We start from the raw sequence: 232,648 nt of genomic DNA on the forward strand, positions 1-232,648 counted from the left end.
GGTAAATGCTCAAGCACAGCGGGTTTTGGGTCTTTTTGCCCTCTTCTCTCTCTCCCAGTACTTGTTAGTTTATAGACTGCTGGGAATGTATGGATGTTTCCTAAGGTATCTCAGGGATTCAACTAATTAATGATATCCTTTCCCAGAATAAAGGTTGTGTGTCTGTAGATAGCTTTGAACGTGCTAGATGCACCTTGTTCATAATAGACTGAATAGTAACTGAAATATAAGTTGGATGGCTCTGATTTTATTACTGTTGTCTCAGTCCTCTTCCTGTTTTTCTATGAACAAACTTTAAATTCCATGCAGCCTGCTATGTGAAGCTTGAAATAGTAGTGTACTTCCTTTCTATCTGTTATCCATAGCAATGGCTTGGGTGTATGTGCTGTAGAACTGATGAGACAGAAACCACGTTTAAAATCACTTGTGAACTAGAAAAATCTCTTTAAGTTGTAGAGGAAACTTTCCCCTATCCCGAAAGGAAAACGGCAGCTTTCAAATGGAAAAATACACTGCTGCTTTGTCTTCCTTCCAACCACTTGGCACTTCTCAAAGGCAACTTTTACCCAAATCATGTGTAAAAGTTGTGCTTCAACCATGATACCATACTTCTGCTCCCAACTGTGTGTCTCATCTCAATGTTCTATGTCACTGTTATGAGTTCTAGAAAATGGCAGTTCCGACTTGATTCATGTAGGCCTGTCCCACTGTGCATGAAACTGAGGGAACTGCAGGGTAAACCTACATGCCCTTGGATGTGCTCATAACCTGACACATTTTGGGCTTTGCCAGCAAATTACGAGAGCTCTTCCACCTCCTCAAGAGGACTGTATGCTGGGGGGAGGGAAAATGATGATGGTTATCTAAAAAATATTAGCATGAGGAACATGATGTTGCCCTGTACAGCGTTTGTGCAGAACCCCCTGGAGACACAAAGCATGCGACAGAAACAGCTATTTTCACACTTGTTCTCAGCAGAGTTTTAAATGTGGTTCTCATTTTCCATGTGCCCCAGCTCCTGTGTGTTTCACTATTTCACTAATTCACAACTATTTCATTGCTACATTTAGCTGCTGTCCAGTACTATTCTTCTGCCCTCACCCAAGGAACAGCTGCTGCTTTATACATATTTGAATGTGTGCTTTGCTCTAGTGAGTTATGCAACCTGCAATTTACCAAAACTGAGTAGCTTGTAAGTAGCAAGATGACTTCCGGTAGTTTCCATGTAACTTCTAGTGTAGTTAACAGGAGCAGGCATCTAATGAAGTGTGACCAGGTGCCTTTTTGCCCTTGAATGACTGCATAGCTCAGTCCTTCCTTGTAGAAGAGTCAATTCTGCTTTGTGTGAGCTGAGCACATCTGCAGTAAATTGGGAGTAAAACTCATTTGCAAGCAGCCTCACAAAAAAAAAAGGGATTTTCAGCCAGACTTGCACCCAGTTTCCATTTTAGTTGAGGCAATTATGAATATGCAGGTTTGTAACTCCATTATTCACTGAACTACAAGTAGAGAGATCAGAACCAAGACTTCCAAGCTACTTTAAGCGTAAAGTGTTCTTAAGTAGTTTGTTCTTTTGGTCATCTATTCACACAGGCACAGGCAAAGCACAGGTTTAGATCTGGGCAGGTGCATTTACAAGTAGACCCTTTGAAAGTCTGAGTTGTTACTCTTTCTGTGAAAGAAAGTGAGTAATTTGTCAGATATAGGGGATGGGAGTTTTGTTATGATTTCTTGAATCCCTTCCCTTCTTCCTCTCCTTTTCCCTTTTTTGTGTGATACATTTTTTTTTTTCAATAACTTGTGTATCCCAAAACTCTTGAGTCAGTAGAAGTGAGTGCCAGTGTGTGACTTGCCAACGATTTATTTCCTGTGTTTATTAATAAAAAAGCTTATGTTTCAGGGTTGCTGACTAAATTGACGTGTTAACAAATACAGTTCTGCTGTTTGTGCATCTGTCCTGTTGGGTGGCTGTTTACCAAGCCTGCCATGACTTCTGTGGATGTTGTCATCTTCTGTGGCTGTCTGGCTCCTGTATAGCACTGGATGCTTTGGAAAAGTAACACTGATCCATGACAGTGCTGAACCTGACATTTGAAAAATAAAAAAGGGATATTTAACTTTCGTTTCTATGCTAAAAAAGTAGTGTTTGTTGGGGGGTCAGCATCCTATGCAGGTTACTGATTGCAAACAGTGTTTCGCTTCCTTCTCTCTATTCCTCACTTTTCAAGGCAAAGTGGGACTTTGATGAAAGACTGTAAGTAGGGGAAAACTCTGCCCTGTGTTTAGAGAAAGTGTGTTGAAGATGTCAGAATTACAGCTGTGTCTATGCATGCTCACTGCACATTTTCCCAAGGATTGCATTTTGGAAGGCTTTGCAAGTAAGTCTGCAGCATGTAACTTTCCCAGAGAAGCTACCTATGGAATCCCTGAAGGCCTCAACCAGAGAAGAAAAGAAGAGAAAACCATCACAAATCATCCCCCCACCAACTCCGAGTGCTATCTATGCAAGCTTTGGTCAAATCCTCACATATTAGACATGAGTCTCCTGTTCTTAGGTAACTTACTTGATGATGTGTGGTTTGCAGCGGGGTTCTTATCAGACCTGATAGGATCTCCATTCCCCTGGAAGGTAGGGTATGCCATGTAATGGCTTGTGTCCTCTGAGGAGAGCCCCATTTTTGCAGATGTCTGCAGCCTGGGCCCGTTAGCAAGATGCAGAAGGTGCCTCCTGCACAGGAGTGAACAGGTTGCGCCTTTACTGCCTGGTGCTACCATTTACTCCAGGAAAAAAAACATATGTCTACTGAGAGTACTGAAAGCCATCGCATTTCTGGAAAACTTGGAGTCTATATCATTTCTCAGCTGGGTAAGGCTTTATAACTCTAAAAGTCAATAACAGAACAAAACCCACCAGGATATATTATAGTGATGAACTGATTTACTGCCAGTGCTGGGCTTTACTGTCACTGGAAGGATCTGAAATACTCCTGCTTTTCCTTGCCCATATTTTTGTTTCAAGGGACTGAGATGGGCCTTCTGACATGCTCAGAGTTGACCTTCGTTTCCCCAGGGTGGTCACCTTGCATCAAGTTGCACTGGAGGAAATGTTGGTCTTGTGAGATGTTGCATATTTCCAGCTGGTCTTTTCTCCCTTCAAATTATATATCCCTGATATGCACATAAATTTCCAAAATGGTGTAGAAAGGGTTACAAGAACACCTGTGATGCAGTAAGACAGGCTAGGAAGTTCAGTAGTCTTTGATGCAAAAGTCTTGTGGCTTTGATTTATCAAGAAGGCCATTTAGTCAGCCACCTTTGCCCGATCCATAAAATTCTGGACTGAGAAGTGTTTGGAATTCTGTTCCCAAATCTGCAACTTGCTGTGTGACTAGGCAAATTGCTTCAGTTCTGGTTTGCTTCATTTTCCCAATAAACTGGGAAAGAAGTGTTAAAGAGTTTCCTAGCTGCAGTTCTGCAAAGTCTCCGATGAAAAGCACTGTGTCAGTGTTGGTTGCGTATTGTTCAATGAAGTATCTGCCCTCCATATGAGGGGTGCCAAAATACCTTTGTAACAGGGAGATGTGATGGTTTCTTGCTTATTCTCAGCACCTGAGTCCCACCTGCATAGGAAGTGCTGCACAGGATGGTGGTTGGGTATTGATGGGAAGAGCGAAAAATCAAGGTCTGATTCCTCAGGTACTGGTTGCTGTGTTTCAACACGAATTAATGTGAAATGCAGATGTTGTCATTTTTATACAGAGAAAGATGGAGTGAAATGGAGGAGGTCCTGAGCAATTCTCGTTGTGACTGCCTTAGACAAATTCATCCCACAGGTGCATCTGTATAACATAAAATCTTGGGTAAAAATTAAATAGTGGGAATATGTAACATGCCTGTGACATCAAGAATGCTGGGGGAGACAAGTGGAGGAGGAATAGCATATGGAAAAAATTAAAGCATGGAATATCTAAAGGCAACACTGAAAGAGCTGGCAATACATGTGCTATGTTCCATGCACTCCAGGAAAAAGTCTTCAGGCAAAAAAAGAGAAAGGGAATCTCTGCTGTTTCCTTTACTTTGGATATATGGTTACAATAGAAAAAGTGATGTCCTGATTTCCTCCTAGGGTTGTGCTGGAAAGCAAGTACACATACATGGGGAATACATCTAATAAAAGCTGCTCTGTCAGATGAGAACTGGAGGAGGAACAAAATTAGTGCCTCCTTGCCCAAGCTGCTGCTGCTACTTTTGGACTGTTTCATGGAAGACATGAATTTGATTCATTTCCAAGACAGCTTGGAAACTCCAGGCAGCAGAGGAAGGGACTCCCAGTGGACTTTGCTGGTTTTTTCTGAATGCATTGCACTTGGGTGAAATGCAGTGTCACTTCTTGGGTCATCGCTGGGGGGAAGGTCGGTGTGTGAGGACTGACCCTCCAATTCAAGAGCACCTTGTAACACATTGAACTTCAAGCAGGGTTGGGGAACTTGCAGTGCCTGCTGTGGGCACCTCAGTTAAAAGGAAAACTCCCTTTAATTTCCAGCCAGAGTAGATGCAAACTGTATCTGAGAAGCCTCTGTCTTCCCACTAACAGCCAAGGTCTCCTTGACCTCTCCATGGCTGCCTCCAGCACTAAGCTGGGTAGTTAGCATTGTTTTAGTCCCTCCAGGCTTCCCTCTCTCCCTTCAAGACTGAAGGCAGTTGCTGAAGTCTGTGCTGCTCATTTGTTCAACAAAATTAAACACTTTTATTCACTTTCAATTTGAAGCATGTCTATTAAGGTGGTTAGAAACTAAATCTTTTACCTAGGTGTAAATAACTAATGTGAGGGCTGGGCTGCAGAAATAGCGGCAGTAAAAGTAGGGAGAGCATGGTTCAGTGAGTGCTCTGAGAGTAATTTGACAGCTCTGATGGGAAACAATAATGCGGAGGAAGAGACAGTAATCAGTGGATCAATCCACTTGTTTAAAAATACCTCCTTTTTTGTGGCTTTGGTTACAAGAATGCTTTGTGGGAAACAGAAGAAAGACATTAGTAGTTGTTTTAAACAGGCCATGTTCTAATTTTGCATTTCGCAAAGTCCTGTGAACCTCTGAGCAAGAGAATTTCCACCCATGTATGTGTTGGGAGAAGAAGGAGGGCTGATGAGCAGTGGATATGTTAAGCAAGCAATTGCAGTTAAAGAAGCAGGAGCTTCTGTGCATGGTGCTCGATTGTGGTTAAGGAGTACATTTGTTTGAGAAGGGACAGGATGAGACACTAGAAACCCCATTTTAATAGAACCTACCAAGATGGCGCCTGAAGGAAATACTTGACTGAAATTGTGAGTAAAGGCATTTTCTCCTGGGAAGTGGTAACCAATACAGCTGTGCTTCCACCACCTAGAGCAAAGCCTGCACAGCGAAGAGGATTGCCTGCCTGTGCATGATCCCATAGGCTCTGTGCTTCACCACACCGCATGTCCTGGCTTCCCAGGGGGCTCGTCAGCCAGGGTGCCTCCAGGTCTGAGTGCACAGAGCCAGGCCAGAGCTAAGCTAATGACCCTATCCAGCTCAGGCTGAGCTGAGCACAGAGCTATGGCAGGGTTTACTGGTGTACCCCAGGGAACTGGGAGCCTATTGTAACATTGAACTGATTAGCTGATTGCTACTATTGAACATGTTCTGCTTGGGAGAGGATTAACTTGAAAACCTGGAGGGGAAGCTTTAAACATCGAGTGCAATCCTAAGATAAGCCTTTAATGCATATTTTGACATTCAGAAGTCAATGATACTTCGGGGAGTTTTGCTTTTTAGCCACCCTTCAAAGGCAGGTGATCGATATTCTTGATTTGTTGCATGTTGTTGCAGTTCAGGAAGCAGGAGCTTCACATTTCAGGGATGATTTTTATCAGGCCCTGCAGATGCAAAGTCGTAGCAACCAGAAAAAGGAAGATCTCTGTTATGGTATACGCTCCCTTCCCCCTGTCAGTAATAATTAGATGTGGGAAGATGTTCATGACTATCACATTCTAGAGAGGGGTAACTTACGTATTTGAACACGACTACTGATAGAGTATAGCCTAATCTTAAGGTTTCAGAAGAACTTGCAGCAAGGTGGTGTGTTTAAAATCCTCCTGGCATCTGATTGCTTGAACAATAAATGTGACAGCTCTTTGACTTCTAGAGGCATCCGTTGTGATGGTCTTTGAAAGTATCACAGAAACCGTATGAAGAAGAAAAGCTCGCAGTCATTGTGTGACTTCGGGTTGTCATCAAACTTCTCTTTTTCCTGCAGTCTCCTAGAGCTTTGCACCAATGATTCTCAGTTTCTGCCACTGTTGGTGTGTTGGACAGTCATGATGCATGCTTATTAAGAGCCTGAAGGTGAACAGTCGTAACAGATAACCTGATCTCAATGGGGTTTGTAGTGGCCTGGCTCAGTGAACAGAAAAGCATCATGTTTTTAGAGGAAAGCTAAGCAAGGTTTTGATCTTGTTCTGTCGGTTTCCTATAATAAAGGGCAGGAGGGAACAGCTTTACAAGCAAATAGCAGTGCCTGTGGGAGATGGAAGGAAGATTAGGTGGGACTTTCAGGAACTGTGTAAGTTTCCTGAGAAAGATATGGTGTGGTAGAGCTAAGCTTTTATTCTGGGTTTTCTGAGAGGGCAGAAAAGATGGCTGATACTGTGTGTAAACAGAGAGGTGAAAGAAGGACTCTTCTTTGAGAATTACATTGACTACTGTAACTTAATGCATCAAAAAGAAAAGAATAATATGAAAAATGAAAACACAATGACTAACCAAGCTGACTGTTTCAGACCAGAGCGTATAGACAAACTGGCTCCTAGTGAACTGTACTTGGCACTACCATGGTTACAGCTGTTGTAATACTTGTAGTGAGGACCAGGAATATGAGGAAAGCATGAATGCATCAGTAGAGAAGTTTGGGCCCAACACTGTTTAATATCTTCATAAGTGATCTGGAAGATGGGATCAAGTATAGCCTGACCAAGTTTGCCAATGGTACCAAACTGAGCAGGAAGTGGACACTTTGGAAGGGAGAGTCATCCTGAATGATGACCTGGATAGGCTGTAAGAGTGAAATAACAAGAACTTTATGAAGTTCAACAAGGACAAGTGTAAGGTCTTACACCTGGGAAAACACAATCCAAGAATGCAGCACAGGCTGAGATCGATCTGCTGGGGAGCAGCTCTGTGGATCTGGGTGTCCTGGTGGACAACAAACTAAATGTTTTAGAACAGTGGGCAGCTGTGGTGAAGAAAGCCAAGAGGATGCTGGGTTGCATCAACAAGGGCATCACCAGCAGAGATAAAGAAGTCATCATCCCACTCGGCTCTTCTCAGGTCACACCTGGAATACCGTCTTCAGATTTGGTTCCTGCTATGCAAAAAGATATGGACAGGCTTGAGAAGGTCCAGAGAAGGGTCACAAAGATGATCAAAGGACCGGGAAGCCATATGAGGAGAGGCTGAGAGAGCTGGGTTTGTAAGGCCTTGAGAAAAGAAAGGCTTAGGGGAGACCTTCCCACCACATTTCAGTAGTTAAGGAGAGGCTACGAAGAAGATGAAGACTCCATTTTTACAAGGAATTCTATGGGGAAAACAGGGGTAATGGGCACAAGTTTCTCCCAGGGAGATTCTGACTGAAACACAAGAGGAAAGTTTTCCTCAATGAGAACAATCAGCCACTGCAACGATCTCCCCATGGAAGTGGTGGATTCCCTAACACTGGACACTTTTAAGGTTCAGCTGTGCAGGGTGCTGGGATTTCTCTAGACTTTGCTTTTGCCAAGAAAGGTTGGACCAGATGATCCTTGGGGTCTCTTCCACCTGGAATTCTATGATGAGATTCAGGACTTGCAGACTTAGACTACATGAGACCATGCTGACATGTGATGTTCTCCTGACCAGTGGGAAGTTAGGCCCAGATTTCCATTCTTTGTACTGATGTTTTGTACTTTAAAGTCCTATCTATCTACACAGAGTGGTGAAAGGAAGCCATAAAATGTAGCTGGAAGATGACGTTGCAGGTGGACAACCTCTGCTCCCTTAAGCTCTGAGGAGGTTCATTAAAGTGTGTGCTGAGCTGAATAGGTTTTTCTTAGTACTGCAGGTATAATAGCTTTGCTTGTGGTGTTAGTGACACCTCATCCCATGGCACTGGAGGCACCTATACTTGTCATTCCTGTGCACTGTAGCTGCTTTATGCCTTCACAAACTGAAGACAGAGGTGACACTCTGCTGCCACTCTGCTGGTACCACTCTATCAGTTTTCCATGCTGCAACACCCTGTTCTGCCCTACGGACCTTCCTTGAAAGGCCTCTGTGCTCTGGAAATGTGAGCTAGCATTTTAAAGTAGAAATTTATAGATTTTGAGCTCCCAAGAGGATCCTTTAAACTTCTGGCAAGCATCAAAATTATGGGAACTTGGTTCAAGGGGACCTTTGAGGGAAGAGGAAAGAACTGATCCCAAGCAGAGCTAGAGCAGCCCTTGTAACATGGGTTCCCAAATGAGCCTTGGGCAGCAGTAATGATGTTCTTGAGTTCCTTGTCCCTGTTGTTTATTTTATTCCCCTAATGAGGACAGCTTGTACTGCTGCTTCTCCAGCAACAGCATATGATCATCATTTGCCTTACAAAAAATTAAGCACCAGCCCTTGAAGCTCTCCCAGTCCTTAGTAGAGAGGACTTTATCTGACTGTCTGATGTGGAAATGCACACCTATACCAAACTGGAGTATCTAGACACTACTTTTTCTAATATATTGAGATACATTATACATTAAATGGATCTTGGTCTAGGTTTCAGGTTGGAGCTTAGGTGGATAGGGAACAACATCACTGAAGCTGTGTCCTGAGACTGCTGTTAGTAATATGCTGCCACCGGTGCTGTGGAGACTTGGAAGTAACCAGGCCAGTAAACTCCTGACCCAAGAGATGCTTCAGAAGCCTCGGTACGTGTGCCATTTTATGTGGGGCATTTACCATTTCTCAAGCAGCACTGTGCCAGCAGGGAATTTTGTCCGCATCCCTTTAAATGCTGCTGTCTGTCCTTTTCAAAAAGTCTTTTAAAAAGTCATTGCCTTGCAGCTGGGGAGGGAAACCTCATAATTCATGGCTGCTCAGGCAGTATAGCAGCAGGCAGCCCCTTGCATTGGCAGGGCCAGGATTGTCTGTCCCTGTGCAACAGGCAGCTCCTGGCCCGGACACTTTACCCCAGTGAAGCCAGTAGGAAACTCCTCCTGAGCTCCGTGACAGCAGGATCTGGCTTTCGGTGCTTTGAGTAGCAGTTTGTTAAGGCCACCAAGTGGCTTTTGCTCCTTCCCTCCTCCACCCGTCCTCTTCTCAAGGCAGCCATCTGCAGCACTGGCATGGAGCAAAGGCTAACGTAGTAGGAAAGAGATGGAACAGGATTTTGCCTTACATAAGATGAAGCCACATTGCTTCTCTGCTTCTCATACTGTTGCACCATCACAAATAAACTCTCCCAGCTGCAAGGATTAAACACCCGTGAAAGAAAAAGGGTTAAAGAAGCTTTAAAAAAGAATCTAGCAGCTTTGACAATATGCTCTTTATAGAAACCACTGGATACTTCTCAAGCATAAGAGCTGGCAAGCTCTGCAAGGGGATTTTGGAGGCCTTTTGAGTTTGGTAGGTCTGAATGTCCAGAGGTGGTAATAAGGAAGGATGAATTGCCCCATGATGGGCCTGAGGTGCTGCAAGAAAACCAGTGGCATGTCATCCATGCCATCTTGCTTGGACCAGTAACACACGGTGCCTTCCCACTCAGTCACAGCCAGAACTGCATTTGCTGTAAGCAATCACAACAGACAGTTTTGGGGGGGGGTGTTTTTGTTTTTAAAAGGTACTGTTTTTTTTGATGCTATCCCCTCGCCAAAAGGAAAACGACCCATGAATTATGTAACAAAACGAGCAGTGCAAAGTGGGTGATGGAACTTCTTGGTGTTTCCTAGCATGCAGTGCCTTCAGCAGAAGTGCGTGGCTAGGCTTGCATCACTGGCATTGTGAGAAACTTGATTTTGCTTCAGGAGAGAAGCATTCGCCCATGCTGTTAAGTCACCCTTCAGAGTACCCTTCCTGTTCATGCTAACCAAGGTAGCCATGCATGCAGAGATCTCTCTCTTTTTTCACCATTAGAAAAGAGCCGCCTGGTACAAAAGTTCATGAGATCGGGCATCCAGGCTGCGTTAGCTGTCAACAGTCACTGCAGCTGTTAACTCCTCAGGAGGCACCGAGGGACAGCATCAACTGCCAGGCGCAGTTCAGAGTGCTCAGGTGGAACAAAGCGAGATGGACAACATGTTTGAAGGGGGAGATTTTCCTACGTCACTAAAAGGAAAGTGGCACCCCAGCACCGCTGAGGATTTCCCACCCTACCTTTGCAAATCTCTTGTTGTGGCCAGCACACTTTGCTTATGCCCCGGCAAAGCCAGCAGTATAAAACCAAGCGCTGCCCATAGGAAGCCCTCTGCAGGCAGCACCTACACAGACTAACGCCTAACAGACTAACTTTTCTCCTACCACAGCTTCACTGGGTCCAAAATGCTATTCTCCTGACAGGACCGCTGACGGTTGCTACAATTACCATGGTCCTCCTTTATGCATTGATACCAAAAGCTGCTGTGATCTAGGGTGGAGAAAGGTAGGAGGAGATGTAATAACCAATTGTCACTATAATTTCTCATATTCGTTGTTCAGGGAGACATTTCCAAAGTGGACAGAATGTTGTGAAGTTTCCTCCTGACTTCTGGTAACATTTTAGCTCTTGTGTATTTCCCCTCACATTTAGTAGTTTTATCCTTTGTCACCCAGATTTTGTTTGCTCTTTCCAGACTCTCTATGCTTTCAGCATCTATGGAAATATGGCTGTATAAGCACTGTGCCATTGGGCTCTCCAAGGAAGGCGAAGCATCCCTAAACCTCCCTCCATCAGGCTTTATCAGCCGCGGGTGAGAAGCATGCCTCACAGCCAGCTGAGGAGCAATGCAGCCATCGCTCTCCCCCAGCAATAGCTTGCTCTTTGGAGAACACCTGCGCCTCTGGCTTCCACCTCTTCCCTGGCAGGTTGCATGCGGCTGGCTCCTGTGCGGAACACGGTGCAAAGTGAGCACTGAAGAGCCCTGCTACAGTCTTCTTGTTCCACTGGGCCCTGTGCCTGGGGAGATCAAGCATCAGTGAGGAGGAGAAGCCAGGTTACACTGCCCCTTCTGCCCTGCACCATGGTACCAAAAGATGCTCTAGTCCAAAAGACACTGACATCCCAGGAGCAATAGGTTACTCTAAGCAATTTATTTACCCTTTGTAATGTCAAGCACTCTCCATGCTGCCACTATCTCTCATTTACAAGGCCTTGCCCTCCTGGCAAGGAGGACTGTAACACAGACATCCCAGTTGTCACAGGACTGAAGAAGGATGACTTCCCCCCTGCAGGAGCTTGCACCAAAGACTAGCCTAGGGCAGCTGAGGATCCAGTGGTTCATCTGGCACTGTGTTGTAAAGTGATGTTTGATTGCAGCTGATGAAGGCCTTTCATGTTATTAAAACTTCCAGAAAGCATGTGCTGGTTTATGTATGTGCTAGACTGATCAGTGATAGCAGGTGAAATTCTGACTGTATGTACTTGCTATTCCCTGCTATCACCCTCCGCTGAAATCCTTGTTTACAAAGACTTGTTCCCTTTTAAATCGTTCTTCTGCACATCTAATAGGACTGACCCACTTCTTTTCAAAGTGAAATACTACTGTACATTCATTTAGGGCTCACATTCACTCTCTCTAGATTACAGCCAAACTTGCATTGTGTTGCTGTGAACGACGAGTCAGGTCTCTCCTCAACAGAAAAACAGAGTCAGGTTATTTGTGTTGCTGCCTGAGGAAAAGCAATTAATAAGTGGATTTTTTTTCTTTAACTAGTTTAGATTATAGCTTCTCTTGCTCACTAAATATTTTTCCTCTGGGGCTGTGAGTTCCTTTTTTGTCTGTCAAAAAGAAGAAGGTAACACAAACTGCTAGACCATCGCCACCACCTCCTTCTCACAACCATCTGCATCTCATCACCATCTGCTCAGTAAGTCCAGGCTGAGGATTTACCCCTCACTAATCAAAATAGGATGAAACCAAATCATGTTTGAAATCATACGGGGTATGCTATACCTATGGTCTCTGAAACATCTCCTTCCACAAGGGTGTATGTGGCACAAGTGATTTCCACTCTGCAATGGCCACAGACAAGAGGAGACCGTCCCAGTTTCTTTAAAGCAGTGAAATTTCAGCAAAAGCCACATCTATGGTTTTTGTGAAACTTCCCAAAGCTCCCTCCCTTCTGAGTTCTTTTCTCTATCATTTAAATTCCAGCTTTGCGTTGCTTTTCACAAAGATGCTCAAAAGGACAGAAAACCCAGACAGTTTTATACTTGAGAATTGCAGTAGGAAGTGGGAGCAGAATGGGCAATGCATGTACAGCATAGGTCTTGTGGGTTTTTTAATGTTCAGTGTTTAGTTTTCAGTGATTTTTCTTGTTGTGTCACCCTAGTCCTTTCCCTCTCCAAGTCATTTTCTGATTTAACTGGGCTCCCTGCAGATCAGTTTCTTTGAAGTGGAACCTCAACCCCAAAACCAAGTTGATCATTTGAACCCAGGAAATGATGTGGGTTTGAACTTGGATATAAATGTGCCCAATAACAGTATTCACATTATGCTGGTATGAAAGCCAGCAAAGATTGGTTAAAGCAAAAATACTTAAGAGTGATCACATCAGCAGCTTCCTTTTCCCCTGGGCATGGATATCTCACAGCATTCCCCCAAAATGTCCAACACTTGGGGTGTCATCCAGCCACAGGTTCTTGACAAGATCAAAATGTGCCAGGAAGCAACCAACCTTTCAGCCAGTGCTTTGTGCTCCCCAACTACCTGGAAATTCACTTCTTCCTTGTTGGAGGAAAGGATTCAAGAGAGTGATCCCAGGGGTCTCACCCCCTTCCATGCACCCAGGTGTCAACTGTCCCATCACTGGATGCATCCTTTTCCTACTCCTGCAACAGCCAATCTGGCCCTCCCCCTCTGTGTCCCACACTCCAAAAAGGGAGTTTTTCCGAGGGAGTGCATCAATTCATCCTTCACCTTGCTCTTCACTGTAACAAATCACATTTAGATTGGGTACCACCACTGGAGCAGTCCCACTTGTCCACACTGGTGAGATACCTTTCCTAGATTGACTTAACTACTGATCAAAATGCAGTAAATGAGTTTTGATAGTCATGTTTGGGATGTTGTCCTGGGTTCAGCAGTAGCAGTCATTTTTTCTCCTTCTTAGTAGCTGGTGCAGTGCTGTGTTTTTGACTTTCAGACTGGGAACAGTGCTGATAACACCGATGTTTTTAGTTGTCGCTCAGTAATGTTTAATCTGACCAAGGACTTTGTGAGTCTCATGCTCTGCCAGGGAGGAGGGGAAGCCAGGAGGAAGCAGAGACAGGACACCTGACCCAAACTGACCAAAGGGGTATTCCATACCACAGCACGTCATGCCCAGGATGTAAACTGAGAGTTACTTGGAAGGGCTAGTTCACTGCTTGGTCGGGCAGGGTATCGTTCGGTGAGTGGTGAGCGGTTGTATTCTCTTCCCTTGTTATTTTCCTTATCATAATTATTATTGGTGGTAGCAGCAGTGGTTTGTGTTATACCTTAGTTACTGGACTGTTCTTATCTCAGCCTGTGGGAGTTACATTCTTTCAATTCTTCTCCCCGTCCCTCCAGGAGTGGGAGTGGGAGGAAGGGGGTCGGGGGGAGTGAGCGAGCGGGCTGCGTGGGTCTGAGTTACTGACTGCACTTAAACCACGGCGGATGTCTTTGGGTGCAGTGTCTGAATTACATTTATGGGAAATGCTCTGAGGATAACATAACTGAACAATGGTTTGGTTTGGAAGGGACCTTAAAGATCACCTAGTTCCAATGCCCCTGCCCTGGGCAGGAAGAGCTCCCACTAGACCAAGTTGCTCAAAGCTCCATCCAACCTGGCCTTGAATCAACCTTGTCATACTTGGACTGATAACAAGCAGGCCAAGATCCAGAGCTGCCCTGTGGCCTTTCAAGGAGTGTAGAATGAGCTTTAAAAAGTACTTTTGGGCAAAATTGGCATTGTCACCAGCACCCTGCGAAACGCAGGCATGTGAGCATGTGTACAGGCACACAAAATCAAAGGTTCTGCTCCCTTACAAAATGAATAAAGCTTAGAGCACCCCAAGAGTAAAGCCAGCTCTTGCCATTACTTTTAGACTAGAAATGTCCATGCTTTGTGGTTCCCGATGGCTACATCAGGTGGTCTGGATGCAGGAGCACTACCAAGCTCCTATCCTTCATATTCCTCTTTGGTTGGTCCTCTGGCTTCCCAAAGGAAAATCCCTTCTTTACTACTCGATTTCCCTTTCTACCTCTCAGAGCACTTGGCCTTTCCCTCAGATGGCAGTGGTATTAATTAATTACCTGTTGTACCTGTAATAGAAAAAATACACTTTAGAAATCCTCCAGCAGCATTTGACCTTAAGGATATGCGATCTTAAAATGGATGTATCCAGGTCATACAGCTTTTCACACATTTCTGCATATTGAAGAATATGGTCCATAATTCCAAACATGAGTTATTCCTAATTTCAGAAATCTGCTTGTAAGACACACTCTGCTTGCATTTCCTTTCCCAGTCAGCATGAGGAGTGTTGGAAAGCGACCATGTCGCTGCCAGTGGAGCATTCACTGCCAGCAGTATGACGTTGTGGGAATAAGGTCATTTGAACATTTGGCATTTGAACTTCTCCAAATGGCAGAGAGTGAGAATATGACCTTGCAGAAAAGTCATATTCTTGATATAATATGGGAGCATGCCCATATTCAGATGGGCATGCTCCTCTCCTCCCCAGAGGAGGGACACTTCTTTAGTAAGAATATGCACCTCTACATTGGATGATACCTGGGTGGAACTAAGCTTAATGAAAACCCAATTGGTTATTTTTCCATATGAGCTCGATTAATCGCTGGCTATCTTTGGATTTTAGCACTAATGCAGTATGTGAGTTTATCAGTGGCAATTCCAAATCTGCATTTCCATTGCTTCAATAAACCACACTGCTCATGAATCTGTAATTGTGAAAGTTCCTATTGAATGTAACCAGTTGTAGAGTGTGGAACTGGTTATAATCACAAATTAAGCTTGGCTGCATCCAGCCCTTCCGATCTCTGAGGACTGGCTGGAATGCAAGGGTGTTTGTTTTCTGTTGAATTTCTATGCTCTTAATGCAACAGATATTGATGGTATGACCTTTCCCTTCAGGTGACTGATGGGATTTGAGTGCCTTGGGCCGCAGCTGGCAGGGCAGCAATGCTTACACTGCTGAAGCCTTTCATCCCCCAGTTCCAGCAACGCAGCCCTTCAGTGCCTGTTTTATAAAACAAACTCCATGAGCCCAGCACTAGTTGTCCAAGGGCCTGCTGCTTGCCCAGAAGAGCCTCTTTCCCCAAGGAGTGGGCAGTCCATAAGAATTTTGCTGTTGGTTTGAAGAGCTGAAGGTGTCAACCCAGGGTTTCTAAGCTGGCCTGGCAACCCAGCACTGGGGAAGAGCACTTTGCTGCTTCGCACTGTGTTGGTTGGATGCACACGCCAACCTTTTCTCTTCAAAGCAGAGAAAGGCTATTTAAGTCCCAGGCAGAGGCTGATGTACAGAGGCATGATGGCAGCCTCATGAAAGGCAGTTTGAAATATTCTTGGTTACTAAGCAGAGGGGAACTACGTGAAAAGAAAAAAACATTGAACACCAAATCCACGCAAAATAATCACAGTTGGACTGTGTGATGTTTCTGCTTAAAAGGATGTGGCCATACTCTCTGGTTAGCTTTATTTCTAACAGTTTAAAATGACTGTGTAATTGGTAATATGGAAGTTATATGATTGATAGGCTAATAACTGTTTCGGGAGTCACTATTTTAAATGGAGAAAATTGCAAATACCCTCCCCAAAATGAGAAGAGAGTGCTTATGACACCAGAAGTTACCACAACAGAGGATGCTTAAAATTGCCTGTTGCAACTCATGTGAGACTGCTTATAGAGTGAGTGCTTTGCTGGAATAAATCAAGGTAATTGGGAATCTCGCCCAAATTTCCATGGCGTATCTGAATTCCATCAATGCCATCTATAGCATGAAAATCTTTCTGTTGTGTGACTTATGAACTCAAGTAGAGCTGTTGACTGAAATATGGGGTTGTGAGGCTTTAATAGTGCCACTTCTTGGGGTCTGAATTGGGCTTCTGTTTTGGGCAGTGGCGGGCATCATCTCACAGGGACTTGCAACCAGGAATTTCAAGGACTCCTAAGGGAAGAAGGCACTCAGTGGAAAACAGTGCCAATAGCAAGGTGCTGAGTCCTCAAACATCTCTCAAGGAAGTTTTGGGGCAGCTAAAGATGTAGACAGGCAGCTGTGGGCTTTTCAAAACCAGTTCTAGGGGCTTGACCCACTTCTGAAAATGCATGTACCAATGTCACTTGTCAAGAGCTTCAGCACAAGCTGTGCTGAGTTTCTGAAGAGCCCTGGTCAGGGGTCTTCACCCAAGGCTAGAACTGGACAGCTGGGGAAGGAGCCCACTCACTGCTGCACTTCTGCTCACTGGTGGGTCTGCCCTGGGATGCAGTGAGTGTGCAGGGACCAGACCTTTACTGCCCACTGGGACCTGCCACTGCAAGCACATTCCTACCGGAGCTGCAAGCAGCTGGATGTTCAGTGCAACCATCACAACCCTCCCAGTGCAAGAGTGTTTAATATGTTTGCCCTTTGGTTCAGCACTGCACCTTTCAGTAGGGACCCATTTCAGAGAGCCCCTGACAGCTGGTCTGAGCTGACCTCTCTCTTTGCTTTTCTGCCTTGGGTGCAATTCCCAGGTGAGTCAGCTGGGACTACAGAAGAGCTTGGTGAAAGCAGAAGCCAGCTTTCTATGTGCCGAGGGTTTGTGAGCCACTGTTGAGAAGAAACAGTCACTTTTCCTGGCATGCCTTTAGTCAGTGTGACCTTAAGAGTGTGAAAAACAGGGGCCCAGTGGTGACTGCCGTGGTTAAATAGCAGCAAGCGCGCTTTCACAAGAAGCCTTCAGTCATCTAAGTCACACTGAAAACTTCCATGAAGGCAGTGGGGCTTTTGGGTAAGGTTTGAAGAGTCAGGCACTTGCAATGGCATGGAAATCACTAGAAACAGATGGCTATGTGGTGCTGTAAGTGTTCTGACCACCAGCAAAGCCAGCTAGGGTGGAATTGTCTCTTAGCGTATGCAAAAAACACCCAACGAAAGTTTACCGGCACACTGCTGCAGCATTTAATGCAGACACCGCAGTTGTGTTATTGATCAGAGTTTTCTATTTTACAGACCAAAATGGTGGGCCCTCATTTTTTTAATTAATAATTCTCATTTCCTGCTTAAATGGAAATGGCTGATGTCCAGAAACCCCAGGTAATGAAGTCAACAAGGCTAATTAGATTAGCATGCCTTACTCATGAGAAGACTAACTTGCAAAGGCCGAGTGGTGCATGCAGGGTTCTGGCTTTAAGCATCCTCTCTGACATTTAGGCAACTGGAGATAGTTTTCTAATAGAGTTCTTGCTGCACAAGGACAGTAACCAACCACCCAGCCAGGTAGTTTTCCACATATGTATGTTCTGGGTTTTTTATGACTGACTTTCTCCTCTCTTAAAGATTCCTGAATGCGTAACCCATTTACCCCTCCATCTATACACGGATTTCTTTGGACAAGAACAACTATTCTGGGTTTTGTTTTTGTGGTTTTTTTTTTTTTTTCCTTTGAAGGATTTTGACCTAATGCAGATCAAATCTGCATGTTTCACACTGTCCCAGAATCTGTTGTCTTAGAAGCTGCAAAAGAGAGAAGGCATCAAAGGTGCTCATTTTTATAGTGATATATTTCAAGATGGTTTTATACCTAATGAAGTTACAGTTGGTACCCTGAGTACCACACAGTCTTGCCCATAGGGATCGAAATTGGTTTTTTAGAAAGCCTTTCAGATGTGTTTTGGTAAAGCTGTGGTTGCTCGTCTTGATTTACGGTGGCAGTCACCTCCAATCTCAAAGATGTATTTTAATGTTTCAAAGGTGCCTTTACTCGTGACTGAGAAGATTTCGGATAGGCACTGCCAATTCTTTCTTTAGCGGATGGATGGTGTTACACACCTCATACCTAAAAACGCCTGCACTTCTCACTTCTCCCTCAAAACGTGGTGATAATTACATTTAAATTTCAGAAGATGGCGTTGAAGATTTGCAATTAATATCCTAAACTCCGCGTGCACCCTCCTCTTCAGCGGCCTGCCAGCATGGTGCGCAATGACTGGTTTCTTGATCTGATACGTTACAGCAGAAAGGATGTGGATGTGTGTTGGAGACGTTCAAACAGACCAACAACAAGAAAGTGCCGTGGCACCAAACGTGTTTGAAACCCGAAAGACTTTCATGCAAGCCGGGACCTCGCTCCTTCAACCCTCCTTCCCTGGCTCCCACCACTCTGGGTCAAGGGACTGAGAAGGCGGGCTAGCCAGGGTTACCCACCAGCCAGCCTGGCTCTGGGGCCGGTACCTAACACGGGCTTTCCCGGGGGAGCATCCCCTGCGCTCAGCGGGGGGTGCTACCGGCTGCCCTCGCCTCCGGCTTTGGCCGCCTCCTCGGGGCTCGCTGCCTCCCACCTTACCCCCCGTTTCACGGCCTGCAAAGCATGGGGTCGGGTCGCCAGAGGAGCTCCCGAGCCCGCCTGGTTTCCTTCGCCCCAGGGGTGTGTTCTCACACCCCTCCGCGATCCCGGCTCGATAGCCTGGGAGAAGCTAGGCTGGGTGGCAGGGGTTCCCTGGATGTGGGTGCTCGGCCGGATGCTCCCACCGTCCCCCCGAGCCGCCCCGGGGCCCGGCCGGCGCCGTCTACCAAGTTTCTGGTGGGTGTAGCTCGCTGGGTCTTTTACAGTAAAAGCCGCCTGGCTCTCACAGGTAGGAGTTTCCCCAGGTTATTTATGTACGTGTGTCTGTCTCTGTATAGATTTATAAAAAAAAACCCACCCAACGCGGACGCAGAGAGGGCGCCGGGCTGCGCCGCCCCCCCGCCCCGCGGCGCCTGTTTACCAGCAACGGGTATGTGTCACTGCCTCAAATGTTTTCCAGCTCACAAACTCCCCGCTCCCTTCCGCCGGCTCCACCTCCGGACCGGGGCCCGCCTTCCCCCCCCCGCCCAGTCCCCCCGGGCACGACGCCCTCCATCATATAAAGAAACTTCCCGGGGCCGCTGGCCCAGTCGCGGTGCGCCCCGTCTCATCAGCCGCCTCGGCAGCCAGCGGCCCCTGTCCGCTCTCATCTCCGCCACAGAGGTAAGCGCCGGCGGCGGAACACACCGGGTCCCCTCGGGTCCCTCCCCGGCCCCCCGGGCCGCCGCAGCGCTCCGCCCGCCCTGCCGCTCCGGTAGAGCGGGACCCGACGAGTCGGGGAAGAAAACCAGGGATGGGTGATGCAGGCACCTCGGCTTCCCCCGGGGTGCGCTTCCCCCGCTGCTGTCGGCACCTGAGCGAGCCGTTTGGCTCTTCTAAAATTGTTGTTGTAGGATTTGCCCCCTAATTTAAAGCAGAACAGTAATTAATACCTGCCCTGTTTTCTGCTCCCAAGGGGAAGGCACGCACCAGCCACCGGCCCTGCCGGTTCCTCCTGTCTTGGGGAGGGTCGCGGTAGCGGGTGTGGGGGAATCCGCTTCATGCTCTGCCTGGCGGGGAAAGAACTTTTTGGGGGTCTCTGCAGGGGTTCCCTGCATGGGGGAGCCGCGGCCCTGGCCACCCGCAAGCACCCTGGGGAGAAGTTCGGGGACCGGGTTTGGTGTCTGGGGGGATGCTGCCGGCTGAGGAGGGGTGTCAGGGGTGCAGAGCTGCCTAACTGCTCCAATAGTGTGCGCTTGTCGGACAAGGCTCTCTCAAAGTGTCTGTGTGTATAGAGGCAAAGGCTGTGGGTGAGGAATCACTTTATTAGATCGTGCGTGGGGTGGGGGGAAGAACCCACCAAACTAAGCTTTTGGGCACCTTTTAAGCTCGGGGAGACAAACCTGACGCCAAGTCCCCATCACTGGTGTTGAGGTCCTCATGTTAGAACCTTTCCAGTGGGTGCCCATCACTGCAGAGCTGCGCAGCTCCCAGGGCTCTGCACGTGGGTAGGGCTCTGGGTGGCTGCCTGCAAGCTCCCGTGTGCCTGGGGAGAGTCAGTGCCCTTATGCCGGGCTCTGTGGGTTGCTGTCTTTCCACTTTTAGGTATTTGCTATGTATAGATTTGAATGTTGCTACATATGCGTGCTGGGAGCAGTTGGAGGGGTAGATATGTATAGGACATCATGTGTTCAAATGTGTCTTGCGTAAGTGAGCTTGTGAAAACTACTTTGATGTTATAGTTAGATGCCGTATAAATCATAACTGTGTGTGAAGCTCTCCAAATTGTGTGTGCGTGTCTAATGTTACAGATGTGCACTGTCATGTCCTTATTTTTATGCAATTTTTTACCTTTTTCATTAAAAAGTAAAAAGCCCAGTTGAACTCTGAGCAGGACAAGGGGTTTGTGCCTTATGTCACCTGTGATGCGAATCTTGGCAGCCCCTGTATGTTCATGCAGAACAGTGTCAGGACAGGGGGGGAAGTTTGTCAAAGTCTGCAGCACCAGTGGTGCATGGGGAAGGCCGGGGGGGCTGTTCTCAATTTCCTGAGGCTCCGTACTCTGTTCCCTGGGGCTCTCCTGGAGTCCCCCTGCCTTCTGTAGCTGCTGCTTGGAGTGATACATGTGGTGCCAGGGACTGGGGACTGCTGGCCAGCTGCTGCATGGGGACTTGGTCCATCACCTGACCTGTGGGTTTTCCTCTCCCTCCTTCCTGCCCCTCTCCCCCTCCTCTGCAGCCCGCCAGAGAGCTGGTGCTTGGGTGTGTGTGGAGCGGTGGGCTTGGTGAGGCACCACAAAACCTCCCACCCGACCCCTGACACGAGTGGCATGAACTTGGAGCCAGGTGAGTGCGGGATGAACTCGGTGAGCTGTGGCAACGGGAAACTCCGCCAGTGGCTGATCGACCAGATAGACAGCGGCAAGTACCCGGGGCTAATGTGGGAGAACGATGAGAAGAGCATCTTCCGCATCCCCTGGAAACATGCTGGCAAGCAGGACTACAACCGTGAGGAGGATGCTGCCCTCTTCAAGGTAGGGCTTAGCCTGGGGTCAAGGCTGTGGGGCACAGCTGGGGCAGGAGGGATGCCCGGGGGCTCTGCGGTGGCTCCTTGCCATCCCATCCTTGCCACCTGGTTCTGCTGGGTGCCTGTGGCTGCCACTGCCTGACCTGTGCCCTTAGATGTGCCCTGATGTCCCCATGTTTACAGAATGAGAAAGTCTGCCCTTTCAGTCTATGTGGAGCTAAATGCCTGTGGGACTATGGCACATCCATTTCTATATTTGCCTTGGATTGTTTTCTCCCCTTTCTTGTGCCTGGTAAACTGTTTTTCCTGCTTTACCATGCTTCTTTTTTTCTTAGCCTAAACATGTAGGGAGTAAATTCATGCACATATATGCACAGATATAGATGCTGTTTCAAGCATTGTGGACTTGTACCTTGTAGATGATTATATTTCTTTTTTTCTTTTGTTCTTCTTTTCTTCTTTTTCTTGCTCTTTTGATTATCTGAAATGTTTCCAGGCTTGGGCTCTTTTTAAAGGAAAGTTCAGAGAGGGCATTGATAAACCAGATCCCCCTACTTGGAAGACAAGATTAAGGTGTGCTTTGAACAAGAGCAATGACTTTGAAGAACTGGTAGAGAGAAGCCAGCTGGACATCTCAGATCCCTATAAAGTGTACAGAATAGTGCCAGAAGGAGCTAAAAAAGGTAAAGCATCTCAAATTCCCTGTGTAACAGAGTGTGAATACATCTCATTGTAAGCACATGAGGACTGAAGTGTGCTTGTGTGGAATGGCCCTGTGGTCTTTTAAAGTCTTTTAAGGAGCCAGAATGCAGGGCTCAAGTGCAGCTTGTTCTGACTTCAGAGGCCATGTCTGCAGGAGGACTGCTGGCATTTTGTTGGGAGTGTTGAAAGGGAGCCCTTGCAGAAGATGCAGACAGGCGCCCTTCACATCGCTGGGGGAACTGCTCCTTCAGCTGGAGCCTCCCTGCCAGTTCTGTGTAGCGGGAGCCAAGTGAGCGGCTCAAGGGACAGGCTAAAAGGAAAATAAATGGCTTGCTGGATCTAGGTTTTGAATACAGGGAAGGGCAGAAGTGATTTGAGCAGTAGGTAACTGCTGGGAGCAACGGATGCTCAGCCTGAAGCCTCCTGGGCAGAGGCTGGGGGCAGTGATAGACTGGGCTTGCAGGAGGCAAAGACTTGGGAGAGCCTGGGGAAGACATCATGGAACACTGAGTATGGCCTGGCAGCACCTTCCTGTGGGGCACTGGAGAGCCCAGCAGGACTGAAGGCGTCCTGGAGCTGCCTGCAAGCTGAGGGCTGGGAATCCTGTCCCAAGTGGGTGCCGGAGGGCACTTTAGTCCTCTTCTTGATCAAAGGCAGGCTGTATGGATTTGTCTTCAGTGTGCCAGTTTCGGGTTTCCTCAAGATGCGTTTGACATTATTTTTTTTCATCCCTCTGGTGAACATAGGTGCAAAACAGATCAGCATGGAGGAACAACCGTTAATGATGAACCACCCATTTCCAATACCATCTCCTTACACTTCACTCCCATCTCAGGTATGGCATCAGTTACACATTTCACTTGGTGCTTGTACATTGAGCAGCATCATTTCTGTGCTATGTGCTGTGTCTGTCTTTGCTGGCGTGGCTCTCTAGTTCTCTTTGGGAAGAAACTTTATTACAAAAACTGAGAAATTGAGAAGCAACTTTTCTAATGTCATATGAGGCCACAGGGCAAAATGATTTCTCTTGGTGGTGTTTATCCCTGAGTAATAGCTGTTTTCTGCTGCATGATAGATATTAGTGCACTGCCATTCTTTTGGTGCCAGAATGTGAGCACCCAATGAAGCCTTGCTCTTCCAAGCAGACATTTACCAGCAATGCTTTGACTGCCTTTTGTTATTCCACCCTGCTTGTTATTTACACCAGTGGTGAGAAGTTCATTTGAAAGCCTCATTGGTGGTGGTGGCAAGGTGCCAGGCGTGTAGCCTGGGCAATGCTTAGACCTCCATGGGCTTTGGCAGAGAAAATCAAGGAGCTGAGATGTGAAAGCTGATGTAATGCCTAGCATTAGTTTTGACAGCTGCTGAGTAAAAGAATATCTCATTAAATTGAATAGGTACCAAACTACATGGTGCCCCATGAACGGAACTGGAGGGAGTTTGCCCCAGAGCAGCCACATCCTGACATCCCCTACCAGTGTGCCAGCGTCCCCTTCGCAGCTCGCAGTCACCACTGGCAAGGGCCCGGCTGTGAAAATGGTAAGAGGCTCCCGTTTAGGGTTGTTTGCTGAGGTTGTTCACCTAGAAGGACCACAGATTTCAGTTTTCTTAGTCGTGGCTTTGACTGGAATTAACAGAAGTAGCTGGGTTCCTTTCAAAAGGAGGGTTACGCTGTCCATGGCAAGAGCATTTGTCCTGGCTCTTGCTCTCATTGCCACCATATGTGTGGTGGCAATGTTCTGGCATACGCAGTGCTCTGAGTTGATACAAGTCAGCCCCCCCAAAGTCCTCAGTTGTCTCAAAAGCCCTGAGCAATAAGAATTCAACCAACCCGCTGCTAAACCTCAAATGGGAACATGTGTTCTTTAGCTTTGCTTTCTGATTTTGGATCTTTTGAGGCACACATCAGTGAGGTTTTCCCTCCAGCCTTGTGGATTAGAATGGTATTATTCTCCCAAGAGGAAAGATGAAATTATTATTTTAGTGCTGCAGCAAATGGGACAAATTGTCATGGACTGAGTCTTTTTTGGGGCTGGTACAGCAGAAACAGAATAAAGGGACGTTCCATTCCCCAGAGATCTCACAGTACTAAACCTAACATAATCATGGCTTTCCAAGCTCTGCATCCTTAGGAAAAAGCCTGAATCGTGAAAATTTGCAGTGCTAAAGCCTGCAGGGGATAAAACATAAGAGAAAGGGAACTGTATGCTGTAGACCCTTGCAGATAACTCAGCTGACAATGCAGGCATTTGCATTATGAGGAGAAGCAGCTGGTTCAGAAGGACAGGGAAGGATGGGAAATGAAAAAGTACTTCTTAGAGCAGATACTGCATTTTCAGAGGACAGCTCTCTAGAGGTTCTGGTGCAGAGGAATCTTTGGGTCTGCTAAAAAGTAAATGCTTAGTGCGCTGCAACACTTGCTGGCAGCATACTGGAATTATTAGGCACAATTGTTTGCTATTTGCTAATAAAAATGGGAGGTAGCAAGCTGGATGAGCTCTGCCTTGAAGTACATCCTCTGCAGCAATTAAACACAGGTTGCTGAATTTGGAGGCAGTTGTTGTTGGCTGGTATTGGCTTTCTCACTGGGCTCTAAAACGTGCTTAGAGGTGTGGGTGTTTTGTATCTGCATTGCTGCAGCTCCTGATCGTGGTGGGTCCTGCCACTGGGAAAGGTAGTGTGCACTTGTCTGCAAGTCACTTGCATCATCCTCCAAAGACTTCTACTGACATTAAGAAACGGAGGAAAACATCAATTGTCCATGTTATAATCCAGTTAATGAAAGGCATCTCTTGAAGCAGTCTGCTAGTAGTCCTAGTAATAAAACCCTAACAATCTCTTGTAGCACGGTTTTCCTTCCCTACTTTTAAAAAGAGTGTTAATTCCAGATATATTGTTATGCCAGTCTTTAGTAAAATTCCTTATATGAAATTAGTTGTTTCATCAGGCTACTTTTAAGAGCACTGAAGTCTAATTAAAAATGTAAACAATTTCTGTGCTATTATAATGCTATTATTCTGTGCTATTATTCTATAATGTATTACAAAATATATTACAATGTATTATTCTATAATATGTTATAGAATAATACATATTTTAGTATATTCTATATAAAATACAGTCTATATATATTTATATATATTTTTATATATTCACATTCTATAATGTATTATAGAATAATACGTTAGAATAATAATTAGAATAATGTATTATTCTATAGTAACATGTTAGATAAGGAGAAAAGGGCTAGGAGGAATACTGAAATGTTAAGGGATTATTTCAGGCAGACCCAAATAAAAATGCTCAAATCACATCTGGAGAGATTGGTAAAGTTGACATATTTGGAATAATTGGGAAATAGGTCCTTTTTAAGAAGGGGTTAAGAGAACGTTCCTGGTGGACCCAGAAAATCTCGCTTTTGCATCGCTATGACCTCTACCCAGACTTTTCTTTTAGCTTTTAGGCAGCTGTCACTGACTTTTGTTTGTGAAAACAGGTTGTCAGGTGACAGGAACCTTTTATGCTTGTGCCCCTCCTGAGTCTCAGGCTCCTGGCATCCCGATTGAGCCAAGCATAAGGTCTGGTGAAGCCCTCGCCCTGTCAGGTAAGGTCCGTCACCCCCCGGGCTTTCTGAGGAGCTTGGCAAGAGACTCCCATTTCTGACTTGTCCTGGCACCATCTCTTCTTTCTGATGTAAAGGAAAATAAAAAAGGAACCTCTTTAATGAATGGATTTGGTGTATGGTCTTAAGCCTCTGTTTTCCATGATACTTCAGCATATGTAGCCCCAGCTCCAAGGGATGTAGGTGGTTAAAGTTATGGAAGTGCTTCTCTGGCTCATGGTGTTAGTTGCTGGGTTGCTTTGGTGAGCCACCAAATCAGGCCTTCCCAGGGGAGTCTGGAAATTTTGGGGGGGTCAGTGACTTTTCTTATCTGGGAGGAGCTCCCACAAAACCTGGTGGTAGCTGGATACTTTTCTATGCTCCTGCTGGTGCCATCTGGCCTTGCTCTGCTTCGTTATTCCTGGTGAAAGTAAGGCGTTTGGGAAAGAAAATGGAAGTTACTTCAGACAGGTTTGCAGACATCCAGGTGCTGGGGGACTTTGTGAATAACTCTGGGAATGTGTTTTTTACAGAAATAATGAATAAACCTATAACATGCTGCTTGGCAGGTTTCTTGTTCTCCTGAATCAGGGTCTGTATGTATGTGTGTGTGTTTGTGTATAGGTATATATATAAACATAAATTGTACACACACACATATTTTTATATATTTTACATACATACGTATATTAAACACACACAGAGAAGCATGTGTATATATACAGTTCTGTGTGACTTCTGAGAGGTAAGCCAAGTCGACCAAATGGCCATTTGAAAGTAAGGCTGGGAATTCTGGGTATAGCCCTGTTGGAGCTGGAGCCAGCAGTAGCTTCTCTTAAGGCAGCAGAGTGCAGGTTTGCAGGTCCCCTGTGCAGAAACCTCCTTTATGCAAAATCTGAGGAGAAACACATCTACTTCCTCATAAAACGTGAGGAAAAAATTGAAATATGAAGTTTGTGGGATGTTAGTTCCTACCAAATTCCCACATCAGTAGCCCTTACAATAAAATGAGGCACCATTAATGCTGCCATACCCCAGAAGTATTTATTTCTTTATATGATTTTTGCTAATGTGAGCTTCTGGGTGGTTGTGACCACCAGGCTCAGCTATCTCATGCGGACTTGTCTGTTGGCCTTAGTACAGATCTGAAACATAAAACATTCATACTAATGTATCACAGTGATTCTTCTTTCTCCTTGTAGATTGCCGACTCCACATCTGCTTATATTACCGTGAAATACTGGTAAAGGAGGTGACAACTTCTAGTCCTGAAGGCTGTAGGATATCCCATGGCCAAAGTTATGAGGTCAGCAGCCTGGACCAAGTTATCTTTCCTTATCCAGAGGATAATGGCCAGAGGAAGAACATAGAAAAACTACTGAACCACCTGGAACGAGGAGTAATACTGTGGATGGCACCTGATGGCCTCTATGCTAAGAGACTTTGCCAGAGCAGGATCTACTGGGATGGGCCTCTGGCTCTTTGCAGTGACCGACCCAACAAGCTGGAGAGGGACCAAACATGCAAGCTCTTTGATACTCAGCAGTTTTTAGCAGGTAATTCCCGCTGCAGCCTTGATATGGTTTCTGGAAGTGTCACCTGGTTGCTCTATGGGTGACATCTTTACGGTGAGAGCTTTACGGAAGTGCTCTTTTAATGTGACCTTATGAATTACAGTGAGAATTACCCCTCACTTCTTCTGGGCAAGCATAGTCAAGGGGTGTTTGACTTCTGAATATTCCTGTCAAATTCTGCTCTCTGTGCTTGCTCAGTACTCCTGCACAGACAAGCAGGAGCGGACTCATGCTCAGCTGGTGGCACCCAAAACCTCACATTATCCTTAAGAAGCATAAGGAGGAACCTAATGAAATAGTCTTTCCACAAACTGAGTGACAGGAAAGTGAATCCTGATCTTGGATCTGCTAGTGTAAGTAAGTCCTGGGTAGGTCTGTTGTCAGCACTCGCAATGCCTCAACTTGACCCAGAGAGAGCCTGAGATCTTGCTCAGAGTGCACAAATATCCTCAAGAATTTCAGTAGAAAATGTTCTTTTCAGGCTCTGCAGTATTTGAAAGATATCCTGGGGGTAAAAAGGAGCAGAGCTCCTGGAGCTTCAGGATTCCCTAGTACTCTTACGAAGGATGTGCATTACCTCTCCAGAGCTCTGTGGGAAGGTCTTGTTTTGCACAGGGTAGTACAGAGCAGCAAGGGCACACTTCAGGACTGTGCCTTCTGCTTCCAGCCTATGGAGGGAATGGGCAGACCCTCAACCCCACTTTGCAGCACTTCTGATCAGTTAGATTAGAGGGAGGAAAGCTTTCCACCCAGGGAAGCTGGTGGGAGACAGTAAGTGTTCCAGAGGACAGTGTGGACATCAGGAATAGATATTTGCCCCTTTTTTGAGGTGTGTGGCATTGCTATATGTGAACTGTGTGCCTGTGGTTAGCTATGTTTTCCCATTAGAAGAGAGCACCAGCACTGGCATGACTGTCTCAAGACAATAATGCCCTGCAGAATTAAAAAACCCAAAGCATCAAACCCAAACCAAGAGTTTTAGCATACTTTATATTCCAGGGTTGATGCACCATACTAGCAAAATGGTCAGGCAAGAAATGCATTTAAAGAGAGAAATCTCACGTGAATGTGAGAATTGACAGTTAGAAAGGGGAATTTGAGGTCAGGGTATTGGCTTGCGCTTCAATCACATGCTAATTTGAAGACATGTAATTCTGTCTCTGATGATGGTTTTGGAAATCCCTTTCCCTTTTCTCAGGTGGTTTTTCAGATGTACTCTGGGTTCTTCCAAACGGTTGACAGGACATCTCTTTTTAGACACTTAACCCCAAGGATAAGCGCAGTAGTTACTTTTTCCCCCTCCTAAATTACTTACGCACCAATGCCTGTGCAAACCCAAGCATGTGGTTGGAGTCATAGTCTGTGGTGTGTGCAAGGTGAGGTTTTGCATGTGTTGTTGCTTAGCTAGGTTTGTGACTTGCCATGGGTGAATCACATCTGTGTGTTAATTGAATATACTGAGGTCCCAGAGTTCAGACAAGCTTAGGGATCCCCCAGTCAGCAAGCTGGGCCTTCCCTGAGAAGAGAGGCAGGAGACCTTTACCAGGAGAGGAAATCTTGGACAGCAGAGAAAAGGGCAGATGCAGAATTGCTATGGACTGCAGCTAGGTGGACCCCTTTGAGGAGCTCTATCCTGCAGTGCAAACTGCACCAGAGCATCAAGGCCTGTGTTGAGCAGCCTGTACTGTTGAGAAGACTAAAATGGCAGTAAGTCAGAAACCAGGTGGATGGTCTCTGGGGAGTACTGTGTAATGAACAGTAAATTGGGCTGGGTGGAGAGTAGGAGGCACTGGTACAAGTGTTTGAGATTTGGAGAATTGCTGAGACCAAGTGAAACAGGAGGGAAGAGGAAGGTGGAAGAAGTTCCCTGTTACCGGTATGGTTGGACTGGCCTTTGATGGATCATCCTGCCTGGTCCTGTGGCAGCACAGAGGGAAGCAGGGCTCCATGGAAAATCTCTCTTCTATTCTGACATACATCTGGAAAGTCCACAGCATTTTTATTAGGGGGTTCTGGTGGAGACTGTAGGGAGAGCTATGTTCTGTGTTCTAAGTGAGCTGTCCCTTGTTTTACAACTGCAACCAGCCCTCCCAGTAAGACCAGTAGTCCCAAATCAGGGTTGGGACACTCTGCGGTAGTCACTGCATTGATACCTTGTTCTGAAAAGCTTGCAGTTAGAGTAGAAATGGCAGGAGTGTATTTTGGGAAAGATGCATTTGTTATGCAAAGTTCAAAGACTTTCCCTGTATAGCAGGGAAAAGCTTCATTATAAGGTTGCTTCATTATAAGACATTGGGTTTAACATTAATTTCAACTTTTTCCAGAAAACATGAGCAGAAGTATAAATTAAAATGAAATCTTTACCAATCAACTATGTAGAAATACTGCATGTAACACAGACTTTAATGAGGATATTATGTAGGTGGAATTTTCTCTTTTCTGGAAGGATATACAGTGTCTAAAACACAACACTGATTTTGGTCCCAGTGAAAGTCTCTTACGAAGGCCTCCCCTGCTATCCTTCATAGGGGACACTTTGACTGTTGGAATAATTATATCACTTGACATTTTCCCTTTGTGCAAGGGTGTGGGTTAATGAAGAGAGTGCAGAAGCACAGAAGATACAGGCTCTTTTGCCGGCCCTCTGCGTGGCTTAAATAAGGTCCTTCACCTTCCCTTGCCTCCCCATCCCCCTCTAGGCTCAGTGATGACAGTGGCTTCGTGTCTGTGTCTAGCTGAGGCTGAAGTACTTTGAGTCTCTGGGTCTACTAAGCCATTGGCTTCAGTCCTGCTGTTGGGTGTCTGCTTGAGTGGGTCCCAGCTACTGCCAGCATCTGCTCCAGAAGGTTCTGCTGTTGAGGCCAAATAGAAACATCAATTGGAAGACATCCCAGTCTGTGCATATGAAATGACTTGTGAGGCAAGGCAAATAGAGAATTTGCAGTTTTATGCCTAGCTCCCCCTGATCTGTGGGAAAGTCTCCAAACTCAGTGTATTCTCCTTACCTGACCTCCTTTATCCTCCCCTGGAGTTGCTTCTCCTCCCGCTGTCCTCCAGGGTCATCCATTTAGAGCTCAGCCATCCAAAGTCTTTCTTACCAGCGTGTACCTGTTTTGGCTGGGACAGAGTTAATTTTCTTCATAGCAGCCCATGTGGTGCTATGGTTTGGGTTTGTGCTGAAAACAGCGTTGATAACACGGGGATGTTTTAGTTGATGCTGAACAGTGCTTGCACAATGTGAAGGCTTTCTCCGTTTCTCACCCTACCCCCACAGCTAGTAAGCTGGAGTGGACAAGAGGCTGGGAGGGGACACAGCTGGGACAACTGACCCAAGGTTACCAAAAGGATAATCCCTACTGTATGACCTTGTGGGCATCAGTAACACTGTGGGCAGGGTTTGCCAGGGGTTGCAGAGGTTGCTGTTGCTTGGGGACTGGCTGGACATCAGTTGGCTGGTGGTGAGCGATGGGGGCGATGGCTTTTTCCATCACTTGTTTTTCTTTGTCTTGTTTTATCTCTTCTTTTTTTTTTTTTTTTTGTTTGTTGGGTTTTGTTTGTTTGTTTGTTTTTACCTATTAAACTGTCTATCTCAACCCACAATTTTTTTTCACTTTTGCCATTCCAACTTTCTGTCCTATCCTGGTGGTGGGAGTGAGTGGGCAGCTGCATGGTGCTTGCCTGCCTACTGGGGTTAAACCATAACCTGCCTCTTTCTCTCTTCCCAGAACTGCAAGCCTTTGCTCACCATGGACGTCCGCTGCCGAGATACCAGGTGGCTCTGTGCTTTGGGGAGGAATTTCCAGATCCGCAAAGGCAGAGGAAGCTAATTACAGCCCATGTAAGTAGGACTTCTGCCTTACCTAAAGGAAGCATATTCCGTGGAGGATATGAGTCTGCCAGTCAGGCTTTTCTACCTTGTGTAGGTGCTGAGTGAGGTAATAAATTCTTGGAAATGTGGCACCTTCCAGACCAGGGTTGAATCCCCAGATCTGCCTAGGACTGACTGGTAGTCCACAGTAGGGCTGAGGACCTGATTTCCCTCTCTGTAGAGCATAAGTATCATCCGTAATTTCTTGCACATCCCTTCAAAATCTAAAGCTGAAAGGTACCCTGGAAAAGCTGGGCCATATTGTCATCACCATTCAAGTTGCACAGCACCTTGGGCTGCCAAGTGCTCCAGAGCTTGCATCTCAGGGACTTCAGCCCTTACAGGATGCAGAAGTTGCCTGTGCAGCTTCAGGGTTAAGGGAGCTGGAAAGCTCATAGGCTGACTGACCACAGTTTGCACACACTCAAAGTTGGTCTTTCAGGATGCGGTCTGAGAAAGGGTGATGACACCAGGTACTTTCTAAATTGTCTGTATTGGCCCATAAAACCACAAGAGAGGTGATAATGCTGCCATTGGTGGCAGGGCTCAACTTACTGAATCACTGGGAAGAAAACTGGTGTCTTTAATTTTTTGAAAGCTCCTGTCCCCTTTTTGGCTTTCCAGATTTCCATCCTTCCGTTGTAGCATCCCCTCTCCAACCCCCTTCTTCAGCTCCTGACCTGGCAGCTTCTCTGTGTACCTTTTGCTCTCTCCAGAGCTTTGCTTCCCCCTTACCAGTTGCTCCTCAGTCTCTCGGGCTGTCCCAGCCTGTGGGGTGGTGGGGCTCCATGGTCCCACCAAACAGCTATGCCCCAGGAGCTGTATGGCTCACCTGCCTCGCTGCCTTCCCATCTCCCTCATGGCAGGACAGAAGGTGCTCAGCTGCTTCCAAATACAGACAAAAGGAAGTGAAAGGGAATTGGTGGGCCTACTCCAAGGCAGGGATCCCTTCTCAGAGATGGGAACAAGAGATAGCATATTTTTCCTCCAAACTGGTGCCCATATCTTAACATGGAGGGGCTGGCTGACCAGCAGGAGAGGGTTGTGGGGACGAGTTGTCCAACCTGTTTATCCCCAAGGATAAGGTGAGCTTCAGGTGCTTTTTCTCAGTGTGCAACTTAAATATTTGCTGTTAAGAGCCCAAAGCCCTGAGGTGGAACAGTGGTTTCTGAAGAGACAGAAGCGAAGGCAGCGTTAAATCATGCAAACCTCTCTGGGTGGTTGAACAGATTCCTCATCAGCTTGAATGGACAGAAACAAGAGTAATCTTGGTGTTAGACTGAAGTCTGATTTCGCAGAGTCATTTGGCAATGTGTCTCAGTCTACCTGGGGGCACCAGCATTTAGAGTTCAGCCCTCAAAGTACTTTACAAGGAAAGGAGACTTTCAGCACTTTGCACATGCATTTGGACGACTGGCCACAGACATTGTGTGCCTATATGCATCACTCAGGGGCTGGCTAAAGGGCTGCCATTGCTAATACATTGTTTGTATCACTGGTCATGCCCTTCTAAATGAAAGTCATGGCAGCAAGGAGTGTGTGCAGTTTAGAAAGGCACCTGGCAGCAGAACAGGCAAGGCTTAGCTTAAAGCAGAGATAGTGAGGCTACTGAGATAGTTTTCCTGTCTTGGTAAGCAGAACTGGTTTGTCCTGCCTTGGTTTTAGGTTAGAACCTCTGTGATTAACCAAGATGAGGAGCATGAAATTTTGTCACATGTCTGATTAACATTTTGTCTGTTCTTAAGGTTGAACCAATGTTTGCCAGGCAGCTGTATTACTTTGCTCAACAAAACAGTGGACATCTTCTGAGAGGCTATGATTTACCAGAACCTGTGGCTAGTCCAGAGGATTATCACAGATCTATTCGCCATTCCTCTATTCAAGAATAAGATCCTCAGAAAAGAGTATTTTTAAAGGCACTGTAAGGATTATGCAGAGTGGAGGAGCAGATCTGGATCACAATTTGGAGATCCACATTGCAGCTGGAAGCGTTCAGGGGTTCAATATAGGAAAGTGAACTAGGACAAGCATATTGTATGATACAAATGATGAGTCTCCAATGTTTGGATGCTACATCTCACATAGGTTCCACTGTTTGCTGAGAATTACTCAAAACTGACGAAATGATTGCTATGTTTACGTTTGCTTAATGTTCTCCTTGGGTTTTGAGGACTGATTCTTACCGAAGACTTAAATCCAGCGTTTACACTGTTACCTTTGCAGGGCTATTTATTTTGGATTACCGATCTCAGGGAAGGTACATAAATTTGTGGTGTTCCCAATTTGAAACTGTAGCTACTATAGGTGCATAGCAAACGTAGACGGTTTGTTGAGACCAGCTGATACATGTAAGTGGTTATAAATTTAGATTCGTGTGATGCCTATATTCTTGTATAGAATATTTCAGTGTATTTTTTTAAAAACAATGCAATTCTTCAGAGGTGTATTTTTTTTTTTAGTGCCTGACTGACATTTGTCCTGACAATGAATTTTGTTGCTGCCGCTGTTCTTACTGGATTAGCCCCCATAATAGCAGTTTCTAAGGTGATGCTTTTATGGTACTGTGTTAATAAAAGTGACCGTTCAACTCAAAATACTTGTGAATTTAGTGGATAAACCACTAAAATTCTAGAGTCCCAAAGAGCAGGTTTAGAAATAAATTACATTTTTATTATAATTGAAAGCTACTATGCATTATATATGTATGCATTAGAATTAAGTTGATAGACCTTGAGAATAGCACAGAAATGGTCCTGCTAGCCCTTTTTTTATGTCACATGCCTGAGCCAGTTTAAAATAAGCACTATCTCTGACTTATACAGAGCCAGCTCTGCTCTTTGTGTGCACTTGGAGCTTTCTTCCAGTGGTACTGAAATGAATGTGAAGGGAGAGTTCAAGGAGAGCAGCATTTGGCCTCCTGTATTAAGACAGTCAAGGAAATACTTGTTTTAACATTTGCTTTCAAAAATTTTACAGAATTTGATGCGATTTACAGCTTTTGATGATAAGGTGCTGTTACAAAGACAAAGAGAAGAGATCTGTTGGGCATGCATGTCGGCGAAATTTCCTCGCTGGCGAGCAGGCTGTGTGCTCTTAGTAGCTAGCTCCAGAACATGATCTCCCCATGCTTAACAGACGTACTTCACTCGACTTTCTAAATGAGGAAGAAAAACCGGTACTTGGTCTGGCAGCAGACTTGTGTTCTAGGGACTTTAAATTTATACATCTTACAGATGCATACTCTCTTGGGATATATTATCCCCCTCCTTCTCCATAGTGCCAAGCAGAATTAACAGATCGTTTTTACTTTGTTACTTGAAGTGTTTTTCCTGGCTTAAAGATTTTCTTAGGGGAGACCTCTTTCTTAGACATGAAAAACCACTGCTCTAGGTGACCTTCAGAGCTTCTGCATACGCTTTTGGCCTGTGCGTACATTTTACTGAAAGGGACTGTTGTGTTCAAACTGAACTGGTACGATACAAGTATTTGATGTGTTTTTCACTTTTTTTCTAGTGGTTGTTGCTTCATATGCTCATACGCTTCAGCTCACATCTTAGAATAAAGTCCTTATTCCCTACCAACTCGATTTGTATGTGTTGTTTTCAGTCGTGGGACAAATCTAACAGCAAATCTAACGCATATGATTCTGCGCTGTGAACCTGGGCAGCACTGCTGGCTAAGTCTATGGGGAACTGTGTTCTAAGCCAAAAGTGCAGAGAAAGGTCAAATGGTAAGTATTTTTCCTTACAAAAATGTAGCCTATGACATTAGCTACAGTTAGTAGAAAAAGGGAAAATGAGGAGGTTGCCCTTTGGCTGTTGGCTTCCTGGACTACGGATGATGCAGCAGAGCCCTGCAGCTGGGGATCTGGTGCTGATCCTGAGGGCCTCTGGGGCTGGGGACCAGGCTGGTGCTTCCCATCCCAGCCAGGTACCTGGGGACCCTCTGACACACTGCTTGCTGGGTTGGTAGCTACTGGTCGCTATAGTTTCCAGAGTGCTTTCAAGTGGGAAAAGCTAGGAAAGGGTGAAAAGGAGGATGACAAGTGAACTAAATAGTTAAGAATAGGAGTGAATTTAAAGGGGCAGCCCCTGCTTACTGTAAATCAAGGTCCTGGGAAGGCTCCTTGGGTACAGTAGCATACAGCCAGAGCAAGGTGTGAAAACTAGTTGCAAGGTTTGTGAAGTGTGAAGATGGGGGGAGGACATTTTACTTGGAGGCTCCTCTTGACTATCAAGGTGCGTTATTGGTTTTGACTTTGGAAGGAGTTTTTAATTATTTTCCTTGAAGTAGCATCATTTAAAGTCAGTGGCTATGAAGAGGGAAGGAGAAGAGTACCATGTTCTGGCAAAACACGGTTTGCTTAGTTTGAATGCAGAGAGATGCAGGTGAAAGACTTATTTTAACCAAAGAGGTTGAGATATTTCTCTTGGAGGGATGGGTCAAGGGGAAGAGTGGAAGGACAATCAAGCTGTTGATTTGTACCATAAATTACTTTGCACGTGAGGACTTTAAAGCCGCATCTGACTTTTGTAACCATGTCTTACTCTTCCAAATAACTAATGGATACGTAAAGTGGAAAAAAAAAAAAAAAGGCAATCAAGAAAAAACCCTGAAAACATTTTCTCCTCTTAGTAGTTTTTTTTACAGTCACTACGTGAAAGCTTTTGAAGTACTTCCTACCTCTGTTAACTTCAGTTTATAGTTTCTGAGGTCTGCTTCCTTCCTGGTTTAGTTTTGTGGCGTTATAAATGACATGTTTTACTCCCGTCAACACCAAAGGCATAGCTGGTGTGTTTTCAGGCGATTTCAGCATGCAGTTTGTGTCAGTATTGGTTTGTCTGATTTTAATACCGCCACTCTTAAAACCATTTCTTGAAAGGGTTTTGTGCCAGAGCTCTGCAGCTGAAGTGCATACATTCAGAATTTGGTTCTGCTAAGTGGTTTTGCCTACTGCTGTAAACTGTCTCAGCCTCACAGGGACTGTAGGTTAACCAGAAATGAGGGGATACATTTTAAGCTGAAATACAGTGTAACAGGGTTTGTGGAAAAAACACAGGATTCACGTGAAAACCCCTGTGGCCTTTTAGGCGGGCATAAGCATGCTGTTTACATCAGCGTTTGTCAGCAGCGTGGAGGTGGGGAAACACCACTCTTGGCAGAGAGCTTTCAGGAAAAAGCAAAGCATTTTCTCTTGCAAGCTCTCGATCATTGTCTGTGTGTACTTGTAAAGAGGCTGAGGTGGGGAGAGAGGAAGAGGACTTACCAAAAAAAAAGAAGATGAAAGCAGCTGAGTAGTTTGAAACAATCATATCACCCGCGTTAGTTAGTTGTGACCAACTGCTTGTAAGTTTGGTCAGCTCCAAAGAGAAGTCAACAGGTCCCTGTGACTTGGAGGAGTTAGGAGGTAGATGGTGTGCAGCTCATTGGAGCACTAAGTTTTCAAGCGTGTAGCCAGGTAAGTGCATCCTTTTTGCATGACAGTGGGGTGGTTACATCCACTGTGTCCCACAGCTGGCTGCAGTGCTGGGCTACAGGTACTAACTGCCCAAACGCCTGCAAAATGCTCACTGGCTTGGCTTTTCTGAAATGACAGTCAAGAAGGAGATAACTTAGGTGTATCAAAATAACATTCCTCCAACTATGGACACTGAATAACTGATAAAGACGCTGACTGGATGAGTTGCTGTTGCCCTGGCAAGAGGTAAGGCAATCACCCGTGCTCAAGTGCAAACAGAAAAACAGGGCAGATATCTTTGTTCTGGGCTTGGGTTTGTTTTACCCACTTTGCACTGGCAGCCTGTCCCAAAAGCTGATGTCGGAGCAGCTCTGCACAGGGTGCTGTTTTGCAAAAAGGCGACGGTCCCTGTTTTCACCTCTTAGATAGGAGTAGCTTCATGCCCCGGAAGACAATGGTGATGAAGCACAGGACTTCATTCTGTGAACGTACTTACTGTTTCAGCAGCACTGGCGCAGCATGGCTGCCTCGCACATCTCTGCAGGCCAGCTGGCAGTCTCCTGCTGCTCCAGTTATGCTGCTGCCCACTGCCCCCAGACATGGGAATGTCCACTGGGGACTTCCTGAAAACAGTCTCCCAAGCCTTGTCTACCATTTCATGCTCCTTTCAAAAGACAGGTCATGAGTAACACACAGATTTTGCCTCTCAAGCTAAGAAAACAGGCAGGTTTGGGTGACTTCACAGACCACACGTAATATGTGTCCTCTGTGTTCCTGGGAAGTGACTTCATCTTTGACCCTTGGGCTTGCTCTGTTCTGACATCAAAACCAGCTTATGCATTCTTGCTCTAGAAATGTCTGAAATCCAAAAACTTGTGGATTCTGGCTGCCCATCTCTGCTTTTAATCCCTTTCCTGGCCAGGCAGAAATGATGTCCATGTAGTATCAATGAAACCACCTATCACAGGAGATTCTGTGAATGTCCATGCGAACCCTGTGATGTTAGAGCAGATACTTGCATCTATGTAGCCGAAATACACTTGCCAAGGTCTCTCAGCTGTATGATTGCTACGTGTGTGTCACCATGTGCGTCTAACACATTTCACCGTTGCATCTTCACCATGTTGTCCACCTTGCTCCTTCTCACTTTCTTTGTGAAGAGCAAATGTTTAAATCTAGATCAGGCAACTAAAGCAATGTCCTGATTTCTTCAGGTCTGCAAGACACGGAATTTCTCTCCGAGCTGGTGATGGCCAGGGCAGCACAGGCAGAAGTCAGACACTTCTGCTGTTTGCCTCCAAAATGCGTTAGCCTGTCTCTGTCCATGGTTAGGCACTGTTCATGTATCAAGGGACTGTTTGTGTCATATAGTCTTGCGCCTTCTCCTCCTGGTCTAATGCAGGTACCAGCCTTGGTACACAGTCATGAAGAAATTTTCTTTTAGTGGTGATTGCAGCCATCTAATGCGCATTGCTAAATACCTTGTTGTGGGTCTAGGTAACACTTTTTGGCCCACTCTTAGGTCCTCTTTAAATCTTTCACTACACTGACAGCAAGATCTAAAGGCAGGCAGTGCTTCTTACTATTTGCACAGTGCCTGGCATGATGGGGCACCACCTTTGAAGTTCAGCCTCTAGAGAACAACACAATTCCTATAGTTGTGAATAGGATGGAATGTGGGTCTTTCCAGTTGTGATTCTCACCCTAGAAACCATAAAACGTTCAGCAGAATATACTCGTGGCAATCACTTATGCTAGGCTTTCCCGGAGGAAGCGGGTGTACGCTTTATTTCAGCCCAAGCCACCACATTCAGATTACTTTTTCTCAAGGAGGTGATTGAATCAGTTGTTTCTCACGCGCCTGTTACAGCCATTCATAGTTCTCTTGTAAATGCGAAGGCTGAGCATTTCCAGTTTCTAGCATAGAGCATCTAGCTTCAGATAAAATCACTTTTAGAGCTAGACACCCTGCCTTTTCCCTTTCAGACTTCTCCTGGGTTTCACGATCTGCATGTCCTCAGAAACCAAAGCTATGGGTCAGGTCTCGTTACATCTCCAATAACTCATTTTCATTTCCTTTTTTCACACATGATCAAGAGGTTTAGCCCTCTTCATGACTGTTCCCTCCCACAGAAAAACCCATGTGAGGAGTAGCGAGAGAGGAAGACTTCAAAAACAGGGTGAGTGACCTCATCATGTATCTACTGTAGAGACGTCAGTCTCCAAGAAATAGGAAAGGTCAGAGCTGTTTAAGAGCAAGGGGTTTTTCACAACACAGCTGAAAACCCCAGGCCGGGTCCGATGAATTCATGTTATCCTCATCCTTTGTCTTATCTTTACCCCAAATATTTGGAGATCCTCCTTCCAGAGGAGTTGCTGACAAGTGATTTTTAGCATCGCTTGTCATCCTGAAGCACCAGTCACAGTAGCTTTCACTAGGCTTGGACTTTCCAGAGAAATTAGTGAAACAAATGACAGACATTTGCATGGGGGTAGTACAAAATCTTTTCTTCCTTTTAAACAAACCTGTTTTTTCTTCCAGAACTTCTCTCACTCCCGATATAACCAAGTTCTCATTGCACTGCATTAATGATGTTATTATTTGGACCAATTAGCCCAGATGGTCACTGTGCTATGTACAGTGGATTGGAGAGAGGCGGACAAGCCTCCTCTATGGTGGTGTGGCGGGAAAGTGGAGGAGCCAGGAGCTACGTTCCAGGTGCTATGGGCTGGGGAGGGTGTTTGCCTGGTGTCCCTGGGCAGAGATACATGTCACCCATATCTGTGAACGAGACAGTGCCTGCCTGAAGGGTGACTCTTGAGTCTTACTTTCCTTTAAAACCATCGCTCTACAAATAAAACGGCTTACCTACAATCCCCACACAGATACAGGCACCGTTTAAATATAGCAAGCACTGATGTCTATCTGTAAATTACAAGGAAATGAATAAATCGAGGCGACATAAACCACAAAAAGGAAGTTTGAAATCAACACGGAGCTGTGATAGGTCACCTCCTGCCGAGGGACTCTGCCGAACCCCCACCATCCACTACAGTGGTGACACAGCCACTGAACCCAATGCACCTGCCCGGGCTCCCCAGCATGCATGCCCATGTGCTGCTGCTTGACAGGGATCTGGCCCACGTCTGGCAGTCTAGACCTGTGCCGGGGGGCACCGGTGCCCATGTAAAAGCTGAAGGTGCCCCGGGCACCCAGGATCTCTGTTGCAGAGAGGGATGGCATGGTGCTTTCTGGAAACCAATGAGCTCATTTCTAGAGGCGGTGTGGGGTGTGCTTCAGGACGGGGGGACCAAGAGGATTAATGCAGAAAGTTGAGGGGAAAGGTCTTATTTCTTTTCTTCTTTCTTCTTTTTTTTTCTACTCTGAAGCACAGTTCCTATGCTGCTTACCATCCTGCGGCCTGCTAGGTGAGGGTATTTGGCAAGGTACTTTGGCTCGTCTTCGTTTGTATGATGAAGGCTGTTTATTGTTGTTTTCTTTGCAAAGTTGATATTAAAGCCAGAATCATTAAGTAAAACATGAAGGTTTTACATACAGCAAGCATGCGTGTGTGTGCAGATAGCAAGCCACTACCACCCCTCTAAAATGATGTTTTACGCATATGGCCAGGTTCCCCCATGCGAGGGAGGGAAAAAGTGCTCATGATACCTACAAGTTTTATGAGTGTATTGGGCTGGGGAGAGGAGAGAATGAAAGGTCAAGCAAGCTTGTGCACATTGGTGTCTGCAGCAGGCTCTCGACATGCATTAGACACGTAATTTTTTAACTGCACCTGGGGAGGAGTGCCCATCAATGCCTTGTGCCCTATTAAACCCTAGAGACTGCCCTGTAGGACACAGGCAGCTGATTGTGCTGATTCAAAATGCCATCTTTTCTGCAAGGTGTGATTGAAAACAAACCTCACACTCCAAGGGCCCCGATAAACCTGTTTCACCTCCTTCCACGTGCTTGGTGTGATCAGGACAAAAACTGTAGCACTGGTATCAACAGCTCCTTCCCCTGGCCATCAGCTTGGGGAGGTGGGCTCGACTCCTGGCAGGGAAAGGTGAGTGCTCGTGTGCAGCCTCTCCTTCCAGGCTCTCTGGTAAGCCTGTGCGGATGGGCTGGTGCTGGAATTAGTCTGGCAGGATGCAAGGATTATCAGCACTGCTCTTCACCATTCCAGCCAAGCTGCGTCTTCTCCAAGAACTCCCCATCTTTAGATGGATGAAGCAGAGCAGGGTGGCTGCAGGCATGGCCCTGGTGGATGCAAGCAGCAGGTGTGGAGGAGGAGAGCTCAGTTGCCAGGTTTATCTGGGAATCGTTAGGGCCATTTAGCACATGCTGCTAAGGTGAATTAGCTTTGCCTTTCACAAAGCAAGGGGCAAGCAGGTCTGGAGGGTAAAATTGCGTTTTGGCCAGGAGTCGTCATCTATTTCTCAGAAATAAGGTGATACAGGCAGACGTGGGGAGCAGGCAGGCATGAAAAAAATAAAAATCAATGGATAAAGAAGCTCTCCCCAACCTCTACCTCCCCCCCACCAAAAAAAGGAAGAGAGAAGCTGGAAAAAGGGGAGGGCAGGTATGAGCTGCACAGGGTAAGTTGGTTATGGGACGGGGAGAAACGGGAGCTGTGATGGGGTCAGGAAGAAGTCTGAGAGGGGTGAAGGAGGGACACCATAAGGGAGTGGGCCAGGAGCAAGCCTGGAGACCACCCCAGGAGAGGATGGAGGAGAGGACAGGGAGCAAGATGGCTCCCCAAAGGGCATCGATCATGGGGGAGGTAGCAGTGGAGCTGCTATGTGGACGTGTAAGTGGAGGGCAAGGGAGGGTTTGAGGGATACAGTGCTGTGGGTCACGCTTGGAACAAGGAAGGAAGCTTGAAGAAGAGGTTGAAGGGAGGGAAGGAGCAGAAGGTGGCACAGCGAAAGGGATGTTGCAGCCTCTGTTGCTCTGGCAACCAGGAAGAAGGGAGGCCCTGGAAGAGGATGGAGGATGATAATGGTCAGAAATAAGGAGCTGTTTGTGTTCAGAGGGATTGGTGCTCTGTGGCTAGGCCTAGAGGAGCTGGAGGAAAGGGTTACGGGAAGGTCTTGCCAGGAGGCTCTCACTGACTCTGTGAGAATGAGAAATAGTGGAGCTTGAACTGGGATAGAGGTAACCAGAACGGACCCAGTGCTGGAGAGAGAGAAAAGCAGGAGACTCAAAGCTGTTGGAGAGGTCCTGAAAGAACTTAGCTATGCAGAAGGGCAAGGGGAGGCTGGAAACAGCAGCAAGGCCATGACCGTACAGGCGAGGTCATGGCAAGGCCAGGCAGAGAGGCAAGGAGATGATGCTGAGGCAGAGAAGAAGGTGGCCATAGAGAAGGAACTGAGACCCCAGAGATCAGATAAGGAGCAGTGTGCAGCCTGAAGAACGTTTGTGAGAGGAGTGAAAGTTAACAAGTGGTCCTGATGTGGTGATGCCTGAGTGAAACTGGGATGTTGAATAATTCCTCAGTTCCTCAACAAGTCAAGCAAAGCTTCCTCGGCTTCAGGTAAGCAACTCCCCACAGCCACCAATGTGCTCCTCCTCCTGTCGAGCTCTCTCCAGCTTCATGTTCAGAAAGAGAAGGCAAAGGGTATTACTTTTGGAACTAAGACAGCAATTCTTGCTCAGTCTGCCAGGAAGTCTCATCAAGACTGCGAAGTGTTCAATGGGCCAGGAAGGCTGATTTGAAATAGTGAATTGTTCAACTGATCATTGATTTTGTTGCCAAGGATGCAGAGGTAACAGCTGCTGTTGTTCACACTTCTTTTCTAGGAAGCGCCAGCCCCTTGGACTGGCGATGCCATGACTACGCTCCCAGCAGAAGGCATTGCTGTGAGCCGCACGGGTGCAAACAGGTGCCTGTGCCCAGCACGCACAGGATTGCTCTGAACCAGCCAGTCCAGCAGAGACTGGGCTTTTCCTTTCCATGAGCAGGCGGCCAACCCCACACATTAAGTGTGTCCATCTCCCCCCGTGCCCCTCGCAGACACTCTGTGGGCTGGGCTGGGCTGGGCTGGGGGAGCCACTGCTACTCTACACTGTTCCATAGGCAGAGGGGAGAGGCTGAATGCTCTGGGCAAACAGCATATACGTGGTGCTTGAAAAGGATTCACACTAACAGCAGTGCCTATAAAACTTCTCCAAGCTCACAGCCCCTGTATTTTGGGTCTTACACAAGCATGGGGCAAGAGGGAAGGTTATCCTGCCCTCAATGTCTGTGGAAATGCTTGGTCAGGTTTGCCAAGGGGCAGAAAAAAGTCTATTGTAAGTCCAGAATAAACCCATGATTAAAGACCATTCAAAGCCATCCTTCCACCCCAGAATAGTCCTGTGTTTATTTGTGAGAACTTACTTACGTCTGATTTTAAACACATTGGAAGCAGGTGAATTTAAAGATGAATACACAAAGAAAACTTGCTGCGTATCACTTCTCCTGCTAGTGATTAAAGCAAAGGCTTTCTTTTCCCTCAGAGGAATATTGTGAGCTGTGTTCAGTTGTGTTAATGACAGCAGTAACAACAACAGCAATAAGTATTATTTTAGTGGAAACAGGTGTTGGGGAAATGCCTATAGTCTGAAAGGCTGGAATGGGGCAGGGCTGGGTGGGGAGCCTCAAAATCCTGATTCCACTGACTTTGTGGGCTGAGATTTCATCTCAGTATATATTAAAGTCTGGGTTTTTAAAAAACAGAGACGACTTCAGTTATTTGGGAATGGGACTGTGATGTTACCTAACTGCCAAGGACATCCCATATGAACCTCGCAGCTGCCTGCCTGTGTTTTGATGGCCAATTTGGAACCAAAGCAAACGATGCGGTGGAAATAATTATCTCACTGTCTGATTTAGTCACTCCATCAAGGTATTTGCAGAACGTAGCCGCTTTGTATAGGATAACAAAAAAGCAATGGGCTGGGTAATTCAATTAAAAGCAAAGAGCTGCAGCCTAGGCACTGACAGCATGTGGGAGGAAGTGGTGTTGTTTCCATTGTGACTGGCAGTGAGCGACTAGCAAAAACAAGGCGGTTTGAGGAACGCTTGCGTGTTAATGGCATTTCCCTGTTCTGTTTGTCAAGCAAAGATGGGAATACAGAGTCAGAATTTACTTGAATCTGTTCTTTTACAAGAAAAGATGAGGGGGCTCCACGGGAACGATGCTGAGGTGCTGCAGCGTGCAGGCAGCACCCTGAGCTTGCCTGCAAAGAGCGTGTGCGTGCAGCAGGTACTCAAGCAAGGTCTCTGTGGGTGAAACAGAAATAAAGCATTGCTGTGCGCAGGGTTGGATGGAGATGGTAGTTTGTCTGCTGGGGTGCTGAGTTACTCTGACTGTGCCACAGTAGGGCTCGTACTCCCTGCTGCCAGCTGGTGTCTAGTACCTAGAATAAGGCTGCCTGTGGCATGGCTGATTCACTTCAGCCTTGCGGGAGTTGTAGGCCCATGGTGCAGCCATGGGTTCAGCAGTCTGGCTGCGGCATTAGGCAGGAGTGTTTCCAGAAGTGAATCAGCCTCTCTGCCTGATGGCCGTGTCAGGCGTGATAACCCAACAGCATGTAACAGCACCTTCCTCCGCCTGTGCTCTGTGCTCATCTTTCCCTTGTTACTGAGACAAAAAGGACACCCGAAATGGTGCTGGGTATTCCACTGGGTTGCCTATAGGATATCAATTCCCTTTTGACCACCTCAGATGACTTTGCATAAGGAGAAAATATTTCTTCATCAAAACTCACATTAAAAGGAAATTGTCCATAAATAATTAATTCCAGCCTTTCAGTGGCTTAACCTTTCAGTCAGTATCGAGAGAGACATAACTGAAGTGCAGCCCAGAGAGGGACAGTTCCTGGGCTCCCCACCACTTGTGGGAGGGATGGCATCCCTTGCCTGTCACTGGGGTGTTTCATATTCCTGGCATGTCCCTCCTTCAGGGGCTGGCTCCCTCTTCCACGAGGTGGGAGGGAGCCCGGCAGGTACCTTTGGTTTGGCAGGAGTATGGATTCATGGTGCATGAGGTTCTGTGACAGCGTGCAGCAATGGAGCGGAGTGTGGTATGCGTGGGAGGAGCACCAGACAGAAGCCTGAGCCTACCCCACCACTTACCTGCAGCAGCGAGGGGCCCTGCATACGGCATGCATATGAGCCCCTGGGGAAGCATCACACAGGAGTCAGGGTGGTATTCGTGTCCGCTACATGTCTGCAGCGAACTGAGTGCATGTGCAGAGGAGGCAGCAGGAGCTTCTCAGCACAGAAATTTGACCTGTATTTGATGATGAACCAGCTGACAAGTACATGATGCCTTTCCCACTGGAACAGGGATTGCTCTGCAGCTCTGTGCTCCTACTTACAGCTGAAAACTGGTCTGAAAGCTGCTTTCCCTGACTACCAAACTCCTCCCTGTGGATCAGGGTCAGCCTTCTTATAGGTCTTGTTTCTCCTCAAATGCATTACAGCAAAAATCAGATAAATGTGTGGGTTCTTTTCCTCCTGCCCCAGCTAACATATTTTGGGAATTTGAACAGAAGGGAGATGCTCAGGACTTACCCCTGTCATTTCAAAGATGAATGCTGTGGCATAAATCTGGAAAAGCTCAGGCTTGAGCTGGCATTACCTCTGGCCTCCCCTCTGCCCATCCTGATCTTCCCATGTTGGTGATTTTTTTTGTCTGCATCTTGGTTCCAATTAGACTACAAACTCCTTGTCTTATTCATGTGCATTTCTCTACCACTAAGCACCATGAGCCAACAGGCCCAGCTGGCAGCTGTGTATGGTGCTACACTACAAGTACTGGAAAGCTTCAGGGTGCATGTAACATTGCAGACAAGAACTAGCACTGCTATAGCATGATCTGTTAGAAATTACCAGTCACACACTTGCTGGCATATTGTAGAGCACAACCCTCCTGGGCTTGCTGGGTGTCTTGACAGGCAGAGCCTGCAAGCGTGTCCTGCAACATCCTCTGCCACCAGCTGCAGTCATTGCTTCCCAGGAAAACGGTGAGAGGAGAGGCAGGGAGTCTCCTGTGCAATCAGAGATGCCTTCATACCCCTGGAATGAGCATCCGGATCGCTTGAGGTGGTTTCACATGTAAAAAATACCAGAACCCAAGGATGTACCCAAAGCAAAGTTAGCAGGAGCGTGGCCATGCAATGGACATGGCTGTATTGCACAGCTCTAGTTGCTGAAGGGCTTTTCTGTCTTGTGGTCTCCAACCAATGGTATCAGACATTTTGCTTGTCTGAAATGGTTTTCATTCCCACCCTTGGGGAGTGCATCTCCTGCTGCTCTCTAATGGGGTTTGCATGAGCTGGGCACCGCTGGGTAGGTACCAGGATGCTTCACCTCCAGGTAAAACCTTTGTGGTTGTTCTGAGGCAGCTGTACAGAGACACACTACTTGACCACATTCACTTACACAAAAAGGCAGTTCCTTTTGTTCTGTGGTTGGCATCAGGAACTTTGCACCAGCGATCTTTTTTAAAGCTGCTGTTTTCTCTTACCCTGTTATAAGCATTATTACTTCTCGCTCTCCCCAGTCTCCACCCCTACCATGTTTTTATTCTCACTGCTTCTGCCTCCTTGCCTCAGCCAATACTGGCTGAGGAATGATGAGACTCAGGCAGGGAGGAGGCAAGGAGGCTTGCTGGTATTCATTTTGTTGCAGCAGTGGCATTGTCACTGCCTGTGCTGGTTTGACTTTGGGTTGTGTCTCACACAGATGGGAAAACAAACCCACTGATATTTGAATAGCCCTCTCTGGCTCCTGGGATGTTGGAAAGCCCTTGTCTGAGGTGATGGGAGCATCCCTGGCCCCATGGTCCCCAGCACCTCACCACTCTGTGGCCTAAACCATGCTTGTAGCAGCAGCATCATTTCTGGGGGTTGAGCTACATCCCAAATGGGAGAGTGATTGTGTTTTCTCTCTCTTGTTTTCTTTTGTTTTTTTCCACTGTCATCACAGGTCTGTCTGCTTTGCCTCTGCCTGTCAATGAATTGGGGCTGCTGGACAATGAGAATCCTATTTTGCAGACAAAGCAGTGAGTTTTGCAACATTTGGGCGTTGGGCTTTTTACTTTTTTTTTTTAAATTCAGGGAGGGATGGAGCTGAAGCAAAATTTAATTTAGGTTTTTCCTGGGGAAAAAAACCGTCCAACAAAGACGGGAAAAATAAAATAAATAAATAAATATGTATATATAAAAATAAATAACAACAAGCTTGGACAACTCTCCACACCACACTGGCCCAGCCCAGCCTCCCCAGTTACCTATGCACTGTGGTGTGGACACCCATGCCATGCATGGGTGCAGCAAAGGCATTGGGATGCTCAGACACCTCTGTGTCCCTTGAGGAAGGCTGCCCATGGCTAAGGCTGAACAAGGGAGGCTTGAACGCGATGCAGGAGAGGATCGGCGGTGGGCAGCCCTTTACCCCCACCAAGGGTGGTGATGTTGAGGCTCAGTCACACTGGTGGCTATAGGGAAAACTGTGCCTGGCTCCTGGCAGCTGTGCAGCAGTCATGCATGGCAGCGCAGCGGGGCTGAGCCAGATCAGAGCATTGCCTGGCTTTGTCTAAAGACAGAAGGCTTACTCAGAAGCAGAACCGAGGTGTCACTCGGCTTTACTCCAGCTCTTTTAGATGTAGTCCCTGTTTCTCCTGGTTTTACTTCAGCAGTCACTATATGAATCGTAGCTCAGAAGTGGGGAGGGGAGCACTGCTGGCCAGGCTGGAGCTCCTGGTTTGCCGCTGGATGTGGGGAGTTCCCTCTGCAGGGGCTGTGTCATGGAGCACCCTTCATGCACTGTGTGGTTGTTGGGGTGTGTGTGTGGGGGCTAATGTCACTTAAATTAAATCCATATCTCTTCTTTTTACCCATTAGCATTTTAATTAGTGTTTTCCCCAACTAGACTCGTCCCTTCCCTTCCCCCTTCCCTTTCCTTTCTCCTTCCCTTTCTCTTCCCTTTCCTTCCTTCGTCTTGAGGAACCACTGTGTTCCCATTACTCTTTCCCCAGGATGCCTCATGATGATGTAAGTTGGTGACACATTTAGCTCATGGATTCCCAAACTCATGAATCAAGGCCTCTGCTTATGACAGCAATTCATATAAATAGGAGGCCAGTTTCTTTCTCTCTTGGCAGTTTTACAAAGCTATGGCAATGTAAACAGGGATTCGTAACAGTCAGAAGAGAGATCACTGGAGCAGCCTGAAGTGTTTTCCTCGAAAAGATTCACACATAATGAGTCTTTGGCCCACACTGTTATAAGCAAAGATAAACAGAAATGCCTCTTTTCAAACACTGAGGCTGCTCTGCTCAGAGTTGGGGAATTCAGAAGCGAGGGACACCTTTCCACACTGGCCACTCCAAGGGATCCACCTGATTCTTCTATTTCCAGCAGAAAGTGTAACTTCTGAAAACGCAGCATGTTGCTGCCCGAAGTTTCCTATCTCAATTAGAAAGAGCAGCAGACGATGAGCACACACGCCCATGCAAACACACCCAAATCAGGTCATCATGTTGGAGTCAAAATCAAAACAGACTCAAAAAAAACCCAAATCAAACCCTCAAAAAACTCTGAGGTTTGACCTCACCTTCAGTGAAGGTGAGCTTGAGACTTCAAACAAGGTCTTGCATTCGGGTGCTCAGTTTTCATTAGTGCTCTCCTCTGCTTCACTGCCTAGACACCAAACCAAAATGAGGTTACCCAGTGCAGCAGCGTCTAATGAGGGATGTTTCTTGTCCTCAGAAGCTTCCTGTCTAAATCAATGGGGCAAGTGGTCTGAGAATGGAAGCGTTATTAACTAGAACCACCACCACCTTTGACAAAAATGGTACAAAGAGAAGGTTGATAACAAAAAGATCAGGGGGTCCATAATAAGAAGTAAAGAAAAGAAAAAAAGAAAATAAAGGATTTACTTATTTAACTCATGGCCAGCATCTTTTCAATGGAGTTATAGCCTAGAAGTGCTGGAAATCACACCAAGGACACCTCTGTAGTCTCAGGCACCAGAACGGCATCTTCCCTGGGCACTCACTCAGGGGCACTGTAACCAGCCCTCTGGGTGCCCAGCGCTGAGCAGAAATGCCCCAGAACTTCACCTTGTGAGCTCACAGCCCCAGGCATCGCCCTTGCCTGGATAGTGCAGGCATGAGCATGCTTGTTCCTGCTTGTCCGTGCTCATGGGCAGCTGAGAAGGAAGGACCAGACAAACAGGTATCTGCAGGCAGGGGCGGTGGGATGCTTTTCCAGCCTTGCACTGGCAGTCGGGTCTCAACAGAGCACAGAGTGATGTGGTGCTGTTGGGGAGCTTGTGGGGCCACTTTACAGACTGGGACCTGAGGGCTCTGAGGTGCTGGTGAGACCGACAGTGGGATGGTGCTCAGCATTTGCCTGGTGGCGGTGAGAGGTGGGTGTAGGCTCAGGGTTACCTTAAAAGTTGCTTTTGAATGAACCGAACAACACAACTTGCAAATGATCACAGGGGGAAACCAGAAGCTAAGCAGGGAATTAAAGCAAGCTCCCTTGCATCCTTCCAGCACCATAAGGTTTCTCCACATGCTTTGGATAGATGGGTGCTCACAGGGAAAGACCAGGATGGTGGTGGTGATGGAAACAGACCTATCTATCTGAAGTAAAACTTAAAACCCCAATGACCTATTTCTATGAGCAACTGCAGCCATTATCCTAATCAAGAAGGAAATTCCAGAATTCTGGACAAGCATTGGGGTGGGCTAGAGGAATTACCCACCACCTCCTCCTGGTGGCAGGTACCCCAGTGGGTGCAAAAGGAGGCTGGGACTGTTGAAGGATACAGCTGCAGCACATGAGCCATCTCTCTGGCAAGCTTGGGAAGAAGAGCACAGGTAAGGGATAGTTTGGCACAGGTCTCAGTATAGAAGGTCTTGTGGACCATGATTCAGAAGTGTGGGTCACTGCTGCGGTTCTGTCTGAAGAGGTGGGTGCTCAGCTTGTCAGAAAGCCAACCCTTGATTTACAAACACACTTATCATTTACAAGCCCACTTACTTATTTACAAAGCGTGTTGATGACTGTGCCTTGCCCTGAACTCTCATAGGAAGTTTCTTTAATCTCAAAAGTTTCAGGTTACTTATTTGCTTTGGGTTGTTTTTTCTTTTTTCCTTTTGAATTTTGCCCTTCACGCACAATATTCTGAAGACAGAGGAGAAAATTCTGAAGGCTGCATGGGCAAAGTTGAGAAATGCCAGCATTGGATTTGTCTGTGTAGTGTTTGTGTGGCTGGGTATGTGCTTCTCTTAGCTTAAGGAGACAGAAAAGGAAAGGCGAGAGCGAACTCAAGCAACAAGATGTGATTACATTACATTGGATCTTTTGGCTGTAGCCTGCTGCTTCAGCTCATAGAGGTACTCCTAAGTTGCCATCCTCATGATTAGTCCTCATCCAATGCTCTCCCTGTATGCTCCAGGCACTTGCTCCTATTTTGCTTCCCTGCTCCATCACCACCAGATCCAAGGCTCAATTTCTCCTGTCTTTCATCCCTACTCCCACCCTAAGCCACATCTGCCCTCTCCACCTCCAGCTCCTTCTGCTCTGCCACGGGCCATGCCAGGGCTCAGGCTGCTGCTGCCTGGCACTGTCAGGGCTTGTGGCAGTGGGACCTTTGTCCTGGTGAGACCCCAACAAGACACAGCCCCTCCTCGGTTGCAACACTTGGTTTCATGCAGTGAGGCTCAAGTGTGGACCTTGGGGGGCTCACGGGGAGCAGTGAGGCTGGAATAAAGTGAGAGGCGAGAGGTTTTTAGCTGTCCAGATTTAGGGAGTGCTTGTGAGCAAGATGATTTATCTCTGCAGGGACTTTCATCTTGGGAAAGCTCAGATGGAGGTTTTTCACAGGCAAGCAGCACATTCCTGACACACAAGCCAAAATCCTGACACATTTCGAGTAATTTTTCCAAAGCCTGGGGACATGAAGAAAAGGTCACCATGGGGAGGGGGAAAGGAGCATATTTTCTTCCAGCCAAATGATCAGCAACCACTTAAAATTTCCAGGCAAAGAAAATGTGCTGGGGCAGACTCCAACCTGGGATATTTTAGCCCAAAGAGTTGTCATTTGCCGAAATCACAAGTAACTGTAATTAGGAAGCAACAGGCAACCTCTGGGTTTGCTGGTGCCCTACTAAAATATGCTTTTTACTTTTCCAGAGAATGAGAGCTGCTGCGCAGGTGTGTTTGCTCTGGTTGGGATGAAGCAACGCTCTGCTTTTCCTCTATCCCCACCTCCTTTTTTTCTGAATGAAAGTGTTTTACAAACGAAAAGTGAGGTTTCCTGAAATGAAGAGCTGCCTTCTATTCTGAGCTGGCTTCCATGAATTGTATTTGAGAGCCTCTCATCCTTATCTCTGAACTTGCTGTGGGGTGACAAGCAACCATCCTGTCTGGGTTGGCTTCAGTGAGTGAGTGGCTGGGCTGGGCAGAGTCTCACGGACCTGGTGGGACCTTTGAGGAGGTTCTGGTTAGCCCCAGGAAAAAGCTTGCCATTCTCTTTGTTGCCTGTCCCAACATTTGTGGTCCAATATCACATATCTCTATTTCTCCTCCTCAAGGCCCATGGGGTGTCCAGTGGGACAGGGGCTGCAGGAGGGCTGCCTCCCCGTCACAGCACATCCCAGCCAGTGCACCCTCCTGCTGACATCCTGCGGAAAGGCTTGGCTGCCTGGGCAGCATCACCCACCCCACTTGGGCACTGAAGGGTTCAGGTTGCCCAAGCTGGAGCAGGGAAGGTTTCCCTGGACTTCACCGGGGATGGCCTGCAGTTGCCCTCTGGAATGCTGGCTAACCCGCTTTCCCTCGTGCTTTCTTACTTGCCTCCATCACTTTCCTCCAGTTCTTCTTTTCCTTTCTCTTCCCTTTGTGTCCTAGTTATATAATCATAGAATCATCTAGATTGGAAGACCTTTAAGATCATTGAGTCCAAACGTTACCCCAGGACTACCAAGTAGTCCCCTCTTTTCCTCTTCATTACTACTGTCTGGAGCACCACCAGAAAGGGTGGGAAGCAGCAAGGATGTGCATTAAGTCTGGTCCCCATGGAATGAGAAAGTACAAGCACTTCCACAAATGCAGCCTGTCCAGCACAGTGTCCATGGGCACATGGCAGAGAGAGGAAGCATCAGCTGTACTGGAAACTGTGGGCCAAGGTCACTACAAGGTGACTTTAACTAGAAACAGCATAAACACATGGGGGGTGGCTCATACTGAGCAGCACCCAGTATGCTTTAGTGGTACTCAGTGAGCAACAAAACTCTCCCTGACCAGAAAAAAGCAATGCAGCTGCATATGATAAAGTATTACATGCAGCTTTGCATAGGTTAAGATAATAGTCTAAGCAGCACGTGAGCAAAGGAGTAAAAACTTGTAGCCATTCATTCTCTCTAATGTTAACCTGGGGACTCACTGCCACAAAGTACTGCTGAGGCAATAGCTCCACAGGAAAACTTAAAGCCTGGTAAGACAACCCCTTTTCCCTTGTCCATAGCGCTGATGTGACAAGCACAGCAGTGCAGCAGAGGTAGAACTATCTTGGTGCATTCTTGCGCAGACACTGGGAACTGCAGGGATGCTATAGTGAAACTTCCACCAGGTAGGCAGGAAGAGCAGGCTGTCTCCTGTAAAGCTGGAGCAGTTACTCCTCATGCTCAGGAAGGCATCATGCTTTTTAGAGCAGCCCTAGCCTGAGTTTTCATCCTGTGGGGCAAACATAAAAGGAAAAGAATGCATGCTCGTGTCTGTGAGCAGGGGTAGATGTGCCAGGGGACAGGTCTGAGGAGACAGAGCATTTGTTCACCCTCATTTATCTCCTGCCAGCGCCTCTGTCACTGCACATCCTCTTCTATCCCAGGGTCGAAATGGCGTTATTTCTTACGTCACATAACTGATCTTGTAAAACAGACTTGCTTTAGCCAGAGAGAAAATCTTTGTAATGCTGAGGGCGAGACTGAAATAATATATTGATGAGAAGTGCAAACTTTTAAATAAGGCATTGCCAACTGCAAAACCCCACTGGAGTAGCACCCATCTCCAGAAAATTGCACACATAACCAATCTCTTCCTAAGAAAAGCCCAACCACACTGAACCAAAAAAATGAAGCACAACCTCCCAAGGGACCGATCAGCTCCAAAACTCTGCCAAAAGGACAGCAATTGGGTTTCAGCGGAACATGGAGAATCGAGTAGATGAAAACCCAAACAAAATGCAAATATGGGAAGTGGGAAAGACAACCAACCTTCCCCACCCCCCAAGACGAAGAACAGAAAGAAATAAATGCCTGGGGCATTATTCCAAAAAGCCTAACGTTTTGTGGTGTGGCAAGTCACTTCAGACCATGCCCCACCAGCCTTGTGTGGCTTTGTTCTACTCCCAGCTCTCTGCAGCATGATAAAAGCACAGGAAGGATGTTTGATGGCAGATTGCCCTTCAGCCACTTTCAAAAGGGACTCGTTCAGTGAGATTCACTCATACTTGTATAAGCTGAAACCAAAAAAAGTGAACATTGGTAAAGCAACCAGGCTGATGGGAAAAACACCCTGTTATAGAGAATGTAACATTGTGAATACAGATAACACCTCCTAGCAAGCCTCAAACACCTATTTCCAGATGACTGTTTACCACTATGTGGTCAGTCGGGGCTGACTATATAGTGTACAAGTCTGACTACTACAACCCTGGTGTTGTATTGGTTTTACTTTAAATATAGACATGTATGGGGTGTGTATGCGCTTGTTGGCTTGTCCCTTGTTTCTGTAGCACACCAAAACTATCATGCTTAGACCAGAATCTGTGAGCTGGTCAACCTGATAAAGACGACTCAGAAAGGCTGAGCCATTTTTAACAGTAAACGTTTATCGCTTGCTATCCATGGTAAAAGCTAGTCAGACTTCAGGTTGTAAGACAGGTAACCTATGGAATTTCCTCAGTTATTTGAGCGATATGCTGCTCCCAGGAAACTTGAGAGAGCTTTTGAAGCCTGGATAATTTTTCATTCATGAGAACTGGAGGATTTTATGCTTGTTTTGGGGCTTTTTTTCCTTTCTTTTTTTTTCCTTTTAAACCCATCTCACAGATAAAACTTGGCACAATTCACTGCTGGCAGGAAACCCGCTGAGTACAGCAGAGGCCCAGGGTATCCTTGCATATCTCACTTCCACCCCTGCCACTAGCACTGACTCATGGGCTGGATGGGGTGGGTCCTGTCTCTGTTCTGCACTGCCTGGGGTGATCAGGTCATACCTGGCTGGACAGCTCTGCTGGGTTATTTAGTTAGTGCGAGACGTGATTTTGGGACTACTGAAGTGGATGGGTGATGTTTGCTGGCTTTAAGAGGTTCTGATGTTCATCCCTGCAAAACATATCAGGAGTCACAGATCAGAGGCCCAGGGTACTACTAGAAGCTACACTGCATTTGTAAACTGAGTTTTCAGTATGCTCATGGATTGCACATGAGGGCATCAGTTGAGTTAGAGCAACGTCTACTTCATTGAAGCACCAAAGGCTTGCCATGTGTTAGCCAACCAGAAATACCATGACTTACAGATTCCCTTCCCTTCTACACAGGCTGTACCAAAGAGGGTTACAACAGGTGCCTACCAAGCTTTTTTTGCCCCAGTGGTTCAGAGCTCCCTGGTTTCTATTAATTTATTTTCAAATCTATGTCTGTCTATATTAATGTCAGGTTCCAAAAGTAAGTAGCACTGTTAACATTTTGAATTTGAATTATCTACTGAATATCTAAAAAGATAAGCTGGAGCGGGAAGCCCCTCTGCGAGCAGAAGTACAATCTAGTTACGTGAGTGAAGTTTATCAGAAAAAATGAGTAATCAAGACTGTCTCATTTTGCTAATTTTACTTTATAAAAGATCTGATTTGACATTCTGTGCTAAAAATCTGCTCATGAACCAAGAAAAGCAAGGGATGTACTTCACTTGGTTGAAGCAGAATCTGTGGCCACAAAAAATTTTGCTGCAGTAGTACTGCAGCATGAAAGCCCCTGCCATCAAAAACGAAGACTCTAGTAGTTGTTTCTAGATCACCATGTATCTAGAAATAGCTGGGTACGCTGAGCTTCAGGTTTGAGTCTATGCAGAGCCTCCTGGCTAGCTGCAGTCACAACAGAACTGCAGTAATGTCACTTCACAGGTGTCACCAACGCAAAGAAGTGAGAAGTTGTCCTCCCTCCTACCTGCACCCCCAAGCCCATTTCAAGAATGAAGGAAAAGGCAATTCTCCATCCTTAACTTGTACTTAATGCATGATATTCTAGCATGAGCTATATTGAGCCATCAGCCCATTTTATTTAGGCGCTTTTGCCTGGGACTGGCAATGAACTTTTAATACTAGCTATTTCAGAAGAGAGAGGCAAAAGGGTGCCAAAGCATGTGTCAATAGCATCTGTTACAAATAAGGCTGGATTCCACTTTCCATTGTTTTATTCCTTTTTCCTCGAGTTGTTAAATTTTCCAATTCAAAAGGAATTTGGCTGAAGATTTCCCTTACTTGGTCTTGACTTCAAGGAGGGCTGCTTACAGAGGAGTTGTACAAAATCTATTACAAGCCTTTAAACACTGAGGGCACGAGAGAAAAGGAACGCAGACTTCATCTTGGATGTTCAGAGTAGAAGAAACCAGGTGCGCTAAAGGAGCCTCTGAATTCCCTTGCCTGATCCCCAAAATAAACCACAGCAGATCTGCTAGTGCTGCTACTCCAAAAGCAGCAAGTTCCATGCAACGATAAATGTGGCAAACTGTCATTTAAGTTAATCACCAACACACATTAAAGGACTTCAAGGGTGCATTGATGACTCTCTCCAAATGAAAGTCCCTTGGGCTGTCAAGTAATACTGAAAGAAGTATGCACCTTACAAGATAAACACCTTGTCTGAAATAAATACACCATTTTAGACATGCTCTTTTAATATTTTCATTAAAGACAAGCTCCGAAGCTCAAACAGTACAAAAAGAAAGGGAGCTGAATCACACAAATCTCGTTAACCTATGGTAGCACTACATAAAAACAGAACTTAAAACCAGGTGAAGTCAGAAATGGCTATCATGTTCCCTAATGAAACTGTGTTCCTTGTTATTCCCAGTTTTCCTGTTTATTCCACGCCAGAAAAGCTCTACAATCACTATGTATCAATATTCTCAGGAAAACTATAGGACTTCAAGGCTATTTTAGAAGTACAGGTCCAAAGAAGTAAGCTAGAGTTGACTCAAATATGTTCTGGCAGCAAGTTTGGAAGTATAAATCCCCTGTGTAGCATTGTCGCTGATGACTGTGTGTAACCATGGCAGAAGATTCTTGACATTTCCTTCTTTACAAGGCCAAAAGCGTATCTAGGAAATTGCAGTCTCCTACCTTCTGTTGGATAGAAACCAAAAACGACTATCACTACTTTTGAACTTAAAAAGGAGTTAAATTTGTGAATATTTTATTTCCCAGGGCTTTGCTTAGTCCAGTGTCAGACCTTTGCAAGTGAGGGACTTTCTGCACATCATTTAGGGGGCTCAGCTCCATGAAATTCTCCAATCATAATATTGTTTTTTTTAAATATTAATCTCCATTACACCTTCCTTTATATCTTTTTTTTTTCTGAACACATATAAGAGTATTTTTAACTAAAGCAGAATCAGAACAGGCAATACCTAAGTTTATCTTTTTCTCAGCTCCATACTCGGTGTTATGCTGATTTTTATGGCTCTTATCCTATCTGCAACTCTCTACTTTCTAATACAGCTACAGACACACTCTGTTAATTCAGAAATGTTTCCTTAGTTCTGGATGGCAAAAGGCTGCCTGGGTAGAAAGCAAAAACAGTCTCACCTTCAACATAAAGTACCCTCTCCTCAACAGAGCTGCAAGAACTTTGGGAAAGACTGGGAGACTGGACATACTTTTACAAGCCAACAGTTACACGTTATCGCTGCAGCCAAAAGTACGCCTGCAAAGCTCAACTCCGCAGCACTGACAGCAGAGATTTCTTCTTTCTTCTCTGCTGCCATACAGTGAAATTCAACTGGTTGGAGTTCTGTGTCTTTTTATACAACTAAGAGAAGATGCAAGGGGTTTAGCCCACAGACTACAAATTCCCTGGTCATCAACACACAGGCATGTCCGCATAACATTTTAAAATCTTCTGAGCAAGTAGTCTTACATCTAATCATACACTTGAAATTCAGCACATGCGTGAAACTTTGCAAGACTATGGTTCTTCTGATATTTTTAAACTCTTCAAGTGGCTTTTTGAAAGCTATAGGAAGGTGCTTAACTTCCACAATGATGTACTATAAGCACATTCCATAAATAAAAGAGTATCAATCTAAAAAGTATTTTGTGGGTAAGAAGGGCTAGGATTTCTTCATTGTTTCATGCTACTTATCATTTGATCTATTTCATTAACACCCACACACGCAATGAATTTTTTCCTATTTTTTTTCCTATCGTTTTACTGGGGGATTTAAGTATTTTTCCCCATTACACTGCTACAGCATTTACTTTTTATTACTACTTTGCCTACCTCCTGAACTACTCATTACTGTATTTTGAACATTTACCTTGAATAGTCACAGGAGAATGCCTCAACATCTTCAGAGGCTTAATAACTCACCACAGCATATTACGGCTGAATTCTCCTACAAGTCTTTACTTACTTTAAGGAACATACATTTTACAGCCTTATTACTTCCTAAATTTTTCTCTGAAATGAAAAATAAAGCTCTCTAGGTTTTTATTTTTTTCATTCAGTGTAATTTTTTTTTCCAGACTGCATTGATTTTATGTGTTTCTAGAGGTTCAAAGTTCATGTCAAAATTCATTTTATCTTGTGCTGTTTTCAACATTTACCTTTGGTTTAAATGTCAGAGCCTTTCACTTCTGTTACTTTGATTTCTCTGCTGCCTCTCTTTTCTCTGCAAGCCCTAACTGATTGCGTATCTTGGTGTGGTCTCCCCATTTTTTTTCCACTTCCAACAATATTTGTTAAACCTTGTTGTATCTTTGAACAGGTTTTCTTTGCTTACTTTTTTTTTTCTTCTTCTTCTTCAAAAACCACACTGACCATTTCCTTCTGTAATCTTCTTCTCAGAGGAACTGGAGTCTGCTGTACATTGAACTATGAAGTCTCAGCAGTTCCAACTCACCTTCCACACAAAGGATTCCAATACACACTCTTGTGACATGATGTTCCCTGACTTCCTTAATTCCACCAAGTGGATTTATTGAAAGACAGTGCTCTGACCTGACTGTGAGCAGTTATTTCATATCAGGTTGAAATAAAGTAATATTTTGATCCCTTACACATTGTCTTATTTGCTGTTAATGACACATTCTGTAGTCTTACTTCAGAAAGGCAACTAAACACAAACACCTGACTTCAGGTTGACCTCAGGTTTTAAAGACAAGCAACAAGCTGTTGTAACTGTTGCAACAAAAGAGGAGCAAGTGACTGATGTTACGATAAACAGATGTCTGAATACATTCAGCACAGATGATAAAATATGTTTTCAATATTTAGGAACACGTTTGATGGCAAGTGTAGAAAATGTAGACTGGTAGAATTCATAAAGAGATCACATTTCTTGGAAAGTTAGGAATTCAAGAAAGGGTTGTGACAGTATTTCTTAATATTTTATTATTTTGAAGTGAAATCCTTTACAGACTGAGCTAACTGGGTGACTATTTCAGTTAATACCAGCAACTGAGACTATGACCAGCTTAGAATGGACAACGTTTAACAAAATAACATTGCTCCAGGTGTTTAACAGTTCTTCCTGAAAGCCAATACTGACGTATATTTGAAGTTTCAAACTTCTACCCAACATCCTATTACTACTACTAACATTTATATTTTTTTTAGAAGTAAATACATGGGCATCAAACTGTTTCTTCAGTACTTCATCATACAGGAACTACACGTTGCATTTTTAAAGCATGTAACTAAACTGGCAAAAGAAAACAGCTGATGTTAAATTGTTTGAAAACTCTGCACTGTTTCTGAAGAGTCCCACTCAAGATGGCTATAAATACAGAAATAATATGTTATTACTTCATGATTCACTTGCAAGTCATGATTTCAGTTATAAAATTTAACCCAGTCCTCTTCCCCCCCCCCCCCCCCAAAAAAAAAACAACAACAAAACACTTTCTATTGGTTGCTATCTAAATAATAACATACAGGAAGTTATAACAAGTCCCAAAATGAGAGTGAGTGTCAAATCCTCCCTGTTGGGAAAACAGTTCTTGATCTTTGTGTAAGTATATTTTAAAGGCAGCAAAATCGTTCTTTCCTGAAGCCCTGCTCTTCTCCACACAAATTCAATAACTGGTGGTAAAAAGAGGACTAGCAAGAGGGAAGTGGAAGACAGTGGAAGTAAGCCTGTAAGAAAAAAGAAAAGACAAGAAGAACAAAAAGGAAGCAGCAAAACCAGTGAAATATCGTGCTCCTCCTTGCTTCTGACTATGTGAGAGGCTATTAAAACTATTCTGCTCCTTAACACCACTAATATCTTATGAACTTGGAGCGCTTTTCTATTAATTACCAGTTTATTTCAAATGTGAAGGTTATCATCAGTATTCCAATAGAAGGGAGAAACGGGAAAGGCAGGAACATGTTTGTTTTAAAAAGAAGCAAGAAAATAAAAGCCTCCCAAGAAATCAGACTTATGACCACTAAAACTGTAGACGGTAATAGAAAAAAATGATAATTTTAAATGCAAAAGAAGCAGTGACCTTCTCCATATTGTATCTGAACACTTACTAGTCAGCTGCATGTAATAATTTCTATTACATACTTCTCAATAGCTTATAAAGGTTGAGTCTTCCAGTCATATCAGTATCACTCTACATCTAGGAAGTAACAGATTGATACACTGAACAACATGAGTAATACTAAAATTTACGGTGACACTTAAGTATGTCTCAGTGTATTTTTAACAACTGAAACTGAGATTGCAGCACACCAATGAACATTTCTTCACGAACATACAGCTTGGCTTATTACCCTTCACAGAATGAAATTCAGTAGACAGAAAACCACTTTATCAAGGTATTCATGGCCAGAAGTCTCACTGAGGAGGATACCCAATGCTATTACTCAGGGTTGTATCTTCAATTTCTTTTCCAGTGAAATTCCTTTTGTTTTCTTCAGTCTTCGAAGGGATTGAAGAAGTACAGAAAAAAGGGTGACATTTAAACACAATCATCTTTTGAGTTGCCTGCATTGTTGTCTATGTTTTCATCATTGCTGAAGAAGAAGCTTGAAAACAGGTCAGCTGCAAGTGCATGCTGCTTTTAAATTTGTTTAGCAACTCTTCTAAGAACCTGTAAAAGGAAAATAGTTACAACTTCAGCAGATACTGAAAACAATTACCCCAAATTCTGCCTATTCTGTCTGTGACTTCAAGTACACCATTGGCTTAAATAAAGGACCTAGTGTTGAATCTATTCAAATCTCTGAATATTACAGACATTTAGAAGTATACCAAGTGTGTCAGGATGATCTGTGGTCACATGGGACTTAGTCACAGAGATTTTATCAAGGCAATAAAATAACCCTTTATATGGCTTTACTTCCAGATAAAGATTGTCTTCTTGAGAGAAACATACCTGCAAAAGACAGTGGCAAAAGGACTGGCAGAGAGTGTCTAAGATAATTCTGTAGGGCAAATCCAGAAACTGTCAGACTTGGGGGTTGGACTAGATGACCTCTGAAGGTCTCTTCCAACCCAAACTATTCTATGATTCTATATACCATAAAACCAAGTACCTCTTATCAAGGTTATGGCTTTTTGTGTATAGCTGAACTGCAAATTTCAGTTCTCAAACTTATTTTGCAAATTTCTCTTCAGTATCATGGCTGAAAGATCAGAGATAGTATGTCTGTTCCAGGAGAAGCATTAATTCACTGGCAACCATGGGTTTTTGCTCTTTATAGATTACAAACTATGTATGACTTCTTTCTGGAGCATAACAATGGCTCGTTTACATCTACATAGCTGCCAAGAAAGTACTTGGTGCAGCGGATAAGATCCATAAACTCCAGGTGTAAGACTAAAGATGTTGATGGCTCTGTTGTGTTGTATTTTAACAGTGGAGCTGCATTGTGAAGTTTTACAGTCTTGCCTGTGTGTTTTATATTCCCTATATTCTAGTGAAGAACGAGTTCTGTGAACTTTTGCTCTGTTTCAAAACCAAGCTAATCAGGGCAGACCTGTATCACCTGAACTTTTTGGCAAGCTGTGAATAGTTAACAGCCAGTAACAGAATAAATTGTACTGTGTGTTAACACCCACTCCCCCCAAACCAAAACCAAAACCCAACAAACCAAAAACCCTCCCACCAAACAAACCCAAGAACAACTTGAACCACAAAATCAGTATCTGCTTCCTCAGTAGGTCCTCTGGAAGATGACTATGGCCACATTCATCACTTAGTATCATACTAGTGACTGTGAATGAACTGCTCTAAATCAGTGAACAAATCTGTTATTTTACACAAATACATGTAGATTACAATGAGCTGCCTGGAACAATGACAATTGTGGTGTAACAACCTGGGAAACAGAACATGTTTTAGACTGTCTAGGGCTCAGAACTCTGAGGCAGATATTAAAATGATGCAGTTCTTGGTTCTCATCTGTCCCATAAAGTGCAAATACTTGTGACTAAGTGAAAAAACAAACAAGCGAAGAATTCTGCAGGTGGTGTGGAAAGCCTGTGCTTAAAGAACCCTCCTTACTCAAAACTGATTCCTATCTTAAAACAAGTGTAAGAGCCAAGTAAGGCAAGAAATTATCTTGAGACTTGCTGTGGCTAGTGAGGAGTAGTTCTGAATTAACAGACAGGGGACATCTGGAAGAAGGCACAGACCACAGGCTGCACAGTCTCTTCATGTGTCTACAGAAGAAATTCTGACTGTTAAGTGCAAATTGATTTGATGCTGTTGAGTTTCTGAAAGTACCATAATACCAACTAAAACTACACTAATATACATTACAATACAATCCATCCTAGTTTTACCATACTACTCTTTATTAAGCTGTACTTGTAAAACAGACTACCAAATACTAAACTGGATGCAGCAAAGCAGCTTGGTTGTCAAAGTTTGCTACAGTGAGGAAGGAAGAACCCAAAACTTCTCCTCCTGATGTTAAAAAAACCACAGAACCTTCTTATTTGTTTTTAAAATGAAACACACCAGTTTTGAGAGCTCCCCATATACCAACTGGCAAAAGCTCAGACTTTCTTTGTTGGCCATTTTTTTATTGCTTCCGAAATTCAGTAAGATGAGACAACGGACCTCACAGAAACTTTAAGATTAACAAGGAAGGCTAAAATAGATGGGAATTACAAAATAAATACAAAGCTACATTGAACTGATAAGACTAGGATGGGCAAAAGGGATATGCCACAAAGCCATTGGCTCCTCCATGTAATTTAATTTGGCCATGATAAACAAGAACTTGGCTTATTCGTAACTCTTTCCAAACAGGCTTCTGCTCTGTAATTCAGAAGGTTCAAATACAGTGAATGTTAACCCTCTTATAACAAAGTTCTGATACAAGACTAAAAAGCAGTATCTCCAGAGACCAGAAAGAAGACAAGAAGGTATATTACACTCACTTTTTGTCAGTTCCACTTGAGAGCTGAGGCAAGGCTTCCAAAGCTTGCTTAAAGCTTGAGCTGCAAGGAGAACAAAAATACTCATATGGCACTGCTACAAGGCTCAGCATTCACAATTTCTCTCTATAAATTTGTGGAGATATGCTGTATTTTATCAATTCTTATTTCAATGAATTAACACAATATTAACTTGAAATCTGACATTCATGTGCAAATTGAACATAAAGTGGTCATGGGTTCAAGCAGGTCTCTTGGCACTCCTAATGCGATTTATAGCATACACCAACGGGAAATGTTAAATCAACATCTGATTTGAAACTGTGCTTGACATCATGTATTCTTCAAGAATTACAAAGTAGGGCTAACTTCAAGGTTAAAGGAGGTTTCTTGAGGCATTATCCGGTCAAGTTTTGAGTAACTCCAAAGATGGGGTTTCCATCCCTCTCTGGGCAACAGAGGTGGAAGCGAAGTGCAGGGAACAACACAGGACCTCCACATATAGGTATAATCTTGTCAGCAAAAGATTAATGTGGTGAACTGTGACAACTACTACTAGTGACAATTCCAGGGATAGAAAGGCATCTATGAAGCTCCAGCTTCCAGGGTGCACTGTGAATTATGCCATGCCAATTAGAGACAATGCCACTTCCATTTTGTCCAATCTGAGCCAGTGCCAAATAGTTATCATTTAGAGGTCTTCATTACTCTCAGACACTTAAGGAAGCAAGTCTTTTGAAATGTAATGCAGTAACACCACAGGATGCTACTGGTAACACTATCAAAACAAATTAGGCCTTCAAGCCTTGCAGTATTTCCTACAAAATGGCAATTTGGTCATCTTACCTAATCAACATCTGTAGCAACATTTAATGCAAATCCTAAGAGATGTGTAAGTAATTCAAATATGTTAATGAACCTGCCCATATAATCCCCAAGATAATCACAGAGAAATTTCAATCAACTGTACTCAAAACTGCTGAGAGCTGTCATAGTCTGGTTTTACATGCCTTGACTGCATCAACTACTGCTGCTGCTAATGCTTGCCCTAGTTCTCCATAGTTCTCCTAGTTCTCCTGCCAGTGTCTGGCAGCTTCTTGCTGTGAACTTTACGAGATTGCTGTGAAAAACTTGACAAAACCCAGCGACATTTGCTTTTGTCTTGTTTTAGCATCACTTTCCTCAGCAGCTGTACTGCCGTTAAGATGTTTTACTTTCCTGAGTGGCGAACTCTAGCTTGCGTCTAAAAATTCAAGTAAAAAACAAATATAAAAGTAATTTTCTTTCAACTGATAAAATCTTTCTAGTAATCTGGTTTTCATATATTTACCTAGTATATTACATATTCTATTTGAAGCACATTCCTAACCTTTAATTTACATTATGAGCTTTTCCATGTTTACCAAGAATTCAATTACTTTGAAAAGCAGACATTACAGCACATCTTACTTGCTTTCAGGCGTTAGGTATATGGCCACGGTATCTCTCAAAGCACAGATTTCAAGTCTTGCCTAAAGAGAAATACAAATATTGAAACAAAGACAGTGTCCTTGCACCAAGTGTATACCAGTCTCCCAAAGCTTCATCATTTGTAGAGGCAAATATTATTGCAGGCTGCAGTTGTAAGCAGCCTTGTCTTTTAACAGTTTGTTTCCTGTATTCTTATTTGCCATGCTGCTGTATCAGCAGACTGCTAAAGGGAACTATTGCATACTTTTGATTCCAGTCAAACTGTTTGTACGGTCACGGTCACTATGTAGTAGTTTGTAAACATTGGTTTGTCTGTTAGTAACAGTAATAAATCTTCAGTTCTGTTCCATCTTTTCTGTCCTGGATAAAAAGACAGAAGGAGGCAACCTTAAATTGTCTGCCTGGTGGGTTTTTTTTTTTTTTTTTTTTTTTTTTTACATTGAAACAGTGAGCTTAAGTTCTCACAGCACAGCTTGGCTGGGGAGGAAGGAAACCCAAAAGTATAAAAATCTGTCAATATACATTTTATTCTTGGTTTTCCTGTTGAATTTATTTTGTTTCCTCATCAAATGAGGAAGTAGAATGGCTGTGCTTTGTTTCTTGTCTGTCGCCTGGTAGGCACACAAGCTTGAGGATTTTAGTCCCACACTGCACTGCATGTCTAGGTATTAATTTTCACCTAGGCAAACTACAGTGGAGAATGAACTCAACTATTAAGTTTCACAGATGGTCCTTTAGTCTTTAAAAAGCTATCATCACAGATTTTATACGAAATAAAAACATTCTACATGTGATCAATACTTTCAGAAATTTTATTTAAAAATACAAAATGAACTTCATCCAAGTTCATATTCTGCTCTTGTTCATCATATAGATAAAATATAATTCAGCTAGCTATTACAGAAACATCTAGACCCAACTAATATAACATTAAGCTTCCAAAACATTTTATAATGCAACACAGACATCTAATTCCACTTCTAATGAAAGGCTTTTGATTTTAGGTCCTCTCCTCTCCCCTAGGTAGGAAACCAGATGAGATTTATACTTTTTTAGTTCTAGAACTTTCTGGCACAAAATATAACATAGCCACACACCAATTTTATACTTATAAGCAATGCTTTTCTCACCACAAGATGTTTCAGCTCTTTTTGTATGGTGCTCCAAACTGAACAGCCTTGGACTTTTTGAAGTCCTACACATAAGATTCTGGAGTCTTTCCTACATTTTAGGAGGTAGCAGTACTATGGGGAAGTGTCACTTTCTCAAGTACCACAGCCTAAATAAACATGGTGGTAGGACAAAATCTACAAAACTGTGGGTCGTGGGAATACAGAGTCACGCTCTTTTGGGGAATTGCTTTTTTTTGATCAGTCTGACCAGGCTTGGAGCACTCTCTCACTGCTGCTTCTGCCAGGATTTTATATGTTTGGAGGAACAGAAAATGACCATGAGTGACTAATTTACAGTAGGGTGAGAAAATCCTTTCAGCGATCAGTTTAGGCAGCAAGTTCATATAGCGGGCTCTCTAGTCAAACAGAAGTCATATATGAGTGGCTTTGTTGCTATTCATTGATTTGTTTATAAATAGACAGTCAACCTTATTTGGCTGTGATCTTACATTAATTCTGTCCAATCCAATTACTACCAGAAGATGGAAAATAAGGCTTGCAACTGGGAAATTATTTTCCCACCATAATGCAAGAATGCTGTCATGTACAATGAAAATTGGGAGTTTGCTCTTCTTGCCTGTTAAGCCATTGCACTCATTAACTCAAAGGGATTTCTTTCAAAAAGATTTTTTCTTAGAGTCCTTTTAAACTTATCCAATAGCACTTACAGCTACCAATCTAACTGTAAACTAAGAATGCAATGTAAGAGCATCTGTTCTACCCATGCAGCAAATAAGTGTTCATGTACAAATAGTATAACACACAAGTTACCATTTTGCTATGACTTGCAAGATCCTACTTCATCATATTTTCAAGATTTTAAAGTCTCAAAATACCACAATATTGTTTTTTCTCTAAAGTAATTTTCTGATGACAGGCCAAAGACAGTATTTAATGACATTTCAAACAGATACCTTTACGACGCTTATCTCATTGGATATAGGCAAACTTTAATGCATTCAGACACAAAATCAACACTAAAATACAGTCAAACCCAAGAACCATTATAATCTGAATGGATATTTATCCATAAATCTGAAATAGGTTGTATACTAATCCTTTTTATCTCCTTGCTTTCACTGCTGCAGTAAATTTAACAAATACAGAGATTGTATATCTCTCTGTTATTCTATTTGCTAGATTCAGATGTTTGCCAGTACAAAATATTCAGGTACCTGTAAAGCTCCATTTTTGCTGAAGGATGAAACACACTGCATCAGTCGACTCAGTTCTTCAGAGACTGCTTCTACAACCCTTGACATTACCCGAGGAACTAAGTCTTTGGAAATTGTAAACACCTGATTTTTATAAAAGAAGAATCATGAGCACAATAGCTATATTAACAGAAATATTTTCTACAGTAACATTTCAGTAAAAAGTATTGAAAACTTTGACTGAAAGGACCACTTCATTTTTATCAATGGACAAAAAAAAATTCAGAAGCAACTGGAATACGAAGGATTTCTTTTGATACTTGCCTGCACTTTGACAATTCACCTCTGTCAATAGCTATATGTTATGTGACAATGACAACTTTCTTTCAATGTCTAAAAGCAGCTAAACCTTAAAATATGTGCTCTTGTCTGGTGGATGCAGGTAGTTGGGTGGCTGTACATAGACTGCTGTTTTGTAGATAGCATCTTTAATTCAGGGTTGTGTGACTGACTGCAATTAGACACTCAGCCACATTTTTCCCCCACATATTTTGCTCTTTCTTCTGGAATCCTTTATATTTGACCATTGTCAAATAACTAGTGTTTTTTTGTTCAGTGGCAGAGATAAGCCTTTGAAAGGGCTTGAGAGTATAGTGCTGTAATGGATTCTTCCATTGATGCCATTTATTATCTCCCTGGCAAAAAATTTACACCTCTGTTTTTTTCCATGCATCAAGACCATATTTTTAACTGCTTATTTGTATACCTCTTTAAAGTGATACCTGTACCCTCCATTTGAGGTTCAGAGTTTCAACTGCAACACAACAGCAACACAAAATTAAGCATTAGATCTCTGCCTGATGCAAAGCATGAAAACACTGATCTTCCTTAAAGGGAGCCTTAAGGAAGCGAAAAATTTATGGTGAATAAGAAAAAAAAAAAGGCATGATTTTTCTACACAAAATTGGGGAAAATGCAGGCTGAGAGGTTGGAATATAGGAGGAAGTGAGATTATAGGTTAGACAGACCACCCTTCTCTCAAGGCTTAGAGGTGACAATAAAGTTGCACAAGGCTGGGGGAGCTTGATGACACAAGGAACTGAAGTTGATGTGACTGGAATGGTAGAAGAAGGAAAACGAACCACACAGAATTTCTAACACACCCCAGCCCCCATTTCTGCTTTAAAATTATTTAAAAAATTAAGTAGTGGAATGTTTTTTTTTTTGCTAGAATACCTTTGCTTTTCATGAAGTTTAGAGCTCCTGTGTGACAAGAAAATGCAGTAATTGACAGAAGATATATTAATGCATGTGTGTAAAAGTAAACTGGGGGGGGGGGGGGGGGGGGGAGAGGGTATTTTAAAACCCCAAGATTCCTACACAGGTTTCAGCAATTTAAGTAAAGAATTATGTATCAGGGATCCCATAAAGCTGACCATTCCACAAGGCAGGTCTGCACTATAGGCTAAATACACTGACCATATATATATGTATGTGAGCTATCAGCTGCTAGCAACACTAATTCAAACATAAAGCTTGTTGTAACTGTTTTGACTCACAAAAGCTAAGTGACATACTTTGCTGCACAGTGAGAAAAAAAGATCACAAATCCAACCAGAAACAAGGGGTCATCTTATTCAGCAGCAAATATTGCTGTGCAATTCAACACAAACATACCAGGAACACACCCAAAAATCTTCTACTGAGAACACTGGTGCCCACAATGAGCACTCTTGAAATTTTACTATACAGAATCCAGGAAAAAAAATTCTCAGCAACGATGAATCATCACAACTTTGCAATAAGAAGTCCTTATTTTGAGTTCAGTTAAATTTGAATTCAAAGGTACAGAAACAATTTTTTTCCACTACAGTCCATGCTTTTTGTTCAGCTGCTGGTTAGTTTTTGCTGTTTCAAACTACAGAAACTTGCAGTCTTGCTAATTAAATTTAAATCTGACTCAGCTTACAGAATTTCACCAGAAAACAGCGGAAATAGGAGCTTCATCTTGACACACATTTTCATATTTTTGCAGTATTTCACATCTAGAAACTTGAGGCAATGCTATTTGGGCCAGAATCAGCATTAGTCTCAGGGAAGTCAGAGAGGCAGTGCACCCTTCTGCTGTAGTATTTTAACAAGTATGCATGTTTACAGCATCAGCTCAGTAAGTCACAAATGTCTTTGAATTTTTTAAGAAAAAAACCCTCATTTTCATTTTAATTAATTTTCACTACACTGAAAGCCAACACTAAAAACAAATGCCACACTGGTATATGTTTTTGGTGTTGCTTATGCCCTCATTTGGAAACATTCAATAAAATCAGCAGTGCTTCTGTGAAAACTGCTGTAAGTAAATATCGAAACTGAATAAAAAATATTGCAAACAATATTTAATTTTTCTGAAAATATTTTAATTTATATAAATCCTTATTGTTTAAGGAGGAATAAAATAAACTAAAACATCAAGTGAATCTCATCAGATTTTAATTAGATGGAAAAAGGAGAGCAGCTATACTTGTGATATTTTGAAAGGTGAGAGTGTTGTCACTACCAGTGTTTATACCAGGAGCAGTAGTAACCTGGTAACATGCTTGATGATTTGAAGGAAGGAGTATGTACCACAGAGGCTGTAATTTAAAGAACTATAGAAAATTCCTGCATATTATCACAAAGGGCCAAGTAACTCCAGCTCTGCTAGCATATTATTTTAATAATAATATTTTAATTTTAATATTCACTCCCTATCGTAAGTCATTACCTACCTAAACATTTCAAACAGCATTTGTGCTGTACAGAGACTGTAAGTCTTTGTGGTTTTAGGTTTCCACTTTTTATTCTATGCACAAAAGCGACATACTGCCTTTTCACTCTGAGTGGCATATGTTGAACATCTCTTCCAAAGCAAAGCACAAGCTCACTTTCCTATGTTGTGGAAAGTAAAGTTATTCAGAGAAAGTGCGCATCATTACTATCTATATATCTTTCTCTTTATAAATTTATCTGTATAAAAAGGGAAGAACTGAGCTTTATACTTTAGCTTTCCTCTTCATCAGATGGTGGAAACAAAAAAGTGCAATGGAGTGTTAATGAGGATAAACAGGAACTGTTCATCTCCTTCTGCACTTAAAAATAGCAGTGGCATACTTGGTTGGCTAAACTTGACCCAAAAGCTCTTTTATCTACAATGAAGACACTGAAACAGAGGTACAATTTTCAGGGGTGATGAAAGCCATATTTACCGTACAAAGTACCTTGAAATGATACATATAAAGGTAAGCATGAAATAACGTGAAGTTGTTCTCACCTCTGCATGCACAGCAATGATATTCACTAACGCTTCTTTCAAGTAGTTTCTGACACCTGAAACAAAGCAAACAAGATAATTACTTTCATTCTGTTGTCTCAAAGCCATAATATTCTATGGTTCAATACTGTACTTTTTCTTTTCATTCTTTTATTAGCATTTTTGCAATCACAGACAGAAAGAGAAAGTTCTACAGTCACATCACCAGTCTATTTCCTTTTTCAAATCAAATGGAGAAAGGCACATTTCCTTACAGCAAAAGGTTAAAAAAAGCCAGTAGGTTCCCGTTTCAGTATTCTTCTCTTGAAACCTAATTTCATCAACTTCACAATTTCATGAAACCCTGGAATTATTAAAAATAAATTATGGATGTCTTGCTAGAATACACATACTATTGCACAGGACACATACTACAGCTCCATAAGTTCTAAAGAAACAGAAGGCAAAGGCAAGGCGTTTTGTTTGTACAACATTTTTCAAGAAGATCTTACTGTTTTATCAGCTTCTCTGACTGTTACCTACTGTAACAGACAGAAATAGCAAGGACGTGTTTCTGTGAAAGTGGTTCAGAAGATATTACTCATGGCAGTGTATGGAAGATGTCATGCCTTTGCAGGTATTTCCTCTTGGGGAGGATGGAGAAATCAAATGAGCATTTTATTTACCAAGCATATGAACTGCTTGTCAATTTATACTAAAACGTAAATTCTAAACAGAAGCACATCCAGCAGGGTATGCTTTAGTGAGGATTGTCTCTTAATCCACTATGCTCCTGTAATTCTTGACTAACTTCCCAGACCAGGACCCCAGTTGTGTAAGATTTAAAACAGGCAAAAAATCTAAAATTGCCCCATTTGATTTTCTGGGCACTTCACTTCGTAAGCAAAGGCAAATCAGAAATCATTTAACACATTAGAGCATGCGTAAGTGTTGGAAGTGCAACACAGCATAACAAGAGAGTGCTACTGATCCACATGACTTCAACTTCTGATTCCAGTTACTCTAGCATGAATCGGAGAAAGCGCAATCAGTAAAAGATCACAGTTCACAGAACTGTAGAATAGTTTGGGTTGGAAGGGACTTTGAAAGGTCATCTAGTCCAATCCCCTCGCAATAAGCAGGGACACCTTCAGCTAGATCAGGCTGCCCAGAACTACATCCAGCCTGGCCTTGAATGTCTCCAGGGATGGCACATCTACTGCTTCTCTGGGCACCCTGTCCCAGTGTCTTATCACCCTCATTTAAGAAAACCTGCTTTGTCTTGTCCAGCCTGAATCTCCCCTCTTTTAGTTTAAAACCATTATCCTTCATCCTATCGCAACAGGCCCTGCTAAAATGCCTCTCCCCAGTTTGGGGAATTGTGGACAAACCTGGTGAGACCACACAGCTCAGAGATCACAGTGTGATTAAGGCTGCTGTTATAAAAATTACAAAATGAACCTTCAGTTCATCTTACTTGCTCCACCTTTGCTCATATAACACCAATGCAGCAACTTAATCCTGTTATGAACAACAGCTTCAAAAGGAGCTACCAAAGAACATCAAAATGAGTTATTCTACGAGAGAATAGTGTTTCACAACTGCCATTTCAGTTGTACTTTTTTTTTTTTTTTAATCACTAGTCCCACAACTCACTTCAAAATCTAAAAAGAAATATTCTAACTTAGGCAATTATGGACAAACATTATATAAAAAGAGCAGGACAGAAGGATCTCTCTGCATGAGGTTGAACACTTTCATCACCTGTCTCTACACTGTGCTATGTGATGCAGTCTGGAGCTTAGACTGGAGGGTGCTTCCTAAAGAGCATTACCGGAAGAGTGCTTTGTGGAAAGTGGAAGGAGAGATGTTGACCGGTGACTCTTGCTTCAACATGCAGCAAGGATGTAGCTGATCTCTTTTGCAGCCAGGCCTCTGTATCAAGACAGCCTCCGTTTTAAAAGTTCATACTGAAGCGGTGAACATGAAGATTTTACTGTTTTCACTAAAAGCAGTTTGGTTTCTGAACATACAAAAGAACTAAGACCTTTATTGAAGGAATGTTCTATTTTTACCCTGGAAGAGATGCAAATAACTGAAGGGGGTAAAGAAAAATACAAGCCTTTCCCCACACATTCCAAAACATCTCTAACGCCTCTTCTTACTCTTTATTATCTTCCTTGAAAAATCTCAGTCACTCTTTCCATTTCAACCAAAACAACAAGTCAAACAGCACAGCACACCAGACTGCAAGCTTTTAAGTTCTTGTTATCTTAGCGTTTTTTTTTTTTGCAACAAGGAAGGGAGGGAGGGAGAAATAGAGCAATACCAGAAATTTTATGAAATTGACTTTTTTTTCCTCTCCTGTACCCTGCAAAACACATAATGCTACACACAAGTACTTGAACCACACCAAAAGATCGCAGGTGTGTGTGCAAATGCAACACCTATGAAAATTCCTTTTTCCTCTTCTAGCATTTTCCTTCTTCTGCTTCACTTGGTCCCTGTTTAAATCCTTAGCAGTCCTCCTATTGCAGAGAACAAAATTTGTATCACATCTCAGAAGTAAATAAACTTGACCAGGTGCTGAAGAGTGGTATGCAAATCACATTAAGAAGTACAGGGCGAATTTGGGAGCTGGTTTGCAGTTAATCTCAGGGTGCAAAGCGTTGATTTTGGTCTGCAAACCTATGTCGTATTCAGCTTTTAGCACCTACCAGCCTCGTCTTGTGACAGCAGGATCTTTCATGTGGAAACTGTGTTTTTACTTTTGCACAAATGCCACACAAGATTAAGACTTTGATGGTCTCCCTTATCTACGGATACCTGAGCACTGCCAGAACATGTTTATTAATCAGTCGAATTTTCACTCATTAACTAAGCAGCATTTCTTTGCCCCAACTGATTGTTCTTCAATGAATCATCTCACTAAAACCCTGGTACAGCTGGGGAGCTGTAATGAAGGTGCAGAGAGGGCAGTTGTGCGTGTGCTGCAGAGAGGAGGCCAGCAGGCTGAGCTGGAATGAAGCATTAATAAGGAGACAAGTGAAAAGATGGAATGCATAAAGACTGAAGCTCGCGGGTTGTGTAAAAGGGTTTGTGGTTCCAAGGACTAATCCTTGTTTTCCACCTAAGATCCTAAGCTTAGGTGCTCATCTTATTACCTACCTAAGCATGCCTCTTCTCATGCATTCATGCAACTTGGCTCAGAATAGGAGCTGCTAATTCTGCACTCAAACAACTTTTGGCTATGCTAGCAACAGGTGCCTATCAATTATGTCTGTGGAAACCTTCCATAACCTATTTCTTAAAGAGTCATTCACCAAGTTACTGTAACTATTACTGTTAATTTCTACAAGCATGGAATACTAATGTCAGCAACATCAGCACCAGGTGTTAAATACCACTATCTGGTGTGCACAGCTAGGATATAAAATGATAGTTTATGTCTTCTAACTGAAGAACTAAGAATGAAATGATTAAATTGAATTAAGATGGAACATATGGTAAAAATGAAGTGACAGTAGCTTTGTGCGGCATTTTGCTAACACATCCCTGCTGTACAATAAGATTGTTAACTTAAACCTCAATTAAAAGTATAAGCAGACATATTTTATCTTGCATCCTTGTACCACATACAAGGACAAATGGGTGAACTGAGATCTTAAAGGAGATTATTTTCTGCAATCCCAGTAGCACTAATTAGGTGCCCCTGACCTTCCGTAGCTATGACTGTAAGATCAGGAGGCTCAGCAGAGGCTGAAGTATTTCCTCAGTTTCTTAAGACAGGTTTTGCAATTTACGAGCTGACAATTCAGCACAAACTGTGCAAAGCTATCCAGTTCAGAGATGGTCTGTGCATATGAAACTGTAGTTGCCTTAACTGCAGCATCTACTAGCGTAAAAGATCTTGCTTGGTAAGCTAAACAAACTGAAGATGGAAAGGAGATGCAACTGCACTTCAAAACTGCAAGTGGAACCAGACAGGGAGAGAAGGGAGAACTACCTACACTGAAGAACAATACTGACACGAGAATGAAAGAGAGGTGTAAATGAACTGACCACCAGTAAATTTAGGCTGGAATAAAAGGTAACCCGGAAACAGGTTTGTTTGGATTATGCTGTGTGGTGTTCTGACAACCATTGCTACTAGGGAGTTAAGTCTCCTATCATGAACCGAGCATAAGTACAATAGGTATTTTCCCCCAGCCCTTCTTTCTGTCTTATTTGTAAAGGATTTTCATTTTGGCATGTGGAGACAAAGCCAAACATATCTGAATGTCAAGACCTGCAGGCATAGTTAAGAGATGTACTGTATTTTGAAAAACTACAATTAAAAAATATCCAATTTCTGATTTATATCACTGCACTGTTTGTGGCAAGCTTTGTTGAACCAAAGCATTACTTTTTTGGAGTATGATTCACTGGAAATACAAGCAGTGGCATCCAACTGTGAATTTGTTGTGAAATTCATTTCAAAATGAAAAAATTCTGTCTAGAATAGAATTTTTGTGCAGCTTTCTCTGTGACTATTCAGCAGCCCACACAATTACAGTTTTTGGGACACCATGCTGCCAGTCCTATTATACAGCACTGAAAGCTAATGCACCATATAACTGTAGGTTGCAACTATTAGGCTAATCAAGTGAAACATAACATTCTTAAGTCTAAAATACCTCTTATTTAGCATATTGAAGCACAAACACAATGTCTTTCCATATCTTCTGACAGAAATGTGTTAAGGAAAGTCTCAACAAGCCCTTGCAATTTCTCTCAGGAAAACATTATTATTCTGTTACAGCATAAATGCATTCCACTCGCACTCTATTCTTAACACCAAAGACTGATTTGCTGGAATTCTATCTGCCACTAACAAAGCCCCAGTACTGCGCTAAATGAAAATGGATGGGAAGACTTACGACATAAAAATGACAGAAATGAAGGACAGTTTCAGCTACCGACTATCACAATGGCTGTGATACAGCTTTTTGAAAAAACTTTCAAATAGCATATTCCAATTTTGGGCCCTCCACTTTATGTTATCCTTGTTAGATGTAAAAGTAAATTTACATCTAACAGATGTAAATTTATCTGCAAATGAGTAAAATTTACTAATTTGCAGACTGTTAATCTGCAAATAAATACCATAATACCATAAAGCTGTGGCAAGGATGACTGTGAACTATGGGAAAAGCAGAAGGGAAAAAGATTTGTGGTTCTGAGGAGTAACAGAAACCAAATTTGTAGCTTGCCAATGCAGGAGTCATTCAGGAGATCTTCAGATGGTGTACTGCTACCAGTTGTCCCACATGTAGTTCTCAGAGCTATGTTTCCCCCAAGTACTTAGATGACAGCAATCTACTATGAAATCTCCAAAGTGACTGAATAAGCACGCAAAAGCTGGAACTGCAATACCATATACGTAATTATAAGATGCAGAGAGGCTACAAAAACTTGCATGCACAAATAGAGCAAAGGTTGCACACACAATAAAAATGAAATGTGTCAGAAGCCAACACAGGTCTTCAAATTTACGCAGTCCTTCTAGAGTAACTTGCTAGAGAGGATATGAGCATAAAACATTTTTATGTCTTCTGCAGACTCAAGAGTTCAAAGAATGAACTGAAGTTCAGCCTGGAGAACTGAAACACACAGGAAACTTTAACCCAGGCATGTCAGGTTTGACATACTTTAACTCTTACAAGATTGGCACCTCATTTGAAATGAGCAACTGGGAAGTCAACCTTTCCACTGCCTCTCACTGAACAAGCCTTTCAGGTTGTCTGCTGTGCTAAAAGGAGGAGGGGAGGATAAAAGCACGTAACTGTTTAGAAAAAGCATGTGGTGTCAGCAGGTACCTCTGCTTATCATCAGTAAGACACACCAGACACGAGGATAAGAGGCTAAGAAGGGTCAAAAGAACAAAGTTCTGAGGCAAGTTCACATTCCAATAAAAATTAGGCAGCAGTAGTGAAAGCTGCTGTTTTTCTGTGGAGGAGTTAGAAAGCCATCACAGGAAGTTCTACAGTTCAACAGCTGTCCCTCAATTCTGGCTTTTTTTGCTAACAAAAAGAGAGAGAGGCTTCACCAGGAGAGTTAACGGTTCTCTATACAGTGACCAAGCTACCAGTACTGATTCAAGACTGAGTTGACTGGCATATTAGAAACCCAAGCTCTAAGGGAGTGAAACAGAAATGAGTCTTGGGTAGGCACAGAGCCACAAATTTAGGAAACAGCAGAGAGCATTCTGGCCTCTGTAGGAGGTCAATACTTGCATGGGCAAGCAACTGCTGCTGGTGGTAGCAGTGTCTCGCAGTGCCTCTGAAAAGAGAGCACTAAATTTGTTGTCCTTGAGGCTTGAACATGACTTGGTAGAGCTAAGAAAACTGATGCCTGGGAGTCTGAAATTTCAAATTTTAAACACATCCAATTGTATGTGATATTTTTACAATTTATTGTTCTGTTTGGTGAGTTATGCCAGGAAGTCAGTCAGTCTGAGAACTCTTTGTTGCCTGATTACTTTTTAATAAAAGCTTTCCTCAAAAAAATTATAACAAAGAATTTGGTGATCCAAAAGGATTAATAATTTTTCATACCTAGCTGCACAGCACCAACACTTGACTGTTCCTGGATGCTTCATCTGCTATGCTGGTAGTAAACTTAGAGGAGGACAAATAGAAAAAAACCAAAACAATGCTCAAAAAAAAAAGTCTGCTCTAAGTCAACTGCTTTTAAATTATCTGATGTATGTTCTTTCCAGTTACATTATTACATTACACCCTACTGCCAGGTTTAACTGAACAGATATTGGAAAAGTTAATCTCCTAGTTTCATGTATATAGTACCAAACTCTACTGCAACAGACAAAGTGTTTTGTACTGTATGTCAGTTAAGCTCCTGCAGCCCTTCTCTAAAACTGCTCTATGAAACTACCAGAAAAAAAACCCTGCACATATGTACTGCAAGTCCTTAATCAGTGCTATGTAGTGCACATTAAAAAAGAAACTAATGAATGGTATCCACAAAGCCATATAACTTCTTTACACAGTCTGATTTTAACTGTTGAATTTCCTCTAGGTTCTGGCTGCACTGCAGCTGAAGCAATAGCAGTATTTAACACCTGCTTTAACTACAGTTATTCTAGCATGATTTCCAGTGTGGTCAGGACATTTTTTTCCTCCAGGAAACATGTTACAAAAGCAGTACTATGGACTAGCAGGATACCCTATGGGATGGCAGCCTATTATTTCTATTTCTGCAGCTCCTGGAAAGGCACGACTGTGCTATGCTATACACCAAGCAAGCATCGTCCTGCTCTGTGAAGCCTGCTTGGGAATTTCAAGGTTAGATGGATGCCTCCTGACAAGCCAAGGTGCTGAACTGCCCAGCACGCATCACAGAATTTCACTTTTCAATCTAACCAATAGCTACCAACTAAAATCAAGTAATCTTTTTCAAAACAAAAAATACAAACAGGTAGAAGAGAATAGGTAGGAGGGGGAAGAGGCACTAAGAAGCGGAACATTGTCTGGGGTCGCAGCAGGTCAGTGGAGTAGTCAGCACCATCTGCATGCAGAAGTTGCTGGAAGAAATAAAATAATCAAAAATAAGCTGTGCAGACATGCCTTGGTACACAAGTTGTAATTTAAGAGACCTACAGAATGCAATGCTTCCCATACCTAGGGATCACTGCCTCACACCTTCCAGAGCATGATGAAGCTCTATCAACAACCTTATCCCAAGAAATGAACAACAGGCAGCATAGACCAAAAGTGAAAATTAAAATGACCACCAAAATATTTTTAGTCTGCAGCATTCCAAATAAACATGTCTTAAGTAAAATATTGCAGAGACTCAGGCTGTAAAACTATGGAGAATGTATAGAAAAAACTTTTTATGTTATGTTGCTATTGTGAAGCTATTTGGAATAAATTTATTACTGACTCTTCTGGAACATTCGGATTTGAAAAATATATGTAAGCAATTTAGGTTTAAAATTAAGCACCCTGGATGATACGAAAGCAGACAGTGGCTACCCATGAGGTCCAAGACCATGCCTGAGGCTACATGAAAATCCATCTGAATAAAGGTGTTGTCCTGCCAAATTATTTAGAAATCTAACATTTATAATCAGCACAAATTTAATGTGACCTACAGTCTGTTTAATTCAAATGCAGGAATTAACTGAAATAATTAGATTTCCATTATGAATAAGAATTTTGTATGTTTCCAGAACAATAAACTGTAGGGTATTTTTTAATGAAGCAAATAATTTATTTAATGTTTCTGGAAAATATTATTAAAAGTTTGCTACTATTTGCAGTTACTATAGTGAATGCAATACATTTTCATTTAGAAAAGTGGTGTTTTCACTTCCAAGACTTCTTCCAAAACCTTTCAAGATAGTCTCCTGACTGCAGAATAGACAGAAACCTATCTTTTTTGCAGGCACGAGTCTTTCATGAACTACAACAATGGCACATGAGTATGTCATTCTACTTTACTGAAGTGCCCCCACCCACACACTGATATCATCTAACCTGACACCCCACAGATGTTTTTTTAAAATGTAAGAAAAAAAAAAAAAAAGAGACACGAGTTGGAATTTCCCCATGGACATAACAAAGCAGCTCACCTCTACTCTTTACAACAGCACACAGGCTTCTTCCTACAAAGACGGTTGATAGGAAATCAGCTTCAAATACGGGTAGTACCAGTGGCCTGTTTTCTAAATTAAGGTAGCTAGACAAACCTGTTTGTTTCTTTCTAATTAATAAAAGTGTATTTACCATCACACTTTGTTGTGTGCCCTGAATAAAAACATTTTTAGAAAATTGTCTCTAGGATGTAGTTGTACACTTGTATCTGGCAGTAGCTCTGAAATAGAACTCCGGCAGGTCATAACCTTTACCACCACTTAAGCTGCTTTATTTACTTATTCTCATTTTGACCCACAAATAATTTTCAAGTTGAATTTTAAAAAGCTAGTGATTAGTAGCAGTCATAAAACAAATAATGAGCAGTGAAAAGAATGGCTTTCACTCAGTTATTGCTTCTGCTTTGCCCAAAGAAATACACACATTACCTCTCAGAGAATTAAATGGACATCATTATGTTCAGTAAATTCCTTACTTCACAATCAGATTTATGCAATCTGATTAAAAATACTATTTTTACCACTCCAAACAGGATTACATATATTTAAAAAAAATGTGTATATTAAAAAATATAGCCCCATGTAAAAGAAAGGGCAAAGTTGGAGGAAAGTAATTATTTAAAAGCAGTCTTGAATTGAAGATACAACTACAGCATTTACAGGCTTTTATGGATTCATATGATAAACCTGAAGCAACTGAAATGCCATACAACTGCTCCAATGTTATTACAGCAGGTTAAAAAATCCCACTTACAGACAGGGGTCTCAAACCTCATTTGAGTTTAACCAAGAATGTAAAGTTTTCGACTCTGCCACTTCCTGCTATTGCTGGAAATATTCCCTCCTTTAAACGGAGATGGATTTCAAGGTACTGTACTTAGTGTTGTTTTGAGAGTACATTCGGAAGAAAATGTGAACGTGTAGGCAAACTGGAAACTCTCTGGAGAGATTACCCACTTATTTAACCACATTTCCTGTTTTTTAACCCGTTTGTCCCAAGTCAGTCCTTAGACTACTGACAAAAATAGATACACGCCTGCTATAAATAGCTTATTAGCAGGTCTTTCTTGGTAAAACTGAAAATGTTTTGATAAATTCATTGCTCTTACTAGCTCCATACTTATTAAACTGTGAATTACATTAATGTTTCCTTGAAATTCTTCTCTGCATAGCTCATGGTAATTATAAAGTGCTTTAGGAATCAGAGTAGTCATTGCAAGAATTAAAAGAGACCTAAAAAATAGCCATTGATAATTGAAACTTAATGATGAAATTACTGGTAATTTATGTGGGAAAATGCTTTTACAAAACACAGTTCTGAAGCAAGGGAGAACAGAACCTGATCACTAGGTTCTCAGTCAGAAACTAGCTAAGTATTTTGAGATATGAAGGCCAGAGCACTATGCCTCAGAATAAGTCGCTCTGATTTTCAGCCATGGCACTGATGTTGATGAATGCCACTTGAAGGACTTGACACATGTAGCCACAAAACTACTCTCTAAAACCATTCAACACAAAGGATTTCAAGACTTACAGTACTTGCAGTTTTTGAACTATTTTAATTCAAGCAATACAAATTATGTAATGATGTTCAAAGAACCCAAAAGTTTGTGTTTCAGACAGCTTGGAGTAGCAAGAACTCTAAAGACTGCCAATACCATGATTAATGCTTTTGTCTATTGTAAGGAGTCTACTGTAGACTGAAATTCAGTTTACAGAGGAGAACACTAAGAGAATACTACTACTTCTGTGTCCTTGTGTAGAGCCCAAATTAAGATGTCTTTAAAGAAGCTACTGAAGGTGTTCCAAACTATCTGGTATTCCATCCAAACCGCCAGAAGGATCTGAGGGACCGCTGAAGAAGTCTGAAATCCAAATACTTGCTGCTTTCTGATCCTTACTACACTGCTTCTTGGGATAGAATATCATCTGCTTTATCACGAAGAAGATATGGAGAAAAACCTATAAAGGCCAAAGACTATAAGAGGAAATGTGACACTTGATAGTGCTTTACTTGGTAAGAAGAGATATTTGCTAGCATCTTATTTTAAAACGTGCACATAGCTGAAGGCCAGTTCGATCTGTATTTGATCAGAATTTTCTTTTTAGATAATTTACTTTCATTTGTTGCATCAAACACAGTAACAAAGCATAAAGGGCCTTTTACCAACCCAGACCTGAAAACTATGAGAAAAGGATGCTGCACACCATGCTGAGAATTGAAACAATAAAACTCTCAAATTACTTCTATTATTGCGGAATAAGGCAAATTTCAACCTGGCAATCTGGTAACAAGAAATGTAAATAGCAGAAGAAAACAATCAAAACCGTCTAAAACAAACAAAAAGCCTATGTGCTAGAGTAAAAAAAGACCTACTTCATAGCTTATAGCCATCCATACCTCTTCATGTAAGCATACACAGGTATCGGCTCACCCAAATCACCGCATGTAAAGAAACGCATTTGTGACCCTCACCTGACCCCATACTTAAGATATATGACCCATATAGTCTTGTCTTTATGTTGCTCTCATTTAAGTATTAAAAACATTGTCAGGCACAGATACAGCCATTAAATGGTGCTCTACATGCAGTTTGCCTCATCAACATGTGGTTGTAACCCATAAATGCAGCCTCAAGACAGCATAAGAATACAAACACTTCACAGCCAAGTTGTGCTCTACAGATTTAGCAGCACTTAAGAAAATCTTAAAGTTTCTACTTCAGCATTCAGAGTGTTGGGGCAGCTAGATGTTTGGTTTTTTTTTGCTAACTTTAAGTGACTACATGTGATTGACTTAAGAAACCCAACAGTATCAAATAATCACAATTATCAGATATTTAAAGTAGCTGGTTTGAGGTAGACGAAAAAAAGAACTGCGTTATGAGAAATGACATTTCACCAAACTACAACATAATGTTTGGGGTTTTTTTGGATAGTGTATATTGTTCTTCCTGAGTGGGAAAAAAAGGTTCTGAAGAATGAAATTTAAGTGTGAGATTCTTAGATATAACAAACACTCCTTGACGTGAAAATTAATATATCTAAGGATGTATTATTACCTTAATTTTTTCTACCAGCAACCCATTAGCTGTAGGATGGCTCCCTAAAAAATACTGCTAATTTTCCCAAAGAAAAATTTTTAACAATTTCCCCCCTTCTGTCCCTCATAATTTACAGCATACACTTGTCACAGCATCACCTATATAAATTCTATTATCACTAGATCGCTATTATAAGAACAATTTTAACGCTGAAGGCTTTTCTTTTGATAAAGCACCAATAACCAACATGAAAGGTGCTGAAAAATCAATAGGGCACACATCCCTGGTATGAGTAGGTTTCCACCAATTTTAGCAGTTTGTAAGGCAGGATTGAGATCCTTCTATGTATATCCAGAAGTTTGGCAGAGTGTGAACTTCATAGCTATTTTCTGGTCACAGAACATTCTGAAGTTGCCAGTATCTGTGAGCAAGAAAAACACTGAAGCAAAACATAATATTGCATGTAAGAGGGGACAGACTGATTAGTGTGTGTATATATATGTATTTGATATATTGGATATATTTAAAAAAAAAATCTTCTGCATCAACAGTTTTCTCACGAAATAAAGTTAGAGCATGCTAATCAAGAAACTGCTCTGCTCCTTAAAAGCTCTCTCTGTGCTTTGTTTTGGTCCCTCCTTCCCCACCCCAGATTCAAGAAAAATAGAGAAACTGCAGAACAGACGAGTGGTGGGTGGTGGATACTAAGAGTTTCATCATCTTGTAAACCTATACCAATGTTCTTCTGAAGCCTGGCACTCACATTGTTTCCAGAACTGTAGCCTGTTTGTTATTTACCTAAAGCATTTTCTAAATTCTTCACAAGTGAGCCACTTAGGAAAAAAGAAAACAATTATACAGCTTCACTTCACAATTTTGACACAGTCTTCCAAAAGCCTGAGTGTGATAATGTATCATATTTGGTGGTTCTTGCCAATCCAAGACACATCTCACTATACAGATGTGCCCAGTCACACATCTAGTGGTGTCAGCGGGGATTGAAGTCAGCAACAGACTTACCCCTTCTCACTGCCCCCAGATATTCCAATACAGGAGGCAAGAAGCAAGAATACGAAAAGATGTGCTTCACAGATAAAAGAGGGTAGCTATATGCACCATAAAGATACAGAATGACCAATTCCATGGCAAAAGCAAGCCACTTCTTTAATTGTAAGGTATACTAAAAATCAACATCTCTATCAAAACTGAGAACAGTTGAATAAAAAGTCAAGCAATATTTCTTTCCATTAACACAAACCAAGCATAGTCTACAAGAATATTCATTTATTTCTTTCAAACACCCTGAAGGTGTCCTTTCATGATTTTGTAAAACCTAAAATTATTAAAACCTTTCAAAACACAGACTCACTCAGGAAACTGTGTGTTCTTCTCATAATTCCTGAAGTCACTGGTACCGTAATAACAGCCTGTCATATGCAAAATGACAGCAATTTCATAAACGAAGAATGGGCTTAGAAGTATACTATGTTTATGAATTTACTTCAGTTGTCATTCAAATATTATTATTATAAGAAATGAGAAAACTGAAGCCAACGAATCCAAAAAGACCAATTTCATCAAAAAATAATTTGCAACAATACAGACACTAATAATTTTAGTTTTCAGTTATGTCCAGCATCTGTCTAACCTTCAAGCTACATAAAAAAAACCCTTAGTCACCAGTGAAACACGACCTGCATTTATTATAGTGACTTAAGACAGACACACTTTGGTAAATAAAAGAAAAGGCAAACCTGGCAAAAGGAAGTAGAGTATGAACTTTTTAAAATATGTTTTTTTCCAAGTAAGAAACTTTAGAAGTAGTGTTTTGAGCAAAAAGATTACTAGCAGAAATATGGTACATAATTTTCCTGTCTTTTAGAGTGTAACTTCGTTAGTACAATTAATGATTTTTTTTAATCTTGCTATTCTATTGAATTATAACAGAAGTACAATGGTCACAAGCAAGCAGCACAGATAGAATATAAAACAACTAATACTTTTGGAACACGATACTGCAAAGGTCTGTGAATGTTCTTAACCCAAAAAATCCAAGGAGTCAGCCACACACTGAAAGAAACCACAGGACTGGCTGTTATTATTTTTACATACTTTCTTCTAAATGGTTTTGTGTACCATTTGTGGATACACAGAATTTTTATTTGTCTGTAGTAATTAAATTCAGCAAACTGGCAACCAACTCAAAGCCATGGTATTAGCTTACAAGCAGCCACTAATAGGTAGCAGTATTTGTAGGCACGGTGGAAGTACTGAGTCATGGGAAAGATCTGCTCAAAGAAAGGGACCTTGGTTACAGATGCAGTGGATTCTTTGAAAGATGTAGCAGAGGTCATGCTCTGCTTCATTTCTCCAAATACTCGAATTTGAATTTTATGGCAAAATCTAAGGGTTTGTTTTGTTGTTCCCTGACTTGGTAACTTGCAGTGACCTTGAAGAGGTAGTCATCATTTTGATTTTCAGCCAGTCCTTATTTCTACCAATGTACATTATTTAAATATGAATCATGTACTGCAGTCAACTGCATGTAGATCAGCAAACCAGTAATAATTACTCACAAAACTACACCTTAAATTCCTGGCAAAAAATGACATAAATAAAATTCTACATTAAATTCAGTTTATCTGTCTGTTTAAATAATGAGTGAGCTAGAACCAGACCACAGCAGCTTTTAAAGATGTTACTGCAGTAAACGCCAAAACAAAAAAAAAGCCAAAACCCAACAACAACATTAGTGCCTTATACTCTGCTAGGAAAAGCAAAAAATAGGTAAAAACTGTTGTGAGGCACATACAGTATTCAGTGAGAATGCATATTTATCCTATTTATTAGAGTGAAGGTGAGACACTGTAACTGGCTTCCAGTGTTACCATTTCACAGTTTTTCATTTTCAAGTTTCTCTGAATCCCCACAGCATTTTGAAACAGGCATGGGTTTAAAATGGAGAATGTCTTTCATGACCTGAAAAAAAGATCCTTAAAATCTGTTCAAGTCCAAAATTAACATTTGGAAGCTATCTGGACTCTGGAGTGACCCACAATAACTGGAAAGTTTAAGATTTTTCACAGTTCAAAGTAAAGGCTTTTAATAATTTTGAATCACTTCAACCACTGAACAAGTCCAACACTATAATTTCATCCACACATCAATAAAGTTTAAGTGTTTCATTAAATTTAAATTGCTATTTGTCGCGTAAAGAAATTTTAAGCTAATGAAATGCTTTTTATTACAATGGATCTGCTGTACTGTTAGGAGCCTATCATATTTTCCCACTTAAAAAGTTAAGAGTTCAAGGGCTTGATAACTTGGCTACAGAGAGAATATGCTCCAGGCTAAATTTTGTATAGCAATTTTGTATAAAAAGCTGAGACTTTTTGTTACACTGAAATTTTCAACTTAAAACCAAGCACACAACCCTTTGCAGAAATGGTTACTGAAGCATCAAGCTGTCTTCCCCACTTCGCTGTTTTTTCTGTTCAGTGCCAAGCTACATCTTGGAGATTGTATTTTCATCAGTGTTTTTAAAATGTTAATAACTGCAGCATTCTTAACTACTGCGCATATTAGAAAATTAGGATTAGAAAATAATTTTAATAATTCCTCTTTCACCTTGAATTCAGTATCGTTTATGCGATGTTTCAAGCCATAACCAGAACATGAACTGACCAGTGAGATTATTGAGGGTCTCAAGGCTTTTGGACTTCCTCTGCTGAGCTTGTCTGCAGCAAACCCCAGGTATTTTAAGATGATTCTCTACATCTGCACAAGTGATGCAGGAGGGACCATAACAGTGTATTTTCTATGGCCCTTGAAGAATCCCCACCACAAGCACCTCTATCAGTGATGAATACACAGTTATGGATTGTTTCTAACTAGCACAACTATGCTAAAGGATAACAAGAGAAAAGCATTCTCTAAGCACACAGTGTGAATAACAGGAATCATACAGGCAGCTCTTCTGGCTGTTCTGATGCAGTTGAGTTTACTTAGACCAATAGCAAAGTTCTAACTTGGGACTTTCTATTTAAATATTACACACAAAACTTCAATCCTTTATAATTTGAGCTAGAGGACTGCAACTTAGCTTCAAACAGCATCTGACAAGCCTCTTTACAGATCAGCCACTATCAGTCATGATCTATAAAAATCTTTGAATGCCATACTGGAGGCAAGTATGGTACAACTTCCTACAACCTGCTGACAAACAAAAGAGACTTTCGAGTTGTCAGACACTGCTGTAAGTAAATCCTCTAGAGTTGCAGTAACTATCATCTCATTTAGGTATTAGAGTGACCTCTAATACTGTCAGTTAGAAAGGGTACATGAACAGACACAATTCTCAAGCTACAAGATGACTATGATACAGTCTGACCAAGAAATTGCAGCAACATTTTATAGATAGAAGGCTTTTGTGCTCATGCTCTTCCCATCCCTCAAGCAATATAGGTCTAGGTCCTCCAAGTTTTCAGGTGAGAAAGATTTTTACAAACAGAAACGCCACAAATTATCGCAGGAAGAAGTCTGAAAGGTAAAGCCAAAGAGAAGATGGGTGGGATAGGGATGACAGTCTAGTAGACAGCTACTGGTATACTTAATAGCCAAAAACAATATAAAATGGGACTGAGTGAAGGCAGACACGTACAAAGCAAGAGGAAGCATGAGAAATAAAATAGTTAAGTTGCAGATGAACATACTTTACGCTTGCACATGTGAACTCTAGAGTCTGCTGAGACCAGCCAAGAAACTCAATGCAAAATTGCAGGAGAAAATCCTGCATGCAAGAAGTATGCAGAAGCACAAGAAGATATCTAATAACGTCTACATGCAAGTGCAACTCAGTATGTGGCAGGTAGGGACCAGAAAATGCAGTGCCTCTTCAGGACAGTTTCTGCTGTGATTTCTGTAACAGTCAGAAATTAAAGATAACCAGTCAAGCAGAAACTATAGGAAGCTGAAGAAAAAGTTCCTTCTTCTGTTCTCACCTTTTGCAAAATTTTTTTTTTCCTGTTACCAAGTACAGAAGGGGTAAAATGTCCATTAAATTTCACGAGCTAGAATGATCCTTAATACTTATAATTCAGACACTAACATAATGTGTTAAAGAAATCATATTGTTGCAGAAGTGAAAAATACAATGAAACCTGAATGTCTGAAAGTGAAATTGATGAAAATCTGAGGTTAAAATGAAGTTACACAAATGAAGGTATTTTGAAACATGCAGTGAAACTTGTACTTATATTTCAAGCAGGAAATCAATTTATTTTTACAAAATTAATTGAAAGGCTACAGTATGTCAACCCCTGACTTTGAAATTTTAGTACGATTCAACTCTGTGAAGAACTGTATGTAGTAAACCAAATGCAAGAACTGCATTCGTGCAACACATGGATTCTTACATTTGACAGTTAAACAGGTCATTTAAGGATGTTGAATTCAACTCATCCTAATAAAAATTTGATTGTTGACAAAGAACATAGTTATCATTTCCTTACTATAATGACAAAATATAAATTTAGTAATGTATGATGGAAACTGGTTTGAACAAAATGCAGAAAATGAAAAAAGAAAGCATATTTTAACTGGAATACTTGAAGAGGACTGCGTATAAGAACACTGGTTTTCTAAATGAAGTTATAACACACCAGCACAGATACAAAGCTGTTTCTTCAAATGCTGATCCTCTTTTGTGCAGTCCTGGGAGGAGTGGGGTAGGGGGAAAGGAACAAAACAAACACCCTTTCCTCTTCCCCCCCAACTTTGCGGCTACAAAAAGTTCCCTTTTCAGTATCTGAAGTTACTCTCACCAATGCTGACACCCCCATGCACTCTAAACTGCAACCCGAGAAACACGGCAAGAAAGTGAAATACAATGGCACATGATGCAAGAATATGCAGGTTGCAAGATAATTCTGAAGCCATCCAGTTGAAGTGTTAGAAGAAATCTAAAGAGTTAGAGATTTCAAACCAAACTATTTTGCAAATTTATTTCAATCAAAAAGTAACTGCCTATTTCTCAAAAAAAAAAAATCCAAACAAAATAAAAACCCCCAAGAAAAAAAATTTCTACTATACCCAAATGTTTTTAAGATGTAAATGCACTTGTCATCTTCCATGTAAGCAGGGTACTGGTGCCCCAAATTAAACAAAAGAAGAAAAGTTAGGGTTGACAAGTATGTCATTGTGTAACTACAAATTAAATATGCCTTTTGATATTTCAATTTTAACTGTTGAGTACCTTTTCATCAGGCTATTGCCATTAGAAGTGTTTTATTAGAGTTTTAGATTAGACAAATAACAGATAAGAAATGTGACAAGTATATCAAATCTGATTTAGCAGATCTGACGCACTTAAGCTTTTACTGTAAGAGTGGCATTTGATATATTTGAAATGTTCCAAACAATGCTCCCTTAACATGCCAAAACAGCAAAAAATTCAGATTTAAGTCTACTATATTCAACTTATGCCAAGTACAGAATGATTATCTAAAAAAACCACAATTAACTTTCAGCAGAAAGTGTGAAATCACCTGAAACTTTCAATGCAATGTGAAATTTTAAATACTACAAAGTCGCCCCAAACCACCCAATATCTGGCACCTTCAGTGAAACACAGAATATACATATTTTAGAAAGATTATTAGACTAGCACCTGTACCTCTCTATGCTGTGAACTTTGAGTGAATGCTGGGTAGACTTTACAGCAGCCAGCATTTCAAAAATAAGTAATGAAAAGTGATGACCATATCTGAAATCCTCAGGAAAATAAATGAACACCCACTTTTTGTGTGGAATTCTTTTGTATGGTAAAGAAATCCACACTTACAATATCAATTTTATGTAGTTTTTGTATATGTTAACAAATAAAATACATTGAAACTTGCCAGATTATTAAAAATAACTTGACATTTGCATGCAAAATCTTAAAATAATCTAAAAGACAGAATGCCCACATACAACTACTTCTGCTTGTACTGTACAAACTTCAATTCACAGAAGTCTTTTAATCCAAATTTAGAGTAACACAACCAAGTCGTCCATTCTCCAAAAGCCTATTGGTGTGGAATCTAGAAGAGCTCACAGACTAATTTTGTCAGATGATCAAGACAAACATATATGCATTTAAAATAGAACTTTAATAAATCCAGTAAAAAAGTAACCTACTACGAAAGAAAGAACAAGCTTGTATGCTGAACTGATTGATCAGTTTACACAAAAAAATGCTGTAAACTCATACTCAGCAACTGTTTAACATTGTTTCCCATTATCCCTTTCATCTCTTAATTCTGTTAATACCACAGATTAAATTAGAATGTTTCAAACAAGCAAAAAGAACCAAACTAGATTTCATTGTTTCTACATGTTAGAAAGAAGTCTTTGTTATAAAGACTCAGAAGCCAACACTGAAATTAAAACGAAAATTGAAATGAAAGTTATTTATTAACAATAAAACTAATTAAGTTAATAATACTTACTTCTAACACCAGCATTCACACCTTAGATCAAAATAAATGGGCATATGTATAATTACACTGTGTGCAAGTTCTGACATTCAGAGCTTTCATACTGAAAAAAGCACGTATGTTGAAAAACTAAACAGTAAAAGTTTTAGCACATAAACTAAATTAAAATTTGCCCCATGCAAACAATTTGCCCTTCCTTATATTTAACACTATAACAAAAAACATATGCATAAATAAATAAATATCTGATAATTACAGGACATTTTCTTAAGAGAGCATGCCATATGCTTTTTCCACACGGACAGAAACACGATGCAAAACTTTAATATTACTTATTTTCCAAAGCTTGCTCAAAAAGCAGGCTTCTTAATTTCATTCTAATTCCTTCAAAAATGTTTATTTATTACAGTTCTTATCCTTCTGTTTTCCCTTCTATTTCCTCATGAATTATATGATGCAAGGAAATATTGTCCTTGGTACTTACAGGCAGATGACTGTAAAGTCATCTTTGACTTTGTCAAGGTTTTGGATAATACTTGTCTGAATATTCTATACATCACAAGACTTTAGGTAGTCAAATTAAACATGAATGTTCGAACTGACAGGAGTCAAATAATGCATTTTAAAGATAAGACTAAAAATGCTCAAGTTATTAACATGACATAGAAAAGACTGTGCACAGAATCCTGCCTCCACTTTTCTCCCCGCCCAGATTATGCTTCACTCGCTTCTCAAAACCTGTAACAGCCGAGTACAGATTTTTGCCTGTAAGAGCTCCACATAATACAAACCCCAGTTTTATCTCCCAAACAGCCTGCATTTCATGAAGCAAGTCAAGTGTACCCATGTGGGAAAAGAAAATATTATTCAAAGACTGGATTATACTTGCCTTTGTGTATCTTTTTTCTGCACATAACTTTTACTGACATAGAAAAGAAAGCAAACAAAAAAGCAGAAAATTCTCCTACTGCACTGGTCTATATGGCTCAACAGAATTAGCAATACATACATGTAAATTCGGTACAGTGGATTTATATGTGAGTCATGTGGCAGATGTTGTAGACCTTGACTTTTGTAGCCTCAGTTCTAAAAATGAACCGACACTGATAGCACTGGCAAGGTAAAACACTCAGGCCATTGTGTTCCTCAGTGGTACTGAGAAAAAACATACATATACACACACACACACACACACGATATATATAGCATGCAGCACTGCCTGCAGCATTATGGTAAGTTTATAGTAATACATTCATAAATTCTGCCAGCTGTGCAAAAAAAAAAGTAATTAATAACATTAACAGGATGTCATTGCTAGAGGATGAAAGTGTGAGACTGAGGGTATTTCTTTGATTACACTGCAGCTTCTGGTAAGCTCACTGATCTACTGAATACCAGACCACTCTGCCCTTTAATTTGCACATCAAGTCTGTCCCGTTTGTATAAATCCCTTGCGATCCATTTCTGTGTTAACTCTATTCCTAAATGCTACCCTAATGTATGTATCTACCTTGCTCATCCAGTCCTGGTTTCCCCTCTTTGGCCACCTTTGTTCCTTGCTTGATACCAGTCTTCATCACAAGCTTTTCATCCCACTCTGGTCTCTCCCTTGCAGTTACCTTAATTTCTACCAGCACTGATATGCTCTCCATGAACAACTCCATCTATCCAAAAGCATTATCTTCCTGATAGTCCAGATAAGGTGTTCTCTGCATTTTATTCAGACTTCCAGCTTCTTCATTCTGATCGGTAACATTCCTTTCTTTCTCTAGAAAGGAATACTTGCTAGTGCTTTACTGGTACAATTATTCAGAAACAGTTGCATTCTTGAAGCTCTGGGCTGCACTAGCAACACGGGAAATTCATGACCATAAAATTCTTAATGTTATTTCTAGCCAATTCCCCAATATTTTCACACCCACATTTTTCAAAAATGTTGTTTGCAAAAGATATATCCATGGTATCAACATGCCCAGCTATGGATAAATTTTAAATTGCCAGATAAAATGTTTCAAAGTCTCAGACTGCATCAGAGAAATTATTTGCCTTTCACCTTATCTTTTAAATATTAGCAAATTGATGCCTTTGTCCTCTTCTTTCAGAGCACACCCTCTTCTTATCAAAATTTGGCTTTTTACTATTGCTAGTACTATTGAAAGCTAATGCAGAAGCACCATAGAAAAAAACCTGCAGGCCAGACTTTTACATCTTAACAACTGGGCATAGTTGTGCCTACTATGGAACACAGAGTAACTTTAATTATGCAACACGACACATCACTGATAGTAACAGTCAGGAACACAGCTGATGCCTAAATGTTTTGCCTTGCCAATATCATCAACATTTTCACATTTTAAAAATTAAGGCTACAAAAGTCAAGATCTAAACCAAGGAAATTGCTCAAGAAGAACTCTATTCTTCAGTAATCTTTATAATTTCTACTATACAACTGATATGTTTTCCCCCACAACACATCAATGTGTCGATCTTTAACGAATCTTTGAGTTAACTGTGTCTTTGAGTCAGTGTGTCCTGCTCCCAGTCATCTGTTTAATAAGGCAGACACTTTACATGCTGTACTTGGAGATGAGCTGTAAAGTAAAGCTCTGCTTGTTTCAGGTTTTTCTAAGAGCAAAATCAAAAGGCAGTATGCATACTGCAGTACTAACTGCATCTTTTAAATTACAAAAAGGTCTATTTTCTCAACTACAATCTTGCTGAACAATTCAATGATGTTTGTGAATACTAGTTTATTGGACAAGAAAAATTAATTATATGCCATATGCCTGCTGGATGGTGTGGGTTTGGTGGTGTTTTTTTTTTTAAATTGAATATTGCCCCATGCAAAGGTGTTTGGGTGCTGGAGTTTTTGGTTGGTTGGTTTGTTTTTCCAGTTCTTTTTGACAATAAAGCTTATCTACCTCCTCCAAGAGAGAGGTTTTCCCAGTCACTTACTAATTTTATCTTTAGAGCACCAACAGCATCAAGTAGCCATCATTATAAGCTGACAAACTGAAAGTACCCAAAGTTACACTCTGTCCTGGTTTCACAGCTGGGATAGAGTTATTTTTCTTCCTAGTAGTTGGTGCAGTGCTGTGTTTTGAATTTAGGATGAGAATAACGTTGATTAAACACTGATATTTTAGCTGTTGCCGAATAGTGCTTACAATAAATTAAGTAACCCTGACAGAAAGGAGGCTGGGGGGCACAAGATGCTGGGAGGGGATACAGCCAGCACAGCTGACCCGAACTGGACAAAGGGATATTCCATACTATATGACCATCATACTCGTAAATTAGGGGAAAGGTGGCCAAGGCACCCCTGCTCAGGAACAGGCTGGGCATCGGTTGGTAGTGAGCAATTATTTTTAGTTGCATCACTTTGTTGTTGGTTGGGGTTTTTTTTGTTTGTTGGTGGTTTCTTGTGTTTTTTTTTGGGGGGGGGGAATGTCTCTTTAAAAATTTTACTGTTCACTATAATTTTCATTACTATGATTATTTCAATTATTAAACCGTTTTTATCTCAACTCATGGGTTTTCTTACACTTACCCTCCCGCATCTCTCCCCATATTACAGGGATGATCCAGGTGAGAGCAAATGGTGTGATGCTTAGTTGCTGGCTGGTGTTAAACAATACTCTTTTACACCAATAGCCAACAGGGTACATTTGACAGAATTTATCCATCAGAAGGAGAGTTCATCAAGGTGCAGGAGCATGGAAGAAGGGACTACATGTTTCTTTTTAACATGCCTAGCTTGAAGATTAACAAAAAAAAAGCACCAAATAACCCCACAAACAAATAACTTTACTACTTCATATTCGCACCTCTTGGCCACCACCATGATACGTTAACCCAGAAGGAGTACTCACCATCTTCACTTTGATTTTTTGCGAAAAAGTTGCAGAGAAAGTATGAAAACCCAACAATAAGTTGTGCAAGCAAGAGGCTAAAGCACACCTCTAACAGAAATTCAAAATTCCCTTTAAACAAAATACTACAGAGTAATCCCAAAGGTAACGCAAGTCTAGTACATAGATCTCAATGCACTAGATCAAGAAATGAACATACAAAGAAGCTGACACAACAACTTATTTCTTTGTCAGCTGGTAGGAATGCAGACATGCCAAGCAAAACCATACTCCAAACATGATGGTAAGTTACATATTATCCAGATATAAATTTGAATGTGCAAGATTAAAATATACATTTCTGCTATAAACTGTATATATATTCTAAGCACAAAAGTAGTAACAAGAGATACTTCTCTAAAGTAATAAACCCCAAGACCTTTGTGTTTTTAAGGCCCAGCAAGCAAACACCACAGCTCGAAACACAGATTACAAGTGCTTCTTGTTTTACAACCTTTAGATCAAATTTTGAACTACCACAAAATTTCTGCTAATCTTACCATATACAACTCCATGAAACAATCAAAATAAGGAAGTACAAATTGTCATGTCAATCATTTACAAAAAAATTAATATAAGATCACCTTCAAAATGCTGTGTACTATGTTACTGCAACACTATTCAATATTAACCAGGCATTCATGTGAGAATTGATTTAGATCTGTCAATTTTGACTACAACAAATTAGATGTTCAAAGGTCCTAAATGTTAAGTGTGCACAGTATTCAGTACTTAAAAAAAGGAAATGCTCATTTATATTATGCTTCTTTAAAACAGAGGCTCTCAAAGCACTAAATAGTGACTAACATCTCAGTCATTCTAAATACCTTATAGCTGCCCTTCTTTGATCGTTTAACATTCTTTGCTGAACTACTGTTATAGCATGAATTTTCTTGTAATTTTACCTTTTCAGAACTGTAATTACATCTATTACAAAAGTAGCCAGATTCTCTGGAAAAAATCCCAAACAAATCTCAATGAATTTCATAAGAAAATAGCAAAGATGTCTTTTATAATTCTTTCTATTATATACAAGCAATGAAGCAAAATAATCACAAAAAACAAGCATTAAAGAGATTATCAATGATGAAAGATGCTTTAATCATTTGAGGGTTTTTGAAAAATGATTTAGGAATTAAGTAAAATCTGTGAGAAAGAACTTATAATGAGAACTTGTCAAAAGCTAAAAACACAGACTACAAAAAAGTTTTTAATGGTAAAGTATACTTTAGCTCCTATCAATCACTGTTACAGTAATTTCAGAATTTAATAAGTTGATATTTACCTGCTGGAACAAGACAATCTTTCCAATCAAAATATCCTGCATAAATGCCAGGTTCTAATGACCCAACTATAGGATCTGCCTTGAATTCAATGTACATTTCGAACAGCCTTTGATCCAGCTCTTTCAAGGATTCCATACTAACCTAAAAACAGTGGGGGGGAAAAAAAAAAAAGAGGAAGAGATAAAACATAATAAATGCTCATTAACTACAAGAACTAAGTCACATACCCCCCCCCCCCCCAAATTACCTCATGTAATTTTTAGTTTTTGATAAATTGCAGCATTTACTTTTTCGTTTCATAATTACATATATGAAAACCTAGGAACTTTCATTTTATCTGTCCATCCTACCCAATATATTTTTATTTTTTTTATTGTGCTCAGCAGCAGACATTTTTTGGAATGCCAAAGCAGGCAGATCACTCTAATTGTCTAATAGCATGATATTTTTTCCCTGCATATCAGGAGGTCTTGATCTTGCACCAAGTAAAGAATGAGTTTTGTCAATGCTTTAAAACATGCCCATAATAATTTCCAATCTGACACATGAAGATTTTCATATAATACTTGATACACCAATTACAATTTTTCAACTTCTCACTATCTATCTGCTCTGTATTTAACAGGCACACAGATTTATTTAGGAGTCTCTGCCTTCTGAAACAGTATATGTGAACCTTATTGCTTTATTTCAAAGCACCTTGGTACAGCAGATGCATAGGGACAGCTTACCAACATCTGCCAAAGATTTCTCTTTTAACAGCTCTCTATGCAGTTTTTAGTAATTCACACAACTTAGCCACACTGAAAGCTAAAGAGATAGGCATAGTTCATTTATTGTATCGGAAACTTTAAATTTTATACAAGATTTTCTTATACCCCCTGTATAGGTACAGGGGCTATAGGTACCTTACAGCTTCTAAAATAATTCTGGAATGCAATGCAAATCATAAAATATTAAAGTAGAAATTCAGTATCCTAGGATGGTAATGGATGCCAAATGCAAATAAAATGTGGAAAATATCACGTGACTTCTACTTAAATGTATTTAGAACAGCTCAAGTGATAGAAAAGTAAAGACTTTAAACTACTTCTCACTTTCCTCAATCATCAGGGAAAAAAGCATATATGAAATAATTTTCAGAAGCAAAGGGGTTTAAATGCGAGGAAAAAGGCAGGTCTAGATCAAACCAGAAATTAAGAAAAAGAAAGAAAATAAGAATACCAACTCCTTATAATTCCTTTCGAAATATTTAATACTGAAAGCTGTAAAATAAGCAATGAAGATTTTTCACTGCAGGGATGTCTCTGAACTGTGTTCTTCACTGGCATGCCTACACTGTTAAGTGAAGAGGAAAGGGAACTGCAGTATTTGAGTCAGGAACAGACAGACAGATAAGCCTTCAGGAATCAGATCATAAGTGCTAGGGAAAAGACATCAAAGTTGCTGTCAGATTCAGGAAAGTTGGGATGGTGAAGATGGTGTTTTGAAACAAGAGATATTACCACTTCCGTGCTTTTCTATCTGATAAATCTTCTTTAATTTGTCATCCTTCAACCTGCTTCAAGTTCAATGCACAATTAACATAATGGTGGGTAAACTTGTTTTTCAGCTGGTGGAAAGATTACAAGAAAGAATGAACAATTCACGGGAATTTGATTTTGAGCCCAGGATGGGGGAATGAAGCAGAAGTCCTCAGCAATGTCCATTGTGTATACCCATTTTCCTGATGCTCAAGAGGGGCAAATACTCACAAAACCATACTATTCACTCACTATTATTCTTCTAAGAACTTCCCTGTAACTACAGTTTTCAAATTTGTATTAAAGCCGTTTGAGTCTCTATCCTAGTAACCCATCTGTCTTATCTAAGTATCAGAACTCTGGAAACAATTATATCCAGAAGCTTAAACAATAAGCTAGGATGAATGTTATGGGATAATTCCCCACCCACTTGCTAATTAACTAAATGGATGATACAGTGTTGAACTAAAGAATCTCCATGGAAAAGCACTTAAAAGATTTATGTAAAAATTAAATATAACTACAGGTGAGTATCATAAGTATGTGCCAAGATGGCATGTGTGTAAAGCAGAGCATAAAGTTTGGCCATTTTATATAAATTTGTATTTGGCACAATAAGAAAAAAAATGGAAACAGCAACCATGTAGAACGTAAGGAAATTTCTTGGTTACCATTTTATGACTGCTGTATTTTCATATTCGATAATAATGATTTCCCTGCTAACAGGCAACTTTAGAAAGAACACAACAATGGACAGTTTTTACCAACATAAACTACAAAATCACATTAAAAATCCATATATAAAGCTAACAATTTAAAAGTACAGTTTTGTTTCAGTCATCTTAAAACCAAATTTTGTTTTTCTAAAATTCTGTCAAATCTTTATTACAATTTTTTATGTAATAATAAATTCAATGAAAAAATTACAGAAGTTCAGGTGACAGAACAAAAAACTGGAATAAATCAACCAACACATCTAAACCTCTGTGAACAGTGAAGGGTTCAAAAACTGCTCTCTATCCAATTATCCAAATTCTCCCAGGGAGCATTACTGATTGATGGGTCCCATATATGCTTATCTGGGCCAGTCAGCGCTTTCAAAGTGTTAACACAGATTTACAATTAATCTGCTACTTCAAGATTTGAATTTTGTAATTTATAAAACTACCAGACTTTTAGTACCGATACTATGATGTGGCTGTACAAGACAGTGTTGAATACATACATAACAGATGTCTTATTTACTTATATAGACAACACTAACTGTACCTAGCTCAACTCAGTTGTCTCAGTAGCAAAGAACCGCAATATCTAGAGTAATTTTGTATACTGTACTAAATATACAAATCATGTCAAACCCATTTAAATGCTATTCAGAATTACTTCAGCCACAGAAATTCAACCAACATTCAGGCAGAAGGGAATTAAGGATGTATTGCACAGTAGAAACATCAGTTTGAGTGAAATACTGTACTCTGTATTGGAAAAGATAACATTTTACCTCAAATCAACAAATGTTTCTGGAAATAAACTAGGTTTATGGCCCTAAAGGATTAAGTCACAACATTTCTCATAAAAAATGATTAATCTTTACAAAAAGGCAGGAAAATGAGACAGCTACTGCCACCCACTTCGACATTTTCATTCTTTGAAAAAAAAAAAACACCACCACAAACCAAAAAAAAAAAACCAAAAACCAAACCAACAAAAAACAAAACACAACAAAAAACCTGAATTAGTTTATGAACAACAGCTATCAGTAACACAGATTGCCAGATGAAATAATTTATCAAGTATATTTCCGAGATAATGATCTTTTATTCTCAGCATTAAGAGAACACAGTGACATTAAACAGCTTTACTAAGAAATCTGATAAGCTTTCTGAAGTCCTGAATAAGAGGTCACATTTGCTACACAAGCTATTTAAGCCTTACAGGAACATATACAACCATATTGTCATTGTATCCAACTGATGCTTGCAGTCCCACTGATTTGTAGTGGGCAGACCCAAGAATACTTTTAGCCATCTGAACACTTGCACTTAATTTCCACAGAAAGCAAAACAAAGAAAAACTGTTTCCTTCAAGCAGTGCTTTTTCATTCCAGTGTTCTCACTTACTTGAGTTATTTTTTCAACGCCTTGAAAGCCATGTTTCTCAAAATGTTCAGCTATGTTTAGGAAGGTATGACGTTCCAGATAACGGCAGTTACTGAGTGCAATTAAAAGCCTCTGTTCCTAAAAATTTTATTTTAACAGAAGTATAATAGTTAGAAAAGAAGCATCAGCATGACCAACACTTTAAATGTATAGTATTTTAACTTTCTGCATGTGACAAAAAAGCTGATAAATAAAGTGGAGTTTACAAATATTTATGTCAATAAACCACCAAGAACTGAGTGAATTATCAAATATGATGACTGAATGTACGCTTTTCTTATGGGATCTGGAGCATTCACTGGAATAGCTGTGACTAATACAGAACTGTGGTTAAGGCGTTGTTACAAAAATGAGGTTTGGATGGCTTTCCAGGAAGCTGTTTCTGGCTTTTACTTTGTTTCAAGAAATAGGCTAAGAATTATGGCCATTATAAAATTAACTGAAGATCAGGGCCATAAGATACTGGCACAGGTTGCCCACAGAGATGGTAGATGCCCCATCACTGGAGACATTCAAGGTCAGGCTGGATGTGGTTCAACCTGGTCTAGATAAAGATGTCCCTGCTTATCACAGGGGGATTGGAACTAGATGACCTTTGAACATTCTTTCTAACCCAAACTATTCTATGATTCTGTGATCTTCACTTTCACATGAAGTTGGCTAAAACTAGGGAAGCAGAACAGCTACTGACCAAATACAGTCACCTGTTCTAAAATACTAGAAAATTCAGAAGTACATAATATAATTTCAGCAATTAATTTGGAAATTTTTTCTCTCTTTTTTTTTGTTTTAAATACAAGAAGGTCAAACACATTCTGGATTTGAAATAACAGAATTGCATTTCCATGACCTTGATGCAACAAGGTGCAGTTTCCAAAGAAACAAAGAACCAAACAAGACAGAACTAGTATTTAAATAATTTGGTCTACCCTCTTTCCCTCTCTTCTTCTCCAAATGGCAAAACATTTATTTACCTCAGACAGCAGTTCAAAATCAAAACCAGCAAATATTTTGAAAACAAAATTATTTGGCAATGCAGTCACCATAAGAATGCAGATCTGATTAAAAATGGTTTTCAGACCCAGAAGAACTGACAGTTATGTATTCCAGCAATATAACTACTACTGAGATACTCAATTGACTACTACTTTAAGTTATAATCAGCTGGTATACAGACTACTGAAAAAAAGAGAATATTAAAAATACAGTGATGAATTTTACTTTGATCATTCACCACCTCTGTTCTCATTACTCAATAAGGAAAGAGAAGATAAAGAGTTGTGTGATTGACAGGAAAAAATTAATATGATACTATGGAAGTCAAACATTGTCTGAAACTGTTACTATCTTTCTTCTTATCTTAACCTTCATACCTATGACACACATGAGGAAACCACAGACACAAAAATGGTAGTTTATCAGCAATTAATATCAAAATTGATGGGTTTCAAGAATAAAATTCTTGAAAAAACTTGCCGTGATTTGGCAATCTGATTCTTTATTGCAGCAGGAATGCTTATTGCTTTCATAAATAAGCAAAGCTGGGCTTCTGAGAACATTTAAAATTGTACTAAGGAATATTAACTTCACAAGAGGCTCTCACTAGGTTTCCTTCACGGAATAACTACATTTTTTTCATTAGCTACCAGACTAGAAGAAAGTACATTCACCAAAGCCAAAGTGTCAGGAAAAGAACCCTTTTTTTTTTTCCCCAATTTTCCAAAAAGCAAAACCAAATTCAAATAAGTCAAATAAATAATTACTCAGTAATGTTTATTTTTTGGGGGGAAACTACAGTACTGAATATCTGTATTTTCATAGGGTTTAAAAATCAACTAATAATTAAACCACTTCTTATAACAAGGTGACAAATCAAAAGTTACATCTTCAGCTGTCTTAACACTAGTGCTATTTTCACTAATTTCAATGATGCCATTTCAGTTTGAGGAAGACATGGTTTTAAAAAATACTTTCATTAGTTACCTTAAGATGGTAAACTAAGATACCATAAGAGAACAGTAGAATCATAGAATAGTTAGGGTTGGAAAGGACCTTAAGATCATCTAGTTCCAACACCCCTGCCATGGGCAGGGACACCTCACACTAAACCATGTCACCCAAGGCTCTGCCCAATGTGGCCTTGAACACCACCAGGGATGGAGCATTCACAACCTCCCTGGGCAACCCATTCCAGTGCCTCACCACCCTCACAGTAAAGAACTTCTTTCTTATATCCAATCTAAACTTCCCCTGTTTAAGTTTTAACCCATTAGCCCTTGTCCTATCACTACAGTCCATAATGAATAGCCCATCCCCAGCATCCCTATAGCCCCTCTTCAGATACTGGAAGGCTGCTATGAGGTCTCCACGCAGCCTTCTCTTCTCCAGGCTGAACAGTCCCAACTTTCTCAGCCTATCTTCATATGGGAGGTGCTCCAGCCCCCTGATCATCCTCACGGTCCTCCTCTAGACTTGTTCCAACAGTTCCATGTCCTTTTGATGTTGAGGACACCAGAACTGCACACAATACTCCAAGGAGGTCTCAGGAGAGCAGAGTAGAGGGGCAGAATCACCTCCTGTGACCTGCTGGTCACGCTCCTTTTGATGCAGCCCAGGATACGGTTGGCTTTCTGGGCTGCAAGTGCACACTGCCGGCTCATGTTCATTTTCTCATCAACCAACACCCCCAAGTCCTTCTCTGCAGGGCTGCTCTGAAACACTTCTTTGCCCAACCTGTAGCTGTGCCTGGGATTGCTCCAACCCAGGTGTAGGAGCTTGCACTTGGCATGGTTAAACCTCATGAGGTTGGCATCAGCCCACCTCACAAGCGTGTCAAGGTCCCTCTGGATGGCATTCCTTCCCTCCAGGGTATCAACTGAACCACACAGCTTGGTGTCATCGGCAAACTTGCTGAGGGCGCACTCAATCCCACTGTCCATGTCAGCAATGAAGATGTTGAACAAGGCCAGTCCCAACACTGGTCCCTGAGGGACACCACTCGTTACTGGTCTCCAGCTGGACATTGAGCCATTGACCACAACTCTTTGCATGCGGCCATCCAGCCAGTTCTTTATCCACCAAGAGGTCCGTCCATCAAATTGATGTCTCTCCAATTTAGAGACGAGGATGTCATGTGGGAATGCATCAAATGCTTTGCACAAGTCCAGGTAGATGACATCAACTGCTCTACCCCTGTTCATCAGTTCTGTAGCCCCATCATAGAAGGCCACCAAATTGGTCAAGCAGGATTTCCCCTTAGTGAAGCCATGCTGGCTGTCACCAAGCACCTTGCTGTTTTTCACTCCCCTTAGCATGCCATCCAGGAGAATCTGCTCCAAGATTTTGCCAGGCATGGAGGTGAGACTGACTGTTCTGTAGTTCCCTGGGTCATCCATTTTCCCCTTCTTGAAAATGGGGGTTATATTTCCCTTTTTTCAGTCATAGTACCTTATATCCTATTTTCTTATGCTTATGGACATATGTATCTAGTAAATGCCTCTAGAATACAAAGTTGCTCTCTAAAAAAGAAAAATATAACTCTGAAATAATACAGTAAAAGGACTCATTCCAGTAACTTTGAGAAATCTTAATTTTCACATCAGCTTTTAAAAACATAAGCCAAACTTACTGAAGAAAGACTGGAGTCTTCGTGAATGCTTCCAAACAAATCTGGAGATGAAACATCAACTGAAAGACTAAGAATATTATTAAAAAGTGAGTATTATAGTGCTTTTAATTATCTGATACATGGTGGATTCAAAAGAACAGTTGGAACAGAAGATCAGAATATTGTTTCAAGCTCCTTTGCATTAGACAGTAAAGCAGCCATGTTGCTCAGTTTGTCTAAGATGTCCACAAAGCCTACAGGAGCTCTGGGGACAGAAAGTACTATTTCAGCTACAGACCTTTCCTTCTTAAAGCATTTTAATTTTCTCTGGTTTGCCATAGATTCCATTTTGGTTTTACACCTATCCAGCCAACAGCCATCCAAATATCAAAGAAAAAAAAAAAAAAGGAAAAAAAAAGTGGCATTAGGAACACAGTCGATTTGCCTTTTTCTAATGCATATTGTGTATTTGCCAAGTCTCTGGCTCTTCACAAAGAAATGATGTGCTCTCAGAAACTCAGGCTATTCCGACTTATTTTGCTCTCTAATGTAAGTGGCTCATGAGCAATTATTGAACAAAAAAACTTTTAAGAATTTAGCAGAAATACCAACAGAACTAGTCAGAATAAAAGGGAAGAAAAGAAAGGCAGGGGCGGCTTTTTCTCCAAGACTAGACATTACTTAGTGACAAGGACAACTCATTCCATGTAAGGGCACGTCAAAAACAACATACATGCTTCTACAGCACATAACTCTTGTCATTGAATAAAATGGTATAAGTAATACCATATTCATTATTGTGCACAATATTTATTACATGATGTCACTCAACTGGTTCAGCATAAAAACTATCTGCTCTTATTTCTAAGCATCACTAACCAGAGGCAAAAGTACTCACAAGAAGTACGAAATACCACAGGGGATAAAACACCACCATTACTGAAATTTGAGACTTGCACCTGCATTTTCAGAATATTACACGTAGGTCCTATTTATTTTACTTACTGTGCTGTATCTATGTCACCATCAGGTTTGGTGCTCAGTTGTTCCAAGCAGTCTATAAAGACCTAGAAAACAATAAAGCAAGAAGTACATTTTCTGCCAGAAAAAAAAAAAAAAAATCTTAAATTCACTTTTATAACAATCAATAGAAGCAGAAAACCATCACTGCCTCTGTCTTAAACCCAACATAAATACAGTAACATTTTACTTACACTTTCTGAATGCATATTTTCAATTTTATATCCATCACAGTTTACTTGTTAAAAAAAACACAGGACTTTTTAATTTTCCCAAGTGATATTCATCATGCATGTCTAAAATTATGCAGTGATAATCTGCATTTGAAAAGGCATTGTTAATAGTTTTCAAGTGCTCAATCTAAACAGTTGATCCCAAGCAAACATCACAGAAGTATCACTAAAATCCATTTGTTGCTTTGGCTCACGATTTCTTATTTAAGAAGACTATAAAAATGGTTCAAATGTATTCAAGAAAAAGGATCAGATTTTGCTACAAAGAATACTGGCTTCGAATGCAAAAATTGAAAGCTAGCTCTTCAGCTAATGAAAATCAGTATTGCTCCTTTTCACTGCAGTATATCAATGACAGCTCAGCAAGTGTCTTTCAATTGTCAGCAAAACCTTGAACAGTCATGACTGGTAAAATACTTGAATATGTCAGCCTCTGAGGATTTAGTATCATCAGATTCAGCTAGTAAGCTCTACATACTTTTAAAGAAAAACATTTCTCAGTTTTCCAGAGTATATCAGAGGAGTAACACAGTCACCAACTTAAGGTACCTTTTGGGAGGTGGGCAGGGTACAAAGCACACATTTTTGTTGATCACCAAGTTTCACACTTAGAACTGCTCGAGTTACCTGCATGATCCCAATGCTCAGCTGACACACATCCTCCTGTGTTTTCTGCTGCTGGAAAACCTGAAGATGCAAGCATAATATTTCAGCAGAATAGCTTCTTGTGGGCTTATTCTCAAGAAAAGCCTGGGTATACTATCCCTAAAGAGATTACACAATTGTAGGAATGGATGCTGGGACACAACTCAAAGATCTTTGTTTTTTTCAAGGATCTTTGCACCTAAAGAAGGATTCCTCATGCACTGTAGATTCTTGTGAATAATGTTCACTGAGATACTAGACAAACCAGCTGTAAAAATAAAAATAAGGGAGGAGAAACAATACCCACAAAGGAGCCCAAGGGATTTTGGAAAAGTATTAAACTTCCTTACATAACTGAAACCTGAAAGAAAACATCGGTATCACAATCAGCTGTGGTCTCAAGGTATTAAGTGGTGGGTACAATGAGGACTGCTGATTTAGAAGTGAAAAACTGAATTTAAGTTCTGCAAGTAATTTGGATGCAACACTGACTGAAGAGTAACTCCTTGGAATGGCACCTTCTTTTTTTCCCCTCATGTAAATAAAGTCACATCTTTTGCTACCTGAAAGTTACGTTAGTAGCTTTTTCCTTTTTTTTCAAAAGAACAGCTTTAAAGGTTTAAATACAGGTTCAATCTTCCCCATACATACACAATTATCCCAGCAAAGGAAACAAACAGAATTCTAAAAGCTAGCAGCAGTGAAAAGGGTGTTCATGATTAAAAAAAGAAGGAATTTATACCCCTGTATCATTATCTGAAAGTTCTTGTTATGAAACCCAACAGTAATTAGCATAAAAAGAACAAAAATAAATGCATAAATCGAAACTTACACTGGCCTCTCCAGGTTTGCAGTCTAGTACAGTTTTAAGAGATTGCAAGGAATGTATAATGCACTGTTCAAACTGGGTTGGCTGAAAGGCAAAAGACTTTTTAGCTTTATCATGTCAAACATATACTACGCAAAATTATAGAAACGTCCATGCCATACAGTAAGCTCTTTATTTCCAAATTATCCTAAATAAGGTAGAGGGAGGAGAGAATAAAAAAAAACCCAACCCCCCAAAAAAAACCAAAAAACCACAAAACAAACCCACAATTCATATATTACCAATGGACCTTTTTGTAGTGATGTCCTTTTGTACTTAAGCTTGTTACAGAATTATTACCATAAGTCAATGCACATTTTCTTACCTGAACAAGACACTTCTGCATCAAACAGCCTTCTCTGAAAGGGTCATGAAAGATTTTTATAGCTTGTTCGTGGTAGCATAGATTGGCAACTACATTATAGATGCCTGTGACACTCTCCTCCTTCCCCTCCTAGATCTAAGTTGGGATAGAATTTCACCTGCGATATCTGATATTTCTGTATTTTATTCCAGCAAAAAGTTTCTAAGAAAACCAGACTGAAATTGCTTTCACACAGAGGAAAAACACCCACTGGATTGGGGGCACTTTTTTTTTTTACCTTCGGGTTTCCAAACCTGAAATACCAATGTCTTGCTGCATGGATCAATTTCACTTTGAAAGTGCACACAAGTTCACAGCATCAGTCATCAGGCAGTTTTTCCTTGTCTTTCCCTCTTCCCTGATAAGTCACACTTTTTTTTTTTTTTTTAGATGAGGCTGCCTGCTGGTATTAGGCAGGAAGCTATCATGCAGGGCAGTGTGTGGCAGAGAGGTGTCACTGTTGTAGAAAAGAGGGACATCATCCTATTGGATTTGCATCAAGGAGGTGGACAAATGAGTTTCTAAGCCATGTAAACCCACTTTTCATCCAGTGGATAGTTTATGGAAATGTCACTAACTTCAGGCTTAGGAGCAACTTTTATTTCTGTAACTGCTGAGGTGGAGGTGGACCGTCAAAAGTGATATCTGCACGACAACCTGAAACTCATGAAAAAAGCCACCAAGACAATCTGTAATGATTATTTTGGGACCCGCTTAAAAGAAAAAGACTAGCAGTAATCCTCTTGGGTTTTGTTTCCACAGAATAAAACATCACACCTCAGGGGAAGAAAGCTGTTCAGGTATCTTATTTTTTGGATATTATGAAACCAAGGAAAACTGGTTCTGTGTCTTACTCTACCTTTTACCTGGAATATAAATGCTAAAGGAGTTAGCAACCAGTATTTCCTGCAAACATAAAATAAAGTTTCTATATTAAGCCTAAAACATTCCCAAAGAGATGGTGTGGCCCTTCTTTGTACTGGTTAACTTTTGCCACAATTTTTGCTATAATAATACCACAATGAACTCTGTTCAGTAGATAAATAATCCTGTTATGATAAAACAATCAATTGCAACCATGAAAATTTATCATGTCTCAACCTTGGCCTCAAAGGTAACTAGGGAAGTGCTGTACACATAGAATTAGTGGGCGATTTCTAAATACGAAAGAGACCCAAGTACTTTTTAAACAAAGATGGGTTAGGATACAGCAAAACCATAAAGAAACAAAGTGAAAACCAGAAAAGTTAAGGGACTTGCTCAAGTCAGTGGCAACTGAAACCAAGACCAGAAGCTGCATATCTGGTTATAATACTACAATTGCCCAATAACACACTTTTCTACAATGTGTATGTATAATGTGATTGCTTAATACCCTCCTACTGAGCTTCAAACACATATTTATAGACGCAAGTAAGAAAACCTAAGAAACTCTGTGGAGCATTCCCTTAGATAATACACACAGAGCAACTCTTCCTCCCACAGGTCCGTTCTGCTTTCACGGATTGTTTTTAAGTCACACCTACAACATGCTTGCTGTGTTTTAGGCATTACTCATTACTGTTTATTTCCAGAAAACATCTCACTAATTTATCTGAATCTGGTTTCAAGTCATTTGTTGTTTGTGGGTAGGCAATCTCCTAAATTAGTTGTTTTTCAGTTCAATTTCTCATTATAACATATAAGTGACCTATTTATTTAGCTACCGACCAATTCCATGGTAGTGTGCTTACTAAATTTTGAAGCATTTTGATGTGAAATGAACTTGTTGTGACCTCAAAAATAATTTTTTAGTTCAGTAACCCATCCCTAAAATAAGATGCTTAACAATGAAAGCAATATTGTATATATATCTCAGCAAAATCATGCTAGATGTCATTGGTAATTATACTGATACATTTAACCCTACATAAGGCAGAAAGTCACGCTACGTTTCTTGTTGTCTAATTGTTTGTTTCTCAATATATGGCACAAATCTACAAAGCTTTTATTTGTGCTTTTGAAGGTGCAAAACAGGAAAAAATATTGCTGTCTAGTAAGTAGCATAAAGTTGCTTCAGGTAAAATAGTTTAAGAAGTAGAAACAAAAATTTTTGAAAAGTTCAGGAAAAAAATATTTGGCAATGGTATCTGTTAAGAGTGCTGTAAATAAGTAACCAAACAAGCCATTTTGTATTTTTTATCTTCCTATATTTTCATACTAAAAAAAAAAAAAAATCACTACAGATACCAGTATATACACATATAGACAAAGTAAAAAATACTTCAGGTTTTGGAGAATAAAACCGGTTTCAAAGAAAGTGTCTCCAACAGACACAAGAATACCTACCAATGATGTCAAACCCTCGTTGTCAACAACCCAGTCTTCCTTTTCAGCTAACCTCTTTATATCTGCAAGACAGAGCAAAAGGGTGAAAGGAGTGGGGAGAGGGAGATGGTATTTATTTTCATCATTAAAAACTCCTTGAACTTGAAAAGATAAACCACAGACATTGGGACTGCAATGACTAGGCATACAAGGAAAAAGCACTAAAAGCTTCAAAGCATTCAGCATTCTCAAATGACTAAGAATGGAACTCACACATGGTACGCTGCTGACACCACAGAGAAGCGTATCTATGATACATGGCAAGAGCTGCACAAAGTACATCTTTTACTGGAAAGCTGAAAATTAAAGGAATATTGTGAAGGCTTTCGGCTTTGTTTTTATTTTTGAAAATTTTTAATCACAACAAAATACTGCATTTAACAACCCAAGTCTCTAGTCTATTATGTTCCAGCTCTTAATTAAAAATGAAAGAACAACTGGCTAGCATTTTAGCAAAGGCAGAACAGACAACATCTAATTCATATGTAATTATTATAAAAGAGGCACAGGGTACCCATTAAGGGTCAAGGCACCCACAGTGCTAGACTTTCTTCAAAAATGCATGACAGCATACGCAAAAAGCTTGCTTTTCATTACCCAGAAGGTGCCAACTTCTATAGGCTTACTGAAACTAACAGAAGCTAAGTCAGGACATGAATCTAAAACTCCTGTATTGTAAACAAAATTCTTCTATGAACATGTGCATTCTGCATCATTGCTTTCTGGGGCGGGGGGGGGCTTAGTCAACTTGTAAACAGAACAAAACAAGTAACTATATGCAGTTTGTGGGGGCTTTGACACAGAGTTTTTCATACACAAGTTGCTCATCAGAACGGTCTGTATCTCATGCAACTCCCTTTAAATAAGCAAAAAAATTTGGTGAATTACTATCTCTCCCCAAAATCCAAGAAAAAAGGATAACTAATGCATGCTGAAGGATATTTTCATTATCTTGGTGCTTTAATTAGCTAAATTAAGAAGCTTAGTTATGGTGTCATACCCTGCAATTCTACATCTCATGGAAGTATAGGCTTTGTGAGGATAAAAAGTATTAAGGAATTGTGCAGAATGACAACTATGTTCATTTCCTTACTTAGTAAACCTCTTACTTCAAGCAATATGCTTGTGAGGCTTTAGATTGCACTGGTCAGCCTTTACATGTTTCAGTGGCTGCTCACTTTTGCATTCAGTTCTGAGCTGATACAAATACAAAAGAAATCATTTTCTTTCTCATATTTCATTGCTCATCAAATTCCAGTCAAAAATATTAATGTAAAACTCATCTAGTCTGGCACCCATGTAATTTGCCTTTTGTGACCTTTATGACCACTGATCACATATGAGAGGGAAAGAACACAGGCTGCTTCTCGGGACTACTGTGAGTATATGGGTTTATCATAAGACAAGAAGAAAACCCTGCGCGTGGGCAGATTTGTCCTATTTAAATAGCTAGAGTGCTCTATTAAAAAAATTCAACTGATCTGAATGCCTTTACGAACTTACAACATGCAAAAAGATATGAGACCAAACTTTGATCACCAGTCTATGCAGCTCATATTTCAGAGAGATTTTGGAAATGAGTCAAGTCCAAGAGGAACATTTCAGACTTACATATTACAGATATAATTACATCTGAGATGCTTTTATGTATCTCCAAGAGAATATTCATTAACTGTTCTTTCACTGGTTCCCTAAAAATAACAGTTTATCCAAGGGCCAAATTAACCTGGTTCTATCCAGAAAAACTATCTAAACACACTCAACATACGCAACTGTGTTTTAGGTGGTGGTACAGCACAAAAGGAAAAAAAAAGGGTCCCACAGATAAGGCACACAGTGCAAAAATATGGAATTTAAGTCACCATTCAGGCAGGAGTATTTTCTCTTCTCCTGTTTGATGCTAAAGCCAATAGATAGAATTCCTTCACTGGTAGGGAATGGAAGTAGCAGTCACTGAAGGCTACTTTTACTGGCTAGATGAAAGACACCCAACATAACATACCAGCAACTTAAGGGATCTGACCTCTTTTGATTCAAGACAGAAAAGTATGAATAAAGACATTCAGAACAAACAGAATAATTCACACACAGACTGGTAAATTTGCTTTAATAAAAAAGGTATAGACTAGCACAAGAGTTTTCCTCCACATAATATACGTGGCTGGCAATCAGGATATAAGAAGCGGGAACTCTGTATCCTAAAGAACTGAGTTACTGTTGCAATGCAACAAGAAGGCAAAGCTAGTATGACAGAAGAGAGCTTCCTCAATCATGTATTGGAGCTCTCTGGACTGCACTGGAAAAGCTAGGTAGATAGCTTACAGATTTAATAAGCTAAGGGCTGTCAGCAAAATGGTTTGGAGCTAGATCCTTCCTTCGCAACAGTCAAGACATCCAAGGAATCACTCAGTTCTTAGACAGAGGACAGCCAGTTCTACAGGACCATCCCCATGTTACAATTAGAAAACCTCAAATTTTTTAACCTAGCATTAAAAAAAAAAAAAAAAAGAGTTGATCTCAATTGTGCTAAGAGAAGAAAAGCAAAAGAGACTTCCTCGTACTATACATATCAATACTGTATCAATTAAACCACAGAGGCCTTATGATTTGTGTTCACCAGAAGTTTAAAAATTTGCTTAATATAGCCAACACCGCTTAGCACACTTAAGGCTTCAGTAAAACACTTAGCTTCATGTCAGCCTACAAAATAATGATGAATCATATGTTAAAAATTAAAACCTAATTAAACTGCAAGACCAAAAAGATCCTGAGTTGGTGGTGGTGTGTTTTTTTCCTTTAAATTAATTGAGTGTAATCAGTCTTTTGGAAAAAAGATCAAGTGAATAGTAAAGCAATCTGTCCTCATTTTAAGTGAGGCATTTAGTTCTGGAAGATTTACTTCATTCACATTTAAGTTCCAGAGTTGAATACAAGATGGTAAGACGAATAGCCTCTAATGCACACAGAGTCACGTTAGATTTAGAGAATGTGTCTGGATTGCAAGGCCAGTAACACGTATGGCAAAAGCTGTGTGCACAACAGGAATCCTGGAGATCATGTTAGTAAAAGGCCTTGGACACAACTAAAATACTTCATAAAGAGCTAAGGATTTTTGTTTTCCTTGGCAGTGGGACATTGCTCATTTAATTCTTTACTTTATAGAAGAACTCAAAAAAGAAAATAAATTATATTTCCAATATAGAAAAGCTGCATCATGAGATAAATCACTTGCATTGTAAAACTGTCTCAATGCAAAGGAAACAGATCTAAACTACTGTATCCATTACACTAAGGGAAGAAAAGATTCGTGACACACATTTCTGTCAGAAAAGCGAAATACTTGAATAACTTGTGAGATATTACAGAACTCAGCGGAGTCCACTGCCAGTACATTATCTGTAGCAAACATGGTTATCCTCCAGAACTTGATCTGGCCTAATCAGAGACAAAAAAAAACAAAACAACAACAGTAAACGATACACCTGCAGCCTTCTATTACCTTCAGCTGTGTGTTGTAAGGTCACAATAACACAACGTACACGAAGGTCCAAAATAAGATCCTGGATGATCTGAAGCATATCATTGGGTATCTCGAGTGCAGTTAGAGACTCGTAACTAAGCCTGGAAAGCAAATAAAGTTAGACTGAAGTATAAACCTTCAGGGTTTTTCAAGCTGATATGTGAGGGTTATTTTGGGGTGGTTTTTTTAGACATTTTCTCTGTATATGAATCTATGTTCTGCGTTCAGCAAATCCTAAGTCCACAACAGGGTTTCTGAGATATTGTTTACCTGCATTACAACAGAAACAGCCATCAAGCTGTCATAAATGATGGTGTGGCTGTGCATCAGATTGCCAAGAGTACACACATTTAAGGAGCCAAAATACACCTACTACATTACCAGCAGAGGAACTCATTTGCTGTATTGCTCCCAACTCCGACCAGGCACAAATCACCAGCTACTATAGCTGAGGATGGAAACATTAATTTCCATTTTTTGCTTCAGAAATAGCAAGTAACAGCATTTCAGCTTTTAACTATAACTGATTGCTGCAGTTGTGCTGAGACTTTAATTCGGGGCACAAAAGGAGGTTCTCTGCTTGTATCCAACTCTTGGAAATTTAAGAAAGGGCACTTCAAGTGCTATCGTTGCTATTTGCCCTACTGCTAACACTGAGCAAAATGCAGGTACTAGAAAATGTTAAAGAACAGGAGTAAGAAGGCGCAAGCAAGTTTGAGCAGTAAGAGGAACATTCCTAATCATTCATCTGTAGGCCCCAGTTCCTTACCCCTTGGGTGTAAACCTACCACTAACCAGACAGCTCTCTGCCCAGCGTAACTACTGAATTAGTAGATTACATAAATCTGCACTATCTCAGCCATGTAAATACCCATCTGTGAGAAGTTTAAGTGACTTTAGGCTGCACAGAAGTTCTGTACATAGAGTTGATTCAATTCCTATGGGAGCATGTACCTGTCACATACCTAAGATAATCTTTTTCCTAACATAACTCACCCCAACAAATATATAACTTTCTACCCTTACAATAAGGCAAAAGTCTTGCCAGTAACAGCTTCACTTTATCCCATAGGTCTAATTTATCCTGTGGAATGTATTCATACTGGGCAATGACAGAATAGGGTACAAGAGAAAGACTGTTCAACCACCCTAGTTTAAGCTGTGCAATACATACAAGCAAACAGAAAAATTAAGATCACACATATGTAAATACAACTCCTTGATGTTTACTTTTGTAAGTTTTAGCATTCTTAAATATAAGCAGAAAACGGTAAATCATTTGTGAGATGACTGAAAAGAATAAAATTCTATCCTGTGCTTCATAATGACCTCATGTAAATGAAAAGTAAGACTTAAGCTATTGCATAACTTTGCAACAAATGACACTTCATGAGAAGAGTTCACCTTTATTGCTGGTGTGAGTCACAGGAATTTATTAGATTGTCAGTGTGGGGCCTTGAAAACAAAAGTATATGCAGCACCTGCAAAAACCTCTGACCTGGTCAGCACTGGTTGATACCCCACCATGGGTTGCTGAGTTCCTCTTCTCCAAACTGCCCCTTTTCTTCTCTACTGTCAACCACTTTAAAGTCTAGCTCACTTCATTAAAGTGCCAGCACAAGCATCAATAAGAACATGAGGTGAGGAAAAGAGTGGGAGGGAGAGAGAATTTCCCCAGCTCTCAGTACAATTTTTCATTACCAGAGCAGTGACCAGAAAGTATAAAACAGCCTTCATTTATCCTATAACCTCAGCCTGGATTATACTTCGGATACCAGGACTGAAGCACAACCAACCATCAGAGAACCTGTTGGTTAAATTTCCAAGCCAACATCACATATGTGCAAGTGTAAAATTCCAGAATTTTAGTGAAATATGAATGAAAGTGGACTGCTTCTCATAAAAGGGCAACAGCGGTGCCAATGCTTGTTCCCTTGCTCATTTACACATTTTCATCAAATGCCAAGTTAATTCTTACTTAAACTGAAAGCTTTCCATAAAATTCAGCCAGAATAAGAAATTTCACATGGATTTCCCCCTCACCCCCCCAACTGATTAAAATAAAGATAATGTAACCGGCAACAAACTTCGGGGAAGTGCTAAGCAGACTAGACAACAGGCATGCATCACTGATAGCTCCATCTGCAATAAGAGTAGTTATACATGATTATACCGATTTCTTTTCTTCCTCTGTGCTTTGTTTGTTACCTACTTGAAACTGCAGATAAAACGCATGGTATTATTTCCAGGTATTATTCAAGTTTCCAAAAGATAATGATAACCTCACATACTCCATAAGCAAATGGAAGCAAATTCTATATACTAAAGAGACATTTTGTAATTAATGATATGCACATTATTAAGTCTGTAAACAAACATCATTACAAGCAGAATGACATTACAAGCAGAAAGGAGTATCACCTTACCAAAACACAGATGTAAAAGTAAATTGAGATTTAAGAATGATACTACAGTGAGAAGCATGCTATTTTCACCCATTTAGGCAAAGAGAGGAAAATGCGTAGCAAATGAAGCAGGTAATTGCTTTCTACCCTGAAGAAACAAATCCCATTTCCTTCATGGAGTGTCATTCATTTGCACCACACAAATATTTCATTCAAACTTATTCATAAGATGCTATGGAAAAGTAAGGAATATATCAACACGTAATAAGGCTACATCTTGAGACATTATTAATTACAATTGCACACAGAATCCTAAATCTGCCATAAGTAATTTTTTTGTAATCCTATTTTCAAAAATGTTAACATTACTCAGATTAACACAATAAACAATTTGTCTTAAAGCACACATATTCTGGGAATAGCATCATTTTGTAGGTCCCCAGATCCATTTAGAATCATAGAATCATAGAATAGTTAGGGTTGGAAAGGACCTTAAGATCATCTAGTTCCAACGCCCCTGTCAGGGGCAGGGACACCTCACACAACCATGTCACCTAAGGCTCTGTCCGACCTGGCCTTGAACACTGCCAGGGATGGGGCATTCACAATTTACCTTACTGTCTGGATAACATGTGTCAGCCACTGGCCAGAAAGCTCAGATTTCATCTCCCAGCCACCATACTGTCTTGATTCTCCTTCTTTGAGGCTGAATGGAAGCAAAGCTCCACGGATAAGTTTTACCAGAGAGTGCATCACTTCCTGAATCATTTTCTGCATCAGAAGAAAGAAAAATCCAGCAAAAAGTCTTTTTGCAGCCATGTACTTACTATACACAATAGCTTGGAATGTATGATTTACAGGTGACTCCACACTCTAGACAGTAGATGAGAAGGTGTAAGGACACACAGATGATTTCAGAAATCTGATTTTCAAGGTTGTGACACGAAAGTATCTTGCTATGAAGGACAGCTAAAAGAAAGCAAGGTTCCCCCCTCCCTCCTCGTAACTTACCTTGAAATCATTTTGTCTTTGCCTTGCATTTTTCTTTGATCTTTCCATTTGGCCAGATTTTTCAGCAGTCTTGTGAAAATAAGAAAATTGAGAAGTGTAAGTATCTCATAACAACTGTTAAAATAATTCTGAAAAAGGGGGTGTCAAAGTGAAGAAGTGAAAACTAATGAGTTTATGATGCAATTATAAAAAATAACTCATGGCATCTCAACAAGCAAAGTCAATATATATTTCAAACTCTACCTACTGTAGGTCAGCGTGCTAACATTTAATTCTGAGGAACAACGTGTATTTAAAACAAAGAGACAAGCATAAGAGTTGCTCAAGAAATATGAGCTTCATGAGGTCAAAGATTTCTCACTGCAATATTGATGACAGCCAAAACATACATAGTCCAAATTTGCATCATGTTTATATGAAGAATCTATTTTCTCATCAGCCTGGAAGCTGCCCAGAGAAGGACACTGATGTGAAATGGGAAACACTTTTTGGAAAGAGGGCAGTTCGAAATTGTAACATGTGAGGACAAGGGTTGAGGGATTTTTGTTTGTTTTTAGGAATAGCATACTGTTGACAATGTTCTTTAAATAATTAACTGTAAAAGAGACTCTGCAAAATAATCAGCATCTTCGTGGACTGCTCACTTCCTTGGAAACAGAGGAACATGAGTATGCTTTGCATGAGACAGTTACAGTTGAAGAAAAACATGGTTTGACTAACAGTCTTCCTGTTTGTAGTTCTAGCCTTCTGCGGAGTCTACTGAGAAAGCTAAATTAAACTAAAAAAGTTATTTCAGATGCTGGGTTAAGCAGACAGAATTTTATAATTAGAAAATCTCCTATTTTGTGTTTGTACAGCAACATCTACTGGACAAGAAGTGCAATAACATGACAAGTATTCTCAAATCAGTTTACTTGTAAATAGTTAACTGAAAGTACTGTCTTTTTCAAATTCCATATTTAGCTAAAGCATTACAGATTTTCAAGTTAAAAAATAATTTGAAGTGAGAAAAAAATCAGAAAAAAAACCTGCTTAACGTTTTTGGAAAATACATAGCTATGAAACTCTTACACTTTAAGCTCTGAATTATAAAATTTGAGACAAGGAAAACACTGGAGTCATTGCTGCATAGAATGCCCACTTCTTTCTTCTACTGCCTTAAAAAGAAATTAAGGTTTTTTTTTCCTTAAACCTCACCCAGCAACTTACAATTGGCACTGTTTTACAGCTGGATTAAAGAACAAAAAATTCACAGATCTTTGATTTCTCCCCCCCCCCCGGTGGTTTTGCTGAAGACCAATCTTAAACCTTTCCTGCACAGACAGACCAAAACTATATTGTGGTAAGACCAACGGTTACTACTCACATATGTGACTTCACCTAGAGTGATTCAAAGAACTCAGCTTTTTAAACTGTTGAAAATACCATGTAAATCTTTAACTGATAGTATCTTCAGATATATTGCTAACCTTTCAGAACTCAAAAAACCCACATGTCCCAAACCCCCCAAAACCTAAAAACTGAAAAAAATACAGCTTTAAATTCACATGAAGTGAAATTCTTTCCACATTTTTAAAATGTCTTAATGCCTTGAAGTCTTCAATAAGCTAACTGAAATGACACTCTACACCACTTTAACAGGACTAGTCCTAAAAAACCGTAGCAATCACCTTGCTACCTGAATGACAATAAATAGCAAGCAACATGGGAGAGGAAATTTATTCATGGACAATTACAGTCTGCAACATATAAACCCTGAGTTTTGAATGCAATACACTGATATTCTAAGGTGTTCTATAAGTCTTTTAGTTAATGCTATCCCCCTTCTGCCACTTGACCTGTGTTGACTGTGGCATGCAGAACACACAAAAGGAACTGGGGGTACCATCCCTTCTCTCTCCCCAGGAACTTTGGGGACTTCTGTAAGGGCCAAAGAACTCAAAAGAACAGGGATTAATTTCTTACAAGCACAGAATCTGGCACAACAGAAGAGGAGCAGATGTACCTTCAAGATTAACAGGAAAACTACCTCCCTTTTTTTTTTTCCCCAAATACACAGAAACAATGTTTTGTTCAGACGTGACAAGATCATTGCATTTTCCACTTCCAGTCATTTTCATGAGCAACATTTCTCAACCTTGTTTACAGTTCAAGTCTCAGTTTCTCCAGAAATTGCTTTCTTTTTCATTGTACTCAGGGAAAAAGAAAAATCACAGCAACTTAACAGGTGAATTTGCAAAATCTACTTTCCAGATATAAAGGCTGTCATTTCCCTTATGAAATTAATTATTTTTGTGAAAGTCAACAGTACTAAGGTTTATTCTTGATTCTACTTCCTTCACTGAAGGTTATGAGTAAGTGCCTTATCTCTCTCTTGATTTTATCACATAAGGATCACAAATAGAATCCATTTCACTGGAGCTATAATACTCTGTATTGTGTTCAACATATAAAGGACTATATTATTTATTAGAATGATCACATTATGTTCAGATTCAAAGACAGCGGCAATAAATAGAATATCTGCTTGAGAAATTCATTCTTTAGTTAGAGAAAAGGAAAATGACCAAATAAGCTTCCAAATTTCCTTTTCCCAGGGTATTTGTTTTCTTTTCTACTAAAGCTACAAAGAATCGTAGAGATCTATGGTTGCAGTTCTGCTTTAGGGATAATTTAGTAGTGGAACACTATGGCTGTGATTACTTCAGCATTTAAGAACAGCAGGACATCACAAAAATGGCAGGACAAAATCAATCTCAATACAGCAGCAGTTAAATGGAGGAGTTTTAGATGCACAGACTTTTACGCTGGATATAGAAGCTGCTCTGAATAATATGCATGTCCAAAAGCTTGACTGTTTTCCACCTGCACTGTAATATTCCATCTCTACCTCTCTGTATAGATCTGGTCTTTAGAGCTTTTAGGACCCAGAATAAGTCCAAACTTCACTCAGCAGAACTTCCACAGTGATAGCTGTGAAGATGAGCTGTGAACTAGTGCCTTAACATCTGTTGATGGAACAGAGAGCTGCCTTTCACAACACTTCAATAATGTGTCTTTGTCAGGCTAGCTCCTTGTGAATATACCATCACGGCAGTTCTGAAGAACAAACAACATGGCTTGAGAACTAGAAGTGAACTCTGTAAAATGTAATTCTGTGACACGAACCCCAAAGCTATTGCATTTATCTGATAATAATTATCATGGTAAGCTATACACTACTGTCCTGGTCAGACAACTACGCATATCAAATGAATTATGAAATTTAACCTTTCAAAATCTATTAATAGCATGCATATAAAATCAGCATGTCATGAATCACTACTTTTATTTATCCTGCTTCTTGGATTACCAAGATTGTATTCACATTAATTTGTAAAAACCAGATCATCCAAGCAAGAAGGACTAGAAGCACAGCTGATTGCAGCTGCCTGCACTTTCAGACTAGACTAGACTCCCTGTAGCATGCATGGGTGTGTACCACTCTGGGCCTTGGTCACTTTGCAGCTCTGGTTTTGAACCTATCCTCACTTTCAAACACTTAAAGCTCAAGAAATGAGTACTCCTTTCAAAGAAAGAAAACATTTTTTTTTCCTATACGACTGTCTTTTACACATCTCCTCCATGCAATTTTCTATTTCTTCAGATCAATGAAAGGCAGCTGGCCAGCTATGACTTAAGAGGTGGAACTACAGATATTGACTCCAGCATCTGGAACACACAAACACCACTAGCAGAATTCTAAGTAATTCCACTGTATGCTTTTATTCTTTTAAAAGTATAAAGAAAATTCTGACTTCTATAGGTTAGTATTGCAAGACACCTTACTAGTCAAAGCAGTATCTCTCAAATGTGTAAGAGTCTACTTATCTTTATATAAACCTCTCTGATTAAAGCAAGTCGTCACTTCTTTCAGTGAAATATCATAGTTCAAACAATCATTATGAAGTTTTGTTATTTAAAAGTAGCTTATATAGAAGAACCCATACCTCACTGAATAAACTTCCATTCACATAAGAAATCCAGAGCTTCCAGAAGTTGGGCAGCTGACTTACAACAAGTTTTGTCAGCTTTTCAACAAACACAACTTGTTGAGGAGCTTTGTATCGCCAAGCTAAAATGGGAAGAGAGGATGGGAAAGGCAAAATTAAAAATATTTGAACTAATAATTTTTAAAAAAGTACTATTAGCTTGCAGCTTTGTATTACCACAAGTGACTATACAGTATGTATAGAAACATCGAGGTAAAAATAAAAAAAAAAACAATCAGTACGCATAAAAGCTCCTTCTTCTCATCTCATATGCTTACAAACTGCTGGCACTGAGATAGTACATAAAGAATAGGCCCCTTTGTAAGGGGTATCCAATGCAATGCACCCAATAATTCAGACAGCAGGACTTCTGTCTTCAAGATATTCTAAAAGGTAAGGTCACATGAAAGCAATCAAGAGATTAGAAGCTTCAAATGATGAGATGGTGATGCTGCAGAAACAGGGCTGGTAGGAGGGGCTAGCGCTTAAGGCAAACAATGGAAACTGGACTATCTGCTTTATTTACAGCTCAAAAAATTTTCCATTGTGGCTTGGGGTAAGGTGCCAACCTCTCATCTTTATTTTCATTTCTTTGGTAAAATCTTTAATCTGAAAAACGGAAGATTCCAACAGTGTTGAATGAACAAATCACTAACTATATAATGAAATGCCTGGATGCAGGACACACTCCTAACATGTAACACTACAGCACCCATGTTTTCACTTCATGAACCTACTTACACTCCTGGTACACCAGCTATTAAAACATATCAGGAAAGTAGCTTTCATTCTAGCAGCAAATATATTTTCTCAATTTCTTATCACATGGAGGGAAGGGACATAAAGAGAAAGCTGAACAGAGGCAGAAAAAAATTATTAATTAACACAGAAAATAAAGGTAACTTTTTCCATAACCATCTGCCATCTCCAAGCTTTAGAATGCTTGGAGAAGGAATCTCTTTTTTATTTTTTTGAGAACACCTCTCGTCGTCACCCCCCCCCCCCCCCCCCCCAAAAAAAAAACCCAAACAAACCAAATCAAAATGCCACCCCTTGCCCAGAAAAAAAAAAACAAACAACACCAAAAAACCCCCACAAAAGTCCCCCAAACAACTAAAGCCCCATAAAACAAAGATGTTCACATTTGTTGGTTTGGTTTTTTTTTTTTGTGTGCGTATAAAGTCTGGTCTTTTATAAATGATAAAGTTAAAAACATATTACCCAAATAACTGCAGAAATGCAGAAAAATGTTGGTTAAAATAGCACTTCGTCTTTACTCTACTGGAGAATATTGACTACAGAACCAGTTAGGCAAAAATAGCTGCACCTTCAGTAACTAGTAGGCTAGGCTTCGTCAGAACCTCACTTTTTTATTGTGTGGCAGCCAGTCTGGAATCTCCTTCAGGTACACCATGCCTTCAGCAGCATCCATTTGTCAAGGTCTGTATAAAATTCTGGTCCATTTCTTCAGTGGATGAATTTGGACTACCCAAAATGATGTTCTCTTCATGGCCAAAAAGTTTAGGGACTATATTAGTATTTGAAAAATCAAAAAAATCACAATGGAAGCCCAAAATTTGGAGAGAGACTCTAACATAACTGAAGCATAACTCTGCTGATAGTGATGCATCTGTTTAGAAGGCATCAGAACTTCAAAGCTTCACTAGCAAAGCTCTTAGTGTGAATACAGACAGGATATTTGTGCCATCTTGGTTTATGACTGTCAAGAGAACTGGTTAGACCCAATAGCAAAAAACTCTGCCTTTTAACACAAGCTGTGTTAATAATGTTCCTGATGCCAGGAAGTTACGCCAACACTGATATAGCAACAGCGGCGCTGCAACACCAAACCTGAGTTCTAACCAAAAGATTTCAGCTCCTTCAAGAAACGGCTTCATCTTGCCAAAAGCTCTAGCATCAACCCAACGTTATAACCAGGGATGTCTGTTCCCCGTTGACACTACATTTTGATGAATCTGTGCAATTTACATTAACGTAATTACTTGGTATACATGTCTATTATAGGCTTGTGTAATCTACGTTTTGAATACATACAACCTCAAGCTGTGATGCAATTTTTCTGGCACATGAAAATACAATGTGGCAGCACAAGAATGAAAAATAATGACAACTGTACATTCTATGTTCTTGAAAAATTCCATTCCTTCTTCTCTTTGCTCAAAAACACCACAGCAGATATTTATAGAAGTTTTTCAAGGAAGTCCACAGAATTGGAAGAAGAGTAACATCAAAGCAGACCAAAGCCAGAAAGCTCTTCATAAACACCTGCTTTCGGCAAAAACGTACATTGGTAACAAATGACCCATCCTGTGAAAAATGTTTTCTGCCTCCTGTGATTGAAAGACTTACGAGTTCAAGTTGTTTGAACGATGGCGTTGAAGACACTTATGACACATCTGGGCTGGCTGCGGGCACACTGCTTAAGCTTAGTCATACACTTTGTTTCCCTTTCTGGGTTTAAAGAATTAAAGAACAAGGACCAGATATCACAGTAATCACAGAAGGAGCAAATGCAAGGAGAGCCATCTCAGCAAATACACACAAAAGTTATAACAACAGGAAAAGGTAGTAGTAATTATTTCTGGTTTTGTAGAGAGAGAGAAAAAAAAAGAAAAAAGACACTCATTACCTTAACTTCATTTTAAGAAGCAGATTTCAGCTATGAGCTGCTCTTTTGCTTATTAAAAACACAGAGGACCTCTTCAGTGAGCAACAGTAAGGCATGAGAAAAAAGCATTCGATTTGGTAACAAACCAAAACAAACACACAGAGTGTGGGGTTTCTGTTTGGATTTTCTGACTACACCACACATTGGACATAGGGAACTGCAGCTTTGTTTTTCCAAATAAAAACAGATGCCTACCATCATCACGGCCAGACTGAAAGCTGCTGCCCCTTTTCAATGAAGCAGTTTGACTGAGATGGCCAATTGGTGATGGACGCACATCACTGTCCAGATCCAGCATAGGGCTGTGGAGCAATGAGCTGCCTGAGAGAGAGGGGAAAAATAAAATGATTTTGCACATCAACTGACATGAAACTGCATGCGGCATTCTAATTTAACTCTGAACTGATACAAAACAAAAGTTATCAAGCAAAAACATTCTTAACCTTGTTTGTTTAGACGGCTTGCTCATCTACATGAATGTTATTCAGTAACACCACTACTGACTCCTGTAAGCAAAGCCAAACCCATAAGTACCATGTGGGAAATACCAGTCTTTATTCTGTGTGTTTCTCTGTTCTTACTTTAACTAATGCCCCACAATTAATAGCTTGAAAGCCATGGATAAATACGTATTTATGTCATTAATGACATGGCACATACTTTTTTTCTGTATGGCTAAACAAACTTCTAACAGCAAGCCTTTCTTCTGCCTCCAGCCGAAGCAGTTAAGGGCAGTGTGTTCAACTACTTAGATATTTGACCTATACAGGGTTCAGGTAGAAAGAAACCATCCATCATGAAGCAGATGAACTAACAGCAATGTACACTTGTGCATGTCTGTAAACCACCCTGTACTTATACCTATTGACAAACAAAAACAGGTATTTTTTTCCCCTGGGTGGCTGACCATATGTAAGTAAGTATTATCAAGTCTACAAGCAATGATCTAATCTAATGGAGGTGGATACTTGGAGTCTAATATACATTTTGGAAAACAACCATGTAACAGTGAGCAGGCAATGATGATTTTCTAACACGCTGTAACACTGCCAATATTTCTTTTAAAATCTGTATTGCTGCTTAAGGCATTTCACCTTACAGATACATTTCTGAAAGTAACCATCAAAGTTATTTCAGCACTGAGCAACAGAGCTGTAACAGCTAAAGTTAAATGAATTACAATTCGTAGAATTATAGAACAGCCCAGGTTGGAAGGGACCTTGAGAGATCATGTGGTCCAACCTTTCAGGGGAAAAGGAGCCTAGATGAGATTATCTAGCACCCCGTCTGGTTGCATCTAGAAAACCTCCAGCAATGGGCCCTCTACCACATCCCTGGGGAGGTTATTTCAGTGAATTTCAGTGATTCATTGCTCTTACAGTAAGACGTTTCTTTCTATATTGAGATGAAACCTCTCTTGATACTTCATGCTGAATTTTGTAATGAGAGTCTTAATGGTTGAGTTTACATTGCTTGATCTTTTCCATCAATACCTACATTCACTTAAAATAACAGGAAGGCCACACAGTAAGAGCACCAGCTGTAACACTGCAGTACTCAGATTCAAGAGTAACACAAAGTAAAAAGGATTTGAAGGATATTTATTCTGAATTAATGCTGCTGTCAGACCAACAGGGCAGTAAAGATATACCTAGTCACTTTACTTCAACAGCTGGGGCTTAAACTCAAATATTAAGTATCACAAACTTCCAATAGGTGACAGTATTGTGTTTTAGTTCCTTTTGAAAGAAGTTCTTCTTCCCAAAATTCTTTAATGGGTTTAAAAGAGATTTCCTGTGGCCTTTCACTGTGGCATTGTGATTACTGATCCAACTGTAGTTCCTCTATTCATCTCATTACTGTTCATACTATAAGACAATAGCTAAATAGATCCAATTTGCTACATCATTCACAATAGTGACAGACATACTGAATTCCCTCTGTATGAACTAAAACTGCAAAATAATAATGAGAAAGTAAAAACCTAAAGCCTGCAGAAGTTTTGTTAAGTAAGTATGTATGCTGGAAGTACGAGAGGTTAATTACGGACATGTACTATGCAACTTCCCATACAGCAGAGATCTGTGTAAGATCACAGATCATTAGCATTTATAATTTAAACACCTATGATTCCTAAAACATATCTTAAATGTTATAAATTTGCGGTAATTATCTTCTGTGAAAACATTCAGCAACCCTACAGAATGAAGTAAAACCAAAACAAATTGATTCCTTTCCAGATTAAAAAAGTATACACTGAATATCTTCAGAGATTCTACCCAGAATAAAGAGAAAATTGCATAGAAGACCCTGAGAAATTTTACGTGCCTTGCATAGCTCTTGGGCATCCATAAGAATTTGCCTCAGATTCAACATATCTGCATTTTATTTTGGTGGGGGACGGGGAAGGGGGGAGGAATGTATGTCAAGACATTGCTGGTTAAAACATACATATATATACACGTTAAATTTGTTAATATATATATATAAAAAAATCCACCCAATAAAACTCTTAAAAAAACCCTCTCCAAAATCAAGCAATCTGAAAAAACAGGAGTGCAGCAATGTTATTTTCACAAAAACTACAATTAGAAAAACCCATGAAAAAACATCCCTCTGATGTCTTTGCCTAGAATTTAGGTTCTCACCTTTCAAACACCTTGTTAATATGAGGAATTTCTTGTAAACAGATCGTCTCTAAAAATGACAGTGCCAATTAAACCTCAGAATTAAGAAAAACAGACACACTTACCAAAACATCTTAATGTAACTTAGTTCAATTAAAACCATTTGCTTGAGGTAGTTGAAAACCTGAAAATTCTGTATTGCTGCTGATACACTAACCCCATGCTGCCCAAATGGTTTATATATCCACCAGTTACAGAAAACATGTAAAGAATACTCTCTTGTTCCACCAGAAAAACCACATCATCAGTTTGCAGCCGTACCAGGAAAAGAAAGTTTAACATGAACTAATTTCTTAATTGGTTGTCTAGCATTACAAGCAAGTATAACACAGCAGCAGGGAACTACAACAGCACATATACCCTCAGGACTAATAAACATCTGGAGTACATTAGCAAAGCTGATCTTGCTTTCACCCTACCAGAAGATAGCGCTTGAAGACTGCATACTAATGTATAAATCTTGTAAAAAAAGTGAGAGTTAACTTGCAAACAATTTTTCACCCATGCCAACTCATTCCCTTTCTGGAGCCAGCAGCTTAAATTTAGCAGCATAATGTAATACAATGAATTTAATATTAGTATGGACTGTAGGCAGTAACATTTATAAGCCTAAATAAACTACCCAAATAATAATTTGCTGCCTATTCGTTAGTCTGTTTGTATACTATTTCGACATTCCTAGATCCTGAGTATAGGACAGCAGCAACCTGAAGTTTCAAGATACTAACTTTTTACACGTTTTAAGAAATAAACAGCATGAATAATACATTCCTGGCGTATCTTAATTTAAAAAAAACAAAACAAAACTGCATCTTGGAAATCACAAAAGTTGGGTTTTTTTTTTCTGGTTTTTTTTTGGTTGTTGTTCTGTTTTCCAAAATATACCATCTACATGGAGCATATCTATCAGTGACCCCAGTGCCAAGTGTATATTTAACCAAGGAAACACAGGAAAAATAAATGTACTACATTCTCTTCTTCTACCAAAGAGTCATGACAAACCAGAAGTATAACTAAAGTTTATTACATTTACGACTGAAAAATCATGAAAAGAGCAAATAAGTTCAAAAGACCTTAACACTGCTTTTTATTAAAAAAGATTTTACTAGGTTTCAACTTCTTGTGCACAGATATTTTAAAGGTAAGAAGGATGAAATTAAAACACTCAGATGCCATGTGAAATATAAATAGTTCAGCAGTTTTGCTAAGACCTCTTCTCTTCTTGCATAAGATCTCACCAAAACAAAGATCTAAAAGAAAGCACAATGCTTTTTGAGGTAATTTAATTTGTGCTTTTGTGTTCTATAAATCAAGTCACCTGTGCTGACCCCAAATTGCAGGTTTACTCCAAGTTTATCAGTACTGCAGATCCTACAAGGTACATATGTGCCTGCAGTACCTATGGCTCACGTACATACCTTGACCCCACTTTCTTGAATGTTACCTGCATGCTCTTGGCTTGCACCAGATTACAGCCTCTGTTAAAAAGACAACTAACATGAAATTTACCTAGAGTAGATTTTTCCATGATCTGCAAATCAGTCAATGATTTAAAAATCCTTAAATGCAAATTACTTTCAAATTTCAAAACTATTACCAAATTAAGTGTAAAAATAGCTCGCAATATCAATCCCTTCACAGCTCTTGCTTCTTTTGTTTTGTTTTCCCCTCTCAGCCTGAGAGGCAGAGGTTTCTCAAGGGGGTCACACATCTCCCTTCTGTAACCCAGCTTCAGCCACTCTGCAATTCTGCCAGCCCCTGCACGACTTACATGGCATTCAGCTAAGGCTTTTTATAAAAGCTGCTGGTTGACTGGGGGATAATATAAGGCCAGTACTTTTTGCAGCGACAGAAAATTGTTAAGAAGTGACCAACCTCGGGCTAAATGCTTTTTTTTTCAGTGTGATTTTCTATGCTAAGTCAAACACCAGTTATTACAGAGCCTTGCAGCATACATACACATACACAGCATGTATATGAGCAAGATTTAAAAGGAAGAGACCCTACGGATGTGCAACCAGGTGAATACAGTTACTGTGTTCTTTCATCCATTATGTATCTTACAGTGAATTTTCTCACAGGCTACAATAGTAAGGGAAGGCTGATCTATAGCCTCTGGACTCTCTGAAGGGCGTCAGACTTCCTTACCAGCCTTAAACACCTTTGAACATTTTTTCCTGTGCACAGCGGGCCCTTGTCCTGTGCTACAGCCTGACCACCCACTGTTGCTTGTTGACCAAACACACAGTGCCCGGAGCCCGCACGGACACAACCAGTATAAGATTCCTTTCAAGGACACTGCATTGAGAATTTCAATTCGTCTAGGCAAGAAAATAGGCCAGAAGGAGAAATTACCAAAAAATTAACCTGCTCAACAGATGAATAACTCATTTTACCCTTTTTCTTGAATACTTTTTCTTTCTTTTCCTTACATTTATTAGAAATATGTCAGTTTTAAGTGATCAAGAAGAAAATGGGTTGTATTTCTAGCAGAGATGAACACGGAAGATAAATTGCTGCACTTTACAGAAAAAATGTTTTTGAAATACATTTAAAAAGGAGTGCTTTTTTAAAACTTAAGGCTAGACTTCATTATATTAAACATTCATAAAGAAACTATTTTTCAGTTTATCACAGAAAGGTTAATTGGGCCTATTATTTCTAGTGGTGATTTAAGTATTTCTCAGCCTCAGGGTAAGCCTTATTGTCAGTCTTGCAGGCCAAAAAATACTGAAGCAAGAGCCAAACACTTCAAGTTCAGCATATAAATAAAAATGACATCATTTTACTAGCACTAACTCCGGTGGACATCAAGATCATCATCAACTTTGAAAACAACCAGCTTTTAGTTAACTGCCCGAATAAGGACTTAAAAGACTAGAGCAGACACCAACGTAAAATTCTGGCCTCAGAAGTTTATCTTTAGTACTACTAATGTTTTCAATTTAAATTTTAAACTACCTGTGCTGCTTTTTAATCACCATATTTACTGTCTTCATAATGCTTTCAATATTATAAATACTAAATAAGAATGCCCGCTTCATTTCTGAACATGTCACAGTCTACTAAAAATTCTAAATAACAGTGAAGTTACAGATACAGGTGGTAAAAGAGGAAAATAAATCCAGTGTCAAATTCTGTACTGATTAACTTTTTTTTTTAATTAATAACCCATTAAGGGTTTGCTTGACATCTGCTGTCAAAAGGGTATTTCTGCTATGGACAGGGGATGTGGTTTAGACATGAAATGGCTCCCAGCTGCAAGAATTCTTCTTCCAGATGTACAGTAAGCAAAGGCAATGGAAGAGAACCAGCTGCTAGGATAACAAATTGAAAAGGCCCTTTTGACACAAGCCTTGCCGGCCTGTCTGATCTAACAAAGATGGATCATTCATTGCAAGGTGAATAGATTCTCAGTGTGGCACAGAAGAAAAAACAACATGGTCTAGCATCCATCTCTTTCCTTCACACTATGTACAGCTGCTGTTACTGTGGCGCAGAAATAGCCTGCATAGTTTTTGCAGTATTTGGAGAGTGGTGCAACATACATTTGAGAGCTCTAAAAATTACACTTTTCCAGTAATAAGAACTACAACAAAAATCACAATGACTGAATTACTATACTCCTGTTTCAATAGCTGTACCCATTTTAGGAACTTTCATAGGTTGCATATCAAATATTTGCAACCCAAAGGGTAGCAGAAAGATTACACTACAACTGTGTGTTTCCATTTATAGTTTTAACTTCTAAAGGTTATTTATTAACAGATAGCTTATCTGCAATCACATTACATAGTATCTCAGAAAAACCTGTTACAAAATGAAGGACTTTTTCAGTTAGTCTGATAACTGCATTAGAGTTACTGGCTATCCATTTTAGCTCAAAGGATCATGAAACCTAGTAAGCCACTATTAAAGTCTAACCAAATAAGAACTGGCCACACAGAAAACAGTCTTAACCTCCATAGCTTCTTTTCCTGATACTCATGTTAAGAATTCATTCCTTAACTCATTTTGGCTATCTGCCCAGTGCCCTAGGAAAATTTCAAGCTAAACCTCATTTATTTACATTTATTTTCATGTCACTTTACATCATTATATCCCCCATGTTTCCTGTACTCCAAAAAGTCTGAGAAGCATAAACCATAGTGAAAAACTACAATTATGCCCTAATAAAAGAGGAACTGCCAAGTAAAGTTAAAAATATGTAAATTTTACAAATATGTAAAATCCTAACTGAAGGAAACAATTTACTATTCAGGTACCAGGTTTGAAAGTCCCCAGACTTCTATAAATCCTAAGTTTAAAGTTCAGAAGCAGCAGTTCAGACTTTAGCCAATACAAAGCATATAATACCAGTACAAATCAAGTTTCTAATTCAACTATCTCTTGCTAGCAATTAAAGACACACTGTTTTGAGAGAGCATAGTGCTCTTCTATGTTAAGTTTTACATTCACAGCCTTCAAAAATGTGTTTCCATGTCTATTCAGTCTCATCTCCCTGTCTCTAACATAGCTACATACTAAATAAAAGCAGCAAACTGTCTTTACCAACATCAGGTCCTTCCAGTGGGCAGCAACAGGGGGATGTGATCAGATACATAAAAAGAAATCCATCAATAGTTCAGGAAATAACTTCATAACCATGAAAAACCCCAAAGTTTTCAAAACCAAGAAAAGTGCACAATTGTTACCTATTCCATTCGTAAGGCAAACATATTAAATAGAAAGCATAAAAAGTTAATAAATTCATATATTTACAAGAATTACTATGTCAGCAGAACTAGATTTCCAGTGAGTTGCACATGGGTCCCATATCTACAGATGTACCTTTAACGGATGATTCTGACAATCAGAGAAGCAGGAGAATAGCTTAATGTAAGGATACAAGCAAAGGAGCTTTACGATTTGGTCACCCCTTGTACCTCCTCATGCTTCAACTATGACTTTGGCTATGGTGTTCAGTCCCTTTGTTTTGGCTGCTCATACTTGGGAGCACCTCAGAGCAGGAGAAATTCTGATCTGCTGTCATATATGCATATTCACCCACCCCTTAAAACATGGGCAACAATTTCTCTTAATATGTACATCATCTGCCTGCATTTTTTTTTTTTACCTCACAATTGAAGAACTATGGATATGCAGAGCAAGAAATAGTCTGAAGGCAATGATGAGTGAGTAACAACAGCTATATATGAACATGTAATGAAACATTAATCAATGCAATTTAAGAGTAACTGGCAAACCAGCATGGCTGCTTGAGTGGGAACAGGGCAAAGGTATTCTTCAAGGGAAATACACTCAAACATACTGCTGTAACGTACTTTGTATACAGGACTTGAGAGAATTCCACGTACTACTTGTACCCATTGAAATAAATGTAACCAATTACCTAATGATCGTATTATTTCATCTTTTACTATTAAGAACTGTCTATTAAAAAAATCAAAGGAAACATCCAACTGAACAATTTGCTGTTGGTAGTTGTCAGCCTTTATGTTGCACTGCCAAATTATTTGACAAAGCTCAGCACAGCTTGATATACCTTTCAGGTGTGGGAAATAGTATTAACACAAGTCGGAGTAAGTGAAAACAGACAGTATTTGAAATACATAGGACTTCTGCTCCTTGAAACAAATTCCAGGAGAAAACTCCAGACCATTACACCCTTGTAAACTTGCCAGCTTCTTCTTTCAGGCTGCATCAGAGATTGTGCTATGTTATGAAACTTTACGAAACTTCACTGTTCTAGGACATGCTTACAGCTATGGAGTACTTCCACAAAATGGGGCTAACCTCTGGTAACATTCAAGCACAGAGGCTTTTTTTTTTTTACCCCTCCTCCCCTTTTTTTGTTTCTTTATAAAAAAAAGACCAAAAACCCCAGCAGCAACCCAAACCACAACTTCTCACATAACAGTACTACTGGGAGTGAAGGATTCATGCTTAGATCAAAAAGATATACTTCAGATATAAAACCAAAGGAATTTAGATACACAATTTTCTGATAGTACCTTCAACCACACCAGCATGTATATTAGCTCACTCTTCAGCTATGCTTAGGAGAGCCTTATTAACAAGAGGGCAAGCATCAAAGACAAAGAACCTACAGAGGATGCAGAAAAGTAGATTTACTTCTCATCAATATCGAAGATTTGTTCTGACTGCCATTATGAAGCAGACGATACATCAATAAATCTCTTAAAGAAGACAGCAGAAGATGCTGCATCTAACTTGTAGTTACTACTAACTTGTAATTACTTGTAACCAGTATGTTAACCATGCCATGTGCAAGGTCCTACACATGGGTCGGAGCAATCCCAGGCACAGCTACAGGTTGGGCAAAGAAGTGTTTCAGAGCAGCCCTGCAGAGAAGGACTTAGGGGGTGCTGGTTGAGGAGAAAATGAACATGAGCCGGCTTCAGTGTGCGCTCGCAGCCCAGAAAGCCAACCGTATCCTGGGCTGCATCAAAAGGAGCGTGACCAGCAGGTCGAAGGAGGTGATCCTGCCCCTCTACTCTGCTCTTGTGAGACCTCACTTGGAGTATTGTGAGCAGTTCTGGTGTCCTCAACATAAAAGGGACATGGAACTGTTGGAACAAGTCCAGAGAAGGGCCACGAGGATGATCAGGGGACTGGAGCACCTCCCATATGAAGACAGGCTGAGGAAGTTGGGGCTGTTGGACTAGATGATCTTTAGAGGTCCCTTCCAATCTCTGGCATACTGTGATACTGTGATACTGTTCAGCCTGGAGAAGAGAAGGCTGCATGGAGACCTCATAGCAGCCTTCCAGTATCTGAAGAGGGGCCTGCAAGGATGCTGGAGAGGGACTTTCCCCCAGGGACTGTAGTGATAGGACAAGGGGTAACGGGTAAAAACTTAAACAGGGGAAATTTAGATTGTATATAAGGAAGAAGTTCTTTACTGTGAGGGTGGTGAGGCACTGGAATGGGTTGCCCAGGGAAGTTGTGAATGCTCCATCCCTGGCGGTGTTCAAGGCCACACTGGGCAGAGCCTTGGGTGGCACGGTTTAGTGTGAGGCGTCCCTGCCCATGGCAGGGGTGTTGGAACTAGATGATCTTAAGGTCCTTTCCAGCATTAACTATTCTATGATTCTACTAACGTGTTAGCCTGCTAGTAGTGTGGAGAGAACTGGAACAACTTTTTACCACAACAGTACACTGCTGGATTATTATAACAGTGTCAAAATTTGGAGCAAATTCTACTTAGAATTTGCTTAGGTTTGATTTTTAGCTTGTTTAGCAAGTAATCACAATGTTAATCTTCCCCTCCTGAACATATCACAGCCAGTAAATAAATTCTTTAAGAATATTTACTTTTGACAATTGGCTACAAAAATCCTTTACCAAATGTCTAATTGAGTTTCCAAAAAAGACTTCTCTGGGTAAGAAAAGCAAAGGCTTTTGTCTAAGTCCAAATCCATTTTATGCAGTAAAATTCACGTGGAACAGCTCAGACCACAGCTCTACTTTGAAAACTGATAACATAACAAAAAAATGCTTTTGCACAAACTCGGTTGAAAGTTGAAGAACTGCGCACAAGTGAAAAATAGATATGATCTGCTACTGAGGTTTAAGTTTATTATGCTGAAAAGTTTTGACTCAAGTCAGTTTGAACCCACAGATTCACAGTCAGAAGAAGAACTAAACTAAGAACAGCCAGAAACTGTTGGTATGTTCAAGGTAGAACTGTAATCACTGTGCGCTTATTGCAAAATATGCGATAGGAAGACTCCATCTACTGAAAACAATACCTATTTGTCTTTGCTGAAAAGAAAAACCTAGAAAAAGTTTCAAAGCCCTTTTAATACTCTTATGACCAACCTCTTTCTCCAAATGCACGATATACAAAGAATCTTTCCTGGAAGCATGTTATAAGGGCTTCAATGTTTGAAAATTTATTGCCTTTTTTTTTTAATAGCCTGTGAATTTATGAACATATAAAACACATTTGTAGCTCATTTAAGTTGATTACATTCCTCAAAGCCTTGAATAACCAATTTGATATTTAGTCAAACCCCACAGTTTTTCTGTTTGAAAAGCATACTTCTATTAAAGTCTCAGATCACAATCAGCACTATTCTACTTGGCAATTAAAAACAATTTTTCTGAGTTTTCTTTTTAACTTCTCCCAACTTTTCAGTTTATGCCAAAATTAAAAATCTAGAGAGGAAAAAAATCACATTTAGCAACCTTCTCCCTTATCCTACTAGATACTAAATGAGAAATTCCATCAACTGGGATCAATTCTTAAGTATTTTACAATCTGTGCAAGAACTACATCAGTAAGGACCACATAAAAGGCTGAAGAAAACTACTGAAATTCGATGAGCTCTTTAATAAAAGTAATACTATATTAGCATTTGTTTCATACATGCACTAAATATTAACTATTCATACATGCATTTACCTGGCATTCAAGTTATTTAAATTCCTTCTTCTGTGAGCCCAAACAAAGCTAACATAATAGCCCCTTTGATATTAAGGCTGAGGTAAGCAGATTTGTTGCAAGAAAAACACCAAACAGGTTGAGATTTTCAAGAGAAGCCTAGGAATTTAGACACAGTTTTCATTCATTTACTGGAGCCTGCATATCAAAATTATATAGACTAGTAAACCAAAAACATCTTGATCACTTTGTACCTTCATGCTCCTGTTTTTCTCGTTAAGAAGCTAAGAAATGGCTAAATAATATTTTGCAAGTGAGAGGAGAAAAAGCAAGCTTAGATTTGTTAACCACAGCTGTTTTTACAAGTGAGTTTTGCTCCCGATAACTCCATTTTGCAGGGGTCATGGTGGTGTCATGTCAGGGTTTTTGACAAGAAGTGAAGATGGGGAGCTTTTCGAAACATTCTGAATTTTGACCAAGAAGTCAAGAAACCAACCTGGTGTTTCAGCTGGTCCCACAGCACTTCACACTGTGTTGTCGAACAAAGAGATGTTAAGCCTCCTGCAGCAATTTTACAGCACATTTCTAGCACATTTCTGCAGTAGCTCCAACTCAGTAAAGTTTTTGTGGTGTCTCAGAATAGAACACCTTATTTGGTTTGGGATATGCATTCACTAAACACAGGAGTTACCTATAAGCCAAGAGAGACCAAATTCTGATATGCCTACTCATTTCAGAAACAGCAGCAAACTCTGAGACTTCTTGAGAAATAAGATACTACTTATCAGTTTCCAATTTGAAAATCCAGTTAACAGATTTTACTACTAGAAATACGAGGCCCATACAGCCAACCTTTTGAAAATACAGTAATGTGAAGGATCATGTTAACTGGTATATAAGTTGCTGCCACACCTGAAAGAAATACCTGTACCTTTTTGGGGGAGCAACAATGGCAAAGACAAAGACAGAATACAACTAAGTATTCCTATTGGTCTTAATATAACATTTTCTAAACATCCTATTTGTCCAGCTCACAGGTCTGTGTCTGAACACTAATCTGAATTTTGAAACTGCCTATGAACAAAGAATGAGACAGCACCATATTATTATTCTGCCTATCAAGAAATTAAACATTATTCCACTATGCCCCAATGCTCTGCATTTCCATATACTAACAGCGTATCTTGTGACAAAGAAATCTGTCAGAAAACAATCCAAACTTCATGGGACCTGAAAGGAGTATTCTGAGAGGACAGTAAGCTTCAGATAAATGATTGAAATCTAACTCTTTCCCATGTAAAGAGCTTAAAAGTTGTAAGTTAAACAAAAAGAAAACTCAAACTGCTGTTTTGTTTTTATAACAGTATAGAGAAAAAAATACAAGACAGTATTCGACTTTGAAAAGCTATCAAAATTGATAGAACCCCCCCCAAATATCATTTGTACACCAAGACTTGTCAAATAAAAGGCAATGCCAAATTCCTAGATGTCAAATACATATATGTAGAAGAAAAATATATCCTTGCCTTTTTGTTCTTTAACGTAGCTCTCCTTACAGTTGTGCATGAGCTGCAGAATCCACTGATGTTGAGCACCAATGCACTGCCAAGCAGGGTCCCCAGGCGCATGAAGATCAGAAAGATATCTGTAAAACCGAGTCCAAAAATCACAGCTCTGACTTGACACACTGAAGGCCTCATTAAAACAAAGATGTACTAAGAAATGTTTTTTTAAATATATATATATATAAAAAAATTCAAGAATAGTTAAGATACACTCATACCCAACAAGCACAAGCTTTGCACTCTCCCTTCATCCTCTAGTGAGGTAAAATTTTATCTAAAAACCTTACAGAAATAAACAAAACCATATATATTTAATATTATATTAATATGTATTTTCAGTTGTGCCTCAAGTACTTGGGAAATCAAGCTCTTTGTCTGCCATGGCTGCAGCTCAGTACTTCATGTCGTCACCGATTCCAAGTTAAACATCTCAAGCACATAAAATATGGTATTTTTCTTCCCATTTTACTTGTCCTGATTGTATCATCATGTAACCTTAACAAGTACAGTAGAAATTATTTTTTGGCAGCTCATTAATTTTAGCAAACACATGTACAAACAATGTAAACCAAACTTCTGGACTGTGGTGGAGGGTTTTTTTTTTGTTGTTGTTGTTTTTGTTGTTTTTTTTTTTTATTTCTTTTGGGGTTTTCATATGTTGGCTTTTTTTTTTTCCTTTTGGCAGGGGCAGCAGAGTATAGGGTGGTTGTGTTTTTTTTTGTTTGGCTGTTGTTTTGTTTTGGTTTTTTTTTTTTTTGTTTGTTGTTTTTTTTTGGTTTTTTTTTAGGGGTGAGATTTTTTTTTTTTTGCTCTACCTATGATGTGCATACAAAGTCAGTCCAGAGAAAAAAAGAACGGGGAGAAATAAGCACTGGGGCTTCTAAGATATGGGAAAAAAATCACCCTCTGACTTTTGAGGAGAGAGAAGTATTAGAGACAGCTGCAGCGATTTCAAAGAGAAAACAAAAGTAATAAAGTCAAATGTATGGCATTCAAGACAATCTGACAACAGTACTTACAAAAGAGTATTTTAAAAAAGCAGTAGCTGCTTTATTATTTAATGCATTCCACCACATTCTGCACTAATGACTCAGGTCAGATTAAAAAATTCAAGATGCTCAAGGTGAAGTACAATGATTTATTATCTTAAGCAGTGCAGAGAACGTTTAACTCCTTCACAAAAGCTGAATTACTACAATAATGCCTACTGTTAATTAAGACTGTATTGCAAAATCCTGCCTTCTTTAACAACTGCCTGCAGTACTTGAACAAAAATAAACTGTCAAAGTAGGATTGGTTGGATGGATGAGAACATTACATGACCAACCATTTTGACAGGGTGACATTTATAAATTATGAGCTTAAGGCCCTCCTTAGTGTTAAGGGGGACTTCAGTCTTTGCTTAGACAAAATTAAAAACATTACCACTGATCTTTGAAAAAATACATCTACTTGGTTGTTAAGTGATATGGTAAACTGTTTCTGAAAAGTATAAAATAATTAGCATTGTAAATACCGTAATAAAATGAGAGGAAAATAAGACCTGAAGCCTAATTATAAAGATCAACATTGAATATCTGAGGGGGAAAACCACAATATCTCAAGTCTTGCTCAGCTTTGACATTGGAGACATACAAAACAAACATATCTAGGAAGAAAAAGTCTCTTAAAAATGCAAACAATTGTACAATTAGGATTTTGTTAACTTCCTCTTAGCTTTCTTCACAGCACTTCAGCTTTCTTCACACCTTTCCTCCAGAAAATGTAAATTAGTACAACCACATTAGCATATCTAGAGTAGTGAAACTAATTTAATTGCTTTGTATGCTGGGATTCTCTTAATTTATTAGAACTAAATGATTTCACATTTGTCCACTGTCTGCTCTCCTGCATTGTACTGCTCTACATGTGGTAGTTACATCAACACAGTCTGCTTTAAGGTAGGCTGGGATACTTTTTAAAGACTCAGTACTTGAAGGTAAGGGGCTAGAGAAAAACTAAAACGAAATAAAAAACCCCAAAACAACACAAAACCCACCAAAAAAGTCTAAACAAGAAAGAAAAAAAAACCAAAACCAACAATAGAATCAACTGTTTATACAACTCTGATTCTTAGAATTCTTCTAACAATCCTCAGAAGAGGTCTTACTGGCTTAGATGAAGCTGCTCTCTGAAGTTTTCAGGACTGACACAGAAAGGAAACAGTAGTGTCTTTTTCAGAGACACAAAATACTTAACTACCTTAAAACACAGTTCCAATAAATAGGCAATATTTATATACCACTCAGAAGAATGAGAAGTCCTCCACATAAATTATACTGACAACAATGACCAGTGTACAACTAACATTACATAAAGGGACCTAAGATACCAATACTTTACTTGGTCCGGTGCGACTGGGCCTCATGAGCATACAGAACAAAGACTTTGGGCAGGTGTCAATTTTAAGAGTGCTTTTCACACAGCCTATTTGGTCTATATCTTCTAAAATAACTGAAAAGAGCTCCGAGGATGTCAAGCCACACTAGGACACCATGTAACATCCAAAACTCAAATGCTTTCTAGGTAAAGCCATCAAATATTCTAGAGCACTCCAAAATTTGGCTCCAAAGGCTGTAAAGAAGGTTAAGGTCTGACAATAAAAGATCCAACCCACTCATGTCAGTATGCCTGCAACAAACTCCAACATCACCTTTGTGAATAACAGAAAATCTAAGAATTTCTATACTTGTTTAGACTGAGTAGTAAAAGAGCCAAAATCAAATTTAAATGACAGTTTGGATTAAAATGGATTATCTCACTCAGGATGATTCAATTTCAACACCAAATCAAGCTGAAGTGTAAACCAAGTTAATAAGGAATTTATTTTGAGATCTGCAATCTGTGAACAATCACTTCAGACACAGCTTGCAACATGGTGGTATAGAGGAAGCAAGAGAACTGAAACATGCCTTTAAGATTTTAAAAATTAAATTCAAATTTCAATTACCCTTCATGAAATTGTTCTAATCCAAGAACTATTTTTCAGTCATTCAACAAACAATCAAGTACCAATCCATTGCCATTATTTACATAATCATGAAATCTTGAAGTACTCTTAAGTACAGCTTTAAAATTAGTATTTAAACCATAGTAAAAATAGTCAATACCCTACTTAGGAAAGATTCATTATGCTTGACAAAGACACTAGTCAAATGATTACCTTATATAACGTTTCTGATCATGCAATGTTGATGGAGTTTCAAGCAGCTTATCCAACAGAAGTTCTCTTAAAGCTTCAATTCTAGTTTCAACTTCAGCATAATCTAGGAATAGGGAGAGGAAATAAATCCAATGTGTGCTTTCAGCAGTGGTATGAACTGAAAATTATGTTATTTTTCTAGGATATCAGACGCTTTAGAGTTAATGTAGAAATAAATATAACTAATTTCATAACAAGCCACATCAGAAAAATCTGTACATGACAGTTCTACAAAAACAGAAAATTGGACTTTGAAGCCTTTCCAATGATACATCAGGGAGATACCCAAACTTACATTTTAATTACTGTAACCTTTTTTATGCCCAGTAACATCAAACATTAATAAATAAATAAAATTGGCTGCGATTTAACATTTTGTAATATAAACCCCACCCAGAAAACTTGACAGAAACACTGTTTAGAGTAATTGGTTCTTATAAATCTGTATTTGTATGTATTAAAAAGTATATGAACCCATGTAAAGCTCTTTAGACTACAATGTGCTTTTTAGCCTTCAAGGGGGGGGGGGGGGGAAGTAGGCAAATAACAGAACCCATAACTTACATTTTTTGAAGACTTGAACCTCCGTCTTTCCAAACAGTGACTTGGCTTTTTCGTAGTCATTAATAACCACATCATAATCACCCTTAAAAGAAAACAAAAAGAAACAAAACCACACATAAACAACTAACATTTATATTTGTCAAGAAAAGGGTAACACTAATTTCAGCAATAGAAAAGCATTTCTAAAGGCTTATACCTTCTGGATATTTCTTTCAATATTCAAGGGAAGGTTGAAAAGAAATTTAAAACGCTGAAGAACATTAAGAGCGTTTCTTGTTGAATCAGCTTTGTCCTTGCGACCCAGCACTTCTTGGAATAAAGTATCTGCTGTATTACTGGCTCCTATTTTAAAAAGGATGAAAATAAAAAGTGGAGTAAGTAATCTGTTCCAATGACATACAGATTTTCCTCATTTTAATGAGTCATTCAAGATTTTTCAGAGCATATGAGTAATTATTGCTCAATTTTTATACTTTTTTGTTCAACTCTGTTAACATTTTACAACTGATGAAATACTATTTCACAGTGAACCACTTAATATTTTAATGTGGTAAGACCCCTGCACAATTAAAAACAATCGCTCTTTCCTATTTCAAATGCTTAACTTTGCTGCAGATATTTTATAGTTTGCTTTGGCTCTGGATCTACATTTTACAACTAAATTATGCATCTCAGGATATGGAAAAAGACATAGCAAGTTTTCTTTTTAGAAAAGTATAATTTCATTATGATAATTACTGTCATTAGCTTTAAAAGTTATCACCAGGTTTTGCAAACTATTTTTTTTGCGTTTTCAAATTAGGTCTTAAAAATTATTAACAATATTTGATATTTTAAATTACTAATTATTAAGTCAAGACAACAGCATGACTGAAAAGAAGTCTAACTAAGCTGGTTACTGTAACAGAATGAATACAAATTGTCTTCAAATTGTATTGAAAGTCTTACTGGCGTCATTGCACACAGGATCCAGGCCTTTGTCAACAATTTCATGCAATTAAGTTTCGATGTTATCTGTGAATTTATCTTTAATAAATACATTGAATATAGCCTTAAAACCTTTCTTATCCAGTCTAAAAAGCATTCTACTTTGTAGTAAGGATTATACCCTAACACAGAATAATAGAATTTAATTAATACTAGGGCAGATTTACATTGCACATGAATATTTGCATTTTTTCAACCCATGACTTACTTTTAATTAACTAAAAAAAAATAAAGTGGAACTGTTTCAGCTATTTTGATCGTTGTATGTAGACGTTTCTACATTATCTGGTCTAGTGACTATACTTTCAGCAAAGATGAAAAAAAAATTACATCAGTCTCACTGGGTGGCTTGCATGCCATTTTCTCTAGTCAACACTGTGGGTGGCCTGCTCATGTTAAAAGTAGTCTTTGTAAAATAATTGTTATATCTAAATAATGTTTAAACTTTGTTGAAATTTTGAAGCCTTGATGTAAAAAAAGTTTTGTCAGGATAGCTGTTTCTAATGCACAGTATTTAGCATAGAATACTTTAATCCATTAAGGAGAAATGCACAAAGAAAACAGTTAGTTGGACATTTACATACAGACCACTTGATAAAGTATGATTTTTCTCTTGAGATTATAGTAAATGCTTGTTTTGTAAATCCTTCTAGTAACATTTGTTTGAATTCATACGGATTTTGTCCATTCTTTTAACAGCCAAGAACTAATGTACTATATCTGAGTATTAGTTATATTCACAAAGCAATTTTTTAACTCTAGGCAAATGTTTTTAAAAGTTAATTGGCAACTGCAGGAATAGCACAGTGAATTCCATGTTTAGTTTAGAACTACATGCCTTCGTATCTTTACGAATCAACTTGCTTTACAAATCCTCAAGTAAATGATTCTCTGCACACTTTTTCTATTTTACATAGAAATTGAAATCTATTTTATTATTTATTACTGTCTTATTGAAATTCAATATGTCATGCAAAATGGGTCTGATTTTTAGGCTTAAAGGGAAAATGTAAAATTTCTTTTCGCCTCCCTCCTCCAAATCCTTTCTATATCAACAATCTCTATCTCTTGATTACTGATGAATAATCTAAACTGAAATAATCAATGGATAAAGATTTGGATCCTATATTGACTAACTATGTTTTCAAAATAGATGATTCATCTACTTTGTGCAAATTTTTTGATTTCAAAATAAAGCTCTAGTTATCCAATAGTTGTTTTTCATAGAGCCTGACAATAACGCCACATCATAGAATTCAACTGACCTCCTTTAAGATAAAATTCTTCATGAAGCTCGTTATAGCACACCATAGATTTTTACAAATGTGTATTTAATAGTTTATTTAGCAATTAAATTTAGGAATTTAGCAAAAACTCCAGGCATTTATAATTCCACCTATAACACCAGATTTTGATTCTACTAACCCATGCCATTTCAGTACAATAATTTAGCACACGCTTTATGTGCATTCAGATGTTATGGAAAACATCCTTATTCTCTGGAGTCTGCAATCAAGCTCACACCACCAATTGTGCCTCAAAATACGTACCTATGGGACTAAAGATTAGAAGTAACTTTTGAAAGCAGGCCCTGTTACTCCTGGATCATTGAAGATTTCAGTGGTCAAACTAGAAACAAAGCTTTGATCCTAAACTACTTTGCATAATATTATTTACTCTTTTTAAATCCTTGTATTCCTACTTCCCTGCCTCCCACCCATCATGACTTGCAAAGTATCGGGAAGAAAAGAAGTCAACTCTTTTCACAGCAGAGCCAAACTTAATACCACTCTGAAGTGCCTGGCACAAGTTCGTCTACAGATCCAGCTTGAAAAAGACAGTCAACATTACCTGCACACACATTTCAGCTACCACTTACCAAATGAAATAATAATTACATACTACAGGTAGATTTGTCTCATATTAGTGTGTGTACAAAAATGTCACAGATCTAAATTTCTGCTTCTTTATTTAAAGCTATCACACAATTTTGTCAAAGGGAAAGTGCTCTTCAAGGAATGTGTGCCTGCTGCGTGACATGGCATAAATACAGAGCACAAAGCAGTGACAACTGCACTGGCAATTTGGCAAATGCTTTTTTCTCCTATCCTATAAGTATCACATATTCTGCACATACAGACACACACTACAGTTTTTGTATATAGTGCAAGTGTGGTTTTTTATAGGTTGGTTTTTTTTTGGGGGGGGGGGGGAAGAGGTGTTTTGCATTCCAGGCAACAAGATAAGGGAATAACACTGTTCAAACTACACCTTGATTGTAAGCATTAATGAATCTCTGCTGAAAAGAGCCGGAGATGTTCACAAAACTCCCTGCTTTCTTTGTGCTCCCCACACAAACACACATACAGTCAACTTTCTTCTCTTGTATGAAGAAAGCAGTGAACTTCCATGTCACTTTCTTGATTTCATAAAACACACTCAACTTTCCAACACTGAGTCAGCTATCTGCATGTCATTCCTGCTTATTGATACAGCACTAAGGGAAACATCCCTTCCTCTGTGAAAAAAATCACAATGAAACAAAGTAAAATTATCTTGGCAGAAATCCCAGAATTAAAAAAGGAACTTTTTTGATCTGATGAAACACATACCAAACTGCAGCAAATTCAAGCCATCTCTCTGAATGCAACCTTACAGCCAATGCAGAGAAACGGAAAAGAAAGCACTGAGAGCTTCTCAGGATTTCGGAAAAGAAGGCTAATAGTCTAAAGGGCAGCATATTAAGTGAAAAAGATTCTGTTAATAAAGCCTGTTATTGCAAACAACCTGTATTTTTTTTTTTTCCTCTTTTGCTCAAACTTCTTAAAGTTTGGTATATAGCTTTGCTCATCCTTCTACACTTCTGTCCATATACCTCCTCTGTATTCTTTATCCACTCAAAATTAACATGCCACCAAAATTCATTTAAAGTAAATGCTTTAGAACATTCTTTTATTTTGATATTTATTCTTTTTGTTAACAGAAAGACTGATGAAAGTCATGGCACTGCTACTCACTTCAAAAGGTATACCATCACACCCTAAAATTACTACCATCAAACAGAAAAGTCAGGAGAGATTGTACTGTTTTCTACTATATTCCTAGGAATATATTAAAGCTTGTTAGAAAGTCCAAAGTCCACAAATAGTTGTTGCTGGAAAGACAAAACTCACTGTTCAGTACATTCTCCAGTTTTTGCGTCATGGATCCTTCTACTTTTTCCGTTCCATCCGCTTCCAGTTTCTGATGAATTGCTGGAATAAAGTGTCTAGTTAAAATGCAGACCTTTTTAATAGGTAGGAATACATTATATCAAAGTGACACTTCTAAACGTTTTTAAAATTAAAGTATTATTTTGTTTGTTAGACATAGAAAAATACAAGCATGCTTCATGGCAGCAGAGTCTAGTGAAGGACAGGGCTTAGAGCCAGGCACTGCAGAATTTTAACCATTACTTTGACTTTACAGACTTCCTGTATCTTCCTGAACAAGACAGTAATGCTCAAGGAAAAAAAAAAACAACAAACAACAAACCAAACAACAAACAAACAAACAAGTCCCCAAACCCACCACCAACAAAAAAACCCAAACACACAAACATGGAAATAATCCCAATTAATTGTCTTGTAATACAAGTGTGAATTTAATATTTTGAAAATAAGTATAATTTAAGTACAAAATATTTTTGCTTTGTAAGACCAAATTTTTACAGTGATCTCAGCAAAAAATGAATCACCACTAATTTATGGGTAAAAAGTCACAGAGAATTTGGATAACTCCAAAAATTAAGTGTTAGAACACACCTCCACTAGTAGTTTTCCTATATAAAAACTCATTCTCAAACCAGACACATTAAGAGTATCGTATAGGAATATACTGCATTAAGCATTACACAGAAGCATTGTAATGCTTTTGCTCAAAACAGTATGAAAAAGATGAGTTTACCCTTTTTTTTTTTAATGATTCTATTTTTTTTTCCTGTCATAGAATACCAAAAGCCTCAAGTCTTGTTTCCACATGACAGTACTAACAGATGTGGAAATGAATAGTATTAGAATTAATTTGTTTGTTTTACAATAATTTCTTTTTCAGGGAGAGATTTACCACTGACTACACTATACCACTCTGGAAATATGAACAGTGAATGGAGTGTAGATACTCATTTCTTTTCTTCTTACTTCCCCTCTCTTACACAGCATTCATTCCCTCCTCGGCTCAGTGCGAGTGGCACAGACAGTTTCTTTTTTGTTTGGGATTCTTTTTTTTTTTTTAAGGTAATTCCCCTATATATCTGCATAAAGCATATATAAAGCAAATATTTAAAAATGTTACTTTCCTTTCAAATTTTAAATTTGTTATATTATGTAAAATCAGCTCTATAAAACAGCCATCAGCTCCTGTTGCTTTAACAGCAACCCCAGTCCCTCAACTGGATTCTTTTAAGATGATATAAAACTAAAAGATGAACTTCATGAGTGTACCTAATTTGCTCCAGGAGATACCTGGAATTCAATCCACTTAAGATAGTTTAAAATACCACCCCAAACTGCATATAATGTGCACATAGAGATGTCATCGCCAACTGGTTTCCTCTACAATACCCATGCTCTGTAGCTGCAAATTAAGAAAAAGCAAACAAGGATGAGACAGACCTCAGACATACTGTAGGCAGTGGCTATTCTGAAACACAATGGCCCTTGATAGTCTCCTGCCTCCTTCAAAGGATGAATTTTCATTGGGATGGGGGTGTGTGTGTATGTGTGGGGGTGTGTGAGTTTTAAAAAAAAAAAGAAAAAACAAATAAAATTCCACTATTCTCAAACATGTAAATTTGAGCCTTCAACCCCTTGATCCTACACAAAGAATTTCAGGAGGCTCTGCTTTCTTGAAAATGCAAGAGCATCATCTTATTTTTGTTACTGTAGTCACTAGTGAAGAAAAATATTTTAGGAAACCGTATTACTTAAAACAATCAACACTTGCATGAAATGAAATATATCTAAAAGATTCTTGAATATTTAAAGGAACAGAGGTCTATCTTAAGAGATGGCTTTTTAAATTTAAAATTTAAAATTTAAAAGTCCACATCACATTTTAAATATGACATGGACACCACTTACCTGTAAGAATACCTCTACAATTATGTAACAAAACATTAAAGGTTCTGATCATATTACCCCATTTATATACATCTTCTATACAGGGGGAGCCAATTACTGTTGTGCAATTAATGTTACATACTGAAAGTCAAGCTCATCAGAACAGCAACCACAACATAAATAGATATTTTAAAACCAAATGCTGTAAGTACTACTGGAACTGCATCAAAGTGCAATGATTTTAATTTACATATTTTGAAATGATTCTGTGAAGCACATTTTTGAAAGATACTTTCTAAACTGATGTGGATAAAAGACCCCTAAGATATATATTGCTTCAGATGTTATTGTTATTCAGATGTTTTTAAAATTTAGTCTTTTGGAACTATTAATTGCATAACATTAATAGCTGACCCATTAACTATAATGTTACGTTTGAAGGGGACATACCTAAGAACTTTCAAAACCAAACTGCAACATCTAAATATTTAGCAATGCCCATATACTGGCAACGAAAGGTAAAACATGCTGAAGGCAGCTTATTTAAAAATTTTATCATGATGGTCATGGCTTTACTGTAAGAAGCATACAATAAACAAAGATGAGGAGGGGCTAGATTTAGATGCTTCAGCTAAGGCCAGAAAATTAATGGTGTTTTGTATCATCTTTGCAAATTTGAGTTTCCCAGCTAAATCAGAATACTTAAGCATCTGCAGACTTCAGAGCTGCACTGAGATTCTAACAATAGTGAAGAGACTAAGTTTACATCTCACAGTCTCTAAACTGTGACTAAATACTTCAGAATCAGTTCTACTTGATCAAAACACATGCAAAGTTCAATCTGGCAAATAGACCTATGTACAGGCCTTGTAGCAAAATAAACCGTGATTAATTTGTTGTTGCTTGTGTTGAAAACAATTTTATTTAATCTAAGGAAGGATATTGTTTTTCACTTGGCAACCATAAATCTAACAAATTAAACTACACTTGCTAGGATCATGCAGTTTTTGACTTGCAAATTTCATTCTTTTATTTTTTATTTTTATATTTATATTTTTATTTTTATTTACATTTTTAAAATAAATTTTGTGATAGGCACCAAGAGCGGCATTTTCAAAACCTCCTCAGCCTAACTCAGCTCAAAGCAACACTGCTGCAAGTTTTCCACCATTTTCTGATTAAAAGATGGCTACAAATGCACTATATATGAAAAATCTTATCCCAAACCCTTTTAGTCAGATGTAGAAAATAAGAGGAGGTGTGAGAGAGAAGACGAGTCAATACAAAAAAAAGGAAAAACTGACCCAGCAAAGTATTTCTGAAGATCTGATGTGCTAACTATAAAGAACTTGGCACCACAGCACAGTAATGGATGGATAAAAAACACATGTTAAGATGTTGCCAGGATTCACAGCAGTGCATGAATAAAAATGCCTTTGGTTTCCTTTATCAAAAGATTAATGACTTTCTTTAATTTGAAAAAAATATAAGAAGGTTATTGATGAGAACAGCACCCCTACGTAGGGCAGAAACTCTTCACAGGAGTGCATAGCTGCATATAATGAGCAAATTATATGTTATAATTTATATATATTATATTGCAACAAAGCAATACATAAAGACAGCATGTCATGAATGAAGCTAGCAATATATTACACTATGAAAACCTTAAAAAAAAAGTGTATTATACATTAGTCAATACTGCTGGTTTTTTGTCTGTTTTGGTTGTTTCTTATTCCCCGAGTTTTCTTGATATGCTCATGATTTTTAGAGTATGGGAAATGCTATTCTCTTTTTACCAATACATTGCTAAGCCGCTTTACCTACAAAAGCTAATGGAAGAAATAAAACCAGCTTTTAAATGTTGCATGTATTTTAAAAATGGTATGGAAATCAAGATGGAATCATGTAACATGAAATTAAACTGGTTTTATAGCTTGTAGGTCAAGTCTGCCTCAAATTTAATCGACGGTAATTTAGTACACACTTAGAAAATAACTGCAGTTGATTACATTTGAAAACTTCAACTGCAAACCCAATCTTTCTTTTTGATGTTTTTTTTTTTTGAGAGTGAACAAAAAAAAAATTAACTTACCTGAAAAACACAAACTGATAAAACATGACAGTCACACAGCAGCTAACAGCTGCCATGACTGCATACACTTGGAGAAATACTGCTAGCAGTTACTTTCTGTCTCTAAAATAATTACCGATTTAACAGAAGCTATTCTATATGAATAGTCAGCATAAAATCAGATACTGGCTTGAGCACAGAACTTTCACTATGGACTAAGACAATTCCTGCTGTTTCACACTTTTTAAAATCAGACCATCTCTTGCTTGAGACAAAAAACACCCCCTACACAAAGCTATCCTGGAACACGTATAAAAGGAAAGTTTAAGCCTTTCATCAATCACAATCACAACTCGTGCTTTTTTAGAGTTACAGTAAGATAAAAATTGGTCTGCTACAGAAACTGATCATAGGCACTGCATGAAGAAGCAGCATCTGCATGAGACTAAACTACTCAAACTACCTATCACCACTTAACATACTTTACTGCCACTCCTTTGTCAGGCCATCTCTCTCTCAGCATACACTGCTCATTGCAATGTCTCCCTTGTTATCTAGTACTGCAAAATTAGAACACAAATTTTCAATAAGAGAACTTAAATCAGTATGCCTGTTCTTTCATTATACATACATAGGGAGGCCCATAAATGTAAGGGCAACATATGTAACAATGCTAGTGCAATTGCTTCTCATTCAGCTTTTGTCTATAAGGGTAGCACAAAGATAGCTCACGCCTTTAGACATGAGCATCCACTTGGAAAACTAAACAGTGAGCTTACAGCACATCAGCTATTGCTTCATGACTACTTGGGAGACATGATCTTGATTCTTGAACTGAAATAATCTAACTTGCATCTATTGTGGGACACATACATGCCTGTAAACTTTTACTCTGAAGTGACTGATAGTGTTAAACACAAGCATGACACATACAGCATCCTAGTTTTACCCTTGCCAGCTTGTTTCATTTACCCTGTTCTTTTAATATGATAATTCACAGAGGTTAAGAAAACTGCTCCCTGGACTAGCAGGCTGTTCTTATCCTGTAAAGGCCCTTCTATCACTTGAAGTGGGATGAGGAAGTTAACATTAGTGGAGATGCACCACACGTAGCATTCAACACAGAACTATTCTACCCCATTTCAAGTCAGCTGCATAATATTTAGGTAGTAGTCATATGTCCAAACTTTATTTACTCAAATCCATATGTTTAATAAAAATTCATAGTATTGAGAAAATGTATGAGACCAAAGTAAAGCAAAACCATGAATTAGGTATGTTACAAAACAGGAACGTGGCAACAGCAAAACCTGGTATAGAAGTCTGATGCTGTACCACCTAGCAAAACCAGTCATGGGTTAGCATTTCATTTGACAAACAAAGACAAAAGAGTGAACTGAGATTAAGAACTAGCTATGTAAAACCACTTCAAAATTAGTGAAAGTCATGAGTCTAGTTTGCAAAGAGAATCAGTAATGAAAAATTGGCTGTATGCGCTCTCTTTAGATTCAAAGATGACATAACTCTTCAAAAGCCAGAAGTGAAGGAGCACAGACAAGCATCAGCTCAAAATTCACAGCAATTAAATTAAAATTTGCTCAAATTCCCAGTCTGACTCAGAATTGAACATAGACCCAGTGGTTTCTTTGGTTTTAATTTCAGAGCAAATTAATTTAACAGACATAATGGCAACAGAATCCACTTATTCATACTGAATCAGATCCTGGATCCCTGACATGCTCATCCTAGAATGGGCCTTAGGGGATGAAGTATAAAAATATCCTATAGGAAGAAGGAGGGAGGAAAGAAAACCCCACCCAAACAAAAAAAAAATAAAGAAAAAACCCAAAACCCAGACACTGAGCAGATATAGGGTCATTTCAGCCAGGCAAAAATGATCTTATGTATTATGTAGGGTATAGACAAAAGGCCAACTGCAGTCCAAGTTTCCTATCATACCAGCATTCTCACAGGCCACACTTCTGAACAGGACTGGAAAGGGGAAAAAGGAGTAATACTGCAATAGTCAGCAGTGCTTTTTTTATATAGTTTTTTTTTTTTAAATCAAATAAAATGTGTTTGTAGTTGAAACTGCACAAGAGGAACTGTTGCCATGGCAAACCAGAAAGTCAAACCTAAATCACAAATTTGTTCAACATACCCATGTTTCAAAGACACATCATCTTCTTTACTTGCCAATACAGATGTTACATTGGCATGTTTTGCATAATTGAGTGTCTGAAGTGGTCATTTCCCTATTTTTTTTTCCTTTCACTTAAATTTTCTTTTTTTTTTTCCCTTTACACTTAAAAGTAACTGTGCAACCAAATGCTCTTTGTAAAGAATGCTTCTGAAAAAGTATATATGAAGTAAATTAATTTACTCACTTCACAAAGACTTCTGTGCAGGACATGACTTGCTCATGACAATAAAACACAAGCATATAAACAGCAGTCCTTACAGGAGTTCTACTTTCTAGGTTGCAATTAGAATTATGGGAAATAAATCAGCTGAACTTCCCAACACTGACAAGTGGGTCAAGTTGAAGTGAGCCCAGCTGCCCTCATCTCAGTTTACAGGTCGCTTCAGCTGATGGAACAAACTTCCGGTTGTACCCTCTGCAGCAAAGTCACTGTCAAACTGTCAGCCAAGCTAATGGGCACAGAGACAGGAGGATCTGATAAGGCAATTCTCTTTTCCAAGATATTAAACCAAACAAACAAAGGTTCTGTCCTATTTGACCTCTTAACTTTCTCAGTAAACAGTTTTTAAACTACAAGATACAGTAAACATCTCGGGACAGCTTTTTATGGTTTTCAATGCTTACTTGTGAAATTATTAATACTCATTGAAATGTCTAATACAGTTTCATAGTACAATTAAAATCAGACTCATCTTACTGATTCAAATTAATGAAAAAAGCTGCACTACAATCAGGAATTCAGGGTTTCCCAGACCAAGTTCATCTGTTTGAAACAAGCACTGTTAAATATGCTTGAGTTAGAAGATGTTAAAACAAACAGATGTGCCAGTAGATGAAAATATGAAGTACCTGGTAAAGTAAGTGTAATACCTCTTAAAGTGAGCCTCCTTCAAAAAATACCAATTTAGGGAAACCTAGGAGAAATAACTGTACACAGATAGCTCCACTCTACAACAAGACGAACCTGCAGTGTACAAAGCATAATCACCAGGGTTGGAAGTTGTGTCCTAGGATATCTGAAGGGAAAAATTGAGAGGTATCAACAAAAAAGCCAATCAACAAAAATGTGTCTTCAGAAGATCCATTAGAGCTCAGAAATCTTCCCAAAACAAGCGAGTTAAAAAAAAAAAAATCCAAAAGAAAACAAAGCACCTCAGGAAATTTCAATCACCCTGGAAGACAGGCTAGATATGCTCGATAATGACTTTCCCTTGAGTCACTTTTCATCTGTGACAGTTGTATGCTCAGCATCAAATAATGAAAGTCTGCAGAACCAAGGCTATGTCTGTCCCTCATCTTTCAGCTTTCAAATATAAACTGTTCCTACTGTAGCTTTGTTTAAATGCATGTAAATCCTAGTCGCATCTTTTTGAAGGAGAAAATAAGACATGTAAATTCACCCTTACATGTGTAAGGGCAGAAAAGTGGTATATTACCAAAGATACCCTTTTTGTTTTGCTAGTATTGGAAGCCTCTCCACATCTAACTTAACAGTTGATTGTGCCCATCACAGGGTTCAAGTCTTTCAAAAATTATGTAACTTTTCCAGCTACACTCCCTCAAAAGTAATCTGAGAAAGAAGGGCAAATTAGCAGTTCTGCATTACAAAGCTGAGATTCATATGCAGGGAGTTGGGGGGTTTCGACTGAAAAGAAGCAAAACACTTCTGCAAGTGCATTTAATAGGCAATTAAAACAGACAAACGCACATTCAAATGCTACAGAAGGCAGCTGTGACTGCAAGCATCCTCGTTAAGAAATTGGATTTAGAATTTAAAAACTAAATATTGTATTGATAAGCCCTCTGCAGTTCAGTGTTACAGCTCTGCATCTGTAAGATACTAAGACTTCAAGTCTCTCATTTTCTTATCAACAGCATCAAGGCCATTCTGTCTTATTATTACTTTAATTGACTGTTTATAACAGCACAAGCTACAACCCTGTATCCTTTTGAGCTCTTAAGGGGGATCACTGGGTGGAAAACAAAACCAAGCTATTTTAGTTACAGGTGAAAAGTAGCACCAAGAACCACAACTCATGCAAAGTTTTGAGTTAATTTATCTAAAGGACTGCAATGAGAAACTCTAACTGTAGGTAAAAATAACATTGATACAGATAAGACATGCAAAACAATATTACAGCTATGATTTTTTGTTTTATTAAGAACATAGTAGTTAGTGAACTAAATGAGTTTGCTTTCCCTATCATTAATTACTATTTTTTTTTTTTACATTCCTGTTTGCTCTCCAACCTCTTCATTTATCATGAAATCAATCTCCGAAGGCAAGAAGCCTACACTTTAATAGATATGAGAAAAGTCACTTGGTTGTGCTCAGTCCTTCTAAAACCTCACAACATTTATGGTTCGCATTAGCTTTCTGTACATCCCACTAAGTTTTTACTGGTCCAAAAAATAATCTTGCAAGATAACACATGTCTGCCAGCACTACTTTTTATCCACAGCAGTAACTGTTTGGAAATAGAACTTAATCTTTTAAATTATTTGATAGTCTATATACAAAGCAGATTTAGTTGTGAAAAAATAAGTCACATATCAGTATTTGTTCAGGATTATTTAGGATTTTTAACTATTTAAGAAAAAAAAAAAAAAATCAGGATTTTGACATTTTCAAGATATTTAAGATTCACCAAGTAATAGCCTATTATTTTTCCTTGTACTTCATAAAAACTCCGCTTAAAAAAAAAATCTCCCCTTTTCCCTGATACATGTAAGTGTCTGTCAGACAGTAACTAAGTGGCCTGCAAGTTTGTCAAGAAAATAAATAAATAAATAAATCAGTACATCTCCAAAGCAGTGTTCCTAAAGCCAACTGAAGTTCTAGCTTGGCTGAAGCTATGACTAGATACAGGTTTTCTTACCCCATGGTACCCATAACACAGGATCAATTATCAGGAGTGATAACCCTGCAATGTACAGTAACTATGAAGAACAGCACAGTGGTACATATTAAACCTATACAGGATGGCCCAGCAGTGTCACTCTTATCCAGCACAGTCCTTAACCAGACAGCGCTATGGCAGCCCACAATGAGTTGTTACCACAGAGACAAGTTTTATGCTTTAAGCCTGCGCATGTATATATAAATATATATACACACAAAAATGGCACAGACAACTAAGCTAATCTCACTTGTATGTGGAATTTTCCCTATGGCAAGCAGAATATAAAGGCCATCTGACTTCTCAAGTCAGAGTGTACTGAACATTTATATAAATATTAGTCTGACTACGGGATAAAAATCAAGTTTTTATGTTGCTACAGATTTTAAGTCATCATAATATTATCTCCAGTTCAACATTTCCTCTCTTCTCTGGTTCTGTGGTCTAAGCAGTTTCATCAAATGCCTCCAATTAATATAGATGGCATTTGGTGCCATCTTTTGCAAATATACCACAACAATCAGCTTGTGACCAACACGACAAAGATTTTTGGCTCATCAGACACTTTTAGAAGAGATTATGAAGAAAACCAATATTTTTAATATTAAAATTCAACCATGCATACAGATAGTGTCTTTTCTATTACACTGTATTTAGTAAGTGCAAAACATCTTTACCTGACAGAGCATCTTGTGCTTCAAAAAATGTGCTGAGACCTCCTTTCACGTAAGCTAGACTTCCTTCATTTTTCTTATTGGCTTGCTTCTTCAAATTCACAACAGCCATTTTGAGCTGATCAAAACTGAAAACAAACAAGAAGACCCCTGTGACATTTGAACAACGAATAAAGTCAGCTAATGAATAAACAGAACAAACTACTTGGAAAATAAAATCAGCTACTTTTGCAACAACTATTAAGGACTGAATAATTGCTAACAAGTGTGATTCTTAATAATGACAGTTTACTCAATCTAAAGAGTTTCTGTGTTTTAGTTTTTAATCCTAAATGGAGGACTCCTATCACTTGTGCTGGAATAGATTTCTTTACGATATGTTTTGCTTTACTTCCTGTTTCCATCTACTGGACAGAAATCACATTACTCAATAGCTGGATTGGTCTACTTGGGCACCCAAGTAGTACTTACCAGAAGCATTTTCAAACTAACAAAAAAGCTATGCAGCTCTCTTTTTAAGTACTGTTGCATGTTATTTGATGATCTAATAGTATGTTTAAATAGTTTATATTTGCCAGGACATTGCCGGGGGTGGGGGGGTAGAGAAAAAAAAACCTCCCATGTTATTTCGATTGCTTAAAAAGAATTTCCTTCAAGGAAAAAATAGACATAAGCTACCCAAATCAACAATGCACCATACATATAGCATTCCCAATACCTGAGGTTACACAGAGGACAAGAACTAAACCATTGCTGCGTGTGTCCAGGACAACAGCACAAATGATTTGGGGCAGATAATTATACAATTCCAGAATATTTCTAAGACTACACATTTTTTAAAATCAAAACAAAAAACCAGGCTTACTTCTTTATTTAAAATGCTACTTATAATTATATTCAAAACATTACTGGATTCACCCTACTCTTTGAGCCATTCTTCCTGTTGAGTTTTACATAGCTTTTGCAACTTTAACAATAAGATTTATATTTTATAAATCAATATAAACCAAATTAATACACACACAAAAAAAACAAAAACACAACCCAGCTTTCATTTAAAACCAAGAATTAATACTTCTAATTCCACTGGGATACATGGGCCAAGAGGATCATGACTTGCGACCGTTGACATACACCAACATGCATCAGCGGGTTTACTGACACTATTATATTAGAGGTATAACCATTACATATGCTGTTGTTCATATTCCATGAACAACTGGTAATTCTGGTTAAATAACTTTTTTTTTTTCCCTCAATTCTTTCCTGGGTACCTTTCTCAGAGGGCCTCTTCCCATCCATCACAGATCACTAAGCACATGAGCTATCCCACTTTATTCTGATGATATGCTTAGCTAATCCCACATTGCTTGTCTCCCAGGCCGCATGTGAGTGTGTAAAGGCACTTGTGGTTAGACCCTTCCAATTGGTTTTGTAATTCCCAACAGCACTGTCAGTGCCATCACTGAACATGGAGAACTCTGTCCCTCGCTTAACTGCAAGCTGTTATGACCATTCCCTGCTATTCCTAATTTGAAGTCCTTGTCAACAAAGGGCAAATCTTTGGTGACAAGTGCAAAATGCAATGACGCTCCCACCCCACTTTTTCAAGTGAATCCCATTTCTCACTAGCAGTCTGTGTTCTTTAGTAATGGATCGATGGCTACAGAAGTAAAACATGCTGCCTTTGAAACCAGTGGTACAGCCATCTGTAAGCCTACAGAACCTTAATTCTACAGGATGCATTCACTACCTGAAGCCTTACCCTTCACCTGTAAATCAAAGGTGCTCTTCACTTTTGTCCCCAGGGCTTTGCTATCACTCTTGATCTGTTCTACATCTCTCTTGGCAGCACCACTGGTGCCCACATGAATGAGCAACAAGATGGCAACAGTCCAAGGGCCTCAGGTAAAGGAAATTTCCTAAAAACAGCTACATCAAGCTGTTTTTTCTCACTTTACTGTCCATCAGCTTTTTTTAAAAACCTGATGACTCCCTAAATTATCAAATTGTCATAGTTCATTTTGAATCACTCCTCTTAGTTCCTGGATTTGAAAAGATACATATATATTGAGTAATAAGATTCTCTTGCTGCTGTTCTGGCTCTTCAATCTACTACCACTCTGAGACAAAATGGAAGTATTTCCCAAGTAGATTAATGGTTATTTCCGGAGATCCTAAAACCGAACACCACAACCACTCCACAACAATCCAGCCAAACAACAAAACATCAAAAGCCAACAAAAAAACCCACAAGGCACCAACCCACAGCTGTTTCTACCACAGATAACAAAAAAAAAAAAAAAAATCAAATAAATTTGCAAAGTGGTATTTCCCTTCAAAATGCTCATCAGAATACCCAGCTGAAGACAACAAGAAAGGCTCATCATCTCTACTAAAAATGGCTTCTAGTATTATTCAAACATATGCAGATAAAAGAACTCAGTTATAAATGCAAAAATATATTCACATAATACATTCATGTAAGTACATATTATGAACTAGATTTAAAAATTAAAATGTTAATGGTCAATATTTTTAAGAGATTTACAGCAAAGATATTACTTGTCAAATTTCTTTTACTATAGCATTTCCCACAAGTGTTAATTAAAAGCTAACTACTACTATTAACAGTTTTGCTCTGAGTTGTCCGTTCAGTGCCCTTATCCTCAGCCTCTAGTCATCACTTAACGTGACTAGAGTTTTCACTTAAGCCCACACTGCCCAACTTCTTGATTCATAAAAGGCTTTAGCCTGAAGATAACTTCCATATGTCATGGGCCTGGGGATGGAAAAAAAGAGGCCAGAATTTAGGTCTGAGTAAAAATTAAGTTTTCCTTGCAACCACACTGAGCAAACTGGTTGATTACTAGCCAAGCAGAAACACCACAGGTAGCATAGAACAGGTTTATTACTTTAAGTGTCAACCCCCAATGAAACAGCTAATTTATAATAAAATAGTATCAAGTAACTTGCATTTAAAACAATAATTTATGACAGCAACAAACCTTGTTGTTGAATGATTCTCAATCAGGTACCAGGCAGCAGAAAAGTTTTCACTAGTAAAATCAGCACTCATCCCAGGAAACAGTGCCTCTAAATCTTTTTGAGGAAATCTGCCTCTGAAAAATGAATATTTATTTATTCAGTGAGACATTCCTGTGAACAGCTTACAATTAAAAAGTGTCACATAAAAAAAAACAAACCAAAAACAAACAAACAAAAAACAGAAAACCAAATCATGTCTGAACAACATGTAAACAAATTTTTGTCCCACCATGAAATTAAATCTGGTATTACAGGCACATGTAGTGTGACTGGGAAAGGAAAGATTAAAATCTAATCTGAGTAAAATTGATTTTTACCATTTTGATTTCACTATTACACTTATGACAGAAATGTTCTCAGTACAAAATGCTTCTAAAGAAAGAACTACTGCCTTCAAAAAATTAGACTAGACAGACTTACCATGATACTACTACTACTGAAATGCAGGACCACGTTACAATGCTGAATGTACTCAAAATTAATTCTACCATTTAAAGAGGAAAATCAGTACACCAAGTCAAGTAAATAAGAGAGAATATTCTCTAGAAGCCATGAACCAGTGTTTATTTAAAACAACAGGACATCACCAGTTTGACAGCTTATAAGTGATCTTACACCATCAACTTTTATTGGTTCACGTGCACAAGAAGTTCCATGGAAACATGAAGGAAGATACTTGGAGTATTCTTTCATTATATATAAACACTGAAAGAAATCCTGAGTTAAAATAATCCCCTTGCAAAACAATACAGTGATCTATGTTCATAGTACACAAAACATAAAAGCATGTTGTGAGATACAGTATGTTTTGTTTTTACTCAGTCTTACAATGCATGAAGATAGCATGCAAGCCAATTTCTTGTGAAAGCAGATTCTCTACAACAGCTATCATTGAAACTACAAGTAACTTCTAGGATACTTTTACAGAAAATGTATTCCATTTATTTTAGGTCAGTGTAATACAAATACTTAAAGTACTTTTTCATGAAAACATGACTATCTTCATCATTCAGTCCAGGCACTCACTGAATTATACCATACATCCCCAGGTGCACTCATCACCCTTCTTTATCACCAGCTGCATCCCATCTCCAGAAAATAATGATGGTAAACAAGTTTACTGTTGGTCAGCCTGAATTGCTCAGGCAGTTGGACAAGATGATCATGCAGATATCTTCCAAATGAAACATTTTAGCCTGTTCTAAAAACGTACTACGTCGCTTTTGGATTACAACATCAAACCCAAAAGTCAGTAACATCCCTCTCTGACACTTGTAAGTTAGGTGAACTCCGCTATAAAAAGTACACTGTCTGCAAAAGCAAACCTGCCATACTTTGCATTTGAATTCAAACTTGGATGGGAGTAGCAATCTAGTGTTCCATCCTATTGGAATTACTTTTAATACACATGAAAAGCCATCTAAATGGACATAAAACCAATGATTTGTTAGGTTTTTTTAAGTTGTTTTTTTCCTGTAATCTAAACATGTTTCAAACCAGTTAAAACTGTTTTTATTACAAAAAGCAAACAGCAGATTAAGTGAAGTAAATCTAGAGGCAGATGCATTAAAAAGTACAATTATAAAGAAACAAGAGCTGTTTTCTCTAAGTTGCTATTCATAGCCAAATGGCCATTAGCACAAGCAGGTACAAAGGACCTACATAATTAATGACATGACACAGGAATCCTTCATCAGTAGCACCTGATTAAAGCAGGCACATGAAACAATACTTTTTATAACAGGGGAAAAAAAATAATTAAATGAGATGCAAGAAAAAAAAAGCGATGACAGGTATGAAAAGGATAGGAAAAACTGCAAGAAGCAAAAGTAGCAGCTAAAAAATGAGGGTCCCAACATTTCTGTGTTCAATGAAAAGGTGGTAAAGCCGAAGGAGGTGATCCTGCCCCTCTACTTTGCTCTCGTGAGACCCCACTTGGAGTACTGTGTACAGTTCTGGTGTTCTCAACAAAACAAGGACATGGAGCTGTCAGAGCAAGTCCAGAGGAAGGCCACGAGGATGATCAGGGGACTGAAGCACCTCTTGTATGAGGACAGGCTGAGAAAGTTGGGGCTGTTCAGCCTGGAGAAGAGAAGGCTGCATGGAGAGCTCATAACAGCCTTCCAAGTATCTGAAGGGGGCCTATAGGGATGCTGGAGAGGGACTCTTCATTAGGGACTGTAGTGATAGGACAAAGGGAGATAGGTTTAAATTAAACGGGAAGTTCAGGTTAGATATAAGGAAGAAGTTATTTACTGTGATGGTAGTGAGGCACTGGAACAGGTTGCCCAAAGAAGTGGTAAATGCTCCATCCCTGCCACTGCTCAAGGCCAGGTCGGACAGAGACTTGAGTGACATGGTTTAGTGTGTAGTGTCCCTGCCTATGGCAGGGGAGTTGGAACTAGATGATCTTAAGGTCCTTTCCAACCCAGGCTATTCTATGATTCCATGACGATGTTAACAGATTTACAAACATAAGTAGCGAGATTCATGATTACCAACAAACTTGAGTTTCCTGAATGCCAGTTAGTGAGAAGAAAATGCTGATGGATGCAAAAAGGAGAAAGTTTTATCTTTCTTTTAAAGCTGTTTTAAGAGGTATTATTTTTCATTCACAGTAGCAAAAAGTGCCAAACAGGCACATGAATTTATATGATAGTACTTCACATGTGATACATGGCACAGCTGTCCAAAATAGATTTTATGTTAAATCCACACATGGTAGTATCTCTGTGGGTAACTAAAAAAACCTAGAAATGTTCAGTTACCTCAGAAGAGGCTCAGACATTCAGTGAAAGTACTATATAAGGGCATGTATACATAGAGAAGCAGAGTTTCATTCATATTTTCAGAATTTCAATATATTTTCCTCAAAATCCAAAAGAAACAAATATTACACAAAACCCACACACACTCAACAAATATACCATTACCAAATGCTACTTATTATTGCAAGATTGTAAGACATATGCATGGCAGTTTAAGCTTATGCATGATACATACAATTCCTAGGGAAAAAAAACCTAAAAGTTTTTACTTATATGTATGATAATATGATGTTGACCAATAATTTAGTTATGGATATAATAAATTCCTGCAAATGAGTTCTGCCCACAGACGTGAAGGGTTGGGGTTCTGGGGGGTGTTTCGGTTTGACATTTGACTGCATTGAAAAGTTATCAGGACCTTTTTTCCAGCAGATGTATTTGTGCAGAACCATAAATTAACAATGCATTTATGGCTGCTTTTATCTGTGCAGACATATTTTAGACATAGTCACAACAGAGTAGAAACACGAACGTGAATGTGTGCGGTATGTTAACAATATGTTATACTCTATGGTGTAGTATCCTTATTTTTATCATAACTTTCACCAGTAGTTTTTCCACTAACAGATACGGGGAGCTTGGAATGACTTGTTACAGCTGTCTTCACAACAAGCTGCTCACTAAAAAGTTCAAACTGAAAAAGCAACTGTACTTCTAAAATGTCTGGCCAGATGCATCTAAAAAGAGACTGACTCCACATACACACAAGTTTGTTTCATTAACTTCCATTAGTAAATTAAATAAATAAGTCCTTGAAGTTTCTCATACATATGTGCTTGTTTAAATGGTAAGTGACTTGAGAAAGTATTTCTGTTTTACTCATTTCAACATTATGGGGTGAATATGAACTACAGCAAAAGCTGAGACCATGCTGACACGCCATGAAACTGTTGATAATTTTCCTGTTAATTTGCTCGTTTTACAGGAATCATTTCCAGAAGCAACTCTGAATACTTAATCATTGATTAAAAAGCAATCACTGTAAAAGAAACCGGGCCCACAAATTGAATACAGGAAACCACAGAAGAGAGACCTTTACTATCCTTGACAACTCTACGTACTTCACTACCTTTACAATTTCAGCAAAGGTACGCATATTTGATTTATATAGTAGTACGTTCCGCTAGGCAGACTATTTTATTTAAAACAGAACTAGATCTGGTACTAGACCCCTAGTTAACATTTTAAAGGAGTCCTATTAATTCATCAAAACCAATTTTAAGTATTGAAGTAATTAAGATTTATATTCATGTGAACTATAATAAAAATAACTTTGGTTTCAAGCCACTACACACTTTCACTTCCCTCAGAGACATCCTGAGTGTATCTAACGCAGTCATGGGATACTAGATGCAGTGGCCCTTGCTTGCACGTCTTTACATGTGTGTGCACATCTACTTTGGATTCAGAACACATGGGTAAAAATCAATTCACTTGCACCATATGTGCCCATCAATACAAGTCTCACCCTCCACTACCCCAAGCTTTCAGTACTGTATAGCCTGATACTCACTAAACCTAACCTAACATCACAGCATGTATGTTAGCTTTTATTTGTTTTTTAAACACATTTTAATACAGAACTTGTGAATGTACAGATCATTTATATTCTCCAGAAGTTTAAGATTATAAATAATCTCCACGAGTAAACTACAGCCTCCAAGCAGTCACAATTAGTAACAGCAACAAAATGCAAAGGATACTAATAAACAGAGCCTGACTATAGTAATTTTTCTGTAAAGATTATATTGCTCCCAGAGCTTCAGAATCTCATAGTATGCTTTTCAGCATACATGACAATATTTGCAGATTAAAGGCAGGTACCAAAACAGGATACAGCCACCAAAAGGTAATCTGAACCTCAGTTCCACTGGAGTTTTTAGGTCAAAAGGAGCAACTTTAAATAAATATAGATTCTGAATAGCAACCAGCATAAACAAGCTCCAGCTAGAGCTGCTGTATACTCCCCCCTCTGTCTGGTACCAGTCAGACTCCTAGAAGCAGGCTTTGTACCAGCTGTACTGTGTTAATAATGTATGCGAGAGGACCAGCATAAGGGACACTGGAGTAGACTAAACACAACAAACCAGAAGGTGTCAACAAAGGTCACCCCAACAGCAGAAAGACAAGGATGCACACTACTGCTTCCTAGCAGCTTTGGATTTAGCAGAAAAATGACAGCAAAATGACAACTGTATTTGAGAAGTGGCAGAATGAGATGAGAGAAATCCACTAGGAGTTTATAGGCTGGTGGTTGCAACTGACACAGTCCTATAAGCAGTAAGTGTTGCTGTATTTTTTTAACATCATAAAACTAGGACTGTATAATACTATATACTGCATCTCCCTCCCACAGGTTTCACAATTTTTCTGCACACATCTCTCTGATAAAAGCTTCCACAAACCCATCACATTCAAGGATGAAGCTGACTGCATTTCCATACAAGCCACTTAAAAATAAGTAAATTCCAAAGCCTCCCGAAAAGTCTTTTCCTATCTCATGGTGGTAAGCGGACGTTTACCATTAGGGGGCAGCGTAAGATCATTTCTTCCTTCCTCCCAGATGAGCTGTTTTGGAAGCTGGCGTGGGAAGAGGGAAGCATCTGTATTGAGTGGGTGGATACAGAAGTATGTGGAATGTACTTAGCATGTCAGCATTTGCTTTCATGTACGAGATGAATCTACCATAATGACCTCTGCTACATGCAAAACAACAAAAACACTATTCAAAAATGTTATAACCACCACTAGGTCCAACTGCTGTTACTGCTTTGAAAAGAATGGATTTTCTTAAGTCTGACAGAGTAGGCAGAGGAAGCAGGTAACCTTTGATTAAATAAGGACTTGTCATGCAGGAGGGGAAATGTATGTGGTACACCTGAACAAGGAATTACGTAGATATAAATTTTCCACTAACAGAATCCAACCAGTGCCCTAATGGAACAGGCATCACATTCTCTCTCAGAACTGTTCAAAATTCTGAACGATCCTATGTTGGTAGGACGTAACCTACCAACCTGCTTTTGTAACAGCTCTAAACTGCTAAAACCAACCCAAGCACTGCAGCATCACTGTGAATGTTAGCATTTTCATACCAAGTTTCCACATTTCTTAGGCTGAGGCAACTACTCTAGATAGTCTTTTTCTTCCTGCAAGCTACTTAAACCTTCTGTAAGGGTTACTGGCTATATCGGCATAACACCACAGCCAGGAACATTCCTTGGTGAGGAAGGTGGCACAGACCTGCTTTGCACTTAAAGCCAGCATAAAGATAGTGATAGAAAATTAAAGCTTTGCATCAGTCTTTACTCCATTCTGGAAATTAAAAAAACTAGGTTAAGTATTTAAAATAGCTATTTTCTGGTGTGAACAGAATACTTTGTAGCATACACACAACCTGCACTAAGTGCTAGCAATGTAAAAAGAAGTTGACCTGACTGTTCTGTGTTTTCAAAGATGACCAAACAATTCTTAGCAAGGCAGGAGAACAAATGTGTGCAAAAACTCTTTTAGGAATACAGCTGTGACTCTAAGGGTCACAACTGAAACATAATAACCAGCAAGTTCAAGTTTCACTACAACAGACATTATTATTTAGCAACTGAGATTCTTGGTTGTATGGCACAGGAAGGGCAATTAATTCTTGGAAGACATGAAGAACTTATCAACCATAGATTACATATACTTACTACCTGTTTGCCTCGCAGGCTGAAAGATGATGGACTGCATATCATCTACACATATAACATTTAAAATATCTTGGCTATTTAAAAACTATCAGGATGACTCTAAATCCATAGTTCTTATTTTCCGACCTTGCAACTCGAGTATGAAAAGAGAAATCCAGTGCATTATTTTGAGTATGTATATATATCTTGCCCCTAGAATACATCTACTGGCAGTATTCTAATTATTAACAGAATGTGTTATAGCCAATACTATCTATTTCCCTTAATGCACAGTTCAAACCTCCTGTTCATTTAATTCCCAGTCTGCTGGGTCAGATATTTTTTTTAATCCCTATGCTTGCCTAATTGTTTAATGAAATACTGTACTAAAGCACTTCTGCTCATTACTTGCAGGATTTTTTCTAGCATTTCTATGTTTCATTTGCAAGACCCTGAAAGTACCCACCTGAATGATTCAAAAGATGAGATTAATTTTTAAGCACATTTCAGTTGGACAAAGTACCATAAACAGTGTTTTAAAACACCAAGAAAGGATTTTTTAGAACCAAGCATAACCCATATTAAAAGACAAACACACCACAACAGATAGGTGATCTACCTATCTCTTATGCTGCAGATTGTCTGTCCTATGTCCTTTGCAGATGATTGACAACCACCTTCTAGAGGGAGGACTTCTTTCTTTCAGTCTGTAGTCTACCCACTGCCTGCCTTCTTTTTGTCATGTTCCTATCTAGCTTATTCCTATCCTATTTTTTCACATCTGTTTTTCACTGTGATTCCCCCTTGTCCTCTCTTTAAATGTTTCTTTTGTTTACCACTATTTGCATATTGAACAGAAGGCACCCCTTTCCCTTCCTTATTAGTCATCAGGCTGTAAGGGCTGCAAATTCCACCAAGTCAGACCAATGCTGAATGCTACAGCTTCAAAATTAAAATAAATCCCAATCTGCATACATTTAAAAACAGTTTAAAGAAGTCAAAGGTGTTACTAAGGAGAGATCCATTATGCTGCAGAGTCCCATCTCCTTGTATACACAACTGCTCTTCATCACACTAGCCTTTCTTTTAAAGTGTTCCCAAATTCTATTCACTTTTATCAGTTCTAGTGACAAACTGTTCCAATGTCTAATAATGTTAATGCTAACATCTTGCTTATCTACTCCTCTTCTTAATCTATAATTGCCTTTTTCTCACTACCTTGTACAACTTCATTACTCACCCATCCCATATGTCAAGTACTTTCAAATGCAGGAGTTTGCTTTTATAAAATAATCTCCAATACCAAATAGTTTAAATAAACAGCACATTGCTCCAATCTTTTAAGCAAATTATGAAAGCTTCACCACTGGTTTTTAATTAAACACAGAATGTTCCATTTACAGTCACAACTATTAACAGTGTGCTGTCACCCACAGCACGAGGTCAGAGCAGGCTTTTCTTTCCCTGTATCCTTCCCATCTCCACAACTTACCCCTCAATCCCTCTATACAATTACTTGTTATATTGACTAGGGTTCCTTTTCTTAAACCAGTCATTTTCAACCCCAGTGCCTGCCATAACCTTCATGCCTCACCTCCAATAAACTTGGAGATCAATGAACAATAAATCAGGACCAAACAGCTCCCCTATTTCCCCCACCCCTCATTCAAAACAAAAAAAGTTCTTTCCTATCTGTATTAATGTGTTTCTGACTAGATTAAATGAATACCAAACTAATGCTGTTCTTGTTTCTGGAAAAAAGGAAAAAAAATCTTAACCTATCACATTGAGACTGTCCCAACAGTAACCAAGAACTACCAATTTTGGTTATGAGTTCAAATATTACATTAGAAGTTGTGTTAAAATCAGAACAAATTAAAATTAACTATTTCATAACCATCGTATTTAAAGAATGAAGTACTGTGAGAAACCTATGGGATAGAGGACTACGCAACAGAACTAGTTACCTTGACTTAGATCACAGATAAAATACTGGAAGAGCTCTTGCAGGGTTCAGAAAATACAGGATTAAAACAGAGAATATTAGTTTTAAACATCAGCCAGTCACAACTGGTTCCTACAGTGTTTGAGAGGATACTATATGGGCTTTGACATTAAGCACTTCATTAAAAAAAGTAACCGAATTAATATAGCGTAGTTTTAAAAGAGTTGCTGCCATAGCATTAAAAATTGATTTTCATGAAATGCCTATAGAATACATCACATTGATTAAAGAACTAAGTACAAAAATCCATGGAGAAGCAAATCTATAGGTAAAGCTTTACTAAAGCCCACATAACTTTCTCATCATCACCAATAATAGCTTTATCACCAATAATTTTTTATAAACGGTAAAAACATCAAGAAGAAAACTCTCTTCTGTACTGAGCCAAGGAAGCAATAGAGGAACACTGTCAAATGCAAAGAACTTAACAGCTAGGGTAAAGGAATCCATGCCATCCCTACAGAATAATGAGCAAGCATGCCACCAGAGAAAGCAGTGACTCAAGAGAACCAGCTAACAAGACACTCACTACTAGCTGGACAGTGCAGCACTGTGGTAAAAAGGATTGTATTTACTTGTTTCTTTTTTATTTACTAACAGGGAGGGAGAGTGAAGGAGAGAGAGAAGTCTTCTAATAAGATGCTCTAGTACTGTCCACAGTCCTGGAATCCACATTCTAACAGGGCTGGAAAACTGAAGAAGATGAAAGTACCACCTGTCGGAAGTTATATCAGAAGCTGGAGAAGAATACTTGCAAAGAGAAAAAATCTTCAGTTTTGTACAAAAAACTGGATTAGTACTTTGAAAAGAAAGGAAAATACATATTCAAACTAGGAAAGAAATGCACAGCCAGACACTGGAAGGTGATGGCAAATCCAAAATAAATCCCATTAAGATTTTGGGAAAGTGCAGTTTCCCCATTAGAACAAGGTAAAAATGGATACTACAGATTTTCTTCAATGCACTACTCCTCACAAACAGCGTATTCAGCAGATGAGACCCCTAGTAATAGTTTCATTTTAAATGGCCTTTGGTTTAGGTAGAGCTGGTATCCTGAACAAGAGAAACGTTATTCCGGAGGCTATTTTTGGGAGCTGGCCAGGTTTGGAGCCCTAAGAGTGTCCCATTTAAAGTCCTCTGATTCCATTTATCACTCACTGTAAAACTTCTATTTCAGAAAACATTGTCATAAATTTCACCATACTTACAAATGAAAGTAGTCAGCGGGCTGGAAAATAATATTAGAAATTTAATGAAATAAACTAGTTGATGTTGTAAATCACATTATCAGAGCAATTTTAGCAACACATGAGAATCTAAACAACCTTAAAATCCCCACAAAACTCAAATGCAACAGTATGTATTCCATAACTACAATGTATAAATCCAAAGCCTGAGGTTATTTACCAATTCACAAAATCTAAGCATCACTGGGGTTCAACATATCAGGCTTTTAGATTATCTACAGTTCTAACTAATAATCCAAAAATGAGGATGATGAAAAAGGATAGAACATGCACTAACAACTCTTTTTGAGTACCAAACAGCATAGAACTAATATATATATTTTTAAATCTTTCCCTGCCCTGTAAAAAATTAAATTTTTCTAGAATTCACAAAGGCACACATAGGAAAAAAAAAAAAAACCCACTAAAAAAGTGGATTAAAGGCATTTGGTACTCACTTGTCTATCTCAATACCAAGTGGATTAGCAGGACGTAGGGACAGGGGGGGAATCCCTTTATTTCTATCAGTGCGCATGTCATAATAGTTCATTTCATCCACCCAGACAGCAGACTGATCCAAGATACCTAGAGAAAACAAAGCGCAGATCCTTAAAACAACAAGGGCGGTCCAGCACCATCAACTTCTAACATACTGAATTAATTTGAAAAATCCTGATAAATATAAAATGCATGCCTAGGTAATATATTGGAAGATACATGGCAAAATAACCTGGATGCAATTATGCTATATTATTTTATTATAGCTGCTGAAAAGATATTCGTGGCTGGGCATCAATCATTACCTCTTACAGAGTACACAGTTTCATGCACATTAAGAGCATTTTCCTGATCACAGAGTATTAATATCTTTCATTCCTCCAAGTATTCTGGTATGTGTCCAAGCCTTGTCATATACTACTTTCAAAATGAGAAACTACCTGGAGGTCATCGTTTGCATATTTTAGGGAAGATCCCTTTTCTGTGCAGTCACTAGCCGAAAAGGAAGTGGATTTTGGCCATATACCAAAATAGATGACTCCAAGGACACAGGACTGACTTTGTTTCCAAAGCCTTAGCTTAGACAATGCGCAAAGCTGAGGCACCATATGTCTTGGCCCTTGGCCAAAAATGCAGCCAGCTCTACTACTGGTTATGTCCTTTTTTTAACATACCCAAAAACACAAGAAGCAACACCATCTTCAGGCCCATTTTCTAAAATATCATTCTTCTTTCCCATCACCAAAAGCTTCAATGTGTAACACTTGCACTTAGTTCACCTTTCTATTATCAAGAACCTAGTACAGCTTGGGGAGAAATTCTGTGTTATTTAACTGCCATTGAACCACAGAGAACAAAAGCCTAAAACAGCTCATGTGGGAACCCCTGTGTTAGAAAAGATAATGATCCAACCTCATCGATGAGGTGTTCCGAAAAAAGCATTTTCAATCCTGAGGGTATTTAGACTGGATTCTAGATCAGGCAGAGGTCCTAGACTGCTTGGCAACATTATTTCAATGGTTAAGCATCTCATGATGCTTAACTTTCCATCTTGCAGGATGGTTTGAATTACAAATAAGAAATGTCACTGAGGACTCAAAGGATAAACAATCAGCTTAGAATTTAGGTATAAGGATTTATATTTTTTAGGTTTATATTTTGCATTTATCTAGTACACTTAAGAGTAGTTACTGGATCTGTTAGGATTTTTTATTTTTTTAAATTTTGAAAGTTTAATGATACTCCTTACAGAAAAATAAAGGGCAACTTTTCATTAGTCATTGAGGGGTCTATCAGGATATTGAGATAGGAGGATTAATTTAACATATGAGTTTATCAATGTATGTAGCTGCATCTTTTATTTATATACTCTGCTTTTTCAGAAAGACTGGAGATCGCCCTGAGGTGGATGGATCCCTCTTAAACATACATTTTATCTAAAAGGCACTCAGTTATATATGTGTGTAGCAAAGAAAACAGATAGAATTTGAACAAGAAAAATACCTATTTTTTCAGGTTTAAGCAGTTTGAAGGAAACCGTTGAAGTTCCTTTGCCACCAGACTTTGTAGTAACAATAATGTCTCCTTTGTCATTTTTAGCCTGTCCAACTCGACACACAATTTTACTGGCAGACATCCACTCAGCAGTTAGCAGACAGTTGTGCCCACAAATTGTTAATCCTGAGAAAAAGAAACCAAACAAACAAAACTCCTATTTGAATAGAAGTATCTTTTGAAATTCCGTAATGCAAATACATTTATGATGCTTCATATATTTTACACACATATATGACCCTTATCCTGTCCCTTACAGCCAGCTACAGCGAAAAGAATCACAAATTCTTTTTTCAGATGTTCCCTAGGTGACTTCAGGTCTTTTGCCCTAGTAACACTTCATAAACCACATACAGTGCTGCTTGAAGTCATTTTAATCTCTTCTACCAGTTACAGGCTACTGCAACTTTTACTTCATCATGTACAATGCATCTTCTGTCTGCAAGATGCCAGAGAACTGCTGTTCGGTACTGTACTTATGGGAAACTTCCATCAAAACTGCATGAAACATTTTCACAAGTTCACTCTATATGACTTTGCAAAATATTTATAATGCATGATGTTTCTTACACCTTATTTGTTTAGCAGTACTTTGTGGATGCAAAAGGATTTTCTGGTAAAAAGAAAAAAGTATTTATTGACAAATATTCTGCCCCCATCTCTTCTGTACAAAATCCACGATGCAAGACCAATACTGCTGAATAAACTGCCCTTCCTGTATGAAAAAGTAGTCATGTAATGCTCATCTATTTCCTCTTCTAAACTTTCTCTTGACAAAAGTTCACATGACAAATTAGGAAATAAAAATACAACATATTTTAGCCATGAAGCTAGTCAATTGTTTTCTCAGATCTAGAACAGTCAAGAGTTTCGTTGTCCTGAAGAACTGGCTAGAATCCAATTTCTATAATATCTATTTAGAGAATAACTTTGTTAGCTTCTTCTTAAATAACATACTTACCTAAAAACATTTTGCCTTATGTGCAAAAGGACAGGGCTGTAGCAGTTCGTTGGCTGTACTGGAGTATAAATTAGTCAGGCATAGCAGTTCCTTCCCTGTTGGCTTGGCTTTTGTTTTTAATTTCTAGAAAGCTCTGACCAATTTAGAAAAACTCTTACAGGCAGAAAAGGATCAGCATATGTGGCTCAGTACCAAAGCTTCACACTTCTCACAATTTAAGTCTCTGACATTACCCAGCAGACAAATTTGGCAGTTTTCATGGTCATCAGACATAAAAATGCCCTCTCCCTGCCAAAAACTATTTTGAAAATGAAATCCAAAAAATAAAAACCAGAAAAGCACTGAATCTTATTAAAACCGAAAGTAATTTTACTTGAGCAAGGACAGTAGATTTGTTATGGTTTGGGCTTTGTTTTTTTTAAAGATGACTGAAAGAAGGGGAGGTGTGAAATAGGATACATGCCAAAAAAGCCTTAAAATAAAAAAAATTTGGTTGCTATTTATTTGCAACATTTTAAACAGGCTAGTTTTTATTTTTCAGAAGGGAAGAATAACTCACATTTATGATGCACGGGTTTTAATCTTAGGTTATATTATTACATGTCCTCTGGTTTTATGCTAGCAAGTTCTCCAACTTAACAAAAAATAAAGATTGAAGTAGGAAGTAAGACTAGTTGAAAGAGTTTGAACCATTTATAAAGAGGTTTTCACCCTAGAACTTCTAAGGAATTCATGCTTAAATTAAGTAACACTGTAAAAATCAAGATCTGAACTACAGCAATTTAGAAGAGTAAAAATGTTTTAACTCTTTTGAAGATCCTTGCATCAACTTTTTTCCTGGTCATCAGAGGTTCCTAAAGCTCTCAAAAGAACAATATCTGACAAGATCCAAAACAGAAGGAAACAACCTAAATCAATGAAGTCATGCTGGGGGAGACCTTTTGATAGTATAGATACATCTTTTTCTCTAAAAAGAGAAAACTTCCCTTTAAATAATATCTCATTTTAATCTGTTGCACGGTACAAAGATCTCTGAGAATATTATAGTCAGGTTCTAGCTTTTATGTTATCTTTCAATACATGGGCACAAGTCATTCTCTTATTGAGACTTTCCAATTTTGGTTAAGCTTATATATTGATAATACTACAATGCCTACAAAACTGCTTACAGCTGGAAATGTCTTAAAAGAAAACTAAACTTTGAGAGAACAAATGTTACAAGTACCTCCTGGATTTGACTTTTTGTACCATAAGCTAAAGAGTTACAAATAAAAAGTTTATTTGGTTTCAAAGCTACAAAGAGACTACTAGAAGGCTCTCTCAAATGAAACAAAAAGGCATATTTTTCTATTATGTGATATTCGGTTTCTATATATAAAAGTTTCTTGCTTTTCATTTTACTCTAATGCATCTCAATCAGGAGACTCTAAACTTTATAAAACCCTCACTTGAGCTTGTTTCAATCTCATGCCTACAAAGGCTCACTTTTGCAACTCTTTCCATTCAAGTCAGAGGGAATATTTACATGCCTGATTTAACCATTAACAAAAGTCCTTACATGTCTGGGGCCTTAGTCACTTACTGGGGAAAGCTGAGAATTGAGCTAAGGAAAAAAAAAAAAAGGCAATCTATTACTTTTTTTTCTACCCCAAAGCACGAGATTATTTGAAGCTATGTGTTACAAGTATTACTCAAAAAAAAAAAAAAAAAAAAGAAAAAATATTAGCAGTCAGCTAGAATACTAAGGCATGGCTTAGGAGGTATCTTCCTTCCAAGCAAGAACCTAGCATTGATCACTTCCAAGAGGCTCATGCTAACAAACTGATTAGGTTGTCTAAGTCCGTCAATCACACAAATTCACAGAAATATACTCACCTCTAATAGTGCTATTTGACTATTTCTCAATAAACATTCATTAGTGTACCACAGCTTTGTTTAGCAGCTCAGAAAAATACTGCTTCCCCTTTTGAAAGGCAGCAAACTGAAGGGGAAAATTGTAGGGGAAAATTGTAGCAGTTTATGCTTGGCCGTGCTGTTCATTCTAGTGGCCATTAAGAGAATTCAGGAATCTTGGTTTACAGCCATTAAGTGAAAAATTGTTTCTAGCAATGGCAAACAAAATTCCAATGGACTTCAAGGGAGTCATGACTAAACAACAAACCCTGAACACTGCATGTAACCAGGAGGATAGTCACCCAAAACTAACAGTAAAACCAAAAGAGATTCTCTGAAGAGCAACAAGAAGGGTCAAAGATATGTGTCAAAGATATGTGCAGAAAATTTAAGTACGCTAGGACTTTTCAGCCTGGAAAAGAGGCAACAGAGCAGTAGTGATTCAAGACCTGTATGGTCAGAAGAATCGGAGAAAACTGCTTCTTCCATCTTTAAACAAAGGAGATGTGATTATTGAAATGAAAATACAATGTTAAAATCAAAACAGCAAAAGGTAATGGTTCTTCATTGTGTAGCTAAATTATCGAACCTGACCTGTCATAACTGTTGCAGATACACAAATTAACTTTTACACTAATTCAAGGAATAGCAATGCTCAGTGACTTTCTTAATATATTGAAAACAATTTATGATGGAAAATTTCTATGCTTAAATTCTCAATGCCTGGTAAAGTAAAAAAGGAGCACTTCGTTACATCTGCCCTCCCCTAGTACACTGCCATAGGCATTCATTCTTAGTTTTCAGCGCAGGATGCTGAGTCGGGCTAAGGGTTCATTTAGTAAGGTATGGTCATTCTGATTAGTTACGCATCAGGCAGCCACCCTTAAATTTACACATTCAAGTGCATATTTGTCAAAAGGGAATTCCTCGTACCACTCAACACAGATTTTACATTGCAAAATAATTATCTCTAACCACATCCGAAATGCAACACACTACAGTCTCAAAAGAAGTGGGGCTTTTTTCCCAAACTTACCTATGAGGTCTGTAGGCCCAGTCCCCAAATTTTCTCCTCTAATAGTCACTTTTGTCCAGGAGATGCCTTCATTGGGAGAGATACCAGTTACAAGTGGGGGCTGCCGTGCTCGAGACATGATGTCGATTCACTTACTGAAAACTCAGTTGCGTTTATCTGTTCAGCAAGAAACAATCATAAAAAACCAATAATTATATTATGTGAAAACTATTTAAGACCTTTGAAGCTGTTCTTCAAAACTGGTAAAGAAACTTTAACATAAATATGGAATGCCACTCAACCTTTTTTGCCACAGTCATAAACCAATATAGAATTCCACACTTCCATTTTTTAAATTACAGTTCTAGTTCTGAACTGTAAAGAAAATGTATATTTAGAAAACTATTAAATCCTCAAAATGCTTACTGAAACTACATACATACACTCCAAATCACTTATAACAGAATTCAAATAAGCCTATTCAATCCTGCATTAGAAAGTTATTACTGTGTTCCTTAATAAATCTAGAATTGCTAAGCTAAGCAGTAGACCATGATTACATATTCGGATAACTTCCCCGTCAAAATCAGAGCTACTGGCACAGACAGTCCCATGGGAAGAAGCCCCCAGCACTTATTTGTATAAAGAATCAACATTTACATAAACTGAGAAAATTAAAACATTACTTACAGACAGTATACTAGCAGAGAACATCAACAAAACAAATAATATACCCACAGATCAACAAGAATGTACATAAAATTATTGAAGAACCATTTTGAGAAGAGCATTCATTTGCACCCAAAATCAGCTCTGTAAAGAAACACCAATATGCTAGCGATTTATGCAGCCTACTTTTAGTTTATTGTGCAACTGATCACAGATTCCTATGTCGTATTAGCAGTTTCCTTTGTGCAGCTTTGCAGCTATAAGAAGCAGATGAATATCATCTGAAGCACATTAGTTCCCACCAGCTTCTACACATTTATAACACTTAGTAAACATAGAGCCTGCCCATAGGTACACAGATCCTACAGAAGTGATAAGGCAAGCAAAAAAAGATTTTTAAGGACTTCCATGGTAATTTTGCATCACCTATTCCATCCCGTGACTCCTGAATTCTTCCACTAAGACACAACATCCTTAAAATTCCCAGTAAAAAAGACTTGTCACTTGGTTTTCTGGAACTTTACAAAGTTTTCTGTGATCAGCTTCCAATAGGAATTCATCTGCATTGGAAATGTAAGAACCAAAAATAACCTATAGGAAGAAATGTTTATTTCTGAGAAAATCTAGGAGTGATGAAATAGGTCAGTATTCAAAAACCTTCGGTACGTACATAGAATGCTTTAGTGTACACAATTTTAAAAGTTCAGGTTCGTAAAAAATATGCAGAATATAAGCCAAGCTTCACAAGGCTTCTCTTACTTATTTTTATTTTGGATCAAGGCATGTCTTCTATTTTTACTTGCAAATAGTCAACTCCATGAAACCCAGAACCTCTGTAAATCATCCCTAACACCAAACTGCAATAAAGTTGCAGTTTCCAAGCATCTACAGTTAGGAAGTACCAGAATTAAGTAAGCTATCTTTGTTTCAGCTGCTTCTGCATATATAAAATACATTTATAGCATCAGCAATATGCCATGCTTCTACACAACCTCCCCAAATTTTTCAGCATTACTAGAAAGACCTGTGATAAGGATAAAATAAGCTCGCACTGGCCAGTTTTATTTCATGTTCTGAAGTTGGAAATGCACTGAAAATGATGGATACCAAGAAAGGCAAGCATAAGAAGGAAGATCTCATGGTGAAAGTAATCAAATACTGCCTCCAGAACAGGATCCTCTATCTATACCACAGATGCATAGCAGGTCTCCTATAAAACTTTACAGTACATTTTTTCCTTCTCAGTTTCTGGGTGTCCAACTTCAGAGCTGACAGCCACACCTCTAGTCAGTGTGAAATGTACCCTGGACAGGGAATACTGCAAAATCCTCCAAAACATTCAGGTCCTATATAACCACCTCAAATCTACATATACATTTGATCTTAAATGTCTGCTTCTCAGTTTCACATATTTAAAACAGCAAATGCTACCACACACTTCAAAAGCTATTTTGAAGACAAATTCATTAATATGGAAGAGGCATTTAGATGCTCTGAACACCACAGAACTATTAATATCTTCAGAGAACTTTTGAGACTACCTTTGAAGAGTGTGCAACTAATAAGAGATGCAGATTCCTGTTGAACAAGTAAGAACATAACGGGAGCCATGTCCTGGGAAGTCTGGTAAGAGCCCATGATAATACACACAATGTGTCTGGAACTGAAGTGGTTTGTTTTGGTTGCCTGGTTTTAACTGGTAAACCTCAATTAATTCTTGACTGGTTAATTTCACCACATTAAAAATTACATTATATTTTTAATAAAAAATTAATTTTCCAGGTTTCTGCAAGCAAGAAACTGTTGAAAAAGGAATTAAGGTACATAGCATTATACAGACGCTCTTGTAAGTCTGTATGTAAAATACTGTAACTTTTTTTTACATGAACCCAACATGAGGCTAGCAAAGCAAGGAGCCAACAGATGCAGCCCATAATCTCCAGCACTAGAACAGACTGAAGGAGAGGACTCCATCAGCTGATAGCCACTTCCAGCTACAAAAGTGAAGTCTGTGCTTTGACAGGCAAAGTTCTCCCTCCTGCTCCTTCATGTCCTACTCATATCTTTTTCCTAGCACTGTTTTCCTCACACACACGCACTCAGAGACAGGCAGCCTCTGCCTCACTTCAAAACTGAGGCCACGTCCTAGTCCTCCAGCCAAACTATTTCCTGCCCCTATCCTGCTGATTTTCCCTCTGACCTCTTATCCAGAAGTTCAAGCGGGCAGGGGAGGGCTGTTAATATCCCAATTCTCTTTTCAAATCCAGACACTTCGATAATTCCTCTTCCTTACCTTCTATTCCTGACCCCGAGCCTACTTGTCCAGATAGCCCATCCACACTATTATTAATCCACTTCCTCACCACAGGTGAAAATGATAGTCCTAATCTTCTCTCAAGATCCCCTAGTCCTGGAGTCACAAGTTTTATCCAAGTACATTCAAAGCTACATTGCCACAGCATCACCTGACAACAATGAGCAGCACAATAGAAATAAGCTCCCCATTCCTCATTGCTAAACCTAATACTACCTTGACCAACCAGAATCGGAAATTGCAGGGAAAGTTTTCTTTATTCCCATAAAATTACAAGAGGCATATGCACAGAAGCTTAGACTTTTCAGAATTTGAAGTTTCCCTCTGGAGTCCCGTGCAAACAGGATGTTAGAGAAGAATCGGGTGCCTAAGTTTAAGTAGAGCAAGGAGGACAAACTGCATCTATTCCTCATGATCTTATCTACATAGTCTTTGCAGCTTTTCTCACAGACTCTCAGCAGAGCTCAAAGATAGACAACAGCTGTAAAGAAACTGTTGGGTTATGTACCCACATAGACACCTAATCACTTTCTGCAGGAACCAGCATGTATATAGATACCAGTAAGACTACATAAAATACCTCTTTTGGCCAATTTTTTCAGAAGATTCTATGAAAAGTTAATCAGTAACACAGATGGATAAAAGCCATCTTCAGGAACTCAGTGATAATATAAAGAGAAAGAAATCTTGAGGAAAACAAGTCAAATAGAAGCTACTTTGGTATTATTTGGTTGACTGTCATTCCCTCCCACCCCCCACAAATGTTACGGCTCCCTTGGATTGTTTCTTTCAAAATACTTAGGCACACAGGTAATTGCCTTGAATCAATACCAAAACTCAAAAGTAATATTACAACATATTTTTCTGGATTTCAGAAATTGGCACTAGATCCCCCTTCATGATGAGCTAAATAAATGTAATAAAAACGCTGAGCCTCCTGAGGTCTAACATTTCTTCTAAAGTATTTCCATATTTACTGCAGAATTGCTTTAAAATACCTCACCGGAATGAGAATACCACAGTAAATCTCAACACATTACAAAAGCACTACAGAACTCTATTATTATTTTTAAATAGCAATTGGTTTCATGTATTTCAAAGAGTAAGTGAAGGAACTGTATGGAATCTGCCCTTATTACAACTATCAAACAATTGCTTGGGAGCCTTCAATTTATTTATAGTATTTCTTCTCCTCCTCTTTATCACACGCATGTCAATAATTAAAATGACCAAACTGCTTATTGGGAAGCCTAGCCAGTATACTACTGTGGCACAAAAGCAAGTTAATATATATATATTTAATACAAAGCTAAAAAACCTGTTTATTACATTAAAAGGTACAATAATCTAATAGGAGCATTTGCTGCAATTCGATAAATCGCCCTAAAGAGAAATAGTACATATTTGCAAAGAGTACAACGTATAAAATAAGAATAATATTAAATTTAAAAATCAAGTTATTTCTTCTGTGGAGCCAGGCTCACTGAAGTAGTGTTAACAAGACTATTTTTTTACTATGGACAATCTTCAAAACTAAGAGTCCCTCTCCTTCTTTACAGCTCCCCACCCGGTTTTTAAAAACTTCACTTCCTCACAGTATCTCCCCAACAGTTTAACAGGGATGACATCTGTTTGACTGCTCCCATGATCTTGCCCATATTATTCTATTATTCTGTCATAATTCTTGTTACGAAAGTGCAAGGAATTAGAAAGCCTCTGCAAAGACCACCTACTACAAAGCCATCTTGAAAAATGCCCTTCATAAACATCATCTTTGTCTTTACATGAGCTTCTCAAATAAACTGTCCTCTCACAGAGGTTTGGTTAAAAAAAAAAAGAAAAATCTGAGCATTACAAGCTTGCTAAAGAGGGGACATCTTCACTCTTTATCTTAAAAAAAAGCCACTTTAAAAACAAATAATGAAGAAATTAATTACAGCCCAACATAAGGGAAAATAGAAGGCTAGTTATTTTTTTGACTTCTACAGATCTTCAGTTAGTTTAAAGATAGAGTTCTTAAATAGGTTTCCCCATTCAACAGCAAGCAGAGAAAAATAAAGTAAAATGCCAATAGCTACCATACCTGTTCTGTAAAGCAAAATCCTGTTTACCACTCTGGAAGTACCTCCAGAATATTAAATACGTGAGCAATAGAAGTTCAGGATTTAAGGATATTAAGTTGGCTGGTAAGTTCAAATCCCAGAGGAAAATTACAAACATCATGAAGGCATGGAACTTTGGAAAACAAGTAACAACCAGGCGTCACCTCACAAATTTCACTGGTGGAAAAATTAGTAGTTGGAATGTTTTAAAAAGGAGTTTCTGACTTCTGAAGTGAAATCGCAAGTTGGTTCCAGTGACAGAATTTTCAATAAAATTAAGGTTTTCAGCAGTACTTTGTCACAGACACTGAACTTAAAGACCCTCTCAGAGAAAGACGGATTCAAGGTCAACACAAGTGCCATGGTCATCTAGCGAAGGGAATCTAAGCTGTCAAGAAGGGAGGAATGAAAAAGCCTATTTGTCATTGCTGAGAAAGTGCAAGCTGCAAGCAAACGTGCAAGTCTTCAGGTATCAAATATTTGTTTGAACTCATATGTATGTGACAGAATACAATTTTAAACATTCTGAGCAGCAGAAATGACCAAAGCATCACTGGTGTTCAAACTGCAGTATACCTCAGCGGATGTTGTTTACTTTTTAAAAAACAAACCAACCAACCTGAAACCAGTAGAAGGTGAGGTACTCTTCTCACACTAACGTCACAGCATTAAATGCTTTACAAATGAACAAATTTATGAAATGCCCTTTTTTAAACAAGCAATGAATACTCAGATCCCAGAACCTAGGTGATGGCCTTTTCACCTTAAGCTACACAAACCTGTACTTCTACTAAATAAATCTAATAATTTGTTTTCACTAGAAAACCCAAAGAGTCCCCCAGGTACAACACACCATGACAGTCAGTAAAGGGACACAGCAAATGACCCCAAGGATGATGACAAAGCAAGAAGTTTCTTACATGTTTGTACTCAAAATCATTACAAAATGATGAAAACCACTATTGCAACCTTTTCTGTGCTTCATCTGCCCAACAGTATAAATTCAGACAGACAATCTACATAAACCAAGATTTAAAAGCATCCAAAAAGCAGCACTGTGAAAATAACTGACATTTATTAACCCCTCTGGAGATCTTCAGTGCCCTTCAACACTGCATTAATAACACAAAGTCCATTCCTCAAGCCTGCCAGAAAAGACTGGGAAGTGAATAAGCTAAACAATGCTGAAATTCCAAGTGATATTAAGAATCTATGCATGTTTATTTAAATAATAAAAGACGACTTATCAATTTAAACAAGTAGTGCTCACAAATCATACATTTCGGGGGAGAAAACCTCTTCAAAACACCACTAAGCTACTTATAATGAAAAGATGAACAAACATAAAAAAAGGGGGTAATTTCACCATCACACAGGAAAAACAAAGCCTCATTTGTCTTGCCCTGTCATATCCGGCATGTTGATTCAAGCTAGTATTAACACTGACAAACATGCTAATCTATAGGAGAACATTATATGCCAAAATCAGCTCCAGTTTGGGAAGATGTGCAAGTTTATGATGGAGATGGCAAATGACAGAAAAAGGAAAGATTTGGAGTATTAAATGACATAATACAATAGTGTTCTCTTTCTAAAAGGTCTCCTGTATATTCCAGTCATGAAGAGTCTACTTGAGAGTTCTAGGGTAGGCAAGGAGTAAGCACAGCAGTTTTACTTTCACAACAGCTATACTCGTGTATTTCCCCAATTATCTCGGAAGTCCTGCTTTCCTTAACCCAGCAAGGTACATCTTCATGGCTCTGTATCTTGACAGAGTGAAAGCAAAATAATCACAGCACTCAGTGATGCCATTAACATTTCTGAGTCACAAAGGATTAAAAGGCTGGACCCGAGGCAGATAGTGCGAGAGCCCTAGGCAGAGGAGTTCAGCGCCTGTCGCAGCCTGGGCTGCAGCTGCGAGGGATTGACACCGCTAACTGTGGAACCCGGCTCAGGAGAAACTCCGGGCACAGTTCCGGCATCCGAAATAAATTAAAGTAAACAGTGTTGCTCTCTCTCATCCACCCTGTTAGCAGCCTCTCGGTTGAGCTGGAGACCACACACCCAGACCACACAGCACCAGCTGAACTCCCTCGCACGCAACATCTAGAAGCTGTCACTCTGCGGAGGTATGAGGAGGAAAAAGGGGGGCAGGAGTGCGAGTGTATGTGTGTGTATGTTTTGAAAAGCTGCTTGCTCTCTCCTCCTATCATTACAGCTGGTTATGTTCTGCGTGGTTGGGAAGGAGGGAAAGAAGGCAGGGATAAAAAAAGGCCTATAAACCCCACTAAGAAATCATACTGGTCTTGGCCTTTTGTAGTAATGATTTGCACTCCTCCTGTACTAGTTTAGTAGTTGATGAAAGGCTAACAAAGCGTCCATTTAACATCAATTAACCTTCTATCTATCACATGTCAAAAAAAAGATCTAGACTAGTATAAATCCCTTTCCTTGTACATATTAAATGACCGCATCTTATCAGTTATGATGTATAGCATACCTATATATTGATGAATTTTTACTCCCAGAATTTTGACATGCTATTTATTTGGGGATTCTCCATGAAGAGCAAGTAATTGCACAAATGACATTACAGCATCAAAATGCTGGATTTTCCCACAAACGTTCCACTGTAAAATGAAGTTTTGTTCCTAAGCATCTTACACCATGAGCAACCTGAAGGAAATTAATGATCCTACATAGAACACTGAGTTTATGATCCATCAGCAAGAACCAAAAATAGCAAACTTGTAAAATAGATTAAACCAAACATTAATCTGTAATATAGATGAACCGCGACTTTTAAAAGGGGAGAATTCTTTGTTTCTTTCAGCTCAGAAAAATCATTTAATCTGCCAATTATATCACCTGTTCAAACAAAAAAAAAAGCTGAATAAAATGTCTGAAGCATTTAAAAATCTATTTTAGTCAGTCTACTTAAAAAAAAAAAAATTCTTTTCCCTTCACTCTGCTACCTCCTGGAACACACCTCCTCCATCAAACTCACCAGCACACGAATTTAATTTAATCCACACACACAGTCTGAACAGCCAGAACCACACAGTCGCATTTCACCATAACTTAGCTCAACATCGATTTACCCAAGTGACAATGACAATCTCCAAGTGCTACTCTTAAACAAAACCACTGATAGTATGATAATCCAAATGTCAATATTAGCCTTATAAACTGGGATTAGGACATTTTTGTTGGGAAAAAACTTAAGAAAATAATTTCTAAAAATATTTCACCTTATCAAACATATTTTCAAAAGCATTAGCTTTAAAATTTCATAACTTCAAACTGAAAATAAATAACTCCCCCAACTTGTTAATTCAGTCTACATGCTGGTTTATACCAGTTCTTGAAAGCTTTTGCTAGTATATTCAATGTTACAACACCTATTCGTTACCAAGACTCAAAATGATTTAAGTTCTCCGACTGTCTGTTCTGGTCATTCTGTATTAGCTAAAAAAAGAAGATAGTGCAGAAAATGTAATTTAATAAAGTCTGAACATAGATGTTTCTCCCCTAAATTTCTACTATTTTAATTATAAAATGCGTAACAACTCCCCAGAAATTAAGTCATATACTTGGTTAAAAGCTTCTGTATTTACTACGTGACACATCACTATAATCTAGCAACGTTGTGAAGAAAAGCTTTAAACATCCATACATAAACATATATATAGAAAAAAGTCAACTCAGCTTTACAGAAAACCGTATCACAGATGGCCATAAAACTCCCATCAGTTTCTAAATTCTCACAAAGATCATGCTTTCGTACATCTGTTCCTACCCCCAACATCAAGCAAAGTCTGCTTCATCTAGAAATCATTCTCTTTATTGTCTGCCAGTATAGCCTTTCATCCCTCTTTTATTCTAAAGTTATTCATAATTTTCTGTGCATTATTTTAGTTATTAGGAAAATGGCAAAGCACCTTAATACCCTCATCATCCCTCTATCTTATGTTATTTATAGGCAGAAATTTGAAAACAATACTTCAAGCATCAAAAACTTTCAAATATGTTTATGCAAATGCATTCAGAAAGATCCAGAAGTTCAGAAAAATAAACTAAATAAATCCCAATGGGATGGAACTTTTTTTCCTAGAGAAAAGAAACAAGACACCACAGACTTTTCCTAAGCCATGTAACTATACACAACAGTCTTTATAAAAACACTATATAACCACTGTAATTACACAGTTCACATGGTTGAAGTTTAACTAGGGTGCTTGTAGGTAGGACTGCAACATTAAATTTAACATTTGCCCTGTGACATTTCTGGCAGTTCCTTTTGAGTCAAAAAATTCAAAAATATTTAAAAGATGACACGTGCAATTGTGTTACTGATATTTCGTATTTTTTATCTTCTCTGCCAAACACCTCTTTCTCACCTCTTCTCACAGGGAAGTACTCAAGCCATCCACTATAGAATCTTTCTCTGTGCACATGGCCAAACAAATGCTCAAGAGTTTCACTGTTCTAGAGTCTGCACACACAGATATTTTTCTGACATATTTCAGCCTGCCTCAAACTTCATTTCCACTCATCTGCCTAAAAACCCATCTTGTGTATGGAACTATCACGCTTTCATAGCAGTGAAGTTGTATTGTGAGAAACAAGCTCCCCTGCCTTCTACAGTGATGAAAAGGAAACATGAGAAAAACCCATCAGCTATATACACAGCTCCTTCACTTTTTGCCAAAAATCTAATGTTCAGTTTTCCAGCAAGAAGCAAGGTATATGTTAAAACCACTGAGATTTGAAGTGTCACAAGATTCTCAGAATTCTTAAATAGAAAATTAATTGCTTTTACAATGGAGACATTTTTAGAATTATCTCAAAATATCAGTTTAGTTTGCCCTTGATATAAAAGTGGGCATTTAAAAAGGAACTTTTACTCAGCATAGCCCCAAATCTTTAACTACTACATGCTTTTTGATGAACTTCCAAATACAGGGTACAGTGCTTTTCGGTTATCCACGAAGTGAAAGAAATAATACAAATTAAAATCTACCTAAAAATCACCGATTTATATTGCAATCTGATCCACAGATACTTTTACACTGTCAGAGTCCGCACTGGCTTCTGCAAAATACAGCCCAAATTCTACCTTTGAAAATTAAACTGAAAATCTGGGAACCTGTAGCTCCCTAAGGTCAAGGGAAAACCCAGACCCATTGAGGCCTTGGTGTCTCAGAAATTGTGTTTCCCTTAAAAACAAACTAAACAAAATTAGAAAGGAAACACAGGCTTTCACACCTATCACTGAGTTCAACCACAGTGTTTTCCACTGAAAATGCTGAACATACTGTCGGCAGATTAATTAGCAACTTCTGTTGTCAAAGAAAGGCTATACAGACCAACTTCCTTTTGAAGAAAAAGCACGAAATACTTCCCAAATAATATAAAAAGTACAATTACAATTGTTCCATAGGAAGGAGGGAGGGTGTTCGACTTAGTGTTGTTTAAAATATTAAATACTTATCTTCCCTTTCCCTGCGCAAAGCATATTAACATAGCAATCACACAATCCTTATTTTTGAGCATTTCTCTCATTACTCATTTCTCTCATTATTCAATTTTCTAGGAAAATTGCTTCAACTTCCTTTTTTATTTTTTCCAGGACATCACAAGAAACAAGTTCTTCCTCTTGTCCCACCCTCCTCCTCTAACTTCTGAGATCGGGAGAACAATCCAACCGCTTTAAAACTGAAATACTGACAAGAAATCGATAAAATAATTTTCAGGTTAAGGTACAAAATTTTAATCAGCTTTATTTTAGAACTGATACGTTACGAGCTGTAAACGCAGTCTTTTGCTTTTGTGTTCAGCACAAAAGAAGAAACATCTGACACAACGGCACTAAGCATGTGCTGCCTAATCATCCCTCATCCTACAAGCACCTTTACAAACATGACTTCCCCCTTTACCAAGCACTATATTTCTCCCCTGGGAAAAGTAATTTGAAAGACAACATTGCACAGCACAGATTTACAGAATGTAGGTGGTCCAAGGCAGAAGGTCAAAGTTAAGCTGAAGAGCTAACATCTGACTTTTGCTAGAAGGTATTAATTTAGCTGTTTTCAGATTTTGAACCTTCAGCATACTTGTAAGTACAAGAGTAGATTCCACTCTTACTGAAAAACACACACAGAAAATTAATTCAGTGTAACATGTACAGCCTTCTCAGTATTATTTTCCAGTCCTTCTCTATAAAATGAAGTACTACAAATTTCTCCCATGGAAGATTTTCTCTGCCTGTTTGTGTAACTAAGAAGTGATACACAGTCATTCAAAATACAGGCAGGTGTCTGGCTGTGCTTCACAGGCTGCTTTGTCCTGGAGTGCCAAACTGTAACTGTAGATTATTTCATGAATACTTCCAATAGCTGTCAGAATCCATATTTTCATTAACACCTTTTATATTCAGTCTTCTGTAACCATTCTACTGCAATCCTACTTTTGGGTTTGTTTTTTTTTTTTATAAACAGAACTAAACAGACTCAAAACTTTTGCTTAGTTTCAAGCACAATGCTGAAAAACTTACTGAATTTGCAGCTAAATTTATCAGTACATGGAATGAAATCGATTAATTATGGTTTAACATATCTAAAAGTCTTCATCACTAAAAGAAGTCACCGGCCTCTGCCTTTCCAGTCAACCCACTTATTTTGGTTAATCCAGCTTCACTGTGAAAAGCAGTGTAATAAAAAGCTGACTGTATCAGTGGATACAGTTTCTTTTCAACAGGAAATCAGGAAAACAAGCAGTGGATTACGTGTCAACATCTTCATTGTCTGTTTTTGCCTTAAAAACTCTCAATAGCTAGAAAAACACTGCTCATTCACAAGAAAACCTACAACTAAAAAAAAATCTGAATGCCATAGATTCAAAACTACTTAGTGTACAGTACCTTTTGTATTGAAGATGAAACAGCTTTCTCTACACAATATCCACCATTCAAGGGGCAATGTGATAAGTATTTTACTTTAAAGACTTTTTTTTTTTAATTTTTAAGTTCATGACTTAGAACCTTAAGTGGTTTTTAGAATTCATTTGAAATGTCCATTAACTTAGACTGCTATTCAGCACTAATATCTGCTCAATTACTGCATTAAAAGAACCCAAACTATTAAGTCTGTAAAAATATTGTAATTTATTGAACAAAGACCATGTAAACAAAAGACAACTTTACAGTTTGTTAAAAAACAAAAAAACACCCCCCCAAAAAAGAAAAAAAAAACACAAAAAAACCCTCAACCCAAACAAAAAAAACAAAACGCAAAAAAAAACCAAACACCAAAACAAAACCAAACCACCACAAGTTTGATTGATAACACACTTTTAATTAAATAGTTTCACCTCTGACACATACTAAAAAAAGTACTTTTTCCATACAAAATCCCTCCTTACCATTACAATATAAATTAATGGTATATTCACTGATAAGTCATAGTAGTATCATGAGAATAATTGCATCCTGTTTGAAAATTATGTTTAAGACAACATAAATCCCATCTAAGTAAAAACATTATTGTCCAAGGGTGGGCATAAATCACAAATCTGTAAACTAAGGCTGTCCATGGGAAAGAAATCGGCAGCAGGACATGCCTTCTGCTGCTGGGTCAGTGCAAGCTGCGATAAATACTACAGAAACAGAGAACCAAGAATTACAGAGCTTTTCTTCTTCAGGGAAGCAAAAGGTAAAGCAAGAAAACTGACCTGTTTTCCTAAGCCACAAGTTTGTTTGGAGTTTACATTAAAAACCCCCAAACAAATAGAAGTCCTTTGACTGTTTTGACAACTTTATCCAAATCAAAAACAAAACAAAGTTTACAGTAAAGAAATGCACACAGATCACTAAAGGATAAAATAGACTGTTTACTTATTTTAGGAATTATCAAAAAGCCTGGGAAGTTGAAGTGAGATTACAATTTTAAACTCAACTTTAAATAACAAATACTTGCAGTTTAGATTTACTATTATGTGCTATCAGAGGCAAATGGTTTAGTATTTCTCTGGCTTCCAATTCAACACCTTTAAGCATATGGCTAGAAGCTGTTATTCCACAATTGCAGGAAACTGAAAAATTGAGGGGTGGGAGGGGGAGGGAAAGCTGCAGTGTTGAAGGAACACTATTCTGAAAACCAGCAGAACTGGACTAAACTAGAAAACCCAATCTGGGAAATAGGGTCATCCCCTATTTCAGACATCTACACCCCTTGATATGAATCGCTTTCAGGTTCCTCAAGCTATAGGAAAGGCAGGAAGGAAAGACACTGGTCATCCAGCTCATGGACCTTTCTGGACTGCAAGGCAGTCAAAGGGCAGGAGAAACGGTGAACTGGGTAGGAAGTTAAAAATAAAAAAGGAAAAGTCACAGAGGAAGTGTTAACACTTCCAGTTCAATATCCATGAAAGCAACCACCTCTCAAGCAGGGTATGTTGTTTTGACTTGTGCCACATTCTTTACTAGGGTACTTTCTTATTATACTCGCCTAAGTACAAGCTCATTTGGAGAATTATCTCCAAAACTTTATGGTACCACTGAATGCAAAGTTTAAAAACAATAAAACCAGACCTACAAATAACCAACTCTTCAGACCTTGCCTCTCCCCTGCTAATTCTCTCTACTCCGTCATCTAGCAGACCCAGACACCAATACTTCACCAAGCTGAACAATTTAGTACGGTTCTAGACCAGCCTCATTTCATCGTGTAACGAAGCGGGCCCAGGAGCTCCCCAGAGATCCGCTACCAGCGCTGAGAAACAAAAGCCAAACCCACCGAGGCACTGCCCTGCCCGCTGGTTTGCGGGGCCAGTCCCACCAGCACTGAAAATGATTAATGCGGCCAAGACACCGCTCTCTCCTACCCAGGCCAGCCCTCTGCAGCCACCCACCCGCCGGCAGGACACCGTGTGCCCCCGAGGATTCACGGCTGACGGAAATCCTCCGGCCCGCAGCGGTGGGAGAAGGGAAAGGGAGCCGCTGCAGCCGGGAGGTGCCACCTCCTGCCCTCACCAGGCGGCTCGGCAGGGCCCGGTGCCCAGCCGCCATCCTCCCCTAGTCCCTGGCCTCGGGGGAGACGAGCGCCGGCCCGTCCCGGCGGTGACGGGCCGGTATGAGCGCAACCGGGCGGCGGGGCCGCAGGTACCCCCGGGAGGCTGAGAAAGGGCCTCGCATTGCGAAACAGCGGGAGACCAGCAACATCCCCCTCACCCCAAAGGCCTCTACCGGCACCTCCGTCCCCCGGGGTAGGGCGGGGCCTGGGACGCGACACTCGACCCCGCCCGGCGGGAGAGAGCCTCTACCCCCCCGGGAGCGGAGGAGGAAGAAGGGGGGGGACCGAAGGGAGGGGAAAGGAGCCGGAGCTGTCCCGCTGAGAGCCGGCTCCGCAGAGCCCAGCGGAGAAAGAGCGGGGCGGGAGGCCAGACACTGTCACTCACCCACCGCCGCCGCCGCGTTCGTATCCGGCACCTGGGGCAGCTCCGCTCCCGGCAGCGCCTCCGCGTCCGGCCGGAACAGGCACCTCCAGCCGCTGCCCGAAGAAATCGATGGAGCGCGGAGCCATCGAGTGCCGCTCCCAGACCCCTTAAAGGTACCGCCTCCCTCACCTTCAGCCTCCCTCCATCTCGTCGTTAAGCGGGTGGCAGTAATCTTGTGGAAGAGGAACGAGGGAGAGAAAATCGTAATAGCCGTGTTGACAACAGCAGGGAAAAGGACAATAATAATGACAAATGATAACAGAACCATCCTCGAGCGCTATACCCAGGTCCCCTCGGGCACAAACTCCCCCAGCCGTGGTGGCAGTGTGGGGACCCACGGGCTGTGGTGTGAGGGGAGGGCTGGGAGTGCTTGGAGAAAAGCCCAGGGAGGTGACAGCAGCAGCTAATAATGCACGTCGTAGAATCTAGGTTTAAAAAGACCGTTAAGGTCATCAAGTCCATCTGTTACCCCAGCACTGCCAAGTTACCTTCCTTTTCCTATGAAAAAGTAAATATGTTTTCTAGCAAACCTGCTCTCTGGCTGGAGGTCCTCTGAACACAGGCTCTTCCTTAGGGAAAGGGTCTGGAGATCTCATTTTTCCCGTTTTGCTGGGATTGTTTGAATCTCAGTTGCAACAGCCAAGTTCAGACAAAATATGAATGGGAAGGAGTAGAAAAGCAGTGAGATTAAAAACACAGAAGGAGGAATCCGGCGCTCCGTTTTGCCAAACCAGAGCTGAAACAGGACGTTAGTGGGAAAACAAATTACCTTTCATAAAACCTCAAAGAACTTAAGCACTGTAAAAAAAAAATATAGCCGAGAAACATCATTTTCCACACTTTTTTTTCCCCAGATGGATGTTAAAGCCATCCAAAGTCAAATTAGTAGGCTGTAATATCTCGTCTCGTGAATAAACAGCACTTTTCTGACTCTTTCCTCTAGGCTCTGTGAAACGTTACACAGGATCTCTCGGGGGAAAAATGAGGGCGTCTGGTACCTATCCTTTCTCTAAATATCTCCAGAGTTGTTACTGGTGACTCTGCAGTTTTCTGCCTATAACCAATGCAGAAAGAGAGCTTGTCAGTCCTTCAATAAAAGTAAAGTTGGCATCACATTAAAAAAAAAAAAAAAAAAGAAAAAAAAAGTGTAATTCTCTGCCACCCATTTCAAAATTAGTGTTTCCTCCATGACAGCTTGTTTGCATTTTCTTATTAAAAGCCTGTCGTCAGATGTGCCAAATAAAACCACTGCTTGGAAAGGTTTGGTTGATCCACAAGGCTCCACCTACCACAATACCTTGGTCCCAGCCCTGCCTGATGCCCTCTGGGAGCGAATACCCATGCCTTAAAAACCCACTGATTTTAATGGGAGCTGTTTACCCAGAAGATCTTGTAATAAACAACCATGAATTTAGGTTTAGTTCAAGTGTCAAACTTCAGTGCCAGACTGAAGTTTTGATGCGGAGTTGGCTGTGTCTTCACCTCTACTGTAAATGCAAATACCCTAAGAGGTAAATCATGTGAAGACAAGGGAGCCTGAACTTGAGAAGAAACAACCCTCCCAATGTTAGCTGAAGTGAGAAAAAGCTCCAAGGCCTTTTTCTTCTGAAAATGTCACCTAGCCTCTCCTTTTTAACCTGCTGTTTCTAAACAGCTGCTCAGCAGTGTTTTTATCCAGATCTTAGTCCTGGAGAACTTGTCAGAACAGAGCAACCACACTAAACTCTGCAACAACAGAAGCTTTACAAGTGGTTTATGTAGGTTCATCACAGACATCCACATAGGTAAATCCTCTGATTACCAGGAGCAGTACCAAGGACTCTTATGATCTGCAGGGTCCCTGGATAATATCGTCAATGAAGAATTTCCTGTGTGCTGCAATTTGTTGAATCTACTCTGGGTGATTTTCGCAGCTGATGTGTGGTGACCATCACTTAACTCTTCAGTGACTCCACAACAAAGCTGACAGTGACTGACTGTAGCTTTGACCCATTGGAGAAAACAAAGACCAGTCCCTCACATCTGTTTAGAACAAAAAGAGGAAAACTAGTGTTGTTGATATACGTCCATCTCTATCTCATCTATATAGCTAATAATATATATACCATAATATATGGTATATATTTGCTGTCATATATGATGCTGCTCATATAAATATATTACTCTATGGAACTCCAGATGCTATTGCAGAGATTAATCTGTGATGTTAAAACTGAGGAAAGGAATTACAAGTTGTAATATAATGACCTGGTAAATAGTGAGTATTATACCTCATAGAGGTCACAGGAGTAATTGCTCATTCATGCCTTTTTCTAATCCATTTATGCAGATTTGACAGTGATCTATAAACATTACATCTCTCTACGAAGTTGGATAAACAGATTTGAAAGCCAAGAGAGATTATTATGATCATCTTGTAAAACCTGAATATTGAAAGCTGTAGAATTTCCTCCAGCCATTCCCACACCAAGATCTTTCTGTAGTAGCTTCTTAGAAAGACATCGTTTTATTTTAAAGAGCTGGAGAAATTCTGAATCTGTCATTGTACTTTTGAACATTTCTCAGTGGTTACCCTAACATGTACCATGCTACCCTAACATGTAAAAAATAAATGATAGAAATATAAATATTGTTTGGAAAGGTAAATTCATCTAGCTGCTGCATCTGTCCATTGCAAGCCTGCTTCTTGTTAACAGAAATATCTTCCTTTTGAAAGTGCCCGTAAAATACAGCAGATTTACACCTTCACCTTCTCTTGATAAACTGTATGGATTAACTTTAATACTGCACTGTATAACTGCCTTTCTAGAACTGTTTTTTTCTGAATTCCTTTAAGCTTACAGCTATTGCCTTACTTTTTTGACAGATGGACATCCAAACCAGAGCTCTCCCTACTTTGTTTGAATTTGTGAGGTGAATATTATAACCAGGGAACTCTAAGCAACAGAAGAATGCTAAGAAGCAAAAAATTGAACATGACCATAAGAAATCACCCATTCTACTCCCTTCCCTTTCCCCAAGACAGGATCAACTGTTACAACAACAGTTATGTTACAACATAACTGTTTTTTCAGTCGTCTTCTTAAAGACTTCCCAGTATGGTGCTTTTGCCATCTCCTCAGGCAATCTTTCCCAGTGTTTCCCTATCCTTATCACTAGAGGTCTTTTTTTCCTGAATATATCCCCTGCTGCAATTTTTTTCTGAATATATCCCCTGCTGCAATTTCAGTGCCTTAGTGAAAGGTCTGTCTTTACTGGGCTCAGAGAACAAACTGTTTGCTGCCTCCCTCTAGCAGTTTTTATGTATTTAAAGGTTCTGTCTTCTGTATTTTCTGCTCTTCATTAATCCCAACAGTCCTACTAGTATCCTGATATGTAATGTTTTCTCAAGCTTGGTCTCCACTGCACTCCAGTCACTCAATGTCATTCTGGAAGTGCAGTGTTCTAAGTGAAGCATGCCTCAGGTGAAAAACTTTAAAAAGGAAAAACTAAAATTGAAGTCATACCATAGGTTAGCAGAGAAAAATAATTGCTGTGCCTATTTTCAGGCTGTCTTCCTGTTCCTACCCCCCTTGTATGGCATTTGCCTTTTTATAGCAGCATAACAGCAGTGACTCGTGTTTAGCCTGTGATTCACTCTACTTTTTTTTCTATGCAACTGTAATCCTGTTTACTTTTCCCCTTCCTGTATCTGAGGAACTGATGATGGTATGTCTAATAGGCTACACTTGCACCTATTCTATAATCTTTAGTGTTTTTCTTAAAACCAAAAGATCTCACTTTGAAAAAATCCCTCTACATTCTAATTGTGCTCTCTAACACACTTTTAGCTGCTCTCTTCATTTCCTCTTCAAATATAACAAGCTTAGTCTCTATCCTATTCTTCTTCAGATGTTTTATAAATATCAGATACAGGATAGACCCCTGAGAGGGGCTCTCAATTTTGATCGTGGCCTCATTTTGCTAACTCTTCCTCAGCCCTGCTTTTTCTGATCCATGGAATTTTCAATCTGAACCATATTGTCTTTGCTTATTCTTGAGAAACATTGCCAAAAGCTTTACTAAAATGAAGATACGTGACTTTTTAATACTTCTGTTCTTTGTATAACACCTATTACTTTATTGTAAAAGTAGATCAGGTTGGTTTATGAGGGTTTGTTCTTGACAAATCAATGTTCATTGTTACTTGTCTATCTTTCTTCTAATGCTGACAGATGGTTTGCTTGATAATTTCCACAAACTGAAGCTACCTGATCTATAACTCACCAATTCCTCCTTTTTTCCTATGTGTACTTAACTTTAAGCCTCATTGGAGTTAAGAGGGCTGCTTCCATGACTGTGAGGTGTCTTCTGAAGCAGAGATTGATAACCTGCCATAGCTGTGGCAGTAGAACCAAGAACACAGCAAAGAAGCCCAACCTGTCCTTGCCTGCTGTAACAAATCTATAATCCCTGCGCAACCTTTCTTCACCTCACTGGTTCTACTTCCCTTTATTTTCTTGATCCATTATGAAACATGGCTGCAGATGTTGGGTTCTAGCAGCTGCCTTAGATTTTATAAAAAAATCATGCAGGTATTTCAATTTCCAAGCAGATATCCTGTGTTGTATTATGTTCCCAAGACCAGCTGCTTTCTGCTTCCTCCTGAATCAAAAATCACCTGGATCCATGTTGTCAAACCAACATCCAGGAAGTAATCTACTTAAATCTAACTCTTCTATTTCTTTTTTTAAATAAAAAGGTACAAAAATAAGTTCTTTGACCTTGGCAGCATTTTGACCATGCTCCAGGAGTTTAAACCAGAAGCCTTTATTATGAAGTGAAATATATTTATCTTAGCTGAAAGGCAAGAGAGAAAGAAACATCTTACTGATCAGTGTTTTCCCCCAGATGATTTCTGGTATGCATCAAGAGAAACAACATAAAAATTAATGCACACAATATTTTGAATTTTCATCCAGAACATGTACAGTCACTTTTCCACATCAAACAAAAAAACCAGTCTTTTGCACTTTAAACTATTTCCAATAGTACACAGAATTCTCTCACTGTTCTACTTTCTTGGCAAACACCACCATAATTCTTCCCTTCAAGGCCTGTCCAAGGAATCTCTGCACTACTGACCCAGAGGCATTGTTTCTCTAAACAGCACCAACAAAATAAATTATTAAATTGTTTTGTGCAGCTAAAAATACTGAATGCTGTATACCACAGCTCTGTCAAGAGTGTCACTACTAAGTTGCATCAGTTTAAATACTTCTTGGAACCAACCTTCATCTACTGTGTGTATTTTAAAACCTGGGGGGGTGGGGGGTGGGGGGTGGGAAGGGAAGTTGAAAACTAAAGCAACTTAAAATTTTGCCACATTTCTTTCTCCAAGTCAAAAAACTCAACCACTTCAAGGACAATTTGACAAGTTTTGTCCCTCAAGCTGCAAGTGAAATTTCACCCCTCTTTACCACCAGACTAAACTCTGGCACAGCTGCTTTCACTTCCATGTTTTGTGGGAATAAGTGGGGAATAGCTATTTATCAGATATTTTTTCACAGATTTCTGAAATTATGTTAGGTAAGGGCAGAGATCAGATCTCCTGTTCTGAATTGAATCATACCTGTGGGATCATTCCTGCCTGTGCACCCCAGCTTTCCTCCAGTGGAAGCGAGCATACCTCTCCTCCAGTGGAAGCCAGCATTTACCAATGCATCCTACTGAAAATCAGCAGCAGCAGTAACAAAGAACTAGTATTTATCAGTTGGGCTCATTTTGATGGAACCAAGTTGTTTTCCTCGCTTGCCCCATTCAGTGGCTCTGCTGACACATCTTGTAGGGAGAAGACGTGACAAGCAGCCCAAGGGCAGCTGGGTTTTGCCACTACCAGCATTTGCTTGCAGAGTGCACATCACCCTGTAATTTCATGTGCATGTGCAATTTCTTGCAGAACATGGCTTTATTTTACATGCATTTTGGTGGCAGATCCATCTTGCCATTAACAGCTGTTCAATATGTAGTACAATGGTGACTGGTTTCTAACAATTGATCCTTAACAGCAAATATTTAGGTCTGATAACAATAATATGTGTATCTCATACACACATACTTGCAAAACCACATTTATTTTAAAGTAAATGGTACAGGAGACTTTAATATTACAAATAAAAATTCCATCTATTCCTAAATCCCTTCTTGACTGTTATTTTTTTTTTCACTTTCCTAAGTTTCCCTGTCTGTTTGTCTCTTTTTCTTTCCTCTCTTCTTCCCATCCTCCTATTTCTAATTGAAAAAGGAAGGGAAAATTATAAAATACAGCTGGGGAAAAGGGAATAAGAACAGCAAAAAGTGGTTACTTAAACTATGTAATCTGGGCCAAGTATAGTATAATTGTTCTTTCAAAAATTAACTTTTTAGGTAATTTATGTTCAAATTAGTATCATAACTGTATGCTATTAGCAAGAGATTGCATTTTACATCAATTAGATATAATTAAGAAGTTCCTTTTGGAGACAAAATATATTTTAATACATCAGACAAGCAATTAACATTAAAATGTGGATTTTGAATCTATGCCCTAAATGTACGATCAAAGGTACTAGATCAGACAGCTTAATTTGAAACCCATTAAATACATGACAGTATTTGATTTTCATGAACTACAGTTCTAGTCTTTAATGCTTCTTATTGTCATTTCTTCTTAGACGCACAAGTATGTTCACATGAGAGAGGTGTTTGGCCTTCACTTCAGATCTACCGCAATTTCCACAGAAATTTGTGAAAAGAATGTTGGTCAGTGTTTTAAAACACAAGAGCCTATATTTAGACTTAAAATCTGTATTTAGCCCTGCAATGTGCTGAGCACTCTGGCTGTGATCCAGGAAAGAACTTATGTGTTCCCATTAACTTTAAAACACATTCAAGTCTATTATTCACTTTACCAAAAGTACTGAACTGAAATACTTAAAATGAAGCCTGCACATTAAGTAGCCTGTTGGACTCAGCCTTATACAACCCCCGTCCTGTTCTATCCACAGCTAAGACCCTGACTCACCTTATTTGTCTGACTTGCCCTTTTGCGGTGGTGGGACAGGTCATGGCCATAACATTACTCAAATGCATTCCAGACCTCAGGGCTGTTTTTTCAAAAGGGCAAAATGCCCATCGGGCAGATTCTCAGAGCTGACTTTGAGACATACATTTTAAAATGCGCATCATGGTCAGTGTCTGAATACAGTTACACCAAATATTCTGTCCTATTTCTACTTGTTTATCATTACTATTTATTGTGGTTTGCACATCCAAATCCAACTTGTGGGCAATACTGGCCCACTTGTTGAAGGCCTGATAAAAGTCCCATAGTAAGGAAATCAGTGGTTGAAAGTCTGTTTTCCGTATCTGGGAGGGACAGGACAATAAATAGGAGACACTGTAGCAAAGAATATGCAGGTGAGACATTAGGAAGAACAGTAACACAGGGGACATAAGATACTGCTGTAGGTTGTTTAGGAAATGCTCTCAACCTCCTTCACTGGAAGCCTTTAAGAACTGGCTAGATACAGCACCTACAGAAGCAATGCTATTCCTGGTGCTATAGACATTTCTTCATTAAGAGGCAGAATGTACTAGGCAAATTCATAAGGTGCCTTATAGCTTTGTGCAACTATTAGTGTCAGAATGAGGCTTGAATTTGGCTCTCACTATACAATGGCTAGCCTTCTATGCTGATACCCTTGCATTTGCCCACTTAGGATCTGTGGTATGATTCACTTATGAGCAAGAAGCAGGATTATACTTTATATATATACTTATATATTTTTTGCAACAGAAAGAAAAATAGAATGTGAAAACTGGCTAGAATAATTTCTATTTCCCTTTTCCATTTCCCAAAGCTGTCAGCTGCAGTTAAAGACAACATCAGTCATGATCTAAAAGAAATACTGCTCTTTTCTTTGAAGGAGTATTTGCAGAAAAAAATACAAAATGAAAATTAGAGGAATTAGCACATTGTGTCATTTGTGACGGAGGCTATAGTTATTGTTCAGGGTTGTACTAGCAGCTGAAGTATCTACTCTCTCCTCCAGAGCATAACTGCCAAAACCTAACACCCCTTCATCCTGTCTTCACCAGCAGTAAAGGGGAAAGCCTGGAGGAAAGATCTTCTAAAGCAGATTATGCTCTGGTGATTATACAACAAGAATTTCCTCTTTGGGCAGAAGCCCCACTTTTAAAAGGGCGCCTTGTGCCCACCACACAGTCCCTCCCATTCCATGCTGTGCCTCAGCTGTGCCAAATTCCAAGCTGATGGTGTGGCTGCATCCTCGACAAAGGGCAGAAAACCCTCAGTGGGGAGAGATAGGGCCAGGGAAGCACTATCTTTTTCCATTTTGACCCATTTTTCCTAACTTATTACTGCTCACATTTACAAGTCAAAATTAACTAGCCATAAAGGGAAGCATTCATTTAATCACTTGTGCTGCTCTTCAGGGAATTTGTAAAATTCAGGTGAACCAGAATTCACTGTTAATTGTAATGAGGCACAACATGCATGTGCAAGAAACACTTCAATCGACTGCTACACTACCTTTAGCTTGGGGCACTTCTTAACTGCCAAAATCAACCTTCTTTCTGGGAAATGCATAGTGAGTTTAGAAAATAGGATTTGGAACAAGCTGGAGAAGTCCACTCCAAATCTGAATTTCCCCAGTGGATAAATCTAGACTTCTCAGAGAAGAAAATGGGAATGGGGGAATGCTAGTGCTGATGCTTTGAATTGAGACTGTCTCTGTTAAAAACCCCACAACAATAAAACTCCACAACAAACCAAACCAGACAAGAAAATTCCCAACCTCTTATTTTGTTATTTTACTCATTTGCAAGAAAATATTTTGTGCTTGACTAAAAAGCCTCCAAATTTCAGAGTTATAGGAAAAAAAAAAATCAAACCAACAAATCAAACAAAATGGCACCCTGAACACTCAGAAATAGGAGCAATTTTCTTTTTAAAAAATTTCTTTTCCTCTTGGCCTCCAGTTTTGTTTCCATTCTGAACCATCTATAAATTCAAATAGTTCGATAAACCTTAAGGTGTGTGCCTGTAGGTAAAAGCAGACTCTATTTTCAGTTCACACTTCCTCCAAATAATTTCTGAGATACAAATTGGCATCTTAGTGGCATATTTATTGTTAAGAATTTCCTTACGCCTGCATTCCAGGCAAGCAAAGCATGATTCACAAAAGACTTCAATAGTTGCACTTAGTGTACTGGGAAAAAAAAAATAACCGGGTAATATTTGTTGGCTTGGTTGCACCAACCTTTATTTTTTGCACGCACACAAAAAAAATGCAACAAAACAAAACAACTGGACAAGAATTAAAAACAAAACAACAAAAACATGCAGGTTTGAAATTTTGGGGAGGGCTTTGGGAAAATACTTGGTTGAAACTTGAAATCTAATGCAGACACTGATAGCCAGAACAGGCACCTTCAAACACAGAGGTAACATTGACACAGTAACCCTGGCTGCTGTGGAATTACATTCCTGCAGAAATCCAGGGAGGCAAAGTACAGTGCTAGTGCCAATGGCACATCCAGACATAGCTGGAATTTTCCTAGAGAGTGCAGGGGGGCTGCTTCTCTCTTCCCTCCACACACGTTATGTAGCTATTGAACTCTGCAAGACTTGCAAAGAATACATGTTATATTATCTTTTCATTTCCATGGCATCTGTACATTTAAAGTTTCATGCCTCATTGTGTCTGCGTGTGATCATCTTGTACATGTATTTAAATTGCTGCTCTTGCCTCTGATCTCGAGAGGCAAAAGCAACACTGAATTCTTTTTCCATTATATATTTTTACAAAAGAACTACTGTAAAAATTAATCAAAGGTATGCTGGGTTTTTCTTGTTATTTTTTTAATTTTGGGGGGTACTTTTCCTCATATTGCAGCGGTTTTGAAATTGAAACGTTGCACTGCTGAGAAAGTGCCATGAAAATATAACCCACTACATTCCAGGAAAATAAATAAGCAAGGCCACCCAAATTTTCAATTAGTGCTAGTGCAGTATGCAGGAAATGGCTGGAGAACCGTCAAAGGCAGCCTTAGGCTGGGTCGTGGATACGGAACAGTGACAGGAAGGTTTGAAGCAGGAATACAGGCTCAGTGTGAAGATGGCTCTTCTCCAAGGAAAACTGCATGCTAATAGGTTAATACTGATTTCCTGAAACATGCAGCCTGGGTATTACATGCTGGAATTTACATTCTGACAAAGGCAATTGCTGAGCCTCAAGACTTTGCTTTTTTGGTGATGAAATAACACCAGAAAGTTCAAGCTGCATTATATATTTTATGTTTTAAGCTTATTAAACATTCAAAGTACAAACTGTGCACATATTTTTAAGCCACCTGAAATAGCAACAGCCTCACTAGTTTGGGAAACTAGTATGAGAAGCATTACATTTCAACAGGTCAGGCTTGTCTGAAGTAAGACCAACAACGGCTACTGACCAAAGTGTAGTGATGCCGCTTTCAGAGTAAATTTGCCCAAAATCCAGAAGTAATGCCTGTTCAAGCAGACGTGCACAGCATCAGGAATGAAACACTTTTAGCACAGCTTGTATAGACAAAGTGGTATTTGATAGTTATCTGAAGACTGAGCTGAACAAAGCACTTCAGAAAATAAAAAACCCTAAAAAGCACAAAAGAAGACACTGCATCTCTTTTCTGCAAGTCACAGGAAGGGCTCCCACTGATGACAGAATATGCTGTGCCAGACCTTCATCCCGAAAGAGCCTAAAGGATTAAGAACAAAATGCAAGAGGAAAGACACTTAAAGAGAAAAACCAGTCCAGCTACAGAATCCAGCTAATCTTTCCCTACAAATGTCCTATTTTATTCTATCCCACTGATGTTGTGACTGTCAGGTGAGGGTGGCACTGCAGCACCACGGGAGACTCTCATTCCACCAGCCAGACCAATGAGCTTTGCTGTCTTTATAGAGGGTGGCTGGCAGAGAAGCAGTCACAAGTGGAAGTGGGGAAGAGATGATGGGTCTTCCACCAGCCTCTGTAGGGCCAAGGTTTCTCTGTGTATCCATCTTAATATCAACAGGCAGTGTTAATGTTTTAACACACTACTAGTGTGGGCATGATCCTATGTCACAGCAAGCAGCTAGAGGTGCCTGGCTGTGCTGGCCTGACCCGAGGCACCCATTTAAATCACAGCTCTGCCTATACCTAGTTGATCATATTTGTTTATGATGTACACACCATTTTCATTGTCATTCACTATTCAGAGAACTGGAAGCCATTCTGCAAGTCTTTTAAACAGCAATAATTGCAGTAAAGTAACTGGGAATTCTGCCCAGATAGAGCTTGGAAAAATTGGGTTACAAAAAGAGACCCTAATTATTTGCATTAGGAGGCAGACACAATCTCCTTTCAATTCCAGCCTCTCCCTAGTAAAAGTTATGTGGGACTCAATATCCTGAAAACTGCCTGGGTTCAAATGATGCACTTTTCACCTCTTCTCAGGGAAGCTGTTTTAAATAAGCTGTGTAAAAAGTTTAATCAGCGCAGAATATTTGAAGTTCCAAGTACCATACCTTCACTGGAACCTGTTTAGTTTGAAGTCAGTAATTGTGTCACTTGCCTATGAAAGGCAATTAACAGACCAAGGAAGGAAGTGGAAGGAATTTGGGGAGCTTTAATTTGTTTTCACAGATAATGGTTCATTTTTTGGTCATATGTGATAATTATTTAATCAAATGGAATTTTCCCAGTGGTATTTCACATGACACCACTGCCAGTCACCACAAAGCAAACAAATCTTTCAGGTGGTGAAGGAAGAGTTTACTCATCTGCCTTCTGGAGAGCTCCATGCTGTGAACATGGAATGGCACATCTAATGTTGCTGAAGTGATTTGTGGGCAGCTGAGTGAGATAGGCACCAATTCAGGGCAGCATTTATGTGTTTTGGGGAGTCTGAGCAACTTTTACATAAATTGGACACGTATGTAAGGCTGGGTATATGCTCAATCATTGTTCTGAATCAAGATGTTCTGCTGAATTGAGGCCACAGCTTTTATGAAAAGGTACTTTTCTCTATAGGAAGAGAGAGACTCATTTCCTTTCCACGTGAACACTTGATCCATGATAAATGTTTATAAAGTTCCCCTTCACCAAGTTTCTTAACTGATGAGAATAAATATTTAAAGAATCACAAATACTATAATCAAAACCACGTAAGATGCTACAAGAGTGCTCCCTATTGTATGAAAAAACAAAGGAGCTGAAGCTTGCAGAAAACTTCATTTTCCTGGTTTGAAAACTGATCTACACTATGATATAGCATGTATTATCTTTGCGCAGTATTTTTAAAACAATACTTTAAATGCCATTGGCTTAATTCTTACCATATTACTATAACAAAACTATGGAAGACCAATGGAGAGGAGGTTTGGGGGTTGCATCTGGAGGGTACTGAGCTCTTAGCTTCTATTTGGTGAGATCCTGGGGATTAGACCTGTGTTTAAGATTAAGGACATGCCTAAGTGCCTTGCTGGATGGAAGCCAGAGTGTTCAGCACCTTGTAGGACTGAGCCCTTTGCTGGAACTCATGACAGAAGCTGAACATTGAACAATTTTTTTTTTTTGGGGGGGGAGGGGGGAGTTATTGTTATTAAAAAAAAAAATTAAAGAAAAAGAAAGAAAAAAAAAAAAAGAAAGAAAGGAGTCACATGTTTCCTAATTGTAATATGCAGATAACACCTGTAACACCCTCAGAACCAGGAGGCCACCTGATGGGAACTACCTACAGATTCTAGAAATATAATGATATGAGTCGAATAATAAGACTTTTAGTTAAGTCATTTAGGTCAAAAACATGGTTCCATGGAGCAAAATGGGAGCATTGCCGTTTTTGTCATGGTGCCAGGAATTTGCTTATCCCTTATTACATGACAGAGGCTGATTTGGAGCCTTCTTCTAACTCCCAATTTGACTCTAATATTAAATTAAATGGCAATTTCCTATGCCCAGTGACCAAATTATCCAATAATATCTGCTTAATACAATCAAAATAAAAAAGGTGGATGTCATGTTATTTTAATGCAACTGATTTGTTTCCTGAATTTTAATCAAATGAGACAGAAGGATCAACTTAATCAAAAAATTACAGTAATTCTGAGGCATTTTGAACATAACCACAAACCTCTGCACAGGTAAAACTCTCAGTTCTAACTCTTCTTCCTTTCTTTATTTCCCTACAACTACTGTTTATGTCAAACAGTGAAAAAAAAGCTTTTTTGCTTTGGAAGGGAGGAAAATTTATAGGAAGTTTAACCACAACGCCTCTGGACTTCTGCAGATTAAAGGTCGTTTCTTTTTTCCTCTCCACACCATCACACAACTGCTCTGGGAAAAAAACCTGGGGAGCAACTGTAGTAAAGGGTAAGGGGACTGTCCAAGAGATATTCCGGGGCTCCAGTAGTCACCTGAATGCCCAAACACTCCCGCAGCAGTCACGCAGCAGATGTACAACTGCCATTTGAGCATCCCAGCTGCAGAGTTCGGGCTTCAGCTCCCACGTGCACACTTGCGCTGAAATTCTAGCCTGTGGCCAGATCTCCTGCAAGCAGGTGCCAGCTTCCACAGAAGCAGAACATGATTAGAAGCAGTTTTCACCTTGCATGTTCTGTATGTTTGTAATTAGCTGTGAATTAATGTGGAACATTCCTATACAAGTTCTCTTTTCACCAGTAAATGGCATATCTTTGTATTTGAGCCTGGGAAGAAAGAGAAACTCACTGTGGATGTCAATTTTTTTGTCTCCAAGTATAAATGCTACATTGATTAAATGAGTGGGGTCTGACTTACCATTTATTATCATTAGTTTTCACAGTAGCTACCAAGAAAAAATAAATTAACAGCATTTTTTGACAGTAAATAGCTGCAGAGCCATTTCAAATCCAATGCAGGAGGTGAAGAACTAGTAGAAGAAAGAAGTGAAGAACTAACAGAGAAATGTAGGTTTTGCTGGTGAAACCAGAACTGAAAGCAGAGCTTCTCAGCAGAGTTCTCTCTCTCATTTCTCTCTAATATATCAATATGCATTTTTCGTCTCTCAAGATACATCACCACAGTATAATGCCTCGATAAATAAAACTAGCTGAGCTTAAAAACAAGTGTGGTGACAGACAGAGGAGGAATTACACACGCAGCCTTCTGCAAACGATCAGCAACTTCTTATGCACAGAACTAGTTTGATTTATGTTCTCTGCTAGTTTTCTGGTTTTCAAAAACCACCAGAGGGAGCCAATAACCTCTCATAAATATAAATAAAGGCATGTTGGGGTTGGCAGTGAAAAAATGGAGTAAGAATTAAGCTGTCTTTGGGTTTCAAAGAAATACGCTAACTGCTGATTCACCAAGAGCCACATAGATGTAAAAGTTTTGGACGGTGACACTTGATAGACATAGGAGTATATTAGAAGAGCCTTTTAAATTTGGTCTTGATAATTATTAACACAACTTACAACAGTTCTAGTATGCCAAAAGACACATGTTAGAGGTGAGGATAAAATAATGTAGGCAGCCAAATACCACACAATACATAGTCATTTAGGAACATATGTTTGAGCTCTGCTGCTGCAACTGTGTAACCATCAGGTAAGTGAAAACATGAGTGATGTTATTTACAAACTGGTCTTGGGCTACTTCATATGATTGTAGGGTCTACCCCCTTGTAAGTGCTGATGGCTAAGGTAACCCCTGGGAAAAGCTAGTTCTTTGGATGAAAGAGTGAGGAGCATGGTGTCATGAAGCACTAGGTGGTCGTATCAGTGTCTACACCTTAAATGTTAGTGATTGCAGTGATTATCATGAAGAAGTACTTCAAAATATGAACTGACATACTGTATGACTTGCTGTCGATTTGGCTATCAATGAGCTCATCACTGATTGATCTGTTATCTTGATTAGAATACAAAATAAGTAAGGAACTGTGCAGAAGACCCAAATGGACTTACTAGACCAGGTGATTAGGCACTTTTACCAGAGAAGGCTAAAAATAACAAGTCATGATTCCTTGCTATAATAACCTGATATGAAGGTTCTTCCAGGAGTTCAATAGGATCTCACTAAACCAAAAGTAGATCCTAAGAAAAGCCTGGGAAGTTTGGCATGACAATACAGCATGTGGCATATAATTTGTTTGCCCTTGCCAGGTCAATATCATAGAATCGTAGAATAGTTAGGGTTGGAAAGGACTTAAAGATTATCTAGTTCCAAGCCCTTGCCATATATCTTCAGGATGCATGTCTTAGTTTTATAGATATGGGAAAAAGTAAAAACCTGAAGTGCAGAAAAGCCTAAGATTCAGAAGTTGGATAAAAGGTAAGATCCGAAAGCAGGACCTGACACATGAGAGCACTGTTTCTTTAAGCAACCAAGTAAAATTAATGAAGATTAGATGAGCTCCATTCGCTGTAGCCAAGAACTGAATATTAACCTTTATTAACTCTCAGGAAAGGCTCTATGACACACTTTTCCTGGGCACAGAAGACATCTTTGAGCAACTTGGTCTAGTGATAGGCATCCCTGCCCATGGCAGGTGGGGGTAGAATCATATGATTTTTAAGGCCCTTCCAACCCAAAGCATTCTGTGATTCTATGATCCTGTATACATCTTTCTCTTGATGAATAATCACAGGTTTTAATTGCAACATTTTTCAAACCAAGCTTCTACTAATAACTGGATAAAGCTGTCTGCAGGAAGCTGTGTGTCTTTGTGACACTTTGGTTCCGGAGGTGCACGCAAAACTTAATTACCTACAGCTTTTGCAGTTGTAATTGTAGAGCCTTGTTTTCAGCTTTTATAGCAAACTTACCATTTGTTTTAATTCCACTGCTATGACCTCAGCAATGGAGGAAATAGTTCCATCCCAGTTCTAGCTCTGTGAACCTCTGGGAAGAAGATGCTTTAAACAATGCCTGAAGTGCTTAACTAATATGCAGTTTTGTTTACACACACATTACAAATAGACTAGTCAATACCACAAAGCAAAAGCCAGTAAAACTTGGATTGGGAATGTTCCTGCAGTGCACATCTCGACTACAGTAGTGAAAGAGTCCTGTAACACGACTGAGCTCAACAAAAAAGGATCTAATTCAACATTCAAAATGAGCACTTTCATCTGATCTACCTTACTTGGTCCATAGGACAACCCATTAAAGATACTTACATAATAAATAAAAGGAACAAAAGGTAACATCTTGTTATCTGGCTTCACTTCCTCTCTAGAAGCCACAGTACAGAATTGCAGTGAGATTATTATTTGAGTACTCTACACATGAGGGATCAAGCAGACATCAGTTAATTAAAAAAAATATATTATTAGAACATCATAATTTATGGGGGAAATTGTTTGAAAGCCAGGAAATTCCTCATTTAGTTTTCACAAAGTCCTGATCTTTAGAGCTTCCTCATTAGGAGAGAAAACTTGTTTTAGCAGAGATTACACTGATTAGAAGGTGCAGAAGAGGGTGTAGGAAAAGAGCTCATGCCTCAATCAGGTAAAAATGGGCATCCCATTGGGCGAGAAAAGTCCATGCTGACAAAGAAGCTCTGCCAGGAGCCAGTGCGAAAGTCCCAAACATGATTCTGATGTCACATCGTTCATGAAACCCCATGAAACCCAACCCAAGTCTGCTCTTACTGCTTTAAAGAGATGAAAGACAGCTTTTTGCAAATGTAAAATGAAGGCAAAAATCTCTTGTTCTTCACCCAAACTGCAGTCACTCTTTGTCCCCCTCAGACCATCCTAGGAAGGCTGGAGCAGTGTGGCAGGCAAGGGAAGGGCAGCAGCCATGGGCTGGAGCAATGGTGGACCCATACATCTGGGGAAGGCAGGGCTGCCATGCCAGGGGTACTACACTGGTGTGGCAGCCAGCACCCAATTGGGCCTACTGGGCTCTGCTGGCTGGGAGGGAAGCTGGAGTCACCTCCAAACCACATGTGTAGCACAGCCAGGCATGCTTGTATGCTTGGGAGCCTGCTATAGGGGAATGCACTAAAAGTCCTAAGCCCAGGAGGCAAGCGTAGGACTGTTGCTGTTCTTGAAGCTCTGCTTCCCCTGCTTTAGGCTCCTTCCTCACCCCCATTCCCACGACTCGGCACAGTTGGGGATCGCTTGTGCTGCCTCAGCCGGCTGTCGCTCCCTGCCCATCTCTCTTTGAGCCCATGAGTCACTTCCTCTCCTCAGATCCCACCTTTCAAAACTTCCTTTTTCCTTTTTGGGGTACATCTGAAAGCCTTTTCCGAAAGTGGGCATTGGGCTTACTTATCCAGGGGATAAAGAACCTCTGGGAAGCAGCACATTCTTGTGTCTGACGACATCCGGCCAAGAGCCCACAGTCACATTTGTGCGGTCCCCATCACACCAGTGTGCTCAGCTCTGCGCTAACCTCCTCTCACCCTCTGCTTCAACAGGCTGCAGCTGTGGTCTTGCCCAAAGGCTTCTCAGCCTCCAGGTATAGAACACACAGAGGGAAGAGGAGAGGAAGGAGAGGCCCAGCTCACCCCAGCTCAGCTTGCTGGCCCCAGCAGCTGCCTCTTGTTCAGAGAGCAGCAGCCCTGGGTTCAGTCACAGCTGGAAGGAAAGCAAGAAAGTAAAGCCGAAGCATCTTTGCTTTCATTTATCCTTTGCTTTTTTGAGCTGTCAGGAATTCAGGTTTTAAGGTTTTTCTCTGCAGCCACAAGGGTTAGAAATGTTTCTTGGAGAGCTGCAGTGGACCCTCCTGAAATCAGTGACAGTGACAACAGCTGCTCTAGCAAGCCAGTAGTGCCATCCCCTGGGAAGCTCCTAGCTCCTCTCAACACTCCCTCACATGAGATGGAGAGTTCATGTAATTCTGCCCCTCAGGGGCAACTAGCACCAGTAAAGACAGTGGGAGAAGAGTGTGGATGTGAGGGGAGAGGTGTGTGGGGGAACCTGTCATGATTTGAGTGGTGGTTCAGGCACAGCTTGTTCCCTGGGAGATTTCTGTTACCAGCAAGATAATCATGTTGGCAGACAACTTACTCTGCAGGTAAAGCGGCCAAATCTGCCTGTGCTTAGCTGTTCAGAATGAAGGTATTAGTTACCTCTCCTATTTGTCACTGTGTTTTTGAGATTATGGTGCTGGATCAGCGTGCTTTGATTTCTCCAGCCTTTGAACTTCTTGGAAAGCTGTTTTCCACTCTAAGACCTCTGAGACGTTATGGCCTGATGTTTTGCCTATGCTATTACCACTTCTTTACCACATGGTACTATTAGGGCAGGAAGCATAAAGCTATTGAGGCCAGATTCTCAGCTGGTGTAAAGCCAAATCTGGAACAGGGGGCTATGCAGGTTCACACTAGCTGAGAATTTAGCCTGTACAAGTTACAACAAGAATTTGCTTGTGGAAGAGATCATTTGCTTGATTGTTTGCAGCAGGGATTTGCAGTTTTCATGCTAGTTTCATGCCATACTAATTTAGCCACTGGGCAGAGAACTGCACTAAGCATCCAAATTGATGAGGTGTTGAAAGATACTGCTACATTAATATCTTCTATTCTCAAACATTACAATGCTTTTCATGGCCAAATACACCCACAGAACTGAGAGGGAACACAGAGAATATAAACGGTGTCTATAGATTCCCATGTGTCACCATCCCGCAGTCAGAGAGTTGTATCCCTTCTGGTTGGTGGGTTTCGGTCCTGGCCAGTCTGACATGTCTTTGAATGCACAGACCTGATACTGTGACATTGGCCTTGCTGACACCATGCTTGCTTTCTTAGCAATCTAGCAATACAGATCAAAAATCAGTGGTTAAAGAACATCGATTATATCTTCTCCAAAGCATGCCAGTTACTAACAGTATGGAGGCAATGCAGATCTATTTTGCAATTTGTTGTACTCACTCTCCACAGCAGATATGAGAAGCAGGCTGTGCCCCACAGTTCCTTGTTTCTCAAAGCCCACCCAGACTGGCATGGTGTTTAAGGCAGTTACGGCTTATTTTCCAACAGTACAAATACAGGCAACGGTTCTCAAATGTATGACACTGTATAGTCATGGAGAGTATGTGCTTCTCCAACACTCCTAAGGGGAACACCCTGGCAATCAGCTGCGGTCCCTGCTCTGAATTATCCCCAGAGGAAAAAGAACTCAGCAGCCAAATTAGACAGAGAGGATGAATTAGTGACACAGTATTCCCACCAAAGTCTTGTATGCCATATCACCTAAAATAATTTTTTGCCACAACACGCAGTCCTTTTGTCTACAGAGCATACTTCCCTGGACCCTGATGTAGGAGAAGCTGGACATTTTTTTCCCCATATGAGTGTATGAGAAAATCCCCAAATTGCTGAGTTTCACAAGATGATTACCTGATTTTAATAGCACATTCTTGACTTGCTGAAAACTTAGCACTGTGCCTTTGAGCCAGTATATGCAATTTGCTAAGACAGCAAATTAATGTGTCAGGCATTAGAGGGCTGTATGGCTTTCTTAGGCAGGAATAAAAAAGTAGCAATAACCAGTGCTTGCTACTAACATTCGGTGGGCAAAACTAATATAGGTAAGAGCAATATTTTCCATGGGAAGAAATGCCAGTTTTAGATAGAAAGATTAATAAGTGACCATAAAGTCAAAATAGGAACAGTCCCCCTCCAACACTTTCAAAACACTTTTACGTTCACAAGGTTTTTATACAAAAGACAAAGCCCACAAACTGCACATTACTGCTATTACTGCTAAATCTAAAGTATCTTTTTTTTTCTTTTCTTATTTTTTTTTTTTTCCAGAGGGAATTTTTTCCAACATTGTGCTGTAAATTCCTTATCAAGAAGTAACAAAGAAAGAGATTTCTCTTTTCAGATCAAGAGAGCAGCTTTGGTAATGCCTGCATTCATTCAGCTTTTAATTCCAAACATCATCCATCATGCTATAAGTCCCTTACACTGGACTGCAGAAAACATACCACAAATTCTACTTGGAACAGCAATGCATCTTGAACAAAGCTGACTAAACTCAAAATTCAGTTTTCAACAACTGTGTGTTAAAAAGAAAATCAATGAAAGAAAAACAGCGAGCTCTACTGAACAAACATCCTGCAGTTAAAAAAAATATGTTTTGATTGATGAAGGAAAAAGCTGTGACGTTTTAGGTGGCCTTAAAGAAATTTCAAGGATCATATTAAAAAGAAAGATGGCATTGTATTAAAATATAGTTATCCCAAGGGATAACTGGAATATACTGGGGAACCAGGACATAGACTGGCTTTACCCTTTTCTCAAAGCAGTTCATTAAATCTTGCTTTCTTCATCTCATGCCCCCAGGTGGGGGAGTTTACCTTCAGGATCACCAACTTTCTTGGTTGTAAACCAACTCTAATCCACTTCCTTGATCCTCCTGCAATTGATTAATGCCATGCTAATCCTGTCCTGGCCAGGCACAACGTGGAAAAGTGAATGTACTACATTTTCTACAAGAAAAGTATTCAGGAATCTAGATCTCAATCCAAGACACTTTAACCTTTGTGGAAGGGTCAGGACGAAACACTCAATGAGATTTACTGAGTTGCGATATCTACAGAAACAGCAAGGTAAGCTCTGAGAAGAAGCAGTATCTTTCATCAAATCAACTGACACAGCTGAAAAAAGCAGACAGCCTTCCCAGCATAGGGAACTGGTGCAGCTATGGGCAACACCTGAAGTTTACTTTAGTACTGGCAACTTCTGTCCAGTGTCACAAATTCTTAAACTGAGTACATTGATTCCAGGGAATTGACAGTTATTTTCTGACGGCTAAATTCCTATCCTTGCAGACAATATGAATCTTACACTTTCATGAGAAAGTGAAACTCAATGATATTAATATGCGAAATGCAACTTCCTGTTGAGTGAACGTGTCAAGTGAGTGTCTTCACTTATAATACTTTGGATGCTACCCTGAATGCTATCCTTGTAAAGCAATACCACTTCGGTAGAAGCAACCAGCTGCTCTTCTTTCTTGTATGTGCCTGGGCTTGTTTATCTACTTCCACTCAGTTACAGAGGTAACAAGATGGCACAGGTGTCCCCACAGGCATGTCAGTTTTATGTATGTCATCTTTGTGGAGCCAAAACTGCTCTAAGAACAACATTTTCTGAATTTTGTTCTGAATTCCCATTCCTCCTGTGCATTATCAGTGGGATTCTTGAATGTTTACTCAATCCCAGTTGGCTACAACAATGCTTGTCAAACTCCTCCTCCGTGTATAGTAGCTGCCACTGCTGTACTATGTCCTATTTTATTTCGCTTTCAGATACAGAAACAGCAGTAAAATCATAGAAACAAAAACTCAACAAGTGAAAAAAGCCACCATAAAAGCCCTGAGTGGCTTGTTGCAACTGTATTTTCTTGTTCATAGACAGCCTTGCCGACACAGAGGAAATGAGGTCTACTTACACTGAAAAGAAACAGGCCCCTTCTGCATGGCTAGGGCCCCTGGGCTTCTGATGGAGAGGCTGCTGGTAGTCATGGCTTGGGCTCTGGAGGAAAATGATTGGGACCTTCTTGCCTTACCTCCCTCCTGAATAAGCATAGCTTCCTCCTCTCTGGGTGGTCTTTCCAGTGATGGAGGTCTTGTCCTTCCGCTCCTGGTGTTGACCCAGGAGTGAACTGAGCTCATTATAAATGTACTTGCTTTTTCTCTGAAAAAGGAACATGGTGGAAATTAGTAGATTCATGTTATGATACTACATTTATCATTTAATTTAAATTAAAAAATGGTGTACTTGTTTGTAAAAATCAACAGCATTTTACCCATGTGATGCATCTTTCTTGAGAGACCAAAGCAACTGTCAGATCAAGCATTTCAAGACACATCATTTCCAGAAGAGGGGAGTTAGACACACTCTTGATCGTGTGCTTCTGTTTATTCTGGTAAGGGATCTAGGACACCTGTGTTAGTTTTAAAGCTACTACATGTACAGCACTTGACTGCTATATTTTGGCAAGTCCCAGCTGTTATTTCACATGTGTGAACTAAGAAAATACCCAAGGTAAACACAGACTTAGAAGAAGTACCAAAAACATTTACAATAAAGCATGCAAGTATAGCCCAGTACTTTAACCTGCTAATATATACAGTGTGCTGGCCCTGATCTATTTTCCTTTAGAGAGGCAAAGACATGTAACAAAGCCTATATGAAAAACCACAACCAGTTACTAGATATTTCTCCTAAAGGAGCAGCACAAATATGAATTCCTCTTCTAATATTTTCCTTCACTTATTGTTGTCACCAGACAAGCTCATCCAAATGTATGCAGCGCAGAACAGAAGCATTTTTTTCTGTTCGTTTTATGCATCTGACAGCATTTAATCTAAAAATCAGTTTAAATCCAGATTACTTACATGTGTGCACACACTCACACTCCCCCTCTACACACACAGTGTTAAAAGGACATTACTGATGATCATTTATTTTTCTCCACTCTTGCTGCATTTTGTAATATCCCTTCTCTCTTGAAAAACCACATAAGATTGTCTTTAATGCACTTCAGTGGTGTCAAAAGAACCTCAGGAAATGAGGACTGAGGTGAACCTAAGGTTCACTGTATGCCATCAGTACTCTGATTATACATACTGCTTTGTAATGGAGGTAAAGATCTGCGCTCCTGATGTCCTGCTTTCAAAAATCAATATTCTGTCCACTTTCTGTCTCCTCTAATTAAAACAAATTACTTTGACCTGCTTGGTTTCTCCTCCAGAAGTGATGTTCTATTATAACTTACTCTCACCCACAATCAGGTTTGAGTTAGGCCTCAGAAACTCTTAGATTTCACTAGAAATGAGTTTTAATAGAAAAACAGGTTTTCTTTATCTCCATGATTTCCTGTATATGGGTCACATCCTTTGAAGTACGATCATCAGCTCTGTAAGTACTACCCTTAGAGGTAAGTTTTCCAGCTGCCGCCTGACATATCTGACATAACCACCCCATAGTCTGTGAGCCGTATCTTTCTGGGCAAAGAAATAATAAAACCCTGAGCTATTGATTCAGATTCATGGGGAGAAATAAGTTACTTCCAGGCATCAACCTGAGCACAGGGTGAAGTTTTCTGAGGAATTTCTGAGAGGCGCCTAAGAGAGATGAGAAGCTGTAGGAGAAAAGGGTCACTTGATTACTGCTGAGACCAAAACTTTGCAATGGGATGGCAGGACTTTGTGTGACCAGGGTCATTTCAAGCTCTGAAGGAACATTTCCCAGTGTTGTAGTTCTTTTTTGCCAAATTCAGCCCGGATGCAAATGAGACCTGTTCTGCTAAAGCTATGCAATGGGTGAGTTACCTTGCTGAGTAAGAACCACACACCATTTCGTGATTAACTAATTTCTTACTCAAAAGCTTTCAGTACTTAAAGGCTTCAGACTTAAAAACTTTTTTGTCCCATGTTTGACATGGCAATGTTCAGTTAAAGTATCATGTCCCTCTAATTATGGGTGCTTCAAACACAGTGATGTTTTGCTTACATCCATTACTGATCATTCACTACTCCCATTCATCATAATCCTGGATTGCTCTAGTTCACTCAACACTAATTCTAACTGGCTTTCATCGTTCCCATGGAAAACATACACCAACAATTAAATCTTTCAGCAAAGGACTCAACTCATTTGGAGGTTTATAAAAGCACTGAGGAAAAAAACCCCACCATGTATATATTTATGAGAGCCACAGCAATAAGTATGTAAATCTCTGATAACAATGCAGATAATTCCATCGGTGGTGAAAAGTTAATTTGATGGGATCTGGCATTTATATTTCTGATGCCAGACAGTGTAATGCATTTTAGAGTGGTAGGTCTAAAGATTCTTGAGAGCTTCCTGGATAACTTGAAAAGAAGAAAGAGAAGTGGGAATGTGGGGAGACAAGGAAAAGGCACATGCAGTTATATACAGAAGTAGAAAGTCACATCTAGATTACACATAGAAAGTGTAATCTAGAAAACATTCCTTTACTATAGTGATATATTATGAGTTAGTTAAATGTTATCTTTAGAAACAGTAAAGTGCATGCCATTACTTTGAGGAAAGGAGAGTAGATGCCCAAGGCAGAGAAAATTTTGGCTCCCTCATTTCTTACCCTTGCAGAGTTTGTGCATACTGAACTCTGGCCAACACTCTCTACTGTCGATCCAGCTCCAGCCACCTCCAACGACTTATTTGAAGTCCTGCAGAAAACCTGGGTGAGGGCTGAGGAATAAAGCAAGCTCTCTGTCTTCTTGCCCCATGCTGTAACCATGAGACCACCCTCCCACATAAAAGCCTGAAGATATCACAGTATCAGGAGAAAGGCATTTCTATAACTTTCCATATATTTTAGCCTAAATACCTTGGCAATACTAGACCATAAGCAGTGAGCGTAATGGTTTGAGGGCTGATGGCTCTGTCAAAGAAATACTTACATCGGGTTGATACTAGCTTAATATGGTCTTTACTACTCCCATTGTGATGATTTATATGTCCTTCCAAATCCTGAAAGAAAGAAATGAGGCTTAGCATTACCTTTCTAAAGACTATAATTGTGTTTCTATAAAGAAAGCATAACTGGTGGATAACTTTCTATGTGTAGATAACCTTAGTAATGAAGAATTGTAAGTGGTACTCATTCTGTGTATGTGTATACAATATGCAGTAAAAGGAACAAGAGAAAAGAGAAGGTGAGAAACTGCAGGGACAAATCAGTTTGGTTGCAAAACTTGAAAATCCCATTCTGCAATAAGGGACCATGCAGAATAAAATATCAAAATAGGATTTGATGAAGCTAGTTCCTAGGTTACATTCTATAAGCTGCTGAACAAAAACAATTCCCCATGATGTAGAATGTTTGTAACTTGGAAATTTTTAAAACTCACCAGTATGGCAAAAGACACTGCAAGTTTGCAAGAAGGATATTTAGCATCAGAGAATGATTTAGTTGGGAAGGAACCTCTGGAGGCAGGGCTAGCGTTAGGTGAGATTTTGTGTTCATTCATGAAGTTCCCAAACCAAGACAAACAAGATCTGCAGATTTTTTATTTTTTTTTTTTTAATTCTACCTGTAGGTTATCTGTCACTGCTTCAACTACAGCATAAACCTACCCTGACCCAGAGATACCTCATTTATCCTTGTAGTCTTGATTTACACTAGCTGCACACAAAACAGAGATGGTTTCAGAGATTAGTTCCTCTACTGACCTTATTTCAGTGCCTTCAAACATCTCTATTCTTCCAGCTTTCATGAAGACCTGTTCCTCAAAGAAACATTCTAAACCCCCATGAAATTCCTATTACTTCCACCATGGACCAGAACCACTTTGCCTTCAAGGCAAATGCTGGATAAAGCAGCCCTTATTCTAAACATCTTATATGTGGACTTTTAGCATAATGTTCTCCCAGAACTAGCTTTGGTAGCAGAAAGAGTTGTTCCCACCCACATATTCTGATCTCATATTTGGTTTATATTTATCCTGCGTACTGCATTTCATTTCAGATACAAACTTGCCTGTCTCGGGACCTACAAAACAACTGAAAATGGATAAACAGCTTGGCCTTCTCTGGCCTTCCAGTAGTCCTTCCGTTACCCACAAGGATTGTGTATCCTTTGCTTCTTCTAACACTACAATGTTAATGCAGTTAATAATGTATAATAAAGTTAATCCTTGGTTCTCCCAGCTCACAGATGTAGTGGCTGAGAGTACTAAGAAGATTAATTGACTTTATCTTTTGGCTTCACATGACAGAATGAAAAAGATTCTTCCAGAACAAATAGATAAGAAGAGAAACCTGGTTTTGAGCTACAAAACCTTATAAGGACCTCTGCAAGGAGGCAGACTATCAGTGCTATAAGAGATTAGTGCTATGAGTTAGGAAAAGAAAGTGACTGCGGTGTCTTAAAAGAAACAGTCTATTGCCTTTTAAACCAATTAGAGATCAGACCACCAGCATTTCAACCTCCTGCTTTTGCTCATGGTATTCATGGATTATAAAACTGTCGACATTTCACTTCAACTCGATAAGAAAATTAGAAGAAAAAATGGACATGTCATTTTTTTAGATGCATTATATTTTATAAGTAGTACTGTAACTATGACGGTCTGAGGTTATAACCAAGGCCAGGTGTATAGAGAGAGGTATTGTCTTTTATTAGACTAACTAAAATAGCTGAAAAAACAGACAAGATTTAGAGTATGAAATCATCCTTTGGGTAAAAAGAATAAAACATCCTTTATTCATGAAGCTAAACTGTGGAAAGAGATGAACTGCAAGGTTACATTCACTGACTTCCTTGTACAGGCTTACCTGGAAGGAAGGGGCACAAAATCTATCTGTCATCAGCACCCTTCAAGTGGAGTCCCCATTTACAATTCCTAGTACTGAAGAAGTTTGGGGATTGCTGTCCCCAGAGACTGAAGGGGACAGGGCTTTTTCTCCTCTTTTTTGAGTATCATGCATAAAAGGCTGGTTTTGACAGGATTTTTATGCCAGCAATGGGACATTAAGAGGCAGCCAGACATCTTGCTGCTCAATATGCATTTGTATGGCACAGTGTCTGCCTAATTCATCTGTTGGCAAAGGATGGTGAACAGGGTCTTTTCACAGCAACCCCACTGCTTTCCTCTTTGACTGGTAGGTAGCCCTGTTTAAATCAATGAGAGCAAACTAAAAACGTAGTGTGTAGGATGGACTTAAGTCTTTGAAGTAAGGAGATCTGAAGGAACAAAATCATTGTCTTTAGAAAACCTGCAGATGGCATTGCTCAAGCAAGCATGTTTGATTTCTTCATGAGAAGAAAACTATATTTGAATAAAAACTATCCAAGCAAAAAAAAAACCCTCCTACCAGTTGGCGACTTCTACTTTCTAGTATATTTTTCCTTGGATTCAGTTGCATTTAGTAACTGTATATAAAACAAAGCTTTGGATCCCAAAGCCTAACTTTGTATCCTTGCTTCTGTAAAAGTAAATAAATAAATAGGAACACTAATGAAAAGTTGCTAGAATTTAGATGAGAAGGCAGAGATTTAATAAATGCTACTAAGGTACAGTCTTTTAAAAATAAGTGTACACTGTTTGGAGACTATTCCTTTTCCATTCTAATGTAATTAACAGAGATGTGTTCTTACGTATTTCACAAGGAATTCTTGCACACTAATCCAGCTAGGCAATAGAAACAGTGCTCTCAACCAGCCAGCAACGAGTTGCTATTTGGCAAATTTCTTTCACATACTGGCAAATGTCTGAGTTCTTTGGCTTGTTGGATAGCTGCTCACGAATAGCTTGTCTGGTTAAAAAGTTCTTGAGAGCTTTTTTTACACACCGTATCATCTCCGCAAAGAAATGGACGTCTACATTTGCTCCAGACTGGTGAAGAGAGCTCAGAAGCACCAAATTTTCTCCAGTATTACACTTGGAATTAAATTTGGGGTTTTGTGGTTTGTTTTATTTTAAACATTTTTAGGTAGAAAATATTAGCAAGTTTTTTCTTTCTCTTTCTGTAAAATATACACATACATCTATAGGGTGCATCCATATATTATGAATATAATTTTAACTTATGTTATACAAACATATACAATAATTATTCATTTTTAATAATACTTCTCATAATATAATACAATTAGAATACAATTTATATAAATACAATTTCCATAGGATCTTTCGCTATACATTTAAAAATCCATCAAGAATTTATGAAATTGTATAAGCTATATTTACATATATATTTGTCATATGCCATTAAAATTAGAGCAACATTTTTAGTGATCCTAAAGAAATGTATCTTCTGAAATGAGCTATCTGTCTGGTCAGACCTCCTTCTTCCCTCTATCCTAGTAACTCCCAGGCTATTTTCAATCCAATTCAATATTTCAGACAATGGTGGTATTCAGAGGATAGAAACCTGAGGTAGCAATGTGATGTGGTCTGCTTCACATACTACTGCTGAGCATCCTGCTCTTGTACTTCAGACCTGCCACTTCACACCTTTCTCTTGCCCTGCTGGAGGCATCAGATGAGAGTCTCTAGAACTCAATACCTTACTGAATAAGCCATGAAGCTTTCCAGTATCTCAGAAGTTATTTAACATTAAGATGATTCAATTATAGGCTCCTGCCAAAACCTCCCTGGTAAGCCCTCAGTGTAACAAATTTCAACCACATTTACAAATCACGTTTTAAATTCCACTATCAACCCAGGAAAAAAATATTTTCCATCAGCACTGATATTGCTGATGGACTTCTATCTGCAGAGAAAGGGATGGCATCTTTCCAAGCCACTTATGTTCCCATATCCTGTTTACAGCCACAGAAACACAGTGACCAGTGTTAAATTATATCCAGTATTTAATTTTCCTCTAATGAGAAAAAAGTGGACAAGCAATCAACATGTCAGACCTGATGCTATTGGTGGTACCTTGAGACCAGTTCTGCTATTCCTGTAGTTGATGTGCTTTTTAGAAGCCATCAGGAGACTCACACTGAGCCTGCCAGGGCAGGTACCTGCTGCAAAAGTGTATCTTCTGCCTCGTCCCTTCCCTGCAGCATACGCAGCCTAAGATGAACCCGTATACACAGTGTGTGATGGAGACTAGTTTTGGTCCTCACTTTTCTATAACACCCTTTTCCTTGACTCATTTATGTTAGCTTTATGTGAGGTACTATAATGCCAGTGTGTATAAATCACTACAGGATAAACTATGACTCTGGCATCCTGAGCATAAAGACCAGGTTTAAACTTCAGTCACCCACATGCCTGAAATCAGTGTGGGCCTTTGCAGTGCCTGCAATGCAAGCTTTGTCTTCTCTTTGAGATGAAAAAAACCTTTGTAGTGAAAAAACAAGTGGAAGCTAGGTCATGTTGTTGTTCTGGGAAAAGGGAGAATTTGAAAACACAAATACCTTGTGCAAGTTAAGAATGATTCCATTGATCTATAAAATTATCTTAGTGCTGATTTGTCTTACTGTGAGCTATTTGTGTGTGTGTGGACATGATACCTTGGCATAATATTTACTGAGTCCAAGCACATTTTTATCATATGCTTAGCTGCTGAAGTGATGTAACTGCTGGATGTACGAAGTCATTAACAGGTTAATGGTGGTAGTGGCCAAAAAAAGGGCTCACAAATTGCCTCCTTCCCAAAACCTTCTCGATTGTAGAGACGTCTCAGTACTGCAAGGAGAAAGTTAAGCTTGTATCCAGTGAGGCAAGAGATATATGTCCAGCCCCAGGGCAAAAATGTGCATGTTCATCCCATATCACGTGGGGCTGGGAGGGAGTGGTGCCAGACCCTTGAGTCATTCTGCAGTACAACAGGCAGATTATTTAATGCAAAAAAATGTAAACCACGATAAATGAGAGCAGATTTTAGCTATGATAGTCCATGTAGCTTTCAATGCATGAATTAATTCTTTGATGGAAGTATGAGCTATTTTCATTGTTGACAGATAAATTTCTGTTCCTGTGGATGGTTTTATAAAAATTGATGATGTAAATAAAAAATACTAACTTAACTAGATTGTCTTTAATCTCTGGTTCAGCTTCCATTAAATGAAATGTTTCATTTTGACAGGTCAAAATATTGCGTTCTGCTTAAAAACCACTGCTATGTTCAGTTACAACTGAAAAAAGGAGCTCAGGTCTGACATGTTTAAAATATCAGAGTTTTATCCTATTTACTTATTCTTTGAAGAGACATTAAGCAAAAGAAAATTCAAATACTCTAGGTCAGAAAATCCCCATAAACCTAGCCAAAAGAAATTTATCTGTCCACTTTTTAGTGAATTAATGCATTGTCCAAAGAGCATGTGCTTTGTACATATGTAGGTCTGTCTTGTGGTGCTTCCAGCTGCGCAGCGTAGGACCACCTGGAATAACAATGGAGCCACTAGAATTAATGCATATATGGCAGCCGGGATTGGGTCTTGTCTATGTACAAGGAAACTTTTGCTTTTGAAGATGTTCCCAGCCAGCAACACCTTTATGAAAATCACAAGTTGCAATTTAAATACTAGAGTTGTGTCTCACATCTGTTCAGCACAAGCATACTGTAATTGACTGGTTCTCTTGATTAAATCTACTGCGTGACAGGCAAACCCTATGAAAGAAAGTCTGTCTTTAACATTCCAGCTAGATGGTAGAATTTTATACGTATTCCTTACTCTAGCCTCCAGTAGAAATCACATTCTTTAAGTTATGGATAGGTCCCAAGGCCAAAGTGAGCCAAATTTCTGTCTTCCATTACCCAATAGGAAATGGGAAAAAATAAATGTACGCTGAGTGGTGCAGTTAACCAACATCACATCTAAACCCTTCTCTGTAATTCAGCAGAAAGATTTAGGGAGCGAATGGACACGGAAAACACTGTGATACAAAACATTTTGCAAGTGTTTTACAAGAGCATAGTCTGCTAAATAAGAAAAAGAAACTTGATTGGTAGCTGGCAGCATATTAAGTGCATCTATTTAAATATCTATATACATCTAAAAGAATCCCAACTCTTCCCCAACCCCTTTTTTTCCCTTACACTTCTTAAAGTGACAAAGCCACCTTTTTATTAAAAATCCCCACATCTTAAAGTGTCTGTTTCATACCTTCCAGGGTCAGGGTTTTTTTAATATGATTAATAACTCTAACAGGTATTCTTGAAGCCAAACAGCTGGGTTATTGCTCAAGAAAACAGCTGTTTCATCGCTAAATAGATCCTTATTTCACTAGCCATCAACTTGTTGAAGCTTTGCTGGTTACTTGCCTTTAAGTATTTGCTGATAGTGAAAAAGTCCTGGTACTTAATCATAGCTGGTGCTACAAAAGCCGGAGCTACTTTGAAAAAATAATACACAGAGAAAAACATTGGCAGAAGGCTTTTTTCTTTGAGGGTGGGGAGTTTTTTTTGTTTCAATGCCACACATTAGGTTGCAACCAGATGTTCACATTATAGATCCTGCCTGGATTAAAAAAAAAAAAACAACAAAAAAACAACAAAAAACCCCCTTTTATTCAAAAATGTCAATATCGTTTAACAGCAAATGTAATATAATTACAGTATTCAATAAACATTTAACAAGACACAGACATTTTCTGCAGGAAAATATTACCAGAGTGAGCCTTTTAGCAGTTTAGCAGTTAAATTAGTAATTTCTTTTATAACATCTGGTGCACAGTCTCTGATTTCTAAAGTTTTGGAACAAAAAGACATCGGGCAGATTTTGAGTTATGAATAATTTGCCAGTTGTTTACCTTTATGCCAATCTAATTCTCCACTGCATACATGCAATCGAATACATTACAAATGTGTTTTCCATAAAAATCCCTAAAATGCGGAAGGGGGAATGTAGAAAATCAGTTCAAGCAACTCCGGCCCTTCACAGGTATTGCCAAGCCTCTTGCCATCCCTCTCACCTCTCTTGACACCTGATGGAGGTTCAGGACCCCACTCTGAACTCATGAAATTCAAGAGTGCCTCCATGCAGTGACTCAAACCAAAGCAGTTGTCCTTAGCAGGAATCTTTCCGTAAACTGTGGATTTGGGATGAAGTCCAACAAGAAGCCCTCATGGCAAGAGGAGTCTCTCAGGAAGTGGGAGAGCAGTGAGGGACCATTGGGTGAAGGAGCACAGCCCTAGCCACTTGCTCATGTGCCTCTGCCCTGCTTGGGGACCTGACCCGTGGGGTGGGGAGGTTCCTTCCACAAGGAAAGGTTGCCAAAATACTAACCCCTTCCTGTGCTTAGAGCCTTCCCTGGTTATGGTTGCTCTCTAATATCCCAATACTTCTTGCTCTGTGTTTTCTCTAACTTGGCTGAAGATCTCAGATCTGTTTGTAGCGACTACTCTTCCCCTACTCAGTTCAAGCACTTGACTGCAGTAATGGTTGATAACCTCCACTGCAGGAGTTTGGTCAGTCCACCACAACTACTTATGTCCACTCCTATGTACTCTAGGGCTCAGATCCATCCTGAATTACACCCACAGTAATTCTGTTTGGTGAAGGCCACCAGCAAGTAACTGATGGCGATCTATGCTTTTATGGAGCACAACCATCAGTGCTCTACAAAACAGATGTTGGAAATGATGTGATAAATCATTCTGTATGTCTGGAACCTTGTTAATTTATTGCCCCTTATCTTGAATGGGTGATAATACTAAATTTAGTAAAAATTACTAACTTTGCATGTCATCCATCAATATGCAAGAGACAGGATTTTTGTATCTTTTGGATGAAAGGTTTAATTATTAGCCTATTTCTAAATGCCATAATGTTTATTCTTTAAATCCCCAAATTAAACCTGCAAGATTTTTTAATGTATTCCTAACAGTATATATCCCATACATGCTCGTAAAACTTATGCAAGGATTTTCTGACCTGTCCAAAAAAATGGGCTTTTAAAATACCCCTCCTCCTGGTTTTTAAAGTGTCAGTGCTGAAAGCCTTTTTTTGTGACCAGTAAGGAATATTTAAAAATCACGATGGGCTCACAGCACAGAAGAATGTATCTTCTTGTGGGTGCTTTTGTTGTATGCTGTGACAAAGCATGGACAAATCTTATCTGCTGTGTGTTCTCCATTCAATGATATTAGCTGAGACTGGTGCAAGTACAGGCTAGAATGTTATCTGATGTGAAGCACAATAGTGAATTTTTAACCCATGAGATGCTTCCCTTTCTCTAACTGCCTTGGGTTTTTTTTCCCCTCAAAAAAAGAAAAGTTCAGAGGAGACACAAATAAAGCACAGATATTTGTGGGGGGTTTGTGCCTTTCTAGATCAGCTAGTACACTTCCAGTTCCCCTGCAGCTTGTGCAAACATAAACAGTCCTAAAAGAGGAAAGGGAGAGAAAAGAAGAAACAGAAGTTCAAGCTAAGCTTTGTTTTGCTCTCAGTACCTGACTTCCACATGTGGGAAGTGAGTAAGCTGCATCATTTCTTCTCTAGCCTGCAATTCCAGTACCAGTTACACAGCAGACTAAAATAACATGATGGAAAACACCAACCAGCATCAGAAATTAGAGGCAATACAAACCATTTTCTCTTTGGGGAATTCTAGTGCTTTGGGTCACTAGGGAAGGGCACCCAGAATCCATAACCTGCTGAGGCATAGAGGGACTGAGGGTCATTTCATGCTTTGCAACTGTAAAGGATCGGTTGTTTGCCAATGATAAAAGCGCACAGTCTGTCCAAATTTTGTGCCACCTTCACTGGAGATGGCTCTTGCTGTAATGACTGCGGACAGCCCTTTTGTGCTCTGCAGCTAATAGGACTGAGCCTTCTCTTGCCTATGGGTGTGTACCTCATTGCTACTTGCTAGACCAAGATAAAGGAATGTAAATGGAAGGAAGCAGAGTTTAGGATGGGTAATTCAGTAAGACGGGAGACATTTTAATGGAGTGGATGGGTTTGGGGCTTTTCATTATTTGGGATTTCTCTCCTGCTCCTTAAAGCAGAGCATATCTGGGATATGACGCTCTGTGCTAAGTGCTCCATCCAGCTGCAATATAAACAGAGCTTTTCTTTGCACATTCTAAAGCTGTAACATTAAGGAGAATAATGGACGATGCCTTTTGATATCTTTGTGTAAACGAAGAATTTTATTACAGTGAATTACCATGTTAATTTATGAAAAGTAAACAAAACCAAGTGCAAAACTGATTCAATGTATAACCTAACTTTCCTGGTGCCTAATGAGGTGACAGTGATTGAATCAAAACAAATATCTTTATGTTTCATAAATGTAAGGAAAAATACTTCTGTGTTTAATCACTGCCTGAGTCACTGACAATGCTGGCACAACAACACCACAGGTTTTAAAGTAAATAAAAGTCATTTTGTCTAGTGGCCAAGGATACAGGCAAACTCACTGACCACCATGTCTTGTAAGATAACAAGGATGGAGGGAAACAGCAGATAAGGCTCAGAAACATTTGCACCAGTCTACACTTAGGTAACATATCTTACCCTATCATTATTTCCCCATTCATCTACTGCAGAAACAAAAGAGTGCAAAATACTTCATACTGAGCATCTCACTTTGGCCAAAACTTTCCTTTGGCTAAAAATTTCTTTTAGCTTGCAGGGCATTTTTTCTGGAAGAAGACATTGAAACCTGGGCCCATGAATGACAAAGTGCTATCACTACCCCTGACACATTATTCCTCTTGAATTGGCAAATTTCTTCCCTTGATGGTATGAACTAGGTGCAGGTTCCCAAATATGTAAGTCGTTGTCCTGAGTTCAGCAGTAGCAGTCACTTTTTTCTCCTTCTTAGTAGCTGGTGCAGTGCTGTGGTTTTGACTTTCAGCCTGGGAACAGCGCTGGTAACACTGATGTTTTTTAGTTGCTGCTAAGTAATGTTTATTCTGACCAAGGACTTTGTGAGTCTCATGCTCTGCCAGGGAAGGGGGGAACGTGGGAGGAAGCAGAGACAGGACACCTGACCCAAACTGACCAAAGAGGTATTCCATACCACAGCACGTCATGCCCAGGATGTAAACTGGGGGCAGTTACTCGGAAGGGCTAGTTCACTGCTCGGTCGGGCAGGGTATCGTTCGGTGAGTGGTGAGCGGTTGTATTCTCTTCCCTTGTTATTTCCCTTATCATTATTATTATTGGTGGTAGCAGCAGTGGTTTATGTTATACCTTAGTTACTGGACTGTTCTTATCTCGACCCATGGGAGTTACATTCTTTCGATTCTCCTCCCCATCCCTCCAGGAGCAGGGGCGGGGAAGGTGGGGGGAGTGAAAGAGTGACTGCGTGGTTCTGATTTACAACTGGGCTTAAACCACAACAGTCATCCAGAAAAATATGTGATTACAGGAAAGCTTCTAACCCAGGATTCATCTTTAAACATTGTCCAGGCCTCTCTGGGACAATTTGGATGGATCCCTGCTCATGGCAGGGGGTTGGACTAGATGGTATTTTCCTTTCCAACCCAAACTATTCTATGACTCTATGAAGTGTTGCTCTTTATGTGTATTCTTTCAGACACATGAGAGGAGTATGCGTATTTGCTGTTTACACAGAGTTGGGGTTTAAATATCTGCAATAGTGTAATTGACAGGTTATTCCATGCTGGTGTATCCCCTGCTAAGAGGGCCTGAGAAGGATACTCCATCACTACTGCATCCTGAAGAGTGATTCTGTGTACAGGTAGGAGCTGGCAAACTCAGTTCTCCCCCGTCAGTGCCCGTCTAAGTCACACATATGCAGTGCAGTAGGAAGAGTAAGACCATACCAATTGATAAACTACTGCTGGCTAAATTTATTATGGGTCTGAGAGACATGACATGAAGTTGGTTTAGGTTTTGTGTCTTTGGATTGGACCTTTAGGTTCTTAAAAACTGTCTAGAGAGCATTTTTGTCCCCTACCTCTAATGAGCTCTTCCTGGATAAAGGACAGAAGGCACAGCATCTCTTAGAAATTCTCTCTTTTTATCTTTCTTATTCACAATAGAAACAATTGCAGTGAAAGTAACATTTTTTATATGGAACCATAATAGAGAAGCTTGGGGATCCCTGGCAGATTCAAATGGGTATAGCAATTCAAATAGCTCTCTAGATGGGCAAAGATAAATAACATACTGAAAGCTGTCAGTTGGCAACAGTGATGAAGTTAAGGCTGGGAAAGAGTCCACTTGTCACTGTCCATATATTTCTTAAACATATTAGGAATACAGGATGTTGGCTAGATGCTAACAAACAGTCAGGCCCTTGGACTTGGCCTCTTCTGGTGCTGCCGATTCACAATCACTCTAACATCCTGGACAGCCTAACCCTGCCTCCTCTTTAATAAGCTCCCATTTAGGAAAACATTTATAGATATAAAAAAAAAAAAGGAAAATTATTGTGATCACTTCATGTTCCTGAAGAAGGTAGAAGCAAAGTAAATTAAGTCCAATTTGCATGGACTTCTTAACATGCACAGATTTGGGTATAAGCTATGGAGCAGACATAGAATTTTGTAGCTTTTATAGTCAATATTTTATTAAATTTTTCCTTGTAAATTTTTGCTGTGACTTTATTGCATTCATTCAATAATAGGACAGCTTTCCTGTAGCTAATTCTATGCCTTGAAATTTCCCTTCTTGTTAACCTGTGGCAGCAGCCTAATGGATAGAGTGTCTGCCATGCAATACAATAAGGACAGATTCAGGTACCAAGGTGACTGTATTTTTTATTAAAATACCCTTTTATATGCTCAGTTTCAACCTGATGACTGCATTTGCAACACCTAATTGCCACCAGTATCCACAAGCACTTTACATTTAATGACAATATCAAACCAAGTTCCTCCAGTTGAAGCAGCAGGTTGCATTCCGCAGTGCAAAATCCCATTTTATGAAATGTCATAGAAATACAGATATAACTTTTCACTCTCCCTTCTTGTTTGAACTTTATGCTCTTTATATTGCAGGGCTTTATTAATTTTTTTTTTCATTGTTAAGTCTCAAAATATTTCTGTTGCATCAGGGAACTAAGCAGCCCCATTGTGGCTAATTTAACACCTGCCATGGCTACCAACAAAACACTTCCCAGCTTTATAAGGTAGTGCATCTATTTCATGTTTTAAAAAAGTGGTGGGTTTGGTTCCAGTGGTTGTATCTTATATTAAAAATTCTATTAACTTTATTCATCAACACCATCAGGGATCACTGGGAGCACACAACTTCTCACACTTTTTAAGGCCAGGAAGGAATCACCTCAGCCAGCCAAAGACAGACCTTCTTCAAACTATACCACATAGATCCTCACCTAATAATGTCTGAATTGGATTTTCTTAAAGATCCAAGACACATTTGCTGCTTAAAAGAGTAAATAAGAAAAAAGTAGTTGTGCTATTTGAAGACTTAGTTAAAACAAGTTGCAGAAAGAAATGTGTCATCTTTTGTCAGAACACAGATTTTTGGTAAAAGCCAACAAGGACCTGAAGGTCATCTTATGTGCAGCCACATCCTCTACTGCTCATCTATGCTGCTAATGAAGCCTTCTCCGCATCAGGTATGATGGATTTTGGCTTGCCTTATAGAGCAAAATCAAATATTAACAACACAACACATAGCAATAAAAATTGAAGATTACAATTCTTCATACTCAAAGGACAGGCAGATTCCATAAACCCAGATTTTTTAGCGGCCAGAGATATCCTTTATATCTGTGATGTCCTGTAAGTGATGTCCGGGATAAGAACCTGCCCACTTTACAAGGACCAAGCTGGAATTTACCAGCTGGGAGACCTGGCAGAGTGTACCCAAAAGGTCACAGTTTCATCCTTATTCAGTACAAATTATACCACCATATTAAAGACCATGAAGCTCCATAACTTGCAGGAGCTGAGAGTCTGCCTCCATCTCTTAAGCAAACAATTGAGAAACTAAAGGTAAGAAAGAAATTGGGCAATGTTGGTGCTGTGGTTCTAAAACAATTAGAAGTTTCATATGAAGAAAAAAACAGAGATTTTTGCAAATGGCCCACTAGGAGAAGGTTGTAACATAGCCAGATATGTTCACCCTGCTGATTTAGTGGGAATTGGTCAGAAAGGTCTCATGAAAAATATACAACACTTTCAGACTGGAAATAAAAAAGGAAAAGAGCTTGGAATACATTGAAAGCAGAAATAAGAATGTGGGAATACAACTGCACTGCGCTCTTTGATCATGAATCTAGTAGGAATGTTACTTATCTTTGTACTTGTGACAAGATTGTGGGATTTCCTTTTCAGCAAGTCTTTCCAAAAGTGAAGGGAGACTGCAACAGTCTCAGACCTCATTTATACACACATCATGCAAGTTATATGGCAAATATACTGAAACTAGTGAATGCAAGATTAAACCCGAGCATTAAATGCACAAGATGTGTTCAGGTCCAAGCTATCAAAGCAGGACTGGATCTACAAGCACTTGTATATCACCACTGTGTATCACCAACGGTAATTCACTCCTGACAGACAAAAAAAAAGAACAGAATTAAGTATTTTTTATATTTTTACTCAGAATACCTCCTTAGAATTAATCTTGGTATCAAGGAGCACTAATCATCTCACTTCTTTCTAACTGGTGGTCTGCCTCCTCCTTTTCATGGGAACCAAGTGTCTGTCTGATTCAAGGAACTTGCAGTGATTTGGACTTCTTAAAAATCAGTTTCTTTTGACAAATTTCCACTGACAGATTTCCTTTGTGTGTATCAAAAACCCAAACTCAATATGTGCAGGAAAATCAAAAAAAAAGCTTTTGTTTTGGGAGTCAAAAAGGTCAGGTGTGATGAAAAGGAATGAATACTTGGTTAGGCTGTTTTCAAAGAGAACCTGAAGGAAGGCGGTGATGGAGTTTATGTAACAGGAACTCTTAAGAGCAGACATGTAATTACACGACACAGTTTTGAGATGCAATTTTTTTTTTAAATTTTAACTCTTTTCCTTCGCATATATCGAAACCATTTTGAATTATTATTTTTTAAGCATTAAAATAAAATTAATTAATTCCTTCCATTAGGACAACAAAAAGCTGCGCGGACATTCCAACCCGTCTTTCGGGAGGCGGAAGCCCGGTGTCTAGATCGCGCTAAGGTGATGGAGGGAGAGAGGCAGGAGGGAGGCGAGCGAGCCGCCGTTACCGCCAGGGGGCAGGCGAGGCCTCTCCAAAAGGCCGCCGTGGCGGCGGCTCCGCGGCCCAGCGCGCCGTGAGGCACCGGGCGGGCCGGAGCGGCTCTCGTAACCCGTTTGGAAACTTCGTGAGCGTTTCTGACACCGTCACGGGGCACGCACGCATCCATTCGATTCTCTCTTGTATTCATGTGGCAGTTAATGAACTGAGCGCATCCACTCACCGTGGTTTCAGTTTGTGCTCAGCGTGATTGCAACCTGATGCAGAAAGCTCTGCAAGCTTTCTATCTCCAAGCACCCATGAGAGATGGATTTCAGGCTATTTCTTTGGTATGAATGGGGGCTGAAGCAACCCCACCAGCTAGCCAGAAACTTTATTGCGTGGGGAATGTGTCTCTGACAAAAAACGTTACCAGAAGATTATGGATATCAAGAAATTGTGCATACAGTGGGTCTAAAACTTTATCCAGTGGTACCAGGTGACAAATCTGAGCCTCTTTTAATTCAGTTCACATTCAGCTCACTTTGTTTCAGATCAAATGCTTCAGTGAACTAAAACTAAAAAAGAAACGCAGCTAGCCAAACAGCCCGAGATCACAACCCTGCAATAACAACCCAGGACACTCACACAATAGAAAAGAAAAGCTTCTACAGTAGCAAGGAAACAGACTTCAGCCTCAAGCTTCCAGGGGGGTTAAAACAACAGTGAGTTAAACGTGCAGCTTTGCATAATATGAAAATACCTTGGTCTTGCATTCACTGAGTGAGGAACTGCAGAATTGGAATACAGAAATTGTGTATTGTAATTGAACTTGCGTTGCGAACCTTGGGTTTCTTTGCATGTGGAGACAAGATTTCTCCACTGCTGATTCAAGGAGAGGATCTGAAATTGGGAAGAATGCTTATGCACACACACTAGAACGCAGGAAAGTCCCTGAGACCGTAAAAAATAAACCCGCATGTATTCAAACACTCCTGAACCAGGGCCAGTGTTTGTGGTAATAATTAGAGCACTTTAATAATCAGGATATTTTAATTAATATCCAGCTGGTTTTCTTTTTCATGTAAAGAAAATATATGCTTATAAACATACCCCCACACGTATTTTTTTTTATGCCTTACATAAATAACTTTTTTAAGAAGGGATTTCTTTTCTAACAAGGTTTTCTTTTATCAGAACAACAAATACAGTAATATGGTTAATGCTGGTGATAGTGCAGCAAATTGGAAAAATAAATCAAATGTAACAACAACAGCAAAAGATTTTTCTAATTTTCTGACCAGCCCTAGGATTGCTTGCTTTTGGACAAAACAATTTTCTTGCACGTTTTACTGTAAGTTAGAACATTTATATATTCCCTCCTGCTGCGATACAAACTGTTCTTCTTATTAAATACAACAGCACTGCAAATATAATAAGACATTTGTAATATAATGAAGTTTTCCACATTCAGCCATTTTTCCTGCTCTCAGTTATAACAACTACTTCCTCTGAAGGGAACATTACTCGTTATACAGCTTGTTTGCACAGGATGAAGCAATATCGTATCTATCTAAAACATAGTTATGCTTTATTCTGTCTCAATTAGAAAACCAGTCATATAATTGTTGCAGAACTATTTAATTCAGTGTTGGAGATAACAAAAGATGACCTCCAGAAGTACTGTCTTTGTTTGTGAGAACTCATAAAATGGCTGCAACTCAGAAACGTTTCTGCCTCTTCCCCAGGAGCAGTGGTTGTGACCTAAGCTCTATTTAGCCCATGCTATTTCCAGTATTACTCAACATGCAGAAGATTGGAGAAAAATTGACAGCCATAATTCTATCAACATAGCAATTGCCAACGTAAAGATAGGGTTGGTTGGATCAGACACTGACCTGCCAAAACTGGGCCTAGATTTAAAGGTAATGACACTAAGTAGATTAAAGAGTGGAGTGATACCACTTGTAAAAGGTACATCCAGCTCACTGTAATATTTTCAAATTCAGACTTCTTCAACAGCCATTCCCTGTTTGATGTGTCTATATATGTATACATGTGGATGTTTACGTACTACATAGCTACAGAAGTAAAGGCAGTGAATAACTTCTTGAAATGTGGAAGAAGAACCAGACCTTTAGGTTTCTTGACCCCTGAAGAAAATGTGGGCATCTCGTGCTCTAGCAGGCAAGACTTTGAAACACTGCTCCATGTCTCTAATATCCTTAGAGCACTGCTGCAAATCTTTGATTCTAGGAGCAACAGCAAGGAACTAAGTTCTAGGTTGTATTTTCCAATAAGAGGCTAAGCCGGTTCAGTGAAGTTGTGTTGATTAATACTAGCACGTGGGTTGGCTCAAATATGTTCCCAATCATACTGGTATTTTTCATATAGCCATAGCCTTTTTCCATCAAAGGCAATGGACATGACCAGAATACTTTTAGAAGGATGTGTTTCATAGGAAGTTTGAAAACCTTATTGGGAATCACTGTTTGCATAAGAAATTGCTCAAAATTGAGGAACTTTTCAAATAAAATTAAGCAGACTTTATATTTTGGAGGACTGGAGCCGGAGTAGAAACTTGTGTCAGAGCAAGATTTCAACAAGGCTGCTGCTCACAGGGTTTGTAGCAGGGTTCAGAGGCAGCTGAATGGTTGAAGAAGAAAGTTTGTTTTTCTTATTTTAACTGCTTGGTCACAGCAGTGCTGCGAGGGCAGAGCACGTCCTATCTGCTGCCTGCCATGTGCCTCTATTTCCAAACACGGTATAAAACACGTCAGTCGTTACTGGCAAAAATTATGAGAGTTTTCTTCTACTGGAGAAGTCAGCTGGCTCTTCTCCACACTGCTCTGCTTCCAGTTTCCTTGCACCTTCCCTCTCAGACCTCAGCTTTCTGAACTCTTTCTTCCACACCTGGCACTATTCCTTGTAATATTCCCCTGCTGTTACAGCTTGTTGTACACAGGAGGTGGAAAGGAAAAAGAAGCTGCAAATGCACCTCTGCAGCTTTCAGAGAGAAAAAGCCAGTCAATGTCTGAAGTGGAAAATTTCAGCCAATTCTGTTCTCTTTTGTTTTGCTCAAAGCAACAGTACAGGTGACCCAAAGCCTTCAGGAGGCCAGAGAAGTGCACGGTTAGCTGCTAGCAATGCATGCACACACAAATATATAATCTAAAATATACATATAATATATAAATGTATAATATAAAATACATGCATACTATTCTATGATTCTATGATACATGTGTATATGTTTGAAAAAGAGCTGCTGGCTTACTCCCCTTCCTTCCTTTGCTGCTGTCAGTGCTCCTATCGGCACTCCTTGGACAAGCCCTCTTTCAGACTAACATCTGCTTCCTAGCATCCCAACAAATAAACCCTCCCTCTGTGGCTGCTCGGGGCTGGGGTAAGGAGCTCTGCCTTTGTCCAGGCAACCTAGACACCAGGGCACTGGTGTTTGAGTAGGCCGTTGATAGGAGTGAGGCATAAGTTCCTACCAAAGAGGACACTGCCGCATGTATGTGGTGACTGTGTGTTTTTTGCATTACAACTGCTGTCCAAGAATCCTGATGAGAGATCTGTGCTCCTACAGAGAACTAGAAAATGACCAAGAGCTAAGCTATGAGGATCAAAGACAAACAGCATCCATGTGAGCGTGGTTGCTCAGACAGACCAAGAATAGCAAAGCTGTGCTGCTACTGGAGCATGAAGAAACTCCAAGGGATTTAACAGCTGTCAGTGCAGCAGGCTAGGAGGTTCTGCCAGGCAGCCAGATGTTGTTGTTGGGGAAACATAACCCATACAGCTCAGCATTTGGGACCCATGATTACCACTGAAATGAAGGAAAGCACTGAGATATGGTGAACAAAAGGCTTTCAGAGCTGTACCCCACTCTTCTTTTAAACTGGGAAACATTCTTGGAAAGCTGGGGTGCTAGAAAGGGCAAGTCTTAAAACACAACTGAAGAATAACTTAAGCATGTTATTTATATATTTACAAAACATGTGTCTCTTATTAAGGCTTTTTATTCTTACTTCTTATGAGACCATTGTTTGAGAGCTGGGAAATATATGCTGAAATTAAACCATTCACTAATATTTATAATTATTTATAGTATAATGTATACATGTATGTGTGAGTTTTCCTATTGGTGATAAGTCCATGCCTGAGCCTGCTCCTAGTTAAATCCAGGCAAAACTCTCACTAACATTAATAGGAGGAGAGTCTGGCCTGGTTAGGGTCAGTAAGACTTCCCCTAAGCTCAGCAGGCCCTGAGTCAAGTCCAAAGAATGACTGGGCTCATGGAAGCTCATTCAAATCCACTTTGCCTGAATATGGTGATAAAACACTTGCTATCCTAAGTTAGCTTCAGGGAAACTTGTATTCTCTCATGCTTATTTGTGCCCGGCTGAAATCAGAGATGGTGTTGGTATGTTAGAAGTGGAGTTTGCTAGATTTCTTTTTTCCAGTTTCTGTTCTATACATTAAAGACAGAAGCTTTCAGAAATTCCAGCTCTTTTTTTTTTTTTTTGTGGTTTTCTGGAAAAGATACGATTTTCAAAAGCATTCTGTTTGCTGTTCTTATTGAATCTTCCTGCAAGGAGGAGTTATGAGCAGCTCTACAAGGCTCTCAGGCTCAAACTGACAGACAAAGTGGGAAGCACGTACATGCTCCTCTTATTAAGAAAAACCAACCCAAACAAAAACATAGCAAACAACAACCTGATTCAGACAAAGTCCATAACCATGCCTTCAATCTTAATAATCTCTCCCAGTTCACCCAAGTGCTTCAACACATTCTGAAGAGTTTTGCTGGGAATTGGATGTGCCTAATGCTAAGTACATCTCGCGGTGCTCTGGGGATGGATGCTCAAGCTGAGCTCCCAGAAGGTAGAGCCCACCTCTCCAAGGCAGGCATAGTACCATGTCTAGGTTCCCAGCCTCAGTCTCTGAATGATGTTGCAAAGACCACTAAACTAGCAAACGGTCTTACTGGCTTTTCACCCTGAATTTATAGGGAAATATATGAGTCCAGACAAACTCAAACCGTACCAAAATGCCCTCTTGTTCTCAGATTTGCACTTTGAATAGCTATCTGTGATAGTGCCAAGTAGATGAAAAGCATTATTAACAGCAAGAGGAGTGAATGCTGCTGTGCTGGCATTTCCGATGCTTTCCTACAGGTAGGACATTATGGCACAGTGTGCAACAGCTTGTGTTCAACAGCAACAAACACAGATTTGCTGGGGAAAAGGGAAAGGGAAGGAGGAAAAAAACCTCTGCCCTGTTTAAGTGGAGCCAGCCAGAGCAAAGTTCACACCATATGATGCAGTTGCCTGCCCAGCCCCTGTAACAGTGGGAAACCAGAGCTTGCAAGTGCCACTGCGGGGAGTTCTAAAGCACAAGAAGGGGGCAGCAAGTTTTTTTGCCCTGCAACAGTTTAATCTTGTATTAACTTTAACAAAATAGGGCTTTACATAAAATTAAATAAATTAAGACTATGTGAGGGTAGAAGAAAGTCAGGGGTTTATTTTAATTTTACCCAGGACAGCTTGGATTAATTCAAACAGCCTGGTTCTTTATTGAGAGCCGAAATGAAATTGGGCATCAGAGGGTTAATATCTTAAAGAGGAAACAGGAAAAAAGCACTAAAGTATTGGCTAAGATATTTGCCATGAATATTGAGGCAGTCAGCAGGTCATAGACCATGGACAGATAGAAATTCTTGCTGGTAGGAATAGAGAACACTTAGACCTGCTGTCCTTGAAATTTTGTTGTAGCCCCTGAATGGCTGGGTTTTTAAGAAGCACCATGGGTTTCAAGAGGTATTCTAGGATAAAATATTGGCATTTCATGAAGAGACGCCCTTAATGCTGAGGTTAGACGAGATACTACCACCTAGGATGCATATTTAATCTGTACTGCCCTGGGCATGGTGTAGTCTTGAATGCATGCTCCTTTGCAACTGCAGCTAGAGACACATACTGTCTAATCATAATTATAAATAATAATAATTTTAAAACCCCAATAATATGTTCCATTTATTATTTCAACATTTTTCTCAAACTGGCACACTGAAAACTCTGTCTCATATCTTACTGAAGCTATCAATACGCTTTATGTGTCCATTCTTCCAGATCTTATGATTGCACTTCCAGACTCTCAAAAATTACTCTTGAGTCATATCAGTGCTAAGGAAAGCCTGAGTGGCAAGAAGAAGGAATTGTAAATAGTGCCCTTTAGAGACATTCAAATATTTCAGAATTATAAAAAAAAAGAGCAGTGTGTTCTTCCAAGTTATGCCTCTCGACCTTGATACATTTCAGCCCCTCGGATGGTTTCTACACAAAGTTTATCAAGATTTCAACTTATTAGAATCTGAATTGAGAGCAACTTTAAAGCGTAGTGTGTAACAGGCTCTGTAAAGTAGGTTAGCCTTCTTTTTTTAACCCAGAATATTTTGGCCTCCATAAACTGTGCTTGGAAAACATTTTGGGCAAGACATAGTTGGCTCCTTCTATAGCCACGTATCGCAGGAGCAGACATCACACATACAAGCCGGCCGTGTATAACCAGAACTCGTAATAGCCTTCAGCTTTCAAAACACTAACCTCAACCCAGGGAGCAAAAGGAACCACCCTCCTTGCATAGAAGGAACCTAACATAAACACTCAGGAATAGCTTTGATACTTTCCAGTTCATGGACACTTGACAGCACAGATGAAAAAATGCATTGAAGCTTTATTCATGATGGACCCCTGATTTTGGGATCCTTATTGATGGGGATAGGAGGCAGTATACATATTTTTGCTTTGCTATTTGGGAAATGAGAATCAACACTGAAGTCCAATTCTTTTAAATAGGGAAATAGCACTCCTGCTATATAGGAGTGGTGCTTAGGTTATAACCTCATGATGTTTAAATTCCAACATAGGCTTATTTTTTTGACCCATAGTCATTCATAGGAAACCCTGCGTGTACATATTAGTAACTGAGTAGCTGGCCTTGGAGCACACCTACGCCTTCCATCAGCTGGAGATATATTTGAGGACAACCCAAAGAAATACTGCTTTTAATTCCTATTTTCAAACACTTGCAAGGGGTCCAAACACACAACAACAGGACCATACAGGCACCAGGATGAATGCATGAGGGGACAGACCAAAACAAACCATAAAACTGGGCAATGCTTTCAGGACAAGCTTTGTTCATGTGGGCGGTAGTCCTTATTTCAGAGGTTTTGTTTAAAAAACAACATAAGCAAAGCAATGGAGTTGGTATAGCACTTTCTATTTTGAAGTCTCACAGAACATCCCACAAAATAAGCAGCCCTTAGACTGCTGACAGGTAACTCAACAGAGTATGACAGCCAGTTTTGACCAAAGGCAGAAAGGTTAGACCTGTTACAGAAAACAGCCACTGCTTAAAGATTAGCCCATCAGAAACCCTCACTGTTGACCTAATTCTGCTTCCACTGAAACTGTTGGGAGTCTTTGGTGGGCTTTAGAGTCACCAGAATAAAGCTAAACATAATTTTATGCTCTGGAAATACCGTTCATTGTGACCACATTTCACAAAGAGGATTTTGCTCTTTATGCCAAGGCATCTGCACAGAGCTTAGGGAATCCAATACTGGACAAGCTGAAACACATTTATTTTATTTATATTACATCTACTACACAACATCTGGGCTTAATGTAAGAGTACATCATAACAGACAGAAACACTGCAATCACAAAATGGCCCCTAATCTAACCTAGCACCTTCCCTACACAGAAAGAAATTCACAAAAAAGCCAGGTTAGAGGAATGAGCGCAAATGTCCTAGGTTGCATTTCTCAAGCTGAAGCTTTTCAAGGCTCTGAAAATTTGTGGCCAGAAGGCAACAGGATGATCATCCACAGTGCCTTCCTGAAAAGCACCAACCCTAGGATTTCACTCCATAATTTTTGTAGGAAACGCAATATCTTGCACTGTTAGAATGGTAGAATCATGTTAAAAATAATATTTGTTTGTCTTGAAATGAAGCTGTAAAGCATTACTGATTGCAAAGAGCCTTAATGGTCTCTCTTCTTTTTTTCAACATGAAACCTGCATTATATTTAATATGGACCAGATCAAAAAGTGACAAATAACACACCTGCTGTGCCAGATAACATTGAAAGATCTTTCTGAAAGATGTACAAACTGTTTCTACCCACTTTTCTTCAATGTTCATATATGAAAGGAAAAAACAAAATGGGAAATAGTTTGCCATTTTACTTCTCATTTCAAAAATGTTCTGTCTCCAAGATATTTTGGAGAGAAATTAATTTTCCTGCACATTTTCTCTGAGAGAAAAATAAAATCTAGTTCATATATTCCACAGATGTTAAACTCTGATTCCTAATAAGGTTAATTGTAAAGTTACAGATTGTGATAGAGTCCTTTTATGTGAAAGACATTGGCATTGAACCGATTTAGAGTTAAAAAAAAAACACAACACCAAACCAAAACCAACAATCAACCAAAAAACCTAAACAAACCAACCAAGAACCCAAACCCCCTTCTGCTGTGCTTTTCTGAACTGATGTGTCTGCTTTGGGGTTGTGGGTTTTTTTTTAACAAATTAATAGAAATAACAAGTTTAAATAACCAAATAGAATTAGTAAAAATATAATGGAAATTTACGCACTGAGTCAAAGCTGGCAGGTTTGTCTCCAGAGGTAACTTGGATACCCATGACTTCAAGCAGATTTCAAGACTGAATTCCATAGAATTGAAATTTTCGGTGATAAGGCCCAGACTTTCACTTACTTTTATTCCCTTATAAATTGCTACAATTGATTAAAGTGTATTTCAAGCTTCCCATTATTGTTTTCATGAAGGGCTATTTAAGGGAGTGCCAAACCTCAAACTCTACAGTGAATCAGCTGGATCAAGCAGCTTTTTAACATTTCTTTGGGCTCAGGTCTGTGAAGTCCTCAGCATTTATCTCACTCAGAAGCTTCATTAACCATTTGTTAGGGGCACCAAAACATTAAACAGTCAAACCCATGCTTCTGGTACAGCAGTGGAACAGAAGGCAAGCTTTAAACCGCGAATGGTGAAAACATGTTTCGGGAAGCTACAAGACTATTTTGGGCAAAAGGTTGAGGAAATTCTGTAACACCAGCCCATTTTACAAAGTCCCATTGGATCATGCAACCTTTTTGGTTTCTAAGAACAAACATGCAGAAAAAAATCTCAATTATCTTCAGATGCGTACAAGCAACTCACTGGTTCCAATAAGTAGCAAGCCTGTGCATGTGCTTTTGAGCACAGTATTTATTAATATACTACCAGACCAAGATGCTGGCAGACTTACATGCTGGATACAATTCTGCCTTTTAGTAGAAGGTGAAGATGAGCATCTCCCATCTTGTAAGCACAGGAACCGCTTTTCTCAAGATGCATTTTGGATAATAAAAGGAAACCTCAGATCCACAACACTCCCAACACTCCTGGTTTTCTATTATAAGACATGCATTCATTGCAACCTATAAATCAATGACATGACAGCTATGCTTTGCCTGAATGCAGAAAGATTGATATTTCTAAATTACATGTTAATAGAGTGAAATTGCTATAGGCTTTCTTGAGCCTTTAATATATTTCTAAACTGAGATCTTAAAGACATACTGCTAATGCCAGGAAAAAATTATAGAGAAACTTAAAAATAATTTGAATATTTTATCATTCCAGCTCATGGAATATTAAATTTGATTCTTTGTTATTACTTAAATGTTTGGAAAATATTAATAAGATATCTAATACTGAATAAAAGATTGCAAGAACTTAACAATGAAACTCTGACAAAAATTACATTGTGTGTTTGAAGAGAAAAAGATGTTAATCATTGTTTTACATTAACTCTGGCTCATTTTCCCCATATTTCTTCAATGGTCTGCTGGCACGATGAAGAGGGATTTTAAAAGCTAAAGAAATCAGGTAAGAAAAAGGCTTTTTTACTACAGTAACATTTTAAAGTGGGAAAAAACTTCTTCATGCTGGATTCTAAGGCAGTGTCCAGACTGCTAAATAAATCAGGTTCAAAGATTATTTCTGGCCTGGAGGCCAGTCTGACTCTATCTACAGTACTTGGTCTTGGTCATTCCCACCAGTCCACCTTTATCCTTTACATTGTGTGATGGGGGCCCTAAGACATAGTTACAGTTTTGGTGTGTTCTTTCAGTTCAGTGTGCCTGAAGTAATGTGTGCATCCACCAGAATGATACTTTCGTCTTATGGCTCTGACATGTATTGTACGAGGTCACATTGTGTTGACAGGTACAAAGCCTGAGGTCTGTCCTGGCAA

General features: G+C 39.6%; 2 protein-coding genes and 1 long non-coding RNA gene across 5 annotated transcripts; 2 read left to right on the forward strand and 1 right to left on the reverse strand.

Moving 5' to 3' along the window:
- The first annotated feature begins 20,842 nt into the window (after window positions 1-20,842).
- Window positions 20,843-38,840, forward strand: IRF4 (interferon regulatory factor 4). 3 transcript variants are annotated; one of them, XM_057399340.1, is made up of 9 exons: window positions 20,844-21,264; window positions 21,754-21,940; window positions 22,706-22,794; window positions 23,357-23,498; window positions 25,456-25,563; window positions 26,763-27,116; window positions 30,860-30,972; window positions 37,675-37,749; window positions 38,558-38,840. In XM_057399340.1, the coding sequence occupies exons 1-8, from the start codon at window positions 21,061-21,063 to the stop codon at window positions 37,708-37,710; spliced, it is 1,233 nt and encodes a 410-aa protein (XP_057255323.1). In that variant the 5' UTR covers window positions 20,844-21,060; the 3' UTR covers window positions 37,711-37,749; window positions 38,558-38,840. The 3 variants fall into 3 exon arrangements, with proteins under 3 accessions (XP_057255322.1, XP_057255323.1, XP_057255321.1); XM_057399339.1 differs by lacking the exons at window positions 37,675-37,749; window positions 38,558-38,840 and adding an exon at window positions 34,609-35,201 and having other exon boundaries at window positions 20,843-21,264; XM_057399338.1 differs by lacking the exons at window positions 37,675-37,749; window positions 38,558-38,840 and adding an exon at window positions 32,748-34,583 and having other exon boundaries at window positions 20,847-21,264.
- A 20,663-nt stretch (window positions 38,841-59,503) lies between these two features.
- Window positions 59,504-183,822, reverse strand: EXOC2 (exocyst complex component 2). Its single transcript, XM_057399358.1, has 28 exons — window positions 183,667-183,822; window positions 169,147-169,302; window positions 165,206-165,382; window positions 163,663-163,789; window positions 153,438-153,551; window positions 150,433-150,557; window positions 140,653-140,733; window positions 136,689-136,834; window positions 136,493-136,574; window positions 135,890-135,992; window positions 132,649-132,767; window positions 120,221-120,346; window positions 117,295-117,419; window positions 113,306-113,374; window positions 112,908-113,065; window positions 109,869-109,990; window positions 106,331-106,392; window positions 103,603-103,683; window positions 102,753-102,812; window positions 101,878-101,939; window positions 100,894-100,960; window positions 97,227-97,343; window positions 93,583-93,724; window positions 69,230-69,285; window positions 65,944-66,066; window positions 63,576-63,637; window positions 62,130-62,189; window positions 59,504-59,829 (listed from the first exon to the last, which is right to left on the reverse strand). The coding sequence occupies exons 2-28, from the start codon at window positions 169,262-169,264 to the stop codon at window positions 59,736-59,738; spliced, it is 2,778 nt and encodes a 925-aa protein (XP_057255341.1). The 5' UTR covers window positions 169,265-169,302; window positions 183,667-183,822; the 3' UTR covers window positions 59,504-59,735.
- A 13,143-nt stretch (window positions 183,823-196,965) lies between these two features.
- LOC130593824 (uncharacterized) lies at window positions 196,966-207,107 on the forward strand. Its single transcript, XR_008970886.1, has 3 exons — window positions 196,966-197,068; window positions 204,061-204,326; window positions 205,521-207,107. It is a non-coding gene; the product is annotated as an uncharacterized LOC130593824 (long non-coding RNA).
- The last annotated feature ends 25,541 nt before the right edge of the window (window positions 207,108-232,648 follow it).

The sequence above is a fragment of the Pezoporus wallicus genome, unplaced genomic scaffold, assembly GCF_028554395.1.
Source record: "Pezoporus wallicus isolate ANWC-B61680 ecotype Strahan unplaced genomic scaffold, APGP_CSIRO_Pwel_v1 contig_818, whole genome shotgun sequence".
Lineage (NCBI taxonomy): Eukaryota > Metazoa > Chordata > Aves > Psittaciformes > Psittacidae > Pezoporus > Pezoporus wallicus.

Bases quoted from the DNA above. Each gene is read 5' to 3' on its own strand.
- IRF4 (XM_057399338.1), top strand. From the start codon at position 21,061: ATGAACTTGGAGCCAGGTGAGTGCGGGATGAACTCGGTGAGCTGTGGC. The intron at 21,265-21,753 runs GTAGGGCTTAGC...AAATGTTTCCAG, and splicing joins AGGATGCTGCCCTCTTCAAG to GCTTGGGCTCTTTTTAAAGG. The intron at 30,973-32,747 runs GTAAGTAGGACT...TCTGTTCTTAAG, and splicing joins GGAAGCTAATTACAGCCCAT to GTTGAACCAATGTTTGCCAG.
- EXOC2 (XM_057399358.1), bottom strand. From the start codon at position 169,264: ATGTCTCGAGCACGGCAGCCCCCACTTGTAACTGGTATCTCTCCCAAT. The intron at 153,552-163,662 runs GTGAGTACCAAA...TTCATTTTTCAG, and splicing joins CTTGGTATTGAGATAGACAA to AGGCAGATTTCCTCAAAAAG. The intron at 109,991-112,907 runs GTAAATTGTGAA...TTTGCTTTCCAG, and splicing joins CATGTTATCCAGACAGTAAG to GCTTAGTTACGAGTCTCTAA.